The sequence below is a fragment of the Colias croceus genome, chromosome 22, assembly GCF_905220415.1.
Source record: "Colias croceus chromosome 22, ilColCroc2.1".
NCBI classification, from domain to species: Eukaryota; Metazoa; Arthropoda; class Insecta; order Lepidoptera; family Pieridae; genus Colias; species Colias croceus.
Genome location: NC_059558.1, coordinates 1,471,349 through 1,759,706, shown reverse-complemented (window position 1 = coordinate 1,759,706; position 288,358 = coordinate 1,471,349). Strand labels below are relative to the sequence as shown.

The following is a 288,358-nucleotide window of genomic DNA, read 5'->3' as shown; positions in this document are numbered from 1 at the left end:
GGAACTACTATGTTTCTTTATAGGGCACTTTAGATAGTAAAGATAATTTAATAAACAGAGCGTGTGTGCCGAGCACGTGTCAGAAGTGAAACTTCTTTGTGCAAGGTTCAAAAAAATCAAAATCGTCACTTTCCTCCATGACGTGACGGTATTGCCATGACGCGATTGAAATTTTACTCTCAACGCGCGTAAAAAAGTATAACTTGAAAACACAAATGGCCCCAAGATAAACTATTTTTTCACGCTTACTTCACTCTGACAATCAATAATTAAAGATAGTCATAACTACTTTGTGATAATGTACATTGTTAAAAAAACTAATTACCTATTAATCAGTATCATAATTCATAACTTTGAAACAATTTCTACCAAACTTTAAAATAAATTGTGCTTAAAAATAACTAAGTATGACAATAAAAGTATAATGTAATAATTTGGTATAATACACATTGTTAAAAAAATAACTACCTAATTGTCCCTGAAACCTTTTTAAACATGCTTAAAATCCAAAAGCTGATATAATTAACATGTACCCACATTACATTAGTGAGGGGTTCTTTCTCAATTTTTAATGAGTCAATTAATCTAAAAATAATTAAAGTTCCCACTAATAGCAGAATTATCTAAAGAGCGAGTTCAAGTTAAGAATCTGCTAAATTAGCCGAACTTGTTGCTATAATTGAAAAACTTTTCCGTGCAATATATGAACTCAATACGCACTACCACTTCTTTATAGAGCTGTTCTCCCGCGGCTTCGCCCGCGTTTTCAGAGACCCGCATAGTTCCCGATCTCGTTGGATTTGCGGGATAAAACCTAAACTTTGTATCAAATATTAATCCAAATTATAATTATGTGTGCTAAATTTCATTGTTATCGGTTCAGTAGTGTTTGCGTGAAAGAGTAACAAACGTCCACACACATCCTCACAAACTTTCGCATTGATAATAATATTAGTATGGTAGTAGGATAGGATAGGATAATAGGCCAGTGTACTCTAGTGGAGTATGGAACAGATACAACTGCTTTTTCTGTTTCACTGATCGATTTTCTCTTCTACATATAAGAAAAAACATTCTACACAATCCATATATCCATACTAATATTATAAATGCGAAAGTAACTCTGTCTGTCTGTCTGTTACTCAATCACGCCTAAACTACCAATTTGCATGAAATTTGGTATGGAGATATTTTGATACCCGAGAAAGGACATAGGCTATCTTTTATTGCGAAATATGTACCACGGGCGAAGCCGGGGCGGACCGCTAGTACTTAATATATTATTATAAATGCGAAATTAACTCTGTCTGTCTGTCTGTTACTCAATCACGCCTAAACTACTGAACCAATTTTCATGAAATTTAGTATGGAGATATTTTGATACCCGAGAAAGGACAAAGGCTAGTTTATATCCCGGGAAAATGACGCAATCCCGGAAATACCACGGGAACGGGAACTATGCGGGCTTTTCTTTGACTGCGCGGGCGAAGCCGCGGGCGGAAACCTAGTAACAAATACAATATAAAACATTTAGTTAATCGGCCGATGCCGTGACGGAAAAGGTTGTATAATGGAAATAGGGATTCGAAAAGGTGTTATAAGGGAAATAGAGATGCTTATTTTTATATCAGTAAAATACTACACAATATACTATTAACGTGAAGATACATTATTATTTGTATAACAATATAGATTTATTTATATTATAATACTAGCTTACCGCCCGCGGCTTCGCCCGCTTTGTCTAAAACCTAATAAATTATATGCTTAAATCTCCCTCTTAAATCACTTTATCTATTAAAAAAAACCGCATCAAAATCCGTTGCGTAGTTTTGAAGATTTAAGTATACAAAGGGACATAGGGACAGAGAAAGCGACTTTGTTTTATACTATGTAGTGAAGTTAATAATAGTGCATATAAAATTATTATGAGTTATTAATATAAAGCCTTCTACATAGATATTACAATTAAATTAAAAATTTGCCATGTCTAGTTTAACATAAATCTATGGATCTAAATAAACAGAATATGCAAGCGGTTTGAGAATATTCAATTTGCATTTTTAATAAATCGTAGTTCATGCAACGAGGAGCGGTTGAATATTATTATGTTTAACCGACTTGCAAAATGCTTCATGTATATTTCTGAAATGAAACTTCTATATGCGCATTGAGAGTAAAATTTCATGGTCACGTTATGACATTACTTCACGTCATGGAGTAAGGCGACGATGATTACGATATTTTGGTATCTTTGAATATTGCCAAAGAAGTTTCACTTCTGACACGTGTGCTCAGCACACACGCTCTGTCTCTCGCTTTTCATATCACTTAAATGCTTTCACGAATATTTTCTTTAAAAAGCATACAAAATAAATTAATTCACACACAAAAAGCAGACATGAAAAAGAAAAATTTCACACGTATAGTTTTTCTTGACGTGTATAAATTTAAACTGTTGTTATAATTACTACCTTTTATTAAAGTAGGTTAAACAGATTATCCACATTCTAGTAAACCACAAAAAGCCTTCATTAGAAACTTTAAAATATAACATTAAATTCGCTACACAGGGTGCTTCAAAAACTTTAAGTTAAATAATTATATTATTTCGTGCACTAGAGAATTTTCAAACATACATTTTACAGTCCGTGTAAAATATTTTTGAAATACTATGTGAAATATGCTCTCCATTTCAATTGTATACTGTAGTTAGGAGAATTTTCTTGTAATGCTATTTATGTCGATTTAAAAATAAATTCTGAAGAATGTTTGAAAATGTAGATGAAAAGAAAATATTGAAAATGTTACTGAGAAAGCAAATTATGTTTAGTTAACTAGTTTTGCCCCGCGGTTGTACGCGCATTGCTCCGCTCGTATTGGTTTAAGCGTGATGATAATATATTTTATTCTTCCTCTATTAAATGGTGAAATAATATTTCAAATAGGACAATGGTTCTTGAAATTAACGCGTTCAAGCAAACAAACAAGCTAATTCTTCAGCTTTATAATATTAGAAAGAATAATTTCGACTAAAGAATGTTTATTGATTATTTTGTATTTACATCACAACAAGCGAATGCTCATAAAAACCCTCCTATATCAAATTATTTCAGTGTAAACAGGCGAAGAGCATTCTTTCGTTGTTCTAGTACGTTCAAAAATATTTTATGCAATGTTATGTTTATAATGAACAACACTGAATACGAGTTTTCGTTTACACAAGATCAAGAAACAATGCTCTTGCTCAAGGTCTATTTAAATTAAACTGTTACCACTTTCGTTGGTGATACGAGATCCTCAATAAAAAAGCTACCAAAATATATCTCGGTCTTTTAAGATATACAATTATATGCCCCATTTGTTCGCAAAAAATAAGCAAAAGAGTCAAACGGACTTGTCTTATACCCAAAGGAATATAGAATAAGAATGCAATATTGAAATGCAAACTAGATTTATGTACTTATATGCAACTAAATTTTAAAAGCACCTTTTTTACTTTTTACATAATATAGCACAAGAAATGTCCAAGTGAGGATTATCATGTAAAATAATTAATGCTATAGTATGTAAGAGTGTTTTCTCAAAGCTTTATATTATTTTCTAACAGTTGTCTATGTTCTACGTAAAGGAAAATTTATCTTAGTTACACTAATCAAATTTTTATATTTGTATTAATATTATAATATACCTATAAGGTTATTTTATCGTCAAATAAATAAACACCCTGTATAACTCAAAAGGTTATCTAAAAATGTATCATCCTTTATTTTCATTAATTTCGTGAGTGTTACTTTATGGCAGCTATTTATGACAATGTTTCTATTGCCAATAAATATTCCGCGAAGTTAATCGTCTTGTAATAAACCTGAATCATTAATTCATTAATTTATGGTCGAATTATTGTCATAAAATAGCGCCTTGGCCTTTCTACAGATCATTTTGACACTAGTAATTTCAGTTTAAAAAGTATATACCTAAACATTAAGGGTGCTATTACGGATTTTTACAAAAACACGCTGTTTTTCGGTACCATTTTAACTTAAAGCAATTACACGTGAGAACATAGTAATATCTTAATTTAAAGATAATAATATATTCAGCTCTACGTTCATCTTATAAAAATTGTACGACGTCATACAAAATTGTCGCTGAAATACGATTTTCCCAGCACAATAATCGCATAAAATGCAAAAAAATGGGGTCTAAAACGGTACCATTTTAAGAAAATTAAAAGCCTAATCTATCTTCTTACCTATACATTATTGAGGGATATATAGTCCTTTATAGATTATGATAATTTTTTTGTATCTAAATCAAAATTTTATTTCAATTGTTAGCTAAATTAAAAATACTTGTCGATTTCTTCATACATTTTGCTCTCGCGGGTCGTCAGACCGCGCTCAGAAGCGCTCTTGGAAGGACGGGTGTATCGCTCCTCGTCCCAAAAATAAAAACGAATAAGAAAAAGATTATTGTGCGTGCACTGTCGTTTTCGTGATTTGAAATATTTGATACTTTATAAGAGTAAACTGTATAAGTTTCACATTCCAATTATTTGTAATTTAAAATTATGTTTTAAAAATTACGTTGATTGAGATCCTCTTTTTTATGGGTTGTTGAACGCATTGGTGGGGTAAAGCAATTTGACAAAACTTAAATCCAAAATGGCGCCGACGAAAATTTTACATCTTTTCGTCATGGGTGTCATTTTCATGGTTTTTGGGGTAGCTATTAACGAATATGAGGTCAAAACTGAAATCCAAGATGGCGCCGACGAAAATTTTACATCTTTTCGTCATGGGTGTCATTTTCATGGTTTTTGGGGTAGCTATTAACCAATATGAGGTCAAAACTAAATTCCAAGATGGCGCCGACGAAAAATTTGACATTTTTTCGTCATGGGTGTCATTTTCATGGTTTTTGGGGTAGCTATTAACGAATATGAGGTCAAAACTGAAATCCAAGATGGCGCCGACGAAAATTTTACATCTTTTCGTCATGGGTGTCATTTTCATGATTTTGGGGTATCTATTAACGAATATGAGGTCAAAATTATAATCCAAGATGGCGCCGACGAAACTTTTACATCTTTTCGTCATGGGTGTCATTTTCATGGTTTTTGGGGTAGCTATTAACGAATATGAGGTCAAAACTGAAATCCAAGATGGCGCCGACGAAAATCTTACATCTTTTCGTCATGGGTGTCATTTTCATGGTTTTTGGGGTAGCTATTAACGAATATGAGGTCAAAACTATAATCCAAGATGGCGCCGACGAAACTTTTACCTTTTCGTCATGGGTGTCATTTTCATGGTTTTTGGGGTAGCTATTAACGAATATGAGGTCAAAACTGAAATCCAAGATGGCGCCGACGAAAATTTTACATCTTTTCGTCATGGGTGTCATTTTCATGGTTTTTGGGGTAGCTATTAACCAATATGAGGTCAAAACTAAAATCCAAGATGGCGCCGACGAAAAATTTGACATATTTTCGTCATGGGTGTCATTTTCGTAGTTTTAGGTGAGTCTCTTTAAATGATGTATCTCTTTAAAATTATTTTTAAGACTGTCCCACTCACACTCTTTATAGGTTATACGTGGGCCACACTGAAAGTTTTGCGTAACTAATAAACAAAACAATTTATTTGTCCAATATTATATTTACTACTTTTTAAAGTATTCTCCGCTACATTTAAAACACTTTTTCATCCGTTCAAACCATTTCTGGAAACATGAGGACCATTGGTCCGAGGGTATGTTTTCTGCGTGCTGTTTGAAAGCAACCACGGCCTCTTCTGGCCTCGTAAATGTCGAACCACTCATTGAATCATAGATTTGTGGGAAAAGGAAGAAATCGCAAGGTGCTAGGTTAGGACTGCGTGCGGCATGAGTCACGTGCTCTATGTTTTCAGTAGCCAAAAATGACTTTGTTTTGTTCGCGGTGTGCGCCGAAGCACTGTCATGGTGCAACAAGATGCGACTTCTAGGTCGCTTTTCTCTTATTTTTTCTAAGACATTGGGCAAAAAAATAGTGGTGTACCACTCGGCATTAACAGTCTTTTGTTACTCAAGTGGGATAGTGCAGACAGGATTCGTCTTAGAGAAAAATAATGCAATCATTTGTTTGCCAACCCTTCTCGCCTGCCTCTATTTGGTTGGTTTGCTGTCACTTTCAAACACCCACAAAGAATATTGGTGTTTTCTTTCTGGAATATAACCATATATACATATTTCATATCCTGTCACGATATTATACACGGCATTAGAATGTCCGTAATTGTACTTTAATAGCATTTCTTAACACCAATCTACTCGATGTCGTTTTTGTTATGGAGTGAGTTTGGGAGCAATTCACCGGCAACCAATCTTCCTAACTTTGAAATGTTCATGTAAAATTTTCTGAATTTGTCTCATATCAATCCCCAAATGTCCTCGAATATCCTAATAAGTGATATGGCAATTTTCTTAAATTAGTCGTCTGATGGTAGCCATATTTTCCTCCGTGATCGCAGTTGAGGGTCGACCTTCACGAATTTCATCATGAAGAGAAACACGGCCGCGATGAAATTCAGCATATCAATGCCTTACAGTGCTCAAATAAGGTGCTTCCCTCCCAAAAGTATTTTGAAGGCGAGCAGTGCAAGCTTTCGGAGAAAGCGAACTTTTAAAATCATCAAAAATCATCGCCCTAAAATTGTTTCGTGTTAGTTCCGTTTTTGCTACGGACAACGAACTTCAACTTGAGATAAAAAAAAATTGACACGAGCTTTCAGCCAAATTTTTTTTTCCTCAACTTATGAGACTTCATAGGTTAAAAAAATATAACATTCAAAATTCAAACATTTATGGGTGGCTAGAAACGCAAAACTTTTAGTGTGCACTAGGTAGTTTTGCATACGCTAAGTACGTAAAAAATACTTATAAAATGCCAGGTGTATCTTTTTTTTTTCAATTAGATTAATTCTTAAAACTCTTTGTGTACACCCCTAAAATGCAACCCGCCCAACTTTGTCACCCGTACGTGAGCTATCGTTTAAGATTATGTTTTCATAGACAAAATACTCACATTAGCGAAACGGTATATGCCGGCTGCACGAAGTTAGAGAAGAAAACATGGATTTTCAGGAAAAATTTAGCAAAATTTTTTTGATGTAATTTTGTTGTTTAAGTATTTTTACGTGATCAGTGTATGCAAAACTACAAGTCCCTTAGCACTTAGTATATCGATAGTGGGACACCCTGTATAGTCGAATTCTTATATACTACGAGAGAGTCTTAAAAATAATCTTAAAGAGCATTGAAATACATGTTTAGGAATCATCGTTGGCGCCATCTTGGATTTTAGTTTTGACCTCATATTGGTTAATAGCTATCCCAAAAACCATGAAAATGACACCCATGACAAAAATATGTAAAATTTTCAGCGGCGCCATTTTAAATTTTAGTTTTGACCTCATATTGGTTAATAGCTATCCCAAAAACCTTGAAAAAGACACCCATGACGAAAAGATGTAAATTTTTTGTCGGCGCCATCTTGGATTTTAGTTTTGACCTCATATTCGTTAATAGCTACCCCAAAAACATGAAAATGACACCCATGACGAAAAGATGTAAAATTTTCGTCGGCGCCATCTTGGATTTCAATTATGACCTCATATTCGTTAATAGTTACCCCAAAAACCATGAAAATGACACCTATGACGAAAAGATGTAAAATTTTCGTGTGTTTGTGTAATGTGTTTGCTCCTTAGGAAAAGTTCAGATTTCCTAGGTAATGTGACGAATCTAATTTATTTAATTCGGACCGTATCTCGGAATAACATACTGTATACATATTTTCTAAGAATTGTATACAATGCCGGATTTAATACATTGCCGGTAACATAATATGTATGATAATTCTTAAAAAAGTATTTTAAACATTTCTTAAAAAGCTTAGATATTGCATACCTACAATTCCGAGAGGTTTTGTTAAACACACTTTTTTTAAAGTTAGTTACTAACTAACATACTTATCAGAATAATTGTACCTACTAATAAAAGTATAAAAATGATTTTTTTAAATTCGTAATAAATTAAAAATAATATCAAGTATGAAGATGGTCTATAAAATGGAATGCGCTATGTTTACGTGAGCGTGATGTTCCCGCGAACCACGTGGCGACGTTAGATACCTAAATTTGAGTAACGCAGATTTGTGACAGCGTCCTTAATAATAAAATATGAAATTAATCGAGTAATATTGAAGAATTATTATATTTTGAACTTCGATAACTTAAGTTAAATTATTTGACCTATTTCAGCCTGTGACTTTGCTCATGTCGTGGGATACCGTTACAGCTGATGATACCTATGTGTAATTTCTATATACAGTGTGACTGGTAAGACATCAGACGAATTTTGACAAGAGCCATGAAACTGAACAACTTTTGTTCTACAACTTTGCTGAATTCGTAAAAAAAATTGGACTTTGTATGGAAATCTGTCAGCTGATTAGCGAAGTTTCCTTACAAAGTCCAATTTTTTTTACGAATACGGTAAAATTTCATCGTAATAGCACAGTTTTAAAAATACTTATCTTATTATTAATTTAAAATGGATTCAAAAGATGAGAAGCAAGCTCTTTATGTCATAATCAACCGATCATAAACATTATTCATTTTAGATAAGTATAAAGTTAGTAAGGAATACACACACACAAACACAAAGTAGTGTATGTATACATAATACGTATATGAGTTGTAACATAAACGAATTCACGATAATACAATTCAGGAATTCATTACAATTAAATCACAATTGTGCGATAAACAGTTTGAAATTCACAAACTTGGTAGGTACATCCGAACCATAAAGTTGTTCTGGCTTTGACAATTTTATGGTCCTTAAAACGTTTTTATTTCTACAATAAAAGTAGCGGTTTTGCGGTTTAAACATCTAGTTTTTATTGCTTAATTTGAGGGTATCACTTGAATGCCATTAGCCGAAAGCTTTTTAGGTTGTATTTGATTTTTTTTCTGGTTGAAAGAACGTGACGCAGATTAAGTGCAAAGCGCTCAATTGTGTGGTTTAGAGACATACCAACTTTACATATTGAAGGCTTAAACATGGCTTACACGATAAGTAGGTAATAATAAAAGTTCTGTCGTTTCATATTTCTTAAGTTTGTAATGGAGGGTAATCAATAAATCAAATGTGCATAAGCTCGGGTAAATTTTGTGTTACGTAATAATATGTATATTATATATATATATATATATATATATATATATATATATATTAATAAGGGACAATAAGTATCGTCTAAGAATCAATAGACAGAATAATTAAAAAAAACTTAAGAGCGATGTCAAGGGACATCCGGATGGAACGAAGTGCTAAGTTAGAGAGAGACAGACAGAGAACCACGCGCACGCCGCATCGGGGAGTTGCGTCGCTACGTACGCGCACTTTCATACTAGACCTTATGTGGGAGAGACAAAATAGTTGCCGAGATAGAGTTGGTCTTGCGCGCTAGCTCACAACTCTAGCAAAAAAGTGTCGTGACAACTTTTCGTACGATTTTTTCCGTCTAGAAACAATTTATTACAACACGCAAACACACAACAATAATATCATAATATTATATTCTAAAAAGTATTAAAAACATAAAATAAAAGAGGTTCTTATAACAAAGAATATTAGAAATTATAAATTGATTACTGATCGTATTTGGTTTTAATTCGATTCACAACCTCGTCTCCAACGTTTAGAAATTTGAATACAATCAGCGTTGGAAATCACTTCTTTCATCGTTTAACTTTCAATTTGGAGCCAATTAATCTAGTTCTAGAGAATTCATAATTAAATAGTGAGTCTATTAATCTTTTATGATAATGCAGTCTATGTCTTGCATTTTATGTATTGTTTGGGTCAAAAATTCGTTTTGAACAGACAAATTAATAAAAGAAAATTGTTTTCACACATAATACCCGTCCGGCTAAGGCCCTTCCGGCCTCCTCCACTCAAGCGACAGCCAAAGCCGAGGTTCGTGATCCCCCTCAAGGGGGACGCCCTTATACTCCCTTCAATGGTTTTAGCGTGAAAGAGTGACAAACATACATCCATACGCACAAACTTTTGCATTTATAATATTAGTAGAGCAATAATTTTTCAATCGAAATCAATCTAAAGTATCGTAGTCAATAAATTGATGGACCCTTGGAAAGGGATATCCTCAATTTATATTTATCAATAAAATGATACGAGTAGTAGTAATATAAGTAACTAGCTTTCCACCCGCGGCATCGCCCGCGCAGAAGAAAGAAAAACCCGCATAGTTCCCGTTCCCGTGGGATTTCCGGGATAAAACCTATCCTATGTCCTCCCTCCCGGGTATTAAAATATCTCTATACCGTCGCATAGAGCATACAATATAATAATATGAGTAAGGATTATTTACTATATAAGATTATTTACACAATTAACTATAAGAGTATGAAAGTAATGCCATAAAATTTATGAAATTTCATGACCTATGTATACAAAATAATGCAATACAAATATGAAACACTTTTCCGTTGAGTTTAAATACAATTTCCACGCTATAAAAACGTACCTTCAATCTAAATCTCATAAATTAGGTAAGTAAGTCACGCTACAAAAACTATTGCCAACCCTAAAATGCTCTAAAAAAGAACTATCCCATATTTTAAGTTAATTACATTATAGTAGAGCCATTTTAATAGGCAACATTTGACAGTTCAACAAAATTCAACAACGTAACCTAGTAACACGACATAGAATAACATGATATTTCGTTTTGTTAGAACTGCACATTTGCTTAACTTTTTTCAATTACGATTACATATTTATAATAATAATGACCGATACAAGTTATTTTAAGATTTCATTTTACTGATAAACCATCCTAAACATAATAAACAATTTCTGAATTGAAGAACTGACGTCGCTACAATTTTGTGTCAATAAACCTTTTTTCTTTTTAAATACTAGAGACGTTACTCTAAAAATCGAAATCTGACATCTAGAATCGAATGCATTGATTACTTGTGAATAAAAATCATCATAAATTAATAAATTCGATTGACAAATGTTTCAAATCCGTATCGATTAATACACTTTAATCGATGTTTTTAAGCAGGTTACCTCTCTTCGAAGATAAAATTGATAGACGTCAAATGTTGCCTATTAAATTGGCTCGACTATAGTAAGTAATCGAGAAACACTTTTCTTACGGATTCACTGCTAATTGCACGCTATATTGCATTTTAATAGGGCTGCGGTTTTACTGTTTAAATGAATTTTTGCACCATTGCAGTCGCTTAAATACAGTTGTGTAGCAATTTATTGGTCAATTAATTTGAAAATATCTTGATTTAAGCTTGAATAAGGAAACGAGGGAATGTGAAAGCTTAATGTGTAGTAGGTACCTACCTAGTGTTTATGATATACTAGCTGTGCCGCGCGGCTTCACCGGAACGAACTTGCAAGCAAAAACATGCATTTTTATAGTTTATAATATGTTATTCTGGTATATAATCTACATTACTGCCAAGTATCATCAAAATCTATTCTGTGTTTTTCACATGAAAGAGTAACGAATATCCATACGTCCATCCATTCTTACAAACTTTCGCGTTTATTATAATTATATTAGTGTGATTATTATTTATAACAACAATTTTGGCTTTTGTTATTGTTAACTGAATTGAGGTACGCCCAATCCATTAAATATTAATATTATATAAGTTTTAATCATTAAAATTAAGACTAAGCAATAGATTGTAAGAATGAGCCTGGGTCATAATATGTTTGTAACAAATAATAGTGTAAATAAATAATTTATTTATTTAAGAATCATTTATTATTTAGTAGGTTAATGATAGAAAACACAAGAAATAATACGAACACTTTACAAGTATTTATTTAAAAATTATATATGCATGTTTATCAGCCATCTGGTTTCCATAACACAAGTGAAAAGCTTAGTATGGGATCCGATCGTGCCGAGAGTGAAAAATTGTCCTGAAATATTTATTTATTTACTTTGTATTCGCTATGTATAAAACCATTTATGTAGAGCCTAGTGTCTATAAATACACTTTTTGCTTCTTATAGACTTTATTTTACCTGACTACCGATTGGGGAGCAATAATAGTTCTGCGAATTGAGAATTGGCGGAAAGACAATAAAATAAGTTTGGAAGTTTTTCTAGTCACTTAATATTCTAGCTCTGGGAATATGGACTATTAAAGTTCTGTCTTAAATATGTTTTTTAAATGCATAATTTGATGTACTCTATAATAATTGTAAATAATAATGGAATCTTTTACAGGCTACTGTTGACATTATGCCTTTTTTATTTTACTCATTTTAAGTTTTAGTTTTAATTGAAATCCCGTGTCGTCTAGTTACACTATCTTGTCCTATCCTTCTAATATTATAAATGCGAAAGTTTGTGAGGATGTGTGTGTGTTTGTTACTCTTTCACGAAAATTCTACTGAACCGATAACAATGAAATTTAGCTCACATATAGAAGGTAACATGGATTAACACATAGGATAGGTTTTATCCCGGAAATCTCACGGGAATGGGGACTATGCGGGTTTTCTTTTGAAAACGCGGACGAAGCCGCGGGCGGACATCTAGTCCTATAATATATTTTATACTATAATATTACATACATAGATTAGCTACATAGATTAGCTGACCGTCGATCTAGGAAAAAAGATTTTCTTATAAAAAATAAAGAGTGATATATTATGTATATTATAGAGAAAATTTCTAATAGTACATTCAAGGGAAAGAAGTAGTAATATGTTTAAGATTTTTTACTCTACTATGTTACCTGATGTAGATAACTAAAATAAGCCCATGCCAATATGTTGATAAACATAAATAATAATGTAACCATGTAAGGAATCTATGAAACCAATAATCTGTTTGTGTTTAATTAGAAACTGATTTTATAATAACCCGATTACCAAAATTAATTTACTTTACAAACACACTACTAGGCTAGGTTTTAGACAGGAAATCCCACGGGAACGGGAACTATGCAGGTTTTCCTTTGAAAACGCGGACGAAGCTGCAGGCGGAAAGCTAGTATTATTATATAACTACGAGAAACCACCCACATCTAAATATCTATTACCTGGCGAATGTTTAGGAAAAGCCTTACAAAATCGTTGCAAGGAAATTTCTTAACGAACTCGCTCGTGTAATGTTTGGGTCTCTACACATTTATTCTATACGAATATTCCTAGTTTTATTTTGTTCCTTTATAATATTCGAAACCTTTCAAACCAATCAACCGATTCTTGATCTAATTAAACTACGATGTAAGGACACCATATTGTCTCTATAATTCTTTTTATTTTTTAGTAAAATGCAAGAAACAGAAGTTTTAGATACTTACTACTTGCTTACTACTATAAATTCTAGTTCTAGTAAGTGTACACTTCAAACAATTTTCTGCAACGTTTCGAAAGGTTCTCAAGTCAAAGAGAAGTACGGTAAGTGAGAGAGTGCATCATTTTAATGGCCCGAGTCTTATTTATACATATATAATAGAATAGAACTATTTACCACGTGTCTTCTAATACAAAGGTTTAGATATTATGTAATGACAAATAAATGGTCCTATATTTCTACGTTTTAGATCGAAAATAGTACATAATAAGTTTTACGTTTAAATGTGAAGAGTCCCTCAAAGGTAGGTTAACACAATTTCCCCAATATAGTTATAGCCCGGTTACCGATAACCTAATAACGATATTTATCTTCAGACCAGGCAAAATCGTATTTTCCAACTCTTATTACGACGGCCTTTAAATAACATGTACAGGGAATAAATTTAATTATTGATGGAATATCAAAATAACATAAAGTTCTTCTATTATTAGAAACGTGAATTTTTTGAGTTTATTTCATATACATACGCAAAAACAGCGTATTTAAAAATTTGCGCAAAAAATTGTTTTATAATTAGTTACAAAATACTAGCTGTTCCGGCCTAAGGACCTAGGTAGCCTTCCTCGATGAATGGGCTATCTAACACCGAAATAATTTTTCAAATCGACCAGTAGTTCCTGAGATTAGCGCGTTCAAACAAACAGCTTTATAATATTAGGATAGATTTATCAGGGAGGAACAGTAGTTCCTGATATTAGCGCGTTCAAACAAACAAACAAACTCTTCAGCTTTATAATAGTAGTATAGATAATATGTCAGGGAGGAAAGCACAAAGCACTTACAATGTAAAATTGGAAAAATAAATACGACACATAAATAAAGTCAGAAAGCCTTAATACCTAAAGGATTATAAAGTGTTTCAACTTTCAATTTTTCAACTTTCGTTTGGGGATTTCCTCATATATTTTTTACCATTTTCCAAGAGTTGCCAAGCTGAAATAAAAGCAAACATTTTATTTCGAAGCGAATATTCTAAAAATACATTCTACTAATTGTGTAGTTACTTTTCCCTCGCCTATTAATTTATTCTTTGAGAGAAATTAATAAGTAATCTAAAAGGCGGCCATGAAAATTTCCCGCGCGAAAGTATAAATGCCCGCTGGACGCCATCTTGATTTTATTGACAGTCAAAGGTCCCTGACCTTTAATGGCCTATTCGAATAGATAATAAACCTTTGTTTTATTAGGTTACGTATTAACTTTATCACTGGACATATTGTGAAGTCATTTTAACAACAAAATGCAAAATGTAAAAATAAATCCTACTAGCTTCGTTATACTGGGCTTAGAACGAAGATAATTCCTTATTAATGTTACATGCTAGCGTATAGTGTGCTTTAAGAGGTAGGATATCAACGTTTTTCTTTCAAAAGACAGAGATAATCTACACTAATATTATAAAGAGGAAAACTTTGTTTGTTTGTTTGATTGTAATGAATAGGCTCATAAACTACTGGACCGATTTTAAAAATTCTTTCACCATTCGAAAGCTACATTATCCACGAGTAATATAGGCTATATATTATCACGCTAAGACCTACAGGAGCGGTGCCACGCGGGTGAAACCGCGCGGCACAGCTAGTAATATAATATGTAGATACAAGATACGTAAAATACGAAGGTAACACTATAAAATTGACGATTTAAGGAAATCGCTACGCTTCCCTACTAATTCTGAGACTCTATTTTTTTGAGGTTGTAATTTAAAAGTACAATCTAATTTATTTAGTTGAAATGAAATTATAGATACTGTACATAATATAATACATATTCACAACGATATAATATAGGTATATACTTATGAATATATTTTATATCTGTATGTTCGTCAATATTCATATCCGAAACAGTTACTTTACTAACAGATATAATAGGTAACTGAAAAATAAGTAATATTTTTTTATAAGTAATAATATTTTTAGTAGATTCTAGAAACACCCTTATGATATTAACCTCAAATCGCTACCGGTTATAACTTAGAGGGTTTAGTATAATCTAGCTTGGCATTCTATTCCACTATGACCTAACTATAGTTTATTTTGCTTTTTGATAAATAAGCTTGTTTTTTATAGCATGCAAGAATCGTGTAGTTTTCGACCGTCGGTCAAAAATTGTATGTATTTTGAAATAGATTTGCTTTGTTATAGCAATTAGCAGTAATTCTGAAAATTTTGTTCTTGTGTGCATTGTACAAAAAAGTGTTTTCTATTATATTCTATTCTAATAAATATTATGTTGTTTAATGCGAATAGTTATAATATGTTTTATATAATTACATAGTAAAAATCAAAGTCGCTGTTTCTGCCTGGCCATCCTTAGGTAAATCTTTAAGACTACGCAGCGGATTTTGAAACAGTTTTTACAAATAGAGTGGTCCTTGAGGAATGTTTTTATTTGTTTTTAAATTTATGTTTTTTTATATTTATGACATGTATTTTAGACGATTAAATGAGTAAAATAAAAATGCAACATTACGCTATTTTTTTTTAATAGCTTACAGGCTAATCACTCACACGTCACACATTCTTATAGTTTAAACAATTTAATTGGCAGACAGAAAAAATATTTAAAAAAGTTGTTTTGTTAAAAGTTAATGCCATACCTGCATCATAATATCTTCCAGACATTTACTGTACTCAATTTTTAATAAGCTAGGTATTATTTACTAACAAAACATTCTATTCATTACTATATTTTATTTATTACAATACATAATTTTCTTTCTTTCAGCTAAATAAAATTATCATCATAATCAACGACATGCTTCCTGGTCCACTTGTGGCTGTGTATGGTGGCATGGATCCAGGAGCTGACGTCTACATGAGAGACCAGGGTCACGAAGGTGGCACCAGCTTCCACGTCGCAGTCTTCTGATCTCCAGGATGAGATGATCCCCCAGAGGATACCGTTCAGGACCACAGGAGCGCCTATGTCCCTCTGAAATTGTGAGAGTGAGAGTGAGTGAGAGTGAGAGTCCTTTTAGGAACAACCAAAAGCACTTCAAAAAGAACTGTATATAAATAACATAGATGTTTACTCTGTGTCTGTGTATTAATTATCTATTTAAGTATTTATTTAAAATTATATATGTATGTTTATCAGCCATCTGGTTTCCATAAAACAAGCGAAAACTCAGTATGGGATCAGATCGTGCCGTGTGTGAAAATTGTCCTGAAATATTTATTTATTTAAAAATCAATAAAACATAAAAAGCACAGAAAAAAGCAATAACCAGACAAGGATCGCTTCCACTAGGTGTATCCAGGCACATCACTCCAGTACTATTAATGCCCTGAACTTCCAGTTCTTCAGAGCAGTCATCCACATCTGTAGGATGTAGGTGCGATACAGTTAGCAGTCGACGCCGTTTGATCTCCGTTGATTTGTGGCTTGTGATTTTGTGATTCTGTAATATTATTAACAGTTGTTAGTAGCTGTCATAAGTTGTCTATATTTTGGACTATAGGTTACGGTGCATTTACATCAAACGGATGCTTATTCTAAACCCACTATGTCAAATTATTTTAGTGTAAACAGGCGTAGAGCATTCTTTCGTTGTTTTTAGTGCGTACGAAAAGATTCTATGCAATGTTCTTTTAATGAACAACACTAAATACGAGTTTTCGTTTACACTAAAATATCAGGAAACAATGATCTTGCTCTAGCTCCAGCTCTATGTTTGTCTATGTTAAATGCACCGTTAGATGAAAACAATGCTTTTAAAATAATAATCGAATCCTTAATACCATTAACAAGCCAAAATAACAAAATCTTCTAAAGACAACTAGATAATAAAATATTACCCAAACCTCTATATCAAAACAGTTTTCCTGAAGGTTTTCCCTTAAATCACTCAATTGTTTTTGCGTGAAAAGCGCAAAGCTAAGAAAATGCTTTTGGCCAAATATCTGATTGCCTATACTCTATAGGAATACAGTAATAAAAATGTCTTATGTCCAAATAATAAATCAAATTATTATGTATTCTCTATTATGTGGGTTTCGTCAGAGAAAAAACTACTTATATGAATTAAATTATTAATTACTGACATGTTTTCTAGGTTCTGTTTACTGTTTATGAAACTAATTAATTAGTTGAACATCGTTATATAAAATGCTAAGAAATACTAATTATATTAACTGTTTGTTTACACCCTCTTTTTCTCTATACGTTGTAGGCTTGAGATTGTTTTTCAGTAGGGTATATTGTGTGATATTATCATATATACATGATTACATAATATGTATCATGTACTTATTAGGTATTACATCAGAATGCAAAAAAGAGTTTTAATATTATTAGTAGTACGTTAGATAAGTTAGATAATGGAAGTAGTATGGTAAGTCTAGCTTGTGTAGGGCAATAATAATACGAGTAACGAGAGAGAGGATAGTAGATATGGTTAAGTATGAATAGTATAGTAGAGAAAATCATAGTACTTACCTAAATTAAATAAACATTATTACCTGTGCAGCCATCCATCCCGTAACAATGAAATGCGACACCACTACATCATGCAGCCTCTTCAACATCTGTATAGGGTTGATTCTTGGCGTCAATCGAACTGGTTCCGCCAACCTATATACCACGATAGTTGTCACAAAATCTCTATAAGCCCTCTTCACACTGTTGGGCGAGTAGAAGCATTAGAGGGACTAAATGTTTATGATGATCATCATTGTTTATGAATCTTCACAATCGAGAGCGTTGGCCCAACAAATGATCGTCGATGTTTGCCACCATTACGGCGATTATGAATAAATATTAACTACAATTATTACAGCCTATAGACATTTAGGCCCTCTACATTATCGTGATTGCCTCTACTCGCCCAATGCTGCCCATTGTAAAGAGGACCCATAACAGGTGTTGGATGATTTAAATAACAATAACATTGACTGGCCGGTTGGCTTGGTTGGTAGTGATCCTGCCTTTCAAGCCAGAGGTCGTGGGTTCGATTCCCACCCAGGACAAATATTTGTGTGATGAACATAGATGTTTGCTCTCTGATTAACACCCAGATGTCAATTATCTATAAGTATTTATTTATCTGGTTTTCATAACAAGCGAAACCTTAGTATGGAATCAGACCGTGCCGTGTGTAAAAAATGTCCTGAAATATTTATATTTATAAATAAAACAAAATAAACCTGATGAGAGCAACGTCATACTGCGGCTGGTTATCATCGAAGAGTGGGTGGATGTGGAACAGTTTTACCGGAGAGAGGATCCCTCCTTTCTTATAGTTGATGCTGCCGAGACGCACGCGCAGTACACGAGAGAGATCATGTAACCTGTTGATTTATGGAACTTTGGATGAAATAAGTTATTTATTATTATTTATTTCTTTGACTCTTAAGGGCAATTTTTAGGTCACCTAACTATACTACTTTTTGTGTAAAATTGTAACACTTAGCGATAATTTTTTTCTTGGAAATCGGGCCAAAATTAAATCCTAAGTTTTGTGAAAAATCTTGCCTTTGGGATAATTCTTAAGTTTTGCAAAAAAAAAATATTGTTTTTATGAAAAACTTTAAGCTACTATTTCTTAATTTAACTCAAGAATATTTTGAATCGCTTTGTAATACGTAATATTTATCTTTATAAAACTTAAATTCAAAATAGAGTAACAAAGATAGCAAGATGTATCATCTTCTCTACAAATTATGTTAGCTAGACGTAAATAAAATTTTCGTTAATTAAGTATTGTTTTTTTTTTAATAACTTACGTGTATAAAGAATCAGCCCCAGTAACGATCCAACTTTCATCTATTAAAGCACCAGCACTAATATAAACAGATTTTTTCAAAATGGCTGCCATGTATGGAAATGATTCGGTGTCTGTTACAACCGAATGTTCAAAGAGCTCTTGGCTCAAATTTTTAGTGTCTGTAGCATCTATTTTTATTATTTGAAATATATTAATTATTAATGTAACTACAAAATTATAATTCATGGTGATTTTTGTTGAAAAATTACTAAAAACTTTTATTTTTTATCTCTATTAGAAGTATGTTTTTCGAAATATTTTTAGATTTTAGAGCTTAAAAAAATTTTTCACCATTTATTTTGGTTTTATCATGGCGTAAAACGCTTATAAAGTTTCTTTTTAACCGACTTCAAAAAAAAGGAGGAGGTTATCAATTCGGCCGGTATATTTTTTTTTTTTTTTTTTTTTTTATGTATGTACACCGATTACTCCGAGGTTTCTGAACCGATTTACGTGATTCTTTTTTTGTTCGATGCGGGATGGTGTCGAATTGGTCCCATAAAAATTTTATTCGGATAGGCCCAGTAGTTTTTATTTTATGAGCATTTTTGTCTGTAGGTATTTGTAAATTTTGCAAGTGCAAGTTTGAAGTCGGTTGTTTTTAACGCAGTTATCACTTGTTAATAACTTAGTTTCAGATATTTATTATAAACTAATAATTATTGATTACACTGTTCGAAAATAAACCACAAAATCTTATACGAATTTAATCGTCTAGTAAGTTGGAAAGGGATTTCGATTTGTACAGTATTCAATAGCTATGTTTACCAACTTGCAAGGAATGTTTAATAACATTGCCCCTTGGTTTCATTTGTGGTTACACCTTGAGATTCTAGCCAAATGGGAATCTAAAGTTTCGAGTAAGGCTCTTGTTTAAATAAATTTAAGGTTGTGTTTTAATTAAGTTTTCTAAAATGTTCCTTACTAAAAGGACTTTTACTGGCCAAGTGTGGAATTTGAAAGTTGTAACTTTCATATTTTTTGTGACTTTTATATTTATATTTTTTTAGTTCCAGACATATTAGTTTTATTTGTATAATCTAATTAAAATTTAGGAAGCTGTGCAATAATTTCTATTAAATTTTCATGACTGCTATCTACGCGGAGATATGTATTACCTACATGAGTACCATAATATTACGATACGATAATATTATAAATAAATATATTTTAATGCTTTAATCGTTTTATTACATAGAGACTTAAAGCATAAAGTAGATAATTATTATTGTCACAATTCAACCAAAAATTGAGCCCCCTGAGTAGGTATAATAATATTATATGTAATATGGCACACCATAACATACTTGAAAACCCTGTTTGTGCAGTCGGTTAAATCAATATAAAAGTATTGGATTATATTGGATTAGTTTTGTTCAACTGACTGTCTTCATTATTGACTGTCAAAGTGTAAGTTAGAGTTGAACTTTCGCGTGTCAGCGATACACTTCGACCTATTTGAGTATTGATTTATTAAAGTTTGCTCTGTTTTGATTTATTAAAGCGAAGAAGGTTATTTTTAGGCGCATTGCAAAAGGGTATGAAATGTAAGTGTTGGTGCAATGTATATTTGCACCTGTTGAATAATATTTTTTTGGAAATCATGCAAATTGAAATGGATCATGGAAAACAATTGCAAGTTTTGCACATCCGTCGATTACTTTTTACTCAGTACTAGTACTTACTTATATTATAAATGCGAAAGTAACTCTGTCTGTCTATCTGTTGCTCAGTCACGCCTTAACTACTGAACCAATATGCATGAAATTTGGTATAGAGATATTTGTTACCCGAGGAAGGATATAGGCTACTTTTTATGCCGGGACAGGATAGGTTTTATTCCGGAACTCCCACGGGAACAGGTTTTTCTTTGATTGCGTGGGCGAAGCCGCGGGTGGAAAGCTAGTTATAATATAATCTGTTCTGATATCATGGATGCGAGTTTGTAAAAATGTTTGATACTTTTTCACACAAAAATTATTGAATCGATTTTGACGATACTTACCAGTGATGCAGCTTATGTATAGAAGCTAGCCAATATAGCATATAAGCTATCGAAGTATGCTTTTACCTACAAGGTCGCGACAAACGTTGTTGAAAATAAATATTACCTCAAGACATGAATGATGAAAGTCCGATTATAAAAAATATTTAATGAAATGAAATGAAATGAAATGAAATGAATGAAATGAAATGAAATGAATGAAATGAAATGAAATGAAATAATTTATTTGCAGGAATTGTGGTCTACAAGGTTTTACAATATATTACATTAAAGTCCGCACAATTCGCCAGCAGACTGGCATACAAATATTTATGTGTATTTAACTAACTAAAATACAATATATATTTAGATTAATTTTAACATTTTACATTACAGTTATTATTATTATCTACCTTTTCTATCTTTAGTGTTTACAAGCAAAGAACTCATTTATATTATAAAAGCAATGAGATTGCAGCCACTTTTTTAATTTAAGTTTAAACAATTGCATGGGCAATTCCTTAAATGCCATTGGGATTTTATTATATATCTTCGCACTCATAACATGACTGTTTTTGCTACATAAAGCAGTGCGACAAAGGTTTAGAAGGTATATATACTGATTTTTACTGATGTTATAATAGCTGCTTATATACAAACACGAGTAGGTACCAAAAAAATTACCTTAATCCAAAAAAATAACAGAAAATATTAAACACTTTACCAACATATAAATAATAAAATCTCTTACCACTTTAATAAGCTCTACCTAACAAGCTGTTATTTTAACTCATTCTAAGCACTATCTGCACACTCCATAGTGCACTCCCGATTATTAAGAAGTCTATATTGGTCTATAAAAACTAAAATATACCGCTGTGTTTGCAATATTTTCCATAGCTAATGGGACAAAACGTCTTCACTGTTATTTTGTGCTTAGTAAGTGTTTGCTTAATTTCGTAAGTTAGGATTAAGCTGAAATCGAGGGTAAAATGTTAGAAGATATGCTGTAGTAATGGAATCTTTACAAATAAGAGGTGTCTGTGTGTAATGTTAAAAATGTAAAACCATACTATATTTATTAAATATTTAATATATAATATTACTAGCTTTCCGCCTGCGGCATCACCCGCGCAGTCAAAGAAAACCCCGCACAGTTCCCGTTCCCGTTGGATTTCTGGGATTAAACCTATCCTATGTCCTTTCTCGGGTATCAAAATATCTCTATACCAAATTTCATGCAAATTGGTTCAGTAGTTAAGGCGTGATTGAGTAACAGACGGACAGACAGAGTTACTTTCGCACTTATAATATAAGTATGGATAAATGCGAAAGTAACTCTGTCTGTCTGTCTGTTACTCAATCACGCCTAAACTATGAACCAATTTTCATGAAATTTGGTATGGAGATATTTTGAAACCCGAGAAAGGACATAGGCTACTTTTTATCCCGGAAAATGACGCAATCGCGGAAATCCCACGGGAACGGGAACTATGCGGGTTTTTCTTTTACTGCGCGGGCGAAGCCGCGGGCGGAAAGCTAGTTTCATATAGATTCGATCACCTGATTTAGCAGTGACAAACATCGATACATTCAAACGATCGCGTTTAACAAACAATAGTAGAGAGAATATGAATAACAGTAGTAGAGAGCTTGCCTTTGATTTTAAAATGGTGAGTTCTTATTTAGGTGGAAAAATATGTAATACGTGTTGAATATTTGGTGTAAATTAATTGAAATTAATCTGAAGCATTTATCTATACTAATATTATAAAGCTGAAGAGTTTGTTTGTTTGATTGTTTGAACGCGCTAATCTCGGGAACTACTGGTCTGATTTCAAAAATTCTTTCGGTGTTAGATAGCCCATTTATCGAGGAAGGCTTATAGGCTCTAATTTCATCACACTAAGACTAACAGGAGCGGAGAAATGCGGATGAAACCGTGGGGAACAGCTAGTAAAATATAAATTTCGTGAAAAATGAAATTGCTTGCTTGCTTTCAATATTCATTTGAAATTTGAAAGCAGCGCCATCTATGTAAATTTTCAAATACTATGAAAATGCTAGAAGAAGAAGGTAGGAAAAATATTCATAGATAGGAAGGGATAGGATATAGCCGATATGAGATACAGACAGAAAAAACTCTTCCTTCGCACTTTTTCTACTTCATTCGTAAATCTATACTGTAATATTATAATCTCGGGAACTACCGGTCCGATTTGAAAAATTATTTCGGTGTTGGTTAGCCCATTTATCGAGGAAGGCAGGCTATATCATCACGCTAAGACCAACAGGAGTGGCACAGCTAGTTATGAATAAAAAAAAGCTAAAACAAACTTAGCATTATTCTATATATTATATGAAGATTTTAATTAAATGTTTTCAGAAAAAGCGCCATCTATACATAATCTTAAGAACCCATGCAGCAATGTTAACAATAATTTTAAACAAATCAGATAGATGTCACTATAGTCATCAGTTTTTCCGGAGTTTTTTTGAGTTAACACATTAACTGCCAGAGTAATAATGACGAAAAACACAAAAAAAAATTTTAGTGCCAATTGATGTTATGGGTCTAGATATATATAGTATTAAATTTTGGGTTCAATCGGACGCAGGGTTCCGTAGAAAAGTAAAAAAAACTTCACGAGGTCACCGGTACCCTACATGGCGCACAGAAATAATTTAGTTGATTTCTGTTACCAGGCGCCGTGCGGTCACCTCTCCGGACCTAAACTCCGGGCACCCGCGCACCTCAGTCAAAGACAAAAAGATTAATTAAATTACTCGGCGATTTAACTACTCGTTTTATTTTTCTTCCTATTGTAATGCATTCACAACCATTTTTAAATAAATACGTTTAAAATAAGAAAAAAAATAATGTTCTGGGCATTTTCACGTTATTGAAGGTTTACCTTCACTAATTCAAAATATTCTTACGTTACATAGAAACCATGCGAAAGTATTACACCTGAGCGCCATTCCGGTCACTTTATAATAAGAAATCTACGGAAAAAGCGTCCTACGGCGCCTAAATCATCTCTGAAAACAGGTCTACCGTGAGGTCACCGGTGTCCTACGCGGCTCCTTAATACAAGTCCGCTTCCGGTCACCGGTGCCCTACATGGCAGTCAATGTGTTAAGTCACAAAAATCACAAACAAAAGGATATATAAAAAAAATATTGTTATATTATATATATCTTTACTAATATTATAAAGCTGCAGTATGTATGTTTGGAGGCGCAAACTCAGCAACTACAAGTCTAATTTGAAACATTATTTCGATGTTATACAGGTTGTCCCACTATTGAAATATAGAAATTACAGAAACCTATGTAACAAACTAATTAAGACAGCAAAGATTACCTATTATAAACACAAACTTGAACAGCAGACTGGTAATATGAAAGAAACTTGGAACATTATTAAAGAAGCATGCCATATTTCCAAAATTAACAACAATTGTACAAACTTACTAAGTATAAACCCTTGCCCTACAAAATCTCTTAATGATGTTAATCAATACTTTGTTTCAGTTGGATCAGCTCTAGCCAATGAAACTCTAAAGAAACTCAATCACTCAGAAGTCGAACTAGCTACCCTAGCTAGAGACAAGGATAGTCCAACTAATTCATTTGCCTTTACACCCACTGATAAATATGAGGTAAACACTATCATCACTGGTCTCAAAAATACCAATGCTTCGGGACATGACAATATTCCTACACCTATAATTCAGACCTTCAAAGATATTCTTTCAGAACCTATAGCCCACTTGTGTAATTTAAGCCTCTCAAGCGGCAAATTTCCTAACGTATTCAAGAAAGCCATAGTTTGCCCAATATATAAAACCGGGGACAAAACTCTTCCTTCAAACTATAGACCAATATCATTGCTTTGTACCCTATCCAAGATACTAGAAAAATGCGTCAATAAAAGACTCATGAGATACCTGGAGTCATTTAAATTACTTCACTCAAATCAATTTGGCTTCAGAAGCGCCAAGTCTACTGAAGACGCAACATTACGGGTAACATCAATGATCACCTCGTATCTTGACTCGAATAAGAAATGTATTGGGGTCTTTCTTGATTTACAGAAAGCCTTTGACACTGTCTCCATACCTATTCTGCTAAGTAGGCTAGAAAATGTAGGTGTAAGAGGCATTGCCAAAGAGTGGTTCCAAAGCTATCTTAGCGATAGAACCCAAAGTGTAAGAGTTGACAACAATTTTAGTGCAGAGTATCAATGTACGTATGGAGTACCCCAGGGCAGTACGTTAGGACCTACTCTGTTCTTGATTTATGTCAACGACTTATGTAAACTCAATATTGGATGTGGACAAGTTACTATGTTTGCAGATGATACTGTGATACTCTTTAATGCAAACACCTGGTCTAAAGCCATTGATAAAACGAGGAGCTGGGGAACAAAAGCGGACTTGTCCAATTAATCAAATTTTACACTAGAGCAAAAAAACTGAAATAGGTATATGCATATGGGCTGTAATTTTGTGCATTTCAGTATAATTAGTATTAATACAACATAATTACTAATAGCCTGCTTGTTGGTCATAAAACTATGCGTTTTATTTTTTTGTAATGGACAAGTCCGGTATTGATTACAAAAGGTGGACAACTCCGGTTATGATTGAAAGAGTTATGGACATGTCCGGTTATGAAAGAAAACTAGATTCTATTATTGTATTTTTTTATTTAAAAATTATATGAACTCTCCCACATCTGGTTCGCAACAGTCACAATCGTCACTGTGGTCGTCGTCTTCGTCATTTATTTGACTTGTTTCAGCAATTGCCACTGGTGAGGTATGGAATATATTGTTTTTAAACCAATCAAGCTCTTGATTATCCATCCAATTATCTCCGAATTGTTTCTTTAAGAGTGTTTCAACATCTTTTTTCTTGTTTGGTTTTAGTTCATTAACCATTGAAAATCTTTGTAGTAAACTCGGATGGGTTTTTGTCATTTTTAACAATGATACAGCATTTTCTGATGATTCATCTCCATAATAGGTGTTTAAGACTTTCACACCAAAGTTTACGTGATTTAAACGTGCAGTAGGATCTCTTCGTATGTTTGCAGTGCCTCGGCCACGTGCTCTGCCACGACTACGGCCCTGACTTCTTCGTGTTGATTGTTGATTCTAGGAGTTTCTGTTTGGATGATGGTTGACTTTCTTTCTATTATTATTCTCTTTGCATCACGAATACTTTCCACTTTCTTGTAATAGTCTTCAAGGTTTTTGACGTTGTAAAGGTTCCAGTTTTCAGCTAAAATATGAACTTTGCCATGCTTTGCGTAAACCTCATGATATTTTTTTGGATCCAAAATGAAAGGCATCTTCCGCAAATCCTTTTCGACCCTCCCGAACACTCGATCCGCCGGCAAGAAGCTGTGACCGCGTACAGGAAAGGTTAGTACGATTTTGGCGACATTTTGAGGGGCGTAGTTTTTCAACCAGAAAATCAAAGTGTGGACGACATGTGCATTTTTATTTTGACCTCCACACCCGTCCGAAAAAAGGCGTAAAACTTCCACTTCAGAAAAATCAGTAAACATCAGGTATGTTAAAAGGGCAGACGCAATTTCGGTGGCGCCTTTTTTAACTTGGTTTTCTGTCCATATGAAGAAATGTGGCTCCTTTGTAGGCATATCAGTAATGCAGAAAGAGTAAAGTCCAACTTGTCGTAAATAAAAACATTCCTGGATTGGCGTTTTAGGAAGGGATTGAATTTGTTGGAGATCAAAACATATTGTCATAGAATTTTCAGGTTTTTCTTTGGTAAGGGAAAAGAACGCTTTGGCTCTAGCTTTATGAACTCGGAGTTGAAGTTTCAATGATTGAAGTTCTTCAGGATTATTTTCAGTCTTCTGCCTATTTTTCAGCAGTTCGCAGGTACTACATATGTCGGAAGATGGTGACGCAAACCCAATATTAAAATCGTTCTCAAAAACATTTCGGAACATCGTTTGTGAGACTTTCAAATCATCAGTCGCTGAATTATTGTACAACTCCCACAACTTTTTTACGTTTAGCTCGTATGACAGGTACACTCTTTTTGATTTATTTCGATTGTAATGTGACTCCTTTGCTGGCAAACCACCGAGAAATTTTCTTACAGATTCCTTTTTATCAATACTTTTGAAACTTTTCCTGTCTCCTCCTCTGCCGTCAAGTGGCGTTTTGCCTTCATATAATTTGCTCGCAATTAAGTTTACCCTGTGCTTACTGAGCCCAAGAGCAGCCAAAAAAAAAGATTTGCATACTTTTACTAACCTTTTTGAATCACGGAAGAGAAAGTATGTCACAAAGTACTTATTCCTCTGCGGTTTGCGAGATTCCTCTCTCGATCTTTCTCTTTCTATGGGGCATGGTGATATGAGCCGTGAATAAATATCCTGTAATTTTTTGCCAATTTTTTCATATAGTAGTTTGCGGTTGTAAACAATTTCGTTTAATGTCAAAGTCTGGCACTTAAATTTTCCCTTGTTATGTTCACACGCAGACACGAAATTCAAAGCAAGGGGGTCTTTATCTGCGTACCTAAAACAAAATAATAGCAATTTTAAATTCATCATAGGTTAGAATAATAACAAACACGCACCGGTAGGTATAATTTTACACTCACTTCGATTCCCTGTTGTTTTGCGCTTGCCGTCCTGTTTTTTTTCGTTTACGTGAGCCGTCATTTATATTGGCCACTATTTCTTCGATTCCGTCCATAATTTTGTCGGTTTTCTAGGAAAATTCTTCTCAAAATTACGAAAGCAATGACCGTCACACAGCTGATTATCTTTTTTTTAATTTAGCAGTGTTGCCACAACTGATTTAGGGATATCATAACAAAAAAACAATGATTTTTTTTAGACTTGTCCGGTTTTGTTTGACATTTTTCGTACTAACGGCAATTCTCCTTACGTTTTTGTCCGGTTTTGATTGGAGAAAAAATCCCTTAGAATTTTAATAAATTTCTAACAGGACAAGTCCGCTTTTGAACGAAATCATCATTTTTAACAATTTTTTTCTCTAAGATCGGACCGCTTTTGATACACAATACTCCGGGGTTCGATAGATATGAGCTTAAAGAGTGCAAAAAAATAAAAATAAAAAATTCGAGTACAGTGGACAAGTCCGCTTTTGTTCCCCAGCTCCTCAAACTGAAAATGGACTTCGATGTATAAGCAAATGGTTAGAAAACAGCCTATTGACTTTAAATACGGGCAAAACTAAATACATTTGCTTTAGCAAAACCTCTTCTACGGAGCCAAAAGGGAATATCAATGTCAAATTACATATCTTTCCATGTAACCGGTACAACAAAACTAGCGTATGCTCTTGCCCAATACTGAATAGGACCGACAAGATGAAATATCTGGGTATCTGGGTCGATGAGAGACTAAACTGGAAAGAACAAATTATTAGCACATCGAGCAGGCTCAGACAACTTATAGTTATTTTTAAAACCCTAAGAGACATTGCAAACCAAGAGTTAATTATTCGAACATACAAAGCACTGGGTGAATGTGTGATCTCATACTGTATTGTTAACTGGGGTGGAGCTGCTAAAACTTACATGATACATGTAGAACGCGCGCTTAGAGCTCTACTCAAAGTCTCGCTCAAATTACCATTCCAATTTCCAACCTCGATGCTATTCAAGAGGGCTAATCTCTTAAGTGTTCGTAAGATTTTTGTACTTCAATTAATTAAACGGTTTCACCGCCTAGAGGTACCGAAAAATAATAATCCCTTGAATACTAAAAGAAACTATCGTGTACCTGTACCTTACACTAAGACTCGCTTTGCACAAAGGCAGTCTTATTACCTAGCACCCATCCTCTATAATCGTTTCAGTTTATATATTAAAAATGCTTTTGCTCTCACTAATTATAAAATGATACAAAAGCTAAAAGAATGGCTTTTACCACTCAATTATTCTGAAATGGAGCACCTGTTAATGCCCACATATACAAAACAAACACCAAATATATAAAGAAAAAAAAATAATTTTCTTTAATTTTATTGACTTTTAATAATTAATTTAATATGTGATTTTTTTTTTACTGTCTCTATAAACTTTATTTTATTTGTTAAAAACGACATTGGAATGTATTGAAAATATAATAAGCCTCATAATGAACTCTCACATTATTCACACATACATAGTTACGCACATACAAACACACACACACACACACACACACACACCCACACCCTACCTACACTACGTCTTTAAAATACATTTTTTTCTTTAATCTTTAATTCTATAAAATACTAACTAGTCAAATAATTATTTTGATTGTATTAATTGTTTTAATTGTATTAATTATTTTAATTGTCTTAATTATTCTATTTGCTAAATATTCCATAATATTATAGTTCCATAACTAAATTGTTTTAATATTATTATAATTTATTATTATTTTTCATCTGTCAACATTAAGTAAAAATTTTCTTTTGTAACTAATTAATATTGAACTATTCTACTATTTATTGATGTAATGTATCGGGAAGGCACAGACTCCTGAAACACAGCGAAAGCTATATTGGGAGTCTGGGGTCTTTATTCTGATGTAAGGAAGCTTGTTCAATAAATGATTTTTATTTTTTTTTATTTTTATTTTTATTGGTATAGGTACTAAGCGCAAAGGGACTTGTAGTTTTGTAAAAAATACTTGAACAACAAAATTAGGTACATCAAAAATTTTTGCTAAATTTTGCCTGAATATCCATGTTTTCTTCTCTAACTTCGCGCAGCTGATACCGCTTCTCTAATGTGAGAGCTATCTTAAACGATAGCTCTCGTGCTGGTGGCAAAGTTGGGCGGGTTGCTTGTTATGGGTGTACACATAGAGTTTTAAGAATTCATCTATTTGAAAAAAAATGCGTCTGGAATTTTATAAGTATTTTTTACGTACTTAGCGTATGCAAAACTATAACCTCCTTTTGAGCTTAGTATACCAACAGTGGGACACCCTGTATAGGCCATTTATCGATGAAGACTATAGGCTTCATCTATCATCACGCTAAGACAAATAGGAGCGGAGCAATGCGGGTAAAACCTCGGGGCATAGCTAGGTGTCATAATAAAAAAAAGGTTTTTTTATAAATATTTTATTAATAATTCCGTATATACAAAATTCTTTAATTTTACGATACAAATGCAAATCTTAAATCTATACTTACATAATATAATAACTTAATACTATTAAACATAAATTGTAATCTTTGGTACCTACTTATTATGTTATAATTAATTTCGATGTATTTTTCTAAAACCTTCAACAATTTAATTTTTATTTAAGTACATATATTATTATAAGACAAAGATAGAAGAGACTAGACCAAAATAAATTTAATTTTTATGCAGTAGGTATCTCATAAAAATAGAGATAAGAGATCTCGTAGTTTTTTTCGCAAGAGTGTAAAAAAAATGTCGATATCCTAATTTTTATAAGACATGTTAATTAATTTATATATATCAGTGAAAATTGCGTATAGAAACTAAATACATCGCGAGCTCTCGGATCAAGCTACTTTTATTCACAATCGACTTTTCTAGTGAAAAACTTTTCAAGGCATGTAATCATTTCATATTAGGTAAATGTTTTGTTTTTTGTGTAAGCAAGGGCTGTTATTTCTTACTTTTACAATTTGAAAGTAATTTGTGAATATTACAGAACAAATATTAAGTAATAGCTACTTGTTATTATTATGTGGAAATAGGTTCATAAAATAATATGCACAGTCATTAAAATATGTTTTCCAAAATTTATTCTAGGTAATTAATTTTACGAGAAAAAAACCTTTGTCTTTCTTAGAGATTCCATCTACTTGGATGATGAATAATCATCCCATTTTCTTCAATGGTTCACGTGTTAAAAGTTTACAAACCATTTTTTACATAATAATTATATATTATTACAACAATGTATATCACTACATAGTTTAGAACAAAGTCGCTTTCTCTGTCCCTTTGTATGCTTAAATCTAAAACTTCGCAATGGATTTTGATGCGATTCTTTTAAATAGAGTGGTTCAAGTGGAAGGTTTTTAATACATAATTAATAAGTTTTAGACAAAGCGGGCGAAAAGCTTCACCTATTACCATAATATAAGTGCTGATTTACACAGGGTCAGTAACTGACTACAAATTCGAGGCAAATCAGTGCTGACTCGAAAAAAAACCCTGTGTAAACAGATTTGAAGTCAGTACAGAGGCTTGAAGTCTATGTAAACAGTTAAAGTCAGTCGCCAGTCAGTCAGACTTCAAGCCTCTGTACTGACTTCAAATCTGTTTACACAAGGTTTTTTTCGGGTCAGCACTGATTTGCCTCGAATTTGTAGTCAGTTACTGACCCTGTGTAAATCAGCACTTATATTAAGTATGTCATAAAAAACAAAGCTAGATCTATAAATATGATGTTATGTGTTATATAGATCTGGCTTTCTTTTTTAAGTGAAACTTCTTTATCGGGGTTGGAAAAAAAAATGAGTGGAACATTTTTTCGTTACGCGTGACATTTTTCCGTTACGCGCCATCTTTTTCTTATCCCTACCACACGTGATTCGTATTTCTATATAGTTGCATGTAGTAAATATTTTTTTTAAATATGGTCTAAAAGAAGTTTCACTTTTTACGTGTGTACGCTAGTACACGCACACATTTTTTTTATGGTCTAAGATCCGAACATAAGTCGATCTGCACCGGCATGATAATAGAATGAGACCAATTTTATATCCAATATTAATCCTGGACAGGATATTTTTTAATTAATTATTAAAAAATCTTTTATTTTAATTGCAGTTTCGAGATAATAAAACAATTTTGTAATAAAACAGCGCTGACATATTTTTTTTTCATCATCCTATCAAGTGAAAGTAACTGGTACCGACATACCTGTTTATACCTGCCAACCTAGCCGTTTGTCCCGGTAAATATTAGAAAACGACTATGACTGCACATTCTGTAGGTTTCATACTTTAAGTCTATTATAAATCTAATATATAAAAATCAATGCCACTTTTCGTTGTAATTCCATAACTCGAGAACGGCTGAACCGATTTCGATAATTCTTTTTTTATTATATTCCTTGAAGTACGAGGATGGTTCTTATGTAGAGAAAACGTTAATATGTACCACGGGCGAAGCCGGGGCGGACCGCTAGTTTTATTATAAATTTTTTATCTTGATACTGTAATTAATTAAAAAAAAATGTTTTTTTTTAATTCATTAAAAATGTCCTGTCCAGGATTTTCCCAGTCAACCCATTTTTAATACATTTTTTAGTACACTAAATTTATTATAAAATTGGTCTCATTCTATTATCACACCGGTGCAGGTCGACTTATATTCGGATCTTAGACCATTATGACGTAAGAATGTATTGTTATATACTCTTACGTCATATACCCGCTCCTACAGCTATGTCGAACCAGACAGTTGGTACACATAGTTCTATACTGCCGCTGACTGCACACGTGCTGACAGCGAGTGTCGATGGTCTTCTTGGATGTGAGTCTGGTGAGAGTGGTCTGCGTCTCTGTGTTCGTAGTTGTGGAACAGCAGAACGCACGACGGAATTCGCGACGGTATTTACCTGGAAGTTATAAATTGTTATCACTACATAGTATAAAACAAAGTCGCTTTCTCTGTCCCTATGTCCCTTTGTATGCTTAAATCTTTAAAACTACGCAACGGATTTTGATGCGGTTTTTTAAAGTGAAACTTTTATTACATCGTCTCAAACTTTTTGGTCTGTGTAGCGCATGTCGCGGGACGCACGATACGTACGATAATTATCGTACAAATACGATAATATCTATAGGGTGAAAAAAGTTTCATTTTTACCGTGGTTTCATAAAACCACACAACATTTTTTTTTATAGATATAGAGTGATTCAAGAGGAAGGTTTTAGTATATAATTTATTAGGTTTTAAACAAAGCGGGCGAAGCCGCGGGCGGTACCTAAGCTAGTTAATTATATTATGTCAAAAGTATTTAGAAATTAAAGATTTTTAACGGATTTTAAATGCGATTTATTCGTTATATATTAAGAAATATACCTATGTCCTACCAGAGCGAGACACTTTTTTTTCTTCGTCTCCACCGGGAACCGAACCCCTCGGTATTACGCTCATGCGTCAACCGCTGTACCAAGGAGGCGGTCAAAAAAGAAAAAAAAAGTGTACGTTACCATTAATTAACTGCCTAGAGGGTCATTAATTCTACATCCATCAATGCTCACGGGGGAAGAAACGATTTTTCACTTGTATATCGACGACATTACAAAGAAGATTGTATTTTATATAGACTAGCTTTGCTTTATATAGACTAAATTTCATTAAAATTGTTTCAGCAGTTAAGAGGTGAAAACGTATCAGACACAAACACAGACAGACTTTCGCAATAATAATATTATAGTCTTGATATTTTGTATTAGCAATTTTTCTAGTACACAAAACATGGATATACAGGGTGTAATCGTTAAGTGTGCACAGGTGATATTCCTGTTTTATTTTTTTATAAGTTATTTTACTCATTAGGTAAAGGGCTTTCGAAATCAATATAAAGTTTTTTGATATCTGCAATAGTTACGGAATAATCGTCTGTGTACACTTAACGATTACACCCTGTATACAAGTAAACAAAATTCACACAACAAAATGAGATCCACAGAGTCTGTATTGTATATGTATTTACTTTCATTATAATGTATCCAAAGACATTTCAAGAATTTGGGTCATATTCCTAGTTACCGGAGGAAATCATTCTTCCAGACGATTGACGTCATGTCAAAGAGTATTCATTTAAATAATATATTAAGATATTATATATTTCTTCAATTTACGAAGGTAGGTTCAGATTTCTCTTTTTTATTAATAATAGTTTGACGAACAATGTTTCCTCTACTGAAATCAAAACCCAAAAAAGATATTAATTATACGTCTGTCTGTATGTCTGTTCGCGATAAAATCAAAATCTACTGTATTGATTTTCATTCAGTTTTAACCAAGAGATAGCTTGAAGATTTTAGTATATAATATTAGTTTGTTAAGTTTTATACAATGCGGACGGAGCTAATAAGTTTAAATAGGTATTTCGTATCAAAATTCAAAAACATTATTTTAATAACGATGTACACAGAATTCATAATAATTAATAATATTAGGTATTGTGTACTGTATAGTATATTGTAATACATTGAACCCTTTCCAAGGTACCTAACTTATTCGTTACTTGAAGTGTGAACCTATACAATTTATGAAATAACTTGTGCTTTAGAATTATTAAGTTAGTACACATAAAATATGACTGTATCTAAAATAATGATGTTTTAATACATTAACAGCACATTAACAGTATAATATTTACTGATGTAAATAATATGAATTGACAATATATGTTTTATTGTCTGTTGTTGTGTTTTTTATTTTTGTTTTAAAGATTCAAGCATTCATAGTATTTACTTATAGTATTTTGAATGAATAAATGAAGTGGCCGAAGCGAAGGTTCGCGAAGAAAAAAAATTATCAGTCTGACAGACACATAAATCTGATCAACTACTTGTCTCTAAAGAAAATCGATCAGTGAAACAGATGTATGCATAATGCATCTACCCTTTACCCCACTAGGGAACACGGGACTTCACCCTTATGTAGTACTAGGTTTCCGCCCGCGACTTCGCCCGCGCAGTCAAAGAAAAACCCGCATAGTTCCCGTTCCCGTGGGATTTCCGGGATTGCGTCATTTTCTCGGGATAAAAAGTAGCCTATGTCCTTACTCGGGTATCAAAATATCTCCATACCAAATTTCATGAAAATTGGTTCAGTAGTTTAGGCGTGATTGAGAAACAGACAGACAGACAGAGTTACTTTCGCATTTATAATATTAAGTATGGATAATGATATTATGGTGAACAGAATTGGGAACGATTATTAAAAACATATAAAAATACAACTTACCGCTCATAAAATTATATATAAGCGGGTTGATAGCAGAATTCGCGTAGCACATCACGTGGGAGAGTAGGGCCAGGCAGGTCAGGACTTCATTTTGCTTCATGTCAAGAATGTATCTGTAATTATAAAAAATAATTATTAATTTTTAATTACTAATCTATTTATTAATTGTAAAAATATCTTACGTACTTTAAAAAAATGATAAATTCTTCGATGATATTGCTCGTAGCGTGAATATAACCTATAGGCTGGTTGCAGAGCTTGACCGACCATCAGTGCGTACGTCGGTCGCGCTTGTCATATGTATGGAAATTCATAAAACCGTTCATAGCTAGACCGACCATACGCACGCGTATTTCCATACATATGACAAGCGCGATTGACGTACGCACTGATGGTCGGTGAAGCTCTGCAACCGGCCCCCTTCGCGATAAACAAAAATAATTATTCTATATATCTAATACGTTATTCAAACCACTAATTACTAACATGTACTTCCAGAATAATTTAGTTTCTTCTGAAGAAGTAATTTAGAAGAAGACAAAGCCGGTTACTTAGTCTTAGAAATTATTCATTAGAAACTAATCAAGAAGAATCAAAACTTTTTCGTCTCTAAAACTCTCGGCTTTGATACAAAACTCTGGAAGTCAGAATTTTCTTTTCTTCCTAATTACTAATGCATATATAAAACTTAACAACAATTTATAAGTTTGATTGTTAAAACGTGCTAATCTCATCAACTACTGGTCCGATTTGAAATATTCTTTCAGTGTTAGGAAAATCTATAAGATCTTTATCATTACGATAAGACTATTGGAAGCAGAGCAATCATGCGGGTAAAACCGCGGGGTACAACTAGTTTTACTTACAAGCATCACAAAGACATATTTGGTATTACCACAAAACAATTTAAACACAGTCTAACTTTAAACCAGGGATCAGTCACTATTAGTCATCTATGTGAAATACGACAAAACCAGATTAAAGAGGACCCACGCTTAAAGATAAACCCTGTCTTAAGAATTTTGTGGTAAGACAGATTGTACTTATCGAAAAACGTTCACACAATCTCCCTTCTAAAAGACATTGAAAAACCTTCAAATAACCCAAAATAATAAACAAACACACACAATTACAAAATGATCGATACACAAGACCAAGCAAGACAGTTCACGTTAAACTTTGTATAAATTACTGTGTCAATATTTGTCATGACATCATTCATAGTTGGGTGACGGCCGATAGAACAAACTGGATATAAGCTATTGATAAATTTAGTAGACCTTTATAAACTAGAGTTACTTGAATCACCTTTTTAACACGATTTTGTTAGCTTCACCGCTAAATTTTCGCATTTAATTCAAAGTACTTACACTGTCATTGAAAAATTGTGAGTATAAAATAAATATACTTTTAATTTTCATTTTTTCTAAAAATAATTGACGAACTTGAGTAGTTAATATGCTAACAATTCGAATTGTTATAAAAATATCTAGATAAAATAAACACGTGTTTGTAACTGAACTCTTCGAATATAAATAATTAAGTAGGTTTAATACTAATGTTATAAACTGTAAGTCGACCAAAAAAGATTATATAAAACAGTATGGCAACCAAAAACCCATTTTTGTCTCTTATCTTATAAGTTCAACGTTCTTACAATAATGTATTATTGACAAATATAATGCATATAAATTGAGGGTTTGACGCATCACCGCTTGTGATCTTTGACCTTTAATTTTGGTATGTTTGCACAAAGTTTCGACACTCTGAAGATAGATATTAGTTGATTATCCAGAGATGTCAAGTTTTGTATAACTTCTACGAAGCTTGAAGCTCTTAATTATTATATTGTTTACTAGCTTACCGCCCGCGGCTTCACCCGCTTTGTCTAAAACCTAATAAATTATATACTTAAACCTTCCTCTTGAATCACTCTATCTGTTAAAAAAACCTCATTCAAATCCGTTGCATAGTTTTAAAGACTTAAGCATACAAAGGGACATAGGGACAGAGAAAGCGACTTTGTTTTATACTATGTAGGTAGTGATTATATTGATATTATAACTTTGAGGTCTTAAGGTTTCCTTTATTAGCTCTTTATATGGTATGGATCAGGAAATATTAACAAATATAATTATGTATACACAGGGTGTCTCACTGTTGGTATACTAAGCTCAAAGGAGGTTATAGTTTTGCATACGCTGAGTACGTAAAAAATACTTATAAAATTCCAGACGCAAAATGCTCAAATTATATACAAAGAAAATATTATAAAGTATTATAAAAATGATTATTTACCTGAGTGCTGACAGCAAATGCACAGGGAAGTAACAAACAGCGAACATGACGACCACGGCCACTAACATCTTGGCAGCTTTCCTTCGTGAGCGGAGTTGGGCTGAAAATATGATTAAAAAAAACTATTAATCTATACGTAAACATTTGAATATAACGTTTGTTTTTTATTCACGTTATGCGAAAAGCTACATAATATTCTACTAGCCGTAAGGTTAGCGCGACTTTGTATAATAAATAGTTGATTCTATCGATATATCTTATTATGGGCCCTCTTCACAATGGGCAACGTTGGGCGAGAAGCAATCACCTAGAGAACCTAAATGTCTATGAACAGCCGTCATTGTAGACGTTTTTTAAACATCGACGATCATTCGTTGGGCTAACGCTGCCCATTGTGTAGAGGGTCCATTATGATAATTCCAAAATTGATAAATTAAAGACTTTTTGACGGATTTTAAACGCGATTTATTCATTATGTTACCATGATAAAATATAAATTATGTCACTCTCTAGTAACTCTACTATCTCCAAACACATCATCACAAAATCCTCTCCATCTCCGTAGCTATATGAAATAAAGATAAACAAACAAACAAATGTGATTTTCATTTATAATAATATTAAAGATAAGGATGTAAGGAAGTAAGGATATCTTAATATTATATCTCTAAGTAATTTAAACACACAAAGTGCCTTGAGGTATTCGAAGTTATTTGAAATTGTGTGTGTTCTACTTAAGAACGTCTTGGCTTTATGGGAATATTGATAAGAATCATAATTTAGTCAATACGGATTTTATATTATGTAGTCAATAAAAATGTTGTGTGGTCTTATCAAACTACGGTAAAAGTGAAACTTTTTTTCACACTATAGACATTTAACTAAAAATTATCGTATTTGTACGATAATTATCGTACGTATCGTGCATCACGCGACATGCGCTACACATACCAAAAAGTTTGAGACGATGTAATAAAAGTTTCACTTTAATAAAATATAATATTATGTAGACTAGCGGCTGTGCCGCAGAATTTCATCCGCGGACGAATCCGCAGGAAAAATCGAGTATTTCTATAGCTAATGATTTAATGTGGTACATAAGCTACATAGTGATGGTAGTGATCAAGTATTATTGTAATTAGTTTAGTACTTTCGTGGATTTCCCGTGAAAGAACAACAAACATACATACAGGATGTATGTATGTTTGTTACAAACTTTCGCATTTAATTATTGAGTAAGGAACAATTTCATACAAAAATTGGATACCCTTAAAATACCTTGTTGTCACTCTAACACGATGACACGTGTATCGTCACGTCACATTAGCGTGACAAAAGTTATCCCGCCGTGATCCTTCAACGCTCGAAGTTTTTACTTCCAAGATAGGATTTATTTTTATCTTCAAAAGTATTCACGTAGGCTATTATTTAAAATAGCAACAAAAGGGGTTTTGATTAACTGGTAACCGGTATGAACAGAAAATAAGAACTTTTTAACTCATTTTAAACGCTATTTATTTATTACAGCCAATTTTAGCCCAACGTTTCGAACACTTTATAGCGAGCGTAGTCACAGCCAGATAAAGGGTAATTTTTTGAAACGTAGAGACAAGTAATATAACGAATAATTCGCGTTTTAAAGCGCGTTAAAAAGCTTTAATTTCTAAATGTATAATACTCGTTAAACCAAACACAAGAAAAAAACCGTGATAAAAACAAATAAATGGTCCATTCATGAATAATATCTTTCTTTTATAGGTCAAGTATTTTGAGATTTGATTTTCCAAGCTAATTTCAAATATTCAGCGATATTTTATTAAATATAAATAATGTTCTATTTTTTATTAATATACAAATAAAAAACAATAAAAATATCCAATTTCAAAACATAAAAGCTAATTGGAATGTCCATTTTACGCCTTGCTTCGGAATTCATTCAGAGATCCAACCATTCCTTTGTTTAAATTAATAAAACTGTGTAAAAAGATATTGAGATTGAAAACGTAAAATATTAATAAAAATAACTGAATAAGTTTAACTTCCTGTAAAATTCTTGAGTACAAAAGTATTTTTTTTTTCTCGTAAATTTTTGAGATTTCCTATTTGTCTAAATACTTTAAATGTCCAAGGACTTGTAAATATAAATTTATTAATCTTGAATAAACTATTACACAAAACTAACTTTATAACTTTTGGGTGTAAGGTTGCTTTTCCACCAATAATGATAATGAGCTAGTCCAAACTAATATTATAAATGCGAAAGTAACTCTGTCTGTCTGTCTGTTACTCAATCACGCCTAAACTACTGAACCAATTTTCATGAAATTTGGTATGGAGATATTTTGATAGCCGAGAAAGGACATAGGCTACTTTTTATCCCGGGAAAATGACGCAATCCCGGAAATCCCACGGGAACGGGAACTATTCGCGTTTTTCTTTAACTGCGCGGGCGAAGCCGCGGGCGTATCCTAGTTTATGACTTATTATTAGACCAACCTTAAATACAGGAGTAATTAACATTGTCACAGGAGTATTTTATACATTAAGTTAAATATGTATGCTTTAGCATTTATTTAATATTGGACTTATTTATTATAATCACACACACATTATATGACATACATACTTTTAAACTCAACGGTTAAAATATATCAAAAATTATTTTCAAAAGCCCACAAAAGCTCAAACGACCAAAAACATGAGTCGCCTCCCTATTTTTTACTAATCATATATAATTATTTCATTTCCTCGTGCGGAATAGAAAGAAAGAAGATTTATTACAGATTAGTACAACTAACGTAAACTTTCGCGTACTTTATTGCATGTAAGATATAAATAATCCCATAGGTATATCACCCTCGATAACGAGTTGAGAAAGACTCATGGGAAATTTAAATAATAATCAGATCCGAAACCCTTGTTGGAATGCCATCTATTTTATACATTTTTATACACTTACTAGCTTTCCGTGCGCGGCTGCGCCCGCTTCGTCTAAAACCTAATAAATCTTAATATAATTATATAAATCTCGTGTCACAATGTTTGTCTTCAATGGACTCCTAAACCACTTAACCGATTATAATAAAATTCGCACACCATGTGCAGTTCGATCCAACTTGAGAGATAGGATAGTTTAAATCTCAAAACGTTTTAGAGAAAGCGGGCGAAGCCGCGGGCGGTAAGCTAGTTATATACAAAAACATTCCTCTTGAATCACTCTATCTATTAAAAAAACGCATCAAAATCTGTTGCGTAGTTTTAAAGATTTAAGCATACATAGGGACAGAGAAAGCCACTTTGTTTTATACTATGTAGTATATAGTATTTTATACTACGTATATTTAATATAATATCTTGCATAATATTGAAATAATTACTACATAGTAAATCAATCAAATCAAAGTTGCTGTCTGTCCGTTCCTATAAAACTACGCAGCGGATTTAGATGAGTTTCTTTTATAGATAGAGGGGTACGACAGAAAGGTTTTAATTGTGACTTTTTGATTCTTAAAATTACAATGATTAAAAAAATAAAAAATAAAGTATGCATGCCATTTACATTATATAACAATAGGTCAAAGGTATTGTGTGGTTGAATATTATATGTGTTTTGGATAGGGATACCACTAATATGACTAATAATTAAATGCCGTATTTTTAAGCACCGATAAATAATAATTTATCATGATACCCTTCAGTAAATAGAAACAATTGGACAAAGAGAAACAGCTCTACCCTACTATTTTAGATTCAATATTAAATACTCTACATAGAGTTAGCCGATTATTCTAGAATATTCTAATTTCTCCAATACGAAAAGGTACCTTGTTTCACTATTGATTATAAGATTACCATTAGGTATCATTAGTCACTATCCATGTAAGCCCATAATAATTAAAATAAAAGTAAATTACGTACAATTTATTTCACATTACTTTTTATTGCAGGTTTTGGTTGTTTATGTCCCTTGTTGTGTAATTAAGGATTTTCATTTATTCAAACTAGTTTACAACGTGACTTCACTAACGTAAACTAGCATATATGTAATACTATCGTTCCGCCCCTGGCTTTGCCCGCGTTTTACAAGAAAAACCCGTATCCGTTCCGATAAAACCTCCTATGTGTTAATCCAAGTTACCCTCTATATGTGTGCTAAATTTCATTGTAATCGGTTCAGTAGTATTTGCGTGAAAGAGTAACAAACATACATACACAATATACATACATCCATCCTCATAAACTTTCCCATGTATAATATTACTTGATATTATTTTAGTAGAAAATTATTGTAGAAGCAACATAATCTATCTTTAAACTAATTCGAATAAGCAATAAAACGTTAATGGCCACTTCATTAGAATATTGTTGGAAAATATTTGGAAATAGCCGAAAATAAACATTATAACATGATTCCCGATCAATATACGTCATAATCTGATAGATTACACCTGGGATAATTTGTAAATGTTCATAAAAATAGTTTCTAGGCTAGTTATTGCAAAGTTACGCAATTTCATCTGCTGAAAAAGATACATACGTAACAGACTCTTATATAGACTTTGACTTCAAAGTTTAAACTTTAGTTTAATGCTCTAAGGTTTAAACGGACAGATTTAATTCAAACTTTGTACATCTATCAATAATAGTAGTTCCTACATTATTTAATTTTTTGTAAAAATTTTCATTTTTAATCGACTTCCAAAAAAAGGAAGAGGTTATCAATTCGGCCGGTATGTTTTTTTATGTATGTACACCGATTACTCCGAGGTTTCTGTGATTCTTTTTTTGTTCGATGCGGGATGGTGTCGAATTGGTCCCATAAAATTTTATTCGGATAGGCCCAGTAGTTTTTATTTTATGAGCATTTTTGTCTGTATTTGTAAATGTTGCAAGTGCAAGCTTGAAGTCAGTTGTTTTTAACGCAGTTATCACTTGTTCGTAGTATCGTGATATTATACCTATAAATAGTAAAAGATGCCTTCTTCTGCCTTTAGGTACTAGTTATTTAACAAAATTTTCATAAAGGTTATTTTTTGCATTTTTGCAGCATGTTTCATATCTCTATTCCTATTGGTATGGTGATGTTATATAGCATATTACCTCTATAGCATATTAGCATTCCTTGACATCGGAAGGAATCGGAAAGAAATAAGGAATCTATTACTATTTATACATATATGGGACTATCTAATACCACAGAATAATAAATAGTAGCTAGCTAATACGTCAATTAATACTTATTTTTCAATTCGATCTACCAAATCTTGATATTAGCTCAAACAAACAATGAACAGTTCACCTAGTAAAGATAATGTATTCAAAATGTATATTGTTCTTGTTCGAATATGATATTGTTAGATGCTCATTCAGGCGAAACATTGTTTGAAATTCTGTTGTTGTGTGCTGTGTATTATGTTGTTTATTTTAACCTTGAAGTAATGTTTATGTAGCTATGCTATCTATCTTAATATATATAAATCTCGTGTCACAATGTTTGTCCCCAATGGACTCCTAAACCACTAAACCGATTATAATAAAATTCGCACACCATGTGCAGTTCGATCCAACTTGAGAGATAGGATAGTTTAAATCTCAAATCGTTTTTGAGAAAGCGGGCGAAGCCGCGTGCGGTAAGCTATTATCTATATAAATAACAATGAACAGCCATATGTGTTGTTAAGCGTATAACTCGAGAACGGCTGGACCAATTCGACTAATTTTTTAACAATTTTGTTAAGACAGGAAAGCTTATTTTGGACAGAAAAATAGGTAAAATAACACATCTTTTTTCACTCTGTATGCTCTATATATACCACAAGCGAATCCGAGTGCACGTCTAGTTATAGCATAAATATAAAAATCACGTACTAATACATAGAGTTATATATACAGGTCCCTTTAAACATTCTATTTCGTTGTCAGTACTTTGAATTTAATTTCAGTCTCAAATCAATACCCCAGAGCGAAATCGCTTTATAATTATTATTCGAATTATACCAATATGCCTATTATGTCATTGTTAACCAGCGTAATAACGAACGTGATGGTTATCGATCGTAACATTGAATAATTACAATAACTTTGTAGATACAATCAAGTTACTCTTAGTATTTGTCTTTATGCACCCTTATTATGGTTAGAAGCTCTTATTCATAACGTACCTAATTACTTTATTGTGATACTAGCTTTCCGCCTGCGGCTTCGCCGGCGATTTGAATTCCCGTGGGATTTCCGGGATGAAACCTATCCTATGTGTTAATCCAAGACACCCTCTATATGTGTGCTAAATTTCATTGTAATCGGTTCAGTAGTATTTGCATGAAAGAGTAACAAACACACACACATCCTCACAAACTTTCGCATTTATAATATTTGTGAAGTGATACTTTTTAAGCGTGTTGAGATGCAAATTTCAAGGTCGCGTCATGACAATATCGTCACATCATGGAGTAAAGCGACGATTTTGGTGTCTTTGAATATTGCTAAAGAAGTTTCTGTTTTTTTCTGTTTCACTTCTGACACGTGTGCGCGGCACTCACATTCTTTTATAATTGCATTGCAGTCAAACAAACCAATTTTTAAGGGGAGTCCTTTCAGCGAAGCGGAGTAAAATTGGTTTGCAAGATCAAATTTTTCATGTATTTGCAATTATATGACGCTTTTAGAAAAAATAATCAATACACTTCAAGATATTGCCTAAAAAGTGTATATTTGTTACACAACCACGTGTATTTTGCTCGATTATATAAAATCATAAAAATAGGCCAAAATAAAAATCGAAAACGAATTATTTAATAATGAAATTTCTGAATCTCTACCCGCATCTTTCTCCACATGGCTCGAGTTCGAAACCCGCCTCCTGTCCGATTTTTTTCTATCTTTAAAATATACAATTACTATGAACCATATTTTTCCTTATTATTTATGATACGATTTTATATCTGGAGATACTTAGGCTAGAGAGTGATATATAGGGTTCTTTTTAACGAGGTGATATTTATATATCCCTTGGGAATTTCCTGTATCTTTACGAAGCCGCGGGTAATCGCTACTTATTGAAAATGTTTAAATGATAAATATAATAAAACCTTTAATCTATACTGATATTATAAAGCTGAAAAGTTTTTTATTCTTTTGTTTGCTTGAACACGCCATTGTTTTTTTTTTCATACTAATATTATAAAGCTGAAGAGTTTGTTTGTTTGAACGCGCTAATCTCGGGAACTACTGATCTGATTTGAAAAATTATTTCGGTTAGATAGCCCATTTATCGAGGAAGGTTATAGGCTATGTAATATGATCACACTACGACCAACAGGAGCGGAGCCACGGGGATGAAACCGCACGGAGCAGCTCGTGTTAGATAATAATCCATTTATTGTGGAAGCCTACAGACTATATTATATCATCACGCTTAGACCAATAGCTGAGCAATACGGGTAAAACCGCGGGCACAGCTAGTATAATATAAGAATAAATAATACGTAATATAAAAAAAAATAGTTAAAATACTTACTTTCTTCAGCCGAAGCCAGTTTGATGGTCTCCGCTTGCCCAGGAATCTTATGTGATCTCCATAACACCCTGACTATTTGATGATACGCGACTGTCATCAATAGCAGGGGAATCCTGTGAACAATAAAATTATACTATTATACAAGTAGTTTACATACAAACACAAAATGAGTAATATCAATTTTGTATAAATCTTTGTTTTAAAATAAATAATATTATGTACCCAACAGTTAGAAAATAGTTACTACAAAGAATAGCCAATAAGCAAAATTGTAGTTACTTCTTATAAATAATTTAAATCTTGCAAAAATAATTTGTTAATAATAATGATTTGCCCTGTGCTTCAGGGACAAAATTCAGTGGATTTACACCTTCTCTTGATCGAGGATAAAAATGCCTTTACTCAGGAAAATCGGCACTTAAATAACAATTCTATTTTCATTTTTATGAACCATACGCTACAGTAAATTTAGATTATAAACCCCCTTTTATGTCACAAAAATCGGAACTTTTGATATGCTAAGGCCTCCACGCGTGGAAATAAATATTCCATTTTCCTCTTTGGGTATACAGTTTATAAACACACGTAGACTTTCGTAGCAAGTATTTCCTTATATATGAGTTCACCCGAGTAGGTATTATATATTTAGAAATGAAAAACTGTTACTGTTTTTAAACGCGAATATTTATGATCATTTGTCGAGTTGTGACGATCAGGTTCGCATTAAAATATTCGAAACGTCGCGCGCGATAAACTCTAATACTAGTGTACCAATTTTAATTCTGTTCATACCAAGGGATAGCGTGGTTCTCAACAACAGCACAATTTTAAGTATTTTTATAAGTACATATTAGGTTTTAGACTACGCGGGCGGAGCTGCGAGCGGAAAGCTACAAAAACAATAGATATCAAAAACCATACAATAGAGACAAATTATAATAGCCCTACTCCTTTTTTGAAGTCGGTTAATAATGACCAGTTTATTTACTTTTAGAAACTAAAATATACACAATGCTTGAACTTCCAAGGCAAAACCATGCCAAGGTTCCGTAGACTATCACAACAGAAGTGACAAACTATTTTGCTCTTAGGTATTTAGTAATTGCTTTCTCTGTGTGTAATATTTGTCAACAGTGAGAAATGAGCATGATTCAGCAGATCGCGTGAAACACCGCGCTGAAAAAAGCGTCTGTGTTTTTAATAAAACCTTTATATAAATAATATCTAAAAATCAATATAAAATAAAAATAAAATGTGTACATATAAACAAAGGACTGTATGTTTGTCCAGGAATAATGTTTTATAAATTGTATTATTTTTTAACTATAGGTACATATTACAATATTAAAACATTGATACAACAACAACAAATCGTTGTAAAAATTGGTACTACCTACCTAGAATTTGTAAAACCAGAACATATGACAAAGACGCAAAAATAAAATATTAAGTTTTTTTTTTATTTATACGTAAATAAATAATTGTATTAAAAAATATTTCAAACCAAATTATAACCTTGATCCAACATTGTGTAATATTCCCAAGGACTTATGAATTTTCAAATTATAATTCGTTAGATTAAAGCTAATATTATCAAAGTTCGTGGTTTCGTTAAATATCTCACTGTTTGATCGCGATTGAATGTACCACAGATAACAAACAAAATACTTTATTAATATACAATCGGCAGACATTATACCTACTAGCTGTGTCCCGTGGGTTCACCCGCGAACAAAATAACGGACAAACACTTTTGATCCTTTAGGAGTTTTTAAATACAAGATCCTGAATTTAACTTTTTAAATTACATTTTTTTATCCAAATCGGTCATTTACTATATCTGGAAAGCGTAACAAACATACAAACAGAATTTCACATCAATAGTAGTATTTAGTGTTGCCCAAATTCAGTCTTGGTCTTGCAGTCTTGGTCTTGCGTCTTGCGTTTTTGCAAGACCAAGACCAAGAACAAGACCGCGTATTTTTAGCAAGACCAAGACCAAGACTGACCGTGCAAGACTTGAGCAAGAACAAGACTTAGCCTGCAAGACTCTTGCGTCTTGCAGCTAGGACTTAGCGCTATTTCACTGAGTAGTTAGGTGTAACAGTTCGGTGTATAACTAGGTAGGTACGCTTAGGAATTCTATGAGACGCAAAAAACTGTATCAAAGAATATGAAAAACTGGACCTATGCGCATTACTACCATAAACATAGCGAATAAAAAAAATCAAACTGAGTGCATGCATAGTTATGTTTTAACCATCGGCACTTTGATAATGCGGCATCAAAGGTTTTGTACTTACTTCTCAAAGAAATTTGCCGCTTTTCGGAAGTACATGGTTATGATACATGTACTTCCGAAAAACTTGGCGGCTTCTTTTGAAATCTAAAACAATCGTGGCCGCCACGCCGAAATCATAACATTTGACACTATTTGATTGCCGCCATAGGGCGTAGGTATACTCATGCAAAATAATTTCGAATTTTTTTAAGAGTACCTACAGGTGTTCCATAAAATAAATAAGTTTCAGAGTGCTTAGAATGAAAATGAATACATTATACTGATCACGCAAGTAGTATTATGATTAGGATAAAATGGTAAGGATAGGTAGTAGATGTCATATTAATTCATTCTAGTAAGTATATATTATAATATTGATTACTTATATGTTTTTTTTTTATTCAAATAAATGATAAATCGTAAAACTCTTTTATTAAATTTCTTATAAGTTGAGGGTTCAATCTCTTTCTAAACAGATAAGTATTGTTCTTTAAAATACAGTCAAGTCATTGTAATTAATTTGTTTTTTACATGTTTAGCAAATGTAAGCTTAAATGAAAAAAAATCAAATGTTTAAATCATAAATGTTTATTAAGAAACAGTTAATTCCATGGAAAACGACATATAGGTCAGTTGATTTTTCGAATTTCGTATCAAATCTTCAGTTATTTATTAATCTGCTTGATCTTTACTATGGTTATGTTAATTCAAGCTCACAATGTTCCAATTCTAATACGTTTTTCTAAGATTTAAAGTAAACTTTAATAAATAGTAATAGACTAATAGGTAATTGCAAGACTTGCAAGACTCTTGCTGCAAGACCAAGACCAAGACCAAGACTGGGAGCGCAAGACCAAGACCAAATGTATTGGCGCAAGACCAAGACCAAGACTGGCTAAGGGTTCATACGCACTATGCGGGTAGCCGCGTTGCGGGTAGCCGTCCGGCTGACCGCAAGCACAATTATGTACGTAATATTCATTTCTATGCGCACTGCGATGCGGCTACCCGCAGACCGCTCCAGTTGCTCGGAGAGCTGCGGCCCGAGTGACGGCCAGCCGGACGGTTGCTATACGCACTGTGCGGTTCAGTCTGCGGCTGCCCGCGATTGAGTGAGTGTGTGCACGTGGTTGCAAAATGCTTGCTCTCATCTCGTGTTTGCAAATAAGGATGCACCCAGTACTTCTTTCTTTGCTTTTCTTCTATACGTAACGTGTGTAAATGTAGTAAATAGCTGCAACTTCTTCCATTTCCATCTTTGAAATGGATCGACATGACCGCAAATCGCAACGGTTCTTCAACCGCACTATGCGGGTAGCCGCATTGCGGGTAGCCGTCCGGCTGGCCGCATTCGCAACCGCATCCTGCGGTCAGCCGGACGGCTACCCGCAATGCGGCTACCCGCATAGTGCGTATGAACCCTAAGTCTCGTCTTGTTCTTGCATTTGGGCAACACTAGTAGTATTTAGTTTGTATTCCACAATTAGGTAACTATTATACTTTCATAAATAGGTAGTTTAAGTTTTCATTAGCTCTTTTTAACCGACTTCAAAAAAAGGAGGAGGTTATCAATTCGGCCGGTATGTTTTTTTTTTATGTATGTACACCGATTACTCCGAGGTTTCTGAACCGATTTACGTGATTCTTTTTTGGTTCGATGCGGGATGGTGTCGAATTGGTCCCATAAAAATTTTATTCGGATAGTAGTTTTTATTTTATAAGCATTTTTAGACAAAAAATTACAAATACGTATTTGTAAATGTTGCAAGTGCAAGTTTGAAGTCGGTTGTTTTTAACGCAGTTATCACTTGTCCTTTCTTATTATTGTAAACACCAAGAACATTATTATAGCTGCTGTGAAAATATAGGTAAGTCCCATACTTATTAATCTCCAAACATAAGAAATAAGTAACTTTCTTGTAATAATTTATAAGAGACTTTAAGACTTATGATTTAAATCTTCCGGAAAGTCGTTATAATAATAGGCGGTTGCGCATAAATTTTTTCGTTCAATAAGTAATTGGAATATTATATAGTAATACAATAAATGCAAGAAAATCTCCGTCTTTCTTCTATACTAATATTATAAATCTGAAGAGTTTGTTTGTTTGAATGCGCTAATCTCAGGAACTACTGGACCGAATTGAAAAATTCTTTCGGTGTTAAATATCCCATTTATCGAGGAAGGCTAAAGATCATCAGGAGTGGAGCAACGCGGGTAAAACCGTCGAGCATAGCTAGTTTAGATAATATATAATAAATGAATAATTACTTAGTACGAAGCCAATTTCTCACAATAAATAGTAATTACACTTATACTTGAACAATAGCATCAAGTATAATACGACCAAATGAATAAGGAACTTATGTATATAAACAATAACATCAAGTATAATACTACCAAATTCAATAGGTAGTTATACATCCACCCCAACCCTCTGTATTGGGTTGAGCAATAGCCTTCCGCTGGCCTCAGCAAGACCACCGGAGAGTTCTTGCAATTTCACACAAGCATTCCAGTTATTGGAAAACATTTGTTTCGCAATATTGTATCGATGGTACCATGTATGTAATTCTGGGCATTAACATTTGTGACTCCAAATCGTCCACTTGTTATAGTTAAGTAATTAAATAAGTTTAATTTTAATTTTATTTCATTTCTTTTTAAAAAAGTAAAATCGCTCCCGCAAAGTTTAACTAGGTACTTACGTGTAAATAAAAACAACTTTTATAATATGCCACACGAAGTCACTAGTGGTAGACCAGGTAGCTGTGCATTGCACCAGGTATTCCAGGTTGAATCGGAGTGGTACCACCTTCACAGTGGTTAATACCACCAGTTCTGGTGTATCTGTAAATAAAAGATACTATTAAGATTTAAAATTATTATAAACTAGCTCCCCCCCGCGGCTTCGCCCGCGTTTTCAAATAAAAACCCGCATAGTTACCGTTCCTTGGGATTTCCGGGATAAAACCTATCCTATGTGTTAATCCAAGTTACCCTCTATACCTATGTGTGCTAAATTTCATTGTAATCGGTTCAGTTGTATTTGCGTGAAAGAGTAACAAACACACACATAGATACACATCCTTACAAACTTTCTCATTTATAATATTATTATTAGTAGGATAGGATTCTATCCATTATACACGGTTATAACCAGAAGGAAGATACCCGTTCTGTTGGTAGGCTTACGTGGGGCACAGGTCCAACACGCAGAGGCCCTTATTATTATTTTTAATTCTATACTATTATGTGTTATTATTGTTTAGTGCAGACGCTACGTTTTGACTGCGAGAAAAAATGGAGAAAGCACAAGTAAAAGGGATTGTTTATGAAAAACTAGCTGTGCCCCGCGGTTTTACCGGCATTACTCAGCTCCTATTGGTCTCAGCGTGATGATATAATTTATAACTTATAGCGCTATAACAATGAAATCACGTTTCAAATCGGACCCATGGTTCCAGATATGAGCGCGATCATGCAAACAAAAAAAACTCTTCAGTTCTGCGTTGTTATCTACAATATTAGGATAGATTAAAAGATCATAATAATATAGTATTATAATAATAAATAACAACGAAAAAAAAGTCTTGCAATAAAAAATGTATGTCTGATGGATCTATCTAAAGGCAAAAGATTAAAAATCACGCGTTAAAAAATGACTTTAAATTAAGGATATTTTCCTGTGCGGATAAGATGCGCACTAATAAACGCAACCACTGCGGCCAGCCAGACAGCCCGGACTCTAACCGAAATAGCAAGAGGAACACCATATCAAAGAACCAACTATACTAAAATTCTCTCTTGTCAACGTTGATACCTCCTACACGATAGTGTACGTCAATGACCTTAGATATTTTTTTTAATCTTGAATAATTATAAAAAATTTGACTATTTTTTCTGTATAAATTAGGGAACAGGTGTATTTATAAGATGAGCGTAGCCAATATTCAACCTCGATTATGATAAATTATGCTAAACTGTCTTAGAGCATTAAACCAAACTGTTTCGATATAAAACAAATTATTTTGAGTAAAATAATAATTTTGTGTAAACTGAAAAGAGGGTTTAGTAAAATGGCAAACTATATAAAATGCTAGAATGGAAATAATTTCACGAACAATATCTAACGTAGAGCTTAAAGCAATTTTCTTATTATGGTGCATTTACATCAATCGAGCGAATGCTCATTCTAACACCACTATGTCAAATTATTTTAGTATAAACAGGCGTAGAGCATTCTTTCGTTGTTCTTAGTGCGTTCGAAAAGATTCTATGCAATGTTCTAATACTACTTTCGTTTACACTAAAAGATCACGAAAGAATGCTCTTGTTAAAGTGAAACTTTTATTACATCGTCTCAAACTTTTTGGTCTGTGTAGCCGCGTAGCGCATATCGCGTGACGCACGATTCGTACGATAATTATCGTACAAATACGATATTTTTTTGTTAAATGTCTATAGTGTGAAAAAAAGTTTCACTTTTGCCGTGCTTTCATAAAACCACACAATATTTTTTTCTAGCTCTATCTTCGTTTGATGTAAGTGCACCGTTACACAATAATGTAAAAATGTCACTCACTGCTAAATAATGCTGAAAAGCTTGTTTATTTGATCGAGCACATCTCAGATACTAATAGTTAGAATTTGAAAAATGATACAAAAACAGGAAACATCAAATTCAGAACAGACGAATAACTAGTGAAAATAGATGGAAAATAACAAAGGAATTAATATTTATTACAACAATCAACAGCTACGTATTATTTTTGAGTACCTACACACGAGATTTGTAAGAGCTTCGAAGGGATTTGGGAAATTTTCCCAAAGCACCTAATATTTGTCATAATAACATGAAACAACAACGATTTTAAGCTCACTGTTAGTCATAATAGAGTTCATATTTCTTTGACACGTTTGATGTTGTATTATATGCTTGATACGGAGTAATCACACATTTAGGGTGGCCGAACACGGACCGCTTCAAGCAGTTGAGACCGACGGCTTGAAACCGCTACCGCGCGGTGAACTATGCAGGGTGTCCCACTATTGGTACTTGAACTTTTGATACACTGATCACGAAAAAAATACTTAAACAACAAAATTACGTCAAAAATTTTTAAAGTGAAACTTTTATTACATCGTCTCAACTCGTAGTCTGTGTAGCGCATGTCGCGTGACGATAATTATCGTACAAATACGATAATTTTTAGTTAAATGTTTATAGTGTGAAAAAAAGTTTCACTTTTACCGTGGTTTCATAAAACCACACAACATTTTTTTGCTAAATTTTTCCTAAAAATCCATGTTTTCTTCTCTGGCTGCGCGCAGCCGGCATATACCTCTTCGCTAATGTGAGCATTTTGTCTATGAAAACTTAATCTTAAACGAAAGCTCACGTGCTGGTGGCAAAGTTGAGCGGGTTGCTTGTTATGGGTGTACACATACATAGAGTTTTAAGACTTCATCTATTGCAAGAAACAATGCGTCTGAAATTATAGTACATATAAGTATTTTTACGTACTCAGCGTGTGCAAAACTAGAACCTCCTTTGAGCTTAGTATACCAACAGTGGGACACCCTGTAGACACTGCCGTACACGGACTGCTAAAGCTGTCGAGCCGCTTCAAGCCGTCAACTGCGCGGTTTGTAGCAACAACTCGAGCAGTCAACGAACGACAACAACAACACACAATTCAAACAATTTTAGACTTACTGAATAATAGAGATAGGGTCCATATTACAAGAATGGCGGTCTTGGCTCGATTGATGGTGGATTTGAATTTGAGCGGGAAGCAGATCGCGTACCAGCGGTCCACTGAGATGAACGTCAGCGTCAGCACTGACACTGTCACCGATACTGACTGCAACAAGAGATAATATATTTATAAAAATACAATAGAAAAAGCAAAAGTAAGTGTACATAATACCATAGAATTTTTTTTCTTAAGAAACATAATTATAACAAAAAGAGGGAAAGCATAAGTGTAAATGATACAATTCGTTCGATAGAATTGTTTTTATACAGGGTTACTTGTAAAACACCGGCAACCTCGCAGGACAAGATAGCTAACATCATAAGCAACAATATTTGTTCTACGACTTTTGATAATTTGTTAGATTTTATTTTCATACAAAAATAAATAATCATTTAATTTTCCGTTTGAATATTATAAACTCTACGCCTCCCAAAAATTACGTAAACAAGAAGCGAACGAGACGGGGAAGGGGGCGTCGCGTCGTCCATCCGATAATGAATAGAACATAGACTTACAAATGTTAGGAGGGTACAATAAAAGTTTAAAAAATCATTTAAAAATAATTTATTGCGTTATGCCAAAAGTCGTAGAACAAATGTTGTTACTTATGATGTTAGCTATCTTGTCCTGCGAGGTTGCTGGTGTTTTACAAGTAACCCTGTATATATTGTTTTTATTGCCCATTTATCGAGGAAGGCTATAGGTGTATCATTACGCTAAGACCAACATGAGCGGAGCCACGAGGATGAAACCGCGAAGCGCAGCTAGTAAAATATATAATATCAATTACTTATATCTATAATAATCGTTAATACTTTTTATTTTTCACAAAAAAATATTGCTTATTCTATATGTTAAATGGAATAAATCTAATACTAAAATGTAGGTATTTAGTTCTAGGTGTCGTAGCAAGATTTTTGCAAACAAAACTAATTTATATCGAGATGTCTCAAGGACAAACCGAAATCGAAAATTTTTTGTTATTATTGCTATTCCATATTCCATTAAAAGGCTATGTGACCTATGTTTTGTGTTCCTTCTACAAACTATTATTAGTAACAAACATACACATTCTTACTGTTTGTAAGAATGTATGTTTGTTACTCTTTCACGCAAAAACAGCTGATCGGATCTGTATGAAATTTGCTACAGTAATAGATTAATTTTATTGTTCCGCGGCTTTCAGATAGTGTCTATAATATATTCAAATATTTTAAAATATATATATTATTTATTGTAATCTATTATGATCTAGTATCTTTTGAGCAAATATGGACGCTCTAAATTTTAGAGACTAAAAGATAACCTACAAGTAGGTAAGTACCTATATCGAGGTTTTATTTTGTTATATTTTATAAGTAAACAATAAATAAATACCATAATTCTATATTAAATCTTTTATATTTCTTACGTGCCCAGCTAGATGTCCTATCGCCTTAAAAAATAACAATACTAAGATGTCTTTGAAGCGTGAAACCGTGATTTTAAGAAAGAAAACATAATTGTATTGGGATGTCTCAAGGACATTCCGAATAAATATTATTTCATACTTTTACGAATATACCTATATTATTATAAAATATATTATCTGTGAAAGACATGAAGTTTTGATTTAATGCTTGATCAAAAAACTATTTTAGAACGCTTTATCAAAGAATTAATAGGGCTACAGTTATCCATACATTTATATCGTATTGTATAATATATATATAAAATAATATTATCTCCTAGATCAATTCATGTTATTTTACCAACTAAAATCTATACATATAATAAATCTGTAGAAGGGTCAATTCTGTACATTGAAAATATTGAAAAAATAAATAGCAGGGGGTGTTACTGGATCGATACCAAACCCAAATATGTGATTAAAAAATTTTTTGTCTGTCTGTCTGTCTGTCTGTATGTCTGTCTGTCTGTATGTGAAGGCATCACGTAAAAAGTAATGGTTCAATTTCTATGAAACTTGGTATAATTATACCTTATTATCCTGGGCGTAAAATAGGATACTTTTTATCCCGGAAAAATATGTAGAAAAAAATAAATCTTAATTTTTCCGCGCGGACGGAGTCGCGGGCGGAAGCTAGTTATAAGTATTTCAATTGACGTTGCATAGAAATAGTAATGCTAAAAACATCGTAAATATTTCAATCATTGCTCTGAAAGCGATTCTATACATTAGAAAAGATCTAAAATTGATAGTAGATATTTTAGTACCTGGTGTGGATGGGATAATAATTTATCCTACTAATATTATAAATGCGAAAGTTTGTATGTATGTATGGATGTTTGTTACTCTTTCACGTAAAAACTACTGAACCGATTACTATGAAATTTAGCACACATATAGAGGGTAACTTTGATTAACACATAGGATAGTTTTTATCCCGGAAATCCCACGGGAACGGGAACTATGCGGGCTTTCCTTTGCAAACGCGGGCGAAGCCGCGGGCGGAAATCTAGTAGATAATTCTATAAATAAAAGATTAATTCAGGATTTCAATGTTATGCATCACATAAATTATTAAGTTTAACTGTAGATTGCGTTTCAGGCCAAACCAATAAAATAATATTACCTATAATAATTTGTAAATTTTCGATTTTATAAATATTTTGACAAAATAACTGAACTTGAGGAAGATTAAAAAAAATATAAATTCACATTTTTAATAAAAAAAAGTTAAATCACACTTTTTAAAATGTAGAGTAGTCGTCTTATAACTCTATCTATATTGACTTGTGCAAAAATTAACGCAAGAAAAAATGTTGTAAAAAAAGCTTCATAGCATAGTTATCACTACAATAACTTGAAATAAATGAATAAAACCCTAAACCAAAGCCTTAAACTTTTATTCATGTAAACTTTGTTTTTTGCTTTTGAATATAATATATCACATATATTCACTTATTTTTAAAACACTACCCCCGATATTAATGCTTCGGTCGAGAAAAATTTTCTTTCTGCTATTCTATTATAATAGTATCAATAAACTGCCTAAAAATTACATTAGCATAGAGAAAAAACTGAAAGCCAACGTGAAAACTCCATTATAGTGTCGCAAGTTCATTGCTCCGCCATGACAGATTTTTCCATGAAAGTTTCCATCAAACGTCAGCGAAATAAAAATAATTGAACATCTAGAAGCATCGATGCATGGCGTACAGCCATAAAGCCCCTTTCTTTATATTTTTGTTCAAAAATACGTTCAACATTAGAAGGGTTACAATCCTTAGTCGACAGGTTGACGGAAATCTTTTGTTCGTTTGGTAAAATGTTGTGTTGAAATTTTTACGACAAGGTTAGTCAAAATCGACCTACCTACTTTGATAGAATGCGATGTTGGCGAACAGGTTTATAATATGAATATAATAATAATATTTTTTTAGATTAAAAAACTTATTTTGGCTTTGATCTTCTGATTGTAATTATTCTTCAATTTATAGTTGTACTAGATTTGAGCCCGCGGCTTCGTCCGCGTTTTCAAATTAAAACCCGTATAGTTCCCGTTCCCGTGAGATTTTCGGGATAAAACCTATCCTATGTGTTAATCCAAGTTACTCTCTATAAATAATTGTGATCGGTTCTGTAGAAATTGCGTGAAAGAGTAACAAACATACACACACACACCCTCACAAACTTTCGCTTATTTAGGTTCGTTATTTTGGCATAAGTATACCTATATTCATTTCGTTAATATTTTTTAAGTCAGAGCAATCAAAAGGGCCGGTGGGCTCCCAGTGTTAATTGGTCATATTATTAACAATTTTGAATTAAAATACAGTTATCTATCTTTGCCTATAAACACACTATTTCTCTTACTTCGCAGTGCTGATTTTTAGTTCTAGCTCTACAATTAATTTCCTTTTGACTCGTAAATTAGTTTGTAAGCTCGACTTAAATTTCAATTTACCAATGAATTCGTTATCTTAAAGGACAATGAAAACAATTGAGGGTTTATCTAAATAAATGCAGACATTAATTGAGTTTGAAAGGGTTTATTTTTCACGGTAAACTGTATCCATTAAGGAGGGTATTGTAAATAAACAACACCCTTTTAGTAATAATTATACCTTTTTTTGTGACGTATTATTTTAGTGAATAAATGTTTAAGAACGCTCTAGCCATGCAGGTTACTCAGGGTAAAAATAACAGCAAAATAAGGCTTATTACACTCAAGAATAGTGTAGTTTTCTGCTGGTGAAAGAATTGTAAAAATAGATGCTGATTTTTTTTAAATTCACTTTTTACAAACATTAAAAAATATCAATTCATCTTCCTTATAACCAGGAAAAGCGAGCTCTACACCCTCTCAGAATTCATTTTATCGTACACTTTACTGAAAAACTATAGTACCTCGTTATAAGTTCGGTCTTTGAAATAGCATTTTTATTAATATTTAGATGTACTTATCAATCATAAAACATGATCCAAAAAGTTTGGCAAATTTAGGTACCTATGAAATTTAGTCCTTCTAAAATCTAAAGCATCAGATTTTGCTAGTTTTTTTCATAGTTTAATTTAATCATTAGTCATCGTCAATCTGTATATTTCCTGAAACCATTTTAAAGAGTTCGCTTTCTGTCCTGAACCCGACTAATGGTATCTTTTGTTGTTGAAGGTTAACGTCCGTACTCACAAACGACTTTCCGGAAAGGATTTTTGATACAAATGTTATGTTGTGAAATTGTAAGAAATTTATTAAGCTATTGCATAGCTTCTATCGCGGGCCTTGAGTGCGGGGACCGAATCGAGAATTCCGTAACGAAAAAACCTCACGCTCCCCACTCCGACGGGCGGAGGTGTGGCTTGAAGGCATAGCATGCAATAGCTTTACCACAGCAGTCCCCGAGTGCCACACGTCGTTTTTTATTTTTTGTACGACTTCCACGTTTTTCTTGTATTCATTTATGAAACTGTTCAAAGTTATTATACGCTTTTTTAAAAATTAATGTAAATATGTAAAATGTTTATAGCCCCTATAATATTAACAAACGATTTAAAACATAACATACCTGAAAATAAAGCAGTATTTTGCACAGCGCATCGCCCAAAAACCAAGTCTCCGTCACATCCCATAAAACCGTAGCTGGCAAACAAAACAGAATCACCATGAAATCAGCTACAGCTAAATTCACAAGGAAATAATTAGTCACTGTCCTCATCGAGTGGTTTCTATACACGGCCACACACACTAACGAATTCCCAACCAATCCGATGATGAATACAGCTGTGTGCGTGGCTATCAACATCCATTCGTAGGTTCGAGGATAGATGTAGTCATTCAACATTGAAATGTATTCCGCTCTTGATAAGTTACAATATTCAACGGCACCAACGCACACTTCTGTGTCATTTTCTTTTTCTATAGCATCTTCTAGCTCTACGTTTGTATCTTTCTTATCTTCGTTGACTGCTCTTTTAAATCTATCGGAGACTAGTCTATCTTGAAATTCATTATCATATATTAAAGGGTCTTCTTCATCTTGATTATTTTTTTCTAAATCTTTATTTAATTCTATTCTATCTTTTATATTTCTCTTATCTAAAATCGTTGTAATTTCAACATCATTATACGATTCCAATTGCTCATACGCTTCATATGTGTAACTATTTGCTAAAGTAAATATAACAATGACTAGAATTTTATTCATTTTTCTTTGGTAGAGTTTCCTTTTAGATCTTCATGTACATCATTTAAAATCTGAAACAATAGAAATAAAGAATTAATTTAGGTTATTCAATTAGATGACTTCAAAAGGTTTAGGTGTTTTTCTGAATCAAAAAACAGATCTATACCTCTGAAGATATCATTTAAAATCCTTTGACTACATAATATGTATGTGTCTTCTTCTTCTTCATATATTACAGTTATAGAATAGCTGTTAACTAGCTTTTAGTTTACTCGTAGCGTCGTAGCGTATTGATAAAAATAACTAAGCTTATTGTTCTAGATATTTTAATCGTTAAAGATCGACTCAAGCAACTGAATTTATAAGACTGAATTTAATTATTTTATTAGTGGAAGCATAAATCGATTAGCCGAGAAATTCCTTGAAAAGATTACAGTTTTAGACGTCGTTTGGCTTCTGACGTGACTGCTTTGAGAATTGCAGATTAATTGCATTTAATAGTTTCCTTTGCGATATCAAAACTTCTGTTGGCTATATTAGGATTTAGGAATACGGTTTTAGCATTCCCTTCATTGAAAATTCAGTCTGACTTGAATCAAATTTGCAAGTTGTTTCTACGAATGTGAGGCATTTCTATTTTGTCAGCATTTCTAGGTAACTAACTGTATTCTGACAACTATTAGGGTATTTAGGATGTTATTATAGTGTAAAGCCATTGCATAAATCAGTTACGTATTTAAATTTAAATACCAGTATTATATTTTATTTCTGTAGGTACTTAATCACGTTTTTATTATATCTCTAACAAATAATATCAATGAAGATATCGTCTAGGAAAACTAAATGTATTCATGTTTTCACCATATTTTGAACTATATTAACAAAACACCTTTTTTTATAGTGGGGAAATCTTCCAAAGATACCCACGGCCCCCAGGAAGGAGCCGTGGGTTATGTCGGATTCTTACCGACTAAAACCCCACTGTGTTCCGTCGAGCCGCTTTAATGATGGGGCCGCGGGTGTTGGTTAGAATAATTCTTCCGCGACAAGGCCTACTGTTTGTCAATAAACCAATCTTTAAGCAAATACGGGAACGTAACATGGCTAGGTTTATATGCAAGAAAATAATAATACATTCTTACATCATCATATTGAACTATGAATAAAAATTCAATAATTGATTATCCTGACCATGACATTCATTACAATTTGTTCTTTCAATTATAATGCAAACGATATTTGACGTCATCTATAAAGACGTCCCTAGACGGTAATGCAAGCATGATACGTAAGAATTGTCAAGCTGCTTGAGTCAAACATAAACTCATACATTTTTATTCAGTTCACGTACAGCATGAGTAAAGTGTAAGAAACACTAAGCTTTTTTACTAGTATAGTATTATATTAAGTGTGACATGATATACACCGATCTACACGATCAAGCCTGCAGGTCAGTCGTATTGCAGGATAGAAAATAGAAAGGCACATCAATCAGCTACCAGCACGTAGTTTACATATTATCATTCTTTTCAATAATTATGGACCCTCTATCCTATGGGCAGCGTTGGCCTAGCAATTGATGATTGTCGCGATTATGGTGATAATGAATATGAAAAAACATCTGCAATGATGGCCGATCAGACCGATTAAGACCGTGATTGCCTCTACTCACCCATCTCTGGCCATTGTGTACAGGGCCCATTAAATTAATCGATCATGCATGCATGACACCATATAACGCATGTCATGCTGCAATATCATCTAGGGACTACATTACTACGAATACAAACACGCCTTTAAAACAAACAAGTGGGATACAAAAAGGTGTGAAATAATTATGTTTATATTCAATTACGTCATTTTATAAGCCTATTTCATTAAAACATCTGCGAATAATGTTAATAACACTTGTAACGTTATGAGAAGATGGTTAATCTTTAAAGCTTTTGAAATGTACGGTGCCTGTTTCTATGGACATTTTAAGCGTATTTTAATACTGGGCAAATTTATGTACTTCATATTATTTTACACTAGGTTTGCGGCCACGGCTTCGCCCGTGCAGTCAAAGAAAAACCCGCATAGTTCCCGCTCCCGTGGGATTTCCGGGATTGCGTCATTTTCCCGGGATAAAAAGTAGCCTATGTCCTTTCTCGGGTATCAAAATATCTCTATACCAAATTTCATGACAATTGGTTCAGTAGTTTAGGCGTGATTGAGTAACAGACAGACAGACAGACAGAGTTACTTTCGCATTTATAATATTAGTATGGATTAGAGAGGGTTAAAATCAAGTGATTTTCTATTCATCCAATAAACCTATATTTAATTTTGCCGTAATTGATAACACATTTTTGAAGGAACAGAAAATCGACGATGATGATGATGATGATGAATGGATGGACGTATGCGCTAATCGAACATTTTCAGTTACTGAGCAATCTCGATATTCTAGAAAATTTAATCAATTACCTTTTCAAGTGAAACTTCTTTAGGCGCGTTGAGGGTGTTAAGGTCGCGTCACGGCAATATCGTCACGTCGCACGTGGCAAGGCGACGATTTTGGTATCTTTGAATCTTGCCAAAGAAGTTTCACTTCTGATACGTGTGCTCGGCACACACGCTCTTTTTTGTTTTATATGACTCTATTTTGTTATAAACTAAACAAAGTTTGTACTGGAACTTAAAACTTCTGCTAGAAAGTTAGTATATATGGATGGAAGGGTGTTAATCTTTTACGCATAAACAACTGATCGGAGTTGTTTGAAATTTACTCCAGAGATAATAGTCTTAATTAGCACATGGGTTATTTTTTTGAGTTCTTTTCCAGGTATTAATCTATTTTACTAGTTTGTTTGCTCGTTTGAAAGCGCTTTTCTCAGAAACTATTGGACTGCTTTCAAAAATACTTTCACTGATGGATATGAACGTGATCTATTTGTTCTATATGCTATATTATATGTATTACGGGTGAAGCCGGGGCAGAGCACTTGTTACATACATAAGGTGGTACATATTATGAACACAACTATTCAACCACCTGAAAGGAACATTCATCATTCAACAATTGTACAATTACCTACCTAATTATAATTGAACCCACACCTTTCTCCCTATAATAAGGTTTACTAACCACTGTGCTGCTATTATTCTCAAGTTAGCAAACATCTGAAGCAATGTATTAATCTTGGAGATAACGCCCGTTTGTAATACGAGGAGCTATTACATAATTTATCTTTGATTTATAGTAAGGGTGTTAGCACATTATGTGGTAACTATGCCATCTGTAGCATTATTATTGTAAACATACATATTATATAGAAGGGATTAATCCCTAATTCTAACTAATATTACAAATGCGAAAGTTACTCTGTCTGTCTGTCTCTTCTCTACATCTCAACCACTGCACGGATTTTGAAGACATTTGCTATGAATAAATCTTAAAAAGCATAAAGAATATGTTTTTCCCGGATATTCCACGGAAACGGGGCGGGTTTAACTACGGCCAAAGCCGCGGGCGGAAAGCTATTATTATAAGAAAATTATTTGTATATTTGGTTGAACGCGCTAATCTCAGGAAATGTGGTTAAAATATTTATTGGTGAGTTGTATATTCTATTTAATAAAAAGGCTATAAACGTACGACTTACTAGGGCGGACCTATATTAAAAACTAGCTGTTCCCCGCGTTTTCACCCGCATTGCTCCGCTCCTGTTGGTCTTAGCGTGATGATATAATATAGCCTCTATATATCTATATATCCTCGATAAATGGGCTATCTAACACCGAAAGAATTTTTCAAATCGGACCAGTAGTTCCCAAGATTAGCGCGTTCAAAACAAACAAACAAACAATCAAAAAAACAAATTCTTCGCTTTATAATATTAGTATAGATATATGAATTTCATTGATAAGTAGTAACAGTTAAAACATGTAAATACTATTCTTTTTTTCCTTTGATAAAAATTCTTAATATGTACACGAAAAAGGTAAGAAAGACATCTATGATTATCACATTAACATCTACAACCTATAATTGATCTAAACCAGCTCAGCAGCTTGTTGAAATAAAACGTCAAATAAAAGAGATGATATTCACTGTACCTAATTCCATTTTTACGCAAAATGACACCGAAAATAGCCCGTCATCGTCGCTCCACTAAACTAAAATTTATGTCAAATTGACAAAGCTTTTTAATATCTATCTACCTTCATTACCCTACTTCCATTTTAGAATAAAAATATTTTTAATAAACCGACATTCCTTAAACGAAGGCAAATTGTAGGTACTTTATTATTTTTAACCAACATTTCAAAAGATGGAGGAGGAAATTCAATCCGATTGATATTTTTAACACGCTTTTCAAAAGCTTTCCACAGGGGAAGATGGTTCGGATTGTCTGCGCGTTGGTTGCGTAAGCCTTCGTTCCAGCAGCCGCCAGCGAAGTGGGTTCTAGTGGTGGGCCTGGAAACGGGCATCTGCTGGGCGGGACACGCGGTAGAGTCGTAACCGTTCCTGCAGTTCCGTCCAAATCAGCGATGGAACAGAGTGGGGTTTTGTCGGTAAAAATCCCACATAACCACGGCTCCATTCCCGGGAGCCGTGGGTATCTAAGAAGATTTTCCCATTATAAAAAAGGGGAAGATGTTTGTAATAGACTCGATATTGACCCACTTTAAAGGGACAGATTTAATTCAAACTTTGTACACTTTTTACCCTGTTTGACCGGTGACAAATACAATAATTTATTACATTTGTGTAACTTTGTTATACTGTGCGATTTCAATCGATAGACGAGATTGTTTCTTTATTTGACAACAAATTGTTATAAAATCTGGAGTACTACCCAATACAGATGATCCTTTTTGCTGAAAAGCGATATTGATCACCATTTTCTCTGAAATTGAATCTATTATAAGAAAAACAGCGGGATATCTAGGAAGACATAACACGAATATTTATTTCAGTATTTCCACAAATCGCAATGATATATGAAATGAGAATGATCTATTATATCCTAGTTTCCGTATTACAATGGATATTTTTCTATTTCCTTTTCATGAGGGTCGTTAATGATGATCGGAATTCGATCACCAACCGATTCCTGTATCGATACACCTTATATTATCTCTATAACACCTTTACAAAATGAATCCCTATAAATCTTGTACCGATTTTGATAATTCTGTATTGTTGTGTTTATTGCCAGAAAGATCTTGTGAAAGAAAATCTAGAAAGCGCCAAATATTAACAAAATTCACGACTATTTAAATTTCACGAGTTTGAAACGAGGACAGGAAAGAAGAAAGACTTCTGTTGGTCTTAGCGTGGTGATATATAGCCTGTAGAGGGGTTGTGAACTCAAAGACTTTTCGGATCGTAATCATTTTATTTTGCACACAATATCCGTATTTATACAAAAATCGACCAAAAACAAAACCAATCAGAATTCTAATGTTGAAATTGAAATTTAGAATGCGCTCTGATTATGAAAAAGAATGCGCCGGCCTGTACACAATATGATATATATAAACTCTATGCATGTCTCCCATAGTGTCCCCCCTCAAGCGAAGCGAACATTTTTCTTGACGACGCGTCCACTTCTTGTAGTGTAGGGACGTGCCTTGTCCGTGTTGTAGTCTGTAGCAGGAACTGACGACGTAGCACTCGTAGGTGTAGGTGTAGATGCTACTGCTGTGCTTGCCATACCTTCAACCTCTTCGTTTAATATGTATGCAGGCTTGAGTCTGTCAATTGATACTACTGTAGTCCGAAGTGGTAACTGTATTTGGTAGTACTTGTCGTAGCGCTTCAGTACTTCATAAGGGCCGTCATACGGCGGAGTGAGTGGTGCTCGAACTGTATCGTTCCGTATGAATACATGAGTACACGTAGACAAATCCTTGTAAATAAATGTTGCTCGATTTGCGGGGGATCGTTTAGTCGGTGTGAGTAAAGCCATAGTTTCTGTCAGGCGTTTCACGTAGTCAGCGTCTTCAATACCCGTCCGTGTAGGCACGAAGAAATCGGAGGGCATGCGCAGTGTAGTGCCGTAGGTCATCATAGCTGGACTCAAGTTGTTATCTTCTCTTATAGCTGTGCGTAAACCCAGCAGTACTGTCGGTAGTTCGTCTGTCCATTGACAAGTACTGCCGCGAGCTATGAGCGCGGCTTTCATAGTGCGATGCCATCGTTCGATTTGCCCATTTGCTTGAGGGTGAAATGCCGTAGTGCGTATTCTTGTAACCCCAAATCTTTTCATGAGTGCCTTAAATAAAGCAGATTCAAATTGTCGACCTTGATCGGTAGATATGCGTAGCGGGCAGCCGAAGCGTGCAATCCAGTTCTCGTACAATGCTTTCGCGACGACTTCGGCAGTTATTTCTTGAATTGGAACTGCTTCAGGCCATTTTGTAAGACGATCAATGATGGTAACACAGTATCGGTAATCTCTTGAGAGTCGTAGTGGACCGACTATATCTATGTGTATGTGTTCGAAGCGTTGCGAAGGCGGGAACTCTGCTAATGGAGTGACGACGTGCCGGTGAACTTTTGCTCGTTGACAGCTGATACAAGACTTGGCCCATAACGTAGCGTCTTTATTCATAGCTGACCAGAAAAACTTCGATGTTATTAGCTTCCGAGTAGCTCTAATACCAGGGTGGCATAGTCCGTGTTGAGCGTTAAATGCCATATAACGGTATGCCTTCGGTAGAAAGGGACGGGGCGATGCGCTTGATAGCTCGCACGTGATTAGTCGATCGAGTCCGGGTAGCGTGACTTCACCAAATGTTAAATTTGTTTGAGTTTTTAATTTTCTGAGCTCTTCGTCGTTACTTTGGTCGATGGCTAACTGCTTGTAGTCGATTACATTAGGGCATTGGATCTCTTCGATGCGTGACAGCGCGTCGGCGACTGTGTTCTCTTCTCCTTTGATATACTTGATACTCGAACAGAATTGACTTATGTAATGCAATTGGCGTTCGCGCCGTGGAGTATCGCTACCGCTTGCAGGTCTTGTTAGTGCGAAGGTGAGAGGCTTGTGGTCTGTATACAGAGTGACTTCGCATCCTTCAATTAATCTTCTAAAGCGTTTAACAGCCGCGTACATCGCTAATAATTCGCGATCATACACGCTGTAGCGACATTGCGTAGCACTCATTGCTTTAGAGAAAAAGGCTAGCGGTTTCCATCGGTTCACAATCTTTTGTTGAAGTACAGCGCCGAGACTATGATCCGAGGCGTCAGTCATGATGGCAAGGGAGCAGCCAGGAATGGGAAAACATAATGTTGTCGCTTCTGTGATGCTTTGTCGGCATTTCTCAAAAGCTTCAATTGCTGCAGTAGTCCATTCGATAGGCGTTTTGTCGTTCTTCTTTTTATTATGTAGATACTTGTTTAATTCATTTTGTAGATGAGCTTGGTTCGGTAGGCAGTCTCTGTAAAAGTTCAACATTCCTAGGAAACGACGCAGTTCTATAATGGTCTTCGGTTGAGGATACTTGGATATTGTTTCTATTCGCTCTTGTGTAGGTTTAATGCCACTCGACGAGACTTCATAGCCCAGAAAATTGATCTTTTCTACTCCAAATATGCATTTTTCGATGCTCAATGTAACTCCGTAGTCGTCGAGGCGTTTCAGTACTTGATGTAGAAGCTTTATATGCTGTTCTTCATCTTGTGAGTATAATAATATGTCGTCGACGAAACAAAAACAGTCATCAATGCCTCTAAGAACTTGATGCATGAATCTTTGGAATGTTTGACTGGCGTTGCGAAGTCCAAAGGTCACCAACTGTAGAGGGGTTGTGAACTCAAAGACTTTTCGGATCGTAATCATTTTATTTTGCACACAATATCCGTATTTATACAAAAATCGACCAAAAACAAAACCAATCAGAATTCTAATGTTGAAATTGAAATTTAGAATGCGCTCTGATTATGAAAAAGAATGCGCCGGCCTGTACACAATATGATATATATAAACTCTATGCATGCCCATATAACTCCCATATAACTCCCATAAGCCTATAGCTTTCCTCGTTAAATGGACTATCCAACACCAAAAGAAGTTTTCAAATCAGACCAGTAGTTCTTGAGATTAGCGCGTTCAAACAAACAAACAAACTCTTCAGCTTTTTAATATTAGTATCTATAGATTGCAATATTATGGAATTAACGCTCCGTAATACTTTTATATGGATTTGTTGTCTGCATAATTTTTCTATGTTTTTTACACAATGAAGATTATCTTTAAATTTTATTATCTTTATTCATATTAATATCTACACGTGCTCCAATACACATTTTTAGAGTATTGTTTCTGTGAAATCCAAAATCTTTGTGCTATTTATAACAAGATGAATTCCGTGGAAAGTTTGAATGGGATCTGGAGGCAAAGTACCTACTTGAAATACTGGAGATAGGAAATTTTGCTTAAAGGAAACATATCTACAAGGGAAAATAGAATTATTATACTTATTTAAATATTTTCAAAAATTCACTTGCGCAATGGAGTTGCTAAATATAAGGAATCAGCATTCGCTATTACATCAATTTAATATATTTTAAAAAATAAATTAAAGTTTAATTTCAGGAAGTTTTCTATCTCCAGTATTTTAAGTATTTTTCCCATAGAGAATTTCTTTTTACTAATTAGTTATTACTGTCGTATTAAATGTCGTCAATCAACGAAGGCGCTAGTCGTTCAACCAAATAGCAGATTCAACAAGATGACTGCAACATCCATACTAATATTATAAATGCGAAAGTAACTCTGTCTGTCTGTCTGTCTGTTACTCAATCACGCCTAAACTACTGAACCAATTTGCTTGAAATTTGGTACAGAGATATTTTGATACCCAAGAAAGGACAAAGGTTACCTTTTATTATGAAATATGTACCACGGGCGAAGCCGGGGCGGACCACTAGTTCGTGTTGAAACATCTTTCTGTTTCAATTTTACTACAAAATATTTATACATTAATAACCAATCAGACAGAAACCTTTATTCAAACTTCGGCCTTTGGATCGACTTAAATTAATTATTATTGGTAAAGATAAAAACCAACTGTTTAATTTATATTTTCCTTTCTTTCTTAGACAAGGTAAAATATTGAGTGAATCGAACTTATTGAAACGAAAATAGATACAGTAAAGGTCAAAGAGAAAACTGTTTCATTTATTTGTTTCCGCGAGAACTAGCAATGAAACATAAGATAATATACCAGCATAAATTTCAGTAAAATCATAAAAAATCTTTCTTGTTTCTTTAATGTCTCTTTTATTCATTTTAAATATTAACAAATACTCAAGCTACTAAACCTTACAAAAGCCAACAAAACATGAGCTTTACTTATCCCAAAATCAATAAAAAAGCAGACAGATACATTCAAAAATTTTCCAACAAAACGTACTTCAAATGAATCTTGAGTCTATAGCTCAGCTTATCCCAAAAACTATTAAAAACCAGACAGATACATTCAAAAAATTTCCAACAAAACGTACTCAGAACACACATACCGATCACAAAACCCCAAATAACATCGCAGGTTAATCCACTACGTAAACAGATCGCTGGTGAATTAAAAGGGAACATTAATAAACACGTATTTATAAATCAAACCTTGTATTTACAATTTTTACAAACATCTTGTCTCCCGTCTATTAACGCCTGAAACGTAAACAGGCAGGCGTAAACAGTGGCTGGCCTTGTGAATTATCGAAAATATTGCCTCAAACATTGAAGATCATTCACGCAGTGAAACGAAGTCGCTAGCTGCGTAAAAACGCTTGCTGAGTACATCAAAATCTATACTAATATTATAAAGGTGAAGAGTTAGTTTGTTTGAACGCACTAATCTCGAGAACTAATGGTCCGATTTGAAAAATTCTTTCGGTGTTAGATAGCCTTTTATCGAGGAAGGCTATAGGCTATATATCATCACGCTAAAACCAACGGGAGCTGAGCCACGCGGGTGAAACCGCGGAGCGCAGCGCAGCTAGTCTAACATAATTCGATTGAAATGAACGACATGCAAACTACGTGGTGGTAGATGGGTTGCGTTCTTGCAAAAGTTTAGAGCGTTTCATGCAATATACTCAGGCTGAAGTGGACTGTATAAAAATGTATTATTTGATACTAGCTTTCTGCCCGCGGCTTCGCCCGCGTTTTCAAAGAAAAACCCGTATAGTTCCCGTTCCCGTGGGATTTCCGAGATAAAACCTATCCTATGTGTTAATCCAAGTTACCCTCTATATGTGTGCTAAATTTCATTGTAATCGGTTCAGTAGTTTTTACGTGAAAGAGTAACAAACATCCCTATCCATACTTACAAACTTTCGCCTTTATAATAATAGTAGTAGGATTTTTAGATGCTCATGCAGCATGACAATTCACGGAAACGCATTTCATGTTTGCACTACCATCTAGGGACTATGTAATGATGCCAAAATATAAATAAAATGGCGCCAAAAATTATTATAGTATTTGAAAAATGTAACTGATATAATATTAAAAGTGTTACTACAGCATTTCATAGGGTAACTACCTGACTACTTGAACCTACTTTCCAATTGAAATAGTTTAAAAGCAATTACAGGTCTAATCGGCTCTTCTGTAGAAACTTCCGAAATTGTATATAATATAATTAATGACAATCCATAAACGATTCTAAGAAGTCTTATAAGTTATAAATTCATTTTGTTTGTTTGTACATAATGCTATTCCCGAAAATTATTTGACCGATTTCAAGAAAAGGAGGTTCTCAATAGCTTTTCCTTATCTTTATTACTTCAGGAATCCGTTTATTGCTTGATTAGGAAAATTCTTCTTAGAAGCTATAAATGAAATAAAAGAAATCCATTTCAGAATTATGTCTATTGTCGAAAATCAATGACTACATTCGGAATTCTTTTACCTATAATGTTACTATTAGATGATAAAACTAGCTGTGCTTCGCGGTTTTACCCGCAGTGTTGATATTATTAGTATAGATTTCATTATTAGAAAAAATATATTTTTAAAATATGATACACAACTAGGCATAAGTATAACAACCGCGGCAGTCAAACAAAATAGTATCATAATAAAACAGTAGAAGTTATTTAGGGCTGATTTTTCAATCGTTGGTTAAAACTTATTCATCGAATAACGTATTAAACTACCATTTCAAAAATGTACCTATTCTAATTGTCCGTATTTGACAGATTACGATTAAAATTTTCGTGTAATACTTTATTGGACGGATAAATTTTAAACGAGGATTGAAAAATTGGCCCTTAGACTAATAAAATAATAATAAATCAACAAATTGATTTATTCGTACACTTGTACACATACTAATACTACTTCTAGTAGAGTAACATTAGATTCACAAGGGATTTCACAAGTCAAAAACACAAAATGTATTCCGTATAATTTAGTACGATTCACGCACCTGCGATCGCTATACTATGTAAATAAACTTATGTCGTCTGCATAATCGGACCCTTGAAAAGGGTCTGACTGTAAACGATAGTTTAACATAGAATCAAAAACCACGTCTGCAACCGATTGAACCCTTGCAAAAAGGGCTAGCTTTGTTCTCGAAGCTTTTCTAACTGTATCCTTGTTTGTATTTTTATCACGATGTGAAGAATTTTTATGACATGAATTTTGTGTCTGGTGATAGTGAGGGAAGAGCTATATGGTTAATTTTTTTGACCTCGCGAAAGCTATGTAGTAATAACAGCTGTCTGCCTAAGTCAGGCGTAGTGGAGGAAGTTTGGGTACCTATGTAAGTTTCAGTACCTACATTTTTACATGCGCAAGCTTTCCCCATACGTTAAAAAGTAAAAAGTTGTGTATGTGTATGGGAACATTGATTCCAAGAACTGATTTCCATATTTTTTGGACGGTGATTCATTCTGCTTAAGATGATGATTTATTTATCGGTATTTTATAAAGGTGAGAGATTAACTGTTTTGCGAGTTTTAACCGATTTCATTGTTTATTTTACCAGAAGAAAGCTACATTATCATGTATAATATAGAGTATAAATTTTGAGTTTTTATTCCAGGTTAACGACCAGCCATTATTCTTAGCATTAACCGAGCTACCCAAAAAACGAAGAAGGTTCATAATTCGGCTGTTTTTTTCTTTTGCTCTTTTTCTCGATCGCATTGTAAAATATTTAGTGTTATCTCCCTCTAAACCCTCGGAACGCCGGTGACCTTTTTGGAGAAAATATATACTTATCTATACTAATTGTTTGTTTGTTTGCTTGTGTGAACGTGCTAATCTCAAGAAAGTTACTGGTTCGATTTGAAAACGATTTTTTCGGTGTTACATAATTTATCGAGGAAGGCTGTACACCAACAGGAGCGGAGCATTGCGGGTAAAACCGCGGGGCACAGCTAGTTCTATCAAAAAGTTATTATACCTATATTATAATTTATAACTAATACTATAAATGCGAAAGTTACTCTGTCTGTCTGTCTGTCTGTTACTCAATCATGCCTAAACTACTGAACCAATTTTCATGAAATTTGGTATGGAGATATTTTGATACCCGAGAAAGGACATAGGCTACTTTTTATCCCGGGAAAATGACGCAATTCCGGAAATCCCACGGGAACGGGAGCAATGCGGGTTATTCTTTGACTGCGCGGGCGAAGCCGCGGGCAGAAATCTAGTATTATAATAAATAATTGCTATAGAAATGTTGGTTTCGCAATTTCTAACTTAAAGATTTTAATCAGATTCAATATGGAATTTTTATTTCAATTTTCCGATGGCAGATGTTTTACCTAATATCCAATAAAATATAATAAGAATAGCTTTGACAAAAATTTGCTGCCCACATCATAAAATAAATCCTATTGAAAATTGAGATCATTCATTATAATGGACTTCATAGAATTATGAACAATGGATCATGGATGTAAGGAACAGTTTTAATAATTTTGTCAAAACGGAAATTTACATTTCCATGGAAAATTTAATTTTATTCACAGAAAAATTGTCTTTTCTTTCTTTCTTTCAGAAATAGAAAGAAAAGACGATTATTTCATGAACTTCTATAAATGCGAAAGTTTATGAGGATGTGTGTGTGTTTGTTACTCTTTCACGCAGATACTACTGAACCGATTACAATGAAATTCAGCACACATATAGAGAGTAACTTGGATTAACACATAGGATAGTTTTATCCCGGAAATCCCACGGGAACGGGAACTATTCGGCTTTTTCTTTGAAAACGCGGACGAAGCTGCAGGCGGAAGAATTGATAACCTCCTCTTTTTTTGAAGTCGGTTAATAAAATATACCTAGTCTATAGGTATATTTTATTGTTAGAAACAAATCCCCAACTGGCAACCCAAACCGAGGGGGTGGTTATAAAAATGAGTTGAACAGCGAATTTAACACCTTTGCTTTTGGCTCTCGGACGTAACGGTCGTTTTGGTTGTGCTTAGTTGTGTTAATAATTATTTTGGGTCGATTATTATTTTATTGTTGAAAGTAAACATATAAAATCATTTTGTAAGGAATAAAACCTTTCTATGTTGAATTTAAAATCCCTAAGATCATATTATTATTGCTTTCCCGGAAAAACGAGACGAAGCTAAGTATTTATACGCTTTTCATCTCAAAGTAGTTACAGGCTTTATAAAAGGACATTGACGTACGGATTTCTAATAAAAATGTTTATAAATACATAAAGAGAAAGATTAAAGCGTTCAGTGACTTTTCAAAATATTCTCGATAATATGAGAAGCAATATTTAGTGTTTTGACTTGAGGTATAAGTACTATCGTCAAATATAGGGAAAAAATATTGAAATGTGAAATAGGAAAGGTGAAAGGCCTTTTTTTATAAAGGCCTTTTTTTAAAATATATAACAACACATATTGAGTATGTATAAGAAACAAGATTTTATGAGTACCTTTTAGCTGTAAAGAATATACTTACGTGTTGTGGATAAGAAAATCAATCAAAAAGTAATATGTATCTATTTAAAAGCTAGTGGCTTCCATTTTAATAACAAGCAAATCTGCATAATTCGCTACAACGCAACGGTTTATAATTATTTCGTTCAATAGTTGTTACGTAATGCACATAGGTACATAATATTTATTTATGAAAATTCTAAAGATACTCCATATATTAATTTCTGAGTATTCCTTAGGAAGTGATGCAAAACAATTATTCAGTACATAAATGTACTCTAAACAAAACTTAGAAAAACATTGGATGACTCTCAGAAAGTTCTGAAAAAGTCTACAAAGTTCAAATTCACGCGAATTGGAAGATTGGTGTAAAATGAAATTTATTCGACTCAAAAACTTGTTCATTGTTTTCACAAATTGGCTTTTGTCGACTTTTAAAGAAACTATGTTTTCTATTTTAGGAAAATAATTTGATTTTAAATTTCATTTAAATTAAATCATTACGACTGAAGTATATTACATAAAGGGTTTTATAACAGTAAGAGAAATCATCTCTCATTAAATAAATAAATAAATACACTTTATTCAGCACCAAGTAAATACACGTAAAGAAAAAGAAACAGACAATATTTATATTTTTTGGTTTTTATGGCATTCAAATGCTTTATAAATATAAATTTATAAAGAATAGAAAAAATTCACATAAAAAATGAAAGTATAGAATAAATTCGATTGCTCAGGCGGGTCACGAGTGGCTGAGTTGGTTAGGCATCCGCCCCGGAATGGCGCGAAGGATGCGGGTTCAAGTCCCGCCTCGTGATCGAATTTTTTCTATTCTTTATAAATTTATAACAGACAATATGTTATAAAGCTAAAAAGGCGGCCTTATCGCTACTAAGCGATTTCTACCAGGCAACCTATGGGTAGGATTTTTTATTATAAGAAAGAGGTGAAAAACAATAGGTGGTGCAGCAATGAAAATGAGTTACACTATATTTAAACCATATAACTACTTATATTACATAATAATATATAAATACATAATAATATGTAATAAATATAATTTAAGAATACCTATTTATACATTATATACATATTAATATACACATAATATACAATACATACTATACATAATATATATACAATATACATAATATATATACCTATACAATACAATGATTAAATAAAATATAAGGATACTAACAATTTATTTGGGAGAAGAAATGGTTGAAAACTAAATTTTTAAATATGTTCAGCGATTTCGCACGTCTGATTTCAATTGGCAGAGCGTTCCAAAGAAGTATCGACTGTATATGGAAGGATTTGTGGTAGAATTTTGATTTATGGGGAGGAATTTTCAATAGCAAATTGCCAGTGCAGCGCAGATTTAAATCAACATTCGAACGAAATTCAAATTTTTCTTTAAGGTAGACAGGGGCTTGAGGATAGAAAAGGATTTTGTACAAAGATGTAAGTTTATGCATGTTACGACGTAGACGTATGGGTAACCACTTGAGCCTCATACGGTATTCTGTGACGTGATCATACTTGCGGAGGCCAAATACGAATCTTATACAAACATTTTGCAGCCGTTCGAGTTTGTCCAATTGCAATTCAGTAAGGTCAGTATAGCAAATGTCGGAATAATCGAGGATGGGAAGGAGGAGGGACTGTGCAAGAGAAATTTTTGTTGGAATGGGTAAGAAATTCCGAATACGTCTTAACGAATGTGATGCAGCAAATACTTTCTTACTCAGTTCGTTAATTTGTTTGTGCCAAGATAAAGTGCGATCAAACATAACACCAAGATTTTTAACCGAATCACTTACCGGTATAATTGTGTTATCTACAGTAATAGGAGGAAGAATTGACCAGTCAATCCTCGAAATGAAACTGGGACTCCCGATGATAATAGATTGAGTCTTTGATGGATTGACTCCCAAACCGTATGATCTACTCCAAGCTACTATCGAGGCAAGATCCTTATTCATCAGTCGAATAGCAGATGGTAAATCTTCGAGAGTTGAACGAGTATAGATTTGGAGATCATCTGCATACATATGTGAGAGCGAAGTAAGGGAAACAGTGATATTATTAATAAATATGGAAAAGAGGAGAGGAGAAAGGACGCCACCTTGTGGAACGCCATTACTTTTTCATAGCATTAAGTCACAAATCACAAGATTAAATTCTTTAGTGCGAGCGAAGCCGCGGGCAACAGCTAGGTTTCTTAATGTTTACGGAACTGGTAAAATATACGAGGAAGCAAATTCCAAAACAAAAGCAACAATTACTGTTAATTTGTAGAAATATTAATTTACATTAATTAACTGATTTGTGATAATAAATATGAAAAATTTCCAACAATCGAGTACATAATTGTTTTTGCAATCATTGACCTTTTATTTGTGTGTATTGTCCAAAATGAATTAAAGTGAACATTTTTTTTTAATAATCTTAATAATTACTTTTCAACAATGAAAATTTATTGAACAAAATATTCATAGATATTTTGTATTTTCTACTATTATAATCTATACTTAATATCTACCTATGTATTAATAATCTATACTTAATATATTGACCGCCTCCTTGGTACAGTGGTTGACGCGTGAGCGTAGAACCGAGGGGTCCTGGGTTCGATTCCCGGTGGAGACTAAGAAAAAAATATGTCTCGGTCTGGTAGGACACAGAAGGCTGATCACCTACTTGTTCCTAAAGAAAATCGATCAGTGAAACAGATGTATGCATAATGCATCTGCCCCTTTGTGAATGAAGAGTTTTTTTGTTTGAACACGCTAATCTCAGGAACTATCGATCCGATTTGAAAAATTATTTCGGTGTTAGATAGCCTATTTATGGAGGAAGGCTATATTATATCATCACGCTAAAACCAACAGGAGCGAAGCACTGCGGGTAAAACCGTGGGGCACAGCTAGTAAATAATAACTTGGTAAAGTTTTTATCCATCATATTTAAGTTTATGTCAACCCACATCATACCCATAATCCCTTCACATGGTTCAAATAAATTTCACGCATAGGCTTTACTAAAATAATGTAATACATAAATATTCAATACCTACATATTATTAGAATTACAAAATAATAAATAGAGTAAAATATAGGAAAGATTTATATACTTTTTGATCGATTTGTACGTAAAAGATAAACTGACAATACTACTCTAAGGGTTGATTTTTCAATCCTTGGTTAAAACTTATTCATTGAATAACGTATTAAACTACCATTTCAAAAATATATTCTAATTGTTCATATTTGACAGTTTACAGGTGACATTTTAAAATGTACGTGTAATACTTTATTGGACGGATAAATTTTAAACAAGGATTGAAAAATCGGCGCTAATGAATTTAAATTATTTTATTAAAGTGAAACTTCTTTAGGCGCGTTGAGAGTAAAAATTCGTCGTGTCGTGGCAATACCGTCACGTCATGGAGTAATGCGATGATTTTGGTATCTTTGAATCTTGACAAAGAAGTTTCATTTCTGACACGAATACAAATACTACTAAACCATTTACAATGAAATTTAGCACACATAATAGAGGGCTAACTTCGATTAACACATAGGATAGGTTTTATCCCGGAAATCCCACGGGAACGGGAACTATGCGGGATTTCTTTGAAAACGCGGGAGAAGCCGCGGGCGGATAGCTAATGTATAATAAAATTTATTCCATATTGTATATTACATGAAGATCAACCCAATTTCACGGTATAAATGAACTTTGTAAAATTTAATTAAGTGTAATATAACAATTCATTATAAAACGTTTAGCTTCTAACCAACTTCAAAATATGATAATTAAGTTTTTTATTAACAAGTTTATTAACAAAAAATTATTTAACCTAAAAACTATTTTCGTAATGTCCAAATAAAATCCCAAAGAATCAAAGACAAGTAAAATTAAAACAATTTAATCATTTAATGCACCTGAATTGATATTGAACTAAATATACGTTCTCCGAAAAACCAGCAACATGGTCATGCAAAAAACAAAAACATCGGTATGCCAAGGCCACAAGATCACACTCCAAACATTATAAATCAAGTACCTAAGTATTATTCTTTGACGATCGTGTCTCCGGTGTAAAACTATTATTGACATTTTTCCTTGACCACGATGTTTGCAAAACCGCAGATCGCTCCTCTCTGCGTATTCTATTGCATCGTAATTATGTTACATAACACAAAAACAATTCATTTAACTCTATATTACGCATTAAAATCAACGTACTTTGTCCTATTTTATTTAAACTTAATATATGAGTAGAGAGATTAGATATTGCTGTATGTTTAAAGGTTACTCAACTTTCGAGTTACTTTCGATTTTAAAATATTTAAATCTAAGTAATACGTAAATCCGACGTAAATTACGACTGATATTGAAATTTTTAATATAATGTATATGTGAATTTTCTACGGTTATGCTAATTTTCATGGAAATCCGTGTAGACCATGACATGAACATTACATAAGAAACTTATCATTCCATTTCCATTTATTTCCATTTCCATTTATTTATTATTACAAAGAACATGTTACATGCGTTTCAGTAAGATATACAGGTACATAACAATTATTACACATACTTAAACATAAGGCATATAGGTACATAACAATTATTAGGTACAAACAAACATACTTCCCTCCGTGCTAGTCGCTGACGCCACTGTGTTACAGCAGGGAAGTTTATTATTATTTTAATTTGTTTATTTACTTATTTTTTGCAAAATGTATACTACGGTTTATATAATATTATAAATGTTCTCGTTATACAAGTTCTGATGCACATATAAAACTAATGAGTATAAATAATAGTAAGGTAACTTTAAGTAATAGGTTCTAGATGGTACTAGCCACAAACAGTTTTTCTGTCTCGTTGTAGTCGAGGCGAAGCAAAAATTTGTCCAAAGATTTACTGCAAGGGTATCTACTCATGTCTTTTATTTTAATTTTATTGTTAATATAATTATACAAATAGGGAGCAATATAATATGCAAAATTTTTCGCAAAACGAGTTTTACAACCCGGCACACAGTAGATCTCTTCAATGCGGGTTTTTCTTTTTGTAACAACGGTAGAAGATGGAAGAGCTTTGTGCTGCTCCAGGACTATTACTTTTATAAACAATTGCCTCACAGTCAGAACGCGGCATTCGTTGTACAAGAGATTTGTTGGATATCTAAATGGCTTAAATTGCAGTACTTTTAAGATACATCTCTGTGTGCGTTCAAGCTTAAGAAGTGTTGTTTTATTTGCGCCACCCCAAGCCGAGATACCATAATTAAGGAGTGATTGGCATAAAGACTGGTAGACGATTTTGTTCGTGGTTTCATCTTTAAGTCGTCTTATTTTTTTAAAAATTGGGATAAGTTTACGTATTCTACTTTTTAAATCATCTATTTGCGGCTTCCAGCTTAAGTTTTTATCTATTGTTATCCCTAAGTATTTTATAGTATCGACAGGACAAAGAGTATAGCAATCGCAGTTTCCTACATTTAAGCACGTATGCGCCTTTATGGTAAAATTATGGGGAGGTCTGGTATTATTTTTAAGAGAAAAATTTATATATTTAGTTTTTGTAAAATTTAAAGTTAAAAGATTATGATTTAGCCAATTTATTACCAATCGCATGCCTGATTCAGCTGCCAAACGAGCAGATTCCCATGTCTCCCCTTGAAAAACAATAACAGTATCATCAGCAAAACTTATTATCTTCGCGTCAGGTATATGTAGATTACATAGGTCATTTAGGTATATTAAAAAGAGCGTAGGGCCGAGTACCGATCCCTGAGGAACGCCAAAATTTATGGACCGCTTTTGGCTCTGTACATCACCAATTTTAACAAATTGGGTCCTATTTGATAAATAATCTCTAAACAATTCTAGCGGAGTACCACGGATTCCTATTGATTCAAGTTTTGCCAGGAGCAGGGGGACAGAGACAGTATCGAACGCTTTCGCCAGATCCAAAAAAACACCCAAACATTTTATCTTCCTGTCTAGTTTGTTAGCGATAAGAGACACAAGAGTATTGATAGCATCACTGGTCGATTTTTTTGCACGAAAGCCAAATTGGTTAATTGAAAGTATGCAATTCTTTTCCAAGTAATTAACGAGACGCTTATTAATAAGCTTCTCCAGAACCTTTGATATGGTTGGCAAAAGTGAGATGGGGCGATAGTTGGTTATACTGTCTCTGTCTTCCAACTTGTAGATCGGCACAACTTGAGATTGCTTTAAACGATCAGGAAACACACCCGATGATAAGCATATATTGCATAATTGCGTGATCGGTTGGCCAAATATAGCAAGATTTTTCTTTAAGAAAATAGATGATATGCCATCATATCCTGAAGCATAAGTGTTTTTTAAAGCCAAAATTGTACTATTAACCTCCAATATATCTGTTTCCAATAAAACAAATGAATTGAGTGAAATGGCGCCTTGATTATTTTTAGATTTGAGCTGAATTTCTGATAAATTTAGTTGATTTAAAATATTTGAAGCTAGTTCATTACCTATATTAATAAAGAAATCATTTATAAATTCAATAGAATGGACTGGAGTGTCCTTAAGTTTTAATAAATTTAAAGCATTATCAGGGCTTTTTAATGAGTTACTGTTTATATGGCAAATGCGTTTAATAGTTTTCCATGACTTTTTAATATCTTTTCTGTTATTGTTAAGCTCAATTTTATCATAATTGTTTTTAGAAGTGTGTAAAATATTACTACAATGATTCCTATAGCGTTTATATATGAGTTCAAGTTCCTTGTTATTTGGATCGTTTTTGTTTCGGCGGTGTAAAATATCTCTGAAACGTATACATCGCAGCAAACCTGGTGTAATCCAGGGTTGTAAAATAGATTTTCTATTAGTTTTTTTAAATAATCGGGAACTATCGCTTATAATTCTACCAACGGTATCAAGCAAGGAATTAATTAGACTATTTGGATCATTTGTAGATAGTAGATTGTGCCAATCTACCAATGAAAGTAGTTTGGAAGCTTTTGAGTAATTTATATTGGTTGTAAAACATGTTGTCTTAGCTATACTAGTTTTTGGTTTTTCTGAAAAAGTAAGAAATATAGCAGAATGATCCGATATTGCAGATTCACATACAAAAGTAGCCACTTTTATATTAGATTTTACGAAACAGTGGTCAAGACAGCTTTTACCACGTGTAGGTAAAGAGTGACTTGGTAAGAATCCATGACATGCAAGAAAATCTAAATATTCGTCAGATCTTTGATCAGTGTTCTCATTACCGATGTCAATATTTAAGTCGCCAATTATGAAGATATTAGGAACAAGCCTTAAGTTACATAATGTAACAGTTACAGACAGTCAAGACGTTTAACGTTACAATTAACAACTTGACGAGTTGTCCTTTAGTCATTCAATTAAATGACGTCATTCAATGAACGCGCTAGTCATTCAATCAAATAGCAAATTCAACCAGATGACGGCGACATAACTATATTATGTAAGATTATATTTTATGATGATAGACGCTACTTTTAACCGCGGAAAAGTATTTTATTACACTGGGAAGATCCAGGTGACATGTATGATAAGTCACTTACTATTACATTCAATTGACACGCGAGCGAAACCGCGGTTGAAAGCTAGTTAAAATAAACATGCGTAACTTGTAATACTATGATAACGAATCAATATGAGCTATTTATAGTCATTATGATAGCTAAAATTTTGTAGAAGGACGAAAACATAGGCTTATTTTGATAAAATGTTTTCACTTTAATGTAAGTATAAATACGATTCTTTGTGCGGCAGTTTCACACACACTCATATCTATACTAATATTATAAAGCTGAAGAGTTTGTTTGTTTGTTTGAACGCGCTAATCTCGGGAACTACTGGTCCGATTTGAAAAATTCTTTCGCTGCTTATAGCTCATTTATAGAGGAGTATATATCATCACGCTACGACCAACAGGAGTGGAGCCACGGGTGTGAAACCGAGCGGAGCAGCTAGTAATTTTATATAGTCAATTATGATGATTTTATAATAGGTAGAGTCTTCCTCTAATATAAAAACATGCAATACGAAATAAGATCTACATCCTGAATTTAGCTCATTAAACAACAAATCATTCAGCTTTATAATTAAAGAATAGTCAAACACACAGACTAAAAACATCCCTTTTTGTATCGGGTCTTAAAAACTTATTTGTATGTCATATTTGTAGATCTCTAAATTACAAGGCAAGAAATATTTGATTATTTACTCTATTAATTTCTCACCATAAATTAAGCTTCCTAAAAGACACACTTGAAGACCTCTAAATAAAACGACAACATTAAAATCTTTCATTATTTACTCTATAAATTTCCCACCATTAAATATTGTCTACTTCATTGCCTACATTATATTAATAGCAAAAGTTATACATTTGAAGGGTGTGTGAGTTCAGAGGATATAATTATAATTAATTGGCAACATTGTGAGGAAAGCGAATTGTGAATGGGCGCTTTTAATGCGAACACCTACATAATACATTATATTAAAACATTTTACACGTGTCACGACTATGGCGATATTTTTTTATAAATGCAGTTTTTTTGTTTTCTTATTATCGTTATCATCTTTGCAGTTTATACATCTTCATAGATAAAATCAGAAACAACAACGGACTATTATTTTGCTCATCAAGACATGCCTTAGAAATAAACAATTTTATTATTTCTCTCTACTCTGATCTGAGTAGAACCGGGACAAAAATGCTAAATCTATACTAATATTATAAAGCTGAAGAGTTTGTTTGTTTGAACGCCCTTATCTCAGGAACTACTGGTCCGACTTGAAAATTCTCTCGGTGTTAGATAGACCATTTATCGAGGAAGGCTATATTATATCAACACGCTAAGACCGACAGGAGCGGAGCAACGCGGGTAAAACCGCGGGACACAGCTAGTGAATTATACAACTCGTATTCAAAATAGAAATGTTTTCAATTAATATACAGTCCCGGACATCAAAAGAGGAAAACGGTGATATTTGTAAATAGCAATAAACATAACATGTCGCCATTTCCCGCCCAAGGCTACGTTTGAGACTCCAGTATGTTTAATGTAGGCTTCGATTTTTAGATAGAGCAGGCTCCAAGGAGATGTTCGTTTGCAAAAATAGCGGACCTAAATCTGACTTCTGATATATATTGTATAGATCCCAGACATCCTATAGACAGATGTTGCCAACCAGTTTTGTGGTCCCCCTCCCCCCAACCCGGTAATTAACCCTAGAATACTAAACATCGCCTGACAGGCCGCGTGCGGTCAGTTTTTTCCGATTATTTCAAGTACGCGTCCGCGAAGCATATTGTGCTTTCACGCCAATTCGGTATTCTCCGAGCCGCAGTAGCCAACGCAAGCGGGCCAGGCTCGGATACTTTGTTTACGAAATATAAGGCACTCAGTCGCTTGGGAGGCGATCATTAGTATTTACGGTAAGTTTAATTTTTGGTAACTATTTTTTGTTTAGCGATTTTTTTAGCATGTAGCTATGTTATAACTTTCGAAATGTTAATTTTATTTTTAGATGGATCTCATCGACGAACAAATAGCCGATTTTTTACTAAATGAGAACTCTGACAGTGAAACTGAGGACCACCTGGAAATGGATCCTTATGACTCTGACGATGCGTGGCAGATCCTTCTTTCGTCGAATTTCGACGGGAAAAAGACTTAGAAAATATTTTACTAGATGACCAGAACCCCTGAACATATAATTACATAGCCATAACATAACAATAAAAATTACTGCTTGGAACATCGCTCTCCAAACTGCAGTTCCTGTGACAAAAAATATGTCTGAGTTCAAATTAGTTTGTAGACAAAACTGTAATGTTGCCATAAGTTTTATTTAGATTTTTAAGAAGTTTATAAACTCAATAGTATAATGATTCCAAAAAAAAATAAGATGTAGAAGATTTTTTTTGTTTTAAGACTGTTCAAAGACTGTTATATTATAATAAAAAATGTTAATGACTTTAAGGTTTTAGTAAAAAAATTATTTTAAAGAAGAATGGTTCAGTTTAGTTTTTGCAAAGGTAGAGGTTTGCCTATTAATTTAGGTTACCTTTATAAATAAAAATAAGGAAAACTGATATAATTTACATATATTACACAGTTTTATTTAAAAAGTAGCCTCCGGAGCGATCATTAGTATTAAGCTGTAGTAAATTTATATTAGTATTCTAGGGTTAAATATGGCATACAAAGAAAAAAATAAAAATTTCCAAAACATGCCGTGTGTGGTATCAAATGAAAGAGCTTATTGAGTAGATCACGAATATATAACATACTATAACATTTCTTACACTTTCTCTAAGATTTTTTAGAAAATTTACGAAAATGCTCCATTTTTTAGTTAAATTTAAACCACTATAGATTGAAAACTCATGAATATATTTTTTAAATTATTATTTTAAATAATTAACTATAGTCCATTGTTTACGTTTCAATAGTTCGTAATATAATATAAGGTGAGCTATATGTATGTGGTGGATTTGATGACCCCACAAAATATTTTAAATTGCAAGGCGCAACTTTCACTGAAGTTACCGATTTGAAATCTAATCACACAGAGGCTGATTCAAGAATGTTCTGCCATATTTTTCATTCTGTAAACACAACGACAGTGCAGAGATAATTATTCTAAGCCCTGACACCGATATTTTTGTATTAGGCCTTTATTTTTGGCATAAACTTGAAAATATACTCGCCATGCAACTATTTCACTGTACGAACTATTGAATCGTAAGTAATGGACTATTGTTAATTATTTAAAATAAGAATTTAAAAAATATATTCATGAGTTTTCAATTTATAGTGGTTTAAAGTTAACTCAAAAATAGAGCATTTTCGTAAATTTTCTAAAAAATCTTAGAGAAAGTGTAAGAAATGTTATAGTATGTTATATATTCGTGATCTACTCAATAAGCTCTTTCATTTGATAACCCACACGGCATGTTTTGGAAATTTTTATTTTTTTTCTTTGTATGCCATATTTAATTACCGGGTTGGGGGGAGGGGGACCACAAAACTGGTTGGCAACATCTGTCTATAGGATGTCTGGGATCTATACAATATATATCAGAAGTCAGATTTAGGTCCGCTATTTTTGCAAACGAAACTCCACTGAGAGTCCGGTCTAAGATGTAAATTGAAATTACTTTACGTTACGTTACTAAATGAAATCAAATTTATATCGAGTACCTGCGACGACCGACGTTTCGCGTTTAAAATAAATACATCACGTGTAAAATCCCTTAAAATCTTTAATTTCTAAACGTATAATACTCGAGTAAAATCAAATACAAGAAGATACAAAATGTTTTCATCATAAGCAGCATAATGTAATTATCCACAATGCACGGGTATTGTGAGAAATGACCTTTTTTGGCCCATATATCATTTTAACTTTATATAATAGTTTAAACTTTATCATATACCAATTTAATCGATTAACCCTTATATAAACTTTATAAAACCCGGCTATTATATCCGCTCTATTTAGGAAGGAATATGTAAAATAGATCCCATTTCTGAACATCCTTTCATGTTGAATACAAAGCATTTTGAATTTAATTACTTGAGTGATACGAGTCAAATTCCCTAATTTATGCATCGTGGGATTTATTCTGTCGTCCTTGATACTGAACACGTTTCGGAAGGCGGGAAATTTATTGAAAAAAGAAATTAAAAAGGCCTTTAAAAAGAGGATCTTTTGATGGATATATTAAATGGCTTTTAGTTTTATTTAATAACTAGCTGCTCCCCGCGGTTTCACCCCCGTGGCTCCACTCCTATTGGTCTTAGCGTGATATATATTATTATATTATAGCCTATAGCCTTCCTCGATAAATGGGCTATTGTTTTATTTCACGTAGCAACGAAGGTTGGTGCGGATTTGCCATGAATGTGGTGAAATTACGAAATTATGATAGAAAATGCAAAATTTGAACAAATATTATAATTATCAATGCTTTTTCTTTGATATTAAAATCCAGTAGTTCAAATTAAAAAAAAAAAAACTTTGGAGATGTCAAGGGATACGCCTTACTCCAAGACTTACGTAAACTACCTATAGCGTAAAGAAAGCAAAAAGTGTCGTTACAACTTTTCATCTTGATTCCGTCTAGCCCCCTTTCCCAATGCGCGATAGGGAACTTCGTTCCAAAAAAATTTTTCGTTGACAAAAATTGGAGAGGAATATCAACGAAAAATATATCAAAACAGAGATAAATATCCCTTTTCAAAGAAGAAGAAGTTTCTTGAAGAAGAAGTTTTAGGTAGAGGTACTTATTCAAAATAAAATAAGTGGCCTACTAGATTTGCGAAATTAATATCGTTTTGAACAAAAATAGTTTTATAGGGCTCTATAAAATAACCAATTTTAGATATTCTAACTCAGTGTTTATTATATTTTCCAAACCGTTGATACCTAATTGCCTATGTAATACGATTATGTCAAAGCAATCATAAAAATAATCTGTATTTTTAGTTCAGTGGAATAAAGAACAAACAATTTACTTAGTTTATAATGTACGAAAACATTTGGAAAAAAAAAACACAGAAAAACGGAGATATTCCAACATCTTTTCTAGTTTGACTTTTTTAACACACATGGAAGAAATTATCAATGCCACAAGGAATAATAATTCATAATTATAGTCCTTTTCAACTAGGATGATTCCTGTGACACATCGATTGTTGACACGTGTAGAGATTGCCTTTACTGAAATCGTATCAATTGTTTCCGATAATCGATAATATTTTATATGGAAATGAAATCGATTTGAATAAAGGACCAAAATCAGTTATTTCGGCATTTCGCCAACAATTAACTAAGGAATCTTAGCAAACAACAGCGACAAAAAGTAAACAATAACAATTAGTAATAATAACAGATTATCACGTAAAGTATCAATATAAAAATGCAACTTGAATACAAAGCTGACGGACTCGTACAGACGATTGACGCGATTGACAAACGATAACAAGATGGGCGTCGATTATATGATTTTCCAACTCTATAATTTTTCAACGTTCGATTTCATGTACACGAATTGCGTAGGTATTATTTTTTTGTGTTATTTTATTTTATTTTTCGTTATATTAAACTAAACAATACTGTTTTTGTTTTAGTAGCTTAAGATGTTTAATTTTTATATTTTTGGTATTAATGCCGCCTTGAAATAAAAATATTATGTATTAAAATTATTTTTGCTTTTTAAACATAAAATACGTAATTCGGAACACAATGAAGTGTCACAGGAATCATCCTAGCTGAAAAGGACTATAAATAATCACATGACATACAGTACTCCAAAAGTAATAATGCGCATAGAAATCTTCGTCACTTTTCGGCAACTGTCATATTCTCGGAGCATCCGAAGATGATATCTATATAGAGCGGTTAAATGCATTCATTTTCTTCATGCATAACTTAGTCAAATTATATGTTTTGTGCTAAAAGAGATTAATATGTATTTGTAGGTAAGTAACGATTTTGTTTCGATAATTCCTTGTAAGTAAATAGCGAGTATAACCCCACGATTGCGAATATATTATCTTTGTTGGATTGATTTACTTGGAAAATTTTATAGTACTTTTAAAGTGTCTTACTGAAGCTGGTGTAATGATGGAAGAAAAGAAGGTTAAAATAACACAAAATTTATATTGTATAAAGTATGGTTTTCAAACACAGGTTTATATTTAAACCATATAATATGTAAATCTTATCATTAAAATCTCATTTCAAAAGTATTTACAGTACTGATCATTCTTCAATATTATGACAATTACAAAAAAATAAAAACAATCAAAATCAGGGATTATCTTTATTTCTGACATTTTAGATACATCGGAACTCTTCTTCATTTTCACTTTCGCTACTACCATCACCTGTGTAAATCATTTCATCGATTAATTCAATTCACCTTTAAAAACAAAACCAAGAAGGGTACGTAATAGCAGCTCTATATAATTCCACACAGAGAGAACACGTGCAGTCACCACCAATATTTAAAGACAACTGACGGATTTTTGAGTGTTTTGACTGACAGGCTACCGTCACCTACCGCCCGATTTGTTTTTGATTGATTGTATGACCGTGAATTGACTTCTATTTCTTTTGAACAAGGTGTAAAATGCAAGTTCGTTGTTTAGGGCTCTTACGATTCAATGATTCGAGTGTCTTCGGAAATACGACAATTAGCGAAGATTTGCATGCGCATTATTAATTTTGGATTACTGTAAAATTATTATTAACACGGTTTATAAGAATTAAAAATTAATCATAAAAACGACGTGTGGCACTCGGGGACTGCCGCCGTAAAGCTATTGCATGCTATGCCTTCAAGCCACACCTCCACCCGTCGGAGTGGGGAGCGTGAGGTTTTTTCGTTACGGAATTTCTCGATTCGGTCCCCGCGCTCAAGGCCCGCGATAGAAGATATGCAATAGCTTAAAAAATAAATTCTAACTTGCAGATCGGATATGTATGTGTAGTGGTATCTAGAGAACGCAAGACACAACTTTTTTATTTAAATACAAAAAACTAGTGTAATAATTCCACTTACAATAATTTATTTAATTTAAAAATTAAGTCCCATTCGATAATTACTATTTCCCGCGACATTACCTTCACCCACATAAAAGTACTTGAGTGGCATCAATTTCTTTTTAATTGGCATTTATGGGCCGTACAATTAATTACCCCAAATGACAATTGAGAAATCAGGACACTTTATTTATTACAGGGAAACACGATTCCTAGTGATTTCACTACAAAGTATTAAAAAAATTCACTTTATCTGTCCCTATGTATGCTTAAATCTTTAAAACTACGCCACGGATTTAGATGCGGTTTTTAATAGATAGTCTGATTGAAGAGGAAGGTTTATATGTGTATTATTAGCGCGTTCAAACAAACAAACTCTTCAGCTTTATAATTAGCACAGATTTATTAGGTTTTAGATTTAGTGGGAGTATTTTTATCTACGCCGCATTTATCTGTCTGTTCGCGATAAACTCCAAAACTACTGAACCGATTTTCATTTTGCTCTCACCTATAAATATGTAAGCATGATTCTCGGGGAAGGTTTCGTATGTAGTTGGTAAATGTATGTATGTACACTAGTTTAAAATAGCTAAAGAAAACGTCGTTAAAAGGCTATAATAAACCTATTTACTGATAATAATAGGAATTTGCATAAACTGAATATTAATACATTATCAAACATAAATCTAATCTTAATCTAATTTAATGTAGGTACCTACTTATAATTGCTCATTAAAAGCAGTAGGTAATGGCTTGATTAATTACTAGGTACATTAAAATTTTATATTATCTTAAAATACTCCAAAGTGCGTAGTGAAATTCAGCCATATTATATAATAATATTATACTAGCAGTCCGCCCCGACTTCACCCCTGGTACCTACACATATAGCCTATTAAACACAGGGGTCACGTACATATCCAACGTTGAAATAATTTTTGAAATCGGTCAAGTAATTCCTAAGTCTTCCTGTATTCAAAACAATAAATCAAACTGTTTAGCTTTAATAAAATAGCACTAAAAGATACACATATTTGGTATCCCAACATAAAGAGTAGGTATAATTACTGTCAGCTCATCACAGGATTACGGAAAAAGCCTTTTCATCAAGTGTTTTCCTCATTTTCACATTCTAGGTCCGTTTTTCAAGCGTTTTTGTTGTAACTCTTTATATTGTATTTTCTGACTTATATAGATACCTAATTAGTGTGTTATAATATTATGTTCGTATGTTTATATCTCTTTGTTACATAATTAGTTATGCATGGTCAATTTATTAGTAAGGTTTTATATTATGTTCTTTGGGAAAAGTTGTTCGGTTTTATGGTCTCATTACGAGTATTATGGGGATTTTGTTGCATTCTATATACGTAAATATGATAATTCATATAAATACACAAATACGATCACAAAACAGTTTGTTAACAAACAAATTGAAGTAATTTATAAAATAATTATCCACTTACGTTGTTTTTTTTTTTCTTTTTTGCTGACCCTACCATATGTCAGCTTTGGCCGCCATTGAAGATTCGGTTCTTTAATGAAACGCGTTATAAATATCCAAATTCATTGTGCAGCAAAGAAATATATAAATATGTTTAAATCCACGATGATTAGTATTAATAATATATAGATAGATAAATAATATTTATTCCTACTACAGGTACACCAGCCTCCTATTTAAAGGCTATAAGGCTATAAATCCACCATATTATAGTAAACTAGCTTTCCAACCGCGGCTTCGCCCGCGCTGTCAAAGAAAAACCCGCATCCCGTTCCCGTGGGATTTCCGGGATAAAACCTATCCTATGTCCCGGGGTAAAAAGTAGCCTATGTCTTTTCTCGGGTATCAAAATATCTCTATACCAAATTCTATGCAAATTGGTTCAGTAGTTAAGGCGTGATTGAGTAACAGACAGACAGACAGAGTTACTTTCGCATTTATAACATTAGTATATGGATTAAGTCCGGGTTAACATCACAAGTTCCTAAAAACGTTTGATTCTTGAACATACTAGTTTCTTCACCTTATTTTCCTTCACTAATTTGAGCAGACAATTTGCAGATAATTCGAATGACCAATATACATTTCATACTTGTGTATATAAAAAACAATTTGCAATATTATAATATTTCTCACTATTCTAATCTAATAATTTCCATGGAACCCTTATCACTGCTTCCAATGTTCTGCATGAACAATACACATTTTCACACTTATGTATATGAATAAAAATTTGCAATATTAATATAATTAATATTTCTCACTATTCCAATCTAATAATATTCATGGAACCCTTATCACTGCTAGCAATGTTCTAATATATTATATTTTATAATAAAATGTAACAGGCTCATATCCTAGTTTAAGTATTAACCCACGTACTTATTAATGTGTTTGCGTATAATACCAAATTATACTATCAAAGTATCGGAAAATATCAAAGCTACGTTTTGGCATCAACTACTGATTAAACTGATAAACGTAATCTGTTAATTTGAGCTCTATCGTTTCATATTTACGATATTTGATCAGGTAATTTCCTTTTATCCGACTGGGGACAGGATTATATTTTTCACTAGCTTACTGCCCGCGGCTTCGCCCGCTTTGTCTAAAACCTAATAAATTATATACTAAACCTGCCTCTTGAATCACTCTATCTATTAAAAAAAACTTATCAAAATCAGTTGCGTAGTTTTAAAGATTTAAGCATACAAAGGGATATGGAGCTTTTTAAAGCAATATCACATCGAATAAATATTTAAGTAATATTAAGTTTTATAGCGTTCAAATGCTTTAGGTATATAAATATATTGATAATAAATGAGTTTGTAAAGAAAAAAAATCGATCCCGAGGAGGAATTCGAACTTGAACATTATTTTTGCTCTGGTTTGGCAAAAAATGCGGGCTCTAATCCCGCCCCGTAGTCCAAAATTTGGCCATTCTTTCAAAATTTCTTAGCTGCTAGATATGTTATGTTTAGTTAAATAATTATATTATATCTATCATTTATATTATATCTATCTTAAAATTACAAATAATGTACGAAAATTGCTGCTATCAGTTATTTAATTAAGAAAAAAATGACCTCTAAAGTAACTAATGAAACTTGAATGAGGTACTTTTATTTCAGAATTGCTAATCTATAGGTCAATAACACTTATCACATAAACAATAAATATAATAGATGAGATAAAGGTAGATAGTACCTATGTAGGAGAATAACAATAAAATAAAAAATATACGAGTACCTACCTACTCTACGAAAACCTCTTTCGTTATTGACTACCTTTCCGCCCACGGTTTCGCCCACCTAAAAAGAAAATTTCCATTGGAATATGTTTCACCGCTCTTAAAAGTAGCTAATATATTAATGCCACTCTCTAGTCTCCTTACAAAAATCCTGAAAGGTGACTGACTGAGTGACATAGTGATCCATCAACGCACAGCCCAAACCCCTGGACAGATCGGGCTGAAATGTGGCATGCAGGTAGATGTTATGACGTAGGCATCCACTAAGAAAGGATCAATTCTACCTTCAAGGGGATAAAATAGGGGATGAAAATTTGTACCATGAAAATTTATCTTTTCCATGCAGACGGAGCTGAGGGCAACAGCTATTCAAAAATAAATCTCTCTATGTCGACGTAAAAGACAAACAAACACACTTTACATTTTTACATCTACACATTCTATTATTAGCGTAACAATGATGTATGTCTGGCCTCAAGTACGCCCAGAATTAATGTTCTCGTCGACGAACGTGTTTCAATTGCTGTTACAGTATTTAATGTTTTAAGTAAAAAGTATTACAAATATTTTCACACTTGATAATATATTATTTTTATTCTTGGATCCAATTGGGTAAGTAAATTTTCTATTTTCAATTTTGTTGCGCATAGTATTTTATTTATGACTAGCTTTCCACCTGCGGCTTCGCCCGCGTTTTCAAAGAAAAACCCGCATAGTTCCCGTTCCCGTGGGATTTCCTGGATAAAACCTAGCCTATATTACTCGTGGATAATGTAGCTTTCGAATGGTGAAAGAATTTTTAAAATCGGTCCAGTAGTTAATGAACCTATTCATTACAATCAAACAAACAAACAAAGTTTTCCTCTTTGTAATATTATTAGTGTAGATTTTTTCCGCTACATACGCTACTTTTTTATTACTTTTTCTATGTGATATATTTATTATTTTAAACTGTATGTTATACAGTATACACCCTACAAAACACACGGGTTTTATTTTTACTCTACGATACAATATTATATTAGAATTTGTGTTTGATAGTAGATATATTTTTACTCATTTTTTTAAATTGTTCTCATTCCGAAAGTCGACTTTATTTCATGAAATGACCTATGAAAGAGATCAACTGATATTGAAACTTGTTTAGTATTCTAATAGATAGCTTTCTCAAAAAGTCATCAACTTTTTGAACCGAATGATTTTTCCACCAAATAACCTTAATAAAAATTCCATCCGGATGTTGTATTGTAGCGAAAACCAATTAACTTTTATTTTGACGCGAAGAAATATAAAATTATTTGTTATAAGAGTACGTTTCTTGTTTTTCATAAGGTTCTTAGATCATTAACTTAATGATTTAAGATAAGGCTACTTCACAGAAGATAATATATAACTTGACTTTTTCTTATTCAAAGAATTTCAAAGGGCCCAAATTATAAATTAAATCATATTATTTATTATTTAATACTAGATTTCCGCCCGCGGCTACGCCCGCGCCCGCGTTTTCAAAGAAAAACACGCGGAATTTTTCTTTTTAAACGCGGAAAGTTACCGTTCCTGTGGGATTTCCGGGATAAAAAGTATGCCTATGTCTTATTCTGGGTTTTCAGCTATCCATATATAAAATTTAATTGTAATCGGTTCAGTAGTATTTGCGTGAAAGAGTAACAAACATCCATCCATACTCACAAACTTTCGCATTTATAATATTAGTAGGATTTGCGGAAGAACTTATTAGTAAATTATATACCTATAAAAATAATTACCTATTGCTTTTTAAAAACTCCATTTTATTTACAAGTTTATTATTGACAAAAACCTCAAATCTAGCTATCAATATCTACTTAACTTTATATACCTGTTTCATCGTATTTCAGTTTCAATTTCAATTTCAATGATAAATCAGAAACAGGAAAACATTTTCTACATAATTTTCCTTTGAAACTCAACTGACCAAATAAATGTTCGTAACTATAATGAATAAAGTTTGTATCGTACCTAAATATCTCCTATTATTAGAATTCAAAATAACTACGAGTTATAGCTGAAGTCTGAAACAAATTATAATCAGAAAATATTATACTTGTAATGGTGGCTCTACATTAGAGCCATTAATTTACGCCGCGAATTCACGGCATAAGTCGTGTCTTCCACATTCTGGATGCCTGCAATCATTCGAGAAACCCGCCGTGAAATAAACGTATAAACTACTGCCTAAATTATCTCGTTATTATAGGTTACTATGGAGCCGCCAATAATACTATAGTCTTTAACAAACAAAATATAATACTAATGGCGGCTCCAAACTCCGTCAACAAGCGTGAATGTGAATGTAGGTAAGCAGGTTTTCGTGTAGTTCACGCGTGTTCGCGCCTGTTCCTGACCAGAGTCGGTATCGTATCACTAAGGATTCGTCGTGCTCCCTTCGCGTGGCATTCAAGCGTATACATGTCGGTATACATCAAGGGCACGACTTATACCGTGAATTCGTGGCATAAATTCGAGTGCGAATACACGACACTATAATGTGGAGCCGCCATTATAAATTCCAAAAATATTTGTGTCCTGACAGATGCAAAATAACAGTTCTCTTTGAAACAAGCTTTGAAATTTATTTCATTTATTTTAAAACTTCTACTACACTTCCTATTCCTTGTAAAAGGAAAACATCATGAAAATTGACAGATACAACAAGCAAAAATGTAGACATGTGAAATCTGTCGAACCTCACATATGCCATCGTTAGGATTACAGCTGATTACAGCTTAAGTACCTCATCGGATAAGTATTTTTATAAAATGCTAATATTATATGCTAGTATATTTATAAAATAAGTATATTTATAAAAAGCTAAATAAATGGCTTCCAAAAAAACCAATCTAATTAAACTTAAAACAGCAATAAGTGAAAAATAATTATAGTATAGTCCTTTCCACATATGATGATTTCTGTGACACATCGATTTTTGACACGTGTAGAGATGTCTGTACTGAAATCATATCAATTGTTTCTGATAATCGATAATATTTTATATGGAAATGAAATCGATTTGAATAATGTACCAAAATTAGTTATTTCGGCATTTCGCCATCAATTAACTAAGGAAACTTAGCAAAAAACAGCAACAAAAAGTCAACAATAACAATTAGTAACATTAACAGAATACCACGTAAAGTATCAATATAAAAATGCAATTTGTATATATAAGGCTGACGCACTCGTACAGACGATTGACTCGATTGACAAACGATCACAAGATGGGCGCCGATTATATGATTTCCAACTCTATGATTTTTCAACGATCCATTTCATGTACACGAATTGCGTAGGTATTATATTTTTGTGTTATTTTATTTTATTTTTCATTATATTAAACTAAACAATACTGTTTTTGATTTATAAGCTTAAGATGTTTCATTTTTATATTTTTGGTAATAATGCCGTCATAAAATAAAAATATTATGCACTAAAATTATTTTGCCGTTTTAAACATAAAATACGTAATTCGGAACACGATGAAGTGTCACAGGAATCATCATAGCTGAAAAGGACTATAATTAACTTCTTGTTACAATTTCTATTATTACAAATGGGAAGTACTTATTTTTAACGCTAAACGATTTGAATGGAATTTTTATAAATCAATTTGTTTCAAGCTAAGGTATCAAGTTTTATTAATAAAATACTTTTAATCCATAAAATATAATAATTAAGCTATTTATTAATGAGTATTAAAACGCTTTAATCTATTAATAATAACAGTTTTAACTTAAATTGTGCCACAGTGGCAAATCTTTATGAAAATATGAAGCATAATTAATGTTTTAGTAAGCTGTTAATCGTAGTTTAATCTGAAGCTAATTTAAAAAATTTGAAATTTCCACGAAGTTTCATTTAATTAACCCTCAACTACCTGACCGGAGTCTCTCAGACTCCAGCAGTCTTATTTTTGTCTATATCTTTGCAAGCAAGTGTCCTTGAACAGTGTGCGTCCGTGTACCTTCGCCACTCTACCAGCAGTACCGCTCCTGCACACGTCGAGGTCATACGCGCGCGCGCTGTGTTTTGGTGAGTAAAAAACTATGTCGTGGAGTCTGAGAGACTCCAGGTAGGTAGTTATGTGACTTTTTCTTGAAACTTATTTTTATTTTTTTTAGTTCAAAATGACCTCGAATGATAAAAATATTGAGCGTTGGTTGGAGGAGGACCTTTCCTCGAATGAAGAAGAATGTTTTGATGAACAGTGCAGTGAACACGAGGAAGATATTGAAGAAAATTGTGTTCTTCCCTGAGATTCTGCATCGGATACAGAGATCGAAGGTGACAAAGTTGTAGACGTACCAGAAGAGCGTGCTTCTTCGCAACTCTCGGGCTCGGTTACAGAATCCTCTTCATTAGCTGATGATGACATACCTTTGAAGCCTACATGCCTGCAGTGCTCGTACACGGCGTGCTCAATATGCCGGGAAAAATTGTAAAGTTTGAGCCTTGCAATTTTATAAAAAAAATTCTTTTTTGCCAAAAATTTGTGTCACATTATGTTGATTAGTTACTAAACTTTAAACAATTTATGAAGAGAGTTCCTAATTTTTGTTAGTTTTTTTAAAGATCTCATTTAATAAAAGTGTAAAACTTTTGAAAAAATTTTGCTTACTTTAAAAAAAAGTGTAGTTTTTAAGTATAAGCCATAAGGTTATATATATATTTTTTACTTTTAAGAAATAAAGAAGTGTTCAAGCTATAACATGTTTCTTTTAATTTATTTTAATTTATAATAGTTTTTGTTTATTAAGAGTTCAAAGTATGGGAGTCTGAGAGACTCCAAGTAGGTAGTTACGTATAAGAAATTAGGGTCAGGTAGTAGAGGGTTAAGAATCGTATATCAATCATGAAAATATAATTATTATATCCATTCATATTATAATAAATAAATAAATAAAACATAACTTTATTTGTCTCATCACAACATTAGGTAAATAGATACATTGCTTGCAAATACATAGTAAGAGAGCTTATCAACTAGTGTTGTGAGAGACTGGTGCCTGAAATAGGTTTCGAGGAACCTGGAGTACAAGTCACCAGCCCCCCCCCCCGCGTACCAATAACAAACTACAAGAATAATTATTAGATGACGGTGCAAACGATCATAAATGATGCATCTTAGTGATAAAAGACTAAATAACTAAAATTACACTATGTATTGTATAGCCTACTGCTATACTAAAGTTAATTAACAGAAGTAAGAAAAGTTATACATTATAAAATAAAATAAAAATACAATGAAAGCATTATTTCCTAACTAGGTTCCCCTCGCTTTGCTATCCCGAGATAAAAAAGCCCATTTTACTCGTAAAGATCTAAATATTATTTCGTAAGATCGTAATAGTATTTTTTATCGATCTAGTAGAGTTTTAGTTAATAGAAATTTCGGACAAATTATAACAACTTGGTAGCGCCATTAACTCCAGTGTATCCACTAATACGTGATCAAAACCACGAGAAGAAACTAGTATACTAATACGCACTCGTCTCATATGTATTTCAAAGCATTTCATTCAGATGATACATAAATGTCATTCAGATTTCAGTTATTGTATTCGTGTTTCAATGCGAAATCGTCAATGTAGGTAGTAGGTACTCATCACTCACTCTACTGTAGTAACTAGTAGCAGTGACACATATTCTTTTTTCCATATTGATAATATGTCAGCGAGGTACAAAATGTGACAGATGTCAGTTTCATGTTATTTATTTATTTATCTATAACAGTGTTGCCAAAGAAGGTATCCGACTATGAGAACAATAGGAAGGAAGTAGGTTTAAGAGTCGATAAGAGAAAAAAAAAGTAGTTAGATATAAGTTTCATATATTGTAATATTGACATGATGTTAAAAGAGCAACTATGGAGTTTCTTGCCGATTCTTCTCCATAGATACTGCTTTCCGAATCGGTGGTAAATGTTAAAAATACTTACCTATGTAATGACGATTCGAAAGTGCTACTAAATAGTAGTCTAATTGAATAAATGAAAAAAAAATAATACACTTTAAAAACAAAACACGTAAACGTCGACGTAAACTCATGAAATTATTGCATTATCACCGATCCTTGAAATACATGTCCATTTAACGTGGGCCAAAATAGCCTAAATTATGTTAACGGATAAAAATATTATAATAATATTATGTGAAAATATAACAAACATACAAACAAAAACACAAGTGTTTCCTCTTTATACTATATTAGTTTAAAATAGTTTCAGCATTACAATCGCAAAAAAAGAACGCAGTAGGTAGGTATATAATATGGTAGGTGGTAAATTTAAAAATGTAATAACGATTCAAAAGTGCTTCTGGAAGAAGTCTAATTGAATAAATAAATGTTTGAGTTTGAGTTTATCTGTTATTCATTCACAAAGAATGTGCCATAGTAACAACCAATAAAGCGGTAAAGTTTGTTTGTTTGTACACGCTAAATCTCTGTAACTACCGTGCTAATTATAAACACTTAGTTTATTTGATGTAGGGTTATTAATAAGACGATTGTAAAAGTTATTCACGCATGTGGTTATTATCTGTAATTGTTTGTTATATTTAGTACTTATGTATTGTTTTAATTTAAATCGATATAATATAAAAACTCACCGATTCCTGAGGTTTTGACAGTGATCTTATAAGGGTTCCGTTTTACTTTCCCCTTGAGGTTCGGAAACCTAAAAAGAATTAACAAATGTTTGAATTTGAATATGCCAATATTTTACGAGACAAAATGTCTTCCAAATGAAAAAAGACGTGTGGCACTCGGGGACTGCCGCGGTAAAGCTATTGCATAGCATGCCTTCTAGCCACACCTCCGAGCCCGTCGGAGTGGGGAGCGTGAGGTTTTTTCGTTACGAAATTTCTCGATTCGGTCCCCGCGCTCAAGGCCCGCGATAGAAACTATGCAATAGCTTAAAACTATAACACATGCACCAGGGTTATTGATACACGAAATAAATGGATCAAAAAATATTTATTTATCCAAGCGAAGCGTAGGAACACCGGAATTTCCTTCACTTTTAAGTTTTTCCATACTTTCATAAATTCAACTAATCGTGTTCGGTTGCTTCTAAGGAATGGCGTGGGCTCTAACAGATGTAATGTAAACGAAGTATTGAAAACAAGATATTTGTGAATATAGCAAAATATATTGGTTTTAAATATAAAAAGAAATTAACAAGGCTTATTTACTAACTAGCGGTCCGCCCCGGCTTCGCCCGCGGTACATATTTCGAAATAAAAGGTCGCCTATGTTTTTTTTCAGGGTCTAAAGATTGTCTGTGCCAAATTTCAACAAAATCGGTTGAGAAGTTTAAGCGGGAAAGCGTAACAGACAGACAGACAGACATACTTTGGCATTCACAATCACGCCTAAACTCCTGAACCAATTTTCATGAAATTTGGTACGGAGATATTTTGATACCCGAGAAAGGACATAGGCTACTTTTTATCCCGGGGAAATGACGCAATCCCGGAAATCCCACGGGAACGGGAACTATGCGGGTTTTTCTTTGACTGTGCGGGCGAAGCTACGGGCGGAAACCTAGTTTTCTATATTTTTCACAATATTGATTGCTATGAATAATAATTTATTTCACAAGGTTTTTTGTACACAACTTTGTTAAATTTTTAATTAAAATGTAACGAGATTTACAACACTGAATAAAGAAGAAAGGGAAATTAAATATTGAGTTCCCGATAACAAGGAAAACCAACAATGAAATCATCAAAAATGTGAAAAGCAAAATGTATTTAAAAGGTAACAATGGAAAATTAAAATTCGTTTCCTACCGTCAATTTAATTTTTATGATGTTAAATGAATTATAATATGAATTTATTTTGGTAAAAAAATTCCATTAATTAAACAGAGGTTAACAAACGTCTACCAAAAATCGCCACTATACCACAGATTCGCCGTTAGTACACCGACACGTTCGCGTGCGGCAGCGAATCTCTGCAAAACTACTGCGTAGCGAAATATCTGCGGAACGTTAGTAAACAGCAATGTTTTTGCAACTTTTTCGCAATGCGTCTGTGTAATGGCCATTTCGCAGTTCCTTGCGAAACAATACTGACAAGGACACAACTATTTCATCTATCTATGTGCTAGAGTGAGTGAGTGAGTGAGATATGATATATATGCGAAAACCTGCCATACGACTGACAGATTTTTCGCTGTTTCGCTGCCGCTTGCGAATGCGTCGGTGTACTAACGGCGTAATAAATACTTTGAAATAAATTGTCAACTACCACAGATAATATATTTATACTAGTCACATCATCATCAGCCCATATACGTTCCCATTGCTGGGACACGGGCCTCCTATGAGTGTTGGCCATATTCTTGGCCATATTCCACCACGCTGGCCAAGTGTAGGTTGGGGAAAGAATTCGACATGTCGGTTTCCTCACGATGTTTTCCTTCACCGTTCGATCAGTGGTTATATTATCAATATTCGCAAGATATGCGCAGATAAATTGAAAAATCAATTAATATTTTGTAAATATTACAGTAGTTAGGTAGGTACTATATACCTACTTTATATAATACCTAGTAGGTAGTTAGTAGTTTTCGTAGTACTATGTACTAGGAAATCTACTACGCGAATATAAAAAAACATCAAAGTATAACACAAACCCGTATGTCATAAAATTCCCATTCGGGAATTAATTTGTACTATGACGCGCAATTTGTAAACAGTCGTAAAGTATGGATTTGGTGTTAATACGATCACGCCCACATAACATCGTTATGAGGAGATTAGAGATGGTATTAAAGAGCATACAGCCCTTTAATGTTAACTAATAACAAATATTTGAAGAATGTACGTAATTTTTATAGAGCAAGTATGAAATATTTACTTGTGTTTCATTTTACGCGTGTATAAGACACACTTAGAAATTTAGAAATTAAAGACTAAGCGGCAAAAGTGTGCGAAACGTCGGGTTAATAGATAATAATGTAATGAATAAATCGCGTTTTAAATCCGTTAAACTTTAATGTCTTATTAAACATGAGTAGATAAATTGTACAGAGAAATAGAGACAAAGCTTTTAAAGGTGCATGGTAGGGTTGTTAAAAATAAAATAAAATTTATTTACATACCTATTGTAATCTTATGTAGGCAAATTTTAAACTCTTAATTAAGTTATATAGTATCTAACTTAGTCCAGCAAAACAAGCTGAATATAACTTGGCTAACTTAATTCTTCGGTCAGCAATTTATAAGTATAGGTTACCTATATTTCGATTGAGTGAACTCAATTTAGCTTACTTTAGCTGACCTAGAAGCTATTTCAAACAGCATGCATAGGCTTAATTATTAAAGTTTATTCTCTTAAAACTTATCAATAAATAATAATAAATAAATATTTCAGGACAATTTTCTCACACGGCACGACCTGATCCCATACTAAGCTTTCGCTTCTGTTATGGAAACCAGATGGCTGATAAACATACCTGCATAGATATATAATTTTAAATAAATAATTATATAGATAATTAACACCCAGACACAGAGCAAACATCTATGTTCATCACACAAATATTTGACCCGGGTGGGAATCGAACCCTTTTGAACAATGAATCTTTAAAAGGATTTGCTGCAATATCAAATAAATAAACAAAGGTAGAGCCAATTTCACCGATAACTTTAAACGCGATCAAAGATAAACAGAGTTTAAAAGTTTAAACGCTATCAACGATTGAATTAGCATATCATTAACCTTAACTAAACCGAGTTTCTAACAAAACGAGCTGAGACTCTGAACCTATTATTTTCTGAATGTCTGCGTTTAACAAATTTGTAACAAGTTTCACCATCAGTAATCAGTTTTTTGGTACGATTTTATTTTAAAACGGAGTTTAGTACTGACGCTTATTTATTTATTTACCAGACTTTATTGTACAAACTAAATGTACAAAAGGCTTAACTCATTTAGAACAGAGATCTGCATATTTTGAAGTCCAAGTTGTACATCACACGCTCACGCACACACTGATACAAACACGCACACACACAAAATTTCACCAAATTCATATCTTCAACAATAATTAAGATTCCCAACAATTAAAGCTACATTTTATTTACACAAACAAACACACACACACACACACACACACACACACACACACACACACACACACATCACAACAATTAACATTCTCCACAAATATTACGTTCTATTTTCCACAATCCATAAATACACTTGCAACTATTACCAAAGCCTCAAAAATAACGCGAAAGAAAACATATTTCATTCACATTAAATCACTCTTCTTTGACATAAATATTGGTTATTTGTTCAACATGAATTTGGACAGCTTTATATACGAAAACATAGATTACAACATTAGTCCAACGAATTGTTTTGTAATGGGATAGCTGAACGCAAACATGCGGGGGCTGTTTGAATGAAAAATGATGGTTTCCATTTATTCATTACTAGTTGGTCGCCCCGGCTTTGCTGTGTGTATTTTTTGAAGTGAACATCTTTAGGCGCGTTGAGAGTAATTTCCAGGTCGCGTCTTGGCAACACTGTCACGTTATGAGATGATTTTTTTATCTTTGAATATTGCCAAAGAAGTTTCACTTCTAACACGTGTGCTCGGCACACACGCTCTTTATTTATTTAATTTTTCTTAGCTATTTACATTTTCGAAAATCTGTTTAATGTAGTTCCATTTCTTTCTAAAGTAAAAGGAGTCGTTTCAGTGAAAATTGTTATTTCATTTCCACTCATAATATATTACTAAATGTAGGCTTTTCCATTAGTCTTTGATCGCGTGCATATCTCGTAATCACGCGATAGTAGATATTTCTGTAATTTATTTCACCCTTTCAAGGTATATTTTTATCACAAAGAGTAAATAGTAGCTTTTCCAAAGCCTATATCTATCTTCATTCAAATCATTTTTACACAAAAATAGATGCATTAATTCAAGATCGACACAATTTTTGATAGTACATGCCAATGACAACGCAGCTGTAAGTGTCCCGCCTGCACCACTCCACCCAAGCTTCTGATGTAGTGGAGTATGTGCGGGTGAAGACCAAGTTTATCGTGCGGGCCCAGCGCCTGGGGCCGCGCAACAATTTGTATTTTAGTTCATTCGTTGTGCTTGTAGTGTGTACGAACGAACAGCTGTCGACCTTCATGAACAAGGAGTTGGCCCCGTGGTGTCGTGTTCCGGCGGTTTAGCGGGCGGCTTCGCAACACCCCAAAGCCGATACAGCGCAATATGACACCGCCGCGCCAGTGCCGTGAATTGTGTATATTCCTAGTTTTAGTTATTTATTATTATATTTATATTAGTCTGTAAGGTTATTCTATGGGTCTGTACAATTTATTGTCTGTCACCAGAATTACATTGACAGGTAAGTAAATAAAATTGATCAAAATGTGTGAATTCCGAATGAACTTTCTATTATATATTTTTAAAATAAATTGCAATTATCTAAGAATAAAATAAAATATACATACAAATACTACGCACACAAAACCGCATGAGGGTACTGTATAATTTAGCCTTGTCTACGTTCCGATCACTGAAGCCAAACTAAAACTATGCTAATATATAAAGCTCAAGAGTTTATTTTTGTTTGAATAGGCTAATCCCCGGAATTCTAACGGATTTATAAAACACATAGGCTAACACCGAAATAATTTTTCAAATCGGACCAGTAGTTCCTGAGATTAGCGCGTTCAAACAAACAAACAAACTCTTCAGCTTCAAAGCAATGTCTCCTCCTTATTATATAAGTTTATTTACGCTGTAAAGATTAGATTATTTACTTAAATAAACTGATAAAACTAAATCATATATCATACTATGCTTTCATTAATTTGACGATGATTCTGTATTTTCACGCCCATCATTTTAATGGGTCTATAAAACTACGTAATGTAATCATTTACGACGTTATAAGGACTTAAGGTCAATGTAATAAAATATTACTGACTGTATAATGTAGGTTAGTAGTTAGTGGAAAGTAAATAAAGAAGCTAGGAATAAATAATTACTTTCAGTATTAATCCATACTAATATTATAAATGCGAAAGTAACTCTGTCTGTCTGTTACTCAATCACGCCTTAACTACTGAACCAATTTGCATAAAATTTGGTATAGAGATATTTTGATACCCGAGAAAGGACATAGGCTACTTTTTACCCCGGAAAATAGGATAGGTTTTATCCTGGAAATCCCACGGGAACGGGAACTATGCTGGTTTTTCTTTGACTGAGCGGGCGAAGCTGCGGGTGGAAAGCTAGTATAAAATAACGAAAAGGTTCTGTTGTTTTTGTTCCATTTAAATTGGAAGAATTAGCATGTTATGTTTCTTTTTGCCAATCTTTCAAACAGTTTAAAAGGTATTTCACTGGAAGATAACTCAGTACCTAACAACTTAATTATAGGATAGCAATAAAAATATTAAAATAACATGTTCTTTTGAAAATAAAATTAGTTACAGAGAAAAATTAGTTAAAATTAGTTTTGTTCTGTAAAAAATTATATAGTAACGATAAATAAATTGCAGACGTCAGCTAGTTTAAAATTTCTCCCACGAGACTTCAATATTAATCCAATAGGATACTATTTTTACAAAATTCTGCAAGATTTATAAGGACTCTCTTGACAGCTCCGCAAAATTAAGAAATAATTGGATATCAAGTTATTTGGAAGTTTCACAAACATCTTGTTATAAATACTTATAAATTTGTCTTGCTATGCACACATACTAACACATACCCATTATCATATACACACACAAATGCACACACTCGACAAATACGTAGGAAATAGAAATGCGCGTACACACACACACACGCAAGCGTATACTCATGAGTACACAATAAACATAAAATACTCACACTCGCACTCACGCACGCGCACACACATAAGTACACAATATACATATAATACACACACGCACGCACGCACGCACGTGCACACACATAAGTACACAATATACATATAATACACACACAATCAAAAATATAATTACATAAATCATGAAATCTGGTGTAATAGAAGGTGGACCGCTTGCAACATCTGCCTGCCATATTTATTTCCCTACTCCACGTTTTTCAAATTTTATTATATTTTCTATGCTTTAAACAAATCGCCTTTTACACAATTTATTCTTTATACAATTCATTATAGTTGTGATACAATAGTAATTGTCAGGAGGAGAATCTTATTAAAAGAAAACCTCAATTTAAATGTTTAGAAAATGCGAAATCTTAATGGCTCTATATACTTCACAGGCTAGGACAACGTTTGTTGGATCAAATACTATACAACGAAAAATAATCAAATAGTAGCTAGAAACCCTTTTTTTTATAGTGGGGAAATCTTCCAAAGATACGATCTTCCGGCCCCCGGGGAAGGAGCCGTGGGTTATGTCGGATTCTTACCGACTAAAACCCCACTGTGTTCCGTCGAGCCGCTTTAGTGATGGGGCCGCGGGTATTGAAGTAGCTAGAAACCCTAAGGAAAACATTTGTTTTGTATAATTTATTTTTTTATCGGATTGTAAGCAACTTTATTGTAATAATGTAGAATGTAGATCTATAGGATGTGTGTAGCTCTAAACTCCTGTAACTATAAATATCCCGAAGGAATACTTCGAAAAGTATCGAAAGAGGCACAAATTGAGACTCATTGGAAAAAGTTTTAGAAGACGTAACTCTAAATTTAGCTGAATTAACAACCTATATACATCCATACCAATATTATAAATGCGAAAGTAACTCTGTCTGTCTGTCTGTGACTCAATCACGCCTAAACTACTGAACCAATTTTCATGAAATTTGGTATGGAGATATTTTGATACCTGAGAAAGGACATAGGATACTTTTTATCCCGGGAAAATGACGTAATCCCGGAAATCCCACGGGAACGGGAACTATGCTTGTTTGTCTTTGACTGCGCGGGCGAAGCCGCGGGCGGAAACCTAGTATAATATAAGTCTTCATTTCTTGTCAACTTATTAGTAGCTAAAATATAACAGTCGAAAGCAATTCAATATTGGTTCAAAGTATAACCATACAAAAAAATATTCACATTCTTATGTTTTAAAAATGAAATGTATACGTGCCTAAGATTCGTGCATTGGTTATATAAACTCTCTATACAAGCTTATTCACACCGTAGCTGTAGCGTAGTTTCAGTCACCAAAAATCCATACTAATATTATAAATGCGAAAGTAACTCTGTCTGTCTGTCTGTTACTCAATCACGCCTTAACTACTGAACCTATTTGCATGAAATTTGGTAAAGAGATATTTTGATACCCGAGAAAGGACATAGGCTACCTTTTGCGAAATATGTACCACGGGCGAAGCCGGGGCGGACCACTAGTAAGCATATATTATTGCAATCAAGACATAGTATAAAACAAAGTCGCTTTATCTGTCCCTATGTCCCTTTGTATGCTTAAATCTAACTACGCAACGGATTTTGATGCGGTTTTTAAATAGATATAGTGGTCTATGATTGAAGGGGAAGCTTTTAGTATATAATTTATTAGGTTTTAGACAAAGCAGACGTAGCCGCGGGCGGTAAGCTAGTACAGGATAATACACATAGAATTTCCGAAACCTTGTAGTTTTGCGTAAAAAAGCAACAATCGTAGAAAAAGTCACATTCCATTGTTTTGAATGTAAACAATATAATCAGTCAAAAAACAAACTGTTTTTCTGTTTTATTTTTAACCAAGAACCACGGTGGCTTCTCTTCAAAATAAAACGCAATTCCAGCCCAGTAGGAGGTAATACTTATTATTGGTATTTATTGCGTTCCTTTCAATAGAAAAGTCTCATCTCAACTCTTAGGTAAATTCACAGAAATTCGATTGAGAAAATAGTTTAGATAGGGACAAATCTATACTAATATTATAAAGCTGAAGGGTTTGTTTGTTTGTTTGTTTGAACGCACTAATCTCGGGAACTACTGGTCCGATTTGAAAAATTCTTTCCGTGATAGATAGCCCATTTATCGAGGAAGGTTTATAGGCTATATTTCATCACGCTACAGGCAACAGGAGTGGAGCCACGGGGGTGAAGCCGCGCGGAGCAGCTAGTGGTAGGTAAAGAATTAGAAACTAATGGACTGTTTAATTCATTTTTTAAACTTTTAAAAATTACTAGCGGTCCGCCCCGGCTTCGCTCGTCGTACCTACATATGAAAAATAGATGTTGGCCGATTCTCAGATTTACCCAATATGCACAGAAAATTTCATGAGACTCGGTCCAGCCGTTTCGTAGGAGTACGGCAACGAAAACTGTGACACGAGAATTTTATATATTAGATTGTTTAAAAACGAGTTATAATAATCATGTTGAAATTATATTTTTGGTTTTATGGCATTCAAATGCTTTATAAATATAAATTTATAAAGAATAGAAAAAATTCGATCACGAGGCGGGACTCGAACCCGCATCTCATTTATAAATTTATATACATATTATGAGTAATAAATTTCATCCCTAGTAATAATTCTTCAACTACCCACAACAAAATTAAAATTCACTATTAGGTACGTAGTAACTAATTAGTAATCTGTGATATTACTTATGTTAAACTTAATTTGAAAATTATAAACCAATTTCTTTAATTTAAATTAAACCATAGAATATTATTTGTATTATAACAAAAAAAATTGAATTGCTGAACATAAATAATGTAAAATAAGTGAATCGTATATAATCCATCCTTATTAAAATATTCAATATTCAAAAGTAACAAACTACATATTATATATTATTCTACCAAATTACCACCTAATAAATTTACTCTAACAAACTCTTCACTTGCCAATTTACGTTACAGTTCTCGTGAAAAATTAGCACTCCCTTGAATGATTGCCTCCGTCCATTTTAACTGTAACACATTTTTCGTTTCAGCCACTCACAAACATTTCAATTTAAGCTAAAAAGTGATTATAAAACCCAGCTCTTATTATTTCCGTACACATCTGTAAAGGATTATGTTTTTTTATTAAAATACGATTTAAAATGCAATTTAATTTATAGTCGATTTTCCGCGCGCGGCGGATAGATTCTTCTAGTTTTCCACGATGCGGCCGACGCAAGCATTGTGGAAAACTAGAAGAATCTATCTTTAAAAAAATCTTATCAAATTCCGTTGCTTAGTTTTATAGATCTAAGCATACATAGAGACGGATAGAAAGCGACAGCGACCACGACGTTGTTTACACTATGTAGTAATTATTCATTCATCAGGACACGGAATTATTAAAATAAAATAATGAAAATGTACGCTTCTTGTCAAAATGTGCTCTTGTTATCTAGAGAGGCACTCAGGTTAACAATGTTCACACATTAAAATATCGCAAAAGCAGAATAAATTCAACAAAGTAGGCCATTTTTTTACGGACGTCCTAAAATGAGGAAGGTAGGTACTAAATTCATAGCTAGGGTATTCGACTGTGACATTAAAATAAAATTCAAAAAGCTGTACTACCAATGAAAGTAATAGATATTAAGATTCTGTACGAATAATAAGAAAAATTAACATTACAAACAATTACCTACTCACGCTTTAACTAACCTAAATGTATTAAATACTAGCTGTGCCGCGCGGTTTCAACCGCGTGGCTCCGCTCCTGTTGGTCTTAGCGTGATAATATATAGGTAGCCTATATTACTCGTGGATAATGTAGGTAGCTTTCGAATGGTGAAAGAATTTTTAAAATCGGTCCAGTAGTTCATGAGCCTATTTATTACAATCAAACAAACAAACAAAGTTTTCCTCTTTATAATATTAGTGTAGATTCCTAACTTTATAATACTAGACGACACCAAACATTATTTATTTCACTCTACATTTGTCCTTAATACAATCCTCTTAACACTGACCGATGACTTATAGACCTTTAAACCACATAAGACAGACCAGACTCAAATCATTCAAAGACTTAGGACCAGCTTTCAACCAAGAAATCAAAGTATTAGCATTAGCATTTTAAACCCTACGACCCAGTTTTACCACAAAACCCAGATTTATTTCTCTTAATGCTCAAGGATTCTCTATCGGTTGCTAAGCTCTGTATTGTAAACATTTATTTAGGTTAGTGTACAATGTACAAGTCATTCGTTAAGACTCATATAGAATACTAGCTGTGCCCCACGGATTTACCCGCATTGATTTATAGCCTTCCTCGATAAATGGCCTATCTAGCACCGTAAAAATTTTTCAATTTATCATTTATCAGTCATTAGTTCCTGAGATAAGCGCGTTTAAAAAAACAAGCAAACTTTTCAGCTTTATAATATTAGTATAAATTATAATAATAGTATAAATTCGTTTAGAAACAAAGTTGACTCTACAATCAACATGTTGCAGAAACGCTTGCATGTTATACCTGCTCATAGTTTTAATAACGCATGTTGGAATTTTCTCTCAAGGGGATTAAGAAGTTAAGAACACTGAAACAAATATTTCAGCAACATTGTTAACCGACTTCAAAAAAAGGAGGAGGTTTATCAATTCGGCCGGTATGTTTTTTTTTTATGTATGTACACCGATTACTCCGAGGTTTCTGAACCGATTTACGTGATTCTTTTTTTGTTCGATGCGGGGTGGTGTCGAATTGGTCCCATAAAGATTTTATTCGGATAGGCCAAGTAGTTTTTATTTTATGAGCATTTTTGTCTGTATTTGTAAATGTTGCAAGTGCAAGTTTGAAGTTGGTTGTTTTTAACGCAGTTATTCCTGTTGATCATTGTTTCGACAATTGTTGCCATGAATACCAATTTACTTCTGTATAATATATGAACACTTTTTGAAACGCAAGTTATCATAGGCATATTTGTTCATCCATACTAATATTATTAAGCTACGCTAATATCAGGAACTACTGGTCCGATTTGAAAAATTATTTCGGTGTTAGATATCCCCCATTTATCGAGGATGGATATAAGCTATAATATATCATCACGCTAAGACCAACAGGAACGGGGACCAGTAGTTCCTGAGCTTAGCACGTTCTAACAATTACACGTATTATTTAAACAAATAAATACGATAAATTTTATTTTTCGAACTATTAAGGAATGGATGAAAAATAAAATATATTATTATTATCCTAGATTGCTTTGACAATGGAATCGTAATCAGATCGTCTGGAGAATTTTCTTTAGAAATAAACGTAATACCGAATTTTTTTCTTTATACGTCTCAGCAAAAAATCGACACATCTCTATTGACACAAAGCGTTTTTTCTAAAAAAGAATGCTTACAGATTTTTAAATTGAAACTCCTTTTACAATCATAGAGATTGTAAGCTTAATTGCTTGTAATTGTTATTTGTAATGTTTTGAACCTTATTGTAAAGAATTAGAACTGGAAAGTTGTCTGTTGCTGAAAAGTCCCTGATAGCCTATTTAACACCGTCCGTCACGGCTTCGCCCGTTGTACATATTTACGCTCCATAAGAACTATCCTCGTACTACATGGAATATTATAACAAGTGATAACTGCGTTAAAAACAACCGACTTCAAACTTGCACTTGCAAAATTTACAAATACCTACAGACAAAAATGCTCATAAAATAAAAACTACTGGGCTTATCCGAATAAAATTTTTATGGGACCAATTCGACACCATCCCGCATCGAACAAAAAAAGAATCACGTAAATCGGTTCAGAAACCTCGGAGTAATCGGTGTACATACATAAAAAAAAAAAAATATACCGGCCGAATTGATAACCTCCTCCTTTTTTTTGAAGTCGGTTAAAAAAGAACGATATCGGTTCAGCTGTTGCGGTTTTAAAATTGTTTGGCGATTCATTTTTTATTCTATAAGATTTTAACTGACAGATATGAGATAAGCTCAACAGTAAAAGCAGAAGAATTTTATTGTATTGTTTCAATTTATTCGGCGTATTTAAATAAAATGAGATGAAATTGGAATTCCTAGATACCCGGAGTTCGTGAGATTTCATGCCTTCCATTCAAAAACTGCTGATTAAATACTTCTTTGAATATTTAATAAAATTAATTTGTTTTATGGTAAACAAGAGAGATATTAAAAAGAAAATATTCGTCATATTATCTAATATCTACTAATAGGTACTACTGGTGTCCGTCATTTTTAACCGACTTCAAAAAAAAGGAGGAGGTTATCAATTCGGCCGGTATATATATTTTTTTTTTTTTTATGTATGTACACCGATTACTCCGAGGTTTCTGAACCGATTTACGTGATTCTTTTTTTGTTCGATGCGGGATGGTGTCGAATTGGTCCCATAAAAATTTTATTCGGCTAGGCCTAGTAGTTTTTATTTTATGAGCATTTTTGTCTGTACTCGATGACTTAATTTCAATGTAGCAAGTAACTTTGATTCACTTCCCGGTAACCGATTGAGCTGAAATTTTGTATACGAATGTAAATTGGATAGCGATGAAACATTATCATGACATGGAGCTGATCTGATGATGGAATCGGAAGGTGGCCATAGGAACTCAGTAATATATTGACTCAACTTTATCGAGTTTGGGCTCGTTTGATTCGTGTTGAAAAATACACTAAAAAGTATTAAATAAAAATAACTGCGTTAAAAACAACCGACTTCAAAAACGGAAAAGTAAGAAATAAAAAAGATTTGATATTATTAATTACTACATATTATTTTTATGTGCTATTTATTAAATAGGTTTGAAGTCGGTGCCAAACACTAAGCACTTAGTATTAAGCCCATGCACCAACATCAAACCTTTTTAGTAAATAGCACATAAAAATAATATGTAGTAATTAATAATATCAAATCTTTTTTATTTCTTACTTTTCCGTTTTTGAAGTCGGTTGTTTTTAACGCAGTTATTTTTTTATCTACAGAAAAAGAATATGTGTGCTGAGCACACGAGTCCGAAGTGAAACTTCTTTGGCAAGATTCAAAGATACTTTTTCTGGCAACCTAGTCGATATATTATATTATTCTCATAATCCCTACTAATATATTATTAATATTATAAATGCGAAAGTAACTCTGTCTGTCTGTCTGTTACTCAATCAATTTTCATGAAATTTTGGTATTTTAATAACCGAGAAAGGACATAGGCTACTTTTTATCCCGGGAAAATGACGCAATCCCGGAACTATGCGGGTTTTTCTATGACTGCGCGGGCGAAGCCGCGGGCGAAAACCTAGTAATACAATAAAGGTTTCCATAAATAAGTTGTACTTAAGTCGTTTTTAGTTTCTTAAAGTTACAATACAAAGTTTCAAGAAACTCAGAAATGAACAATATTAAATTTGAATTTAATACCTAGACTTTTCAAAAATTTAACTGTGTTGTATAGTGATCGAGTTTAAGTTACTTTATATAAGAAACTTCTAAATATTTTATACAATAATGACACCATTTCGTTATTATTATAATATTATAGTTAGAATATTAATAATAATAAGGTGTCCCACAACACAGTAAAGTTCTCTAAAGGGCCTCTGCGTGTCCCCACGTAAGCCTTCCAAAGGACCGGGTACCAGCTACCTTCCTTATAATGGTACCCGAGTATTATGGAATGAGATACACATACCTAATAATTAATAATAAGATGAAGTACAATTATAATATTTACTTAATATAAAACTCAACTTCAATACATAGTATAAAACAAAGTCACTTTTTCTCTATCTATCACTATGTAATTATGTATGCTTAAATCTTTAAAATTTACGCAACAGACTTATATGTGGTTTTATTACTCGATAGTGATCCTCCGAAGGTTTTAATATACCTACAATTTATTAGGTTTTAGACAAAACGAGCGAAGCTGCGGGAGGAAAGCTAGTAAAATAATAAACTTATAAATTATATTAAGTATGTATTTCTAAGTATACATATGTATAGGGACAGACAGACAAATGAAAGCGACTATGTTTTATATTGTGTACTTATGTCCAACCGTATAAAATAAATAATAATATATAACCGCGTATTGTTCAACAATAGTTAATTTAAAGCCGCCGTTTAATCGATAGCCTAGGCTAATAATGAAACAGTTGATTTAATCATTTCCTGAGTTGCAACATACAAATCTATGCTAATATTATAAAGCTGAAGAGTTTGTTTGTTTGAACGCGCTTATCTCAGGAACTACTGGTCCGATTTGAAAAATTCTTTCGGTGTTAGATAGCTCATTTATCCAGGAAGGCTATACATAATTATATCATCACGCTAAGACCAACAGAAGCTGGGCAATGCGGGTGAAACCGCGTGGCACAGTTAGTACAATATACATGAGAAGCTTAGAACAGCACCCTATTTTGCGCACTCGAGCAAGAATCAATTTAGATAGAAAAGCTTAACTCATCATGTTTATCCGCAAAAACAGGCTAATCTGCTATAATAGTATGAAGGTCAAATAAGTTACTAAGTTTGTACTACTTGAAGTTCAAAGTTTGTCACTTGAAAACTACTTAACGGGTAAGATGATAATATTCAAAACTAAGTTGGATACGGTTTTAAAGCAAATTTTATGCATAGCATTTGTTACTAAAACTATTATATACTAAAACTATGCACTTAACATAATTTTACTATTATTATCCATACCAATGTTATAAAGAATGTTTGTGTTTTTGAAGTAACGAATAAAATCAAAAATGTCAATCAAAAATAAATAAATAAATAAATAATAAAAATCGTTTGGAATCAATACATAAATACAAAACAAATTAGACACGACGATCGCCTCAACTAGGAACATTCCTGTGCTAGAGACGATCGACGCCTTCCTCTCCAGACTTAGCCAGTATTGTTTAGTTAACTTACTTTTTACTTTTAGTTAACTTACATACTAGTATTCAAAACCAATTTTATAAGAAGGAAGCTGCATTATTAAGTCTGACAGATAAAGGCCATATATTCTGTGTTATCCCGTGACAATAAGAGCGGAACCAGAACAAAGTACTAGATATATTACTTTCCTACTAATAGATATTATAAATGCGAAAATTTGAGAGGATGGATGTTTGTTAGTCTTTCACGCAAATACTATAGAACCGATTACAATAAAATTGTGTAAGACCCAGAATAATACATAGGCTATTTTTTATCCCGGAAATCCCATAGGAACGGGAACTATGCGGGCTTTTCTTTGAAAACACGAGCAAAGCCGCGGGCGGAAACCTAGTAATTTTGTAACTAGCCAGCAACCGCGAAACAATATTCTAAGCATTAATTTCCATGCTTTATTTCGCACCCTTAAAAATTCCCGACAAAACTGCCTAAACTAAACCTTTACTAAACTAGAAGATAATTAACATTTATAATTAAAAATATTTAACACAGCCTTCAATCTTATCCAATTATGTAATTTAATTAAAGTTTAATTATTATTTCTGCATCAATAAAAAGTTTGATTTCTAAAACAATTTCTAAAATCAATATTATTACAATTTGTTTTCTCTTGCGGTCTGTGGAAAATTGACATTTTATTCAAAAAGGTCAAAGATGATTGGATCATTAGTAAAAAGTATAAAGTCAAAAAAAACTAGGGTTGTATTATTGTTCATTTGTATTCTACTTTATAAGGATGGACTGCTATTCATTTTTATTATATGGATTTGAAGATAACTGATATAACTGTGACGAGGTGATGTGAAATTATTTATTTATTACATATTTATTATCTATTCAATTAATTTATCTAAAATAAACCTATTACTGAAAGTGAGATAGAGCTTCAACCGCCTACGTATGTAGATAATACCGAGAAAAGTACTGAAATTAAGTATCCTGCTGTTTTTAGAAATTATACGAAATTGTCATTGTGTACAATGTTTATTTGGGACCCAATTATTTAAATATGTATAGATATATAAGTAAAGACTTAATATTAAATTAATTAATTAATTAATTAGCCACTTACCAATAATTATCTTCAAAATTACAATTAATTTCCTTCAAATCAAATTTCCAGCAAACTATTAAAAACAACACAAGAAAAATTCAAATTTGAAACGTTCCACTAACTTTTTTTATAAATCTAAATTTATTACCAGCCAGTACAACAGAACCGAAAAAATACAGATTGAATAAAAAAAGTGACAGTTTATTTTTTTTTCTTCCGTAGTGGCAAGGGACAGTTTGAATTATTCCCGCCACGCGTTTTCCCGCGCAAAAGACAAGCGAACGTTATTCGGCCTACCGCTCGACTGCCGAATGGAGGTTTCGGACATCCCAATACAGATTGTGTACAGATATCTTGATATCAGTATCGGTAACTGTCATATTGTCTGGTCACAATCGTGTACGAAATAGATACGTAGCTACATTATTGCGAATAAATTATTAGATGTTTAATAGAAATCGAATATCTTTTCTAGTACTAGAAATATTTGTAAGAATGAAAAAAAATCTTTCCATCGATATTATTTATTATTGAGATACATAAAAGAAAACTATTACGAGTATTCAATAAAATGTGTATAAAATTTTATACAATACCTATATAATTATGTGTATGAAAACAACAAACGAGAAATTAATTATTTTTACTCTAAGTTTTCTTAAAATTACTTTATAGATTTCTCTATTGAGTAATTGTTGTGCCGAATCTTATTCTAATGAATACTTACAAATTAAACTGTCAGGTGACTCTCATTCCGGTAAGTTCCGGTGTAATCGAGAAATAAAATTTAAAATTCACGTAAAATAACTTTATCTACAACTAGCTGTGCCCCGCGGTGTTACCCGCATTGCTCCGTTCCTGTTGGTTTTACCATGATAATATTATATAGCCTAGCCTCGCAAGCCTTCCTCGATAAATAAGCTATCTAACACCGAAAGATTTTTTCAAATTGGACCAGTAGTTCCTGAGATTAGCGCGTTCACACAAACAAACTCTTCAGCTTTATAATATTAGTATAGATAAAATACGAAACTGTTTAAAGGTCCGTCTTTTTACAAATCCCTTTCTTATCGAGATAATGAAGTACTTTTTAATTTGCGTAGATTCAATATGGACCAATCTTCAATAGAATTCGGCTAGAATTCAAACCTTGAAAGGGGTTTTTCGGCTTCAAATGATTAATGTAGGTACTAGGGTTGAAATTTGGAACATTGTAATGACTCTCATCTGCGTTCCTATGCACGTATCTTGGAACAATAAATCTACATTTTAAAAGTGGAACAATATGTCCTTTCTTTATTGAAATACTAACTGCCCGGTTTCACTGAAAATGAACATGAACATGAACATGAACATGTACATGAACATGTGAAAATGAAAATGAAAACGAACATGAACATGAACATGAGCATGAACATTTATTTGTCAGAATTGTGGTTACAAAGTTTTTATAATAAATACGTCGGCACAATTCGCCAACAAATTGGCATATAAAATATAGACTTGTGTGTTTTAAAAGATAAATATAATAAACTTACCCTAGTAAAAGTACTACTACCTATATAATAGGTTCAGAGTCGTGTAGGTACCTACTGTAATATTTTCTATACTGATTAAAATGTAAATCTGTTAGATTTTGTGAAGGATTTGAAAAAACTATCAGTGTTAGATAGCCCATTCATCGAGGAAGTATATTATAGGCTTACATATTATCATCACGTTAAGACCAATAGGAGAGTAGAAAAGGGATTAAAACTGTAGGGAACAGCTAGATATAAAATATATAAATAGCGAGACTGCTTAATTTAATCAAATTCGTTTATTAATAACCTCCTCCTTTTTTTTGAAGTCGGTTAAAAAAGGTAAAGTTATTCTTTATAAGGCTTCTTAAATAAAAAAGAGCGTTTGTGCCGAGTACGCGTTTCAGAAGTGAAACTTCTTTGGCAAAATTCAAAGATATCAAATCGCCGCCTTACTCCATGACGTGACGGTTTTTCTATGACGTGACCTTGAAATGTTACTTTCATCGCGCCTAAAGAAGTCTTCAAAAATAACATTTAAATAAAGTATTTATGATTTGTTTGATAATGAAAATAATGTATGTATGTTTTAGTTTTATCACGTATGTGTGCCAAATCTGATATATATTTATTCTTCCTTCCCATGATCTAAATATTTATGAAAGCAGAATTACATGTATTTTCCTTATAATTTTGAATTACAGTACTTTTTTGATATACAGGGTGCCGGTTGCTACAGTTGTTATGTACTATGAATTATGATCCATGGAATGTATAGTTTTTTAGAAAGTTTATTACGTAAAATATACAACATCACATACGCATTATATTTCTATTCGATAAATTCTTATATTATGTTTATTCAACAGCATGCTAACCTTTGTCATCCGCTTGCAAGCTCTAGATGACGTTTTCAAAGGATCGCTCGGTGGGTAGTGCGTATAAATACACAATTTAAGAAATAATCTGAAAATAACTTTACGTCGTGGTTTTCTTTAAGTATTTATTTTATGTTATGAGCGTGTGAAAATCTATTGAGTTAGTTGGTGTATATTATCAATGGATAAAATTCTAAATTTAAAACTTATATAAAAAATGTACTTATTCAGAGAGCCTATTACAGTATTAAGGAATATATGGACGATAAAAACCCATGGAGGGTTGTCGCGTAAAAACCACAGGACAGTTCTTTGGCATATTATGATTATAATGTACATATAACACATATAATGTATTTTGTAAAATTAAATTGTAAAACTGACATGATTAAAAAGAGCAACTATGGAGTTTCTTGCCGATTCTTCTCCGTAGATACTGCTTTCCGAATCGGTGGTAAATGTTAAAATATGTAATGACGTTTCAAAAGTGCTTCTAAAAGAAGTCTAATTGAATAAATAAATGTTTGAGTTTGTTTGAGTTTGATACTCCAAATGACATGGAACACCTTGTATATCAACTATTGTTTTTTTTTTCTAATTCCTTACACATTGAAGTAAACATATTACTAACTAGCTTTCCACCCGCGGCTTTGCCCGTGTTTTCAAAGAAAAACCCGCATAGTTCCCGTTCCCGTGGGATTTCCGGGATAAAACCTATCCAATGTGTTAATCCAAGTTATCCTCTATATGTGTGCTAAATTTCATTGTAATCGGTTCAGTAGTTACTCGCTAGTTTATCCATAGGTCGCTGGTTCATATCCGGCTCGAAGGACCATATGTTCTTGCAATAAAGGTCAGTTTTGAATGAGGCTTGAGGCTTGAAATAAAAATACATTCTCTGACGACGATCGTTTATTTGCGACTGACTTAATCTAATTACAATCAAACACATCCATCCTCACAAATTTTCGCATTTATATATACTTAATAGTATAAAGCTGAAGAGTTTGTTTGTTTGTTTGTTTGAACGCGCTAATCTCAAGAACTACTGGTCCGATTTGAAAAATCCTTTCGGTGTTAGATAGCTCATTTATCGAGGAAGGCTATAGGCTATATATCATCACGCTACGGCCAACAGGAGAGGAACCACGGGGGTGAAATCGCGCGGAGCGGCTAGTAATAAAAGTAAAAACGTCTACAAGAAAAAATTTAGCATCCCCAATTATGTTCCTTTTTGTTTATTTATTATCTAAGTATTTATCCAACAATATATTTACTACTCCAAGCTAATGTGTAAAATATATTATTTATTCCCTAAGTATAATTATTTTTAAGTATAACTACATTATAATATTAAAATAGATATATATTTAGTTTTTATTTTTAATAACCTTATGCAGTTTTGAGCAAAAAATACATCCACTGTCAGCAAGGCATCCTATAAGGCAACCACCTTTTATGGCATACATAATATATTTAAGTTAGATTTAAGTTTTTATTTTATTTTATTTTGTATCTTTTATGTATCCATAATAAACGTATTTCATTTCATTTCATAATATTATAGTTATTATAGTAGGATAGAATAGTACGAGTTCAATATTTGTACATGATGTTTAAATTTTCATGTTTGAATACTTATAACTCTACATAAGCTTAAAACATAAACTTACCTAAACATAGCGCATTCCATTTTATAGATCATCTTCATACTTCATAAGCATTCACCCATCAAAACATTCTTATAAACATATAATATTATATAGAACAAAGTATTTATATTTTACCTGGACTTCACGTTAAAACGAACGAGTAAACCCAGTATAAATAAAGAAAGAGATCCCTTTATTTAAAAGAAAAATTGTCCGAATTTGCCCACGAGGAAATTTCCTGTTCGAAATTCCTTTTATGTAAACATTCCTGACAATAAGGAACAGGTAAAAATTATCCATTTTACCATACAAATACATATTTAGGGCGTTGTTTTATTAGGTATTTGTTGTGAAATAAAAAATTCTTGCTTGTCCTTGACCATAAAATACAAGCTGCGCTTCGCTGTTTCACCCGCGTGGTTTCGCTCCTATTGGTAATGATATACCCTATAGCCTTCCTTGATAAATGGGCTATCTAACACTGTTAGAATTTTTCAAATCGGCCCAGTAGTTCCTGAGTTTAGCGCGTTCAAACAAACAAACAAACAAACCAACACTTCAGCTTTATAATATACGTATACCTAGATGTGGCATGAAAGCAAAATTAATAGAAAGAAAAGAAAGCAAAGCAGTGTATAATCCTTAAAAATAATTAATTAATTTATAATAATAAATATTATTTAAAACAAGCTTTCCGCTTGCGGCTTTGCGTCTTTAAAGAAAAACCCGCATAGCTCCCGTTCCTATGGGATTTCCGGGATAAACTATACTACTAACCAGAGGCGGCTCGTCCTAAGGAGCGCTGGTGCAGTGAACTCCCATAAATAATTATAATAAAATCATACTCCTTATTTTCATTATTAAAATTAATTATTACTATTTAAAATCAATCGTTAATCGTAAAAAACTACTGGCAATACCAATGATGAATGAATATAGATTTTCTATGAAAAAATAGCAAAATTCGGAGCGCCGCTCCCGCAAACGTTGCCGGTTCGTTTTTACCGCGCGCCCTGGCGCCTGGCGCGCGACGTTGCCTATATAAACAAACACTCTAGTCAACTTGAATGCACGCGCGCGAATGTATATTCGGGAATCTTCTAATTAAAATCATAAGATACGTGTTGACTGTTGAAATAGCCTGTAGTTATCAGTATTACTTGTGAGTGTTAAAATGGACAATTATAATGTGGCGTTCATTAAAAAGTGTGTTAAAATATTACAAATTCGGCTTGAATTGAAACGGCCGCCACGGCCTGAACTTGACCTTAAGCAAAAATGTACGACAAAAACGAAAACATATACGCGTGTGTTTAAATCCGAACAATATGTGAAAACACCGTGGTTGTGTGGTTGTGGTGAACATGAAAGCAACAAACTATTTTGTTTTCCGTGTCTTTTATTTGAAGCGGGCGCGGCCGGCGGAGGTGAGAGTGCTTGGACTGAAACGGGCGTTGACGACTTAGCTCATCTTTCAATCAAGATGAAAAAACATTCACAATCTCGGTAGGTACCATTTGTCGAATGAACTGCAATTGGCGTCTATCGGACGACAAGACATTCGTAAAGCACTAGATTCAGCGTACCGAAAGTCAATACGCGAGTTCAATGACCGTGTCGATGAAAACATACATATTTTACGAAGGTTAATAGATTGTGTCAAGTTATAGATATTTTTGCACACCAAAAAGAAAGACGTATGTATTTCCTTTATAAGTATTTTTTTTAATTAAATTGTACTGTTTTACACCATGTATTTTCAGTGTTTTATTTCAAGTGAACACCCATAAAATTTTGTCACGAGCCGCCTCTGCTACTAACTACTACTAACCTATCCTATATTATGTCGATCCAACTATCCAAGTCCTCTAGATCCTCTATATTATGTGTGTTAAATTTCATTGTAATCGTTACATTGTATTTGAGTGAAAGAGTAACACACATACATACATACTCATACATCCATCCTCACAAACTTTCGCATTTATTAGAAGAAAAGGATAGGATTTTGAAACAAAATATAAACGAAGTCGGAAATAACACATAATGATAAAGAACAATAAGGTAATTATATGAAAAAGTAATTAAATATTACAGAGGAAAAAATTGCTTTTCTGACGTAAAACGATTTTTCTTACACGTAGAATTGAATAAAATATATTTGAAAAAAAATATTAGTTTCATTGTTTCTAAAATTCCAATTAAGTTAAAAATATTTTAAATTTTGTAGCAAAATTTCTAATTATAAAGGGTTACTTGTAAAACACCGGCAACCTCGCAGGGCAAGATAGCTAACATCATAAGCAACAACATTAATTGTTCTACGACTTTTGATTCCGATAATGAATAGAACATACTTAAGACTCACAAATGTTAGGAGAGTACAATAAAAGTTTAAAAAATCATTTAAAAATAATTTATTGCGTTATGCCAAAAGTCGTAGAACAAATGTTGTTACTTATGATGTTAGCTATCTTGTCCTGCGAGGTTGCTGGTGTTTTACAAGTAACCCTGTATATAGAATTGACATTCATTCAACTCTATAAATACGAAATAATATTTACAAATTGTAAACAAGTATTAACCTATCTAAAGGTTGCCTGGCAGAGATCGCTTGAAAGCGATAAGGCCGCCTATTTAACATTTTGAACCTATCTTATATGTTTTTCTCTCTCTTTGAATTTGTATTGTGACAACAATAATTAAGTTATTTAATGTATTCATTAAAATAAAATAAAATAATAAAAATTTCCCCCGACGAGTACAATATGGAGGTCTTCAAGAAAAGAGTGAACAGGTACCTTCTAGGAAAGCGCGCTCCATCTTAGGCCACATCTCAGCTTTCCATCAGGCGAGATAGTGGTCAAGCGCTTTCCTATCAAACAATAAAAAAAAAATATTTTTCAAGAAACAGGTACAGCATTATGTTCAGACCCTGACCTTCGAACTAGTGGTAAACTGTGTTTCGCAGGCCAGTTTCTTCCCAGTCTTTATATATATATTATATGTTTCTGCAAACTCACAGTTTTATGTTTATACAGTAAAAATAGATAAAAGGAAAAAAAATAATTGAAATTATAAATTATTTTTTACTATCTACATACATATTGTATTAATTCCCATGTCACAGTGTTTGTGCATACTCCGTCGATTACTTGACCGATTTTTATGTATTTTATTATGTTTATTTCGTAGGTCGTAAATTGTTTACACGAAAGTGATAAAGTTTGTTTTGGTTCAACAACTTTCGGGTCAGCAAGTAATAAATCTTAATCAAGAAGTAGATACCTACCTTTTGTTACCAATGGATTGCAAGTCCTCTTGCTAGATAATTTGCTAGCTTTGAGCCATAAGGCCGCCATTTGTGCAATTAAGTTTGACAGGTTCTTCGTTACTTTTTAATAACTCTTATAAAAATGTATTTTTCTATATAAATAATTGTACAGTAAAAAGTAAAGAACTGTAGATGTAATTCTGTCTGTCTGTCTGTTACTCAATCACGCCTAAACTACTGAAACAATTTTCATAAAATTTGGTATGGAGATATTTTGATACCCGAGAAAAGACATAGGCTACTTTTTATCCCGGGAAAATGACACAATCCTGGAAATCCCACGGGAACGGAAACTATGCGGGTTTTTCTTTGACTGCGAAAAAAAATAAATAGATAATTTATTTTAAAGAAATAAAATATATAAAAAATTATAACTTACTAGCGGTCCGCCCCGGCTTCGCCCGTTGTACATACTTATTTACGTTTTCTCTACATAAGAAACTTTCTCGTACTTCAAGGAATATAATAAAAAAAGAATTATCAAAATCGCTCCACCCGTTCATGCGCCCGCGTGATGCCGTGACAACGTGAAACGGGTTTCATTTTTATATTTATAGACTAGCTTCCGCCCGCGACTCCGTTCGCGCGGAAAAATTAAGATTTTTTTTAAACACAGACAGACAGACAAAAATTTTTATTTTATTTTATTAATCACATGTTTGGGTTTGGTGTCGATTCAGTAACACCTCCTGCTATTTATTTTTTCAATATTTTCAATGTACAGAATTGACCCTTCTACAGATTTATTATTTGTAATTAGTATTGCTAAAAAAAGAAATACGGTGTTAGATACATTTAAAGTGGATTGAGATGATTTGTTTTGCCTCCAGTTTAAACAACGTTGAAAATTGTGTTTACTTATCAGGTATTTTTCTAAAAACTCTTAGACCTTCTTTAATAGCTTCAATTCATTAATCGTGTGGTACCCGAATAGTAAGCCTTCCTCTTTACCATTTTAATTAATTATTTAAAAATGTTTCGGTAGTATGGAAAGCCCTTGATTTGTACAAAATAAATGCTTTTCACCCGCGGCTTCACCCGCGTTGTCAAAAGAACCTGCATATTTCCCGATCCTATGGAATTTCCCAATATATACTAACCCATGTCATTTGAAACAATCTGTGTACCATTTCCACTTGACAAATCTATCAATTTAATCCTAATTATTTATTTTAAACACAAATAATTAGTTTCTGTAGCTTTATTCGTAGCAATCGTCGCTTTCGTAGCACTAAATACATAAAAAATCGGTCAAACCGTTTCTGTAGTTTAGTAGTTAGGAACACGAAGTTTTTATATATAACTAGCGATCCACCCCAGCTTCACCTGTGGTACATCTCTACGTTTGCTCTCTATAAGAACCATCCTGGTACTAACAAGAATATTATTGAAAAAAAAAACGATATGTGGCACTCGGGGACTGCCGCGGCAAAGCAATTGCATGCTATGCCTTCAAGCCACACCTCCGCCCGTCGGAGTGGGGAGCGTGAGGTTTTTTTCGTTACGGAATTTCTCGATTCGGTCCCCGCGCTCAAGGCCCGCGATAGAAGCTATGCAATAGCTTAAAAAGAATTAACTAAATCGGTTCATCCGTTCTCGAGTTATGCGCTTACAACACATTTTGCGATTCGTTTCGGTTCGTTATAGACTAGCTGTGCCCCGCGGTTTCACCCGCATTGGTCCACTCATTGGTCTTAGCGTGATGATATATAGCCTATAGCCTTCCTCGATAAATGGGCTATCTAACACCGAAATAATTTTTCAAATCGGACCAGTAGTTCCCGAGATTAGCTCGTTCAAACAAACAAACAAACTCTTCAGCTTTATAATATTAGTATAGATTTATAATTTATATTATACATTATGTATTTAGAAACACCTTTTATATATCTAGATAATATCATGTCCTGTCCACCACGTCTATAAAGGTTACACCAAATACGAGATAAACGAGGCAGAACAAAAATAAGACCTTACCATGGCAACAGCTAGGACCATTATATATCTTAATATCATCAATATACTTTAATATCAACAGGAATATGTAAAGAAACTCGATACCAAACAATGGCCATTAGGAACTATGAATATATGAAAAAGACTTATCACATGAGTATTTACTTGGTCCTTTAACCTCAGTATTTAGCTAGATAATAGATATTTTGTTCTTTAAGGGAATTTCAAGAGTCTAGGCGATGATCGCACTATATTCCATTTTAAACCTTCATTATTTCAAAGATATATTAAAATTGATTCAGCTATCTTGAAGTGACTACGGAAAATCATACATACAGACACAACATTTTGACTTCATAATATTTATAGTAAGAATAATTAGGACTGCTGCAGTCACATAAATTAGAATGATAAAATTCCACGTAATTTATAGAATACACATCGAGCAAGTCATTTTTTTTAACTCCAGGATTTATGTATACCTATAAAGGTCTTCAAATAAAATACGAAAAATTACTTACTTATCTCAGTAATAAATTATCTTTCTGTTTTTCAGAACCACATACTTCACGCCCAAGTCCATTAAACAAAAAAATTATATCCTTTAAATAAATTACAATCATCAAAATCCCCTTTTCTTCCTATGTGTCGAGTCATCAGGCTTATAGGGTCACGACCTGCCAAATAGGCCTGGCTAATAACCTTTGTCTCAAAAAATAATGTATCTAGAAAATATTGGAAATATCTCATCGCTTCATTGGATGTTCATATAATACGCGTGCGTATGGTCAGTCTAGCTATGAACGGTTTTATGAATTTCCATACATATGACAAGCGCGACTGACGTACGCACTGATGGTCGGTCAAGCTCTGCAACCGGCCTTACACATTGAAGTAAACATATTACTAACTAGCTTTCCACCCGCGGCTTCGCCCGTGTTTTCAAAGAAAAACCCGCATAGTTCCCGTTCCCGTGGGATTTCCGGGATAAAACCAATCTTATGTGTTAATCCAATTTACCCTCTATATGTGTGCTAAATTTCATTGTAATCGGTTCAGTAGTTACTCGCTAGTTTGTCCATAGGTCGCTGGTTCATATCCGGCTCGAAGGACCATATTATGTTCTTGCAATAAAGGTCAGTTTTGAATGAGGCTTGAGGCTTGAAATAAAAATACGTTCTCTAACGACGATCGTTTATTTGCGACTGACTTAATCTAATTACAATCATAACACATACACATCCATCCTCACAAACACACTCACAAACTTTCGCATTTATCTATACTAATATTATAAAGCTGAAGAGTTTGTTTGTTTGAACGCGCTAATCTCAAGAACTACTGGTCCGATTTGAAAAATTCTTTCGGTGTTAGATAGCTCATTTATCGAGGAAGGCTATAGGCTATATATCATCACGCTACGGCGAACAGGAGAGGAACCACGGGGGTGAAACCGCGCGGAGCGGCTAGTAATAATAAAAACGTCTACAAGAAAAAATTTAGCATCCCCAATTATGTTCCTTTTTGTTTATTTATTATCTAAGTATTTATCCAACAATATATTTACTACTCCAAGCTAATGTGTAAAATATATTATTTATTCCTTATGTATAATTATTTTCAAGTATAACTACATTATAATATTAATTTTTTTTTTCCGTTTCCGGCACTTAAACTGTCAACAACACATTCACGAGCTCCAGAATAAATTAAAGATATAAAATAGTTAAAACACTCCATGGTTAACAACTTCGTTTCCAAAGTTCAACTTAAACAGTGTGAAGTGTTATCAATAATAAATATCGCCTGATTACTCGATCTTAAAAAAAGAAGCACAACATAATCTCACAGGTTGACAGGTTAGAACATCAATTATTATAAAAATTCAAACGACAGTTACCACTGACAAGTGACAATTGACATTAAACGTCATTTGAAGTGACAAGTATCAGTGTTGCCAACCAGGAAAAATTTGCTACGTTCCTTTTACGCAAAAATGGATGGCCAATTTCAAATATTGTTTGACAAAATGAAAACTGAGATGCAGAACCAAAATGCTGAACTGAAAGAATCTATTACAAAAAGTATTATGGACAGAATGGATGAAAAATTAATTCCTATTGTGGCTGAAAACAAGAATCTGAAAATCAAAGTGGAAAAACTGGAAAAAGAGATTGAATATTTAAAAAGAGGAGAGAGATATAATAACATTGTAGTTTTTGGATTAGAAGAAAAGGAAACATCATCGATACAACTATTAAAAAATTTACAAGAAGTTTTTAAAAGTGAACTGCAAATTAACATAGAAGAAAATGAAATTAAAAAAATTCACCGAATAGGAAGTAAAAAGGCAGACAGCGATAAGCCAAGGCCAACACTTTGTTCGTTCACTAGCAATTGGAAAAAGGTAGAAATTATGAAAAATAAAAGAAACTTAAAGAAGATCTATGTCACTGAGGATTATTCAAAAGAAGTGTTAGAAAAGAGAAAGGCCTTGCAAGCAGATTTAATTGAAGAAAGGAAGAAGGGCAATATAGCATATTTGAAATACGATAAACTAATAGTAAAAGAGAATACCAACATTCAGGAGAAAAGGAAAAGAGAAACTTCTGCTTCACCGTCTTATAAGAACCAACCAAAAAAGCAACAGACTCTGTCCTCAATCAAGTCAAACAGATCCAATGCATTTGATACTATGCGATCCAGGTCAAACTCTCTTTCTAACTTATCTACAACGAAAAAGCAATAGCAATCAAGTACTGGCAAACGGAAAAACAAACTTACTGAAGCAACTACTTACGAAAAAACGACAAACAACTTTTCTCCCCCAAGCCGACTGGTCCTCGTGGGGGAAAGAGACCAACACCCTCCAACAATAAATCTCGCAAACTCAGAACCACATTTTGATACAAAAATATATATTGCAGCCCTCAATGTACTCACTTTGAAAAATGATGAAAATCTCACCGAATTAATGTACGCGCTAGAACGAATCAAATGGGACATTGTTGGATTGAGCGAAGTGAGAAGATTGGGTGAACACATTGTTGATCATCTGGACTACATGTTCTACCATATAGGGGAAACCCCAGGTCAGTATGGGGTTGGATTTATTCTAAAAAAACACATAACCAAGTACGTAGAAGGGTTTATAGGAATTACGGAACGCATTGCAGTGATGAATCTAAAACTTCCAGGCTACAGAGATCCCTGGTCTATTTTTCAAATATATTCGCCTACCGAACAATCTCATCTAGACACTATAAATACATTTTACCAAGATTTAAATAAAGCTATTCAAGAACACGCCCATAAAAACTTAATAGTTATGGGAGATTACAATGGTCAAATCGGTGAAAGAGGAATAGGAGAAAATATGGTGCTAGGACCATTTACTTACAGCAGTAAACCGAGAAGCAGAAATGGAGAGAAAATAATAAATTTTGCATTCGAAAACAACCTCACTATATTAAATACTATATATAAAAAACATAAGAAAAATATGTGGACGTGGCTTTCGCCTGACGGTAACACAAAAAACGAAATAGATTTTATATTGACCAACAAGAAAAACAACTTCACCAACTTCGACGTCATTAATAAACTAAATTTTAATACTAACCATAGACTAATCAGAGCTGAATTGAAAATAGTGCAACCCAAAAGGCCGAGACCAAAGCTAAACCTATTGAAAGTTAAACTTGGATTACAGCAAGTGGAACAAATAACAGCCGCTCTTAATAATAAATTCAGAAACTATACACGTGACACAATGGAATTGGGAACACAAGAAAAGTATAATTTCATAGAAAGTATTATTAAAAACCAGTTACAATCAACTACAAAAACTAAACAAGAACCTAAAAAGTGGCTATCAACAAGCACTCTGAAACTGTTAGAAGAAAGAAACCATCTAATCAGCACAAGAAATATACATGACAGAAGAAAACATATCACAAAAATTAGCAAAGAAATTAGAAACAACATAAGGAAGGATAGAAGGAAAATAAGAATGGAAACATTTGAAAAGTATATAGCGAAAACAGGTGGTGTCAAAAAGGCCTATAAAGAATTATCCAATTCTCTAGACTGGATCGTTAAAGTAAAAAGCAAAAGGGATAAGTGGAATCATCGTAGAACAGACATATTAGAAGAAGCAACATCTTATTATAAGCAACTTTATGAATGCAATGTTACACAAGGTGAAATTAAGTTAGAAGAACCTTCAGATGTTCCTGCTATCTTGCAATCTGAAGTTAAGGCAGCAATTAATACGCAAAAGGAAGATAAAGCACCGGGACCGGATGGAATACAGAATGAAATTCTAAGAAAGAGCATGGTAATTTTAATACCCATTTTGACAGACTTGTTTAACAACATCATACAAACTGAAATTATTCCGCATCAATGGACAACAACTAATATCACCCTGCTATATAAGAAAGGAGATAAACACGACATAGGGAACTATCGTCCAATTAGTCTTATGTCCAACATCTACAAGATTTTTGCTAAGATAATTCTAAAACGAATCGAAAAAAGGTTAGATGAACAACAACCTATCGAGCAGGCAGGATTTCGAAAGAACTTTTCAGTTATAGATCATATTCACGTAATACGTCAAGTTTTAGAAAAATACAACGAATATCAACTCACTTATTATATTGCGTTCATAGACTATAGCAAAGCATTTGACTCTCTCCTGCATGTGAAAATATGGGAAGCTCTAGTGGAACAAGGAATTGACCACAAATACATTCGGCTGCTACAAAACGTTTATAGTAAAGGCACAGCGAGGATTCAACTTGAAAAGAAAGGTATTCCATTCAAAATTGAAAAAGGTGTAAGACAAGGAGACCCCCTATCCCCAAAACTCTTCTCTGCCGTATTGGAATCAATCTTCAGAAAGCTTAACTGGGAACATCACGGTATCATGGTGGATGGAGCATCGCTGACGCACTTGAGATTCGCCGACGACATTGTGCTATTTGCCAAAACGTCAGGGAGCCTAAGCATAATGTTAAAAGAACTTGCAATAGAAAGCGATAAAGTAGGGTTAAAATTGAATCCGGAGAAGACTAGACTGATGACAAACGGAAACAAAAACATGATACAATTAGAGAACACCGAAATAAACTACACCGACGACTTCATCTATCTAGGACAGATCATAACCCAAAAGGAACCTATGCACAAAGAAGTCCAGAGAAGAATCACAAGCGGCTGGAAAAGATACTGGGCCTTAAAAGAAATAATGAAAGATAAAAACTTTCCCATAAGCACTAAAGGTAAATTATTCAACACCTGTATATTACCAATCCTTATGTATGGCTGTCAATCATGGGCTCTCACTCAGGAGACAACAAGCAAGCTCGCTATCTGTCAACACGCCATGGAAAGAAGTATGTTGAATGCTAAGAAATCCGACAGAATGAAGAACCATGTCATCAGGAATAAAACTAAGAGTATAGACGTAGTTACTAAAATCAAAAGAATCAAATGGAGGTGGGCGGGACATATGATAAGGGATCAGGACAAGTGGAGTAAAAGAGTGACAAGATGGTATCCTAGAGATGGAAAAAGGAAGAGGGGCAGACCGCTGAAAAGATGGGATGATGATATTAGACAGGTGGCAGGGGTTATGTGGAATAGAGTAGCTCAGGACAGATCGGAATGGAAACGGTTGGAGGAGGCCTTTGCCGATTGGCAAACAGATCTTCAGAAAATAAAGAAACACCAAATATTATAATAATTAAAATAGTGAATAGTTTGTTAGTTTTTTGCAATTGTTTCATTTTCATTATATGTATGTATTAGACTTAAGTTTGATCTGAAATAAAAGGCTATCTTATCTTATCTTATCTTATCTTATCTTATCTAATATTAAAATAGATATATATTTAGTTTTTATTTTTAATAACCTTATGCAGTTTTGAGCAAAAAATACATCCACTGTCAGCAAGGCATCCTATAAGGCAACCACCTTTTATGGCATACATAATATATTTAAGTTAGATTTAAGTTTTTATTTTATTTTATTTTGTATCTTTTATGTATCCATAATAAACGTATTTCATTTCATTTCATAATATTATAGTTATTATAGTAGGATAGAATAGTACGAGTTCAATATTTGTACATGATGTTTAAATTTTCATGTTTGAATACTTAAAACTCTACATAAGCTTAAAACATAAACTTACCTAAACATAGCGCATTCCATTTTATAGATCATCTTCATACTTCATAAGCATTCACCCATCAAAACATTCTGATAAACATATAATATTATATAGAACAAAGTATTTATATTTTACCTGGACTTCACATTAAAACGAACGAGTAAACCCAGTATAAATAATGAAAGAGAATCCTTTATTTAAAAGAAAAATTGTCCGAATTTGCACACGAGGAAATTTCCTGTTCGAAATTCCTTTTATGTAAACATTCCTGACAATAAGCAACAGGTAAAAATTATCTATTCTACTATACAAATACATATTTAGGCGTTGTTTTATTATTTGTTGTGAAATAAATAATCCTTGCTTGTCCTTGACCAAACTCAAACTCAAACTCAAACATTCATTTATTCAATAAGACTACTATTTAGTAGCACTTTCGAATCGTCATTACATAGGTAAGTATTTTTAACATTTACCACCGATTCGGAAAGCAGTATCTATGGAGAAGAATCGGCAAGAAACTCCATAGTTCCAAGATATATGAAACTTATATCTAATACATAATATGCCAAAGAACTGTCCTGTGGTTTTTACGCGACAACCCTCCATGGGTTTTTATCGTCCATAATATAAAATGCTAAATGCGCTTCGCGCTTTCACCCGCGTGGCTTCGCTCCTGTTGGTAAGGCGTAATGATATACCTATACCCTATAGCCTTCCTCGATAAATGGGCTATCTAACACTGTTAGAATTTTTCAAATCGGCCCAGTAGTTCCTGAGATTAGCGCGTTCAAACAAACAAACAAATAAATCAACACTTCAGCTTTATAATATACGTATACCTAGATGTGGCATGAAAGCAAAATTAATAGAAAGAAAAGATAAGCAAAGTGTATAATCCTTAAAAATAATTAATTAATTTATAATAATAAATATTATGTAAAACAAGCTTTCCGCTTGCGGCTTTGCCTATGCCTTTAAAGAAAAACCCGCATAGCTCCCGTTCCTATGGGATTTCCGGGATAAACTATACTACTAACTACTACTAACCTATCCTATATTATGTCGATCCAAGTCTTCTAAATCCTCTATATGTGTGTTAAATTTCATTGTAATCGTTTCAGTAGTATTTGAGTGAAAGAGTAACACACATAATATATACCTACATACTCATACATCCATCCTCACAAACATTAGAAGGAAAGGATAGGATTTTGAAACAAAATATAAACGAAGTCGGAAATAACACATAATGTTAATAAGGTAAAACAACACAACAACAATAAGGTAAATAAATAATGATATTACAGAGGAAAAAATTGCTTTTCTGACGTTAAACGACCCATTTTTTTACACGTAGAATTGAAAAAAATATATTTAAAAAAAAATATTTAATCGAATAATACACGGAAATTTAATTGTCGTTCAAATACAGTTTCATTGTTTCCAAAATTCCAATTAAGTTAAAAATATTTTAAATTTTGTAGCAAAATTTCTAATTATACAGGGTTACATGTAAAACACCGGCAACCTCGCAGGGCAAGATAGCTAACATCATAAGCAACAACATTAATTATTGTTCTACGACTTTTGATTCCGATAATGAATAGAACATAGACTCACAATTAATGTTAGGAGAGTACAATAAAAGTTTAAAAAATCATTTAAAAATAATTTATTGCGTTATGGCAAAAGTCGTAGAACAAATGTTGTTACTTATGATGTTAGCTATCTTGTCCTGCGAGGTTGCTGGTGTTTTACAAGTAACCCTGTATATAGAATTGAAATTCATTCAACTGTATAAATACGAAATAATATTTACAAATTGTAAACAAGTATTAACCTATCTAAACTTAAAGGTTGCCTGGCAGAGATCAGCGCTTGAAAGTAACAAGGCCGCCTATTTAACATTTTGAACATAACTTATATGTTTTTCTCTCTCTTTGTATTTGTATTGTGACAACAATAATTAAGTTATTTAATGTATTCATTAAAATAGAATAAAATAATAAAAATTTCCCCCGACGAGTACAATATGGAGGTCTTCAAGAAAAGAGTGAACAGGTACCTTCTAGGAAAGCGCGCTCCATCTTAGGCCACATCTCAGCTTTCCATCAGGCGAGATAGTGGTCAAGCGCTTTCCTATCAAACAATAAAAAAAAAAATATTTTTCAAGAAACAGGTACAGCATTATGTTCAGACCCTGACCTTCGAACTAGTGGTAAACTGTGTTTCGCAGGCCAGTTTCTTCCCAGTCTTTATATATATATTATATGTTTCTGCAAACTCACAGTTTTATGTTTATACAGTACTAGCTTTCCGCCCGCGGCTTCGCCCGCGTTTTCAAAGAAAAACCCGCATAGTTCCCGTTCCCGTGGGATTTCAGGGATAAAACCTAGCCTATGTTACTCGTGGATAATGTAGCTTTCGAATGGTGAAAGAATTTTTCAAATCTGCCAAGTAGTTTCGGAGCCTATTCAATTCATACAAACAAACAAACAAACAAAAAATCAAACCTTTCCTCTTTATAATATTTGTATAGATTTGTATAGATGTATAGAAAAATAGATAAAAGGAAAAAAAATAATTGAAATTATAAATTATTTTTTACTATCTACATACATATTGTATTAATAATAATAATAATAAATTCTTTATTTCAGAACAATTTAGTCCCATAATTTACATGTAAATAAATAGCATATTAATTCCCATGTCACAGTGTTTGTGCATACTCCGTCGATTGCTTGACTGATTTTTATGTATTTTATTATGTTTATTTCGTAGGTCGTAAATTGTTTTCACGAAAGTGATAAAGTTTGTTTTGGTTCAACAACTTTCGGGTCAGCAAGTAATAAATCTTAATCAAGAAGTAGATACCTACCTTTTGTTACCAATGGATTGCAAGTCCTCTTGCTGGATAATTTGCTGGCTTTGAGCCATAAGGCCGCCATTTGTGCAATTTACTTTGACAGGTTCTTCGTTACTTTTTAATAATTCTTATAAAAATGTATTTTTCTATATAAATAATTGTACAGTAAAAAGTAAAGAACTGTAGATGTAATTCTGTCTGTCTGTCTGTTACTCAATCACGCCTAAACTACTGAAACAATTTTCATGAAATTTGGTATGGAGATATTTTGATACCCGAGAAAGGACATAGGCTACTTTTTATCCCGGGAAAATGAAACTATGCGGGTTTTTCTTTGACTGCGAAAAAGAATAAATAAATAATTTATTTTAAAGAAATAAAATATATAAAAAATTATAACTTACTAGCGGTCCGCCCCGGCTTTGCCCGTTGTACATACTTATTTACGTTTTCTCTACATAAGAAACTTCCTCGTACTTCAAGGAATATAATAAAAAAAGAATTATCAAAATCGCTCCACCCTTTCATGCACCCGCGTGATGCCGTGACAATTACGTGAAACGGGTTTCATTTTTATATAATTATAGACTAGCTTCCGCCCGCGACTCCGATCTCGCGGAAAAATTTAGATTTTTTTTAAACACAGACAGACAAAAAATTTTATTTTATTAGTCACATGTTTGGGTTTGGTATCGATTCAGTAACACCTCCTGCTATTTATTTTTTCAATATTTTCAATGTACAGAATTGACCCTTCTACAGATTTATTATTTGTAATTAGTATTGCTAAAAAAAGAAATACGGTGTTATTGATACATTTAAAGTGAATTGAGATGATTTGTTTTGACTCCAGTTTAAACAACGTTGAAAATTGTGTTTACTGATAAGTAAACACATTTTTAAATTTTTACCTGATAAGGTAAAATTTTTCTAAAAACTCTTAGACCTTCTTTAATAGCTTCAACTCATTAATCGTGTGGTACCCGAATAGTAAGCCTTCCTCTTTACCCTTTTTAATTAATTATTTAAAAATGTTTCGGTAGTATGGAAAGTCCTTGATTTGTACAAAATAAATGCTTTTCACCCGCGGCTTCACCCGCGTTGTCAAAAGAACCTGCATATTTCCCGATCCTATGGAATTTCCCAATATATACTAACCCATGTCATTTGAAACAATCTGTGTACCATTTCCACTTGACAAATCTATCAATTTAATCCTAATTATTTATTTTAAACACAAATAATTAGTTTCTGTAGCTTTATTCGTAGCAATCGTCGCTTTCGTAGCACTAAATACATAAAAAATCGGTCAAACCGTTTCTGTAGTTTAGTAGTTAGGAACACGAAGTTTTTATATATAACTAGCGATCCACCCCAGCTTCACCTGTGGTACATCTCTACGTTTGCTCAATATTATTAAAAAAAAACGATGTGTGGCACTCGGGGACTGCCGCGGTAAAGCTATTGCATGCTGTGCCTTCAAGCCACCAGAAGGTGTGGACCTCATGCTCCCCAGAGCGTGAGGTTTTTTCGTTACGGAATTTCTCGATTCGGTGTCCGCGCTCAAGGCCCGCGATAGAAGCTATGAGTTATGCGCTTACAACACATTTTGCGATTCGTTTCGGTTCGTTATAGACTAGCTGTGCCCCGCGGTTTCACCCGCATTGGTCCACTCCTGTTGGTCTTAGCGTGATGATATATAGCCTATAGCCTTCCTCGATAAATGGGCTATCTAACACCGAAAAAATTTTTCAAATCGGACCAGTAGTTCCCGAGATTAGCGCGTTCAAACAAACAAACAAACTCTTCAGCTTTATAATATTAGTATAGATTTATAATTTATATTATACATTATGTATTTAGAAACACCTTTTATATATCTAGATAATATCATGTCCTGTCCACCACGTCTATAAAGGTTACACCAAATACGAGATAAACGAGGCAGAACAAAAATAAGACGTTACCATGGCAACAGCTAGGACCATTATATATCTTAATATCATCAATATACTTTAATATCAACAGGAATATGTAAAGAAACTCGATACCAAACAATGGCCATTAGGAACTATGAATATATGAAAAAGACTTATCACATGAGTATTTACTTGGTCCTTTAACCTCAGTATTTAGCTAGATAATAGATATTTTGTCCTTTAAGGGAATTTCAAGAGTCTAGGTTTAACGAATATTTAATTTTATTTTCGGCGATGATCGCACTATATTCCATTTTAAACCTTCATTATTTCAAAGATATATTAAAATTGATTCAGCTATCTTGAAGTGACTACGGAAAATCATACATAAAGACACATTTTGACTTCATAATATTTATAGTAAGAATAATTAGGACTGCTGCAGTCCCATAAATTAGAATGATAAAATTCCACGTAATTTATAGAATAGACATCGAGCAAGTCATTTTTTTTTTAACTCCAGGATTTATGTATATAAAGGTCTTCAAATAAAATACGTAAAATTACTTACTTATCTCAGTAATAAATTATCTTTCTGTTTTTCAGAACCTGCACATACTTCACGCCCAAGTCCATTAAACAAAAAAATTATATCCTTTAAATAAATTACAATCATCAAAATCCCCTTTTCTTCCTAAGTGTCAAGTCATCAGGCTTATAGGGTGACGACCTGCCAAATAGGCCTGGCTAATAACCTTTGTCTCAAAAAATAATGTATCTAGAAAATATTGGAAATATCTCATCGCTTCATTGGATGTTCATATTATAAAGAAAGAAAAAATATTTATTGCCGCATATCAATTTAAACACTACTTACATTAACTTAAAAATAAATTATATTAATCTACCTGGCAATCGGAGCTCCGTCACGCTGGAACCCGCTTTAAAAAAAACCTTACTTTTTTTCAGCCTATTTTACCTACAAACGATGCTAATAAATGTAGTATAGGTCAATTTTTTGTAGTCTTATTAGTTACTTAGAAAACATCATTGATATCGTTCGAAGTAAAAAATATAAATAATAGCGTGTTGATTAGTTTTGGAATGGGTTCCAAATTGATTGTAGTTTATTGTAGTGGCAAGAAAATTCTTTATTTGCGTTGTTTTATCTCAAATTATTGCAAGAAGGTCACAATAACAAGATTTTAAAAAATAAATAACACTTGTTCAAAAACTACAAACGATGCCAATAAATGTAGTATAGGTCAATTTTTTGTAGTCTTATTAGTTACTTAGAAAACATCATTGATATCGTTCGAAGTAATAAATATAAATAATAGCGTGTTGATTAGTTTTGGAATGGGTTCCAAATTGATTGTAGTTTATTGTAGTGGCAAGAAAATTCTTTATTTGCGTTGTTTTATCTCAAATTATTGCAAGAAGGTCACGATAACAAGATTTTAAAAAATAAATAACACTTGTTCAAAAACTACAAACGATGCAAATAAATGTAGTATAGGTCAATTTTTTGTAGTCTTATTAGTTACTTTTTGTAGTCTTATTAGTTACTTAGAAAACATCATTGATATCGTTCGAAGTAAAAAATATAAATAATAGCGTGTTGATTAGTTTTGGAATGGGTTCCAATTTGATTGTAGTTTATTGTAGTGGCAAGAAAATTCTTTATTTGCGTTGTTTTATCTCAAATTATTGCAAGAAGGTCACAATAACAATATTTTAAAAAATAAATAACACTTGTTCAAAAACTACAAACGATGCCAATAAATGTAGTATAGGTCAATTTTTTGTAGTCTTATTAGTTACTTAGAAAACATCATTGATATCGTTCGAAGTAAAAAATATAAATAATAGCGTGTTGATTAGTTTTGGAATGGGTTCCAAATTGATTGTAGTTTATTGTAGTGGCAAGAAAATTCTTTATTTGCGTTGTTTTATCTCAAATTATTGCAAGAAGGTCACAATAACAAGATTTTAAAAAATAAATAACACTTGTTCAAAAACTAGAAACGATGCCAATAAATGTAGTATAGGTCAATTTTTTGTAGTCTTATTAGTTACTTAGAAAACATCATTGATATCGTTCGAAGTAAAAAATATAAATAATAGCGTGTTGATTAGTTTTGGAATGGGTTCCAAATTGATTGTAGTTTATTGTAGTGGCAAGAAAATTTTTTATTTGCGTTGTTTCATCTCAAATTATTGCAAGAAGGTCACAATAACGAGATTTTAAAAAATAAATAACACTTGTTCAAAAACTACAAACAATGTAGTTGATAGTAGCTAAACTCATATGTTTGTAGTGGCTGCTAAACCCCTGTAAGCAATAAAAAACAAAAAATTTAGTGTTCAATAAGTTAATATATTCAAAACAATTATGAGCCTTGGATTTCGTGTCGTTTGTAGTTTTATTATTAGTTGAAATTATAAAAAAATAACAAATAGTAGTACTAAGTTATATCACATATCACTCTTGTAATTGCATATAAATATTTATGATTATTTTATTACATAAAATAGCATATGTTTTGTTTTTTTCTTCATTAAATCTTTTTTAGACACTACTTTTTTCTTAGAGCTGCTGGAGATTCCGTCATGAAGTTCCCATTTATTGTTGCTTCTACGTAAGTAAGGTCGATAATGACCAGTCTCATTGATATATATATGCTCTATGGCACCAACTAAAATGTACGTATTATTTAATACTTCTAGCTCAGCAGGGATTTGTAATAACGAAGTGCCAGAATTCGGATCCCTTTTGAGACTATTTTGATTGACCATACTTGTGAAGAAAACTTCAATATCAATCCATAGATGATTACCGGGTTGAAAGCTAAGATCATTTCTAATGTTACATGTATGACACCGAGATTCTAGATAGATACAAGGACTACAGCAATCATTATTGAAATATCTAGAACGATATCAATGATGTTTTCTAAGTAACTAATAAGACTACAAAAAATTGACCTACATTTATTGGCATCGTTTGTAGTTTTTGAACAAGTGTTATTTATTTTTTAAAATCTTGTTATTGTGACCTTCTTGCAATAATTTGAGATAAAACAACGCAAATAAAGAATTTTCTTGCCACTACAATAAACTACAATCAATTTGGAACCCATTCCAAAACTAATCAACACGCTATTATTTATATTTTTTACTTCGAACGATATCAATGATGTTTTCTAAGTAACTAATAAGACTACAAAAAGTAACTAATAAGACTACAAAAAATTGACCTATACTACATTTATTGGCATCGTTTGTAGTTTTTGAACAAGTGTTATTTATTTTTTAAAATCTTGTTATTGTGACCTTCTTGCAATAATTTGAGATAAAACAACGCAAATAAAGAATTTTCTTGCCACTACGATAAACTACAATCAATTTGGAACCCATTCCAAAACTAATCAACACGCTATTATTTATATTTTTTACTTCGAACGATATCAATGATGTTTTCTAAGTAACTAATAAGAATACAAAAAATTGACCTATACTACATTTATTGGCATCGTTTGTAGTTTTTGAACAAGTGTTATTTATTTTTTTAAATCTTGTTATTGTGACCTTCTTGCAATAATTTGAGATAAAACAACGCAAATAAAGAATTTTCTTGCCACTACAATAAACTACAATCAATTTGGAACCCATTCCAAAACTAATCAACACGCTATTATTTATATTTTTTACTTCGAACGATATCAATGATGTTTTCTAAGTAACTAATAAGACTACAAAAAATTGACCTATACTACATTTATTGGCATCGTTTGTAGTTTTTGAACAAGTGTTATTTATTTTTTAAAATCTTGTTATTGTGACCTTCTTGCAATAATTTGAGATAAAACAACGCAAATAAAGAATTTTCTTGCCACTACAATAAACTACAATCAATTTGGAACCCATTCCAAAACTAATCAACACGCTATTATTTATATTTTTTACTTCGAACGATATCAATGATGTTTTCTAAGTAACTAATAAGACTACAAAAAATTGACCTATACTACATTTATTGGCATCGTTTGTAGTTTTTGAACAAGTGTTATTTATTTTTTTAAATCTTGTTATTGTGACCTTCTTGCAATAATTTGAGATAAAACAACGCAAATAAAGAATTTTCTTGCCACTACAATAAACTACAATCAATTTGGAACCCATTCCAAAACTAATCAACACGCTATTATTTATATTTTTTACTTCGAACGATATCAATGATGTTTTCTAAGTAACTAATAAGACTACAAAAAATTGACCTATACTACATTTATTGGCATCGTTTGTAGTTTTTGAACAAGTGTTATTTATTTTTTAAAATCTTGTTATTGTGACCTTCTTGCAATAATTTGAGATAAAACAACGCAAATAAAGAATTTTCTTGCCACTACAATAAACTACAATCAATTTGGAACCCATTCCAAAACTAATCAACACGCTATTATTTATATTTTTTACTTCGAACGATATCAATGATGTTTTCTAAGTAACTAATAAGACTACAAAAAATTGACCTATACTACATTTATTGGCATCGTTTGTAGGTATAATAGGCTGAAAAAAAGTAAGGTTTTTTTTAAAGCGGGTTCCAGCGTGACGGAGCTGGCAATCGGCTCAGACTCAGCCATGCTGTCGGGCTTTAACACCCGAACGGCGAACAGCGCTGACTTTCTGCTCAGTTTTCTGACACAATTTTTTATCGATAAAATCTATCCAACACAATGATAATATAATACAAGAAATAAATACGAAACTACATCCATATTTTTTAAGCTAAAGCATTACCATCACTTATAGTCACTGCACGAAATTTGTTATAGGAAATAATCTAGAACAATATCTGTAAAAATTAACAATTTAAAGGTTTATTTCTTTCCCGTAAATATTAGTATCATATCAAAACTAAGCCCAATATTTTAGTAGCTCGCGTAGTTCCCGTTCCCGTGGAATTTCCGGGATAAAACCTTTCCTATTTTACTTGTGGATAATGTAGCTTTCGAATACGTATTTAGCAGTATTCTGATAATGTTGTTTTATACTTTTTCAGCTCCGTTTTTTTGTCATAGTTGAGTTTTAGTTTTTTTACTTTTTATTATAACCTATTCAAGTAGTATTGTAGATAATCTATATTTAAATTATTAAAAATCTATGTCCTTCTTTCTGTTATTTTCACGGCTAAACTGCAGCGCTGATTTCGATAATAAAATTTGGAATGAAAAGTTTAACACACAGGTTTACATGGCAACAATTATTTTCAAAAATCAACCCCTAAACATCTAAAATATGGCATTTTAGATTTTATGTCGGTGAAAACGCACAAGAAGAGCGAGAGCAACTTGAAATTATTATATAACTAGCTTACCGCCCGCGGCTTCGCCCGCTTTGTCTAAAACCTAATAAATTATATACTAAAACCTTCCTCTTGAATCACTCTATCTATTGAAAAAAACCGCATCAAAATCCGTTGCGTAGTTTTAAGATTTAAGCATACAAAGGGACATGGGGACAGAGAAAGCGACTTTGTTTTATATACTATGTAGTGATAGTGATGCTGCAATTCTGCACATCATAATATAAACTGAAAACGTTGTGAGTCATTGTTCAACTAGAAATAGAGATAAGATTAAATTACAGACACGGCCATATTTCATTCAGAGTTCATCGACCCCGATCTCTTTAAACAAAAGGTGTAATTTGCGAATTTGTATTGAAATCATCTGCAGGATTAGAAGCAACTTTAGAGATTCTAGAATTATTATTTTTATGATGTTATATCCATTGCCCTTTTACTGAAATAATCTATACTGGTATATATTTTACTACCTGTGCCCCGCGGTTTTACCCGCATTGCTCCGCTCTTATTGGTCTAAGCGTGATGATATATAAGTTTCCTCGATAAATGGGCTGCATATAAGAAAATTAAGAAGAACTATTTCTGAATACGAAGCTGCTTTAACTGCTTATCATGCTTATGTTGGCTCTGTCTTAAGATATAGCATTATTTTTTGGGGTAACTCGACAGACGCCATTAAAGTATTTATTGGTCAAAAAAAATGCATAAGAGCACTTTGTAACGCATTTCCTCTGGATTCCTGCAGACCATTGTTTAGGAGATGTAGAATATTGACGTTAACTGGAATTTATCTACTAGAGGCTGCTCTTTTCGTGAAAAAACATTACAAGATCTTCAATAGTGCAGGGGAGAACTGTCAACTTGGACAGAGAGACCCGACCAGGTTGATAATACCAAAGCACAGAACAACTTTATGTAAAAAAATGCATATATCATGGCCATAAATATATTTAACGCCTTACCTAAAAATATAAGAGAGCTACCGTTAAATAGATTTAAGTTTAAGCTTAAAAACTGGTTAATTGACAAATGCTATTATAATTTAAATGAATTTTTTGATGCAAATATGTAATAATTTATTATAATTTATTTTAATTTGATTTGAATCTCTGTCATCATCGCTAATAAAATGTTTATAATTTATATTAAAATTTAAAATTTAAAAAGCACTGTAAAATTTAGTTAATGTAACTATTCGCATGCCAGCTGAGACTGGCGAATTGTGTAGAACATGTTCTCTCATAACACCAATGTATTACCACTTTTCTTGCGAATAAATTCATTTCATTTCATAACACCACACGAATTTTTCAAATCGGACCAGTAGTTCCTGAGATTAGCGCGTTCAAACAAACAAACAAACTCATCAGCTGTATAAATATTAGTATAGATGGTGGTAACAACAAAATTATTAATAACAAGTGACATAGCCCAGCCTATATCAAATTGGTATAAAAATATAAAATTAGAGACACAAATTAAGATTTGCTACGTTCCTACGCAAAACTCGAAAGCAATTTTCTATACAAAATTATAACGCCTGTGGATTTTTTCATGTTATTATCCCACACAACATACTTATACAATTTTGCACATTTATTCGTAGATTAAATGTTAATACAACTTAAAAAATATTTTCTAGTAGCTTATAATAAGTCTCAATTCATACGTCATGTATATAAATTATCATATATTTTTTATAATATCTAAGAAAACTATGACATAAACTAAATATACTCTAACTTTAAAATAGGTTCACACTACAGATCTAGGTACAATTCAACCTGCGGTATCGCCTGCATTATAATTGAATAAAATCATAGGTACCTAAATATTATCTTTCTTTTTTTGAAGTATACAAAAATAAAATCGATTCTCTAATACCTACTTTTTATAAAATAACTAGCTTACCGCCCGCGGCTTAATCGCCCGCTTTGTCTAAAACCTAATAAGTTATATAAGAAAGAAGAAAGAAAGAAAGAAAGATCGTTTATTTGACTCCACAAACACAATTAACACAGAATACAAATTACAATAAATAAAATTAAAATTAAAACAACACAACATGAAACAAAACAATACAAGAATAATAAACGTAAGAGTAAAATAAAATAAAGTGGAGCCAAGTCAGGTAGCCACTCAGCATAAGTTGCAACATAGTTGCAACGCTGATTTTCAGTGGCCCCTCTCTGAAGCGATTGGAGCGGCAGTACGTTCATAGATATGTATATAAATATATATATAAATATATATAAATACCAACCTGGGCACTAAGTTGATCCAGCCCGACTGCCGTGCATTGCCGACTCCACCTTTACCCCAATATTACTCGACTCCGGTTGCATAGATCTTGCCCGGAGTGGCAACGGCGCAAATTTTTGGGCGATGTTGCCAAACGTATTCGTGGAGAAATTGATATACTCAACATTTTTATTGCTAAGATCTCGAACTGAATCGACTCCGTAACGGCCGAAATTCAGAAACCCATAAACACTTGTTGGCTCCGTTTTATATACAATATCCAAAATCGTATGTTGATCATTATCATTTATATTATCAAAATTACAGCTTTATTTGATCTGACAAAACGAAACTGTATATAAAGTAACGTAGATTAATGTTTCGTAAACACTACAGTATTTGTTGGCTCCGTACACAAACATATTATAGTTAGGTATAATGTTCCATACATTGCTAAATCCGCCTAGACTAGGCGAACTCGACTCCGTAACGGTTCAAATTTTGAAATGCTCAAACACTTCTTGAGTCTTGACTCCGTTTTATATACCAAATCATAAGTCGTATGTTGATCTGTTCCATTTATATGCACTTGCATGACATTGACGTGGGGATATGAAATTAGGGCTAGCAAAAAATCTCCTGAGTTTTATGGAAGTTGAAGAAGTCGACCGTAATTCAATTGAAACTTATATAAAACGTTGTGAAACTAAAAATTCGGAACACTAAAAAGATAGAACCTTTCGTCATACAGTGACGGTGATAATTCTCAAGTAGTATGCATCCTACAAATAACAACCTACCTCTTGAATCGTCAGTAAATATCAAGATACCTAATTATCATAATATTTATTGACGTAGCCTATGCTCTGATTCTGATATCAATCTGATAAAATAATTAAAATGTTAGATTTAGGTCAAACAAATGACGACTCATATTCCTGCACAAATTATCCATTACGGAGTAAATATGAGTGTACGCAGATCGCCAACACGTTTAACCAGCAGTGGTGCAGTGGGTACTGTCAGTGGATCGCATCCCGATCTATCGAAGCTAAGTGCGTTTTCTACGTGTTCTACGCCAACTGATACTTAAATTACTTACAGAAAACGGAAACAACCGCTAGAACCAGATTGCAGATTTAGTGATGATATGAAGGATATTCGGTCGGAGTTGAGCCGTATTAGTACATTACTTGAAAAATATGTATGCTCAAATGAACAAAAAGTAAACAAAATTCATGAAAACATTTCTGAGGTAAAAACACAAATTACCGAAATTAAATCGTCCAATGAACAATCCTTGAATTTAATTCACCAAAATACGAATCAAATCAATGAAATTAAGTCATCAGCATGTATGATAATTACTGAACAAAACATATTGAAGAGTACTATTTCTCAATTAGAATCCCAGATAAACTAGGGTGAGAGTAAAATAAAATCACTGGAATTAAATCTTTAATCAATAAATCAGTCAGCCGATCCATCGGGTTTTACGTCTAAAAATCAACTTCATATAATTTAAAACTTAATCAAGGAACTACGGGACAGAAAGAGCCGCGAAATGTAAGTTTTACTCGTTTCCCAGAATCGACATCTTATAACTCAAAGGAGAGGAAATCTAAAGACAACTACGTTAAGAAATTACCTCACTAATAAGTTCAGACCTACCGAAGCCAGTAAAAAAAATATATAATTATAAATAACCTTAATTCAAACTGTAGTACAGACGCCTTAGACAAAGTAACAATTACAAAACGATAACGAAGTTCGAAATCGCAAAAATGTATGGGATTGACATTAGATAGACCACGTGATATAACGCGGCGTATGTCAATCCCATACATTTTTGCGATTTCTAACTTCGTTATTGTTTTGTAATTGTTACTTTGTCTACGGCCCCTGGGTCTTGATGGTATTACCACAGAATACATAATAGTAGCTAATCGCTACAGAACGGACACTCTCCGCCTCCCGCCAAAATTAAACACTTACCTCACCCCGCACGATCAGACATGTTATGGTACCCATTTCCCCGCAAGGACGATACCAACGACGTCTTTAGACGAAACGCAACGAAGATTGACAACATTAATCAAATTGACTTAAAGCAATTTTATTATTTTGGATTTGTGATTATCGTTTTTCGTAGAAAATGGTTAGATATTGTGCTGTTTACGGATGTATTTCATCAGAAAAACGCGAATTTTTTTTTACGCTAGTCACAAATGTGCCAACCATAAAGAGTTTACACACACATTTGCAGTCTCTACAGTGTGACTGTCAAAACTATAATTTTGTATGGAGTGTCCGGGGTGTGGTATTACTACAAAAACAATTAAATGCATCAAAGAACAAGTAGATAACTGCGTTAAAAACAACCGACTTCAAACTTGCACTTGCAACATTTACAAATACAGACAAAAATGCCCATAAAATAAAAACTACTGGGCCTATCCGAATAAAATTTTTATGGGACCAATTCGACACCATTCCGCATCGAACAAAAAAGAATCACGTAAATCGGTTCAGAAACCTCGGAGTAATCGGTGTACATACATAAAAAAAACATACCGGCCGAATTGATAACCTACTCCTTTTTTTTGAAGTCGGTTAAAAATTAAATCATACCTTAAGCGACTGTTTTAACCAAGCCATAAGTCAAAGACGTTTTCCGGACTCGTTAAAAATAGCGAAGGTAACTCCTATCTATAAGAGTGGCTCAAAATTTGAACCTGGTAACTATAGGCCAATTTCGGTTTTGCCAGTATTGTCAAAAATATTGGAGAAGATTTTACACACGAGATTAGAAAAATATTTAGACTCATTTAATTTTATTTCAGTGCGTCAATACGGATTTAAGCCAAAAAGTAACACTCTGTCAGCGACTATGGACCTAACTATTAAAATAAAACAGAACATTGACGCAAACAATATAGTTTTGGGAGTGTTTATTGACCTACAAAAGGCCTTTGATACCGTTTCTCACGAACTTTTAATAAAGAAATTAGCATCCATTAACATTAATGGTAAAGCACTAGATATGCTGAAATCATATTTAAAAAATCGATCATGAATAGTTAAAATAGATAACCATGATAGCATTCCCTTACCAATTACATGTGGCATACCACAAGGTTCGATTCTAGGCCCATTGCTTTTTTTAATTTATATTAATAATTTCCAAGATTTAAAGCTAAATGGTCACCTAAAATTTGTGCGGATGACACCTGTCTGTTTTATTTTGGTCCCACTATACATGACATGATAGCGCAAGCACAAAATGATTTAAATAAATTAAATAAATAAATGCAATCTACTAAAAATAAATATATCTAAATTCAAAGCTCATAACAAAATTATTCCACCACACGCTCCACTTAAAATTAACGGTGTTGTATTAGAACATAAAACCCACGAGAAATGCCTAGGTTTGCGAATCGACAGCTCTCTGAAATGGAATTATCACATCGACCACCTAAAAAATAAATTATCAGCACTTCCTAGATCTCTGCATAATATTACTTCTTGCATTCCTCATAAATTACGCCACACCATCTACAACACGTTAGTAAAGCCGCACCTAATGTATTTAATAGAAGTATCGGGGAGTGCTTACAAAAATAAATTAGCGCCACCCCAAATTTTACAAAATAAAATCATTAAAAATATCTTTAACTATCCTTTTTTAACTTCTACAAATAAAATCTACGACGACACTAAAATAATGAATTTAAAACAATTATACTTTTATAATACGTGTATGTTCATCCGCAAAGCGCTACATAAAAACATAAATACAAAATAAAAATATTATATTTTCAACATCAAATCGCCACTATCCTAATAGACGATCTAGCTATCTTGCCCTCCCGAAGATCCGAACAAATTATGGAAGGCGAACGGCAACATACGTTTCTATAACGGGAATAAATGTCTTTAAGACTTCAAATGTTTAAGGCCGCAAGCGACCAATGGCTGAGCTCGGTGGGCTCTGATTGGCTCATTTGAATCGGATCAACAAGAGCTAAAACGCAAAAAAGGTGGATTTGTATAAAAAGCACGTAATTATTATTATTACTGATGGTGACACTTGTGGCTCCGTTCGGATCCACATACGGACGGTGGTGTGGCAATGGATCCACAAATACCAACCGGATCAACAAGTGAAAACGGATCAAATAATTACTAACTATATGGCACGTTTGATCAACATAGTGCCCGTGGAGATATCTATATATATATATATATATATATATATATAAATACCAACTTGGGCACTAAGTTGATCCAGCCCGACTGCCGTGCATTCCTGACTCCACCTTTTCCCCCTTATTACTCGACTCCGGTTGCATAGATCTTGCCCGGAGTGGCAACGGCGCAAATATTTGAGCGATGTTGCCAAACGTATTCGTGGAGAAATTGATATACTCAACATTTTTATTGCTAAGATCTCGAACTGAATCGACTCCGTAACGGCCGAAATTCAGAAACCCATAAACACTTGTTGGCTCCGTTTTATATACCAAATCCAAAGTCGTATGTTGATCAGATCCATTTATATTATCAAAATTACAGCTTTATTTGATCCGACACAACGAAACTGTATATTAAGTAACGTAGATTAATTTTTCGTAAACACTACAGTATTTGTTGGCTCCGTACACAAACATATTATAGATAGTTAACCTCCCATACATTGCTAAATCCGCCTAGACTAGACGAACTCGACTCAGTAACGGTTCAAATTTTGAAATGCTCAAACACTTCTTGACTCCGTTTTATATACCAAATCATAAGTCGTATGTTGATCTGTTCCATTTATATGCACTTGCATGATATTGATATGAAATTAGGGCTAACAAAAAATCTCCTGCGTTTTATGCAAGTTGAAGAAGTTGACCGTAATTCAATTGAAACTTATAGAAAATGTTGTGAAACTAAAAATACGGAACCCTAAAAAGATAGATATTTACGAACCTTTCGTCATACAGTGACGGTGATAATTCTCAAGTAGTATGCATCCTACAAATAACAACCTACCTCTTGAATCATCAGTAAATATCAAGATAATTATCATAATATTTATTGACATGTAGCGTTCGCCTTTGCCCTGATTCTGATATCAATCTGATAAAATAATTAAAATGTTAGATTTAGGTCAAACAAATGACGACTCATATTCCTGCACAAATTATCCATTGCGGAGTAAATATGAGTGTACGCAGATCGCCAACACGTTTAACCAGCAGTGGTGCAGTGGGTACTACCGGTGGATCGCATCCCGATCTATCGAAGCTAAGTTCGTTTTCTACGAGTTCTACGCCAACTGATACTCAAATTACTTACAGAAAACGGAAACAACCGCTAGAACAAGATTGCAGATTTAGTGATGATATGAAGGATATTCGGTCGGAGTTGAGCCGTATTAGTACATTACTTGAAAAATATGTATGCTCAAATGAATAAAATAGTAAACAAAATTCATGAAAACATTTCTGAGGTAAAAACACAAATTACCGAAATTAAATCGTCCAACGAACAATCTTTGAATTTAATTCGCCAAAATACGAATCAAATCAATGAAATTAAGTCATGAGCATGTATGATAATTACTGAACAAAACATATTATTGAAGAGTACTATTTCTCAATTAGAATCCCAGATAAACCAGGGTGAGAGTAAAATAAAATTACTGAAATTAAATCTTCAATCAATAAATCAGTCAGTCATGAGCCAACTCATCGGGTTTTACGTCTAAAAATCAACTTCATATAAATAAAAACTTAATCAAGGAACTACGGGACAGAAAGAGCCGCGAAAAAAATGTAATTTTTGCTGGTTTCCCAGAATTGACATTTTATAACTCAGAGGAGAGGAAATCTAAAGACAACTATGAAAATTTTAAAAATTACCTCACTAATAAGTTCAGACCTACCGAAGCCAGTAAAAATATATAATTATAAATAAGCTTAAAAACTTACTTCAAACTGTAGTACAGGTCTTGATGGTATTACTACAAAAGCAATTAAATGCATCAAAGAAAAATTAAATCATACCTTAAGCGACTGTTTTAACCAAGCCATAATTCAAAGACGTTTTCCGGACTCGTTAAAAATAGCAAAGGTAACTCCTATCTATAAGAGTGGCTCAAAATTTGAACCTGGTGACTATAGGCCAATTTCGGTTTTGCCAGTATTGTCAAAAATATTGGAGAAGATTTTACACACGAGATCAGAAAAATATTTAGACTCATTTAATTTTATTTCAGTGCGTCAATACGGATTTAAGCCAAAAAGTAACACTCTGTCAGCGACTATGGACCTAACTATTTAAATGAAACAGAACATTGACACAAACAATATAGTTTTGGGAGTGTTTATTGACCTAAAAAAGGCCTTCGATACCGTTTCTCACGAACTTTTAATAAAGAAATTAACATCCATTAACATTAATGGTAAAGCACTAGATATGCTGAAATCATATTTAAAAAATCGATAAATATTTCACAAATAGTTAAAATAGATAACCACGATAGCATTCCCTTACCAATTACATGTGGCATACATGGTTCGATTCTAGGCCCATTGCTTTTTTTAATTTATATTAATAATTTACAAGATTTAAAGCTAAAGGGTCACCTAACACTTTATGCGGATGACACTTGTCTGTTTTATTTTGTTCCCTCTATACATGACATGATAGCGCAAGCACAAAATGAATTAAATAAATGGTTTCAATGCAATCTCCTAAAAATAAATATAACTAAATTCAAAGCTCATAACAAAATTATTCCGCCATACGCTCCATTTAAAATTAACGGTGTTCTATTAGAACATAAAACCCACGAGAAATAACCTAGATTTGCGAATCGGCAGCTCTCTGAAATGGAATTATCACATCGACCATCTAAAAAATAAATTATCAGCACTTCTTAGATCTCTGCGTAATATTACTTCTTGCATACCCCATAAATTACGCCACACCATCTACAACACGTTAGCAAAGCCGCACCTAATGTATTTAATAGAAGTCTGGAGGAGTGCTTACAAAAATAAATTAGCGGCACTCCAAATTTTACAAAATAAAATCATTAAATCATTTTAAACTATCCTTTTTTAACTTCTACAAATAAAATCTACGACGACACTAAAATAATGAATTTAAAACAATTATACTTTTATAATACGTGTATGTTCATCCGCAAAGCGCTACATAAAAACATAAATACAAATATTATAATCTCAACATCAAATCGCCACTATCCTAATAGACGAGCTAGCTATCTTGCCCTCCCGAAGATCCGAACAAATTATGGAAGGCGAACGGCAACATACGTTTCTATAACGGAAATAAATGTCTTTAAACCTTCAAATGGCTAAGGCCGCAAGCGACCAATGGCTGAGCTCGGTGGGCTCTGATTGGCTCATTTGAATCGGATCAACAAGAGCTAAAACGCAAAAAAGGTGGATTTGTATAAAAAGCACGTAATTATTATTATTACTGATGGTTACACTTGTGGCTCCGTTCGGATCCACATACGGACGGTGGTGTGGCAATGGATCCACAAATACCAACCGGATCAACAAGTGAAAACGGATCAAATAATTACTAACTATATGGCACGTTTGATCAACATAGTGCCCGTGGAGATATCTATATATATATATATATATATATATATATGTTAAGTTGTATTTATATATATAAGTTGTTATATATATATATATATATATATATATATATATATATATATATATATATATATATATATATATATATTTACATATTATAAGCCTATTAAAGAAAATACGTAATATAGTAATGGACAGACGATATACCTTCCTCTTGAATCACTCTATTTATTAAAAAAAACGCATCAAAATCCGTTGCATAGTTTTAAAGATGTAAGCATACAAAGGGACATAGGGACAGAGAAAGCGACTAATTTGTTTTATACTATGTACTTAGTGATTGCAACTATCTCCACATCCACATGGAATTACTTAGAGTTAAAAGTTAATCTTTTATTCAATACCACTTACCCCAACTACCTATGCCCATTGACCCGGGTAAAAAATACAGCCTATGTCAGTCCAGAACACTGAACAACGTAGCTTCTACAGGGGCCGTAGACCTCTTATTTCCAGACAGTTTTCGCCGTGAATTGAACTGACTGGCAAATTGATATTATACCTACCATCATTAACCATGGTTGTTTATTGCGTTATAGTAATATGAATTTGCCAGTCAGTTCAATTCACGGCAAAAACTGCCAGGAAATAAGTGGTCATATTGAAAGGTGAAAGAAAATTAAAAATTGTTCCAAAAAGCTTACAACTATGGACTATGGAGCTTATTTTGAAGAGGCAAAACCATGTAAATAATAAGAGCCAGCGCGCACGAGCAACTTTGTCTCCGCAACTATTTTGTCTCTCCCATCAATTGTATGGGGAGTTGCGTCGCTACGTGCGCGCACTTTCATACTAGCCCATGGGTGGAAGAGACAAAATTGTTGCGGAGACGAAATAGTTGCGGAGACAAAGTTGCTCGTGCGCGCTGACTCTTAAACTTGAGCGATGGATGGAACGAAGTGTTAAGTTAGAGAGAGACAGACAGAGAACCACGCGCACGCCGCACGGCTGAGCTAGCGCACAAGAGCAACTTTTGTCTCCGCAACTATTTTGTCTCTCCCATCAACTCTATTGGGGAGTTGCGTCGCTACGTGCGCGCACTTTCATACTAGCCCATAGGTGGGAGAGACAAAATAGTTGCGGAGACTAAGTTGCTCTTGTGCGCTAGCTCTTACAACTCTAGAAAAAGGTCCTTACAACTTTTCGTAAGAATTTTTTCCGTCCAGCCCCCTTTCACAAAGCGCGATAAGGAACTTCGTTACAATATATTTCCTATTTACCTTCTGTAATTATTAACTCGCTATAGGTATAATATGCACGTCTATAATAAATTAATAATATAGGAACATAACCGTTAACATTATTACGAATATAATAAACACGCCTTTGAGGAACCAAATTATCAATAATATCTAATTTAATACGCTTTAATTGCCATATCAGTGTGTTAATATGGAAATTTTAATTAATTATACTAAACAGGCGGGTCACAGCTAATATTAAATACATACTTATAAAAAAAATGTGTGCGTGTACGTGTACAAACGTAAGACGTGAAACTTCTTTATGACCTTATTTTTCAAAAAAAATTCACTATATGCAACTTTACAGAAATACATAAATGTTACACTAAATTTTTTTCCAACCCCGATAAAGAAGTTTCACTTCAAAATACTTTGCTTGTTTTGACTTTTGACTATAATAATTGTTGTCCATGGGACATGTGTTTCTGCATCTATTTTTACATTAACGAAACTAATTAGGTACTTCTTAATTATGTCGAACAATATTTTTTTTTTATTAACAACCTATTAAAATTATTATAAATTACATATTTTGCTGAAAATAAACTCTGTACCTACACATTTAAATTATTCATTTATAGAACCAATAAAAGTTTCGTTAACCTGTACTTATATTAAAAATCTGAAGAGTTTGTTTGTTTGTTTGAACACGCTTATCTCGGGAACTTTCTTTCGGTGTTAGATAGCCCATTTATCGAGGAAGGCAGGCTATATAATATCATTACGCTATGACCAACAGGAGCGGAGCAATGCGGGTGAAACCGCGCAGCACAGCTAGTATTAATATAAAGTGTTTAATTTAATTACAAATGCCTTTAACTATTTATTTAACTTTACCTCTACATAAATAAATACATTTTACAGACAAAATATAATTATTTAGTTCATCTTTCTTCATAATATGACTAAAATATAACGCAGTCCTGTTCAACTTTCGACTAAATTTCTACCTCTCCTAATTCAAGTATGTACTAGACTCTCCTAACATAATTAAGGACATACCTATCTATTGATTATTACATAATTCCTAGGAAACCTAATCCTAAAATGGATAGTAAATACTTTAGAACTAACAAGGCTCTTGATCTTAGACGTCTGGATTTAGGCACTTGATATCTGAAAAAATGTTGATAGTTCTTAGAAAGTACAATCATTTCGTTTTATTTGTACTTAATAACTTATGCCTCGTACATACGTAACGATTTATCGTAGCGATAAATCTGTGCAGACCAGTTTGCGCAGTTTTATTGATCGTGTGTATGAACAATCGATGATCTAATCGTAATACACACGATCGCTAAAACTGCGCACACTGGTCTGCACAGATTTATCGCTACGATAAATCGTTACGTATGTATGAGGCATTACGCTTTTATTTACTTCACCTGTTGTTTGTATTATATTAGTATTATGTAATCGATTCCTCTAGACTCGATTTTGACCCACTTTAAAAATTTTATTCACATAGGTACATATATTATTATCGGTATATCATAGATCGGTGATCATAAAATAATTTAATAGGTTTATCTTATTAAAATGTGTGTTTTAAGTTTATGTATTATATTTCTCACTAGCTGCTCCGCGCGGTTTCACCCCCGTGGCTCCACTCCTGTGGGTCGTAGCGTGATATAGCCTATAACCTTCCTCGATAAATGTGCTATCTAACACCGAAATATTTTTTTTTAAATCGGACCAGTAGTTCCCGAGATTAGCGCGATCAAACAAACAAATAAACTCTTCAATATAATATTAGTATAGATTTACTAGATGGTAAAGAAAACATTTTTATACTGTTGATGTATGCAGCGTGCTAATTTTATCAATTTAAGTTATACTTTTTAAGTACATTTATAAGAATAGTTATTAAATATTTTGTAACAAGGAATACTAAAAATTCAGATAATGTTTTTATGTGTTTCTCAACACGATACTAGCTCAATAATAGTAATAACTAATAAGTAATTTTTCCTAAATACTTATGTAGAAAAACTCTACTATGCGTACTGTGTAAGTACCTATTGAATTTTCTTACATAGGTAAGATATTTTTTGGCTTCATTTCAAGTAGTAAGTAGTAATTCAATAATGTTCATAATATACTTACCTACGGGTACGGTCTATTAAAAGCATAATAATTAAAATGTCTTGGTCCGGCAGGACACAAAGGCTGATCACCTATTTGATAACCCTTTTTTTATAGTGGGGAAATCTTCCAAAGATACCCGCGGCCCCCGGGGAAGGAGCCGTGGGTTATGTCGGATTCTTACCGACTAAAACCCCACTGTGTTCCGTCGATGGAGCCGCGGGTATTGGTTGGAATTCTTCCGCGACCCCCTCGGCGGTATTTGATAACCCTAAATAAAATCGATCAGTGAAACCGATGTATGTGTCGTGGTCATATCGTAGATTTGATCATTTCATGATATGAGTGGCCATTTCACGAAATGGTCGCATATCGTGAAATGGCCAACATAGTTTGATCAGATCGTTAAATCGTCAACGTTTCACGATTTGGTCATCCACATTTGGCCAGATCGTATAAAATATAAAGAGTCCATAAAATATTAAAAAAATTCAGAATAACTATATTCTAAAAACTTGTTTAATGTCATTTAAGTTAGTGCCGCGGCAGCGGCCGGCGAATGCCAGAAGCGAATCGTTTTTGCAATAGAAAACAGATAGGTTAGGTTAGGTTAGACTTTGATAAACAACGCACGAGCCGAGCGAGCAAAACGAGCGTGCCGCGGCAGCGGCCGGCGAGTGCCAGAAGCGGATCGCTTTTTAAAAAACAAACAATTATAATAATATAGTAGTAGTTTCTTAAATTATTTTATTTAAGTCGCATTTTTTCTTCAATACATATAAGATATCCACATTTTCCATAGTACTCGTACCTCTTCGTCGTAAATTCTTTGCTATGACTTTCTTCATAATATTGTTATTAAACGAATTATGAAGTTTTTAACTGCGAATAATTTAATTTTCGCCAGCGGCCGCCATCTTATCACATAAACACAGAGCTTGCAGCGCCTCTACCAACGATTAATGTAACTATTTTACGATATGATCAAATAATTTTGGTCATTTCATGAAAAAACCGTGCGTTAATTGGCCATATCGTGAAACGATTTCTTATCATTGATCTGCCCAAACCACATCATGATGTGGCCAAACTAAATTGGCCATTTCACGATATGCGACCATTTCGTGAAATGGCCACTCATATCATGAAATGATCAAATCTACGATATGACCACGACATATGCATAATGCATCTGCCCCTTAACCCACTTGAGGACACGGCACTTCTTAAAAGCATAAGTAATAGAGAGACATCTTTGCGAATGCTATTTCTTCTATATTAAAATTTACTACGTTTTATTTTTAAATTAATCATTAACCACTAATGTATGAAATATTATTAATGATAGTTGATAAATACTTGAATTGAAGCTTTTTTTCGCATAAAATATCATGTAAAACCGGGTACTCACCTAGCGCAGCCGCAAGGGCAATATTGGAACAATCTCAGTTGCACGGCGATCGGAGCAATTTCAGCTATTTTTTCAATTGCCCCTGCTTGCCCTGTATACATGATAATTAAGGGTGCAATTCCAATATTGCCCCTGCTGTAGGTAGGTGAATAGCCCGTTTTAAATGAATGTATGTAATTTGGAATAAAAATACATAGCTATATTTTTTCTGAATACAAACATAATTAAAATATTGCATTATTGCTCAGTAAACTAGTAATTTTATAAATGCTCTATCTCTTTCATTTTCAACGTATTTGACATATGTAAGACAAGGACAAAACAATGAATAGTTTAATTTGTAATTACAAGTAAAATAAGATCCTGTTTACGTTATCTCCTTGCATAAGACCAGCATTAGACTCGCATGGAATAACTGATAAGAAATCAATATACATATACACGCGTGCTTAAGGGTCAAAATCGCTTGATAACATTTCGTGAGTCATCGACATAGTAGATATGTGAAGAGTATACTATAGGATAATCTTGATTTTTTTTTCTAGAAATAAAACAATAATTTTATACAAAAAAATATTTTTTTTAAAACAACCTTGCCTTTGAAAAAAAAATTAAAAATTGTTAAGTATTTTCAGAGGCTACCTTTTACAAACTGATAACACAAAAAGTCAAAGTCTTCTTTATTATAAGTGTTAGATACACAAAGGTATAATGTAATAAAAAAACAACAAAATATAATGCATTAACACATTACATAAAAACTGAACAAGAATATGATGAAAACCTCATCAAAATCTGACCAGCCGTTTTGAGTGACATTACGTCATTTATTCCTTTACTACTAAACAAATGAACAACTTGAATTGCACATCTATAACTTATATCAATACATCAATATCGATTGAGCATTAACTTGTGGTTAATTCCCTAATTTTTCCTTGAGGAAAAACATACTTAAATATTATGTTCTTGCAAAATTCAATTATTCGGTTATAGTAATATAAGAAATACGGTTAAATGAAACATGATTGTAATCTAATATTATAAAAATGAAGAGTTTGTTTGTTTGTACGCGCTAATCTCGGGAACTTCTGGTCCGATTTGAAAAATATTTCTGTGTTATTGATCTAGGAAGGCAATTATAGGCTATAATATGTCATCACGCTAATACCAACAGGCACAACAGACAAAACCGCGGGGCACAACTAGTATTTAATAAAGATAAAATAAATAGTTTCAATTTTTTAACAGATAGCATCTATTCACATTTCACACACTTCCATTTACAATGAGTATAAAACAAATATATATTAAGAAAACATTACCATCTTATGTGAAAAAGGGAATTCCCGACTTAAAATAACTTAACAAGAATAACCATATATAAAGGGTCAATGTTTATCAGACGTCTACCTATGCCTTATATAACGGGAAATTACCCCATTATTGTATTACTAGTTGTTACCCGTGGCGTCGTCCGCGTCGTCAAAGAATATTCAGAGGGAAATAAAGCCAGTGTCAAGCATTAATGACGGTATAAACATGGGCAGATAAATTGAAAAATCAATTATTTCCTGCACGCTCGCCTGGTCTCGAACCCCCGAAGTATCGATTTATAGTCCTAGGTCTTCACTACTGAGCCACCGCTGCTCTCTAATATATTAGTCTATCATCTATACTAATATTATAAATCTGAAGAGTCTGTTTGTTTGATCGCGCTAATCTCAGGAACTACTGGTCCGATTTGAAAAATTCTTTAGGTGTTAGATAGTCCATTCATCGAGAAAAGCTTATAGGCTATATTATAATATCATCACGCTAAGACCAACAGGGGTGGAGCCAGGGGGTGAAAGCGCGCGGAGCAGCTATTACAATATATACATAAGCCGCGTAAAACGGCTTGTTTATTAATATAGCGGCATATAGACTACTAGGTCTCCGCCCGCGGCTTCGCCCGCGCAGTCATAGAAAAACCCGCATAGTTCCCGTTCCCATGGGATTTCCGGGATTGCGTCATTTTCCCGGGATAAAAAGTAGCCTATGTCCTTTCTCGGGTATCAAAATATCTCCATACCAAATTTCATGAAAATTTGTTCAGTAGTTTAGGCGTGATTGAGTAACAGACAGACAGACAGAGTTACTTTCGCATTTATAATATTATTATGGATTATGGATTTAGCTAAAAGCTAATAGTTTTAATCTTTTATATTATTTAAATTTATTTTAAACAGACTTTGTACTTAGCAAGAATCGGCCATACAATTTCATAAGTTTAACCGCGCACTACTCCTCTGTTGAAGGACCTTCCAAATTCGGCATTTCCTAAGGACTATGACTTGGACTACTTTAAGAAGAGAGCGTACTCCTCCCTCAAAGGCCGGCAACGCACCCACAATACTCCAGAGTCTGTGGTTGTTCATGAGCGGCGCCAATCATCGCTTTCTGTACGGTGACGCGCAAGCTCGTTTGCCAGCTTATACATAAAAAAAAATATGGAATAACAAAGTTTATTTCACTCAAATACAATTACTAACATATTTAGTAGGTAGGTAAGTTGTTTATGCAAAAAGGCCAGATAGATATTTATGAATAAAAACACTCACGACAAAAAGCTAGATTAGAATATGATTTAATATTTTTTTTGTACTGTAAAAAACATATTTATTTTATTTTTTCTCAATACTTCATATTTCGTATATCAAATATGTACGTTAGAACTTTGAAAATATCTTTGGTTAATAATATTATGTATAATGTAATATTAATCACCATTCAGCATAGTTTTACAGAATACATTGACTACTTACTACTTACTAGTTTACCGCCCGCGGCTTCGCCCGCTTTGTCTAAAACCTAATAAACTTTATACTAAAACCTTCCTCTTGAATCACACTATCTACTAAAAAAACTGCATCAAAATCCGTTGCGTAGTTTTAAAGATTTAAGCATACAAAGGGACATAGGGAAATAGGGGCAGAGAAAGCGACTTTGTTTTATACTATGTAGTGATACTTACTCATAAAAAATTGATAAATGAAACAGATGTATCTGCCCCATACCCTACAAGAGGACAAGGGACTTCTTTTATGCCTCTTGCTAATATTTTGTTGCTAATTTACACATAAATAATGCCTACAAATATTTGTTAAAATTAATATTACCACAGACTAGTAAAAAGTTTTTACTTAAATTTTACACCAGTATCTTTGCAAATAAAATGATTTAACTTGAAACGCAAAAACATAATCCTAAATAAATCTGAACCTAAACATTTTCCTATACAAAAACAGCTCTTAATACTAAACTGAAAAGGGTTCCCGTAGTTTGCGGAAAGCCCAGTATTTGAAAAGGGTTCAAATAAAAAACTAAAGTATTATCTATATAATATATTATATCTAACTATTATATTATCTCTCGTGAAAACTTTTGCGCTTTGAATTTGAATAGAGGAAAAACTTATTGGGTCATGTTACTAATGCTAATGTATTGTTTGTGTTTATTTTATGAAATACAAGGCTTTTACCCCAGTTCTGCTCGGAATTTTGTGAAAATATAGTTCCATTGTCGTGTAGCATGCTCCACAACAACTCATGTAGCTTAGGTTTATAATTTATACTAGTGGTCCGTCCCGGCTTCGCCCGTGATACATATTTCGCAATAAAAGATAGCCTATGTCCTTTCTCGGGTATCAGAATATCTCCATACCAAATTTCATGCAAATTGGTTCAGTAGTTTAGGCGTGATTGAGCAACAGACAGACAGACAGAGTTACTTTCGCATTAATAATATTAGTATGGATTAAGCTCTAGAACCTCCTTTCTAAAGAAATCATATATTTAATTGATAAATCTACGATTAATTTGTTTTATATATATTTTAAGGTACCTATATAGTTTGACTTCGAACAATAACCAAAGAAATGCTTTTAAGAGATCATACATAGAATGCAATACGTAAATAATTATTTTACGTTTATCAATGGCATACTTCAAGCAATGAACTATTAAAATTATTACGTATGTGATAATACTTGTAGTATTTATGCGTATGCGTCACTGTAAATATATGAAATATGTCACTCATATAACGTAATGAATTTTACCTTAAAACTGTTTTGAGTTCAGATTTTTAAAGAAACACATTTCACTAGTTCCACTTTTATTAACTATATTTTAATTTAAAAACTACGACCGGTTTTGTTATATCATCGTCAAGTATGCAACGAAACCGGAGGTAGTTTTTATAATAAAAATCAAAATATCCTATTATAAATGCGAAAGTTTTTATTTATTTATTTATTTATTTATTTGTTTATTTATTTATTTATTTATTTATTAGGTACATCGACAGATCGCGCATACATCATTCCTTAATAATAAATAGGTTCAAAGTAAGAATATTCTAATGCTTGACCCTATTATAGATGTCGGTACACAGCATTACAAGAAAAACTAAAGATAAATGTAGTTAATGAGGATGGTTTGTACAACAGCTAACGTAAATATATTATTAATTCAATATAAAGTTTTTGAGTATGTATGGATTTTTTACTCTATCACGCAAATACTACTGAACCGATTACAATGAAATTTGGTATATAGGTAGCTGTAGGGCCAGAATAAAGTATTTGCGTGAAAGAGTAACAAACATCCTCACAAACTTTCGCAGTTATAACATTAATAGAATTTATGTATTGTACATATCTGTCCAAAATAATATTATAATTATTATAAATTTATAACATTTGCAATGTTCTAATACTGACAATAATTGCAAACTAGACTTTGGGACTTTTAGAAAGCTTATAATATAACTTTTTATTCTACAAAGGTCATAGGATCAAATACATTTCAAAGTATTTGTGATCAAGTTTTAAAAAGTTTAAAAATACGAGCTTTTTTCTCTCATCTATTCATATTTAAAATATTAATTCTCATACTTATAATTCGAATAACCAGAACAGACTAGCATTTTCTGGAAAAGAAAATTCTTACAGCTGAAACTAATGAACAATCAATTCCACGTCTATTGACATATAAAAGCGCGGGAAAATAATGATTATATTCTGTCAGTGCGCAACCGTTGCCGTGGCTAGCGCGGGTGTCACTTGATAATAAACGCAATACTTTAAAAAAATCAAGCCAGCTATAAAAATTAAAAAATAAAACCTCTTTAGTAATCACGTGACTTTTTTTATTTTTGATAAAATAATACTGGCTTAAAATATTTTTTTATAAAAAAAAAAAGTTTGAACTCTCTAGTGATCATAGTAAATACTTTTTGGTGTGCGTATTCAAAATGGTGAGCAAGGTGTATAAAGTTAGTTCGGATAAACAGGAGAAGCATGGAAGCAAGCATAATCAAGTATTAATGTCTATTGTTGGTGAGTTAATATTTTATAATATTATTAGTAGAGAATTTCGTAGAGTTATCTGGAAGAAAAATAAATCACAATAAATAGCCGAACATATTATTTTATCATACATTATATGAAAACTACCTTTCTGTCCGAGTAGTAAAATGAAACCCGTATAGATCCTAGGTACCGGTGATATTTCCGGAATAAAAACTATCCTATGTCCTTTCTCGGGGTTCATACAAAATTTTATCCATATCAGTTTAGTGGTTGTCGCGTGAAGAAGAAAGAGACAGACAAACAGAGTTGTTCTCGCATTTAAAACATTATTAGGATAATCGAAACGATACATTAATATTTTTTTTATTTAATCAATGATATTTAAAAAATATCTACCAAATATAAATGTCAGACATTATCAAACTGTAAAAAAAATGTAACTGTAGCTGCGATAGTCTCCCGCCACGCTATATATATATATTCTTTATCCATACTCTCTACACATCTTTAAAATCCAATGAAGACATAGCATAATGTAGTTCCAATATATTCATTAATATACTTACAATATATTATTTAACGATAATATTCAATGAGGTAATTAAATAGAAAATAAACATTAAAAGGGAAGTACCTGTATACTTTGTTTATTTTTAATACGTAATCTGAAGTCCACTATTTTAGTAAATAATATGCAATACAAGAAACACTACTGTCAGTGTACAATATAATGTGTACTACGATTTGTATTGAGAAATTGTCTCGCCGCTCTTTATTATTATTAAAACTTTGATTTATTCGACATAAAACAAAACAGAAGGTATATCCATTCATATTGATTGACTTTGATTTCTCTTCACATTATTACGCAATTAAAAATATTAACTTGATAGCCCACATAAAAAAAAATATTTAATATAGTAATTTTATACTAATGGTCTAGGGATATACTACTTTAGAGCCGATTTTTCAATCCTCGGTTAAAATTTATACAAAAATAAATAAAGTATTACACGAACATATTAAAATGTCACCTGTAAACTGTCAATTTATACGGACAATTAGGTACAATATATTTTTGAAATGGTAGTTTAATACGTTATTCGATGAATAAGTTTTAACCAAGGATTGAAAAATCAGCCTTAAACTGAAAAGGATTTATTTTTATTATCTTTGATATCTGCTTCAAATCAGATAACAGATTAATAATTTTTCAAAAATCTCTACCTAATTTACATAATGTGAAAACTTATAACAATTAACAAGGTAATCCCAGAGGGAAATCTCGGAAGAGCTAATTTTCCTGTTACTATTATGATTTAAATATATATTGTCAATACATTATAATATTTATAACAGCAAAATGGCATGTCAAATGCGTGCCAAATACCAATGAAACGAAAGTGATAGTATTTCTGTCTGATTTAGAAGACATTATGATAGAGTCTATTATGATATACTACTTACAGGCCCATGTTGAAAAAGTTATGGGTCATTTGAACCACCAAGCATAAACACCAACCGACTATCTAGAACGATATAAGAGCATAAAATAAAGATTCAGAACTATGCCGTCACTTGTAAGCTGTCCAACTGAGTGCAGATGAGAATTCGACAGGTAGAGATTTTTTCCCCTTGTCTCCATGATTTTTGTACGGCGTTGCAGAATAATCTTAATATATATAAATCTCGTGTCACAATGTTTGTCCTCAATGGACTCCTAAACCACTTAACCGATTATAATAAAATTCGCACACCATGTGCAGTTCGATCCAACTTGAGAGATAGGATAGTTTAAACATGTAGGTACCACGGGCGAAGCCGGGGCGGACCACTAGTAGATTATAAGCAGTATTGAAATAGTATGACACAAATGCCGTACAAAATCAAATGAACAAACCCGGCAATTGTCGGAAAATAAAAATAAATTCCGACTTTGTGGACCACCAGTTTTGTACAGGTAGTGTATTTAAGAGACCAACCGGAAACTTTTAATTAATGAATTATTAAAATCGATTCATTCATTCAAAAGTTAATAAACCAAAAAAAATGCAGTCGAATTGAGAGCCTCCTCTTTTTTTAAATCGGTTGAAAATGCGGTAAATTTTGAAACTTTTCTAGCGGTCCGGTCATGTTTACGTTTTCTCTCCATAAGAAACACCTTGTACTTGAGGATTATCATTAAAAAAAAAAGACGGGTTGCACTCCGGAAGTGCCGGCAGAAGTGAAAACTTGATTATTAACGTTCAGCATGTTTGATATTTTGGAATGGTATCCGTCTTACGCATGGAATATAAGGGCTTAAAAAAAAAAAAACATCCGTCTTACGCTTTTTCGATCAGGCCACGTGTCCTGACGCGTGTTTAAAATTTTATACCCAACGACAGCCGCTCATTCCATTTTATATTATAGAGATGTTCGTTGCTTTAAAATATAATAAATAAGAATATAAATACATAATAATATTGTATTCCTTTTCATCATTCCACGTTTCCCAAAATTCTTAGATACATTGGCTTACGAAAAGACAAAGCCTATTTCGAATTTATGTGATAAGTATAATATTATAAAGATATTGTACTTTCTCAGTGTTTATTAGGATTATGGAAAAGGTATAAGGTAAAGGTATAAATAAGAAGAACATTATTCTTATCCATTCCTAAAATCTCTATAATACTGGTATACACTATATTATTTACCGGAATCGATATTTTGTCGATAATTGTTATGTTTTTGCATACAAGAAATTATATTATTGTTGTACTTATAAATGCACTAGCTGCGCCCCGCGGTTATACGTGCGTTGCTCCGCTCCTGTTAGTCTTAGCGTGATGATATATAGCCTACTAGATTTCCGCCCGCGGCTTCGCCCGCGTTTGCAAAGGAAAGCCCGCATAGTTCCCGTTCCCGTGGGATTTCCGGGATAAAAACTATCCTATGTGTTAATCCAAGTTACCCTCTATATGTGTGCTATCTATATTGTATCTATATTGTAATCGGTTCAGTAGTTTTTACGTGAAAGAGTAACAAACATCCATACATCCATACAGCCATACATCCATACAAACTTTCGCATTTATAATATTAGTAGGATTAGTAGGAGCCATCCTCAAAAAATGGGCTATCTAACACCGAAATAATTTTTCAAATAGGACCAGTAGTTTCTGAGATTAGCGCGTTCAAACAAACAAACTCATTAGCTTTATTTAGAAAATATTTCTATATTAGAAAAAAACATTACTGCAACATTTGCCGACGACACTGCTATCATGGCCACAGGCATTACTTATCAGGAAGCAGGAGATAAAGTTCAAGAAGCTGTGAACCAGGTCTACGAATGGACTCGGAAATGGCGGATAAGATTGAACGAATCCAAATCCGTTCACATAAATTTTACAAACAAAAGAACACAGATTGTCCCGATACTCCTTAATGGCCAACAAATACCTTATGCTAACACGGCGAAATACCTTGGTATGACGCTTGACGCTAAGCTACGCTGGAAGGCTCACGTCAAGAAGAAGCGAGAAGAATTAGGCTTGCGCTATAAGAAATTGTATTGGCTTCTTGGAAGATACTCCCAGTTGTCGATACATAATAAGCTACTCATATACAAACAAGTCCTAATGCCAGTATGGACGTATGGTATTCAGCTGTGGGGCTGTACCAAAAAAAGCAACATTGACATTATACAACGTTTCCAAAATAAAGTACTGAGAGACATTGTAAATGCTCCATGGTACATCCGTAATGGTGACCTCCACCGTGACCTAAAAGTGGACACCGTGGACAAAATTGTTCAAAAACATGCAGAAGCTCATCAACATCGACTTCATCATCACGTGAATGTTGAGGCTATCCAGCTCCTTGACACCACGGACCTAGTGCGAAGACTAAAAAGGACTAAACCTTTTGAGTTAGTGTAGTGATAAGTGAAAAGTGAACAGTGACAATTATCTGTATACCAAAGCACACGAGCAAAGTGACTTACTTCCCCTTAACAGACACTAAGCAAGTGACAATGGACACTCTCTTAGAATAAGTTATTTAGAAATTTAGGTTAACATAAAATTACTTATTAGTCTTGTAGGCTAGATTGTAATTTGTATAAGGTGCTATTTTAATTAGCAACCTTATTTAATTAAAAAAAAAAAAAAAAATAGCTTTATAATAATTATATTATATATTAGTATATCTTAATATTTATCATAGAATTTAATTATAAATTACCTCAATTAATAAATCCAACAAGAAAATTTATTTTACTGAAACTAATCCAATCTTCACTTAATTGATACAAAGTCTAACGATTCGAAAACGCAAAAGAAATAATTGGGTAAAAAAAGTTGTAAAGGGCTTTCTGATAAAGAGATAATTCGATAAATCGGCTGAATGTATATATGTAACATTGCTGCTGATTTGAAATTCTAGGACTGTCTAATCAATACTAGGTAACTATTTAACCATTACTTTATTTTTTACATTATTATTTACTTCATAAACATCCATGCTTTTTTATAAATAATGCCCGCGTTTTTTATCTTATTTTGAACACATAATTGTGCTACTAACAAAAAACGCTGTGAAATAAAAACAAAACTTGTTGATCGTTGTTACTTTTGACACATTTGACGAATCGTTACTTTTAAGATTTTAATACTTTATAATTTTTTATTTGACATTTGATTGCAATCAGACGCGTCAATAACATTTATGGCCGCTGTACACGGTAGAGTAAACGATAGAGTAGAGTGGTAGAGTAACTATCCTACTTCCTACACTAATGTAGACACCATTGGTAGAGTAGAGTACTAAAATTTGCTAGAGTAGAGTGGCTAGTACTAACTATCCTACTTACTATACTAATGTAGACACCATTGTTAGAGTAGAGTACTCAAAAATTTGGTAGAGTAGAGTGGCTAGCACTGTGGCAGTATGACAGTTACTGTACTTAAACTGGTAGAGTACTGAGAACTGGTAGAGTAGTATGCTAGTTCACTCTTTTTTTTTACTGTACAATAGGGGAGCGCTTGGCCACAATCTCGCCTGATGTGACTCTACCCGTGTAGAGCACCCATTAGTTACATACAATCATACGATTTCCTCTGTAAAACGCTTTTGTTAGTTACTTCATAACATCGCGATTGTAGTTGATATATTGCCAAAATAATGCATGTGCCATAATTAATTCTATTCACCTTTTCTCAAATTATAAATAGCTTGTTAGATATATTATGTTATTGTATTATTATTATATACCTAGTCTGGTCATAAGTTTTGTCACATATGTTTTATTAAATAAACAAAAAGTTACTATTATATATTTATTGATTTATATGTGGAAATTAAGCTTACATAATATTACTTAATAATTAGAAGAAAGAAAGACAGATCATTTATTTGACTCCACAAAATTGAAATAACACGATTAGCACACAATACAATTACCACTGGCAATATAATTCAAACACAGTAAATCTAAAGTATGATATAAAGCTAAGAAGTGGAGCCAAAATGGTAGCCACTCAGCATAAATTGCAACGCAGTTGCAATACTGATTTTCAGTGTTGTTATTTTTTAGGAATAAAAATTATTCAAAATAGCCTCCATGTTTTGTGATACAAGCTTTCAACCTTCGTGGCCAGACGTCTATCGCAGAACGCACCATGTCTATGTTTATTTCAGCAGCTACTTTAATAATGAATGATTTTAGTGACTCCAAATTTGGGTGGAATATAGCGCAGGTTCTCTCCTCTAAATATTGACAGATTTTATAATCCAGAGTATTCAGGTCTGGGCTAGAAGATGACCAATCTTCGTGACGAATGAAGTCATTCTGATGGGCGGCCAGCCAATTTTGGATGCTCTTGGCTTTGTGGGCAGGTGCTCGACAAATACCGAGAGCTAATTTTTAGTGATGGTCTGAGAAATAGGTTTTAAGAGGTTTGTCAGGACCGTATTTCGGTATACATTGGCACTTGTTTCAAAACCTTTTTCACAAAAAAACACCTCTGTAAGACCAAAATAAGTCACTCCCAGTTAAATCATCACTGATCACGGGTGATGCCTGCGTTGGATTCCATGTACACGTTGACTCGCTTCTTCACTATTGTGGGCATACATTTTTCTAATCTGTTTGTTGCAACACTCTTCCACTGTAAAAAATTTTTGGTCTGAAAAAATGAGTTCGCGATGCTTGTTCCCGCGTATCGTTTTAGCAAAGCGCGACATCTATTCAGTCTTAACTTATTCAAGGGTGCGTAAAGAAGATGTTATGTTTTTCTACGATAAGCCCGTAGTCCTAGGTCCTCGTTAAACACTTTTAACTGTGATTCTGCTAAGGCTCATCTGCAGTGCCAACTGTTTTTGATTTCGGACCAGATATTTTCTTCTTATTCGTGTAACCGGACCGTACGAGGACGACCACTTCTCTTCCTATCTACTTTTGAATCTTCCTTTAATCGTTTTATAGTCAAACTGAAAATTTTACTCGGCGCGTTGACACAACGATGCAGAAAGAGAACAGCCACTCTGTCTTCTTTTTGCATCTACTCAATTGTAACAAATACGTTATTCAAAAAAAATGTTTCCTTTTTAAATGCGTATTCAAAAATCGAATGTGCAAAAAAGAAAACATTTAAAATTTGAAAAACGATCATAGTGACAGAACTTGTGACCAGACTAGTTATATTGCTATTTCACGTGATCTCGGGTAAATGTCAAAGTTCATTGTAATTAAATAATTCAAAATGTCAAAATTTTTTGAATCGGAATTGAAATCGGATCGGATTGAAACTTATATAACGGAATAAGAAGGAAATCGGACAGACAAAATTAACAAAACCAACTAAAAATATTTCATCAGTATAAAACGTTCAATAACAGTATCAAATTTGCGCAAATAATTTATTTGTATTGTACTAAAGAAGATTTATTACTACGTCATAGTTACTTTGATTCGGGTTTGATAGCAATTAATTGTACTTCTCTCAGCCCTTCTCAAAATTAGTGTGAACGCCTTGTAACGATAGGCACCTAAAGTGAAAAGTTCCTTCAACATTTGATATTGAAACAAGGAAACTTTTGTGAAAATAAAGTCTTATAAATTGCAATACATTATAGAGGGATTAAGGGTGTTTTTCCCACAAATAATGTACGCTAAACACTTAAAACTAAATGAAGCGATATAATTGGTTTTTTCAAACACGTTCTATATTATCTGAGTATTTTCCTTATAAAATGGATGCATAAGAAAAAATTAGAACCTAACCTGTTTCTAATTTAAATGATTCTAATATACATAGACGAAACATTATTTTTTTCGTGAATAATAATGCAAACGGGTGTTTTGATTTGCTTAAATTATTACCAAAGATGATTCTGAATTATAGTTCTACATTCCAGTACATAAAAAGCAAAAAACTTATATAAAAATGAATTATAATAATATTATGTATATAAAAAATAAAAAACTAGCTTTCCGTCCGCGGCTTGATTGATTGCTTTGATTAAAATCTAATAAATTATATAGGTTCTAAAACCTTCCTCTTGAATCACTCTATTTAAAAAAAAAAACGCATCGAAATCCGTTGCGTAGATATTATGAAGATCATAGAGTTATAGACAAAGCAATTTTTTTTAAATAAACTACCATGAAACAATTTTTAGTAAACTAGCTTACCGCCCGCGGCTTCGCCCGCTTTCTCTAAAACGATTTGAGATTTAAACTATCCTATCTCTCAAGTTGGATCGAACTGCACATGGTGTGCGAATTTTATTATAATCGGTTAAGTGGTTTAGGAGTTAATTGAGGACAAACATTGTGACACGAGATTTATATATATTAAGATAATAGTTTACCTCTTTCTTACCTTCTTCCTGAAAGCATGAAGTTCTATGTACTGAATTAAAAAACTCTACTATAAGTACTTAATTACTTACCTTGTAGAATTAAATAAATAAACATATTCCTTTGTCCATTTATTTTTTCAACCAGAAAATCTTAACATCTAGAAATGAAATACGTGTATAATCTGTTTAAAAGCCTTTCAAACGCAAAAAATCAAACACAAAAAACACTTAAAAATATTTTATTGTTTATTTTATTTATTTATTTATTCAACTCTTTAATAGTTGTACCTAAGTCCTAAATGAAACCTTAGAATAACATTTAATTGTTTCAGTGTGCATGCCAATCCTCGCCTATGGGACTGCCATGGGCTGGATATCTCCCAACAAATCCCTCTTAATGGGAGAAACATCACCTGCCACCAAACCTTTAACAGAAGAAGAGGTGTCATGGATGGCATCCATTATGTTTATTTTCGCGCCAATAGCAGTTTTCATATATGGCGTGGCAGCTGATAAGTTTGGAAGAAAGAATGCTTTGCTGTGCGCTTCTATTCCTATTTCGGTAAGTTGTTACAGAAATGTATTAGCCATGTTAATTTATAGATAATATTTATAATATTAGTAGTCAGTATAGGATATAATAAATAACAAATGTTTAAAATGTAGAGTCTGCCATAGATATAGGTATAAATAGTCTGAGCTTTATTTAAACTAAGCCTGATTCTTTTATTTAATGAATTTCTCATTGTTAATGTTTTTTTAATAAACAAGAAAAATACATCACCTCTGTCTTATGTTATACTTTTCGTGTAACCTATTTTTCTAATCTCCTATCTCGAGACACAAAGACCATATTATCATAAAATTTTTCCATAGCGACGTGAAAGAAAGACAAAGAAGACAGTTAGGTATTTATAATATTACTAAGGATTTATTTCACAGGTCGGCTGGGCGGTCAAGCTGATATGTACCCACCCCATCGCTCTGATAGGAGCCAGGGCCCTGATAGGCTTTGGTTCGGGTGGAGGCTTCGTGGTCTGCCCCCTGTATGTGAAGGAGATCAGCGAGGATAGTATACGGGGCATGACGGGGACTTTTGTTATATTCTCTCAGGTAATTATTATATTGCTAGGTGTCCGCCTGCGGCTTCGCCCGCTTAGTCAAAGAAAAATCCGCATAGTTCCCGTTCCTGTGGGATTTCCGGGATTGCGTCATTTTCCCGGGATAAAAATTAGCCTATGTCCTTTTTCGGGTAACAAAATATCCCCATACTAAATTTCATGAAATTTGGTTCAGTAGTTTATGTGTGATTGAGTAACAGACAGACAGACAGAATTACTTTCGCATTTATAATATTAGTATGGATTATTATAAAGTAACTCATATTTGTGACCAAGTATTTTATGGTGTGTGGTATATACCTAAATAAGGTATTTTAATTTAATAACACGCTTTTATAAGCTCTATGCATGTATGTTTGTGTGTGGTTACACACATACATACATGCATAGAGACTCATATAGAATCAATATTGACCCACATTTCATGTCCATCTATATCTGTTCACATAAATTCTAACTTTGTACACTTATGAAAGATCAGTGACTCTACAATAATTTAAGGGTTTACAAATTTAAAAGTTTTAAAAAAATTTTTAAAATATCACGACTAAAGGATTCATACTTTTTTCATTTCAAACTATTGTAACAACACATACAAATTAGCTTATAATAACTACAAACTAATAAAACATAAACAAAGTATTACATAATACTTACCTATTAAAACTGCATAAAGATATTATGATAATGCATATTCTTAAAACTATATTTAGTTCAGGATACATCGCCCATTTTTGCAAGTGACTACTATCAAGCTAATTTTCCGTTTGTAGCTTTATTTTGATGAGACGCCCAATAATTTCGTGTACGAAAGTCTCGATTGTGGTAGCTAACAGAGATAACAAGGATAAAATTTTTTGATTTGATGGTTCTCAAATATTTATTACTAACTGAATTTTTTTTTTGTTCAATCTCAAGATAATTACCTAAATTATTCGAAAAAATATTTGTCCTACAAAATCTATGGTTGGTTCAAAGAGTCCCCCTTTCCAAAGTGTATCGATAACGAGGTCATCATAAATGATTACTAACAAGCTGATTTTTTTTGTTTTCACTTAGTTAATGTTTATATAATTCAACAGACATATTGTCCTACAAATTGCGTAATAAATATTTGAGAACCATCAAATCAAAAAATTTTATCCTTGTTATTTCTGTTAGCTACCACAATCGAGAGTTTCGTACACGAAATTATTCGGTGTCTCATCAAAATAAAGCTACAAACGGAAAATCAGCTTGATAGTAGTCACTTGCAAAAATGGGCGATGTATCCTGAACTAATTGAATTAGCAATACCAAGAAACGATAACCTGTGGGGAAAGAACCCACACACAATATGCTTCATAATATATTAAGATCACGTTTATCACTTTTGTTTTAGCTTTGAATTTTCCTCGTAATTGAAACAGCTTATTTACTAACTAATGCTAATATTATTTACTAAATAATGTTAGCACTTTCTTACTTTTGTCTTATTATTTCGTACTAACTTTGAACCGATGCTTCGCACGTTGTAAGTAGAAAAAAGTAGCTTGATAATATATTGTGTTAATTTTAATTAAGCTCTCTTCCACATTTCATCTAAATCCGATCAGCTATTTATTAGGTTAGGTACCTACTAAACTTCTCAAAAACTTTTTCAAATCCATATGCTATGATATGATTTGAAAAAGTTTTTGACTTGTACTTTGATATATCCAAAAAAATAACAAATAACTTATTAAAAATTAAAATACACTCCGATAAAGCCGGCTACGCACATACCTGCAGCAGGGGCAATATTGGAATTGCACCCTTAATTGGCTCCATAATTGTGATGTGTATATGCAAGCAGGGGCAATTTAGAGAACAGCTGAAATTGCTCTGACCGCCGTGCAACCGAGATTGTTCCAATATTGCCCCTGCGGCATGTACGTGAATAGCCGGCTTTAGATTGTGTTAAACATGATAAAATACCATACAATACATTTAATTATTATTATTTCTTTATCCAGACAGTTGGCAATCTCCTAGTATTCGTGCTCGGTGATCTTCTCCCGTTCAACACAGTTCTGTGGATATTACTGGCGATACCATTGGTCCATTTCTGCATCTTACTACGGTTGCCAGACACACCGTCTTACTTGGTTAAGTGTGGGAAGAATGAGGTATGTATAATGTAATCTATAAATTTACCATATTATAAATTGACAAACGAGCTTGCGCGTCACCGTACAGAAAGCGATGATTGGCGCCGCCCATGAACAAGAACAACCACAGACTCTGGAGAATAGTGGTTGCGTTGCCGGCCTTTGTTTCAATCCGAACCAAAACTTTAATTTTAGTGTCTCTGACATAGGTGAAAATATAATACAAATTATATTTATTACAATATAAACACTTTGTTTTCCATACAACAATATTACAAAACACATTGAATAGAAAATCGTGATCACTAACTTCTATCTTATTTGTAACGAGAAACATTATCTAAAATGGCTCTCGTAAATAATCATTGCAGTTATTAACATGATAAATGCACTGTATTGAATTAACTAGATATATCGAGGTAAATGATTTCGTAACCATTTTGTTGATAATAATTTGCGTATGAGTTATGTTATAATTTAAATTTCAATTTGCAATTCGCTGAAAATCATACATGCGTAGATGTGTTGTCAAAAGTTCGCCATAATTTTTCGTATAGCCATTAAAACGATGAAAATTAAGACAAAATAGGTATAGTTACCTCTCAAACTGAAGTCCATAAAACAGTTTACACTATAAAACGTGCGTCAAAAATTACCTACAAATCTAATAAAAACAGACGTATTTTGAAAAATTACACTGCGAACGTTTAAATAACGTCGGTTTAAAAACCCTACTTGCAAACCTGCCTTAAAAACTTACCAACATAAGAACCTAACGTAAAAATATAATATTAATTACTAGCTTACCGCCCGCGGCTTCGCCCGCTTTCTCTAAAATGATTTGAGATTTAAACTATCCTATCTCTCAAGTTGGATCGAACTGCACATGGTGTGCGAATTTTATTATAATCGGTTAAGTGGTTTAGGAGTCCATTGAGGACAAACATTGTGACGCGAGATTTATTTATATTAAGATTATCTACATACTTTAAAAAGCCCCAAACTTTATAAATAAATAACTATAACATATAAATATCTTTATGTATTTCAGGAAACAGCAAAAGTCCTCGGCTGGTTACGATCCATTCCCCACACGGACAACTCCATCAGCGAAGAAGTAGACAGACTTATAATAGAACAAACCACTTCTGAACTGAAGTTCTCTCCCAAACTGCTGTGTGAGTATTCATTCTTTGATATTTAAAATTTCAAAGTATTCTAACGGTTCATTTACATCAAACGAAATTAGAGCTAGAGCGATAACTTTTGTGTTATAAAACTTGAGCACCCGGCACGTGTGCGTAAAAATTATAGATAGTTTGAGAATCAATTAAAACAAAGTAGGTACATACGCCTTTGATGCTTATAAAACAATGTAGATTTTGATATTTAGTAAGGTTTTTTTAACGAGAACTTTTTAAAGAATAAAAAACAAATACTTATTTTTGCGCATTATTTACTTTTATGAATAAATATACTAATAAAAATAATTTTACCATTGCATAATTCCACAAAATATTTCGTTACAAAATATTGGCTGTATCATCACGCGTTGTCCTCAAAAATGTAATCTCCAGAAAATTAGGTCACAACTCACAAGGCTGTTGATGTATCAGGGAAACCGTAATAAATTTCTTTTTAGCTCAATTTTTTAGGATTTTAAAGGCTTGGTAAAAATCCCTGAAAATTACCTGTCTGGGACCTAGGTGATAAATACTCACAACTATAGGTAGATATGAATAGTGAATACGGTGACATTAGGAAGATTTAAATTTATTTTACAATCATTTGAAATACATTCAGTAAAAAAAACTGCAAGCTGCTACTCAATCACGCCTAAACTACTGAACCAATTAGCATGACATTTGGTATGGAGATATTTTGATACCCGAGAAAGGGTTTATTGCGAAATATGTACCACGGGCGAAGCCGGGGCGGACCGCTAGTTAACTATACAGTAGATAATTATATTACAATACAGATTATTTATATGGACATTATAATATTATTGCCTCAGTTAAAATATTCCTCATTACGTCTACACCCAAAACACTCGATAACTTCCACAACAAAGCATTGTAAACAAGCTTTTTCCAACTGTATTTTTATTGTGCCAGTGAATTGACCTCCGACATCAGCCGATTGTCCTTCATATGAAACCGTCATCATTTTCAATTTGCTAGCATATTAATTCAGTTGGCCACAATTTGTTGTGTGTCAAATGTCCTATCTAAGAGTCAATTGAATAGTATTGAACATTGTATGCAAAAATAAACAGTTTAGAATTGATTTCTATGTATATTTTTATGATGCATGATTCTATGACTGGTCGGTTGGCTTGGTTGGTAGTGGCCTTCCAAGCCAGAGGTCGTGGGTTCGATTCCCACCCGGAGCAAATATTTGTGTGATGAACGTAAATGTTTGCTCTGTGTCTGGGTGTTTATTATCTATATAAGTATTTATTTAAAATTATATTTAATATGTAAGTATGTTTATCATAAGCATAAGCTTATTATGTGATCAGCCGAGGATCAGATCGTGCCGTGTGTGAAAATTGTCCTGAACGATTTATTTAGTCTGTCTGTGGATACGGACTGTGCTTCGCCTCTACAGTGCCACAAACTTAACTGACCCGGTGGCAAAAACTGGAACTACGTGCCGCCTTTTTGAAATGTCACATTTTCACAGACTTTTCATACGGAATATTTTGTATAAATAAAAAGTTACTTAATAATGTTAATTTACACCATTGGCATTGTCATTATTTTTACCCTTGCATTCGGGGAAATACTATAATAGCGGCACTAAAATCGACATCAGTGACACCGTCCGCGTCACCGGTTCAGTTAAGTTTGTGGCACGTTCCTTATTTAAAAAAGGCGCGTCTTTTCAATACAGAGTAATTGAAATAAAAAAGAATGTTGTCGTTTATTTATTTTTGTGCTTTATGGTTTATTTTTTGTGTTAGATAATATCGCACCCTTAAAACATAAATGGCACTAAACGAAAATGTTAATTTTACAGTACGGCCGTTTTAAGATTTTTTAAAAATTGAATGGGTGATATGGAACTAAAAAAATATAAATATAGACTTGTGATCGGATTAAAATAACAGTTTAACTAACGCTGTTTCAGTATCCAGTGGCTAACAATAAAATTATTGATTATTTATTAATGGAGAAGCATTTAAAAAAAATGTTTAGTATTGTGTCGGTTATAGTTTTCTAGTTATTCAAAACTTTTTGCTTAATGACCTCTAAAATGTTATTTTCCCTACATTGTAATAATAACAAAGAGAGAAATAAAACAGTAGAATTACTAAAATAATAAAGAATTATATTTATTTGGCACATGCTCATAGTTTTCGGTCAAAATTACCACACATATTCATTATTAACAAGTCTGTTTGAATCTAGATAAGAGTATTGTCATAAATAACATTAACATTAAAATCTTGTTCTTACTACTTACTAATCAGTACAGTTATTAGAGGTATTTCAATTAATCTGCTAAGGTCAAATTCTTTCGAAGTAGGAACTGTTAAAGTTACGTAAAAATCAGCGTATCAAAGGTTTAATTATCATGGGTCAGTAAAAATCTTGCAGTAACTTCGTTAACCTTCTTCGGTTTTCTATTAGAGTTAATCTTTTTATATTTATATCTGGGCTTTATCTCTGTTAAGTTAAAAATAAGTTTTCGTGACTCTTCAGAAATTCTATCTGCGATTTTTAGACGACATGTACTTCCACAAGGTTGCTTAATCATTTTAGCTGGAAAAACGTTTTGAGATTGAAACATATTTTTGCCTGTATTTATTAGTATCTTCACAATATTTGTAGTATGTAACGATCTTATTATTTTTCGTTTTCTTGTAATTGCATCAACTGGCTGAGTTGGAGCTTCTTTTGCAGTATCGTTCATCGTTCCTGTATCATTTGTATTAAAATGTATGATTTCGACGTTATCAGCAGGGTTGGAAGAGGCGACAAGATAATCATCATTCGGAGCAAGACCACTTTTAAGATTAGAATCAGCAGGAAGATGATCACTTCTTTGATGATTATTAGAAACTTCAACAATCTGAGTGAAGGAAATGTCATCAATTTTTGCATTTGGTCATTCCTTTTACTTTACATTTTGGGTTCTCTGTTTCGTCATCCGGATTAGAAGGGTCGAAATTATTACGTGTGTCTATAGTACCTACTTTGAGTAATTTGTTGGGTTAGGTTATGGCCTTTGTATAGACAAAGCTGAAGCTGAACTGGATGATGTGCTTGAGGACGAAGATGAGGACGAGCTGGACGACGAAGACGATGACGACGAGTTTGAGTTTGATCTCCTGCATTTTTTCTTTGATGGAAAGTTTGTTCTGTCATCGTCTGAGGCGAGAAAAAAGTTACCATCGTCAGTGTTAGTTTGGTTGTGATAAGAGCTTAAAGGATGAACTTCTCATGAAGTTCAAATCGAACGCACTCATTGTTGAAAGCGGTTCAACAATATCGGAATTTCTTTTAGAAGCAGGCTTAGTAATTTGAGATCCATAATCGTCATCATTTTCTTTTTTTCTTTGATTGTTCTGAGTTGATAATTCTATTATACTTCTACATCTACTTCTTTTCGGATCCATGATAGTATAATACAAAAAGCCTTACACAAAATGCCTTTTTTTATTATTAAATTCGTATAAAAACAAAATCCTAATTAAAGTTAACATAATATAACTGACACTAATGTAATTGCGCACAGCGAAAATTTAAAAGCATATTTATTGATTAAATGGCTCTTTAAAGAAAATGCCCGTTATTGAATTTCGTATAAAAACAAAATCCACACTAAACTTATTAAATAACTGGCATTATATTCAAACTGCCACTTGTGCATTTACTCACTGTAAATATTCGAAAGCAAATTAATTAAATAAGTGGCACTTTACACAAAGTGCCAGTTTTTGACTCACCTCGACAAGGATTTCCACCGGAGACTTGACGCGAAATGGCATAGCAAAGAGTATAGTAACTATGTATAAGGAAAAGAGAGCCATCTTGCGTGATAAAACGAGAACCCATGAACACTAGCGCCCCAAGCGTATGGCGGGCGCATTAAAAGTGCTATAGATACCTATACGTATATCTATATACGTACCTATAGGTATTAATATTGCTATTCTGATAATAATTTATATTGCGTTACCTTTATCACAACTGTATTATTGTGTCGATCTGTTATGGCGCGTACAATCATTGTATGCGTGAAAAACCCAACCCAAAATTATAAAGAAGAAAGAAAGAAAGATCATTTATTTGACTCCACAATAATAAACAAAAACAAACACAATTGACACAGAATACAATAATTAAAATTAAAACAACACAACGTGAAACAAAACAATACAAGTACAATGACAATAAATGAAAGAGTAAAATAAAATAAAATGAAGCCGAAAAGTGGAGCCAAATCAGGTAGCACAATTACACAATTACACAATGCATATAAAAAAAATCTAGTTGCGTAATAAATTGGTGGCTGGACTTAAAGCTAAACATTTCCAGGTGATAAAAAAGATAACAACAAAACAAATCACTTGACACATTTGAAAATCTAAAGATAATTGGGCCAGGTAAAGAAAAACGCTTTTAAATTAATTGGGAGTTTATTCATTTTTTTCCACACTATATAACTAGCATTCTAGTAGCTTAAGATTATTTATATATTATATATCATATATGTATTTGGTTAAGCATTATAATAACACAAACATAACAAATAAAATAACAAAGTCAAGGCCAACACTTTTTCTTCAGCGGTATAACGTCTTCCTTTAGGTTTTTTCAGAGCTTGTTTAAATTGTATTCCAGTAAAAAAAATTCCAGCTTCTGACATTTTTGCTGTGACTTTATGAAATGCCTGACCAGCAACTAATTTTCGGCATTGGCAATTTAAAACTTCTCTCTTTAGCCATACTTTTCTTTAACTTCAATTTTTCTGTTCAATTTGGGACTTTTTATATTTTTTTACTAAGTATTCATCACAATGTTTTGTACGACCTATAAAGAAAATAAAAACTTTAATAAAGATATTTTTTTACAAATGAAATCAGTACATTTGAGAGACAAGTGATGTGAAGTGTGAAGTGAAGTTGTGTCTAAATTTCTGCTTTACTTTATAATACCAAGTTACAGAGTTACTTCAGAATAAACCCACCCAGCACAGTAAATGTAGATTAATACAAATGTTGAACATATAACCCCCCAAATTAGATGTATCTTAGGACCAACTTATCACTCACCAGATATTTTGAATGAGATTTTAAGTATCTTATATTTTGATATGATACCATAATTAACACCCCATTACATAATTGCTCCTGCCCATTTAGGTGAAAAGAGCAGTAAAAAAAAAATAGTAATTATTATACCTTTATCTAAAATTTGCTGATTTAATGGGGACATCATTATCTTCATTTGCCCTTGTCTCATAAGGCCACATCCTTGGCTGAGAATAGTTATGTTCCATGTAAACTGCTGTACTCGCAGAATGAAATATACCTGTAAATATTATAAGTAGCAAAGTCAAAAATTACGAAAGATAAAATTACAGAATGTATCATTTTATTTATTTTTTCACAATAAGCTTGCAGTTGAGCTTTTTTGGAATGAAAACTGGTTGAAGAAACTAAAGAATAGTGGTAGAGCATTGACTGGTGCTCATCAAGCTAGGTACCACTGAGGACTCTGTTACTAAAAGCTTAGTAGTGTTTTACCAGTAGAAATAAGTACCAGTTCCCTAACAGCTATAAATAGTGTGGTATAAATCCTGTATATTATATATAATAATCCTACCTAAGATAATGATTAATTTTAATTTGATAAATAAAGTACTAACTATAGGTAATATTCAAACTCACCACTAGTAGATTGATGGAACAGATAAATGGAGTAATTGGTGACCTGAAACTTTGTGCTCAGGCTTGAAATGGTAATCACAGTCTCTCTTGTTTCTTTAGATCATGTCTGGCTCCAAGATCTTTTAGTCATTCACCAACAATTGACATCCCGATAGCAAACAACTCGTCGTCTTGAAGGGTGAGGGAAACGATGCATAATTGCTCCTGTAAATACATAAAAAACAACCTTTACAGTACAGAAATACGCAATAAATGTTGTGTTCTCCATATTTAATTATTTTTATATAGTATATTCAAATAATAAATATACTTATAATTAAATATATAATACTCAAATATTTAAAATTTTTATAATTTTTGTAAAATAGTGATATATGGTTATATGCAAACAAAGATGTTCTGCGGCCATGACCGAAACAAACAATAAGGGATACGTACCTACCTACTGGTAGCATCAGTTCATTATAAATAAATAATTTTGAGAAAACTTACCTATTTCACTACATCCAAAAACACAATACACCTTCCTCCTAGAAGCCATTTTAAAATTAACAATAAACTCAAGAAATCAAGAATAATTCAAATTTCAGAAAACAAACGGATTATCCTGTGACCTGTCATATCTCGCATTGGACAGGGTTGCCTTTTTCCAAAATTAAAAGTCACTAGCAAAACTAACAAAATCGAAAACGAAAAAAAAATTGTTGGGCACATCGTTTCTTTCAGAATCAGTATCAAATCGACCAGTATGGCTGATTTGATACTTTCTGCTATTTTCAAAACGTAGCTAGACGTACCCTGAATTTGTTTATCCCCCAAACGTTCCCCTAAATTCCCTAGATTGAGACAACGTTCTTAGAACGGCAACACTGGTACTGACACTTATGAGAGAAAACGTTTCATTTTCCGCTGTATATAGCACTTAAAAATCGTTTCATCGAATAGATTATATATTTATAAAAGCAATTGAATTTTGTTCTAAATAAAATGATTTTAGTTATTTTTATAGCCATTCTATTATTTTTGCATAAAAATTTTACGTTCTACCATCTTCTGAGGAAAAAAATAATTAAATAGTGCTGCCGAACAGTCAATAGATGTCGCTAGTTTCTTTGTATAATGTACCATACTCTAAGTTTCACCCCCCTGATGGCATAGTGCCGGTTTATCAATTACCGACCGGACAAATTGTGACAAATTCATAAGTGACACTAGCGACATCTAGCAAAAATTTGACGCATTAGAGCTACAGGGATCTTTGCGTTAGGCGCGTTTCGTTTTATGCCTTTTGACTGCATACTTAACTCAAAAATGAATTTTTTTGTATAGTGCCACTTATGTTTTAAGTGTGCGATATGTTGCTAGATATAAATGCCACTGTGTAGAGTTGTTAATTTATTAAAATTTTTGGGCAGATTTAGGAATACATAATATTAAAGGTAAGTAAGTATGGGAATTGACATTGTTATCTATAGCAATACGTGTAAAAGATAATTTATTCCATTATACTTAATATTCTATTGATACTTCGGTGGTTAACTAACTAAGAAGTATTTAAGTATAACTATTTAAAAATTTTAAATCATAAAGATAATTTCGATAAAGTGTAATTAATCAGATTAAAAATATAAGATGTGAAGAAGTCGTCTATATATAATATTATAGTAAGGTGGAATATTGTCAAAAAAATTGTTTCCGTGTGACTATCGAGTTACCTACTTTAGATTAAATTATTGATCAATATATTAACATAATATTCTATTTCAATAAATTTAATCCCGGAAACATACACACACGGAAGACATAAAAATAATGTTTCAGTTCAACGCCATGACCCGTTAAAAATAATTGTCTGTTAATTCTCACGCAAATGGCGGTCGGTCAAATTCAATCAAAGGTCAAATGAAAGGGTTAGGCGCAATTAGTAAGCGTCCTCTGGTATAATAATATAGTTGACAAAAACATGTTTATAACTTTAATAATTTTATTTAAGTTCAATTGAAATTTTACACTGGCAACATTAGACGTATTTTTTTTTTGTTGAATATGTGGGCAATTGCCAAGTATTGTAATGCCAAAAGAACATAAGTACAGCAAAGATTATATTATAATAGACTAGCTGCATCCCGCTGTTTTATCCGCATTCGTTTCGTGATTTATCCTTTTAATCCTAGTGTTCCCAGTTCCCAATCCTTATGAAATATCAGAATAAAAAGTAGGCTAAGTTACTCCTCATTACATCAGTATCTATCAATCAAAGTCTGCTCAAAATCGGTAGAGCCATTCCAGATATTTGCCGGAACAAACAGATACACAAAAATTGTATACATTACTATATTATGTATCGTGAATACATACATGCATTAGTAAAAAGCGTTTATTTTAATAAAACAAACATTAAACAAACACTCAATGTTATTTATTTTGTTATTGGAACTTTAGACAAGCTTGCCACCAGCGTCTTCGCTCGCAGACTGCAAACATATTTCCTAATTCCTACCTACTTCATAGTCATAGTTATTCGAGTCGAATCGAATTCTACCGTCTTATACATATAATAATTATTATAGGTACATAAATTATAGACAATAAAACAAAATATCATACCATAAAACTAAAAGTTAACCACATTTGTAATACTTACTCATCCAGAATCTTCTTTATTATTTCTTTACAGTTGGAGACAAAACAACCGTAAAAGCATTCTGGGTTACCCTCATCGTGAACCTAACGCGGGAATTCTGCGGATGCATCGCTGTCCTTGTCTACGCCAGCCATATATTTTCTGAAGCGAGTAAAGACCCGAACTCCATATCTTTGTCTCCAAACAAGCAATCAATTTTGCTAGCTGCTGTGCAGATATTAGGGTCGTTTTTGGCATGTCAACTTGTGGATAGAGTTGGACGAAAGGTAATATTCTTCTAATTTTTGTCTATGGCTCTATATCTTTAGTTTTTTGATCGATGTCAATAAGTCTATTGTTTTGATTGAATATATTTTATGTTTTTAGTTTGGTTTCTAGTGTTGGTTCAATAATGTAATTTGAATTTAATCGACTTTTTAAATAGGTTTGGTTATACTTAGGGCTGATTTTTCAATCCTTGGTTAAAACTTATTCATCAAAATAAATAACGTATTATACTACCATTTCAAAAATGTATTCTTAATTGTCCGTATTTGACAGTTTACAGGTGACATTTAAAATGTTCGTGTACCTAATACTTATTGGACGGATAAATTTTAACCAAGGATTGAAAAATCGGCCCATAATATAATTAATTGTATATGCATGTATTATCTGTGGTGTAAACACTACCTTCAGTCATTTTAAACACTATATAAACTATAATATTATAAAGCTGAAGAGTTTGTGTATTTTGTTTGAACGCGCTAATCTCAGTAACTACTGGTCCGATTTTAAACATTCTTTCGGCCTTAAATAGCCTATTTATCGTGGAAGGCTTGGGTTATATATCATCACGCTAAGACCAACAGCACAGAGCAAGTAATATAGGACCAACAGGAGCGGAGCCACGCGGATGAAACCGCGAATGTATGTGAATGCATAATATTGGTCAATGGTCATGCATGTATTATCTGTGGTGTAAACACTAACTTCAGTAATTTATAACACTATATACTACTTATAACACTATACAACTCTTTACTACAGCCACTGCTCGTAATAACGAGCGTAGTAGCCGGGTTCAGCATGTGCCTGCTGGGCGCGTGGTTCTACCTGCTCGGCGCGGGGCTGCCCGGCTGGCTGCCCGTCGCCGCGCTCTGTGTCTGCATATTCGCGGACGCGTCGGGTTTACAACCGCTGCCGTATGTTATTATGACCGAGATGTTCAGCTTTCAGGTGAGTTGTTTATGTATTCCTACTAATCCTATCCTACTAATACTATGTATCCTATCCTACTTATATTATAAATCATTAAATGTGAAAGTTTGTGAGGAAGGATGTATGAGTGGATGTCTGTTACTCGCGCGCAAATATTACTTACTGAGCTGATTAGAATGAAATTTGGTATGGAGGTACCTGAAGACCCAGAATAAAACATGGTTGGTTTACTTTTTATCCCGAATATCCCACATGAACGGTAACTATGCGGGATTTTCTTTGTAAACGCGGTCGAAGCCGCGGGCGAAAATCTAGTAATACATAATACTATATTGTCATTGTGTATGTGTAAGTAGGCTTAAAACAACGGTTTTGAATACATAAAGTTGTCGTCTTGTAACTACGATTAAAAAGTTTTTCCTTAAACGATAATAAGATTGCCAGTTTCATTATGCACTATAAAAACATAAACGGGGATTCCCCATTCAAAATACTGATAAACTTTTTTTTCATATTTCAGTTGCGTGGTACAGTAGCCACACTCATCATGGCAATATCACTCGGTACCGACTTCGCTCTACTAAAACTATTCGCGCCTTTGAACACCTGGATAGGATACCATTCAACTTTCTGGATATTCAGTGTTGTCTGCTTATCAAACGTGTTTTATCTAATATTCTGCGTGCCAGAAACAAAAATGCGAGATTTAGAGGACATTTACGCAGACTTAGAAGGAAAGAAACGGAAGAAAAAACAAGACGATGTCGTTGAAACCAATCATGTGTAGATTTTAATGTTTATCTGTGGACATTACATATTTAAAATGATTTTCATAGGTTTGATGTTAGTTTATTTACAACACAGATTTACAAATTCTATGGTACTTTAATATTGTAAAGATTAACTATTGTTAATTTATGTATATTAAGCATACAATATTTGTATTTCTAAATCAAATATTAAAATTAGAATCTCGTTTTATAAGAAAATAATTGCAATAGTGCTTTGAGGATTTATTCCATAGTTGTGATTGAAAGGTGCCATTTTTAATTGTAGTTTATTTTATTGTATACGAGGCTTTACAGCCATTCCAAAATTATACCATGTAATTTTATTATTATACTTGTATAGTATAGTAGTTAAGTCTATAAGAGAACAAATAAAACCAAATGGCCCTGATTGAGTTGTGATATAGTTACCATGAACACAAAAAAATGGCTGTAATTTAAATAGTGACTATCTACTAGATTCGCCACAAAAGAAGTCCCATGAAAGTGAAGCTATGAACTAAGAGCTAGCGCGCACGAGCAACTTTGTCTCCGCAACTATTTTGTCTCTCCCACCCATGGGCTAGCCGCTAGTATGAAAGTGCGCGCACGTAGCGACGCAACTCCCCATACAAATTGATGGGAGAGACAAAATAGTTGCGGAGACAAGGTTGCTCGTGCGCGCTGGCTCTAAGTTGTGAGCTACCCTGTGAAAAAAAAAGATAAATTTTCTTAAATATTGTCTGCTGCAATACGTACCTATTTATAATTATTAATTACTTAAATATTTACTTTATTGTGTATTCCACTGAAAAATGTGTATTTTCTAATTAGTTTAATTAAACTAAATCAGGGCCCACGTATTAAAATATCCATAGAACCATGGACCCAATAAATATAGAACTTACAAGTGTATGTTTAGAATGAAATGTAAATATAGGATAAGTTATTGTGATAATAAAACGCCACGCTCAGTTAAAGAAGTTTTTCTTATGAATAAATAACCATACTAGTATACAAAAGCATTTTTTTTTTAATTTTCCCTTTTATACAAAACATGAATGAGTCAATACTGTTGCCAGCAGTCAAACTCAGTTTATAAAACAAAACATTTCCATTTCGACACTTAATTAAGGACTAGTCAAAACAACATAAGTAATTTAAAAAATAAGATTCAGGGCCTTTTTTCAACCCTTGGTTATAATGTATCCGTCCAGTAAAGTATTACACGAACTTATTAAAATGTCACCTATAAACTGTCAAATACGGACAATTACAATACATTTTTGAAATGGTAGTTTAATACGTTATTCGATGAATAAGTTTTAACCGAGGATTGAAGAATCAGCCTTTAATAAGATACTGGCAATACTCGACACAAGAATAAATTGGATATTTTTAATCTACATTATAATAATATGATAGATATAATATTTATACATAGATAACAGAAATGGTAGTATGATGCCAAAATTGGAATCTCCCTTAATATAATTATAATATATTTGTAAAATTTAATTCATTTCGCAAATACAAAAGCCATAATTTATAGAAAATATTCATCGCGATAAATCTTATTGTCGTTTGATAGACTTTTCCTTGAGACTCGATCGCTATTTATATAGATGCATATATTTTCCATATAATATTAACCATAGACTTAAAAGTCATAGACAAGTTATGTATTTAGTATATTCTTATACATAAACGGTCTTACTAATAAAATGTTACCCATTCGCTTTGCAATGGATTAGTTATTGCAATAACCTGTCTTGGTTTTATGATTGACGTTTCATGTGAGCAAGAGCAGGACACAGCTATAGTAGAAAATGGTAGAAATTTATCCATTGTTTAACTTTTTATTAGTAAGGCCGTTAGTGTTTATTTCTCGTACAATATAACATAATTGTGTTCTTTATATTTTATCGTAATTTGAATTGTATATCATTCAAACATATTGTTCAATAATCGTATTTTACTAATAGTGAAAACTACAAAATTTTGCGCTAACAAATCAACAGATGTATACAGTCGAAACATTTCTATATTTGTTTTATATTAAGAATAATTATTTTAAAGTAATTATTTATTAGCATGGCCTCCAAAATTGCTTTTATAAAAAATAATACGTAATTATTCATAATACAAAACAAACACGAGGTTTTATTGTTTGCTATTTATTCGTGTATTCACAGAAAAAAACATACCAATAACTGTCAAACAAAACCACAGATATACTTTTAGTGTTGCCACACAAAAAAATACAAATTACATTAAAGTCACTTTCATTATGTATAAAATTTTCTTTTGTTTTAATTTGGATCTCAAAAATAATTATATCCCGCGGAAACTTTACGATTTTTTTTAAATAATTTATTCAATAATTATTGATACAAGTCGCAATCTTAAAGTAGAATCTTTACGAACCAAAATTGTTGCCATTTAAAAAAACAAAAACAAACGTCCATTAAATATTTATGATTATTTATTATCTATTTATTGCGATGTCATCCCCTTATGTATAACACATGACAATTCCTAAGGAACACAGCCAAATATTAAGAGGTTGACCACAATAATTATTTACTCGAGCTATTTCTAAATACAATAAATTAAGATTTAAAATTGATTTTTTTTCAGTCTATCTATTTTAATGATTCTTAATCTATATTTCATAAGTGTATTTTTATCTGTACATGAAACTATAGAAAAATATAAACTCAAAATTAAACCGCTTTAAAACCGTCAAACTCATAGTTTTTCATAATTTTAACCCAAAATTTTACTTCATGTTTCTTATTAGTGTGGTTGTTAAATAAATTTTATTTTATATTCGTTACATTTTTCGTACCTAATTTCTTGGATGTGTAGAGTATTATGGAATTTCAATATCTTTAAACTATTTACCGTTTTTATTCCTAAATTTTTATTTTTATTAAATTACGTATTTATATTTTTAAAATCTCTTATCATAAGATATTTTAAGTGACGTTTTTAAGAATAACTGTGGAGTTAAATGTATTTTTTGTTTATGACGTTATTATTTACTACATAAAATAGTTGATAAGCGTTTTAAAATTTTAATAATTCATCAGTTATACTTATTATTACTCCAAATTTTTAAAGGTAATTATTTAACACTTTCTAAATTCTATTTATCTCTTTTTAATTACCTACGTCAAATGTAAATTTAGATAATTAACTCATAACAAAAGATCATGTAAGAGAGTTTATTTCTACCACCATAACCTATAAATGCGTAAACCGATTTTGATGAATTTTTAAATTCGTTAAGTTTATTATGTCAATTATTTGATTTTGCTTATTTAAAATCTGGTTTCTTAAAGAGGAATGGATGGATGACATCCAACATCATCTTAAAAATGAACCAATCTTAATATGAAATCAATAGTTAAATTTTTTCACTATGTCAATTATTTATTTATCATAATAATTGATTAAAACAGAAAATTATTGTTTATCGAATTTAAAATTAAGTTTATCTCTCTACATCATCCGACATTAGACAAAAAATATAATAATTTTTTTTTTTTAATAGCACAGATTTCATAATCTATATAAGGTATAGTACTTTTATATTTTATGTTCAAATACACGAAGGAAGTATTGGCACATCGCGGTTAACTGAAAATTTACATTATCTTTAAAAAATACCCTATTTCGACATTCTAAAGAAAAAAAATATTGCTTTAATTTTGACTACCCTCTAAAGTAAAAAAAAAAAATTCTTTAATCTATAAAAATGGACCAATTTAATTTTTAAGTAACTGAAAAATTCACAATCAATTCGAATAAGACTACTACCTTTCCAAATATATTTTATCCACCAACAAAAAAGTACCAAAAAGGTTTTTGCTGCGAATAATTTCAAAAAAATCAAAAACTACCCCCACTATTAAATTTTTTTTAAAAATTATTTAAAAACCACGATGTGCCAACCCTACACCACTACCGCCTATAAAACTCGTAACACTCGTAGAACAAGGGTCAGGCCTCCTCGCTCACTTTCCTCTCTTCCTGGCTCTCTTTCTGACTCTCCTTCTGACTCTTCTGACTCTCCTCCTGACTCTCCTTGTCTTCTTTCTTCTTCTCCTCTTTAGAGTCGGTGGATATAGAGCTGGACGTCAGACTGTTCGGTTGGGACACTTCTCTGCTCGGCGGGTCTTGCGAACTCCTGTCTTTTTCCTTTGAATCTGAAAACGGGATAGAAAAGAAATATTTTGTCATTAATCGACTTCGTTTTTTAATGGTGTTACCACAAAACAATTTCAGTCTATCTTTAAACCAGGGATCTGTCACTTTAATAGTTGTCTATGTGAAATACGACAAAACCAGATTAAAGAGAACCCGCGCTTAAAGTTAAACTCTGTCTAATGTTCTTTGTGTATTGTGTATATTTCTCGATATTTATTTATAAGCTACATGAATAAATTTTAATATTTATCGCCAAAAAACTGTTGGACAAAAATATCTTAGATGTACAAAGTTGGCATATAACAGGAATTTCATCTTTCGACAATTCCATTGACATCCGAAAGTTTATAAGAATGACAGGAGATCAAAAACATAAACGACATTATGTCATATGCATATATTATAAAGGCGAAAGTTTGTATGGATGTTTGTTACTCTTTCACGTAAAAACTACTGAACCGATTACAATGAAATTTAGCACACATATAGAGGGTAACTTGGATTAACACAAAGGATAGTTTTTATCCCGGAAATCCCACGGGAACGGGAACTATACGGGTTTTTCTTTGCAAACGCGGGCGAAGCCGCGGGCGGAAATCTAGTGCATATCATAATTATGGAAATGAGAACTTAACCTGTGATTCTCTATTTTTTTCTACATGACTATCAACTTCACACGTTTACGAGGAGGTATTAAATACTACATGCTAAATTACCACATACAAAAAAATCTGTCAACTTCACAATGACGTTAAAAACACTGTTTAAACTGATTTCTACTCTATTTCAATATACAAACAAAAAAATGTAAAAATGTAAACCTAACACACTAATTCTAAGCATAATTTCATTACTTAAAATAATCTAATTTATAACACATTTATCGAAACCTAAGAACTATTTAAAAATGACCTTTGTCCAATTTACAAAAAACTGAAAAATATTAAAAACCTGTATACTTGTCAAGTCTGTTTGCACCATACTACCGTTTCGTGTGGACAAAGCTTTATTGGCGCGAATTTAACCACTTCAGGTATAACTTGACCCGTTCTATCTTTAATAGATCTAAAAAATTTATTAAATTACTAGCTGCGCCCCGCAATTTTACTCGCATTGCTTCGATCCTGTTGGTCTTAGCGTGATGATATAGCCTATAGCCTTCCTCGATAAATGGGCTATCTAACACCGAAAGAATTTTTCAAATCAAACCAGTAGTTCCTGAGTTAAGCGCGTGTAAACAAACAAACTCTTCAGCTTTATAATATTAAGTATAGATTATAATATTGAACAAAGATAGTATAAAGACAGAATATTCTGTTAAGTTTTATCACAGTATTAGTGAAAAAAAAATTTATATTTTTATTCAGATAATGGTAGTTTAAAAAAATTCTAATTATTAAAACTTGTAACATGAATTATGAGCTTTAGTTTCAATTTTTTGTTTTATTGTTTGCAAGATTATCAGGAACTCCACGTTCTAATTATAGCATTGTTTTTGTACTAAATAGTCAATTTATCGAAATAGACAAAAATAGTCTGGCTATGTCCAATAGGAGCGGAGCAGCAGGAAACATTTCACAAAGATGGGATAAACATTTCAAGATCTCAGAACTTCTAATTAGAAGTTTTTATTTTATTTTATTAATTTAGCAACGTAATAAAAATTTAGATAAAAATTAAGGAGCCATGAGTGAAGTCCCATGTCCCCTAGTGGGGTAAGGGGCATTTTACATGTTTCACTGATCGATTTTCTTTAGGGACAAGTAGGTGATCAGCCTTCTGTGTCCTACCAGACCGAGACATTTGTTATTTCGTCTCCACCGGGAATCGAACCCAGGACCCCGGACCCCCGGTGCTACGCTCACGCATAAACCACTGTACCAATGAGCCATGGTCTTTAAGTATAAAAATAAGTATAAGTATAAAATCAATCAGAATGAAAATATTATATTATAAAGCAGTGTGCAAATAAGCATGCGGGGATAAGCTGAACAAAAATTTTTAAAGAAAGAAAGATATCTAAAGTCCGGTCGCGGAGCAGGAAGAATTTCGTACAATGACCTCTTTACCTACTGACAGTGGTCACAAACATTTTTGAATGAAGTGCAGTTTACATGACATATTTGGAGGAGAAAATGTTTTTTACTAACTTATTAAATAAATGTCCTTTATTCATTTACAATACTTATTAGTTACATTTTTTTTTCAATAACCACAATATATTATACGATACATTTTGTCGTGACTCAAGGTCAATAAAAAAACCACATGCAATCAAGAACAAACCTTACGCTCTCAGGTTAAAGGTTTACAATCCCTGAGGACGGCGGTCATTGCATCTGTGCGAGCAAGACACATTATATTTACTCGGGAGTGACAGTGACAGGTAATAACAGGTAAATGTACGAAATTCTTTTAGTTCGCGTACGGACTTTATCTATCTTTGTTATAAAGATATTTATAAATCTTTTTCTTACCCGCGCCATGTGTAGCCGGCCAGGGTTTCCTCACGAACATGTTTTCGACAATCCTATCGATGTTATCCTTTTCAGTTGAGTTCACCGCTCTGAAATTTAAATGGAAAAATTATTTTTGTTTCTTTCTCTTATTATTAATAATTAGAATAGTTATAATTAGAATAGTATTAAAATATTGCTTTTCGCGGTTTCGCTCACGTAAAAAATATGGTTAGGACCATATTTTTGTGGATTGTCGAAGAAGAGGTATTGTGTCATTTTTTTCAACAGTATATTTCGTCAATTGTGTCTTTTACGTGTCAGAAGTGAAACTTCTTTGGCAAAATTCAAAGACAAACACAAGACAATTGAATTTCGTCATTTAATGATCGCACTGGTCATTCAATCAAATAGCAGATTTAACCAATTGACTGCGACATATACACACGTACCTATCGTTAAGCTAACGCTCCGGTCGCAACTCAATATACAGGATGTCCTACTATCGGTATACGAAGCGCAAAGGGATTTGTAGTTTTGCATATTATACTGATCACGTAAAAAAATAATTAAACAACAAAATTACGTCCAAATTTTTTTGCTTAATTTTTCCTCAAAATCGATATTTTCTTCTCTAGTTTCGCGCAGCCGGCATAATATACCGCTTCGCTAATGTGAGCAATTTGTCTATGAAAACATAATCTTAAACGATACCTCACGTGCAAAGTACCTTAAGGCGGCAAAGTCGGCCGGGTTGCTCGTTAGGGTTGTACACATACAGTTTTAAGAATTCATCTATTTGAAAAAAAATGGGTTTAGAATTTTATAAGTATTTTTTACGTACTCAGCGTATGCAAAACTATAACCTTCTTTGAGCTTAGTATACCAATTTTCGGACACCCTGCATACAGGGTGTGAATATCCACGCTCACCTATGACTCCTCTCCCGCTCCGGTCGGTGTAGCTCGTCATGCCGGGGGGAGCGGCTTGTAGTGCGGCACCCTGTGTGCAGCCAGCCCTACAGGATGTATGGCTGGTATGGGTGTATACCAGGGTGTACCCACCTTTCTTTTTAAGCTATTGCATTGCATTATCGCGGGCCTTGAGCGCGGGGACCGAATCGAGAAATTCCGTAACGAAAAAATCTCACGCTCCCCACTCCGACGGGCGGAGGTGTGGCTTGAAGGCATAGCATGCAATAGCTTTACCGCGGCAGTCCCCGAGTGCCACACGTCGTTTTTTTTTTATAAGTAGTGGGGAAATCTTCGTAAGATACCCGCGGCCCCCGGGGAAGGTGCCGGGGGTTACGTTCCCCACTATGTTCCGTCGAGCCGCTTTAATGATGGGGCCGCGGGTATTGGTTGGAATTGTTCCGCGAGCAGGGTGTACCCACCTGTCGGGCCGCACGGGCCGGTCGGGCCGCACGATGGGTATGGCGGCGGTGGGGCGGCGCGGGGTGCGGGCGGGCTGCTCCTGCTCCGCGCACGTGTAGTACGTCACAGCCCCGGGCGGGGCACCCTGTGTGGGGGGGGGGGGGTTACATTACATTTTAACCACAAAAATCCATACTAATATTATAAATGCGAAAGTAACTCAGTCTGTCTGTTACGCCTTAACTACTGAACCAATTTGCATTAAATTTGGTATAGAGATACTTTGATACCCGAGAAAGGACATAGGCTACGTTTTACCCTGAGACAATTTATCTCGAAAATCCCACGGGAACGGGAACTATGCGGGTTTTTCTTTGACTGCGCGGGCGATGCCGCGGGTGGAAAGCTAGTCTATACATATAATAAATCTGTAGAAGGGTCAATTCTGTACATTGATAATATTGAAAAAATAAATAGTGGGTTAAATCCATCTGTGTTACTGGATCGATAATAACCCCAAATATGTGATTAAAATTTTTTTGTCAGTCTGTCTATATGACGTGAAGACATCACGTGAAAACTAAGAGCCAGCGCGCACGAGCAACTTTGTCTCCGCAACTATTTTGTCTCTCCCATCAATTTGTATGGGGAGTTGCGTCGCTACGTGCGCGCACTTTCATACTAGTCCATGGGTGGGAGAGACAAAATAGTTGCGGAGACAAAAAAGTTGCGGAGACAAAGTTGCTCGTGCGCGCTGGCTCTAAAGGTTCGATTTCGATGAAACTTGGTATGATTATACATTATTAGCCTGGGCATAAAATAGGATACTTTTTATCCCGGAAAAATACGTAGAAAAAAATCTAATCTTAATTTTTCAGTTTTATCGACGCCACGCCTCCCCGACTCCTATATAAGGACGGCGTTCCGTCGACGCCGCGCGATGCATATAATACGTCTTCCCAGTTCAAAATGAAGAAATAAAGCATCCACGCGGAGACCGACATCCGCGCGGACGGAGTCGCGGGCGGAAGCTAGTCACTACATAGTATAAAGCAAAGTCACTTTTTCTGTCCCTTTGTATGCTTAAATCTTTAAAGCTACGCAACGGATTTTGATGCGTTTTTTTTAATAGATAGAGTGACTCAATAGGAAGGTTTTAGTATATAATTTATTAGGTTTTAGACAAAGCGGGCGAAGCCGCGGGCGGTAAGCTGGTAAATAAATAAAAGAACTCACATAATTATGGTGTGGATACATTTGGTGCGGATACTGCGGCGGCTGGAACATCGCACCGCCGAACACCGGTGGGTTACCGCTTTGCTAGAAAAACCATTTTATTTATAAAAATGTTGTTTAAAATTTAACAAATTATAAGCTTAAATATTCTTCGACAATTACGCTTTGCACAGTGAAAATAGAATGGAGATCGGTGCAGTAGTTTTTGTTTATAATAGTTTATCGCGAATAGGTAGATGCAGTGTAGGATTTTGTTTCATTTTATAGTGATAATAATATTATATTTTGTATGTAGCGATAGTAATATTATAAACTTTTTTGGCGCTATAATCTTAGGTATTAATTTTTGAGAAAGTTTGTTAAAATGCATTGATTTTCTTTTTTGGAAAACTATAAACTATTAAAAAACTATACTGTTGATTGACTTTTTTTAATGGAAATGTTAACCTAAAAATATACATTTGTCGGGTAACAGAATGAATATAAAATAATATATTTATTTTGTATTAAATTAAATAAATACAACTTTACTCACTTGCATATACTGTGCGGGCATCATGGCGGGCGGTGCGTAGCCTTGAGCGGCTTGTATCTGACCTGGAACTAAACCTTATTTGTATTTACATAGAGTATATAATATTAGCATAGTTGAGAAAATCCCTACTTATATTAATACTAGTGGTCCGCCCCGGCTTCGCCCGTGGTACCTACATGTTTAAACTATCCTATCTATCTCTCAAGTTGGATCGAACTGCACATGGTGTGCGAATTTTATTATAATCGGTTAAGTGGTTTAGGAGTCCATTGAGGACAAACATTGTGACACGAGATTTATATATATTAAGATTATAAATGCGAAAACCGGTTAAACCTCTAAACCGATTTTGATGAAATTTGGCACAGACAATCTTTAGACCCTGAGAAAGAACATAGGCGAAATATGTACTACGGGCGAAGCCGGGGCGGACCACTAGTAGGAAATAAATTTAAAATTGATCCTTATTCGTATTGATATAGAGTTTAAATCGGTAGGGCAAAACAAAAAATCGATCTAACTAAACACAACGGGGATATTAGAAAAGAGAAAATTAACTATATATGTTACTAGATTTCCGCCCGCGGCTTCGCCCGCGTCTTCAAAGAAAAACCCGCATAGTTCCCGTTCCCGTGGGATTTCTGGGATAAAAGCTATCCTATGTGTTAGTCCGAGTTACCCTCTATATTATGTGTGCTGATTTTCATTGTAATCGGTTCAGTAGTATTTGTGTAAAAGAATAACAAACACACACACATCATGAAATTAATCGCACATATAGAGGGTAACTTGGATTAACACATAGGATAGGTTTCATCCCGGAAATCTCACGGGAACGGGAACTATGCGGGTTTTCCTCTAAAAACGCGGGCGAAGCCGCGGGCGGAAATCAAGTTCTAAATATTATAAAAATATAAACTAACCTATATTATGCGGTTGCGGCATATTGTGCATGTTGTGATGCGCGTGCGACACTATCTGTTGCTGCTCCATCATGCCGAGACGCACTTGCTGAAAAATACACATTTAATTGGATTTTTATATTTAATGTTTTTTTTTAAGCTATTGCATAGCTTCTAGGGCGGGCCTTGAGCGCGGGGACTGAATCGAGAAATTCCGTAACGAAAAAACCTCACGCTCCCCACTCCAACGGGCGGAGGTGTGGCTTGAAGGCATAGCACTTTTTTTACTGGGAATAGGGAAGCGCTTGACCACAATCTCGCCTGATGTTAAGCTGAGATGTGGTCTAAGATGGTACGCGCTTCCCTAGAAGGTACCTGTTCACTGTACGCCTGAAAACCTTATTCCTTCATAAATATTAATATTATAAATAGCATGTATGCTGAGCACACGTGTCAGAAGTGAAACTTGTTTGGCAAGATTCAATGATACCAAAATCGTCGCCTCACTCCACGACGTGACGGTATTGCCATGACGCGACGGCGTTGTATAAAACACTCATTGCAATGAACACCTTATTCTGTGGCAGTAATGTTCAAAGTCGTTGTCATCGCCTATTAGAAAACTCTGCTTAATCCATGCGTAGGCAGAGTTTAGTTTCAATTTTTGAACGCAATTATGAGTTTAATTGTTTATTGTCTATCAATCATTACATAATATATTTGGAGAGATTTAAAACAAAATCTAGGGTATATAAATATTAGGTTAATTAATTAATCTGTTTATTTCTTTAATACCTGATGCATCATTTGCTGCGGATGTATTTGTGGAACGGGACTTCCCTGGTGTTGGTTGTTGGTTTGATTCCCGCCTGCTACAAACTCTGCGAATAAAATATATAAATTAACGAACGTTTTCCTTTTTTTTTTTCTTTATTAATAGGCAATGCTGTTGTCGGCACTATATGTAGATTAAATTTAAACTTTGTCACTCAGAAATAAAGAAGTTTTCTAAAGGGCTACTGCTTTTTAAAGGGAATATGCATAAAATTTTAAATGGCCTAAAATATTTTTTTCTCGAATACTTATTATCGTAATATTATAATGAAAAGGATTTTTTTTATTTACTTTTTATTTAAACCCCTAAAATAATATTCAAAAAGTGCAAAATAAGTGAGCGAAATTCAAACTGCCAGAACGCGCCACCACTGGTCGAACGAAATGTGACGTCATTTGACACGACATTGTATGAATCATCACTCCATACTCCATAGTAAACACCCACTGGACGTGTCATGTGACGTCACGCAAAGCGCGCGCACAATGGCGGCGTTTGAACTGCTTACATTTTTTAAAAGTTTTAAATTTCATTTTTAAAAATATCTAGAGTATTTTGAAGCCCATTAATATTTTTTTCTACTTTATAAAATAGTAAACTATTAATTTAAGACAATAAAGAAAAACATGAATATTCCCCATTGTTTATTGAAACCAGTATAAAAAAATCAATTTAACCATCAAGTTCAAAAACTCACCACCATGATGTCTGTACTGTTGATTCTGTTGCGGCGGCTGTTGAGTCTGTTGCTGTTGTTGCTGTGGCTGTGGCTGAGGTTGTTGCTGTGGCTGTTGCTGTTGCTGTGGCTGTTGTTGTTGCTGTGGCTGTTGTTGTTGCTGTGGCTGTGGTTGTTGTTGTTGCGGTTGTTGCGGCGAATACGACTCGGTGAGCGGACGCTGTCGTAGACTGCTGTAACGCTTGCTACCGCCGCGGGCTTCTGGACCTATTGAATAATTATACTATTTTATTTTGTTGTTTATTTAGTTTAGCTATATAGAACATATTGTTAAAGGTTGATATTAGTGTATTTTTTTTTATTTGAACATAATTGTTGAAAATTTGTTTTTTTTTATATTTAAGTGAATAAAAGGTTATATAAATAAATACTTTGTTTCTCAATTAATATTTAATATCCATTATAATAAAATTTCACCTCTAGCAGGTTGTTGCGGGTGTGTTTAACGTGTCGCCTATTGCTGAACAACAGTATTTTAATCAACTACCATTAAACACAATCCTGTTGTTGCTGCTGATACGTCGCCTGTTGTTTTGGCAACAACACTGTTCTATTAAGATGTATCTAATTACTAACTCGTATTATACATATTTTAAGAATATCTCACCGCTTTCTGGTTGTTGTCTCTGTTGCTTTTGTTGTTTCTTGAACAACACTATTCTTATAAACTCGTAATATAAATTAAGTATTTTATAAAAAAATCTCACCGCTAGCAGGTTGTTGCGGTTGTTGGCTCTGTTGTTTCTGTTGTATCTGTTGTGTCGCTTGTTGTTTCTGCGCTGCGCTACTCGGCGGACTCTGCGTGAGATAGAACGGACTATACATACGATTATGCTATTGCCATGTTACTTTTTAGCTAATTATTTAATTAACTTAAATGGTATGGGGGAAACTTATTGGGGGTAGTTTTAAAAAAGTAAAATAGTAGCTCAAAAAGACGGGTAACAGTTTCCATTTATAAATGAGGTAGACTAAGAGCTAACGCGCACGAGCAACTTTGTCTCCGCAACTATTTAGTCTCTCCCATCAACTCTATGGGCTAGTAAGAAAGTGCGCGCACGTAGCGACGCAACTTCCTATACAGTTGATGGGAGAGACTAAATAGTTGCGGAGACTAAAGTTGCTCGTGCGCGCTAGCTCTTAATCTACCTCATTTATAAATGGAAAATGTTACCCGTCTTTTTGAGCTACTATTTAACTTTTTTAAAACTACCCCCCAGCTAAGCTCTAAGTTATAATACATAGATTATACAAAAATATGTTAAGGAATAAAGTTAAGACTAAATAATAAGCATATTAATATAACTTTAAAACCTTAAATAACCCACCCACCACCATACATACCATTTATTTGACAAATGAAGTAAATATATTTACATAAAAACTTCAAACTTTTTATGAAAATAGATATTCAGTGATTTTTTTTACCAATAATTTATTATAATTAGATCTTAGTATCCTTAAATTGTGAGTTTTGGATAATAAATATTTCAGGACTATTTTGATACACGGCACAATCTGATCCCATACTAAGCTTTCGCTTGTGTTATGGAAACCAGATGGCTGATAAACATACATATATAATTTTTAAATAAATACTTATATAGATAATTAACACCCAGACACAAAGAAAACATCTATGTTCATCACACAAATATTTGCCCCGGGTGGGAATCGTACCCACGACCTCTGGCTTGGAAGGCAGGGCCACTACTACCAACCAAGCCAACCAGCCAGTCGCTTAATTTAAAGATGGTAACATAAAAATAACTAAAAATAAATAATCTTGAAACTTCAAGACAACTTGTGAAATATCAACTCTATTAATACATACATAAAGTATACAAATACTAAATAATTAAAAATTAATTAAATAATAATACAAACCTGTGCGGCTGGTTTCTTTTTACCCAACTCAGTTGGCACCGGCCGCTGTTGAGCCACTGCATTCACTTTTCTCTGAGGCTGCGGTGCTCCTTGACTGTAAAGAATCCATACTAATATTATAAATGCGAAAGTAACTCTGTCTGTCTGTCTGTTACTCAATTACGCCTTAACTACTGAACCAATTTGCATGAAATTTTGGTATAGAGATATTTTGATACCCGAGATAGGACATAGGATAGATTTTACCCCGGAAATCCCACGGGAACGGAAACGATGCGGGTTTTTCTTTGACTGCGCGGGCGATGCTGCGGGCGGAAAGCTAGTATACAATATTTTAAGTATAAATGGAATGTTAAATTGAATAATTTAATTAAATTTATGAAGTTTACAGGATAACTTATTTATTTATTTATTTATTTATTTCAGACACATAGGATCCATATAAAATTGTTTATGTTAGTGAAATGAATTAATTAAAATTTATATTAGTATACACACAATGTAGAATACTGAATAATGTCCCGGTGTCCATTGAATAATTTAACTACAAAGTATAAAACAAAGTCGCCTTCCACCGTCTGTGTAACTGTATGCTTAGATCTTTAAAATTACGCAACAGATATTGATGGGGCTATTTTTAATAGATAGAGTGATTCAATAGGAAGGTACCCCCCGGGGGTAACTACGGACAACAGGTACAGTTAGATTCAAACTTAATGGCGGTTCGGAAGTTAGCTGTGAATGCATGTGCGCGCAGGTATCTGACCCTTAACGTTCCCGAAATATCTAAAATTGTTTTCTGCGCATCAGATCGTTCGATGTTCCGAGCCGCCATTAAGTTTGAATCGTACTTTAATCATATTTATAAAAAAAAATTACATCACAAATCACTTACATATTATTAACAACCGTAGTTGTAATAGTGAGATTCTCGAGCGGTGGCATTTTATCCATTTTATCCTTAACGGGCTTGCTTTTAACCGCAGCTGGTTTCGGTTTAGTCTTCGCTTTGATGGACGCGTTCCTTCGTAACTGTGAACCATTTTCTGATGATTCGTTGGACGCTGGCTGGGACTTGGAACGGGGTCGTGGGGCTCGTGGTTTTCTTCTGAAATTTGAAAATATAGTACTATAGTAGAGCCATTTTAATAGGCAACATTTGACAGTTCAACAAAATTCAACCACGTAACCTAGTAACGACGACATAGAATAACATGATATTTCGTTTTGTTAGAACTGCACATTTGCTTAACTTTTTTCAATTACGATTACGTATTTATAATAATAATGACCGATAGAAGTTATTTTAAGATTTCATTTTACTGATAAACCATCCTAAACATAATTTTATTTTATTTTTATTTTATTTATTTAGGTTATCCAACATCAGTCACAACAATAATTAGAGCTAGGGTACATAATATAACAAAAAAAAAAGACAATTGTGACAAACATTTACAGGATAACACAACATGATTAATGAGTCAAGTCACTATGTGGTATACAAAGCAAAAAAAAATAAATAAATAAAAAGTAAACAAAATCAAGATAATTCCTTTAAATACTTGCGGATTTTATTACAGCTGTCGTGAAAAATATCAATAAAATTGGCATGCTCGTTAACCAACTTACTTAATCTACAAATGGGTGAATTTCGGCCAAATACGGTCCTACGCAGAGGAGGAGCCAAAGGTGTAATTTTATTACGCGGGTACCTAGTAGGAACTCTGAGATTAAATTTATTTAATAGTTGTGGACAATCAATTTTATTCTGGAAAATTTTGGTGACAAAAATAATATCCGAAAATATAAAACGGTTTTCCAGAGATATAATGTGAAAATGCGACAAACGCCTCTGGTATGAGGTGAGCCTTTTGTGAGATAACCTGCTAGAGAAACTCAGGTGCCATAAGAATTTCTTTTGTATACGTTCAAGTCTTAAAATGTGAGTCGCGTAATGTGGTCTCCAGACAACCGAACAGTATTCAAGAACGCTACGTACGAGACTGTTGTATAACATAATCTTCGTTTTGATGTTATGAAATCCTTTAGAGTTTCTCACAATAAAACCCAACATCTTTGAAGCACGATTCGTAACATATTCAAGGTGATTATTAAAAGTTAGCTTGGTATCAAATAGCACTCCCAAGTCTTTAGTGACAGAATTCTCCTGGATTACCTTATTGTTTATCTGATATTTAAAAGGAATAATTTTAGATTTTCTAACAAAGCGGATAAAAAAGCATTTTTCAGTGTTCAATTCCATACCATTGCTACAGCACCATAAGGCTAGCTTATCAAGGTCCTGTTGTAGTTTCAAAGCATCCTCAAAGCAATTAATAACTCTACAGAACTTTAGGTCATCAGCATACATGAAACAACGAGAATTTTTTAATATTTCTGGAATGTCATTAACGAAGAAGTTAAAAAGAACAGGACCAAGGTGCGAACCTTGAGGAACTCCCGACGTAACATTGTGTGGCGAAGCATCAAACCCGTTAATAGCAACAAAGAATGTACGATCGCTTAGGTAGGAATTTATCCACTTCAAAAACAACGGTGAGAGTCCATATCCACATAATTTTTGCAGCAAGATGTGATGTGGAACCCTGTCAAAAGCTTTGCTAAAGTCAGCGTAAATAGTGTCAATTTGTTTATTCGAATCCAGCTCGTGGGTAATGGTTTCGGTAAACTCTGTCAAGTTGGTCATAGTAGATCTATGCTGAACAAAACCATGTTGATGAAAAGAGAGAAATTGTTTGAAATGGTTAGTGAGAGATGGACAAATGAACGACTCAAATATCTTGGCAAAGGTGGAAAGAATTGATATGGGCCTATAATTATTTATTAGTTCTTTTGGACCAGACTTATGTATAGGTATGACCTTAGCCAGTTTCCAGACTGTAGGGAAGAAACCAGAACTCAATGAACAGTTAAAGATTTTTAAAAGAGGCTGAACCAGATTTTCTGCGCAAGCAACAATGAACTTTGGATGTATGCCATCCGGTCCAGCGCCCTTATAAACATCGATAGCCTTGAGTTTTTTTAAAAGAGGCCCATACTCAATATGCGGTAACGTCAGAAGAAGGTCGTTATTATCGGAAATTATAGTTGATGGCTGCTGTTCTTCAGGATTGGGACCCCTCTTCGAATACACAGATCCAAAATAATTGGAGAAAAGCTCGCATACTCGAACACTATCCGAGGAGGTTTCATCACCTAGAGACATAGTAGGTGGGTATGCCCCATTACCACCTCGTTTGGACTTAATATATGACCAAAAGTACTTGGGGTTAGAATGAATTTTATCTTCCACAGACCTAATATAAAGATTATAGCAGTTATTTGCAGTTTTAGAACACCTAGCGCTTATTATATGCAGTTCAATTTTATCTCTAGGATTGTTGTACTTCCTATAACGCTGTCTTAGTTTAAACTTCTCCTTCAACATTTTTTTAAGATTATTATTGAACCAAGGAGGATATTTATTATTTTTGGGCTTAATTTTAGGCACATATTTATGAATAGTATTCCTAATCTTAGCATATAAAATATCTAACATTGAGTCTACGCTATCAAGGTCGCAAAACAGTTCATTCCAATTACAATTGCTAAGATCGTTGTTAATAGACTCGTAATCTGCTTTAAAGAAATTGAATTTACAAGCTAACCTATTATAAGGGAGTTTCGCTTCAATTTTATTAGTTATTACTATATCAAGAGGAGGATGATACTTATCAAGGTTACACAGTGGAGACACAGACTCAACGACACTGCAAAGGGGCACGTTATTAGAGATTACTAAATCCAAAATTCTATTTGTTGAGTTAAGGACATTGTTGTGCTGCTTTAAATGGTTTAGAAATAAGAAGTCGACTAAAATTTGACAATGGTTGGGAGCAATGTATTCATTCGTTCCAACTAAGTCCCATTTAATATGACCCAGATTAAAGTCTCCAAGTATTAAGTGACCATACGACAATTCAAGTAACCTATTACAATTATCTAAGAAATGCTCCAGTTTCGAACGATCCACCGGAGGAGGTAAATAGACGGCACATATTGCAATATGACGAACAGATTGTGACAAAGGCCAGTCCAGTATAACCCAGAGATCTTCAAGCTGAGTTTCCTATTCAGGCTTACGTCTCGATGTAAATTTTGAGGAAACAGCAATAAGTACCCCACCTCCATCCTTTTTTGATGAGAAACTGGAATCGCACCTATCCCTTCGATATACAATATAACGGTCGTCAAAAAGCTCACTACTTTTGATATTATCATTTAACCAGGTCTCTGTAAGTATAATTAAGTCATAATTAGAGCATGCCAATTGTCTGAAAAATTCGTGGGTTTTAGTTCGTAAGCCCCTAGTATTTTGATAATACAGATTTAGCGTACCAAATTTAAATGAAAACAATCCACATACATCAATCAAAAAAGAAAAGAAAGAAAAATATATATACTCGTTCTTAGTCTAACTTATCTAAAACATTAAAGTTCTGGACTAGAATATATGGGGCTTCCTCATTCTTCCTCATAAAAATACGTCCACCCCGTATCCAGACAAACTTGTATCCCTTTTCTCTGGCTCTTAGACGAGCTGCTGCGTGTAATCCTTTATAGAATGGTGATAAATGTTCACTAACGTATATAGTTGATGGATTTCCTGAAACCCCAATAAGGCCGCTGTTTATTCTATTTTTATCATGCTTTTTATTATAATTTTGAACCGCAGCTATGACTTGATCACGAAGTCTTGTAGATGACAATTGTACAATAACAGATCTAGGACGGGGACTAGTCTTGTTAATCTTTGAGATACGGGTACAATGAATTATGCTTTGATCTTCTAAGGGGCAGCCAACAACATTACCAAGGTTTTTAATAATATGCAATAAGTTCTCATTCTTATTTTCGGGTATACATTGTATCTCTATGTTATTCTGACGAAGCTGTTGTTCTATTTGGTTACAACGATGCTCAAGACTAGAAACTGTATGTACCAAGCCATCGTTTTCTTTCTCAAGAGCGGAAATTTTTAATTGAGACGCGTCATAATTCTTCTTAATGTCTTCGTATTGATCACTAATAAACATCATAGAATTCTTAAGAGCCGTAATTTCATCCTTTAGAGGTTTTAATTCATTATTAATTGCGTTCACAATGTTATCATTCATTTTTGCGAACAAATTATTTAAGGTATCCTTTAAAACCTCCTGTACGACATCCTTAATGTCTTCGCGTGTAATAGTGGGAGACACATTAACCATCGGGGGAGAGTTGACAGCCTGTCTTTTATTGCCTCTGATGGTTGAAACGTTACGTAGGGGGGTATTATCATTATTTGATGCTCTTGGAATTGCCCGCACACAGTCGGGACAGCTCCAAACGGAGCGCATTTCAGGACTAAGCGAGGCTTCATCAAGACCCATACATGCAAAATGATAATTTTTGTCACATTTCACACAAATAATGTAAGCATCTTTATTTTTTTGATGCGGCGTACAGCATCCCCAAATATTATTATTACTCATTTTTGTATTGATTTTATAGCCACTATTATAAATGCAACAATATTTAAGCAACAATAAATATGATACGTGTCTTCGATAAAGATGTCTATGACGCTGTCGAAAAGGCTTGTATCTGTTCCGTCGTTGATTGTTTATAAAGTAACTTGACAGATTCAAACAGCGTTGGGACAGGTGACATTTAACAGAAACAGATTTGAGTTCTAAACATCCTTCAATAATAAATTCATACCAGTATAGGGCTTCGGTACACTGATGATAAAACTTGAATTCCTTGGCTCAGCATGCAGGTGAAGATATCGCCAAAATTTAGAACTGCCCGCAGTTGGTTTTCGGTAAAATGTGTCTTCGAAATGTTTAAACACTTTTTGTCGAGTTGTGCGACGTTCTGATTTGAAGATTATTATAGGAAAGTATCAATTCCTCAACACCAAACAAACTCCAACAAACAGCAAATCAAACGAAGGTAAAAAAACAATTTTTAAGGTAATTAAGTACAGAGCGTGGTGAACTTGACAGACGTGATACCAAAAAAAAAAAAGTGAATTGAAAATAATAAACAATTTCTGAATTGAAGAACTGACGTCGCTACAATTTTGTGTCAATAAACCTTTTTTCTTTTTAAATACTAGAGACGTTACTCATAAAATCGAAATCTGACATCTAGAATCGAATGCATTGATTACTTGTGAATAAAAATCATCATAAATTAATAAATTCGATTGACAAATGTTTCAAATCCGTATCGATTAATACACTTTAATCGATGTTTTTAAGCAGGTTACCTCTCTTCGAAGATAAAATTGATAGACGTCAAATGTTGCCCATTAAATTGGCTCGACTATAGGATATAAATTTATAAAGAATAGAATAAATTCGATCGCTCTGGCGGGTCACGAGTGGCTGAATTGGTAAGGCATCCGCCCCGGAATGGCGCGAAAGCACGGGTTCGAGTTCCGCCTCGTGATCGAATTTTTTCTATTCTTTATAAATTTATATTTATAAAGCATTTGAATGCCATTAAACCAAAAATATGAAATTCAATAGTATTAGGATATTTTCATGTCAACCAATATGAAACGTTATTTCATTGATTACAATAGTGTAACGATGGAAAGCGGTCTGTGTTGAATTTGAATTTTTAGTTTTATAGCAATCAAATGTTTTATAATGTTTTATTCTCTTTAAAACATTATCATTAAACAACATAAACAGAATATTATAAAGTTGCAGAAAATTTTCGCAATATATTTCTCCAACTACCCGCATTCAGCGCCTCATTTATAAATTCTCGAAATACCCGCACTTGCCGCCTTACATACAATCTCTTCAACTACCCGCATTATGCCCCTTCTATTTAAACATCTGCAAGTACCCGCATTCTGCCCCATGATTTACAATTTCTTCAACTGCCCACAATCCGCGTCTCATTTACAATATCTCCAACTACCCGCGTCTCATTTACAATATCTCCAACTACCCGCGTCTCATTTACAATATTATGTCCAACTACCCGCACGCGCGCAGTATATAAGCGACTCACCCGGGCCGGTTGGCCGCACCGCACTCCTAGACAGACCCGTTAGTACCGTCAGCAACGCTATCACGTGCGTCCGTCCGTCATTAATATCGCTCCCGTTGTTTTTGGTTATGTTATTTGATCGTTTTGTTAAGTCTGATTATTATTGTTAAGTTTTATATATTTTTTTACCGTTATTAGCGAGGCAGTATCCATTTATAAATGAGGTAGACTAAGTTATAATACATAGATTATACAAAAATATGATAAGGAATAAAGTTATGACTAAATGATAAGCATATCAATGACCTATTATACTAGTAGACGCGGCATACGCCAACATTGCACTAAAAACAGCGTAATTAATACATACCTACTTACTAACGCATTATCACCAATACAGTTGTTCTCTCATTCACTCTCACGCACGAGACATAATACATGTCTCACTCATGTACTTCGTAATAACAACTGCCGATTAAAATATAAAAAGAACGTCCAGCCACGACGCTGAATGGTGCGTGACTAAGTGAAACTCGGGCACTTAGCTGAGTTTTTTCTTGCCAAAATAGAGAGCGGGTAACGTATCTAGCTTTTTTTATATATCATAGAAGCATATTCATGACTCACCCGGGGCGGTTGGCCGCAGTGAGGTCGGGGAAGTCGGACGGGCTGGGCGGCTTCTTGTGCGCCGCCTGCAGCGCCTGCCGCCGGTACGCCTCCTCGTCCTCCCACGTGCGCGTGTACTTGTTCGGCCCGCGGCTGCGAATGCAAATAAAACAAATAAGGAAACACAGAAACCGAAACTGAAGAGTCTGTTTGAACGCGCTAATCTCAGGAACAACTGGTTCGATTTAAAAGTTCTTTCGGTGTTAGATAGCCCATTTATCGAGGAGGGCTAGAGGCTATATATCATTACGCTAAGACCAACAGGAGCGGAGCCACGCGGATGAAACCGCAAAGCGCAGGTAGTTTTTAATGTGAAAAATGTGTCTGGTCTTTGCGGACTGCAGCGGTAAAGCTATTGCATAGCATCTTTCAGGGCCGCACCGCTCGTTTGTCGAAGGTGGGTTTTTGATTTATTTTCCTTACGGAATTTCTTTATTAGCTTGCCGCGCTCAAAGCCCGCGATAAAAGCTATGAAAAAAAGATAAAAAAAGAAATCTTTAAAATCGGTATTTTTATTTCTTGGAGTGATTTTCATTAAAGAAATATGATATTTTTTGTTGTACCTGTTACTGCAATTATTAGGGCAGCGTTCTTTTCAACATTAAGAAAGTTCAGCAATTTACGATACAATGAAAATGAAAAATCAGTATCAATCAGCACACTTCATCCTGACTATAGAAGAATCTAATCTAAAAGCAACTATAAAAACGAAAGAAAAATAAACATATGAGAAATCTATTTTATGTGCGTCCTATTAGAATCATTTCACTAATGTAATATATAAAAATTTACAATAAAAAAACTGATCTCTAACATATCAGCTAGTATTATTATGCAAAGAAATAATTTAAGCATGAAATGAATGCAATTTCACCTATTTAAATAAAGCCGGGGGAAGAACTGCGATGAAAAAAAATTATGACAGATATATTTTATTAAAAAAAAAGGCAACTTAAAATCAATGTAGCAATTAGTTTCTAATCCATGTACAAATTTGTGCCCGAATAAATCTTATTAACGAAACATGCATTTTATAACAAAAATAATTTTTATATATAAAAAAAATATATAAAAACATGCAAAGAGATAACCATTTAACTGACCGCCATTTTCTCGACCTTTATGTAGGTAATGCGTGTAAAAGTGTTAATTTTTTATTAAATAAAAAGAAATAAACAAACATCCATACTGCTTTGTTGAAAATGAAATGATCAATGATAGAAATACATAGTAAAAATAACTTAGATTTTTTAATACTTAGGTATTATTTTTTTATCAAATTAAGAGGTTATAGAACGATAATTCTTTGATTTATACGTAAAATTATAATTTACAAATTCAAACTCAAACTCAAATTATTTATTCACAAATTTCAATAAAAAAATAATAACCAGCTTCTGTTTTTTTTTTTCTAATTCTCATTTAATTGAATGGTATTTCATAAAAAAAATAAACTAAAAATCTGTCTATCTACATACCCGTAACGCCTGTTTCGTCTCGCGTGCGGCGGCGCGTCTTCATTTCGTATGTCATACCCGTATATGGCAACCAACTCGTCACGGGATTTTGGCGCCTGTAAACACATTTACAATTATTATTTATTTAATACTAGCTTACCGCCCGCGGCTTCGCCCGCTTTGTCTAAAACCTATTAAATTATATACTAAAACCTTCCTCTTGAATCGCTCTATCTATTAAAAATACCGCATAAAATAATAATTAACATGAATTTAAAGGAGCAACTACGGAACTACCTGACCGTTCTTCTCTCTTTTCTATATATATAAAAAAGAAACTAGTATTCCTTGGTCACGGCATCACGCGTGAACGGGTGGACCGATTTCGATAATTATTTTTTTTATAATATTCCTTGAACTACGAGGATGGTTCTTATGGAAAGAAAACATAAACATGTACCACAGGCGAAGCCGGGGCGGACCGCTAGTTTCTTCATATAAATTGCTTTCTGAATCGGTAGTAAATGGTTAAACTATGTTATGACGATTCAAAATGGTGCTTCTAGAAGAATTCTAATTGAATAAATGTTTGATTTGAGTTTGAAATTAATACCTGTTCATTTTCATTATACTTGTCGTGCGACCACTTATTCACCGTGTCGGACTTGCGCGGAGCCCTACGGCGCTCGGCGGGCGCTTCGCCCCCCTCCTTCTTCTCAGAGGTTGTCTCTGATGTTGTGTTGCTCGATTCTTCACCACTGAAATATTTTTTGTGGAAAAATTAGCATTTTTTTTGACAATTCTACTATCCTACTAATATTATAAATGGGAAAGTTTGTGAGGATGGAAGGATGGATGTTTGTTATTCGTTCACGTAAATACTACTGAACCGATTACAATTAAATTAGGTATGAAGGTAGCTGAAGATCCAGAAAAAGACAAAGTCTACTTTCTAACCCGGAAATCCCACAGGAACGGCAACTATACGAGTTTTTTTTTTTTTTAAAGGCGGGCGAATCCACGGTTGGAAATCTAGTTTATTTATTTATTTATAATATAAAAATGAATCGCAATATGTGTTGGTAAGCGCATAACTCGAGAACGGCTGAACCGATTTCGATAATTCTTTTTTTATTATATTTCTTGAAGTACGAGGATGGATCTTATGTAGAGAAAACGTAAACATGTACCACGGGCGAAGCCGGGGCGGACCGCTAGTTTATTTATAACATCGTTTACTAGTAACTAATTTAATTTTTCTATAACGTTTCTAAAGTGCTTTTATAAGAAACCCAATTGAGTAAAATATTAAATGTTCCAATTAAGAAGCTATGTAATACATGCTAAGCTAAATATGAAACGCATTTGGTTATTCGCAAACAATTATTGTTATAATTATACGATTTGAAAGGATAATTTGATATTGATTTAAAACGTAATTTATTACGCGATTAGGGAAGTGAAATGCGTTTTATTTTTTAGTTATTATATAAAACTATCGTAAGTTGTCTGTACATTTTCAAATACACGAATATTAAATAACAATGTGAAGGAAAATATTGTTGAAGTTTTTTTTAAAGAAAAAAATTTTTACTGTTTAGTTTTTTTTATGTAAATTTATTTAGGCTCGTTTATAAGAGTAAAATTTTAAGGTCGCGTCATGGCAATTCTGTCACGTCATGGTATCAGGTTACGATTTTGGTATATTTGAATCTTGCCAAAGAGTTTCACTTCTGACCCGTGTGCTCGGCACACACGCTCTTTTCTTTGTACCGTATTTTCTTTCTCATTATATTTATACCCAAATCATCAATCACATCCTCAACAGTTCTCTCATATTAAGAACTACTAATATTAATTCTACTCATTATTAATTCTTTATAAAGTATCTTCGTCTTTTGTACATAAGTTATACAAAAGTTATATTCTTCAATTGAAACTAATAAATAATGTATGACAATCGTAACTTTTCATTTAATATGGATATGCATGTTATCCCCAAGTCTCTACTGTACAAATAAATTTAATTTAGGGTTGTCACCCTACCCGTTTTGACCGCCTCCTTGGTACAGTGGTTGACGCGTGAGCGTAGAACCGAGGGGTCCTGGGTTCGATTCCCGGTGGAGACGAAGAAAAAAAAAATGTCTCGGTCTGGTAGGACACAGAAGGCTGATCACCTACTTGTCCCTAAAGAAAAATCGATCAGTGAAACAGATGTATGCATAATGCATCTGCCCCTTACCCCACTATGGGGACATGGGACTTCACTTACCCTACCCGTTTTATGCTTATTAGTTACTATACTGCAAAAGGGTAAAATATTCATGGGTCGTCGTAGTTGTGGCTAATGTACTGGTTGCTTTTGAATTTGCTTTAATCAATTAACTACCATAAAAACACATCACACAAAATATTAAAATATCATCAAGTTATTTAAAATTTTGTATAAACTATTTAAAAAAATTCAAGTTAATATCTTATTAAAACGCGCTACGAATTAAAAGTATTTTTGTTCAGTCAGTCAAAACGTCGATTATTTTAAAAATTACTTTAAACTATATCATTCTATTATTATACTCTACTTATAAAGAACAAAAAATGCTCAAAAAATTATAACAATACTTTGTTGACAGCCCTGCTGCTATAAGAAGTACAAAAGATATTAATGTGCCTAGTGGAGTGTGACAATGGTACGCAAACTTTCTACATTACAATATTGTATTACGTTTGCACACATGAATGGACAGATCGGTCAGCGAATTTTATATATGTTTAAGGGATTTGTTATTTCGAAAATCCTACTAAATAAACGTGACAATTTTTCAGAATGTACGAATGTTTGTTTCCCTTTAAAAACTCAAACGGATCTGCTAAACGGATTTGGACGAAACTTTACAATAACATACATGAGAATTACATATGAGGTATAGAAATACTTGAATTACCCCACGGGTTCGTTTGCAGGTGATTAATTACGCGGCAAAACTACGCTATACAATTTTTCTTATAAGTAATTTCAACTTCCAAAACGGAAACAACAAATTGCCATAACTATAATAATGCACTGATCTTACTTGTCTACATCTGCTCAATAAGCATAAAAGAAAAAAGTTATGTCGTTTCTATCGATGAAAGATTTTTCTTAATTAGGTATTCAAGTAGTTTTTAAGTTTTACATAAAGGAAAGTAATAATGTCCTAGAAAAGTGTCTAAGTTGTATACCTATATAATATTATGCTGATAATTCCTGGATTATAAATAACGCAACTAAATATATAGTTATTATTTTAGAAAATTAACATGACGTTTTCTTAGAAATGAAAGTAAACAATTTACATAATTTTTTTGAAAAATAATTAGCCAGCTATATTTTGGCATATCACAGATAAGTGAAAGTAACTACACCGGTTAGGTTTTTGTGATCCATCTTTAAGTGATTTATTTTTGTTTTTCACGAATGGATATTGTAGTTCTCACGAAAAAAGTCCGTTTATAATTTGTTAAGTTTAGCTGTTAGTACTATCCACAAACGCGATTTTTGAATAATATATTATTTAAAAAAATTCCTCTCAATTAACAGCCATCAAATTGTTTTAATTGTAAATCATAAGGCTGCGTTTCCACCAGATATGTGCCGGGATGCGTAGTGAAGTACATGCTTTTAAAGAACCAATCCTGTCGCTTTGTTTACCTTGTCTCTATCAGCACAGCTCTGCTGGAACCGATACTATTGGTTCTTTACAAAGGGAACTATATTTTCTATCACCAAAATTTATATTTGTCATCAAGTTGTATCACCTAATAAATAGATCTATCACCACGAAATATTTTCGTTCTCAGATAAACAAAAATTGTTCCCAGGTGTGAATTATCAAATTAATGTTAATATGTGTGTAAAATAAGAGATCGATAACCAATAAAATAATATTGCATTACATGAATATAAACCTCGTTCTTATAATAACAGTTTTATTACTTAAATAATAGCTCTGTGCTCAGATTGGTAGATCTGTCACCAAATAAACCGATTATCGATCCCTGACTGCGACGGCTTTTTATTTGATATTTTGTCACCAATACAGTAGTAACATTTTATTTCGTTCAGATATTAAATTAATAGTATTTAGCGGAGACAAATTGGCAATCGGCCAGAAAAGAAAAAGGGGGCGCCCTTCGAAATCCAAACCAGCGCAGATTATTCAGTGATTATTGTTTTTTAACAATAAATATTGATTATTTTAACTTTAATTACCTAAGTTTTTTTATCTACAATTATGCTAACCATTAGCCAGCTATTAAACCAGAGCTGATTATTCAGTGGTTATATTATTTTTAAGAATAAATATATTGATTATTTTAACTTTTAGTAACGTAATATGATTTATTGGTGATCTCTTTAAATTAGTTTGCTTAAATACTTATTAGGACACACCTATTATAATACATACAAAAACATTTATTTGGTACTAGACCTTATATCTCAGGATTTTAGGTGATTTAATGTGGAACTGATTTTGCATTATTTGGTGACTACATTTTGGTGATAGATCTACTATTTTGAGGACAAACCCTATTATTTATGGAACACAAAACTATACTATTTAAATTGGTGATAGCTTAAATGATACCCCTTTACAAACACATCTCTCGCACATCTCTGGTGGAAAAGCACCCTAAACAAAACTAACTGCGCTCAAAAATCAACTCTTTAGTCATTTCCTGTATAATATTCGCGTACAATTAAACTATACAAAAACTAATATGTTCACAAATTACTAAATACATATTATGATTTAATAATTACCTAGCTGCTGTACGGTCATCATGCTCGTAAAAGGTTCCACGCTTGGGTATGTACTGAGGGTTACTTCTGTCCTCGTCGTCATCCACACGTTTTTCAGTCTCCTGGAAAATAATAACAGTTTATTATAATAAAAGTTATAGTATGATGAGAATGTATGACAATGTATATAATAGTTTTTCATTTAAAAAACAAATCAAAGTAACTCATTGGTTAGTGCTTCAGATTTTGTTCAAAATTTTAGGCAAATGTGAAACAGTTGGTCAAGGCGACGCGTCGCCCAGTTTTGCGGAAAACGCGGGTTCGAGCCTCGCGATCGAAATTTTCTAGTCTAAAAATTTTTAAAGGGTGAAATAATTTTGTCTCACATTATAACAGAAACCAAAAATGTAAGCTTTGTGTCTTCTCAGTACGAATAACTATACACACCGGCACAATTAGCGAAACAAAAAAAAAAGTGAGACTATGTGATAATAACGCATATATTTGACGAAAATGTAATTCGATACAAAATAACAAGTTAATGATTAACATCTTTTAACAACGACTTTGAAAAGTCTTCGTTATTTTTTATTGAAAAATTAAGAAATTTGAAATAAGTGAAATTTTTAGATGATTATGAACCATCACAAAAAAATAAAAAAAGTAAGCATTAAATGATTTGACAATAAAATTAAAGCAAAATTAATAACGAGTGTTTCCCCCTCTTGCTCTGATTACGGTTTCCATTCGTCTGGGCTTGCTACAGATTATGTTATCGATGATTTCTTGAGGCAACCGCTCCCACTTCTCAAGTAATTCGTTTCCAAGTTCATTCAGATTGTTGGGGGGTGGCATTCTGGATTTAACCCTTCTTTTTAGCAAGTCCCAGACATGCTTTATCGGATTCATATCGGGGGAATTTGCTGGCCACTGCATCACCGGTATACCTACGTGGCTCAGATATGCCTGTACCGATTGTGCACTATGAGCACGAGCATTATCTTGCATTAGAATAAAGTAGTCACCAATAAATGGGGCAAATGGTACAACATGTTCTTCTTAAATGTCTCTGATGTATCTATCTGCTGTCATGGTCCCTCCTGTGACTATCAATAACTCCGTGCGAGCTCTCAAACATATCCCTCCCCAAACCATTATCGAGCCGCCACCATAAGCCACTGTGTGTTCAAAATTAGACTATATTTGGCGTTCTCCTCTGTGTCTCCATATTCGCAGTCTCCCATTGATCTGTTTTAAAAGAACTCTGCACTAATCAGTAAAGAGAACCTGCTGCCATTCGTTCAAATCCCAGACGATGTTCTCGCGTATCGGTTTCTGTTCCGCTAATTGTGCCGGTGTGTGTATAATTACACCAGTACCTTTTTATCATTAAATAAATCAAAATACTAAAAGGGTTTTAAATTCCTGCACAATTTTTTTAAAAAATTACACAGCTATTGTAAAATAATTATCATTTTAAATAGCGTGAGAGTTGCTTAAATGTATTTATAGCATGAATTTACAAATTACAGTCATAAATCATTTCTTTGTGTATATTCTTATACAGCGCATTAACATAAATTAAACATGTACAAAAATATATGTAGAAATCTGCAGTATAATTAAGTAAATGCAGGTGTATAACTATATAATTGTATATTTTTCTTTTTAGAGACATAACACAAAGAAGAGATAACTAATGTCATAAGATAATGGAAGGCTTTATCACTTTACAGAGATCTCTACCAAGAAAATATACAGTTACTTGAAGTTAAAGAGAAAAATATAAACTACTAGCTGTTGCCCGCGACTTCGTCCGCGATTAGGTCGTTTTTCGTCATTCGTTGTTTAAAAAAAATACGTGACACTTTATTTTAAAATTTTCTTAATTATTGTCTCTTATAAAATTTAACTACATTAAAATTGAACACTCTGATAATAAAATCTTAAAATCTGAAGAAAACATGAATGTGGTTTAAATTCTACATTACTTAGTATCAAATAATAATCTAAATTAAATGTAGATTAACAGTTTGAGCACACCATTATAGAATATGTACCTAAGTATTAAATTACGTTAGTTTACATAGTAACTTTACTAAAAACACGATGACTATCTTTCGCGCTCGATACCACAAACTAAGCATGTTTGTGGTAGGTACGTGGCCCGCGTCACTTGACCCCCATCTGGATCCATGATGATGATTCCATCCTGAAGATGATTCTGAAGATGATTCTGAAGATGATTCTGAAGATGATCCAGGATGATTCCATCCTGAAGATGATTTCTTTTGCCTGGAAGAAATCACCGTCGCCTAACAAATATAATGTGTTTTCTTATAAAACCGTTACATAATTTATTTTATCTACTTAAATAATGAAAATGATATATTTATAAAATATAAAACATATTATTTAAAATGATTAAAAATAAATAAATGAAGCAACTACGATTCAAAGAAAACATCTTTTTCAGTGTGAAAATGCTCTAAGCAATCCGGGATGATGAACTGTATATCATGTACCTACTCTGATCCCAGTACGGTCGGTACGTCGATAGCCATAACGATAAATATCATAATCAGATAACCGCAAAGTCAAAATAAAAACATTACTTGTAAAGTTGTGAGTGCAAAATTTACGTTTCATTTGGCAATAACATATTTTTCGGTACTAAAACGTAGTAGTTTGATATGTGGTTGGCTGCCCCTCCTCTCCTTCCTGAAAAATATCCTCCAAAATTTCCCGAGATACTTCCAATGATTGAACCATTGGACGTTGGACATTAACTTCAGTCAAAAATTGACGAAGCGGATGATTACTAATTTCCACTTAATCCTCGCTGCTACTGTCTTTATCATCAAATCATCAATTTTCAAGTGGTGTAGTAAAAATATCAGCAGAAATCGTCTTCCAAAGGCGATATAGTTTTATTAGCATTGAATAAAAAAATCAAAAGTTAACTGTAAATCTATAAAAAAAGCTACTTACAAATAAAATTTTATCAAAAACTTCTGTTCCCAATGCACCTCAAAATAATAAAAGAATCATTCATTTCATTTCATTTCAATAAATACCTGTAAGTAACAACTTACCTTTTGTGGGAACGCATGATGGTGAAAATTCACAAAACACGAAGATTGCATTTGATATTTTTGGTTTTATGGCATTCAATTGCTTTATAAATATCACTACATAGTATAAAAAAAGTCGCTTTCTGTGTCCCTATGTCCCTATGTCCCTTTGTATGCTTAAATCTTTAAAACTTCGCAACAGATTTTGATGCGGTTTTTTTAATAGATAGACTGATTCAAGAGGAAGGTTTTAGTACATAATTTATTAGGTTTTAGACAAAGCGGACGAAGCCGCGGGCGGTAAGCTAGTAAATTTATAAAACACGAAGATTTTAAAAATTGTAACTAATGAACACAACAATATATTATTATACTCTTTGGAACACAATCATTAGATTAACTGTAGATAATGGTGTCTATTTTTACTTAAAATAATAAACATCTAAGTAGGTACCCTCACTTTAAAAAAAATGTAGTTTATTATTTACACGAAATATATCTTATAGGGAACGGAAGATATGGGTTAAAGAGTTAAATAAATAAATAACATAATTATATTTAAATTATTAATTTTTAACATTGTGTTCAGTAGTGTTAACATGTAAATTGATTTGATTTTTACGAAATCTCATAGATGGCGCTGTTACAAAATTAACATTATACAACTTACATTCTTTAAGCTATGTTTCTCTTCCCAAGTTACTTAAATGGCATAATTTTTATAGTGTCAATCTAGATATTGTCAAACAACATTTATATATGCGTCATTTGATTATTAATTTCCAATAGTTAACGTGTAAATTAACATTTAATAGATGGCGCTGTTTCTAATTTGTCTTTATACTACTAAATTCATTAAACTGTTTCTCTGCCCAAATTACGTAAATGACATAGTTTTTATTTTGTAAAGCTAGATAATAGCATGGCTTACTCGAAACCAACATTTAAACATGAGTCTTTAGATTGTACGCTGTCGTAATACACGGAATACGTAAGAAAAATAAAGGTTCACAGCTCCTCCCCCGTAGGTGATAGCTTGATAATATGTAGCCTATAGCCTCACCCGACCTGTTAGTAATATTCATGCAAAATTTGAAGTCAATCTATGCAGTACTTTTCGAGATTAGCTCGGACAAACATACAGACAAACAGACAAACAGACAAACAGACAAACAGACAAACAGACAAAAATTCTAAAAACTATGTTTTTGGCTTCTATATCGATTATAGATCACGGCCCAGGTATTCTTTTAAAAAAATATTCAATGTACAGTTTTGACTTTCCTACGATTTTATTATATGTATAGATGTATAACAAACTTTTTATAAAAGACTACTTTTATATAAAGTTTGTAGTAGTAAAGATAGTACTATGTATAGAGTCTTCTAAGAAATGCGATAAGTCAAAGCTTCATTTGGACAAACAAACATACAATTGAATTAATTAGCTGCATATAACATTACATCACTGTCATTGTCTCTGCTTATAATAACCCATTACATCTAAATAAGGCGATGTAAGATGAAGTTAATAATTGTTTTATCTATATTCTATACTAATATTATAAAGCTGAAGAGTTTGTTTCTTTGTTTATTTGAACGCGCTAATCTCAGGAACTGAGGGTCCGATTTGAAAAAATCTTTCGGTGCTAGATAGCCCATTTATCGAGGAAGTCTGTCTATATATCATCTCTCTAAGACCAACAGGAGCGGAGCCACGCGGGCGCAGCTAGTAAAGTATAATAACAGCCTAAATTTTCATTTAAGACAATAATATCACATGGACAAACAAGGTAAAGCTGAACTTTCTGGGCTTACTATGTTAAGTTTAGATGAACTAGAGAAAGTTATTATTATTATTCCATTATATTTACTTCACTAATGATATTTCAACTTTCTGTGTTTAAGGATGTGTGTAATTCACATCATTGCTAGACTTTGAATAATATGTACAATATTTTTTCAATGAGCTATTAATATTTTTTTAATGAATTGTATAGTGGAGTAAAAATAATTATTTTTTAACATTTTTGTTAAAGCACAAGAGAGTTTCTTATGGAGAGAAAACATGAAAAAGGGCAGAACAATTTCTGCCGGAGAAGCTTTTATTTTGTAAATTTTAATGCGGTGATAATTATGCATGTATAAAATTATTATTTATGTGGTACTTCTTTATGCATGTATCAAATTATTATTTACTAGCTTTCCACCCGCGGCTTCACCCGCGCAGTCAAAGAAAAACCCGCATAGTAAAAAGTAGCCTATGTCTTTTCTCGGGTATCAAAATATCTCTATACAAAATTTCATGCAAATTGGTTCAGTAGTTAAGGCGTGATAACAGACAGGCAGACAGAGTTACTTTCGCATTTATAATATTAGTATGGATGTGGTATTTCTTTATATGCATGTATCAAATTATTATTTATGTGGTATTTCTTTATAAGATTGTTTTTTATCAATGCATAAAGGTAATTTTTATGAGACATTTTTTTGCCTTATTGGAGCTCGTAAAACTTATTTATATTTTTATTAAAACAAAATGAGGCCATATTTTCTGCTGTTTTAGTAATCTATTGCCTATATTGAACAAATGTACGACACTAATTTGTCATGGCCTACATCAACAATAATCTTATTATAAAAGTGATTATGAGGCACATATAATGCTTTATGATATAGAGCATTTTATAAAATATTTTTTATAATAAAGTGTGCAAAGATAGTATATATATAATACTAGCAGTCCGGCCTGGCTTCGCCCGTGGTACATATTTACGGTTTCTCTCCATAAGAACCATCCTTGTACTTCAAGGAATATCATAAAAAAAAATATCATAAAATTACTATCAAAATCAGTAAACCTGTTTACACGTGATGCCGTGACCAATGTAAATAGGGATTCATTTTTATATTTTTAATATATAATATTGTCAAAATAAATAAATACATATTCATTGAATGCAGACTTAGAATCCATTGTTGTAAGGAATACCATAATTATACTTATTTGATAAAATAAATGTTTTTTCATTTCATTTCATTTTCACTTATTTGATTATTTTTTAATGTTAGTTCTATTAAAAATTATTATGTATACTGCAAAAGTATGGCAATGAAAGTAGATCAAAACATCTATATACAGCAAAAACATAAACACCAAAAATTGTTATTTCTTATAAGAAACCTCTTTCTTATAAGAAATCGAATATGAAATTAGTACAAGAAGCCATACAACTCAAATCATAATTTTATCATCACTATAAAAACAAATCTGTACACTTATCATATTTATTTATAAAATTAGTATAAAAACAAATAGGTAATCATTTTTATCTGATTACCGTAAATTATGCAAATGAAAATTTCACACATTATGAGGTTTAGTGCTAAAAAAATGAGTATTTACATGGGGTCAAGCGAAGATAAACTAACCTGTTTGTCTGGATCCTGGTCTGAGTGCTCTGAGTCACTACCCTGGGAGTCATAATCAGACTCCTGAGGTACACCTTCCTGAAAATGGTTGGCTACTTTTAACAACTGCATTTCACACCACTGGCTTTAACACCTACGTCGATGAACTTAATTAGGTGGTATTAGCTATCTAAAAATTCTAAACACAGTAGCGAATGTGCGGTGAGAGGTTTCTGACCTCAATATAGCGAAAAGTAATGGGCATACCGACACGCGAATGCGCGGGAGAAAGTACGCGGCCGCAATACTTTTAGCGCCAAAACGAAAGTTCAATGCATAAATTGCAAGACGTGTTTCCAACTCACGTTTCCTGAATTGTTTTGTTCGATATCTTGCGATGCATCCGAGTAATCGCAAGAATCGTCCTGTTCTTGCCTTCTTGCCACGGACGTCATTTCGGCGCCCTCCGGTTGAACTTGTAGGACTTCCAGATTGATATTTTATTTCACAGTTTATTATGCAAACGTTTATCGTCAATTAATAAGATTGATTCTTCCTTACGATCCCCACCTGGGTCAACGGAAAATGAAAGAACGTCAAATAATGAAATAAACAAGAAATCTAGCGGCCATAAATGTTCAGTTTCATTTCACAGATTATTATGATAATTCAATAGTTTGGTTAACGCATCATTGACATTTCATGAAGGAATAGCCTTTTCAGCGATAAAATAATTTGCTGGAAAATAAATAAAATTTAAGACAATTAATAGGTATTTGAAACCATATTGATTGAAATTATTTTACTAAAATAAAGAAAATTATAACAGAACCTAAATGAATGTGTCCGAGTTGTAAAATTCAATGCATAGATAAAAAAAACCTACATGACATTTTGTCACCAATTTTCAAATGTTGCCCGAATATCGTCTTAGTCACTAGTTTAAAGGTATTATGGTCTTTCCTTTCTGGAAACCTAATAACATAATTAATAATACGAAGATCCTTTTCAATATGTGTAAAAGATATAAATTATTTAGAAATGTATGAAGAGAGAATCGTCTTTCCATCACCAAAAATATGAGCATTTAAAATTCTATTGTTATCTTAACAAGTGTTACGAACAAAATAATGTTCAATTTAGCGTGTTTTATTGTATTCTTTTTTTAATGGTACAAACCACGCACAACGTGTATTAATTTTATGTATTTCTAATACATATTGGCTAATGTTTATAATATTAGCATCTTGCTTATAACGTGTGCAAATTTAATTTTGATTTTTTTTCTTGTTAGCATAATAAACAAACAATATCTGCTTTAATTTCATAAAAGTTAACAACGTTGAATATAAGACTGAGTACTTTTCAATTGGTAATTTTTAAAATATTAGTGAGCAACACTTTAACTCTACGTCAATTCTACGACTGAAGGACTTGTATCCATGGTTATGAATAAATTGTTGAAAAAAAAAATTAAACGTCAATTACTCAATTATTCTACTGTCATCTGTCGTTGTGTTCTGTCAATAAAATCACAAATTTCAAATCAAATGTCAAATGTGATAATTTATTGAAATGTTGAAATTATTGAAAAAATACACAAATAAATAAATCAAAATACCTTTTATAATTATCTTTGCGTAGATTACTTGTATTTATATTAATTACCCTTATATAAACATTCAATAATGTCCTCTACCGACAGGTAACTATTATTTATTTCTCCGTATATTCTGTATTGAAAATTTAGGTTAATTGAACGTTAATTAAACATTTTCTTATTCTAGCGCTGTTGAAACTACTGTTAATCCTGAAAATGTGGAAGACTTAAAAACTGTTCAGTTGCTAGCTAAAGGAATGCTTGAGTTATATGAACCACCTTTGGTTACTATCAAAACGCATTTAAAAGAACTAACGTAAGTATATTACTGAAAATAAATCTGTAATTAGCATTTATTGCATTTCTTATTTTATAATCTCTATATGAAATACTAGCTGAACCGCGCGGTTTCACCCCCGTGGCTCCACTCCTGTTGGTAGTAGTGTGATGGTATATACCCTATAGCCTTCCTCCATAATTAATGAGCTATCTAACATCGAAAGAATTTTTCAAAATTCTTCGCTCGCTCTTGAAAAATGAAATGCCACATACTGATTTTTGTTTGAAGACCAAGCAGTTGCTATAACCTAAGTTTAAGATAAGGGTCAAAATCCCACATCAGAATAGCTTTATTTTAAATCTTGCATTTTTTAATTAAAAAAAAGATAGGAATTTAATATATTGGATACTTAATTTTCAGAGAAAAGCAAGATGCAGTACACAATATGTTACTATCGGAGAGACGGCGGCTCGAAGACTTACAGAATGATGCAACACTTGATGCATTGGTAATTTATATTTTATCTAGTACTAGCTTACCGCCACGGCTTTGTCTGTTTTGTCTAAAACCTAATAAATTATATACCATCCTATTGAATCACTCTATCTTTAAAAAAAAAAAACGCATCAAAATCCGTTGCGTAGTTTTAAAGATTTAAGCATACAAATGGAAATAGGGACGCAGAAAGTTCCATTTTTTATACTAGTGATAGTGACTAACCAGACAGACCTCAGACCTTATGCTTTCTATGCCCAAATTGTCAAACCTGTGAGATTTATAATTTATATGGCCGTTATGTTCTCGCATTTGCGTCATTTTTGGCGAGTTTTTCTTTAATAAGATCTTTCTCCTGACAAAAACGAACACAACAAAATAAGAATTATCGAAATTGGTCCTGCCAAACAGCCATGATGCTGTGACTAAGAAAAATAAGGATACATTTTTATATTTATCTAGTACTAGCTTCCCGCCCGCGGCTTCGCCCGCTTTGTCTAAAACCTAATGAATCACATCAAAATCCAGTGCGTAGTTTTGTACTATGTAGTGATAACATTAACTAATTCTGTTGATAGAAAAGATTACATTTATCAAGAAAAAATAATAAGTTTTTCACTACTTATAATGAGTGATATATCTAGGTCATTATAAGATTATTAAAGGTGGACTTCCGAGCACCGCGGCTCCGGCGTCACTAACGCAGCGACAGTGACGCGGCGACAGAGCGATAGTATTATACAGTACGGAAATGTATGATGGAACGTTCGAGCGCAGCGTCACTGTCGCAGCGACAGTGACGCCGCGTCAGTGTCGCGCGGCCGTAGCGGCCGTGCTATGCTCGCGCAAGCACTGTCGCGTGGCAGGCTGCAAAAGCACGTTGTTTTTAGGTTATTATCGAGTTATTTTCGAAAGAATATCTAAAAAATGGACGTTAGTAACATATTTACGCACATTACATGCAATTTTGTACGATTTAAGTGAAACGGGCTACAAAAACCAGCCTAAAAAGGATTCTATATTATTTATTTCTATATATCTATATTATTTATTCTATCTATATGATTCTAATAATATTTTTTTAATTTTTCGGTTCATTCCTACTGTACCGCACAACCGTCAGGTATGGACTAATAACTGTGACTGACGCCGGAGTCGCGCTGCTCGGAAGCCAATCTGCGTCTAAGCCGCTGCGACAGTGACGCAGCGGCTTAGACGCTGCGGCCGTTGCGATAGAGCCGCGCTGGTCGGAAGTCCACCTTAACACTGTTAGTTTGCAATGTATCTACAGTATAAAAGTGAAGTCCCGTGTCCCCGTAGTGGGGTAAGGGGCAGATGCATTATAATATATACATCTGTTTCACTGATCGATTTTCTTTATGGACAAGTATGTGATCAGCCTTCTGTGTCCTACCAGACCGAGACATTTTTTTTTATTCGTCTCCACCGGGAATCGAACCCAGGACCCCTCGGTTCTACGCTCACGCGTCAACCACTGTACCAAGGAGGCGGTCCAGTACATATACAATGTGTTAATTGTAAATGCAAAGGTTTGAACTAATGAAAATAGTGTGTTGAATTTTAATTGGTTTTTCAGTTTACAATTTTTAAAAAGTTTGTAATCTCACAATATATTGAAAACCTACCAGTCTTCTTAATCTAATGGTGACATCTATGGAATAAAAGTCATTCGTCAATTATCTATATTTAATGGATTTTTATTTTATTTCAGCTAGCTGATGTAGCGACGAGTAAGGAGAAACTGAATTCAATATCGAATTCAATGATTAGTTTGCACAAGAGGGTCCAAGCATTACAGGTATGCTGTTACTTATAGATACATAAAAAATCAGGTTTTATTTTAAGATTTACGCCTTTTGGTTTTCAGCAGACCAGCTCAGTAGTATATTGTATTAGCAACATATATTTAGTAATTTTCATGACACTAATTATAAAAATGACTAAAAAGTATAATTATTGTGAGTTAGATGACCTAGAAATTGATATTATAATTTTGAAAGAGATTTCTTACTGGTTCTTCTCTGTAGAAACTACTTTACAGTGGAAAATATTATACCCGATTGAAAGCACTTCTTAAGTCTATTTGAATAAATAAATGTTTGATTTTAAGCTAATAAGTGTGTTGAAATAGTATTCATTTAATTGTTTCAGACAAGAGCGGTAAATGTGGAGAAAATTGCTAAAAGTAGAGCAGCAAATAACAGTCAACCGAAAAGCGGCAGTTAGCAACATACTTTGGTATAATTTGTTGGTTTCCATGCATAATAAATAGTAGGTAATAAATAATAAAGTAATGTGTATAAAAAATGTGTGCGTGTACTAGTGTACACACGTAAGAAGTGAAACTTCTTTATGACCTTATTTTTAAAAAAATAATTTACTATACTGATGCAACTTTACAGAAATACGTCGAATCACGCGTGGTAGGGATAAGAAAAAGATGGCGCGTAACGGAAAAATGTCACGCGTAACGAAAAAATGTTACACTAAATTTTTTTCCAACCCCGATAAAGAAGTTTCACTTCAAAAATATGCTATATGGTAAGCTAGTAATATAGATGTCGCCGTCATTTGATTGAATGACTAGCGCCTTCATTGAATGTCGTCATTCAATGTAGGCGTTCTGACGGAGCCCCGCTTCTATTTCTATGTAATTAAAAAAACACGAACCTCACCAAACCGAACCTCTTATCAAAACCAACGACTATACTAACTTGACGAGTTGTCCTTTAGTCATTCAATTAAATGCCGTCATTCCATGAAGGCGCTAGTCATTCAATCATATAACTGATTCAACAAGATGACAGCGACACCGACATTGAATCTAAAAGTATAAATAAAATGTTGTGTCTATTCAAAATTCGGACACCAGTTTAAATTTGAAGTTACTTTGTATTCTTCCATATAAAGTAGATGCTAGTCTATACATATTATAATAAATCTGTAGAAGGGTCAATTCTGTACATTGAAAATATTAAAAAAATAAATACCAGGGGGTGTTACTGGATCGATACCAAACCCAAATATGTGATAAAAAAAATTTTTATCTGTCTGTCTGTATGTGAAGGCATCACGTGAAAACTAACGGTTCGATTTCGATGAGACTTGGTATAATTATACCTTATTATCCTGGGCGTAAAATAGGATACTTTTTATCCTGGAAAAATACGTAGAAAAAAATAAATCTTAATTTTTCAGTTTTATCCATAGACGTTGTTCTGTAGAACCGCGAACACACGTTGGCGTTGCGTATAGGCCTAGCCGTATTTGGGTCCAATAGATATTTATAAGATGTCATTGTCAGAGTTACTCAAAATGGAGAAATAAACCATCCACGTGAAGACCGACATCCGCGCGGACGGAGTCGCGGGCGGAAGCTAGTATATAATAAATAAATGTATGCAGGATAAAATATTTAAAGCTTTTGTGACATTGAAGTGTTGCAAGTCGCAAAATACGCAAATATCACAATTTTGGGTTGATATTTTGTCTCTAGTACATATTTTATTAATTTTGTTACATGTATTATGAGCTAAATTATATGAAAAAACCTAAATCAATAATCAAAGTATCTTATTGTCCCTTTTTATATATCGGCTAATTATTTTTAATATAGGTCTATATGAAATATGAATTGAGATGCAACCATTGCAAACGGATATAAAATAGCATAATAAGATTTACTTGTCCAAAGAATATTCTTACTCAATATTGAAAGAAGTTACTCGAAAATAAAAGTTAAATTGTAGCCTTTTCCTCTTTATAAATAATATGAAATACTAATTTTCCATAAGACTGATTTGTACTACACTTTCAATAATAAAAAAAGGCGTTAAAACTCACAAATTTATATTTTTGTTTTTATTCAAATTATTAAGAATTTATTAATATCCCATTTAACTTTATTCAAACACTATGGAAGTCCAATTATGCGTGAAATGTCATTTTGACAGTTCATATTTAAAAATTAATGTGTTCAAATATACTCTGTGAAATGAAATTAATTGATGTCTCATAATAATTATTATAATTTTAAACGAAGTTAGTTACATACATTATTTTCTTACATCATCAAAATGGTTCATCACTTTAAATTAAATATGTTAAAGGGATGTAGGACATAGGTGTGTGAAAATAAAAACATAAAAAATATTTTCAATATTTTATTTGCTAAGTAGTAAAATAAATACATTACCAATTTTCTTAAATCTAACAACAATAAGTGATAATAAGATAATGTGCATTCCATTACATTTAGAATGTAACAAAATATTTATTGTCTAAATTATTAAGTAAATGAGATAAAATGTTACTTAAATCTATTTATTACGGTACATTGTCACTAAGACTAGTTATTATTAAGAATTAAGGCGATTCAAACCAAAGTAAGGGCTGCTACACACTAGATTTTAGTTTATAATAAAGGGCAGCCCTAAATGCAATAAAACTTTGTTTGAAAAACCTTAACCTCAATTATAATAAGATGGCAGTTAATGTTGTTGATAAATAAACTGTTTGATTACATGTGTTTTTTATTTTCCCATCTTGTTTCAATATGTCAAATTAAAAGTGACATATATTGCTTCCATTGCTCAACCATTTAAGTATGTCGTTGCCAGTTGTTAAAATATTTTTAGTATTTTCATATAGAATAGTCATTATAAAGGACTTGCATTTGATATTCTATTGACAGAATCTAATTTATAACGGTATTATTAATAATATATTGAAAAAATGACTGGTGTCGTACCATGAGTAGCTTATTAAAAACTACATTTACATAGCTTGTGAAAAAACGAAAATGCGCAGTAAGAGCTAGCGCGCAAGAGCAACTTTTGTCTCCGCAACTATTTAGTCTCTCCCATCAACTCCATGGGCTAGTAAGAAAGTGCGCGCACGTAGCGACGCAACATCCTTTAGAGTTGATGGGAGAGACAAAATAGTTGCGGAGACAAAAGTTGCTCTTGCGCGCTAGCTGTAATGATACAGCAATAATGATGTTATTTAAATTCCAAAACATTGTAAATTCTTCACGTGAAATAATCTGTTTACACATAGATAACATTCCATGCAAGTGATTTAATGTAACAAATATTTATGAGATAACTGGAAAATTTAAAAATATTTTACTCATTATAAACTACGTAAGTAACTTGATCTAAACGTATACATTTTTTAATTTAGACAAATTTGTCGGACATAAACTAGCTTAACATACATTCGCTTTTAATATCTCCGCTTACATTAAAAACATGGTTTTTTAAGTGCATTTTTCTTTGCGTTGACTATTTAAAAAATTAAATAATGTTTCGACCACACGGTGCAAACTGCCAAAAAATTTATCCCCTTCTAAAAATCTCGCATCTAACACAAATTACAAATGATATTTATTTTAATAATTGTTCGACTGTCTTTTTTCTCACTTGATTAATTACCAACTTGAATTTTTTTTAATTGATACCGTGTGGACGCAACATACACATTCATACAAAATAGGCACTCAGATTTTTTATATTTAAAGCCATATTATCTAATCTAAATATACTATAGTGGGCAGTAAGAAGACAAGGCAGTGTGACTACTATTATTTCTAGACACTGGTGTAGAATAACAATACAATATTTATAGGCACTAGCTTATATCATTACAAATTATTGTTTTGGATTGCATTTTATTTACCACCTAACCATGTAAAATGCAAGTATTTATTCGATAAATACATTGATCGTCCTTATTTCTATCGTTCGCATTTATTTCAAAACCCAAATCATATAAAATTTCAACATTACCAGTAGTAACAATTTCGAATACAAAAGCTACACAGAACCAGAATCTAATACAGTACAACCTAACCTAAAATATCACAACGCGAACCAGATCTCACCCGAAGTTTCTCGTACTGTTCAACAGTATCAGTCCCCTGGCTGTTTTCACGGCCTTGGTAATGACGCACAGGGGACTGATGAGGTGGGTCCTCTGTTATTTCCTCTGGTTCGCCTCGGTGACGTCACTGAGGACGGTTACAACGAAGGACTCGATGCCGGACTCGTTGTTGCCACGGGCAATGCGGAAGTAACCATTTTCACCCCACTCTGTGCCCCAGCTGTTTGCTACGGTCTGTAAAAAATATTTAGTTCAATTTTTGCACAATAGGTAACTAAACCAGCTTCAAAGTAACATCATCGTATAATTAATTATACTAAATTCGTTTTAACAAGTTTACACCAATCTCAATATTATATTTACCTTATTTGAATAATTCATCAGGATTAGGTACCTCACCCTTGAAGAGATCGTTCACAAGCGATTAACTCTCCTTATATACTTTGCCTCTACTCTACAACGTATATAATCGGTATAAATAATATTTAAAAAAAATTCTAGAAACTTACCCAATACTTATCGCCACGCTCCTCACCCCATCCCACGATCCTCACGCTGTGGCGTCCCTGAAGCATGCTGTCACCGTGCCGGCTGCGACGGTAGATACCGTCGCGGTAATGGAAGAAATCTTGGTACACTGTCATCACCGCTGTGGATAAAGAATTAATTAATTTATAATTAATGTGACTACGTGTATGTGAGTAGTACTCTCTCTCGGCACTCTAGTAAGTTAGTAAGTATGGAGAAAGATAAGATCTGAATCTTGAAAGGGATCTCGAAGATCTGAGATTGAATCAGAAACAATCATAGGTTTTGATCCTAAAGTAAAATAAAGGGACAGAACAAAGATATCAGTAGAATTATTAAATTTCTTAAATATAGGCTTGAAAGTTTCCGGTAAGTATATAATTACCTATGTTTAGTAATGTTGCAAGCATTACTAAAATATTAATTAGGTATAGGTACCTATTGTTTAAGACACAACAGGTAGATTGGTATAATAATATAATTTAAATCCTTTAAAAGTCGTCATGTATTATTAGATAAAATTTTCTCCTTTTAGTAATTATAGATATCTTTTAGGATAATTACTTAATCTTATTAACTTGGCCGAAGATAATATTATATGCGTGAAATGTCACCTTGACAGTTGAAAAGTCAACAAGAAACTTACAAGAAACAAGCTTTAAGGGCCGATTTTTCAATGCCCAGATAAACAGTCTAATAACTACCCCTCGAATAGATTTATTCAATTGCTTATCTAACTCATAACGGCTCGCCTATTTTTCAATCGTGATTTATTTGATGAATAACTATCTGACAAAATATTTCCATATTGGCAGCTCTGCTCTTGAAGTGGCGAAACAAAGATATTAAATTAGTCAGGTTAGAGCGGGATAGAGTCAACTTGCAATATGTCAAAAACCGTCATTAGGACTCACGTCAGGAGTGCATTTTAAGTTTATCTTGTGTTCTATGATTGTTGATTATTGTTTTGATTCGAGTAAAGAGTTTTGATTAAATTTGTGTTTAAATTTATATATTTTACGATGGAAACGACATAAAGGCAGCGTTTGGCAAATTTTCAATGGCATGGTCATCAATACTACCAAAAACATCAATTTCAATATGATTTTAGTTGATAATAATTATATAGAAAGAGACTTAATTGTGTGCTTAATTGTTAATAATTCTATGCTCTATGTTATTACATACGAAAATATCCCAAATTTGACGCGTCAGTTGTCAAATCAAACGCCTATTCGTCGAATAGCGCGCTATCTGGCCGTTGGAGCGGCAAGTAGATTTATTCATCAAATAACGTAGTTATTCGATAGATAAGTCCTATTCGTCTATTGAAAAATTGAATATTTTGTTAACTGAAGAATAAAGTCTATCTAGCTGTTTATCTGGGCATTGAAAAATCGGCCCTAAATGTACTTATAAAATGCAGCATGTTAATACAATAACGTATTTTTTATCTTTTAATCAGTACCCACTCAATTAAAATAAAAGATCGCATATCACACAAACATAATTAGAGCAAATACAAAACTATTTGATGTGCGATAAAAACAAAATCGTTTAATATCAATTAATCATCTTATCTTTTGAAGGATACAGGAGTCATTGAGATTCTTTGAATAGTTGGAATTATTTCCTCGTTTATTGAAGTCACCGAACGTTCGTTAATTACTATTTTAATTGTTATCGTCTCCAATCTAATCTAACGTCAAAACTTGAGTACCTACTTCATATTTAGATGTTGATTGAAAAAAAAAAATTGATACCTATATGATATATCTGATTGATAAATTAATAGTTTTGGAGCAAGTTAATATTTATGTTTGAATGTTTGTCATTACATAACATTACAATTAGGTATTTTCCTGTAAAATTTTTTGAAGTTACTGTTTTGCACAGTCACAGATAGATATTTTAAATATTGTGCCTTTTATGGGAATATGTTTTCTATATGTGAAAACACGTAAACGAGATTATACGCCAACTTTGGAGAAAATTTGGAAGGACAAAACAAAAAGCAGAATTTTGGAGATGGGCATAATTTTTATCGCGACAGTAAAACTTGACAGGAAAGTGGCTAGAAAATTCATATCCAAAATAGGCTTTTACATAACTACGTCATTAAATATCTTAATTTGCCTACACCTTTCCCACTAATTTATTATTCGTCATTTAATTTATAACTGAACATAAAAACTTGAGTACCTTAAATAAAATAAACACATGTTCTTCTCAAAAGGGTTTGTGTGGGAGCTAAAAGTATGTTTATGTCAATACTACACAATACTTACATAAATATCTATAAAATATTTGATTGTGTTATTAATTTATGCGTCATTTTACATTTATATCCAAAGAATTTGAATAAACGAACCGTGTAGGTGTTTTTGGTACCTTGCTAATTTATACTAAAAGTAGTTACCTACTACGTTAGGACCTTTAAGTAAAATTGATTTTTAATCAAATTTTAACTTAAAATTGTTTTTGTTCCTTGTAACAGCTTTTTCTGTTGTAGTCGGTTCGTAGTCTTTGTGTGTAACATAATTTTCGACCGATTTTATTACAAAAAAAAAAAATCAATCCAGGAATTTTTAAATTTTTGCGAAACATACGTACAATGATGACGTAATTTGCTATATACATAATAAACATGTAAATAAATCAATACACAAGTCAAATATATGCAGCAGATATTTTCATAAACAGGCATAATTAAAATTATCTGCATACGCCTGAAAGTCAAAGCCATTTGGATATTTAAGCAAACAAGATCTATTCATCTCTTATCTCTCAAGAACACCATGATTAAAGCAACAAGTATTTGCTATTAACGGGACCTTTTTGATAAAAATATTGGACAAGGTCGCGATAAAATAGTTGCTTCATGACTTTCCCATTTCTGTTGTTTACCGCGGACGCTCCAAAAAAATGAAAACATCATGAATTGGAAATTGTTATTTTATAGGTACCTATTACGTAGTTTGGCAATATTTTGGACAAAATTTTCCATGGTAAGTTCGCGCACATAGTGCACATAGTAGGTTATTGCTACCATTTATTTTTAATCTGTTTAGTAGAAAGTTAAAGAAAATATCATTCTAATAACTAGTGCCCCATTAAAAACTATCATTCAGTTGTTGCTACAAAATATGTCACATTAGGTGCCGTTGTTGCTACAAATCATGTCAAAGTGACACACATCCTAATGCCTCCTCCACACTACTCGCGAAGTTCCTCGGCGAAGTACTCGACCGAAGTTGACTGAAGTCCGCGGTGCTACACTACACACTCGTTCAACTTCGCGAGGAGCGCATACGTTCATATTCAGAACGAACTTCAGGTAACTCGGGCGCAAAAACCGACAACAAACGGAAGTTGGCCAAGGCGAGGTAAAGTTGGACGAAGTAAGCCGATGTGCCTCTCTACATTATTCTATTCGTCTAACCTCGTTCAACTTCGCGAGTAATGTGGAGGAGGCATAAAAGAACTAACTACATCACCATAACTTACCTTGTACTGGTCCAGATTCCATAATATCATACATAATATCAGCTTCAGTGTTAAGACGGCCGGGAGGGCCGACCTTATAGCGTGACGTGCGAGGCGCGCGCGGTCGGCACCCGTCGGTTATCAATGTGCCCTTGGGCTTGAAGGGGCAGCGGGTTACTGCCGCTTTGTAGGGGAAGCAGTTTTCGTCTACTAGCCTGTGGGGGGTTAAGTAGTAAATAGGTAAAAAAAAAACAATTTTTTGTTCACGGTAGAGCAAGAAAAAAGGAGGTGTTAAAAGTAACGATCAACATTGGATTGGCTTTTCGAAATTTCTGTTTAGTCTGAATACGGATATAAGGAAAGGAATTACGAATTTTCTTCTCGTTTTCCCTGAATAGTATCGTATTCTGCATAAATAAAAAAATTAACGATACATGAAGTCATCCAATAAATAAAGTACCTAAAGAGTATCTGGCCAATTTAACAAATTTTTGAACAGTTAATTTTTCATATTGACAAAACAAGACAATCCATTATAACTATTAACATACCCGTGTCCTCTCGCGAAGTTCCACGCAACATCAATATGGCCGCCAGCGCAGCCCTGTTGCTGACGAATGTTACAAGACAGCAACGTCTGAGGACTGAGCACCATGTTCTCAGCGCCGTTCGATTGGATCGCGAATCTGTGGATTTAATATTTGATAAAGTAAAATATATTTTCTGTTACAGTTAAATATTGTATCTGTGCAAAATTAAATTTGGCGCCTTCCATCTAACATTTTTGTGTCTTTTCCCTGTCTACTCTGTGGAACAGTAAAGTAACAGTAGGTTCAAAAGTAACCTTATCAAAAGTGTCAATATTGCAATGATGCGATCTAGTATTCTGTCATTCTCTATTCTTCCGATCTTCTCAGAAATAATACCAATTTATTTGTAAAATCTGTGCTTCGCGGTTTCACCCGCATTCTGTTGGTCTTAGCGTGATGCTAAATAGCCTTCCTCGATAAATGGGCTATCTAACACCGAAAGAATTTTTAAAATCGGACCAGTATTTCCTGAGATTAGCGCGTTCAAACTCACAGACTCTTCAGCTTTATAATATGTATTAGTATATTAGTATTGATTGACATTACTCTAATAAGTTCAAGTAGATACTAAGCAGTAAAATGCAGTTCCAGTACACTTTTTAAATACGAATGTAACTACTGGTTATTCGTTCGAAGGTTCAAGATGTTTTTATTATCTTTTAAAGACAAGTTTCATATTTCAATAGCAGGCTTATCAGTTATCATACAGTAAACTAAACACCATAATATGATATATCTACTTTGGTATTTGGTTACTAAACGCTGCTGTAATTGAAACATATATAATATAAACGCTGTCGCAAATTGAAACATAAGTAGGTATCTAATATAGTGGAGTATACTTTTTTAATTTTTATGTTTATGTACGCCGAACAGTATTAAGTAACCGTTTGTAATTTAAGAAGTGTTTTGAGTGTTATAAAACCGGAAGATAATAAACACAATTGTTATTATTATTGCATTAAAATTATACACACTTTTCTTTATTATAAAGCTCTAGCTTTCCGCCCACGGCTTCGCCCGCGTTTTCAGAGAAAACCCCGCATAGTTCCCGTTCCCGTGGGATTTCCGGGATAAAACCTATCCTATGTGTTAATCCAAGTTACCCTCTATATGTGTGCTTAATTTCAGTGTAATCGGTTCAGTAGTATTTGCGTGAAAGAGTAACAAACACACACACATCCTAACAAACTAGCATTTAAAATATTAAAGTAGGATAGGATTAAATTATATTATATATTAAGTAGGAAGTAGGATATGTATGTGAATATTATTATGTGAACCACAAGTGAAATTATAACTTGTCTAAGATAAATAAGCATTAACTTTGGCCACTGTCCATCAAAAAGTTAACGTTTTACGCATATCATTTAGGTACTAAGAAAGTAAGAAATGCTTTCAAATAAATTAAAAAGTATAAACAGACTAACTGTCTGTCATAACAATACGAGAAACAATGAATAACGTCTAAGCAAAAATTAGTGCAATTATTTACAATTTTAAACAAGTTCTCCACAAAGAAAAATTCCACTTTCCAAGCAGCCAAAAATAAACCATATGCACTGGTCTTGAGATTTATTTTTGCAAATTCGGAAAGGAGGCTTCCTAAGGGCTCTGAGGTATTTTTAACTCGAGTGCTCTCACTCAATCTCGTGTTACTGGGCTAGGGCTGCCACAACTTAATTATAACGATGAACAAATAGTTCAAAAACCCCGCACATTTATTTGAAACTGAACCCTTTCTTTTCCTTTTTAATAAAATTAAAAAAACTAGTCTTAGATTTATGATAATACCTACAAGTCACAAAATTTAATACTTTTAAAATTCGTCATTGTATTTTCGGTTAACTGCAGCGAATTTGAAGTAAGATTTGTTAAATACATAATTAACTTATGTTAAATAGCCGAGTACATAGTAGGGTATATTGAGAGAGTATATATAATTTTTTTAAAAGCCTTAATCTAACACAAATCTAGAGAAAAACTACTCGTTAACAACCCTACAGTCAGACCGAATGCCTTCATTGTTCCAAGACATACCGGATTCGAATTCGTTACAGCTTAGTTTATTAATAACATGCACTTGTAATACTGACCAATGCTTTATTGAATTCTTTGGTTCTATTCATAAATCTGAACCTTTTGAATTGCATGAAGTTAAACCTTTTAAACTCGATCGATGAGATTGATAGAAGATGGACAGGCAGTTATTTCGCTTTTTTTACTAATTAGGTACCTACTATTTTAAATAATTAATTATGATTGACAAGCTAATTTATATGATACTAGGTTTCCGCCCGCGACTTCGCCCGCGCAGTCAAAGAAAAACCCGCATAGTTCCCGTTCCCGTGAGATTTCGGGGATTTCGCCATTTTCCCGGGGTAAAAAGTAGCCTATATCCTTTCTAGGGTATCAAAATATCTCCATACCAAGTTTCATGAAAATTGGTTCAGTATTTTAGGCGTGATTGAGTAACAGACAGACAGACAGAGTTACTTTCGCATTTATAATATTAGTATGGATAAGTAATAATTTTGTAAGTAACATTGATAATTTAATTGGACCCATTGTTTTATATACAATTATAAAATTATAAAATTTGCATGCTGTTTTTTAATGACGGCTAAACATGTTGTAATTAGTACCTACTTTAAGTAAAAATGTAACATGTAAAAATACCATGTTTAACGTAAATAAAGAATTATGAATTATGTATTTTTATTATATTATCTATATACACCATACGCACTTTTAATTTACAGCAAATTTCAGTGATTTCATTAAGAAGCTCTATTTTTTCAATATGTTCTTTAATCTGTTATTGTTATCGTCATTACTTATGCAAAATCTAATGCCATTAATGTTATTCGATGACAATCTTCTGTGGGAGTATGGTCAAACAATGGTCTAATTTTAAGTTATTTACCTGTCAGAAGCAACTCCAGCAATAGAAACAGCCCAATCCGAACCACACCAGCCCTGGTCTACAATGGGCGAGATGAAGTTGGGCCAGCGTCGACGAGCATCGAAGTTTTCAGGGTAGGGAATGTTCTTGTCGTATCGGATCGCACCCATACGTTTTGTCTCTGGACTAAGTGGGAATGTACCTGTGAACAATATTTAGATTCAAATTATTTATTGTACAAAGATTTAGAAGGGCTTAAGATTTTGGATGGGTAGAAATGGGAAAAATGGAAAAGGTATTGTTAAGGTTGGAATGATGGTCTATAAGGTCCTTTTGTTTATGAAAATATATACTACTGCAGCTTCACCCATGTTGGTAATGAATTCACATGAAAACAATTATGTTAAAAAATGTTTTACCGGTAAAAAGTAACCTGTATGACTTACTAACCTCTTAACTATCTGCAGACACGAATCATACCTAATAGTCTAAGATCCGGCTGCAGGATTAGTGCGTTCATCGGTTTTTTGCTGAAAACCGAATTTTTATGTATATTTATAATTAGGAGAATATATATCGACTAGGTTGCCAGTCAAAATTTGGCCGCAAGCATGTTTAATTAAAATTTTTCTAATCGATTTTTGGGAAAAAAATTCGTTCACTTGTTTTTTTGAATAAAATTTAGTCTACATCACGGCAAATGATATAAAGATTCAAAAAAATCACGGTTGCCGCTTTTCACCTGGCCGCAACATCTTGGCAGCCTGGTGCAAACAGGTATGATTTCGATTCATTTTTACGTTCTTAACGTACATTTATGAATCATATATCAAATTAAAGCTAATTTTTTTCTATTTATTATCATATATGGTTGCCTAATTAAATCCGGCCGCAAATAAGGGTTGCCGGCTGTTAAAAATTATAAATATTTACGCCTATTAGTACACCGACGCATTCTTTTTATGTATATTTATAATTAGGAGAATATATATCGACTAGGTTGCCAGTCAAAATTTGGCCGCAAGCATGTTTAATTAAAATTTTTCTAATCGATTTTTGGGAAAAAAATTCGTTCACTTGTTTTTTGAATAAAATGAAGTCTACATCACGGCAAATGATATAAAGATTCTAAAAAATCACGGTTGCCGCTTTTCACCTGGCCGCAATATCTTGGCAGCCTGGTGCAAACAGGTATGATTTCGATTCATTTTTACGTTCATAACGTACATTTATGAATCATATATCAAATTAAAGCTAATTTTTTTCTATTTATTATCATATACGGTTGCGGTTCTATTTATTATCAAATCCGGCCGCAAATAAGGGTTGCCGGCTGTTAAAGATGTTGAATATTTAAGGTTGAGTGAAAGAAAATATGTCGTCCTTTTCAAAATGACAAATTTAAAAAGTAATATTGATTTAATATAATTAACAGCCGATCCTCTCTTTTTCTCGTTGTTTCGCTGCCGCACGCGAATGCGTCGGTGTATAATTTTTAACAGCCGACAACCCTTATTTGCGGCCGGATTTAATTAGGCAACCATATATGATAATAAATAGAAAAAAATTAGCTTTAATTTGATATATGATTCATAAATATACGTTATGAACGTAAAAATGAATCGAAATCATACCTGTTTGCACCAGGCTGCCAAGATGTTGCGGCCAGGTGAAAAACGGCAACCGTGATTTTTTTGAATCTTTATATCATTTGCCGTGATGTAGACTACATTTTATTCAAAAAACAAGTGAACGAATTTTTTTCCCAAAAATCGATTAGAAAAATTTTAATTAAACATGCTTGCGGCCAAATTTTGACTGGCAACCTAGTCGATATATATTCTCCTAATTATAAATATACATAAAAATTCGGTTTTCAGCAAAAAACCGATGAACGCACTAATCCTGCAGCCGGATCTCGTACTATAAAGAGCGCTCCGTTGTCAAGTGACAGAAAGACAAACGAACAAAAAAAATTTCATTATCAAAGTAAGTACTGCTTCATATGTAGTTAAATATATTTTAAGGCATGTATCTGGAACCCTAGAATTATGTCATCGCAAAATTTTATTTTCGTAACATAATATATCCCATTTTGCGAACATCGAACAAAGAATAACATGCAAAATATATTCAAAACGGCACAAAAGAAATATGTTAACAATACTTGGAATTCAAGGCATTGTATTTATGTGGAGAGCAAATGAGTTGATCTGATAACGATTCTTGGTGGCACGTATCGAAAATTCTGTTTGATTGACATAAAAACGTTTTTGTAAAAGACAATAAAAATGTTATTATTAAGATGTAATTAAGTATTCTTGTTTTATATGTATGCAGTAGTTACTAACCGAGAGTTTGTAATATTATTCTTGATCAAAATTATTTTAAAAGATAAGTCACCTCTGACTGCTCGGCCTAAAATATTATTTGCAGATATTATACATGTAACTAGTTTTCAACTAAACTTAACTTTAGACAAAGGATAAGGCTGTTATTATTACGCTTTATTACGTAGATACCTATCTAAAACAAAATTTTGGTAAATTATAGATCAGCAAATGTAAGTATCTCGTCTAATTTAAAGCAAAGCACACAATACTCTAAGTCGTACATTAACAAATATTTCCTCAAGTAAAATTACAGATTACTAAATAGTTGACGTAAAAACAATTGTCAAGTGTAACACCAGCTTTATCATACAATCAGCGTGAAAGGTAAGGTCAGAACTAAATCGGTCTAGAATTCTGTATTCTGCACAATGGGGTTCAGCCACATTTGTTAAACGACCTTTATATAACGATCGATCACTACAATGAGGTAATTTCTGAAATGGGATGAAAAATTGCGACATTTCATGGCTGTCTAGTGAAAAGTGATGCATTGGAAATTTGTTTTACAACTATGTCATCTATTTTTTTCATGGACAAATGATAAGTCTATTTTAAAAGATCCAATAATTTGATTATTTAAATATCTGGCTTAGTATAGATAGTATCGCGATGAAAAGGCTTAATAAGATTTCACATGGGGAAAAATCTAACGTAAAAAATATATTTTTTTTATAGGGCGAAATTAAATGCGAAAGAAGCCACGGACGAGAAACAAGCTGAATGAAAACTTTACTCCTGCTCTTTAAATAATTAAAAATGTTATCTGTCACAATAATGACGTAATCAATAGCATATTGTAGAAAAATCTCGATCAAACAAAACAACGCGAATTCCCGACATCTAGATAAAATCGTGTTTTATGATTCCAAAGGATTGACCCACTCTCTTGGTTTCTTTTTGTTATTTAATTAAAGATTTTCTGATAACGAATAAGGCTATTAGTATATAATTAAAAGTTATTTTGATGAAAAAAATATGTGCTAAACTTTATTGTCAGCAATTTTATGTTTAGAGCGATGATTTTTGCTATTCGTTTGATAAGTGATAATTTTGAAAAAATGGAGCTATATTTATAAAACCGCTTCTTTTAGCCTTTACTGTAATTAATGAACCTAGGATCTTACTTATACCCTAAACTTTAACCCCTAAACTAAGAAGTTCATTGACTGTTATATCTCTCTAGATATTTAATTATTTGTACATAGAGAAACTGTTTTGTTATAACCGCATCTTCATTTAACGGTATTTAACCCGTTAAAATTAAAAGGTGAATATGAAGAGGGAAAGTAGAGCATTGTCTAGAAATACAGTGAAAGTACTAGTGATCTAGGCACAGACTTTCATCGGATAAATGCTATTGTGCACGATCCGAGTTACAAAGGTTATGCCGCCCATAGATGTTTATATCAGGAATATCAGGACAGCTAAATTACTGTTGTTTGTTGCAAGTTCTTATTGTACCTAACGGTGCTTGAGGAAATGCAACAACAATAGTAAGCATGTCTTACGTTTTTCTTGTATATTTATAAATCTACAAATATTATAAAGAGGAAAGGTTTGATTTTTTGTTTGTTTGTTTGTTTGTATGAATTGAATAGGCTCCGAAACTACTTGGCAGATTTGAAAAATTCTTTCACCATTCGAAAGCTACATTATCCACGAGTAACATAGGCTAGGTTTTATCCCTGAAATCCCACGGGAACGGGAACTATGCGGGTTTTTCTTTGAAAACGCGGGCGAAGCCGCGGGCGGAAAGCTAGTAAATCTATAAAATCCATCTCATGGCTTAACACGTTCACTGCGGCACAGATATATATCTGTACTTTCCATTACTGCGTTACGGGTCGTTTTAAACCTTGTCCTATACCAGAGATTGTGGCGGCACGAGGCATATTAAACCCCACCGCCCGTAGGCGACCAAAATCGTTTTTTTGGCGCCAAATAAGACAAAGTGTGCGGCTTTTGTCTTGATTATTATTAACAATGAGTTCATTAACCTAAATCTACCGTCGCCCGTGGTTAGATTAGTTAGTTTAGATTCTAGGGGTAAAATAAAATGTGGGATCTGATGTACCCCATACCGCACTGAACAATAGCAGTTTTTCATATAATTTAGTGATGGGAAAAGAAATATCGATTTTATAAAATTGTATTTATTTATCAAACTTATGGATGTTTTTCATTAAAACAGGCCAAACAATAATATTGTTTGCAACCAGTGCATTCTGTGAGAATTTTCTTTACCTTTTTCGGCCTCACGACTTGTTAAGAAGGTGCGGAGTTTTTCGTAACAACCTACACATCTACTCTTCTTTGATCCCTTTAAGTTTAAGAGATGATGTGCCTTGTTTGTTGGCTTGTTGACTTGGGCAAGAGTTAAATTTTGATGAGCCATACACCGATTGCCGGGTGTTTTGGATTTGCCGCTAGTTGATTCAATGAACAAACACACTAATAGTAATCATGATTATCAACCTATTTGAAGAAAGTTACTCAACATGTCACATTCACGTTTCTATTAACGATATTTATTATAACAAGTAGTTAGGATGTTTGAAAATTACCTGTATCCACATTCAAGTCCTTCTTTGTAAAAGCTTCAATAAGTTGTTCCACAAATAGTCTCGAATGCGTTGCACAACACTAACCGCGTGAAGCTAGCTTAGGGTGCGGTACGAGGTGCGCGGTGGTACGAGGTGTTCGCAACCTCGTTCCGCACTGAGTTAGAATTTTTATTTGTTCAGTGCGGCACGAGGTCTAAGAAACCCGGTATTAAGGTCAGTATACCATTGAACTAGGAATCAATAGCACATCTCAGATATATAGACATCACTTTCCTACACTGAACCAGATAGAAGTTATGCCTCTCGCACGACAGAGAAGTTTAAGTTTTTTCCTACCGCTACAACGACGAGACACGGACAGGGTGTTTCAAGCCCTGTTTCGCAGCTAACGTGTTAAGTTGGCTTTCCTCCTCCTTACTAATATGACGGTGCATTAAGACCAAACGAACATAGAGGTGGAGCAAGAGCATTATTTCGTGATCCTTTAGTGTAAATGTAAAGGACGAGCATACTATCAAGGTCAAGCGCAGGCGACAACGGGGCTCCCCACACAGCGACGCCACGTGTATGGAGCGGAGTTTCAACGCTACACGTGGAAGAAGAGGCGCACCGCGGTTTTGACGAGGCGCACCGCGGTTTCGACTATCGCGTTCTACACAGTACGCCACGTGTATTGCGTCTGCACGTGGAGGAGGCGTGGCCTAGGCGGCACATGCAAGACAGCCGCCGCCGCTTTGAGCCGCCGCCGCCGCTTTGTGTCTCGCCGCCGGGCGATGGCTTTGTGGCTCGCCGCATCACTTTGTATCTCGCCGCCAGCAACGCATATAAATAGCGAACATTTTGGAACTAGAGTCAGTTGCAGCAAGTCCTTCTTCCAGACTAGTAGTGAAGAAGTAATAGTGAATAAGTAATAGTGAATATGTAATAGTGATTAAGTATAAATTGTAATAGTGTACATAAGGGTCGATAATATATGTATGTCGAAGGAAGGGTGTTTTCTTGAACACAAACCCCAACAATTATACAGTCCACAACAACGTCTGGTCCTTCGATCGCCAGATAACAACGAGCGCCGGATACTCCAGGAAGAGGAAACGCTGCCCGTGGAAGACCAGATCCTGCCGAAGAGAGGTACGCATCGGCAACGAGTTCACCTTCGAGGGGCGAATATCGGCAAACCGGTAACGTTGGTACTAGCCTGCTGGTGTTTTTGATCGTCACCAGGCGAGTCAGGCACCTACCGACGGGGCCGCGCTGTTGGTACTAGTCCAATGAGGTGAGTCGTAAGGTTTTTTACGGGTAGACTCGGGCCGTCGGGTGACCTTGGTGGTACGCGCCGGGAATCAGGGGTGCTGGTCAGCGGAACGAGTCTGCCAGTATAAGCCTGCGGTGCGTCACCTCTTTAGGCATGGTGGTTACCCGCAGCCAGGGTGAAGCTGCAGAAGTGGAGGACCGGAGCCAGGAGACAGAGCGTGTGCGGCAAGAACGAATGCGGCGGCTGGTGCTGGACCCGCTGGCATCGCCGTCTGACGCACGCTTGACGTCAGCCACAGACACAATGGAGATCCCGCCGCAACCGCGACGGCATTCGCCAGCGAGATCCGCTAGATCGGTGCGGTCGTCGGCGAGTACGGCGCGGCGGATTAAGGCGGCGGAATTAGAAGCGGCAGAGCGACTCGCCGCTATCCAGAGAAAAGAACTACAAATTGAGAAAGAACTAATAAATAAACGCTTACAGTTCGAGGTGTCCGCCATACAGGAAGACGAGGGCCTGCCGGAAGATACCGTCACCGCGACAGAAGAACGAAACAAGGTGGACGAGTGGCTCCAGTCACATCCTGTGCCGAAGGATGACAGACACCAGCGATCCGAACTAAGAAGAGGAAGATCGCCGACGCCGACCAGACGAACAGGAATAGAGCAGCTGGCGGCGTCCCTGGAGAAGATGGCGCGACCGCGCCTATGCCACGCGGACCTTCCGATATTTTCAGGTGCGATTGAAGAGTGGCTGCCGTTCCGAGCAGCCTACCGGGACACAAGCAGCATGTACCAAGTGTCCGACGCAGAAAACATCCAGCGGCTGCGTACCTGCCTGAAGGGGGAAGCAAGGGACGCCGTGGCAGCGCTGCTTCACACTGCTTCATCACCTGAAGCAGTGATGAAAACTTTGGAGCAGTGCTTCGGGAGGCCCGAAATAATAATCGACAGGGCCATGGAAGACCTAAGGAAGCTGCCGCGACCTGGAGCAGCGGCCAAGGACATCAACTGCTTCGCGGTAAAAGTGCAAAACGTGGTGTGTATACTTCAAACCATAGACAGAAAAGGATATTTGTACAATCCTATGCTAGCAAGAGAGATATTGGACAAACTAAGTCCGCACCTGCGGTCTAGGTGGTGTGATTATGCTTTTGCACAGGAAGGCACAGCGGATCCAGAGATCGTGGTGCTGTCCCGCTTCCTCATGCGAGAGGCGGACCGGGCGCTTCGCTACACCTACGCGCCGACGAGCAGCACTGCACCAGCGCGCAGAGACGCAGCAGCAGCAGCAGCAGCAGCAGCGCGACCTGCTCCACCGAAAAGGAAGTCTGCAGTATACACCATGGTCTCCGGTGAAGATGAAGAAGAGAAGAAAGAAGAGAAGGAAGAAGAGAAGAAAGAAGAGAAGAAAGAAGACTTCTGCCTGTGCTGCGGGCGCGACCACATTATGGTTGCCTGCCCGCGCTACGCCAAGCTGTCGGTGGATGAGCGGTGGGCGCTGGTCAGGGAAAAGGGCGCCTGCTTCAAGTGCGCCACGAAGAGACATCGGCGCAGCTACTGTCGAGCGAAACCATGCGGCGTGAACCAGTGCCGCCGCCCGCATCATTCATCACTGCACGACGTAAGAAGAGAAGAGCCTGCTGCGTCGACCGAAGAAACCGTCATGGCGGTTGCTGACCGCGCAACCGCACCGCCCCGCGCCGTCCTGCTGAAGATGTGTCCAGTCACCGTCGTCGGCCCACGGGGGGAGGTATCGACGCACGCACTGCTCGATGAGGGCTCCACCATCACCCTCATTGATGAGGACCTGGCGCAACAGATCGGCGCCGAAGGTCCCGCCACGCCGCTCCGCATCCACGGGGCGAACATGGAGCAGATTGAAGAAGGAAGTCGGCTGGTGACGGTGCAGCTGCGGGGGCAGAGCGACGGGACACTACACGACCTGCGCGCCCGCACGATGAAGAAGCTGCAGTTGCATCAGCAGTCCATCCCGGGATCCCTGCTTCGGTACAGACATCTGCGCGACATACCGGAACGTGAGGTATGTTACGAACAAGCACGCGCGGGTGTCCTGGTGGGTACCGACCACTGGGAGCATATCGTGACCAGAGAACTTCGGACGGGCGGCGCCGACGAACCTGCCGCCTCCAAGACAAGTCTCGGCTGGGTGATACATGGAACAACGCCGCGTCGAATGATCGTCGAGAGAGACCGCGTGCTTCACGTCCGAGAACAACAAGCGGACCAGCGGCTGCACGACCTGGTGGCAGAGCACTTCAAGATCGAATCATTGAACATAGCCAGCAGACCGCGCATTGGTGAAGCCGACCGACGAGCGACATCCATCGTCGAGACGACTACGAAGAAGACGCCGGGCGGGTACGAGATCGGCCTGCCGTGGAAAAGAGATAATGTCCGCATGCCGCCAAGCTACAACGCCGCGCTGCGGAGACTTCTGAAGATTGAAGCAAAAATGGACGCCGCGCCGGAATTTGCAGCCGAGTACACCAAGCAGATGAACAACTTATTTGAGAAAAGGTATGCGGTTCCGTGCGATGGCAGTGAAGGCGAGAGCAGCGTGTGCTGGTACCTGCCGCATTTTGCTGTGACCAATCCCAACAAACCAGGGAAGCAGCGATTGGTCTTTGATGCGGCAGCCAAAAGCCACGGGACTTGTTTAAATGATGAACTACTTGAGGGCCCAGACTTGCTACTATCACTGCCAGGTATATTATTTCGATTCAGGGAAAAGGCAGTGGCAGTCACAGCAGATATAGAGGAGATGTTCTTACAAGTGAAAATAAGACCCGAAGACCAGCCAGCGCAGCAGTTTTTATGGAGGGGAAGCCGACGCGACACGCCGCCACAGCACTACAAGATGACGTCCATGATATTCGGCGCAGCGAGCTCTCCGTTTATGGCGCATTACATCCGCAATCATAATGCGCAGCAGCACGCAGAACAGTATCCAATGGCACTGGAAGCGATAATGAAGAGCCACTACATGGACGACCTGGTGGTGAGCTACGCCGACGCAGAGGAAGCCAGACAAGCGATCGAAGAAATACGGACAGTGCACGCGGCGGCAGGCTTCAAGCTACGAGGATGGAACGCCAGCGATAGGAGCGTGCTGAGGGACGTGCCACGAGAACTGCACGCCAGCACACCAACGCAGCTGGGAGGAGCGCAGCCAGCCCCGAAGATCCTCGGGCTAATTTGGGACGCCGAGCAAGACGCGCTAGGATTCAACACAGCGATGAACAGGGTACCGGTGGAGGTGCGAGATCGCAAGCGCCCGCCAACCAAGCGCGAAGCATTAAGTGCGGTCATGTCAATTTATGACCCGCTAGGCCTCTTAAGTTATTTCACCATCCGTGCTAAAATCATATTGCAGAGCCTGTGGCGCCTCCAGATTTCGTGGGACGAGCCGATACCTGAAGAAGAGGGCGAGCAGTTTGCGGGCTGGCTGGCGCAGCTGGAAGCAGTCAGCGCACTACGTTTACCGCGATGTTACGCAACGGACAACGTCGAAGACATCGAGCTGCACGTGCTATGCGACGCCAGTGAACAAGCGTATGCAGCCGTGGCGTACTGGCATATGCGGCGAACGGACGGCAGCGTACAAGTGAAACTCGTCTCGGCGAAAGCGAAGGTGGCACCACGACGCGCGCAGACGATCCCGCGCCTAGAACTACAAGCGGCGGTGATTGGCGCAAGACTCGCTGATCAGATAAGAAGAGAGCACAGGTATGACATATCTCGTACTTGGTTTTGGACAGACTCATCGACGGTGGTGCACTGGGTGCGCAACGATGCAAAGAGATACACGCCGTTCGTCGCGCATCGCCTCGGTGAGATTGGAGAACTAACACAGAAGGAAGAGTGGCGGTGGCTACCGACTCATGAAAATGTCGCCGACTACGCCACCCGCCTAAGTTTCACCACGGGACATGATCGATGGTTCCAGGGTCCAGAATTCCTTATGAAGACGGAGGACCAGTGGCCCACGGAGAAGGAACTTCGAGAAACTACGGACGAGGCTGATGTACTGCATGTAAGCGAGCTGCCACGGAAGATGGAATGGCTGCCGGATCCAGAGCGCTTCTCCAAATTCCGCACACTGGTGGGAGCAACAGCAAGGGTGCTCGCATTTATCGACATGCGCATCAGGCACACGGCGACGAGACTAGAATGTCGCCACCTGGAACAAGCCGAACGACTGTTGGTGCAGCGCGCACAGAACGACAGCTTTGGGGAAGACATAAAGCGAATCAAGGACGCGCGCCCCATCAGCAGATCCAGTAGACTGTACAAATTGGACCCGGTAATGGAAGACGGCGTGCTGAGAGTAAGGGGCCGCATAAACGCAGCCACGGCACCCGACACGGTAAAGAAGCCGGTGATCCTCCACGGCCGGCACAGAATAACCAGACTAATAGTGTTACAGGAACATTGTGCCACCGGACACGCCAACCGCGAGCGTGTCACCAACGACCTGAGGCAGCGCTACTGGGTCATCCACCTGCGGCCCACAGTGCGCGCCATAGAGAAGAACTGCGCGCTGTGCCGAGTACGCCGAGCGATGCTGCAGGTCCCAGCCAAAGGGTACTTGCCACGCGCTCGCCTCGACCCGTTCCACCGACCCTTCACCAACTGCGGGGTCGACCACTTCTGGCGCCGATGGATCAAGGAGTACCTACCGACGCTCATGCCACGGGGGGAGGCGCGAAAGGACACGCGACGCCTCGAGGAAGGTGACGTGGTCATCATCGTGGACCACGTCTCGCCGCGCAACACATGGCCCATAGGGGTCGTGGTGCGCGTTCACGCCGGGCCGGACGACGCTGTGCGGGTAGCCGAAGTGAAGACCAAGAGCGGGATCTTCAGACGCCCCGTCAGCAAGCTCGTCGTGATGAAGGAGGCTACGCAAGCTACGCCGGGGGGAGGACTGTAAAGGACGAGCATACTATCAAGGTCAAGCGCAGGCGACAACGGGGCTCCCCACACAGCGACGCCACGTGTATGGAGCGGAGTTTCAACGCTACACGTGGAAGAAGAGGCGCACCGCGGTTTTGACGAGGCGCACCGCGGTTTCGACTATCGCGTTCTACACAGTACGCCACGTGTATTGCGTCTGCACGTGGAGGAGGCGTGGCCTAGGCGGCACATGCAAGACAGCCGCCGCCGCTTTGAGCCGCCGCCGCCGCTTTGTGTCTCGCCGCCGGGCGATGGCTTTGTGGCTCGCCGCATCACTTTGTATCTCGCCGCCAGCAACGCATATAAATAGCGAACATTTTGGAACTAGAGTCAGTTGCAGCAAGTCCTTCTTCCAGACTAGTAGTGAAGAAGTAATAGTGAATAAGTAATAGTGAATATGTAATAGTGATTAAGTATAAATTGTAATAGTGTACATAAGGGTCGATAATATATGTATGTCGAAGGAAGGGTGTTTTCTTGAACACAAACCCCAACAATTATACAGTCCACAACAGTAAATGAAATTCGTATTCAGTGTTGTTCAGTATTAGAACATTGCATAGAATCTTATCGAACGCACTCAGAACATCGAAGAATGCTCTACGCCTGTTTACACTAAAAAATTGACATAGTGGGGTAAGAAGTAAGAACACAGGTAATAATATAAGAATGAGCATTCGCTCGTTTGATCTAAATACACCGTTATAAAAATTAAAGTCATGTATTTTTGTTTTGTTTGTTTACATGTTTATATCTTTGTTTGTATTTCTTTTCCCTACGGAATGATTATATACATAGGCGGTAAAAAATCTAATTAATTCTCTTCCTCGGAATTTCGACGAAGCCGCGGACGGATAGCTAGTATGGCATAACCAGGACAGCGTAATAAAAAACGACTTATTAAGCTTAAATACTTCAGGCCGTTTTTCAGCTTAGAAGCATAGAACTGGCTACTATACGCCCTCCAGCTCATACCATGCTGGTTGATAGCATATTACATTTTGTTTTGTACCAGGATAGCAGGACTTACCAAGCTTATACTTCAGGCCGTCTTTCAGCTTCTTGCCATAGAACTGGCTAATACGATATCCAGCTCATACCATCCTGGTTGATAGCATATTACATTTTGTTTTGTACCAGGATAGCAGGACTTACCAAGCTTATACTTCAGGCCGTCTTTCAGCTTCTTGCCATAGAACTGGCTAATACGATATCCAGCACATACCATCCTGGTTGATAGCATATTACATTTTGTTTTGTACTAGGATAGCACGACTTACCAAGCTTATACTTCAGGCCGTCTTTCAGCTTCTTGCCATAGAACTGGCTAGCTCATACCATCCTGGTTGATAGCATTATTACATTTTGTTTTGTACTAGGATAACAGGACTTACCAAGCTTATATTTCAGACCGTCTTTCAGCTTCTTGCCAAAGAACTGGCTGTAGTTATACGCCCTCCAGCTCATGCCAGGCTGGTTGACTCCATACACCACGTCTTGGCTCATGAGGCATTCGTCCTGATCGCATCTCCATTCTGTTGTCAGTTTCACTTCGTCTGTTATGATGCATTCACTGTAACAATAAAACAATATTATAAATAAAATGTGCATCCTACTAATATTATAAATGCGAAAGTCTGTGAGGATGTGTGTGTTTGTTACTCTTTCACGCAAATACTAGGTACTGAACCAATTTCAATGAAATTTAGCATATATATAGAGGGTAACTTGGATTAACACATAGGATATTCTTTGGCATATTATGATATATTATGTATAAGTTAGATATAAGTTACATATTATGTAATATTGACGTGACTTTAAAAGAGCAACTATGGAGTTTCTTGCCGATTCTTCTCCATAGATACTGCTTTCCGAATCGGTGGTAAATGTTAAAAATACTTATGTAATGACGATTCGAAAGTGCTACTAAATAGTAGTCTAATTGAATAAATGAATGTTTGAGTTTGAGTTTGAGTTTGATATCTCGGAAATCCCACGGGAACGGGGCTTATGCGGGTTTTTCTTTCAAAACGCGGTCGAAGCCGCGGGCGGAAAGCTAGTTCTTTATAAATAAAAGTCGTTTTAGTTACACCACTTATAAATTCGACAGATTTTTGGTTTGTTGGATTTGTCTTCACTTAGAATAATAACTATAACTAATTTGAAAGATTACGTAAACGTTAATTAAAAAACATAATATGAATATTATATTGATACAAAACAGTATGACATAATTTTATAATTATTATTACTAGCTTATTATTATATTATCTGTAATAATAGGAAAGAAGCAAGTCTCATTCAATAAAACGTAGATATAGGTAATAATAAATATAAATATATAAAATAAGGTTGTTATGTTGTCCGCATACCATTTGATTGATCATTGACATTGACTGCGGAATAGCGTAAGCGAATTTATTTATTTCTATAAAGATCAAATAAAGGAATCAAATACCAACTTAATTATAGACAATATAGAAATATCAATTAACATTTGAGACGGTCGAATTTTTATTACTGTATCACGTATTGCTCGTGATATCTTCCGTGTTTCAACCTTTTTTGAGATGATCTAATGATGAACCTATTGCTATAAAAATGCATACTTATGCATATGCATAATAATTAAGTTGGTATTTTTATAATTAAGTTGTTCTTGAAATGCATAGGTTAAAAAACAACAAATAAAACATCTGCTTTATACGTTTGAAATACTAGCTAGCTGTGCGCCACGGCTTCGTCTGTTCACTGTTGAATATTGGTCTTACCAACTCAGAAATCTTTGTGAGCTCAATACATACACTTTGCTGAAGATCGTGGTTAAATGCATTGTTTACGATACTATAAAGGACATACAGACAAACATTAATTTTAACACGCTTTTATAAGCTTTACATCACTACCTACATAGTAAGCTACATAGTATAAAACAAAGTCGCTTTCTCTGTCTCTACTCTCTATGTCCCTATGTCCCTTTGTATGCTTAAATCTTTAAAACTACGCAACAGATTTTTTTTAATAGATAGAGTGATTCAAGAGGAAGGTTTTAGTATATAATTAATTAGGTTTTAGACAATGCGGGCGTAGCCGCGGGCGGTAAGCTAGTGTACTATGTTTGTAAGTTCGTAACCGATTTAGACTTGATTTTACACACTTCATACAGACAGATTTTATTCAAACTTAGTGTTGCTAGGATCGGTGACAATACATTTTTTCCTAGAATTTAAGAATGTTTTAGTACTTAGGTGTATAAACATTACTAGCTTACCGCCCGCGGCTTCGCCCGCTTTCTCTAAAACGATTTGAGATTTAAACTATCCTATCTCTCAAGTTGGATCGAACTGCACATGGTGTGGGAATTTTATTATAATCGGTTAAGTGGTTTAGGAGTCCATTGAGGACAAACATTGTGACACGAGATTTATATATATACACACCGGCACAATTAGCGGAACAAAAAAAAAGTGAGACTATGAGATAATAACGCATATATTTGACGAAAATGTAATTAGATACAAAATAACAAGTTGATTAACATCTTTTAACAACGACTTTGAAAAGTCTTCGTTATTTTTTATTGAAAAATTAAGAAATTTGAAATAAGTGAAATTTTAAGATGATTATGAACCATCACAAAAAAATAAAAAAAGTAAGCATTAAATGATTTGACAATAAAATTAAAGCAAAATTAATAACGAGTGTTTCCCCCTCTTGCTCTGATTACGGTTTCCATTCGTCTGGGCTTGCTACAGTTTATGTTATCGATGATTTCTTGAGGCAACCGCTCCCACTTCTCAAGTAATTCGTTTCCAAGTTCATTCAGATTGTTGGGGGGTGGCATTCTGGATTTAACCCTTCTTTTTAGCAAGTCCCAGACATGCTCTATCGGATTCATATCGGGGGAATTTGCTGGCCACTGCATCACCGGTATACCTACGTGGCTCAGATATGCCTGTACCGATTGTGCACTATGAGCACGAGCATTATCTTGCATTAGAATAAAGTAGTCACCAATAAATGGGGCAAATGATACACTCTGATGTATCTATCTGCTGTCATGGTCCCTCCTGTGACTATCAATAACTCCGTGCGAGCTCTCAAACATATCCCTCCCCAAACCATAATCGAGCCGCCACCATAAGCCACTGTGTGTTCAAAATTAGACTATATTTGGCGTTCTCCTCTGTGTCTCCATATTCGCTGTCTCCCATTGATCTGTTTTAAAAGAACTCTGCACTCATCAGTAAAGAGAACCTGCTGCCATTCGTTCAAATCCCAGACGATGTTCTCGCGTATCGGTTTCTGTTCCGCTAATTGTGCCGGTGTGTGTATATACTAGTGGTCCGCCCCGGCTTCGCCCGTGGTACCTACATGTTTAAACTATCCTATCTCTCAAGTTAGAACGAATTGCACATAGTGTGGGAATTTTATTATAATCGGTTAAGTGGTTTAGGAGTCCATTGAGGACAAAAATAGTGACACGAGATTTATATATACCTAATATGATTTATATAGCATACATTTCTATCATATAAGGAATGTCGCATTACATCATAAGATTTATATGACACTTTTGCATTGGCCGAATATATTGACCTTGTTAGTTGAATGAGATATACAACAATTAGCGTTATTAATAGTTGAATAAACGAGCGGCGCACGCGCAGGTTTGTAGATTTAGGGTGAGTATACACGAGGCGTTTAATTTATTTTTGTCAATATTTAACATTGTATTGAATACGTTAATTTAAAAGGAGCTTTAGTTAAACTGGTAGAGGAATAGAGTTGTAGTGTTTACATATGTTCAGCTTTTTATGATTATAATGAAGTGTAATAAGTGGCTTAAGTTAATCTGATAAACGATTAAATATAATTGTATAATGTAGAGCCTGTTTGTAGTGCATAAATAACAGCTTTTTAAGGGACGTGAAAGTTTCAGTCATAGAAATAATATATTTACTACGTGTTTGTTGTACTAGAAAAATACACACACTTCATACACCTAGGTATATAAATTGAAAATTCCCTTTTAGTAAAAATCAATAGCTTAATATAAATGTGTGCCTAAGTACTTGAATATTCTTCTCTTATATTCTAAGTACATTTTAAAACGCTTGTTCGTTACACAGCCTAATAATGATCAACATTGGAGCATCAATAGCATACATCTATGTGTGAAATGTCACTACTAATGCATGTTTGATCAAACCGCCCGCTCTATTTAAATGGAATGCTTTGATATTTGCCGCCTTTCCTTGTAATTTTACGTTAGGATTATTCGAAAAATGTATGTATGGGTGGTTTAGTTAGGTATAGTGGGTGGCCAAATTATTGGAACGCAACTAAGTTTCTAATTCCTGTTTAAATATATCTGTTATTTATGTTTCTTTTTTGTAATAATAGAGTATAAATTGCTGTTAAAATTGTCCGTCGATTGGACGATTTAAAAACGAACAATGCTACAATAAATATTTTAAAAATTAGTCAATTTTGTTCAAACTTGTTACCTTAAAAAACAGATCATGAAGTGTGTAAGTGAATATAAATAAAGGTGGGCATTGAACTCATTGTGACTATAAATGGCCATAAAAAGCTAAAGATTACATAAAAACGTATTGACTCACGGTATTTCGTCACTCATCATCATCGGATGACGTCAGCGTGTAAATCTATCATTCTGGGATAAACATCAAATGTGCGTTGAAAATTAACAAGTCGTCGTTTCGTAATGTAGCCCAATTCTTTATCATATGATTATTTGAATGTTGATTGTTACATATTTATCTATTGTGTTTAATTGTTTGGTTAATATAAAATATGTTATTTTTTATAATTTCTTGTAGCCTGAAGGTGCTTCCAAAAAGTGATCAGTAGATAAATGCGTTAGAGCTCTTACTTCTTAGCTTAATGATCTAAGCTTCTTAGTGATATACTTTTCTGAATATAATACAACTAGCGGTCCGCCCCGGCTTCGCCCGTGGTACCTACTTACATGTTTAAACTATCCTATCTCTCAAGTTAGATCGAACTGCACATGGTGTGCGAATTTTATTATAATCGGTTAAGTGGTTTAGGAGTCCATTGAGGACAAACATTGTGACACGAGATTTATATACATATATTAAGATATGATGTTCCCAAAAAATATATAAATTGTGTAAGAATTAGTTAGTAGCTTTATTCTGCGGCTTCATTCACATGATACCTGATACAAACTTAAAAATACAACTTTGTACAAAATTTGCGCAAAATCGATCTTCTGATTTATGCATAAATAAATAATCAACAAAGATCTTGAAAATTAACGCACAGATTTATTATATAAATAGGAAATAGGTATTCGATTATACTAATAACGATCGCAAATTATGACATAAATCTCATAGATCATTCGCAATGACCTTACCGTATGCGACACGATGTCATCAACGCATCACGGTCAATCGACATTGTTAATGTGTTAACTAGCTAGCTGCCCACGGCTGCACTCGCATATTATTATATTTTTACAGCAGGATTTTGAATATCAATTTTTGTTCTATTCGTAATAATGGTCAATGTTTGTCAGGTCAATTATTATAGAATAAAAACTCGTCTTGTCTTCCTAAGTTGTCTTCATATAAAATTGATAAAAATCCATTGAGTACTTTGAAAACTTAACGAATATAATACATAATAATATAATATAATACATGTCCCAAATTATATTGTGTCCTGTACTGTAATTATGAAACTGTATTTCTTATAAAATATTTAGTGCAGACTCTGCAAGATCCCCTTAGCTTTTACTTTTGGGACTACCTTTTTCAACTTAATAAATATCTGGCTCAAATAATTAAGTTGAACCTTAATTTCAATCCATTGGAGTTAAATTTCATAGGCTAAATAAATATATTATTATTATTAGTGTACAAATAACTTTTTCATTACCATCTAAATGACCTTTAATAATACTAGATTTAAATAAATATAACCTAGAATGATAACTTCTATGATGTCATATTTTGAATAATGCATATTTGTGTTCGTCATAGACCATTTAGTATGCAGATTTTGAAGTACGTACGAAATAAAATTCCTATATTATGATTGATGCCTAGGGTTGTCACCTTGATATAAATAAAATTAATTTATATAGGTATAAATAAAATTATAGTGACTGTTTTTGAATAAAATATGATGATACCGTACCGTCTCAGATTATTAGGCAACCATATTTCTTTTGATATTTCGTCTATCTTTTTGTTCAAAATAATCTGTGATATCAGATAATGTAGTCATCAGTGTGTTTATTTAAATTCTGAATAAGGATTGCCTCTCGGATTAACACAAAGCAATTTTTAACCCAATCATTAAAAAAAACAGTGAAATAAATTTATGCTCGATACTCCAAACTGGTCAACTTTTTCTATATAAAACTAGTTGGCAAGTAATAATAACTTTACTCTCCATATGACTAAATTATTTAAATGAAGTAGATAAACACGCATGAATTAATCATTTCAATATTTATCGTTAATTTTTATCTTATCTGTGGAACAACGATCATACATTAGGATTTTTGGGTCAGCGTAATTCAAATAAAGCCTCCGTGTAAGCGGTGTAAGCCTCCGTGACAGTCGCCATTCTAAAATTTTTTATTATCCTCTTTTTTTTGGACCTGCAAAATTTCCTCTTTCTAATTTCTTTTCTGTGTGATTGTCTAAGCTCCAATTTACCCATAAATTACAATATAATATTAATAACAGTTTAATGCATTTTCATTAGGTTTTCACCGACGTTCCAGAAAACGCGAGAAATTCGTGTAATTTATTTTTTCCTTTTTTAACAGTTAAATGCAGTGATAGCCTGTAAATGTATTTATCAATAGTGAATTTTATAATAGTAAACCAGATAAAAATAAATTTGAAAAAAATTCCAACGCTAGTGTGTACACACCCTAAAACATACGATCGACTGACTTGGTTCTTTCTTGAACATAAAACTTGGCGCCATAAATTTCATGGTGATTATCGACTGTCTTTATCGATATTAATTAAAAGTGTTGTTCATATATCGATATTTTGAAAGTTCGCATAAACTTGAATTCAATTGTTCCAATACTGCATTACAATGCAAAGCTGTTACTTACTGATATAAAATAAAATATTATTACCTAAGTGTCAAATTTCTAAATTGCGGATTTTATTAAGTTAAAATTATTCGTAACAAAATTTCCTTGGTTATTCTGTATGTTGTTTAATGTTTTCATTTTGACGAAAGTATTTATCAGGTTTCTCACAGAATATCTATCGACATAAACTTTAATTAATTACGAAATAAATAACTTTAGAAGAGACCCATTATGCTACCTTGTTACCTTTTGATTTGGCATAAATTTAAAAACGTTTATGAACGTTAACATTGACTATGAAGAATCGTTAAATTATTTCTAAAAATACACCTTTAAAGAAGTTATGTTATTATAAATCAATTTTCTTTGCAGTAGTTAATATCGATTTAATATACAAAGAAAACGACCTTTAAATAACAAAGCAGTGAGTAATATTATAATATACTTATTCATATTTCCTACATTTAACAGTTCGTTAATTTCTGTATCATAACCTCTATCTTTTTAAACGACCATTAGAAAAATTCCTAAACTGATTCGAACTAAGAAAAAAAAGCAAACCAATTTGCTGATTACGTCATCTACAATTATTGTTAATGGCGCCACAATTGACATTTCGAACATTTAAATTTGGAATACGTGACAAATTACTACAGATAAATATAGAACTCTAGCCTATGACTCTATGATGTAGAATATCTGATATAGGTGTGTTTGGTATGAATGCAAATTCCTTTAATGCATATTATCTCATCCTTTTAACTACTTGACAAGTTTATTATAAATATAATACCTACCTGTATTAAAATAATTTTAACACGTAAAAGGTATTATTGTTTATTCTGCGGTATTCATTAGATATTTGATATGCGCTAAAGGTTAAATTATGAAATATTTTCTTGTCATACTACCCTATTTGTAAAGCATTGAATTTATTTGTAAGTAATTTATCAGTCTTAAAATAAATAAAACAGATAATTAAAAAAAAGAGTGTGCGTACTTATGTACACGCGTTAGAAGTTATACTTCTTTGACGTATGGAAAAAAATACTAGAATATAACTTGAACATAGTTATCAATTTTCATACCACCTAGAACTAATTTCATGCTGTTAAATTTAGGTGTCGGTGTGCGGCGTGCGCGCGCACCGTAAAAATTCACTCTCATCATTTTTCTCCATTGCGCCAAAAAAAGTATAACTTCAAAAATCTAAAAACACGCTTTCATCTCAAAATTATTGTATTGCCACTGATCCTTGATAAGTGTACAGGGTTTGAATTAAATCTGTCTGTCTATACTTAGTGGGTCTAAATCGAGTTTAGGAGGAGTTCTAAAGACGTCGCGTCGGTTACACCTGATTTTTTTAAGTCGCTTAATATTGTCCAATACTTGTAGGCTTGTAATATATTATTTTAGTTTTTCTTTGCTTTTCCTAAAATGGAAATTTAAAAAAAAACCTTGGTATTACCACATAAGAAACGTGACGTTATATTTAAGGTATTTATTTAAATTGGAAACTGTACTTTTTTGTCACCCTAAGAACTATGGCTTGACAATAGTATTATGTCAGAATGAATGACGTCATCCGCTCGTTGACAATAGTAATAAAAAAAACAAATTATTTTGTGGAATTAGGTATTTATACTGTGTATTTATAGATAGGTACAGTTATAATAACAAAACTTATTTAGCGTAAATGTGCCGTAGTTTTTCTATTATCGTCATTGTAAAAATATGTTTGGAATAAATTAAATCCTATCCTATCCTTCCTGGATGTGTCAGTATGTGTAAATATTTTATTTTTATTTATTTTATTTATTTATTTCATTTATTTCAGATTAATTTAATATCCATATATTTGTTAGTAAAATGGCCTTAAAAACTATGTTAGTATCATATGTTTGTAACTCTTTCACGCAAGTATTAATGAACCGATTACAATGAAATTTAGCACACATGTAGAGGGTAACTTGGATTAACACATAGGATAGGTTTTATCCCGGAAATCCCACGGCAACGGGAACAATGCGGGTTTTTCTTTGAAAACACGCACTTATAAATTGAAAATTAAGGTTTAAATTGAATCGTGATGCAATATGTATGTGATATTATTAGATTGCAAACTTAGTTGTAACTTGCAATGAACATAAATAGTTAAATCGAAATGGACACGCAGTATTAATAACATTTAGACAAGACACTTAACCTACTATGCATAAAATAATATTATAAATTCTGCATAGTTTTCACATAAACCGACTAACAAGTAATAAACTGATCATAAATACTATAACATAACGGCTTTTTGACCGATTTTGACGGAATTTAAACATCTATATTCTAATATTATAAAGCTGAAGTTTGTATGTTTGAGCGCGGTAATCTCAGTAACTATTGGTCCGGTTTGAATTCTATCGATGTTTGATAGATCATTCAGAAAGGCTTATTGCATATAGCGAAGCACCAATGAAAAATGTCGCGGGAAAACCAAGTATCCATCTTAGAGTATCCACAGTCCACTAATCCAGTCTCGAATACGATGAGAAATAATATTGTCTATAATAAGCACAATGACTGAAGTTTTAAAGTATTGATGTGTTTTTCTTTTATTTTGAGGTTTGCCTGTAGATACTGCATCTTTTAATATATTGCCGACTATTTAGGTACTGTACGACTTGTACGACTTATGTAATTTTAATTGCAATAAAGAATTTTCATTCATTCAAACTTTGTTTCATTATCGAACATAAATATTTATTATTGGTATAATTATTATGTCGTTTATTAGTGTTATAAAACTATTACAAATTGTAAACATTTTTATGCAAAAAATATAAAATATATATCATTAGGTTTACACACGTGGATTACGTAATAGCTAATAAAATTCGTAATAGCTAATAAAATTCGAGAAACTTTTATTACATCGTCTCAAACTTTTTGGTCTGTGTAGCGCATGTCGCGTGACGCACGATACGTACGATAATTATCGTACAAATACGATAACCTTTAGTTAAATGTCTATAGTGTGAAAAAAAGTTTCACTTTTACCGTGGTTTCATAAAACCACACAACATTTTTTATTTATAAGCCGAGGTTATTCCTCTAAACATTGTTTTATGGAATAATACGCATATCATAAAGCAAATAAAATGTATTTACTGAATAAATATAGGCTAATTAGTATAAATATTAAAACTGACCAATACATGATATCGATTATATTTAATCTGTACATATAATAGAATTTTGTTTGTTTTTAAAGGACGAGAACAATTATTTATTGTTTTAATTGCATGAAAACTCTTATTTGCTCACTTTTTTAGTAAAACCCAATAAGCGTTCTGTCTTGTAGAGTCACAGGGAATACACCTACCTACTTCTGGGAGACATGCATATTAATTACATCCATAATATTATCAAGATTGACTTGTATTGATTTTACATAAATACTATATCTTGACGCGTGTCCCAAACTCAAGTGAAGAATATTTTCATTTGCCTATTATAAAAGGACTATAGCCATTAATTTATGGTGTCATTGTAACAGAAAAAACAAGGTTAGAACTCATGTTTATGATAATACGTGTTTCAAATATTATTGTTACGAATTTTCAAAGTCAACAAATTGTTATTCATACCGCGAAGGCATATATATCGATAAGTGACATCACTCTCGCAAGGAAAAAGTGAATGCATTTTCGAAATCGCCGTTATCGATAAAATATTTTGTCAAGTCACGAAACGTAGGCTTTGTTTTAAATTTATTATTACTTTCCAATGGGGTTACATTTTAAATTTACGTTTAAAGTAACGTATGGCATTATAAAATGTGAAAGTTTTGCGTGTTTTTGAATCAATCAAAGATTAAGCAGATATTTTTTTAATCTTATTGATTCCGCCCTTGCACATGTAATAAATTGCGCCGACGATTCTTGATATGTTTTGTACTTTAGCTACTATTTCTTTACTCATGTGCATTACCTACCTAAATAATTATCGATAACATGCACATCGCTATAACATTTAAAGATGGCGGATCGCCAGAGCTATTGACTATCCATTGACCACCTGGGATGAACTATATTTAACTATTGTGTCATGAACAGCAATGCACCTTGAAACTTTCACAATTCTCAAGTGCGAATGTGATTATACATGTATATTGTTTATTATTGTTTAAATAAATTAATTATACAAGGTACCTACTTATGTATATGTAGGTATGTAATTAGGAAAAAATGTAACACACTCAATAGTTAAGCTCTAACTTTACAATATTTTGTTAGACTTTTTTAAGAGCTAAAAGCTCTAAAGAGATAGATCTAGATTATGCCCAAAAACTTAAAGGAGCTCTACCTGCATTAAGTATAATATAAAAAAATAATAGGTAAATGACTTTGTAATGAACTTTTACCAAAATATTATGATTTTGTAACAATATTTTCTACAAACGTTAAAACATCTAGCAAATTTTATTCGTTTTCTGATTGCATTACTTTCGATTATAGTACACTAGCTGTGCCCCGCGGTTTAACCCGCAGTGCTCCGCTCGTTGGTTCTAGTGAGATGATATGAAGCAGTTGTGATGTAGCCTTCCTCGGTAAACGGGCTATCAAACACCGAAATAATTTTTGAAATCGGACCAGTATCGGATCCTGAGATTAGCCCATTCAAACAAATAAACAAACTCTTGAGCTTTATAAGATACCATAAAGTAACTCAATAGTAGCATTTAAATATTACAATCGGTATTTTAATTAACGTTATCACGTTTCTAACATTTATATTGAAAAGCCACTTGACATTTTGCATTCCGCCTAAAGCCATAACGTTGGTTGTCCTTACTGTTTATTAGGAAGAACATATCTTTTTTTCGCAATTTCACGCCAAAAAAGAAATTGTTTTAAAAATATTTTATAAAATTTATTAAAATTCTGAATATGAATACAAACGTAAAATAACATACCCAGTCTCCCTCAAAAATGTATTACAATGTAGACTACGAATAAACCAATTTTCGACAAAAACAGTTTCTACATATAGATATAATGTTCGAAGCAGGTCCATTTATTTCGGATCTTATTTAGTACAAGCAAAAGAACTTTCTTTACAATATTCGTACAGATAACATAATATCAAACTTATGTCATACAATTCAATCTGCCAACAAATTCGCTTGCGGTTTCTAAATTACAACGACCTTCGTTGCTTTGACCAATTGTCCGTAATTCGGTCTTCAAATAAATTGAAAGAACTCTTTATAGATGATTAATTACAATTGCTTCATAATTTAAATTCTATATCGATGATAAAACATGAATTTCTATGAATAACTAGTATAACTAGTCACTGGCTCATCCGGGTTAAACCGGTATAAAAAAGAAAAAGAAAACATTTAACTTAAGTCCCTCCCGGGAAGAATAATATTTCATCTAACCTTACTTCAATAATATAGTTGAAGATTTCTTAACTCAGGTACTAACTACTTCATATTCGATATTAATGTTTTTAGGCTATTGGTCTAAGATCCGAATATAAGTCAAAATGCAACGCGGCGTTATAATAGAATGAGCTATGAGACCAATTTTATAACCCGAGCTTCGAGCGAGACCCGGCTTCGCCCGTGGTACATGTTCACGTTTTCTCTACATAAGAACCATCCTCGTACTTCAAGGAATATAATAAAAAAAGAATTATCGAAATCGGTTCAGCCGTTCTCGAGTTATGCGCTTACCAACACATTTTGCGATTCAATTTTATATATAAGAAGATTTAGTGTATTAAAAAATGTAAGTATTAAAAATGGGTTGACTGGGAAAATCCTGGACAGGACACGACATTTTTAATGAATTTAAAAAAAACATTTTTTTTAATTAATTGCAGTATCAACATAATAAAAAAAAATTATAATAGACTTAAAGTATGAAACCTACAGAATGTGTAGTCATAGTCGTTTTCTAATATTTACCGGGACAAACGGCTAGGTTGGCAGGTATAAACAATGAAAATAAAAGATTTTTTAATAATTAATAAAAAATATCCTGTCCAGGATTTTCTCAGTCAACCCATTTTTAATACATTTTTAAATACACTATTTTTATTATAAAATTGGTCTCATTCTATTATCACGCCGTTGCATTTCGACTTATATTCCGATCTTATTAGACCAATATAAAATCACGCTACGACCAATAGGCGCGGAGCATAGAATATGTTGCAGATATGTTAAAATATTACTTTTGAGAATAGTTAATATTTTTAACTTTTAATTCATAACTGTCGATTATATCAATTCTCAAATCGACGGATTATCGAATCTCGAATGTATATTTCCAGATATTTCTATTGATTTATGTATTACATTCATCTGGAAGGTCAGGTGACCTTCGTATAAGCTTAAATTTGAAAACCATAACAATAAACGTATTCATCACTTAAAAATATAACCTTTAAAAAACATTTAAATAATTCATGGGTTGACCAAATTGTGACATTTACTGTTTTAATGTGTTTTGAAGTACAGGAAGATAGATTGATGTTTTGTTTATACCTAAAACAGATGCGTACAATGTACATTCGTAAAGTTATCATTGAACTAGTTTTGCCCCGCGGTTTCGCTGCAGACATAAGTACAGGTCAAAACTTTCGATGTGTGATTTTTCTTAAAAAGTAAGCTATGTTTGACACGAGGTCCTCAATCACCTCATCTGTATTTATTCCAAATTTTATCCAAATTGGTTCGAACTTCGATGAGCATAACAGACGGACAGACATTTGGCATTAAAATTACAGGTATAAGTAGTGTGGATGATCCTAATAAATATTTAATGCGTGGATTTTCCGGTTGATATTCGACCTTTTTCTAACGACTCTATGTTCTATGGCACGTGTCACGATAAAATAATCGATATAATATAATCGACTTCGAATAATGAATAATGTAATTCTCGAGAACAGAACACGTAAATAAAATTTTAGATAATGTTGTTTTGTAAAAAACTTTCTTGAAAGAAACTTTTTAAAAACTCCTTTCTAAGTATACAGTACTGTTATACTGTATTATTTAATCTATATCTAATAATTAATGTGTTTAATAAAACTAAATATTATTATTCAAAAAGAAACTAAATATTATTATTAGAAAATAATAACCTCATATTTTATTTGCCAATGTATTGATATGAGTTATATAAATTAATCTAAATTATGAGAACCTTTTTGATAATGCTTTTAGCTTATCAGCTCTAATTGACATAATTTTCGGCTTCCAACATTTATATGCAAAACATAATAATTTAAATGAAATTAACATAATATTTATATGGTTAATATTTGCAAACCGTTACGACTGCTTATCTAAATTCTTAAAATAATATTATTAACAGTTATAATGACTGAAAAATGACAATTTGAATTCATAAAATGTCTATTCCATGTAAATGTAAAGAAAATAGGTATATATTTGAAAATGGGTACGTATTATATTGACAATAATTCTATTTTAGTTATGTTATTTTGAATTTATAATGTACTGTCTCGTCTGTATTTATTAAGATATTCTTTGGTGAAAAGTTTATTTGAAAAATATAATTTGGACTCGCTTATCGGTTGTTTTCTTTGTATAGGCCTACAGTTTATGATTATCATTATAAAAGTACCTACTTTTTTATCGTTATGCCGTATCCAGAACCAAAACAGCCAAACCATAGACCCGATTCATAGAGATGAAATTAGCGCGAAAATTTTTTTTAAAATGGAAATTCTAAAACTTTCCCGCCTCCACATATTTAAACATGGCAGCCTTACCAACAGGATATTGAAGCGTGGGTTATCCAGATAGCCAGCTTGCAAAATCTAACCTGTTTGAACTAAAGCTTACTAAATGTGGAATTTGTAAAAGATATGGTATCCAGAATCAATTAAATTTTGTCGATATAATTTATAATAATTGACAGTCTTACAACATTATTTGGATTTCTAAATAAAGAAAATATTTTAGATTGTGGATGTGGATTTAATAGGAGAGTATCTATGTATAGTAGATAATAATAATATGTATTGGCTAATCGCTACCATTTTGCTATAATTTTCTACATATTATTTATTATAAATAAAATTTAGTAAAATAATAAAAAATATCCTTGTTCGAAATCATGTCTTTCGCCTATATATACACAGAAGATACACATAATAAAAAAAAGTTGAGGTGGTTTTATAATTCGCGGTCTAGAGCATCGCTTTGTTATCTATGTAAAAAAGAGCAATGTTTCTATTTTCAGCCAGCAATCAGTTAACAAATTACGGTAATATTATAACGGGGCAAATATATGACGTCATCGTGTAACGTCATCAGATTGATTAATAAATCTAATATTATGAAGGTCTTGACGAATTAAGCTGGCGCGTCCATAGGTTAGCGCCAATTAGCTGTTTTTAATAAGCACTTTTGAGGTTATAATTTTTAGAACATTTTTAGAATGGTCTAATTCATCGTGCATCTAGCTAGATGCATTTATTAACGCATTTTTAGACATTCCATATAAATTAACGACCAATTAATAAACGAAATTATGTTTTTAATCGAAACAAGATTTGCATAAAAAGTTGCATTTATATAGTTATTAAGATAGGTATATGAGTTTTTTTTTTCTTATATATTTTTGTACCGCTATAATTGTTTTCCATACATTTTTTTATATTGATTTTATTCTATTGAGCTCTATCTTTTTAACCGACTTCAAAAAAAACGAGGAGGTTATCAATTCGGCCGGTATATTTTTTTTTTTTATGTATGTACACCGATTACTCAGAGGTTTCTGAACCGATTTACGTGATTCTTTTTTTATTCGATGCGGGATGGTGTCGAATTGGTCCCATAAAAATTTTATTCGGATAGGCCCAGTAGTTTTTATTTTATGAGCATTTTTGTCTGTAGGTATTTGTAAATTTTGCAAGTGCAAGTTTGAAGTCGGTTGTTTTTAACGCAGTTATCACTTGTTAATTATACATAAGAGGAAATTAAGAACTCTCCGTAGAGCCTCTAATACATTGAATAAAAAGAGAATAATTTGCAGTTCCATTAATATTTACTTCAGTATTCAAGTTGATAACCTCCTTTTTTGAAATCGAGCAATAACAAACATTAGTTTCAGTGTGTTACACGCTCACACGAAACTAGACCACGAAGTCACTTGTTAATATATTTTTGTCAAGATTCAAGATCACGAGTGTATAAATAATAAGAAATAGGGTCAGTGTTGCTATTATTTATATAAAAGAATTTTAATATGACAGGTACGTTTAAAGTTCATAAAATAACGAGGTATTTAGTAGGTATTAAGAAGTCGTAAAATTAGTTTGTTTTAACTGGCAATTAAAATTTAAATAGTTTTGCCTATTGTTTTATATAGTATGCGGGTGTGTGTTTTTGTGTTTATGTTGTGAGTGCGTATATTGCTTTGATGATTTAGTTGCTAATTGTTTTAAATATCAATGTAAACGGGTTTATTCGTTTTATAGTTATTTTTACGTTTTATGTAACATTGTGTATTTTAGATCAGTATTCAGAGATTCAGAGCTTATTATTCAAGAGATTGGGATGGAATTCCTAATGAAATTTATGAGTTACCATCCTTCTTTGTGTCAACTTTAATTATAATTGTTTTAGCATTTGCAGATATACTTCTACATATAATTATAGATATATGACGTGACCTGATTATTATTCTAATTCATGCTGAAATAAATCCACCAAACCAAAAATCTCGAAAATTCGTACCTATGTCTTCTACTCTGAAGAAAGAAGAAAAAGTCTTCTTTCTCCAGTAACCCTTCGATTACTTATAAGTTGCTTAACTCTTATCTGCTAGATATACTCACCAAGTATTACAGTTCTCCGTCCGTTTATCTCCCGGATAGTACTGCCGGTTTCTGTACACGCAGGGCTGTATCAGGTACTCTGGTTCCGGCTGTATGCCCAGACAGACAGACTCGTAGTCTGGACAGCAGTCGTCGTGGGCCCGGGTGCGGTTGCAGAATTCGTCGCAATAACATAGTGTGTCTGGAAGAAATTAAATTAATTAAAATATATGCAATACTCTTTTTTAAAAATAAATAGATATTAAAGCTGAAAAAGTTGTTAAAAAATCAAAAAAGAATAATATTTGATGGAGAATGTTTTACTTTGATTTCTTTGTACATCATAGACTCATAGTGCTAGGATAGGTGAACTAAAGTTGAATGCAGCTAAAACCAAATCAAGAACCAGACTCACATAGAATTAGAAGCTATGCTGCTAGAGAAAAATACACATTTATAAACCGACTTTTTTCATTTTCTACGTTTTAAAAGATGTTCCTATCCAAGTATTCTGCCTTAGGCAACAGCGACTATTACCTACAGGTTTAAAAAATTCTTATTCTTAATATTTCTATGGTAACATTCATCTATAGTCAGAGATAAAAAATAATGTTACTCTGTTAAAACTGTATTGCTTTTTGTAGAGTAATGTCCAACAAAATCTATATTTAGTATATTTTATTAGATTTGTAAAAGCAACTTTGAAATTTCTTGTCTCACTGCTCTCGGCACCGTGGCGAATGGTAAAGCTCTTAGGAGAAAGGATGATTCAAAAGTGCTAATCCATACCTACTAATATTATAAATGCGAAAGTAACTCTGTCTGTCTGTTACTCAATCACGCCTAAACTACTGAACCAATTTTCATGAAATATGGTATGGAGATATTTTGATACCCGAGATAGGCTACTTTTTATCCTGGGAAAACGACGCAATCCCGTAAATCCCACGGGAACGGGAACTATGCGGGTTTTTCTTTGACTACCGGGGGCGAAGCCGCGGGCGGAAACCTAGATGAATAAGTAAATATTTGAGTTTATTTACTCACCAAGTATCCTATGTGAACAATCGTCCTTTCTATTCGTACAGCATTGGTTGTTTGATGGCAGGCCACAGTATGGTCCAGGGGGAAGGTCGGGTCGGTGGTACGCAGCTGCTGCCGTCAGTACCGCGAACAGGTATAGTAGGTGGATTCTGTAAGAGAGAGGTGGTTATATATTTGGTTCTGTTTGAAATAGAAATACATAAATAATATACATATGTATACAGGGTTACTTGTAAAACACCGGCAACCTCGCAGGACAAGATAGCTAACATCATAAGCAACAACATTTGTTCTACGACTTTTGATAATTTGTTAGATTTTATTTTCATACAAAAAAAATATTCATTTAATTTTCCGTTTGAATATTATAAACTCTACGCCTCCCAAAAATTACGTAAACAAGAAGCGAACGAGAGGGGGAAGGGGGCGTCGCGTCGTCCATCCGATAATGAATAGAACATAGACTTACAAATTTTAGGAGAGTACAATAAAAGTTTAAAAAATCATTTAAAAATAATTTAAAAAGTCGTAGAACAAATGTTGTTACTAATGATGTTAGCTATCTTAGATTAGCTATCTTGTCCTGCGAGGTTGATGGTGTTTTACAAGTCACCCTGTATATAATATGATCCCATGCTAAGCTTTTCGCTTGTGTTATGGAAACCAAATCAAACCAAAGGCAATGTAGTGTAACTAATTGTTCATTTATATTTGTCCCTGACATAAGTTTCTTTTTGTTCAACTTTCTTTCAACTTTCTTTCTGTATTATAAACTTTTTGAACCGAAACTTTTTTAATGTTTAAATGCCTACCTATATTATTTTCTATAGCTACACTTACCTACCTATACTATATGTGAAAAACGAAGTCACGGGCTAAAATTTATTGAAATCTAAGTCTTGAAAGGATTATGAAATAACGAACAATATTGATTGACACGTTTATCGATAGTTTACATAGAAATGGGTCAATGTATCGCAGATTATCAATTATCGATACATTTGTTTCTTTGAAATCCAGCGCTATCATTGATTCGCTCCTTGATTCAAGTAGCGGGGTTAATCTATTTTAAAGTTATTTAAAAGCAGTATATTTTCTTTAATGGAAGTTTAGAAAATATTGGATCCAAAATAAAAATTCAAGATCGAGGTTTAAATTCTTAAATCATTGAAACTACGCAATTGATTTTATGCGGTTATTTTAAAGGATATAGAAGATTTATCATGTAGGTATACTAAAATCATTACGCTAATTTTATTTATTAGGTTTTAGACAAAGCGGGCGAAACCGCGGGCGGTAATCTAGTATCTAATAAACTATGCTTTTCTCTGTTCACAATTAAAAATAAACATATGTCCATAAACAACAAATTTATAAGACCTTGTCCAATATTTTTAAAAATGTTCCATAAAAATGGCGGACTGGACTTGACATATTATAATATCGTGCGAATTAGAACAGCTTTTATTGTGCCGACATCTGTTACACATATGAATATTATTGTTAGATAAGCTTTAGACCTATTTTATGACCTAGAAAGCTAGATATAAATGTAGCGATGGGCCTGAACTATTTAAAATGTAATCTGTTATATTATATTGTTGCACAATGCCTAAACACATTGCATAAAAGATATTCAGACATTTTCTGTTCGCCTATTTTAATATATTAATTGTAACATAGGCTAAGAATATAAGTTATAATAATTAATTACTACTTATATTACAAATTCTAAGGGTTATACGTGGTACTTATAGCCCTTTGATTGATAGGAAAGTGAAAACTAAAAAGAAAAAACAGACTCTACAATCTATAGACACCCACGCGACATACCTTACAAAATCTCGTCTCAAAATAAACTAGATGTTACAGAAAAAAAACTATAAAAACCTTTCACATAATATCACAGACACATAAATACTCAGACATTAGAAAAATATAATAGTCATCACAAGTAAGAATGAAAACATCATAAAATTTATAATAAATCGTCTAATGTAAATTTAAAAACACGCAGATGCATCGCAATTCGTAATAAATTACTTCCTTTAGTTCGATAACCTCAGTGTTGATGCGAAAAATATTTATAAGCGGTTACATTAGAAAAATATTTGGTATTTGATGATATTTTTCAAGATATTTAGCATAAACTATGAATGCACTCTACAACAAGTTGATCCATTTTACTGTCGAAAATGAGAAGAAATGCTATGATTTTTTTTCCATTAAAAAATCAAAATTGATTCCAAGATTATCGCGGCAAAATCTCAGGAATTGTAATTTAAAATTTTGGTAATAATAAATTAATGTTCTTGGAATAAGTAACATTTTCTATACCTAAGTACCATAAAGTTTCATGGTGACCAACTTTATCCTACTAATAAAAACGCGAATGTTTGTAAACAATGTATGTACCTATGTTTGTTACTCTTTCACGCAAAAGCGACTGAACGGATTTTGATTATACTTGACAGTGTTGTAGCTTATGTACCAGTATAACACATAAGCTAAACAGTTGCTACTTGTTAATATTTTTAATTTATTTTAATATCCGTCCTCTAAAAGACAGTATACAGTTTGTAAACATAATTACATAACCTCCAGCTGATAAATGGATTATCGTGATAAGCATCACAATGATAAGATTAATATTATAATGAATATAATCTCTAAAGAATTCGCCATTTTATGTCACCTCTTTGACCTTTCTAACCTTGTTAAATAGATAATTAACTGCAAAAAGTTTGAAGGATGATGCTTCGGACGTGAGATTAACATGGTCAATGTTATATCACAATATACAGATACATACAGTAAGGAAACTTCATACAAAATGTTCGAAATGGCTCCCCCCCCATAAAGCGTGTTTTCGAGGGTATTGAGGGGGATCGATAGTAGCGGGTGACACATCCACAGATTTTGAATATAGTATGGAAAAAAGTTTAAAGTGATGTCATTTCACATTAAATAAATATCGATTGTTTCAGTTTGTAGCCCTTTCAATAAATATATATCTGTATCGTATCTGACTACAAGTTAAAAAGAGACTATTTTTTAATTTCTATAGATATGGCAGTATGAGTTTTAAATTATGTTGACATATTTTCTACCAAAATGATAGCTACAAACAATGATATTTTATGTATAGATACGTTATATACTCACAAGATATCCAAAAAAAATGCTTCCTATGCAGTGTCAGGCACACACAAATACAAGTTTCATTTTACTTAATTTATTACATTGACAGACTGTATAAGAGAGATGGCTCTAATAAAATGATATAAACAAAAAAGACAAAGATAGTTTGTCACTTCCGCGCAGGTGTAAGCAAAAGTCACAAGAATTCACCAATTAAATATAAATAAACAAATAGTTGCCATGGCAATTGGCATAGACTAACGACACAGAAGGTTCAATGTTATAGATGTTACGTTTCCTGCACACGTAAACAATTGTGACAATTTCATTTACTATTTAATTATTATTAAGTTGTATTAAAATGAAAAAAAACTTTTTTTGAGATATAACTGTATTAAGCATTTATTACTAGCTGTGGTGTTCGTTTTCGGTCATCATCATTTCACCCGATAAACACCCACTGCTGAGCATAGTCCTCCTTATAGAACTCCATACGGACCGATCTTACGCTATTCGTTTCAAGGCAGTTCCCGGAACCCGTACAAGGTCATCACTCCAACTTGTAGGATATAATAATAGTGGTGCCTAGATGAAAAAAGTATGAAATAAAAGAAAGGATGAAGTAGGTATAAGCCTTTTTTATCTAAAACACAAATAAAATGTATGTTCAATAGCTATTTACAGAAAAGCAAATAGCATTTTTCGTCAGTAGCGATAATCTTTTCTTTAATGCATACGTATATTCAACATCATTTTTGCAAACAAACATTTTTGCCATCACGATTTCATTGTATATAATAAATATATATATTTGTTAATTACATGCACTGTGAGGATTTAAATATAAAAATAATCAAGTATTTACCCAAATCGAAATTAATAAAATAGCCGTTCTATTTTCAATAATCGTATCTACATGATAATCTTTGAACACAGTGTGCGCTAGCTTTGTCACACTAGTGATTGAAGCAATGTTTTATCCCTTTCATTATTTCAATACAAGTGTCTAGCAAGTGTCATTCATTAATAATTGCAAAATGTTATTTTTGCTCTAAAATTATAATATTTTAATACATTTACCTGTGATATGATATTCCTCTATCTTTCTTTATTTTACTATCGTAATTTGTGCACTTTCTGAACACACAAGAAGGTATTATTGATAATTTTAACGTTTATATCAGCATGTACGTTCGCTGTCACAAGTCACAATCTGACTGATTCCACTGGTCCCAATTAGGACCAATTCACGGTTTACGTTTAGGTGCGTTGGTAACGTATCTACCTCTTGTTTCTATATATAATATCATTGGCTACAAATAGTACCTATTAGGAGTCCAGTCTGTTTAAAGACCGCATCTATTTTTTACGCAATCTAGAAGAGCACGAAAATCTAAAAAATGGAAACCTTAAAAAATCTTGTTTAAATTTATGTGCATAATTACGTAAATATTAGGGAAGAAAAAGATAGATATTATAATAATTATTGTATTTTTATCAATACGTGACTTTACCACTTTGTCAAGCACTAAGCCTGTCAAACTATTTTCTTTTTCATCCTAAAACAAAAAGGTTATATAAAAGGAGGTTCTATGTTCGTATAATAATAATTTTAATTTATTTTTGCATATTTTGTGTTTTTTAATTTAATTTAATTTATCGTTTTAAAAATAATTTAGTAGGTATACCTACATACAAGTATTGTTAATTCTGGTTTAAAATAATTATTGAATACTTATATGTATCATACAAATATCAAGCATTATAAATAATTAAGGTAGGTACGTCTACATTAAAATAGCCTTCGGCGTCCAAAAAAGACAAGATTTCGAAATATAGCACTGAAAAAAACGTACCTATTTACTTTTACAAGGTATATATTTTATTGAGATTGTTTCTTCTTGTAAATTCATATTTAGGCTACACCATTTTTTAATTTTAACGGGTTTTAATCTTAAAATTACCACAAAGTCAACTGTGAAAAAAAGCAAACAGAAATATACAGGCCGAATTGATAACCTCCTCCATTTTTGAATTCGGTTAAATATCTAAAAGGTAACAGCCCTATAGCTACACGTCATAATTTCATCGCAGGGGCTTAGTTTCCTAACTGTATGTACGTAGTATATATCTGTTAACTGTGGTTATATGCAATTATATGCCCAAAAAAAAAAAAAAAAATTCGCATACGTAATTATATATTCAAAACGAACGGTGAGTAGCCTTTGTTGATATTTTTTGTAATATGAAGAAAATAATATTAGTATATTTTATACTAGCTTTCCACCCGCGCGCGAGGCTTGGCTAGCGTTGTCAAAGAAAATCCCGCATAGTTCCCGTTCCTGTGGGATTTCCGGGATAAAACTCATCCTACGTTCTTTCCTCAACACTCAAGCTATCTCAGTACAAAATTTTATCCAAATCGGTTCAGTAGTTTTTACATGAAAGAATAACAAACATCCATCCTCACAAACTTTCGCAATTATATTATTTGTAGGTTAGGAAAATTTTATATCCTGAGGATGAATGAATTCATCCGTGGGTGAAACCGCGCGGCAATTATTAATACCTACCACTTACTCATGTAATTCCGAATGATGCGTAATTCTTTAAGAAACCCAATATTATTATTTTTTCTTATATTATGACGAATAATTTTCTTTCATAAGCCTTACAATTTTAACAAATAAAATGAACAAGGATGAATGGACCTCAAAATTCCATATTTCAATGTAATATTTGTACAAGTGTTTGAATGTTAGAAAACGCAGATCCTTTAAAGTTTAAATAGTACAGTGTCGTAATCCGTAAAATTGATAATATGCGTTAAAATTGTTTTCATAGTTTATTTGTTTCATAAAAGTGAGTAACGAAAAATAAAATTTCTCTTTCTACATTGTTTTTTGTAATTCTATGAATGCTGGACATAATTTAAATGGAAGAAACCCAAAAGCAATAGCTCATTAAAAATCAACAATCAAAATCAGTTCATCCAGTTGAAAGTTATTTGGTAACAAATCCAAAAAACGTCTCAAAGTTTGACAACAACTGCGGTAGGTACCTACTTATTTTTAAAGTCTAATTCAGAATCTCATATTGTTAGAGTCGTTTAAAAACATTTATCCATTATTCAGGGATCAATTCAGGAGCTCATTTTATAACATACTAGCTGTGCTCCGCGGTTTTACCCGCAGTACCTACTCCGCTCCTGTTGGTCTTAGCGTGATGATATATAGCCACTATATAAAGAAATAAATAAAGCGTAGCGTAAATTAGCATATGTATATAGCTATATACTATATAGCCTTCCTCGATAAATGGGCTATTTAACTATCAAATCGGACCTGTAGTTTTTGAGATTAGCGCGTTCAAACAAACAAACTCTTCAGCTTTATTATATTAGTATAGAATGGTATAGATTATAAGTAATTTTGTAATATTAATAACAATAAAAACGTCAAAATATATATCCATTATCCAAGCACTAAAAACTATGAAAACAGTAAACTAGGCATATCACATTCCTCCGTGATGCCTAATACGTATATTTGCTTGTTATATAATCCAACTGCTTCAAGGTTTTCATTATCAATGCTATGTCAGCACGAATTTAATATGTAAATACTAAACGCAGCTGATCTGGCCGCACGAAAACAAACGATTTTGAACTTTTGTAATATGAGATAAGAAATAATTTGTCTTTTGATTTTTTTTCTAATTCATAATGTATATGAAGCAAGATTATAAATATTTTTTATTCAAAGATGTGTTATTTTTAACTTTACACTGGCAAAATGTGTTCACTCATTGCCTATAAGAAAAAAAAAATGTTCAAGTCGTATACCGAGTATACACGCGCCTTCGGAGGCATAGACAATTTTAGGCCTTTTCAGAGGCAGTAGAATTCGGCCAGCTACGACTTTTGATTTTGTTCGCGAATGCATGTGCCGCCTTTTATTGTGCCTTTTTTTAACCTTACTAAAATTATTAATGCGAAAATGTGTTTGATTACGAAGATTTGTTTACAGTTTCAGAGCTATAAGCTAATGGTAGTTAATATTTTAATTTAAAAATATAGGAGGCTAGTAAATGATATAATATTGAAAAGTGCACGAAATATTTCTGACTAAGTCTGACTCACGTCGACTTTTTTTAATTTGGCAATGGTTTTACTTATTTTTATAAATTCAGTGACGTGACGAGAAGTATCACCTGCAAATAACTGCGTCACCTTCCAAATTACCTTAACCTCCTGGGGCCTGCGGTCATATATATATTACATAGACAATATAAAAATATTTCAACGCCATCTTTTGCGTATATGCGGGAATAATACCTCTAATCGATGTAGTGGTATGTCATCCGCTATACTAAACGGTTTTTGGTTATATAAGTGACAGTGGTTTGAAGTATTCTCATTTCGAAGTTGACGGTGGCTGTGCGACGGCAAACACGTGGTCAGTAATCTTACATTTCTAGTGGTACCATTCGTATATTGCAGTATATCTTTGTATATCTAATTATAAAAGATATTATTTCTGCAACCGCAATAGTTATTTTGAAAGATAAATCTAAAACTTGTGAAAAATATGAATGTTTTCTTTTATGTCATACTGGTAAGACATTTGGTCTCAATTCTTGCCGATTTGGTATTGGTTACAAGAGTCCCATGTATTACCTATATGACATTCTTTAGTTTATGTTACAGATTTCATTATAATTTTCAAGGATTATAAGATACTGAGATCTACCAACACCTGGATGAGTCAAATATTGACCTATATGATGGACCTATGGTGTTTCTTGCCGGTTCTTCTCCATAGATACTGCTTTCCGAATCGGTGGTAAATGTTAATACTGTTATGACGATTCAAAAGTGCTTTTAGAAGGAGTCTAATTGAATAAATAAATGTTTGAGATGAAGATAATCCCCCAAATGATACCGATGAAGCCGCCCAAACACCAGAAAATGAGTCTTCTTCCATTCGTCCAATGAGTATGAGTCACGTCAGTACAGAATCGTCACTATGTATGTCATCTTCAGTTGTTGGCAGACCATTTCGGGGACGCACATGACGTGGACCAAGCATTAGAGGAGGCTGAACAAGAGGATGGATTAGAAATAAGACCTAGGGGTGGACGTGACAATATAAATACACCGCCGCGCCGGTGCAAAATACTTGAACTGGTTATTTCTCACCCTTAAAAATACCTATCTTTGAACCAAGTTACAAAAAATAGATACAGAACAATAGATAGAATAATAAATATTAGGTTTCAAGTTTAAAAATACATAATAACTAAAAAAACATGTAGTTTTTCTTCATTTTCATAAACTTATTACACTTGGAACTGGGACCCCCTGTAATATATAAATGACATAAAGAAAATCCAAGTTTTCCACAAAAGATTTTTTTTTCCATTTTTTTATATATCTATAATTGCATTAGAACAGATACAGCTACTTTTTATTAAAAAAGAAAGAAAAAAAAATCCTGGGTCTCAGGAGGTTAATGACTAAAGATATAATTTACAGTGAACGACACCCCTCTCGATTCCTATACATAACCGGGCCATACTAAATTTTTAACCACAATAGAATAAATATTAAAACTATATCCATACTAATGAGACAGCTGGCTATTAAAAAAGTAATGTTAATTTCTAATCCCAACCACTATTACCGCTAAGCCGGCGCCCGTCACCAGACGCATTAACACGACTTTGGTCCAGTTACGAAAACAAAAAAAACGTGCAAAAAGCTTAGCACAGAATAAAAATCAAGTTCAACGACCGTATAGTAAATATAAAAACTTTATGCACGCTATTCGGATTCTAGTGTGATTTATGCGCCGCGGGCTAATGTCATCTTAAAAAAAAGTAATGTCAAATGTTTGGCGCGAAATATTTATGAATAAACTACTTAATGTTTTAATGACAGTTAAATACGCGCGAACTCAATTTTACGATGTTTTTACACCTCTCTATTTGAGAACATAACCTAGTTTTTACGACGATGTATTTATTTGTTTTAATGATTACAGTTTTTATTGACTTCCCTAAAGACGGAGCATGCAAAATTATTTATAGATGTGCCCTAAAATTCCCGATCTGATTGAGAGAATCATTCAACAGCCTATCAATTTAAAGTATCTTTAGGATGTTTGAATTGATAAACAATAAAATAAGATATAAACACAGCGCGTTGAGAACATAAAAACACACTTAGAATTAAAATCGGTCAAGGGTTTATGAAAAATCTATTTTTATAACCATTCCTAAACCGTAACAATAAATTTCATGAGAGATAAAAGCTAATAGAGATTATAAAATATGTAGCTCACAATACGAATTGAAGCCAAGGCAATTCGATTGATTCTGGATACTGGACAGATAAAAAATAAAAATGGACGATAAATTAGAATCGTATGATAAATGACCGATTTTGCGTGTGAGATAAATTTATATTGAATAAAAATTAATTAGTAACATGGCGTTACAATGTTTCGGATTATTTATTATGATTGCGTTTTATGTAGAGACGCGTTCATCCTTTTGTTTTTGGGTTGAATCAAATTCTAAGATGAAAAAATATGTTTTTAGCGAAATACAATAGATGTAAGTAGTGTACATTTCGTGGCTACACTAAAATAAACCGCGAATAACAATTTTAGTTTCAATTCATTACTTAATTCGTTTTTATTTTAGCTCTTTAAAAAACTGGCACCAACTGTTTTTTTCGAAAAAAAAAATCATTACACAGAGACTCAACACTGCGACTGGCAGGTAAAGTTTACGAAAACATTTTTTTTATAGAACATTTTTGAAACACAAATATTTGCACGGAATACAGATTTTCCGTGTTTCTTTTTATTATTGTCGATTCGAAAAATTCCGAGCTACAAAGCAAACAGCCGTTTTGATGTTAATTGATAATAATTAACATTGGGGCTCGTATTTCGCAATTACGTCAATTGCGATAGAATATGTTACAAGATAATATTACTAAATATATTATGGGACTTGGTTTAAAACGATTGGTTTAAAACGGATTTTTAATTATTTGTTGTTAACATAATAATATATCGAAAGGACAATAAATAAATATGCTTACTTACTAAAAAAAGATCGTGTGTGCCGAGCACACGTGTCAGAAGAGAAAATTTTGGCAAGATTCAAAGATACCAAAATCGTCGCCTTACCTCCATGAATGACGGTGTTACTATGACGCGAAAAAAAACCCTGTGTAAACAGATTTGAAGTCAGTACAGAGTCTTGAACCTTGTCTACTGACCCTGTGTAAATCAGCACTTACCTACTCTCAAAGCGTCTAAAGAAGTTTCACTTCAAAAACTGCAAAACACGCTTAAACTAATGAAATTATTATATTGTCACCGATACTTGATAACGGTACAAATTTTAGTTGGTTACATATAAGCATACAGGTGAAGCTAATAAAAGCGTGTTGAAAAAAGATACTTTTTAAGAGATGTTTTTTTTCGGTTTAGAAAATAACGTCTCGTTCGAAACATAGACAAAATAAAATGTAGGTAGTTAAATTATACCTAACAATTCACAATATTACCTTGACTCTCCTAACCATATAGAGTATAAGAACACTTATACATTATATCAATTAATCTTTTTAAGTTACACTAAAGTCAATCCATCAGTTTTAGAGTGCTATACAAACATACTTTAATATTGTAAAGTATTTATCTACAGCTACTTTACGCTGCAACGGTGTTAGAGCTCACGAACTAGAATATTTATAAATTTACTTTTAATTATTCTAAAAATAATAAAATATATGAATATTACTAGCTGTGTCCCGTGGTTTCACGCGGAATTACCAACAGAACAAGTGAAAAAGCAAGTACATATTTCTACAACTTATGTGTTATTCTGGTACATTAGCTACAACACTGCCAAGTATCATCTAAATTCTTTCAGTAGTTTTTGAATTCCTAGATTATTAAAGAAAATTTTATTGTTTTTCACGATTTAAATTAAAAAAGAATAATATAAAGACCGATTTTCTAATAATAAGTATGTTTTCCCAGTAACATAGCCTATTATTTTACACTAGCTTTCCGCCAGCGGCTTCGCCCGCTTTGTCTAAAACCTAATAAATTATATACTAAACCCTTCCTCTTGAATCACTCTATCTATTAAAAAAAAACCGCATCAAAATAAACCGTTGCGTAGCTTTAAAGATTTAAGCATACATAGGTACAGACTAAAGAAAGAAAAAAAGAAGAGAACAGCGACTTTGCTATGGACTATGTAGTATGAAATAAAATCTGGCAAAAACTATACTCTACAGAACAAGTTATTTATCGCACGTGGCAGCTAATAATTAATGTTTTATTGTTTTGAAACAAAGCTAACTGATTGAGCTCACCTTATCGAACGATAAGAGTAATGTCGGATAAATAAATCGCGTGTGTTTATTTATATTTGAATACGTATAAAAAGTCCCTTGTAGAGTAGAAGAAAATGCTACGAAAAAGTAATTACTACCAAATTTTTAAGTTTATTTTATTTTTGTTGTTACTGGCAACTTTTAACATTCTTTTTTTTCAAGATATCAAGCAATTTGTATCAGGCATAAATATAATGGATATGTCGTGGTCATATCGTAGATTTGATCATTTCATGATATGAGTGGCCATTTCACGAAATGGTCGCATATCGTGAAATGGCCAACATAGTTTGATCAGATCGTTAAATCGTCAACGTTTCACGATTTGGTCATCCACATTTGGCCAGATCGTATAAAATATAAAGAGTCCATAAAATATTAAAAAAATTCAGAATAACTATATTCTAAAAACTTGTTTTATGTCATTTAAGTTAGTGCCGCGGCAGCGGCCGGCGAATGCCAGAAGCGAATCGTTTTTGCAATAGAAAACAGTTAGGTTAGGTTAGGTTAGACTTTGATAAACAACGCACGAGCCGAGCGAGCAAAGCGAGCGTGCCGCGGCAGCGGCCGGCGAGTGCCAGAAGCGGATCGCTTTTTAAAAAACAAACAATTATAATAATATAGCAGTAGTTTCTTAAATTATTTTATTTAAGTCACATTTTTTCTTAAATACATATAAGATATCCACATTTTCCATAGTACTCGTACCTCTTCGTCGTAAATTCTTTGCTATGACTTTCTTCATAATATTGTTATTAAACGAATTATGAAGTTTTTAACTGCGAATAATTTAATTTTCGCCAGCGGCCGCCATCTTATCACATGAACACAGAGCTTGCAGCGCCTCTACCAACGATTAATGTAACTATTTTACGATATGATCAAATAATTTTGATCATTTCATGAAAAAACCGTGCGTTAATTGGCCATATCGTGAAACGATTTCTTATCATTGATCTGCCCAAACCACATCATGATGTGGCCAAACTAAATTGGCCATTTCACGATATGCGACCATTTCGTGAAATGGCCACTCATATCATGAAATGATCAAATCTACGATATGACCACGACAGATACAACATACAAGACTTTGTATTTGAAATAACGCAAGCAATATAGAGTTCATCTGTTTAGGAATTCCGGTGTCAGTTTGAAGTGTTACCCTATTATTATGTTATACTATTATTTGCGTTATGAGTTCATTAATAAACCGAGACAATAATAATTTAGTAGAGTTGCAAAAAAAAATATTTTTACCATAATAAGATTTTTTTTTATGTAGAGCTCCTTGCGATTTAAGTATTTTTCAACAAATTAAAATTACTCTTATTTTACAGTATTTTTAAATACTTTATAATTATTTAAAATTGTTTCATAATTTAAATTATAAGAAATAATATGTATTCTTGTTCTTTAAAAATGTATCATTAATAACACATTGCCATTGACATTTTCTGCTAAGATTTCAACTTTCAGGTTCATATTTGAAGCCCGCAAGTTCCTGGTGTTTTCATTTTATGTAAATTCTAGTAAAGGCAAATAACAACTAATTTAAATATTAATACGTAAAATAATATTTTACTCACGTATTTGCCATGACAGCCTTTCTAACACTAACAAAACACAGCCAAAGAAAGCAAAATTGTTCGAAAATGCAAATTCGGAATTTACAGTCTTAGAAAATTAAAAAAAAATTCACGCAATTTTTTTTCTATCTTCCCATTTTAAAAAACACTGGCTGAAAATTTTAAAGTCTTTCGAAAAAAAAAGTTGAACTGTCACTTTGCGCGGCAAAATCGCTTGACGTTTGAACGTCAGGGTAGCGCGCTAGTCCAAATGAAACTGCGCTTGGCGCCTTCTCACACCTGATTTAATAACGCGGTAAATATACATATGTTTAATATCAAACTTTGTATTATTGAAACGGTATGTAATGTCTCAATTTTTAAAGCGTGATTCAGTGCTTACGCAGCCGCCGCAATCATATTTATTCAGAACTGGTACACAATTCATGGGAATTTTATTGTCAATGTGTAGTTATCAAACCACCAACTAGAATTAATGAAGCATGAATTAATAGACGTAATTGACGTAATGCAATCTCGTGAATAGTCGCTTTTCAGTTAGATAAATGAAGCAATTAGTGCTAATTGATTAGGCTCATCGGTTTTGCAGAATTTACAAGTTGTAGGTATTCATTTTTTTTTACACTACCAAATGACGTATCGACATTAATTAATAATTTATTTTTGAAATACCTTTTTAAGCTTTTAACACTTGTATACTATTTAAAAATAAATACTATAAAAAGTTATAACTGTTGTTTTATTTAATTTGGCATCAATTTGTACAAACTGCATCTGTTCGGATCTGCATTCATTTTATCTTACATTGTTGATATTAAATGCATTCTACAGTGGCAGGTACATTTCCCATCTGTTTCTCTGATTGAGATTCTTTAGGGCCAGGGGCAAAAAGATAACTTCTCTACAGCTTCCATACTAATCCACCTTAGCCTATATTATTAAAATGAATCGCAAAATGTGTTAGTAATAAGCGCATAACTCGAGAACGGCTGAACCGATAGCTTTTTTTTTTTAATAGGTATTCTTTGAAGGACGAGGAAGGTTCTTATTGAGTAAGTTAAGTTTAAGTGAAATTCTCGTGTGGCGGTGTTTGAAGTTAAGCTTGACCGATTTTCACGAAATTTTGTGTGCATATCAGTTAGGTCTGAAAATCGAACAACATCTATTTTTCATACCCCTGTGATAAGACAGCTAGTAGTATAATATTATTTGTGATTCCGATATATTTTAAGAACACTCTACAACTCTATGTACTTTTTTACTCTAACTTTCGATTTGTATAGAAACTTATGAGTTTGAGTTTAATTTGATATACAAATTTGTATTGTTATTAATTTAAATTTAAATAGATTTCGTTTAAAAGTATATTAATACGTAGATTAGGCGATAAATATGGATCAAAATTACTTACATGAAAATGAAGTATTAGTAACATATACTTAAAACTTAATAAATCCCTATTGACAAATTAAATAGGTACGTCGGTGTAATTTCTATGAAATAATAATACTTGTTTAAAATAATTATAAGTCGTATGAAATTTCACACCGCAATCCACATACCGTTGTGGTCAATATCAAGGTAATTAAAAATGTTTCATTTCCTTAATATTAGGTATACTGTAAATAATACAATATTAATGTTAAAGCACATCGTATAGTGAGTATTTAATTTAATTTATAATTAGTGTCCGATTCACTTAAATTTTAATGCCTACAATCTTACACTATGACAGTATAGAGTAAGTATAATGTAGAGCTGGCAATAAATAAAACCTTTGCTGTGTAGGTTCTATGGAAAAGATTTTTCAAATTGTCTCTAGTTTTAATTTCGCACTCAAATCTCAAAGATGTTATTTCCTTCTTTAGGGCGCTTTTCTATCATTAATATGCGAGGATGTGTAGTGAGGAATGTGTTTGTAAATAACCAATCATATCGCTCCATTTAGTTTGTAGTTTGAAGCGTTTAGCCTTTGAAGAGATACCACAGAATACTTCTTCTTGTGTTCTCCTAGTGTACAGTGCTGCATATTAAATACATCTCTACCATTCGATAAAATATCTATGAATACATTGTAGGCTTATTGTAAATAATTGACAAATAAAGATACAAATATTTTTACGAACTTTCACATTTATTCGTAAGACGTAAGACAATAAAATATGTATTTTCTCAAGGATTCTTTAATCGATTCGATGATAAAAATTTAAATCGATAAAAATTTGAAGCACGTGTTATTTTCATCTCCAATATGTTATTTAATACGCATGAAATAAGTGTGACACGATAAAATATAGTAAGGTTCCGTATATAGTTCTTTTGTATTTTTTACAATTATTGTATACCTATCAAGTAAATAAATTACTATACTATCGCAAATTTTATACACAGGTAGGTTTATGAATTTTGAGTGGGAATACTACACATAAATTCTGGAATACAATTTTAAATGAATATGTGGAAAATAAAACTTGAAAAATCATTTTATCTTTTAACATTTCTTAAAAAGTTTGCATTGGAATGCATGCAAACTTTTAAGAATTTTCCTCGAATTTTCACATTCAGGAGTCACGGATCACGGATCTAAATTACTTCATTGTATCTCTGTTCGAATACCTGGATTATCATGTAATATTTATCACATGTTGTAATTACGCCTATATTATAACAATATTTTGTTACGTAATTTTTTAAAGAATAGAAAAAAAATCGTATACGAGGCGGCATTCGAACCCGCGTCTTTTGCCTTTCGATTACTCTAGTGACCACGGGTGGCCGAGTGGCCGAGACGTCACCCCGAAATCCACTAACTATTAATAGAATAACACAATTATAAAGACGCGAATAACACAATTATAAACCCAACTTTACCAGATTTAACCAAAATTACATCAATATCTACAGAACCCTATAAAACTGGGTCAATAACCGTGTAGAAGCGTGCAATTGGGGTTGGCGGACAATTAAGGCATATGTTTTTCAATGAAGACAATAAATTTTAGCATGAATTCATTTTGGTCTTATTCTGTCTTTATTCAGCTGGAAGTTTGTTATTTTGGATCAAGCAACAAAGCATAAAATAAGAATTGGAAAATACGCACTTTTTTTTGTGTGGTGATTCTCAATGTTAGAAGGGCTACTACATTTTAACGCGGACGCGTGGGTGAACTGAAGGTTCACCCTGGTAACGACATGCGCAAGGGCGTCCCCCCTTGACGGAGATCTCGAACCAATAGTTCAGGATACATCGCCCATTTTTGCAAGTGACTACTATCAAGCTAATTTTCCGTTTGTAGCTTTATTTTGATGAGACGCCCAATAATTTCGTGTACGAAAGTCTCGATTGTGGTAGCTAACAGAGATAACAAGGATAAAAATTTTTGATTTGATGGTTCTCAAATATTTATTACTAACTGATTTTTTTTTGCGAACCTTGCGAATTTCGACTACAACCTACGCCCATTTTCTCTGCTATCTATAATAACTAGGTAATGAGTTCACCTTTGTTTATGTAGTAAATTGGAAGGTTAACCTCAAAACATCACAGATCATAACAAGTCATGAGTATTAGTACTTGACTTTGAAATAAAACTAAAACCAGTGTATAAACCTTGAGGTGACATTAAAAACACAAGAGCAATTACTCAAATACGTTTCAGTGTCTATTAGTAAGGAACTAAAAATATGAATTCATCATGTATTTGAAAACAAATAGCTAGATTGTTTGGAACTCGTAAATCATAGCATTCTTGGATATATTTAGACGGTTTCCCGCGATGTTAGGTATGTGTGCATTCTAACCCTTATCGAAGCTTACTTGCCATCCTGTCAAATTCAGGTTTCAGCAGTAGATACTTTTGCGTACTTGTTAAAACAAACGCATGTATTAATTTATTTTCTTCTGCAGATGATACGACAGATAATATCATGCTATAAAATGAAGATACCATCCTTCCATTTTTATCCTAATCTATCACTCTATGTTAATGCTTCATTTTATTTAAAGTACTTTTGTAACGCTTTGTTATTGATTAAATAAAACAATTTTTCTATTTCGTCTTTTTACGTTTTACTCTATCGACTCTACCAGAGGCTGCTTTTGAGATTTCTAGTTCTTAGCAATTTCACACACATAGTATGATGTATATGAATATAATGTTGTAATTGATGATAGGAAATTATAAAGTTTCAAAACATTGAATATTTTAACAATTATTAGAGGAAAGTCACCAAATATGGAATAGTATCCTAATATGGAATTCCTTCATTTCTCTAAGACTATAAGTATGAATCGCAACATTCGACCATCTTCTGTTTCATTTGGTGTACTAAATATCGCACTAACACCATCGAATTATTTGCGCGAACGGTTTACATGTAGCAGGCGTGTTTTGTTTTGATGCCGTGCAGAAATTTTTTAAGGTAAGTAATAAATGAGTATTACTGGCTATTATGTTTTGTTTTCGATAAGTGTTATACTATTTAGTATATTGGTATTATGTTTATTTCACCATTTTGTGATCTTTTGTCTTTAAAATATTGTGAAATGAAAAAATATTTAGAAGAGTTTGAACTAGTATAAAAATCCAAATATGGACAGTCGTCGGTGTCTAATTATGGAATATTATAAACTTGCTATTATTTCTTTAAAAACTGTATGTAATGTTTGTTTTTAGTAACATACATGCATCAGCAGAGTCAGGAGGTTCTGTTCAAGACTTCTTTCCATGGATGAAAGTGGAGAAAGTTGAATTAAACGCTTGATGTATGGGCTCTGAACACATTATGATGTGCTGGTCCAGATGGATCTGGATTTGTGACTTTTGCAAGTAATTACGTAACTTCTTTCATTTATCACAATGTGTTATATTCATTTAATTGATCTCAAAGATATTCATTACATTTTTGTAATTGTTATGTTGATTTTTGCTTATATTCCATAAATGGGTACCTATTCCATATTTGGTTACTCTTTTGTGATTTTGTTTTTTATGTAAGATTTTAATTTGATTACTGATATATCTGGTTAAAGGCTGTTAATTACTACTTATAGATGTATGTCTGATCAGTAAAAGCAATAAACTGATTTAATTTATGTGAAGTTTTATTTTTATATCCCAAAAACAAAATGGTATTCCATATTTGGTGACTTTCCTCTACTGTTGACTCTAAAATTACGATTGGTATTAAGCTTATGTGTAGAAGACTTATGTGTATAATACAGCCCTTTACTTAGTTCATTCAGGGAAATAAACAATCATGTTAACTTGTTAATTATGAATAATTAAATCAAGTTTACAAGCGAAAAGAAACGCATACTAATGAATCTAAAAAGAAAAGCATTAGCTTAGGCCTGAAGAATCTATGAAGAAATTGAGCCTAAGCTTAAAAAAATTAAAATTGAGCCTAAGCCTTGCCATGCCGTTTTACGCTTGTTTATCTTGGCGAAACCGCACTTCGTAGTATCAAAACTAATATATATAGAATTGACATGATAACACGGAATATCCTAACAATACCAGGAAACATGTTACACGAAACAGATTTTGTTTGCGTCATAATATTGTTATGGCCTCGATTCGGCATTTATTTTTATAAAGGACCTCGACGATACAGGTATTTGGGACAGGGGTGTTTTGAAATGTTTATTATTGTTACTTCTTGAGCACATTTCGGAGAAGAGAAGACATTTTCTACTTAACTACCAAGGTCATGGGATCATTTCGCAGAAGAAAACAGGGCCGACTTCATTTGGTGATAAAGTGACAGATAACCTATTTAATAGTTTTTGCCGTATATTTTTACACATTATTTGTCATTTTAACTGATAAATCTTGATAGAATCGTGAATTGCATGCTTTCCTGAAAGATACTTCAGTTCTTTAATAACTCAGCCCCCGGAATCACAGACACAATAGAACAGATCGGGCCGCTCGGGGCTCAATGGGTTAAAAGTTAAGATTTCGTCTATAAAGTATTTTCTGTATAAACAGAACAATGCAATTGTTTATGTGTTTTGGATATATTTTAAGAAGAGAATCATGTTATAAATCAAAAATCATTATTTTAAATTGATCAAAGATACCCTGAAGGTTAGACGTGTATCTTTTGATCCTCTTAGACAAACTATCTATCACAAATATTTATATGCATATTGTATATCCTAATTTGTGGTAAATATAGGTCAAGACAATTCAGGCAGAAACTAAATACCATTTTTTTTATATTTCATGTACGGTTTTGAAGTGAAACTCTAGGCGCGTTTAGGGTAATGCGACGATTTTGGTATCTTTGAATCTTACCAAAGAAGTTTCACTTCTGACACGTGCGCTCGTTTTTCTGTAGCTATCACGTAACTCATAAACAATAATACAATTGTAGAGTACATACACGTACGCACATACTCGATTTTACGGCAATTTAATGTTGCCATGAAAACAAATACGCTTGTGGTAAGTTCGTCTAGGCTGTTTGATGTTGAGCCTTCGCCATAAAATGTAATTGTGGTCTATGATCGCGTCACATTTGAATTTGGAATGTCAGTGTGCGATGCATTCCATCAAAGAGTATAAATAGCAGTGCGGCTGGCAACAGAAAAACAGTCATAAACTGACTTCAGGTGAACCGACAGCTTGAAAGCACTAAATCATTTTTAGATCAGCGCCCGCAAACATTAAGATTTACAGTCGCTTTTGTAAACGTTATGGCTTTAAGTATTTGAATTTACTGGGAAATCCTGAATGGGTTTTGTTTAGGAATTCTTGTTTCGTACCTTTCGTACTTTTTAGGTAAATATAGCAAGATCAAGATTGTTGTTCTATGTAATAGATGTATTATTTTAAATCTGTACTAATATTATAAATCTGAAGAGTTTGTTTGTTTGAACGCGCTAATCTTAGGAACTGCTTGTTAGATTTGAAAATTTCTTTCGGTGTTAGCCCATTTATCGAGGAATGCTATAATAGGCTATCATCACGCTAAGACCAATAAGAGCCGAGCAATGCGGGTGAAACCGCGGGGCACAGCTAGTAAATAATAATAGATACCAAAGACACCTACACCATATATTGTCTACAATGATAAATAATACATTGCAAGCGCTTTATTAATTAACAAAAGAAACCTGACCGTAATTTAGTGTAACCTAAGTTCTTAATGATACAACTGTCCTCTACAAGACCTAGGCATTTTTTATTTGTCACTACCAGGACAAAACAATTTTTAAAAATCTTTATTCTAAGAAAATAATATAATACATTCTTTATTGGACAAAAAATATACAGTACACCTTATATAAATTAATTAGGTACAAGTATTTTGCAAAAGGCGGCCTTAGTGCTGCACTGCTATCTGCCAATCAATATTGTATTATTATTGTTTATTTTAACGAGTTCCAGGCCTCGAAGTTTATAACAGCTTACCTTCTACAATGCCGAATTCCTAAATTCAGAATAACAAACACCTGTAAATGATTATTTACGATGTGAATTCAGATGATTCCTTTGAAATTTTTGAAATGAAACTTCTTTATCGGGGTTGGAAAAAATTTAGTGTAACATTTTTTCGTTTACTCATGACATTTTTCCGTTACGCGCCGTCGTCCATCTTTTTCTTATCCCTACCACGCGTGATTCGACGTATTTCTGTAAAGCTGCATACTCATAGTGCATATAGTAAATTGTTTTTTGAAAAATAAGGTCATAAAGAAGTTTCACTTCTTACGTGTGTACACTAGTACACGCACACATTTTTTTTTAATTTAATAACTATGCGGAGAATTTTGTATTTTCTATAATATATTAAAATATATGATATTCCGTTTTATAGAACTTAAACGCTTCGCTCCGGCAAGGCAAAAGACGCGGGTTCAAACCCCGCCGGGGGATCGAATTTTTTCTATTTTTTACAAAATATCTATACATATAATAAAATCGTAGGAAAGTCAAAACTGTACATTGAATATTTTTTTAAAAGAATACATAATCCATGATCTATAATCGATATAGAAGCCAAAAACATAGTTTTTAGAATTTTTGTCTGTTTGTCTGTTTGTCTGTTTGTCTGTTTGTCTGTATGTATTTCCTTGCTAATCTCAGAAAGTACTGAATAGATTTACTTCAAATTTTGCATGAATATTCCTTAGAGGTCGGGTGAGGATAGTTTATACATATTATCATGATATCACCTTCGGGGGAGGAGCAGTGAACCTTTATTTTTCTTACATATTCCGTGTACTACGACAGCGTACAATCTAAAGACTCATGTTTCAATGTTGGTTTCGAGTAAGCCATGCTATTATCTAGCTTTACAAAATAAAAACTATGTCATTTACGTAATTTGGGCAGAGAAACAGTTTAATGAATTTAGTAGTATAAAGACAAATTTGAAACAGCGCCATCTATGAGATTTCGTAAAAATCAAATCAATTTACATGTTAACACTACTGAACATACTGTTGAAAATTAATAATTTAAATATAATCATGTTATTTATTTAACTCTTTAACCCATATCTTCCCTTCCCTATAAGGTGCGCTTATATTTCGTGTGAATATACTACATTTTTAAAAGTGAGGGTAGGTAGATGTTTATTATTTTAAGTCAAACTAGACACCATTACAATTAATCTAACATTGATTGCGTTCATTGGTTACATTTTTAAAATCTTCGAGTTTTATAAATTTATAAAGAATAGAAAAAATTCGATCACGAGGCGGGACTCGAACCCGCATAATTTCGTGATCGAATGTTTCTATTCTTTATAAATTGAATGTCATAAAACCAAAAATATCAAATTCAATCTTCGTGTTTTGTGAATTTTCACCATACAAAAGGTAAGTTATTACTTTTATAGGTATTTATTTTTTATAATATAGCAATTCGTGTATTTTATTGGTTTTATAAAGTATTTTATTACACTTTTAGAATGAAATAATAGAATGATGAATTCTTTTTGACTTTTACAAGATTTTGAGGTGCGTTGGGAACAGTAGTTTGTTGATAAAACTTTATTTGTAAGTAGCTTTTTTTATAGATTTACAATTAACTTTTGATTTTTTTATTTACAGATTCAATATTCATAAAATTATATCGCCTTTGGAAGACTATTTCTGCTGACAATTTTACAACACCACTTGAAAATTGATGATTTGATGATGAAGATAGTGGCAGCGAGGATTAAGTGGAAATTAGTAATCATCCGCTTCGTCAATTTTTGACTGAAGTTAATGTCCAACGTATGGTTCAATCATTGGAAGTATCTCGGGTAATTTTGGAGGATATTTTTCAGGAAGGAGAGAAGGGGCGGCCAACCATATATCAAACTACATACTACGTTTTAGTACCGAAAAAATGTTATTGTCAAATGAAACATAAATTTTGCACTCACAACTGAACAAGTTATGATTTTTATTCTGACTTTGCTGTTATCTGATTATAATATTTATCGTTATGGCTATCGAGGCACCGACCGTACTGGGATGAGAGTACATGACTCATCATCCAGGATTGCTTAGAGCATTTTCACACTGAAAAAGATGTTTTCTTTGAATCGTAGTTGCTTCATTTATTTATTTTTAATCATTTTACACAATATGTTTTATATTTGTCCATTTTCATTATATTTTATAAATAAAATGGAACCAACATAACTTTGTTGTGTATCATTTCTCTATTAATAACCCGTAGGCATATTTTACGAGGCCCCATTTAAGGTGCGGTCCTGAAATTATAAAAAGTTAATGTATACTTTTGCCTAATATAAGCTCAAGCTCATTTTTAGATAAAAAGAATTTAGTTATAAATTTATTAAAATTTAGTAGATAAAAGAAATTAAGTATGTTACGATTTTATAAGAAAACACAGTATATTTATTAGGCGGCCGCGGCGGCCTGGCGGCGGTGATCTCTTCCAGGCAAAAGATATTAATCAGCTCAATAAAATTGAATAGTATGTTGTTAGTTATTCTTTAAATTTACTGATTGTAATGAGCATTTCCGCATGCAAGTTGTATCGTAGTTTAGATATATCATAGTTTTGACACATTAAAGTTCCAACAAAACCCTCAAATTTTTGAGCAGAGTTGAGCAAGATAATTTAAAAAATGTGCTGTGTTAAGTATTATAGAAAAGGTTAGTTCGTTGATAATAATTATTATTTCTTCATCATTGACATGTTGTTAAATGTTATTACTAAAATAAACTTTGACTGTTAATCATCTCAATTCTTCAATTCTTCAGTATTTACCTGTATGATTATTGCTTGGTAATTAATATGTATATTTTCATGTCGTATAGCTAATTATAAACATAAGTGTGATGTGAAACTAGCTGGATTTATTTTTACACACTCACAGCCATATATTTTATACTAGCTTCCGCCCGCGACTCCATCCGCGCGGAAAAAATTAAGATTTAGTTTTTTTTCTACGTATTTTTCCGGGATAAAAAGTATCCTATTTTATGCCCAGGATAATAAGGTATAATTATACCAAGTTTCATCGAAATCGAACCGTTAGTTTTCACGTGATGCCTTCACATACAGACAGACAGACAGACAAAAATTTTTTTAATCACATAATATTTGGGTTTGGTATCGATCCAGTAACACCCCCTGCTATTTATTTTTTCAATATTTTCAATGTACAGAATTAACCCTTCAACAGATTTATTATATGTAATATAATATAGATTAAAATAGTGTTAATAGTGTAAATCATAATATTTTTCACAATTAAAAATATTTCCTTTTTTCTTATGGTGTTAGCATCGAATTAAACCGCGCTGTCGTTTCGTTCACTAAAAGTGATGTTATGAGGACCGAATATGTAACCGCCTCAACTTACCTACGGAAACGAGAGTAACCTGCGTTGTCTGTTAGTTATTGTATAGTCGAATTTAACGTTAGGTACATGGAAATTGGAATCTAAATATACCTATTATGTATACTTATATTAAATCTGTACATGAAATATATTTCCTAAATAACTATCACGGGGTGATTAGGGATCGACACTGATGCTAAAGAAGCAAACAGTAAAATTTTTGTCCGTCTGTCTGTCCGTATAACCGTTACAGAAACAAAAACTACTCGACGGATTTAAACGAAACTTGGTACAATTATTTTTCATACTCCTGAGCAGAGCAGTAACTCCATTTTTAAGCTTTCGTCGCGTGTGCAACCTTTATGGTACACAGAATAAAGCTACACAGAAATCATGTATGAAAGAAATGTTCTCCTTATTATATAAAAAATATCTCCCGACATCATAAATGTCTATCTTTTATGGTTGACTCACAATAACACGGTAACTTCCGATAGCTTAGGAGTTCGAAGCTTTCTGATTATATTTGTCTATAACACTCTGAATCTGAAACTTTTACTCAATATGAAGACCGTTTGACAAATGATAGGGTGCATAGATGTCTATCGGTACTCAGGAACTCCCTGGGCGTGTTATAACGCCTAGGCCACAGTATTACAATTTTTCCTACAGCAGGGCGACGAATGTATTTTCGCATAGCAACGGAGGGGAACTCGCGGGGGGTCAAGTGACGCGGGCCACGTACCATTAACATGCTTAGTTTGTGGTACCAAGCGCGAAAGAAAGTCATCGTGTTTTTGTTTTGTTACTATGTAAACTAACGTAATTTAATACTTAGCTACATATTCTATATCGGTGCGCTCAAACTGTTAATCTACATTTAATTTAGATTATTATATTTTGAAATACTAAGTAATGTAGAATTTAAATCACATTCATTCATGTTTTCCTCAGATTTTCGATTTTCTCCTATTTTAAGATTTTCTTATCAGAGTTTTCAATTTTAATGTAGTTAAATTTTAAAAGAGACAATTAAGAACATTTAAAAATAAAGTGTAACGTATTTTTTTTAAACGACGAATGACCTAAAATGACGTAATCGCGGACGAAGTCGCGGGCAACAGCTAGTCACATTTATAAAGCATTCGAATACCTATAAAAGTAAATAACAAAATTTAATATTCTATTATATAATATATTTTGTTGATTTAAATACAGATCCTATAATTTGACAAATTGACCAATACTACATTATTTATTATCTACATTGAGTGTGACAAATGATTGTTAGACGAATGACCTAGATTATTTATTGCCAATTGTCGATCAAAAATATTAAATAACGCAGTTATATAATACCATAAAATATAATATATGTAATATCTTCTCATATTAGGGTCTATTGATAATACAGATAAAATTAATTTAATGCTTGCTGTCTCTTAACCTTAACCTCAAAAGCTCATGGTGGTCGTAAAATGTGTAGCTATAGGTATAATAATTTTAACTTACGTTAAAAATATTGTTCCTTAACATCAACCACAATTAGAAAAGAGAAGTAGACAATGTATATTTTCATTAAAAAAGAATAAAAAAAGATGTTTTCCAAAAAAATATCTGGTGGAAAAGTCAAAATAACGTTCTTTTGCTGTCTCTTAACCTTAACCTCAAAAGCTCATGGTGGTCGTAAAATGTGTAGCTATAGGTATAATAATTTTAACTTACGTTAAAAATATTGTTCCTTAACATCAACCACAATTAGAAAAGAGAAGTAGACAATGTATATTTTCATTAAAAAAGAATAAAAAAAGATGTTTTCCAAAAAAATATCTGGTGGAAAAGTCAAAATAACGTTCTTATTGGGGTATTGGCCAGATCTATTTCACTGATCGATTTTCTTTACGAAGAAGTAGATCAGAAATTTCTACTACTTACATTCTTATTTCTTTTTACTTATTAATATTCTTTAAATACTATAATCGAGGGG

General features: G+C 33.3%; 6 protein-coding genes and 3 long non-coding RNA genes across 10 annotated transcripts; 3 read left to right on the top strand and 6 right to left on the bottom strand.

Moving 5' to 3' along the window:
- Positions 1–16,007: 16,007 nt before the first annotated feature.
- Positions 16,008–19,380, bottom strand: LOC123701643 (kallikrein-15-like). The gene is made up of 5 exons (XM_045649128.1): positions 19,210–19,380; positions 18,631–18,774; positions 17,947–18,058; positions 16,713–16,886; positions 16,008–16,417 (listed from the first exon to the last, which is right to left on the bottom strand). The coding sequence occupies exons 1-5, from the start codon at positions 19,299–19,301 to the stop codon at positions 16,211–16,213; spliced, it is 729 nt and encodes a 242-aa protein (XP_045505084.1). The 5' UTR covers positions 19,302–19,380; the 3' UTR covers positions 16,008–16,210.
- Positions 19,381–31,889: 12,509 nt separating this feature from the next.
- Positions 31,890–58,771, bottom strand: LOC123701637 (orexin/Hypocretin receptor type 1-like). 2 transcript variants are annotated; one of them, XM_045649122.1, is made up of 8 exons: positions 58,094–58,771; positions 53,038–53,185; positions 50,027–50,168; positions 45,037–45,149; positions 37,521–37,620; positions 35,223–35,335; positions 32,627–32,856; positions 31,890–31,930 (listed from the first exon to the last, which is right to left on the bottom strand). In XM_045649122.1, the coding sequence occupies exons 1-7, from the start codon at positions 58,730–58,732 to the stop codon at positions 32,657–32,659; spliced, it is 1,455 nt and encodes a 484-aa protein (XP_045505078.1). In that variant the 5' UTR covers positions 58,733–58,771; the 3' UTR covers positions 31,890–31,930; positions 32,627–32,656. The 2 variants fall into 2 exon arrangements, with proteins under 2 accessions (XP_045505078.1, XP_045505079.1); XM_045649123.1 differs by lacking the exon at positions 31,890–31,930 and having other exon boundaries at positions 32,626–32,856.
- A 100,108-nt stretch (positions 58,772–158,879) lies between these two features.
- Positions 158,880–181,856, top strand: LOC123701636 (facilitated trehalose transporter Tret1-like). Its single transcript, XM_045649121.1, has 8 exons — positions 158,880–159,181; positions 167,338–167,567; positions 167,948–168,118; positions 170,121–170,273; positions 171,307–171,433; positions 179,837–180,069; positions 180,833–181,021; positions 181,524–181,856. Exons 1-8 carry the CDS (start codon positions 159,097–159,099, stop codon positions 181,788–181,790), a joined length of 1,455 nt encoding a protein of 484 aa, XP_045505077.1. The 5' UTR covers positions 158,880–159,096; the 3' UTR covers positions 181,791–181,856.
- Positions 175,727–178,242, bottom strand: LOC123701645. Its single transcript, XR_006752761.1, has 4 exons — positions 177,652–178,242; positions 177,160–177,363; positions 176,671–176,800; positions 175,727–176,299 (listed from the first exon to the last, which is right to left on the bottom strand). It is a non-coding gene; the product is annotated as an uncharacterized LOC123701645 (long non-coding RNA).
- An 885-nt stretch (positions 181,857–182,741) lies between the features above and the next one.
- On the bottom strand, positions 182,742–217,090 carry LOC123701635 (mediator of RNA polymerase II transcription subunit 15-like). Its single transcript, XM_045649120.1, has 17 exons — positions 216,758–217,090; positions 216,414–216,491; positions 209,929–210,029; positions 205,738–205,882; positions 205,146–205,240; positions 203,629–203,760; positions 196,841–197,053; positions 195,946–196,039; positions 194,766–194,856; positions 194,020–194,265; positions 193,283–193,368; positions 192,509–192,596; positions 191,586–191,653; positions 191,051–191,134; positions 189,835–189,959; positions 188,463–188,551; positions 182,742–185,984 (listed from the first exon to the last, which is right to left on the bottom strand). The coding sequence occupies exons 1-17, from the start codon at positions 216,845–216,847 to the stop codon at positions 185,779–185,781; spliced, it is 2,031 nt and encodes a 676-aa protein (XP_045505076.1). The 5' UTR covers positions 216,848–217,090; the 3' UTR covers positions 182,742–185,778.
- Positions 217,091–217,915: 825 nt separating this feature from the next.
- Positions 217,916–221,081, top strand: LOC123701641 (biogenesis of lysosome-related organelles complex 1 subunit 6-like). Its single transcript, XM_045649126.1, has 5 exons — positions 217,916–218,097; positions 218,180–218,308; positions 218,693–218,780; positions 220,500–220,586; positions 220,940–221,081. The coding sequence occupies exons 1-5, from the start codon at positions 218,081–218,083 to the stop codon at positions 221,012–221,014; spliced, it is 396 nt and encodes a 131-aa protein (XP_045505082.1). The 5' UTR covers positions 217,916–218,080; the 3' UTR covers positions 221,015–221,081.
- A 2,808-nt stretch (positions 221,082–223,889) lies between these two features.
- Positions 223,890–275,819, bottom strand: LOC123701640 (uncharacterized peptidase C1-like protein F26E4.3). Its single transcript, XM_045649125.1, has 9 exons — positions 275,551–275,819; positions 262,399–262,544; positions 261,373–261,553; positions 244,766–244,944; positions 232,202–232,382; positions 229,237–229,371; positions 228,707–228,900; positions 225,181–225,320; positions 223,890–224,905 (listed from the first exon to the last, which is right to left on the bottom strand). The coding sequence occupies exons 1-9, from the start codon at positions 275,559–275,561 to the stop codon at positions 224,768–224,770; spliced, it is 1,305 nt and encodes a 434-aa protein (XP_045505081.1). The 5' UTR covers positions 275,562–275,819; the 3' UTR covers positions 223,890–224,767.
- LOC123701644 lies at positions 265,925–266,814 on the bottom strand. Its single transcript, XR_006752760.1, has 2 exons — positions 266,617–266,814; positions 265,925–266,121 (listed from the first exon to the last, which is right to left on the bottom strand). It is a non-coding gene; the product is annotated as an uncharacterized LOC123701644 (long non-coding RNA).
- A 3,954-nt stretch (positions 275,820–279,773) lies between the features above and the next one.
- Positions 279,774–280,645, top strand: LOC123701780. Its single transcript, XR_006752778.1, has 2 exons — positions 279,774–279,972; positions 280,227–280,645. It is a non-coding gene; the product is annotated as an uncharacterized LOC123701780 (long non-coding RNA).
- Positions 280,646–288,358: the final 7,713 nt, after the last annotated feature.

Excerpts from the sequence above, each read along its gene's own strand:
- LOC123701643 (XM_045649128.1), bottom strand. The coding sequence starts at position 19,301 with ATGGCAGCCATTTTGAAAAAATCTGTTTATATTAGTGCTGGTGCTTTA. Across the intron at positions 18,775-19,209 it reads GGGGCTGATTCTTTATACAC|GTTACATGATCTCTCTCGTG; the intron begins GTAAGTTATTAA and ends ATAAATCAACAG. Across the intron at positions 16,418-16,712 it reads GTGGAAGCGATCCTTGTCTG|AGGGACATAGGCGCTCCTGT; the intron begins GTTATTGCTTTT and ends TCACAATTTCAG.
- LOC123701637 (XM_045649122.1), bottom strand. The coding sequence starts at position 58,732 with ATGAATAAAATTCTAGTCATTGTTATATTTACTTTAGCAAATAGTTAC. Across the intron at positions 53,186-58,093 it reads AAATACTGCTTTATTTTCAG|TCAGTATCGGTGACAGTGTC; the intron begins GTATGTTATGTT and ends CTCTTGTTGCAG. Across the intron at positions 50,169-53,037 it reads GACCCTATCTCTATTATTCA|ATACACCAGAACTGGTGGTA; the intron begins GTAAGTCTAAAA and ends TTTTATTTACAG.
- LOC123701636 (XM_045649121.1), top strand. The coding sequence starts at position 159,097 with ATGGTGAGCAAGGTGTATAAAGTTAGTTCGGATAAACAGGAGAAGCAT. Across the intron at positions 170,274-171,306 it reads TTAAGTGTGGGAAGAATGAG|GAAACAGCAAAAGTCCTCGG; the intron begins GTATGTATAATG and ends TATGTATTTCAG. Across the intron at positions 171,434-179,836 it reads GTTCTCTCCCAAACTGCTGT|TTGGAGACAAAACAACCGTA; the intron begins GTGAGTATTCAT and ends ATTTCTTTACAG.
- LOC123701635 (XM_045649120.1), bottom strand. The coding sequence starts at position 216,847 with ATGACGTCCGTGGCAAGAAGGCAAGAACAGGACGATTCTTGCGATTAC. Across the intron at positions 210,030-216,413 it reads ACCAGGATCCAGACAAACAG|GAGACTGAAAAACGTGTGGA; the intron begins GTTAGTTTATCT and ends ATTATTTTCCAG. Across the intron at positions 197,054-203,628 it reads ACTGCGGCCAACCGCCCCGG|AAGAAAACCACGAGCCCCAC; the intron begins GTGAGTCATGAA and ends TTCAAATTTCAG.
- LOC123701641 (XM_045649126.1), top strand. Across the intron at positions 218,781-220,499 it reads ATGCAACACTTGATGCATTG|CTAGCTGATGTAGCGACGAG; the intron begins GTAATTTATATT and ends ATTTTATTTCAG. Across the intron at positions 220,587-220,939 it reads AGAGGGTCCAAGCATTACAG|ACAAGAGCGGTAAATGTGGA; the intron begins GTATGCTGTTAC and ends TAATTGTTTCAG.
- LOC123701640 (XM_045649125.1), bottom strand. Across the intron at positions 229,372-232,201 it reads GCTGGAGTTGCTTCTGACAG|ATTCGCGATCCAATCGAACG; the intron begins GTAAATAACTTA and ends TTAAATCCACAG. Across the intron at positions 224,906-225,180 it reads AGCGTGGCGATAAGTATTGG|ACCGTAGCAAACAGCTGGGG; the intron begins GTAAGTTTCTAG and ends TATTTTTTACAG.